At 43.2% G+C, this 288,358-nt stretch overlaps 4 protein-coding genes across 8 annotated transcripts in view; 3 read left to right on the forward strand and 1 right to left on the reverse strand.

Annotated features, from left to right (window-relative positions):
- Positions 1 to 7,719: 7,719 nt before the first annotated feature.
- CIB2 (calcium and integrin binding family member 2) lies at positions 7,720 to 32,122 on the forward strand. Its single transcript, XM_073652688.1, has 6 exons — positions 7,720 to 8,064; positions 21,501 to 21,535; positions 23,618 to 23,729; positions 26,909 to 27,056; positions 27,300 to 27,495; positions 30,945 to 32,122. The coding sequence occupies exons 1-6, from the start codon at positions 8,014 to 8,016 to the stop codon at positions 30,964 to 30,966; spliced, it is 564 nt and encodes a 187-aa protein (XP_073508789.1). The 5' UTR covers positions 7,720 to 8,013; the 3' UTR covers positions 30,967 to 32,122.
- Positions 32,123 to 50,156: 18,034 nt separating this feature from the next.
- Positions 50,157 to 142,044, reverse strand: LOC141166222 (uncharacterized). Of its 2 annotated transcripts, XM_073652691.1 has the most exons (7): positions 141,816 to 142,038; positions 74,239 to 74,403; positions 67,862 to 67,951; positions 63,856 to 64,021; positions 62,515 to 62,661; positions 55,097 to 55,825; positions 50,157 to 53,292 (listed from the first exon to the last, which is right to left on the reverse strand). In XM_073652691.1, exons 2-7 carry the CDS (start codon positions 74,349 to 74,351, stop codon positions 53,248 to 53,250), a joined length of 1,290 nt encoding a protein of 429 aa, XP_073508792.1. In that variant the 5' UTR covers positions 74,352 to 74,403; positions 141,816 to 142,038; the 3' UTR covers positions 50,157 to 53,247. The 2 variants fall into 2 exon arrangements, with proteins under 2 accessions (XP_073508792.1, XP_073508793.1); XM_073652692.1 differs by lacking the exon at positions 62,515 to 62,661 and having other exon boundaries at positions 141,816 to 142,044.
- TBC1D2B (TBC1 domain family member 2B) lies at positions 116,483 to 180,647 on the forward strand. 2 transcript variants are annotated; one of them, XM_073652689.1, is made up of 13 exons: positions 116,483 to 117,150; positions 125,454 to 125,607; positions 126,877 to 127,039; positions 135,681 to 135,853; positions 137,504 to 137,670; positions 148,143 to 148,523; positions 153,492 to 153,602; positions 154,219 to 154,412; positions 164,231 to 164,725; positions 164,929 to 165,046; positions 168,032 to 168,217; positions 177,562 to 177,683; positions 177,842 to 180,647. In XM_073652689.1, exons 1-13 carry the CDS (start codon positions 116,812 to 116,814, stop codon positions 178,035 to 178,037), a joined length of 2,799 nt encoding a protein of 932 aa, XP_073508790.1. In that variant the 5' UTR covers positions 116,483 to 116,811; the 3' UTR covers positions 178,038 to 180,647. The 2 variants fall into 2 exon arrangements, with proteins under 2 accessions (XP_073508790.1, XP_073508791.1); XM_073652690.1 differs by having other exon boundaries at positions 117,044 to 117,163.
- Positions 180,648 to 195,310: 14,663 nt separating this feature from the next.
- DAPK2 (death associated protein kinase 2) overlaps positions 195,311 to 288,358 on the forward strand; it is a 100,811-nt gene continuing 7,763 nt past the window's right edge. The window contains exons 1-11 of one of the 3 annotated variants that reach the window (XM_073652696.1): positions 195,311 to 195,466; positions 204,907 to 205,006; positions 244,010 to 244,231; positions 251,845 to 251,983; positions 252,423 to 252,552; positions 253,651 to 253,699; positions 253,786 to 253,812; positions 257,854 to 258,006; positions 259,994 to 260,039; positions 280,499 to 280,588; positions 287,164 to 287,247. In XM_073652696.1, the coding sequence (XP_073508797.1) occupies positions 204,945 to 205,006; positions 244,010 to 244,231; positions 251,845 to 251,983; positions 252,423 to 252,552; positions 253,651 to 253,699; positions 253,786 to 253,812; positions 257,854 to 258,006; positions 259,994 to 260,039; positions 280,499 to 280,588; positions 287,164 to 287,247 (1,002 nt within the window). In that variant the 5' untranslated portion in view covers positions 195,311 to 195,466; positions 204,907 to 204,944. Of the gene's footprint in view, positions 195,564 to 204,906; positions 205,007 to 244,009; positions 244,232 to 251,844; positions 251,984 to 252,422; positions 252,553 to 253,650; positions 253,700 to 253,785; positions 253,813 to 257,853; positions 258,007 to 259,993; positions 260,040 to 261,358; positions 262,147 to 280,498; positions 280,589 to 287,163; positions 287,248 to 288,358 lie in introns of those variants that run through there. The other 2 variants (XM_073652693.1, XM_073652695.1) reach the window with 2 other exon arrangements.

Genomic DNA, 288,358 nt, shown 5'->3' on the forward strand with positions numbered 1-288,358 from the left:
ATCTTTTGGTTCGTTCTCCAAATTGGGGTTAGCGGTGCCGGAGGAGGAGAATTTTACCGGTGATTTGGAGAGAGTTTGGACTAATGTACGTTGCAACCTTCAAGAGGCTAACAAGAAGTCCAAGAAGTATTTTGACAGGAAACGTAAGGAGGTTTTGTTTATTGTGGGTCCATTTAAAGTGCTTCAGGTTGTTAACCCGTCTGCGGTTAGGTTGGATGTCCCTACTTCCTGGAAGATTAATCCTGTGTTTCATGTTTCCTTGTTGAAAAAGGCTGACGTATCTGATAGGGACGCCACTGTCACAGTTCCTCCTGTGGTGGAAGACGGCGAATATGAAATTTCTCGTATCTTGAATTCTAGATGGCATAGAGGGAGATTACAGTATCTTGTCTCCTGGAAGGATTTCGGTCCCGAAGACAACTCCTGGGTAAGGACGGATGATGTCTCTGCTCCTAGGCTTGTTAAAGCTTTCCACAAGAGGTTTCCGGATAGGCCTGGGCCTGGAGGATCCGGAGGATCCTCATAAAAGAGGGGGTACTGTTAGAACCCTCCTGTTTGTTTTTTCCATCTTGTGTTTTGCAGTCACGTGACCATCTGCCTTTATATTCCAGCTCTGCCCTTTTGGTTGTGCTGGACTTCAGTGTTTGACTGTTTCTCTAGCCAGGTGCTTCTGTGCCTTTCTCTGTCAGTTCGTTTGGTCCTTCTGGGACCTCTAGTACTTTTTTGTCTGTTTGTCTTTTTGTGTTCTGCAACAACTTCTCTGTTTAGGAGGTGTCCCATTTTTGTCCCAGTCCTTAGTTCTTTTAGGGACCCCTCCCCTTATGCTATAGGCCTTCGTTCAGACTAGCCGAGGACTAAGGCGCTTCTGTTCGGTAGGAACAGGCAGCCCGCTACATCATAGGGATTCTGCTTAGTTTTACTGTAGGGACAGTTTTCCCTTATCTTTCCTTAGTACATGTTGCAGATCATAACATTAACCTGACAACAGATTCGCTTTAAGGATGTGGTTCAATTTGTTCTATAAGTTTTATTATTTTTCTGTCAAAATAGCTGCATGAGTGCTTGTTTGTGTTTGTCTGCAGGACAAGTTATGTTTTGGGGAAAATGCATCAATACTGCATTTTGTTGTTAATTTTAGTTAATGGCACTCATGGTATGGTATAAATAACATTTGACTTGATTACACAAGTTTTTACATTTCTGCTAGTCTCAGGTATTTTATACAATGAAAACATTTTTCATAGAAAACAAAATAGCATTGATAACATTTGTCACAGTACCTTCAAGAGGGCTTGTTTTTGTGATCTAAGTTACTTTTTAATGGTTCCATTTTGGGTACACCTTAGTCATTGATTATAAGAACAGCGCCACCTTTTATAAGAAGAGCTCTACATTTTATAAGAACAGCTCCACATTTTATAAGAACAGCAACACCTTTTATAAGAAAAGCTCTACATTTTATAAGAACAGCTCCACATTTTATAAGAACAGCTCCACATTTTATAAGCACAGCTCCACATTTTATAAGAACAGCTCTACATTTTATAAGAACAGCTCCATCTTTTACAAGAACAGCTCCACATTTTATAAGAACAGCTCTACATTTTATAAGAACAGCTCCACCTTTTATAAGAACAGCTCCACATTTTATAAGAACAGCTCTACATTTTATAAGAACAGCTCTACATTTTATAAGAACAGCTCCACCTTTTATAAGAACAGCTCCACCTTTTATAAGAACAGCTCCACATTTTATAAGAACAGCCCTCCATTTTATAAGAAAAGCTCTACATTTTATAAGAACAGCTCTACATTTTATAAGAACAGCTCTACATTTTATAAGAACAGCTCTACATTTTATAAGAACAGCTCCACCTTTTATAAGAACAGCTCCACATTTTATAAGAACAGCCCTCCATTTTATAAGAAAAGCTCTACATTTTATAAGAACAGCTCCATCTTTTACAAGAACAGCTCCACATTTTATAAGAACAGCTCTACATTTTATAAGAACAGCTCCACCTTTTATAAGAACAGCTCCACCTTTTATAAGAACAGCCCTCCATTTTATAAGAAAAGCTCTACATTTTATAAGAACAGCTCTACATTTTATAAGAACAGCTCTACATTTTATAAGAACAGCTCCACCTTTTATAAGAACAGCTCCACATTTTATAAGAACAGCCCTCCATTTTATAAGAAAAGCTCTACATTTTATAAGAACAGCTCCACCTTTTATAAGAACAGCTCCACCTTTTATAAGAACAGCTCCACATTTTATAAGAACAGCTCTACATTTTGTTGTTAATTTTAGTTAATGGCACTCATGGTATGGTATAAATAACATTTGACTTGATTACACAAGTTTTTACATTTCTGCTAGTCTCAGGTATTTTATACAATGAAAACATTTTTCATAGAAAACAAAATAGCATTGATAACATTTGTCACAGTACCTTCAAGAGGGCTTGTTTTTGTGATCTAAGTTACTTTTTAATGGTTCCATTTTGGGTACACCTTAGTCATTGATTATAAGAACAGCGCCACCTTTTATAAGAAGACCTCTACATTTTATAAGAACAGCTCCACATTTTATAAGAACAGCAACACCTTTTATAAGAAAAGCTCTACATTTTATAAGAATAGCTCCACATTTTATAAGAACAGCTCCACATTTTATAAGCACAGCTCCACATTTTATAAGAACAGCTCTACATTTTATAAGAACAGCTCCATCTTTTACAAGAACAGCTCCACATTTTATAAGAACAGCTCTACATTTTATAAGAACAGCTCCACCTTTTATAAGAACAGCTCCACATTTTATAAGAACAGCCCTCCATTTTATAAGAAAAGCTCTACATTTTATAAGAACAGCTCTACATTTTATAAGAACAGCTCCACCTTTTATAAGAACAGCTCCACATTTTATAAGAACAGCCCTCCATTTTATAAGAAAAGCTCTACATTTTATAAGAACAGCTCTACATTTTATAAGAACAGCTCTACATTTTATAAGAACAGCTCCACCTTTTATAAGAACAGCTCCACCTTTTATAAGAACAGCTCCACATTTTATAAGAACAGCCCTCCATTTTATAAGAAAAGCTCTACATTTTATAAGAACAGCTCCATCTTTTACAAGAACAGCTCCACATTTTATAAGAACAGCTCTACATTTTATAAGAACAGCTCCACCTTTTATAAGAACAGCTCCACCTTTTATAAGAACAGCCCTCCATTTTATAAGAAAAGCTCTACATTTTATAAGAACAGCTCCACATTTTATAAGAACAGCTCTACATTTTATAAGAACAGCTCCACCTTTTATAAGAACAGCTCCACCTTTTATAAGAACAGCTCCACATTTTATAAGAACAGCTCTACATTTTATAAGAACAGCTCTACATTTTATAAGAACAGCTCCACATTTTATAAGAACAGCTCTACATTTTATAAGAACAGCTCCACATTTTATAAGAACAGCTCCACATTTTATAAGAACAGCTCCACCTTTTATAAGAACAGCTCCACCTTTTATAAGAACAGCTCCACATTTTATAAGAACAGCTCCACATTTTATAAGAACAGCCCTCCATTTTATAAGAAAAGCTCTACATTTTATAAGAACAGCTCCATCTTTTACAAGAACAGCTCCACATTTTATAAGAACAGCTCTACATTTTATAAGAACAGCTCCACCTTTTATAAGAACAGCTCCACATTTTATAAGAACAGCCCTCCATTTTATAAGAACAGCTCTACATTTTATAAGAACAGCTCTACATTTTATAAGAACAGCTCCACATTTTATAAGAACAGCTCTACATTTTATAAGAACAGCTCCACCTTTTATAAGAACAGCTCCACATTTTATAAGAACAGCTCCACATTTTATAAGAACAGCTCTACATTTTATAAGAACAGCTCTACATTTTATAAGAACAGCTCCACCTTTTATAAGAACAGCTCCACCTTTTATAAGAAAAGCTCCACCTTTTATAAGAACAGTTCCACATTTTATAAGAACAGCTCCACATTTTATAAGAACAGCTCCACATTTTATAAGAACAGCCCTCCATTTTATAAGAAAAGCTCTACATTTTATAAGAACAGCTCTACATTTTATAAGAACAGCTCCACATTTTATAAGAACAGCTCTCCATTTTATAAGAACAGCTCTCCATTTTATAAGAACAGCTCTACATTTTATAAGAACAGCTCCACCTTTTATAAGAACAGTTCCACATTTTATAAGAACAGCCCTCCATTTTATAAGAAAGCTCTACATTTTATAAGAACAGCTCTCCATTTTATAAGAACAGGTCTACATTTTATAAGAACAGCTCCACATTTTATAAGAACAGCTCTCCATTTTATAAGAACAGCTCTCCATTTTATAAGAACAGCTCTCCATTTTATAAGAACAGCTCTCCATTTTATAAGAACAGCTCTACATTTTATAAGAACAGCTCTACATTTTATAAGAACAGCTCTCCATTTTATAAGAACAGCTCTCCATTTTATAAGAACAGCTCTCCATTTTATAAGAACAGCTCTACATTTTATAAGAACAGCTCCATCTTTTATAAGAACAGCTCCACCTTTTATAAGAACAGCTCCACCTTTTATAAGAACAGCTCTATTTTTTCCCTGAAGCAGTGCCAAGCAGTATCTGTTATGTCCCTTTTTGTAATCCTTTTACAACTGATTGATGCGAGTTTGACTTCTCTTACTTTCAGGGATGTTTTGGCTCATAGAAGGAATCCCAAGTAGGACACCCCACTCCCCATGCCATCTGTATGTCCTAGTAAGTACATGAACAGATGCCTTTAAGAAACGACCCCATTGGCTTGCGCCCCATCTTCAGGACTCCCACTACATTCCTAAAAATAGTATATCCAAAAGAGACAGGAGAAGTGACCCATTAGATTAAAAGATCATTTTTATTTAGCAGAAGATAAAAACAAAATACATGAAAACTAAGGGGAGAAAAAATACAAAGCAGTATAAGGCCAAGAAAACCCATGCATAATAAATATAGTAGGATACAAACAGGTACTAATTCATCATAAAATAAATCAAATACACTAATATACTGTAGCCATCTGGTGACAATAAAGTAAATTGAAATATGAAAACTATAATTATTTTAGTAAATTATTCACGAGGGAAATATATTAAGATAGCATTAGTATATCATATAGTAATCAAATGTTAGCATAAAAGTAAAACCATAGTGGAAATTGCAACCTAAATATATCCAAATGAGTTTAAACATAAAAGAAGTAAAGTATATGGTCAGTATATAAGGCTATAATTGGTAGTCAGACATTATATGCAGCCAGTATGCACAAGGTAATTATGCACCATAGAAGAAATCATATGAAGCAGGTAAATAAAAATACGGTAGTTAAAGTGCTATTAGTGCAATGAACATATAAAGTGCCATAAGGCTAAGTGCCCATGATGCAGAAATGCTTCAGATTTTTTCCGCATCTCTCTGGCAGGAAAAACGCATGCGGTTTTTACATGCATTTTTCCCGCCAGGTAGAAGCGTTTGTCAAGCGTTTTTGCATACATTTCTGCATGCGGGTTATCAAGCGCTTTTCCAAGCGATTTTAGCATCACTTGGAAAAGTGCTTGACAACTTGGTCAACTATATAAATCCATGCAATCAGCATGGATTTACATAGTGTGACAAAGTTAATAGTTAAAAAAAATAGTAAAAATGTTAAAAAATAAAAAATAAACATTATACTCACCTTCCAATGGCCACCGGTCTCCTGTACGATGCGTCCGGTCTCTTGTACAGCTCGCGATGGTGTAAAAGGACCTGCGGTGACGTCATTTAGTCATGTGACAGGTCACGCGACTGCCGACGTCAGCAGATGCGTGACCTATCACATGACTAAATGACGTCACCGCAGGTCCTTTTAGACCATCGCGAGGTGTACAAGAGACCGGACGCATCGTACAGGAGACAGGGGGACATCGGAAGGTGAGTATAATGTTATTTTTTATTTTAAATTCTTTTTTTAACAGGTACTATGGGTCTGGATGAGAGTCTCCTCTTCTCCCGACCCGGGTACCATCCGCACATTGAATCGCTTAATATCCGCATGTGCACATGTAGTCATGCGGATATTAAGCGATTCAATGCAAGTCAATGGCGGCAATTACGCTGCGTGTCCGCAAAATTAATGGACATGCTGCGTATTTTTACGCAATGATAATACGCAGCGAAAATTTCCGCAGCATGTGCACAGCACATGCGGATTATCATTGGGGACCATGGGGCACTTATTACCAAGCATTTTTTAAGCATTTTAAATGCGGAAATTCCGTGGCAAAAACGCTTGAAAAACGCATAGTGGGCACGTAGCCTTAGTGCATCCTAGAGTAGAGATACCGTTAAGCCATATTAGATATATAGTTATATTAGGCAGTGCAAGTGAGCATGTATAGAAACAGTACCTAGGGTGATTTTGCCAGCTGGATCACATTCTATGTGACTGCAGACTTGTGAATCCTCACATCGCAGTGAGGATTCCCCGGTGCCATATTTATGCAATTTGCAACTTCCGGACATATTCTGACTAGATGTGTCCGGCCTCGTTCATTGTACTTGCATTGAGCGAGGCTGTGCACATATAGTCGGCTTGTGACCGAGTGTATGCAAACCACATACTTGCAGTCACGCACCCACCGCTCCCGACACCAGAGAATCCTCATAGTGCACAGTGGCACAGTGCCTTGTGAGGATTCACAAGTCTGCAGTAACATAGAGTGACTGCAGACTTGTACCCTAAGGCCAGACAACCCCTTCATATCATAATTATGATACAGTTACCCACTTTTCCTTTTATGTCTTACCATATAGAGATCTACTAAAGTTGTGCATATGTAAAATACCCCTGTATACATAACAATGGGCCCTCCCTGTAACATCATTGATTTTGGAGTCAAGAAACCTGACAAACTGGAGTCATTCCAATTGTATTGCTCAAAGGGGTTATTTGGTCAAAATAAGTTATTACCTAGCCAAGGCACTGATTAGTTGCTGATCATTGGGGGTCTCACCACTGAGATCCGCGCCCATATGCATTTTTATCCATAATAGGGCACTTTTATCCCTATTACAAGATGATGTGGCAAGTCAGGCACCCAACAGCTGCTTCATTCATTCCCTATGGGGCTGTTGGAAAAACTCGAGGGCAGTGCCCCATGGACAATGAATGGATCGCTGGTCGAGCATGCATATTCTGAGTGGGATAAAAGTGCCCTTTTCTGCTAATCTGTGCGGGTCACAGCAGTCAACAAGTTATCACCGGTCCTACTGGTTTTAACCAGACAATCCCTTTAGGGTACGTGCCCACGATCAGTATTTGCAGCGTTTTGGAAGCAGCAAAAATACGCTGCGTCCAATGCGCTGCTATAGCCTGATCGTGGGTACATAGCCTTCATCAAGCAGAAATGTAATGTATTAGCTATCTTTTATTCCTCTTTGCATTGATTGTAACATAAAATACATAATATTAAATATACTTTCCCAGTAATATGACACTATATATTTGTATTTATGAATGTAATGTAGCCAGTGATAATGTTGCCAGTGACATTTACTCCTTCAGCATTTGAGCAGATTGCTATCTTGCATATACAATCTGCTTTCATAGCGCCCCCTAGTGCCTCCTTTCAGGTTTGCTGAGATGTGTTAATTCAGAGGGAGTGTCTTGTTCTTATTGATGCACAGAGGAGCACATAAAACAAGCACAGACGATCTGGATGCAAGAAGCTGCTGAGCATTCAATGAAAGCCACATTAACCCTTGAACAACAGCGAATGGATGTTTCCTAAGGCCTTGCTTTTCACCTTACTGCTTTAAAGAAGCTTTCCTATGAAGCCAATGCCCCCCATTGCCCCAGTGTAAATGCCAATGCCTGCACTAGATAGTCATCCTACTCCTCCCTGTGTGATGAATTTCAGGAGACCAAGGATCCCTCATCTATCATGGGAAATAAGCAAACTATATTTACTGATGAACAGCTAGATGCCTACCAGGTAAGGCTCATCACAGCCATTTGTATGTTCTTGTATGGTTCCAGGAATGGGAGATATATATATATATATATATATATATATATATATATATATATATATATATATATATATATATATATGCGCACATGTATAAAATATGGGATAGGTATCAATCATATGGATATATATCTATATACAGTATAATTGATATACTGTACATATTTGTAATACACACATCTATAGTGTATGATGATCACGAATGTAAGGATGTGTTCTATTTATTCCATATATCATTTTACCTCTTTTAATATAATTTTTTTCACTTATAAATAGTGTGATACCATTAATCTTGTATGTGAACTGTATCCAAACTCCATTAAGTTGTTGTGATGCACAAACACAGCTTGGACAGGAAATGATATGTTACTGTTGTGTGACTCACATAGAATAGTCATTAAATGGCCTTGACATAAATCCTGTACTAAGGGGATGGCAGAAGAACATCAGAACATTGAGAGGCATTGTCCAGTGAGATTGTAGCAAGGCCATGGTGAGTGCAGAGCATAATTGTGGATTTTGTTGTTAGCCGCTGAAAGAGAGAATGCATGACAAATATATATGTGAGCTGGGGATTGGGTTTGGGGTGTCAGTTTGGAAAGTTTGAGTGATACTTGGGTGGATAGTTGGATATGTTAAACTGCTCATACCAAGACTTGGCATAGAACATTGCATTGTTCTTTTAGGGCATCTTAAGCTAGTCTTGTCCCAATGGGGTTACTATCAATTATGGAACCCCCCAATCTCCAGAGCAGCGATCCTGTGACCCTCTGCTCTTAAAGACTGCCAGCTTTTATTGACATCTATGGACACCCATTGATATCAGTGGGCACCACCTTGTTTGAATTGAACATATACATTGTCACAGTGGTGTAACTATAATGGGTGCAGGGGTTGCAATCGCACCCGGTCCTGATGACTAAACAGGCCCAAAAAGTTTCTTTGCCACATGTGAAAAGACCTGTAACAGTTGGAGGCTCTTTTGGAGACTTTGCACTGGGGCCCTCAAACTTCAAGTTCTAATGGTCCCAGCAGTTGTGTCCCCAATTATCAGTTTATTCTCTGGTGAACAGCGGTTTTTCAGAGTTGTCCTATACAGATGTCCTCTGAAGCCTGGCCTGCAGCATCCCTATTTTTTCCTAGGGAGGGTGAAGCTTTTGAGGCCGTGTCGCCTGTATTTTAAGTTAGCAAGAAGAGCGTTATTATGGTAACAGAAAAAAAAACATTTTGCACATAATCTACCTATTAATATCTTTTTTATTATTATCAGCATATTTAAGAAAGTGTTTGTGACAGGTAGAGAATGAATGACTGACCAGGTTTAGCCTAATATCCACCCCTGGGTTAGAGACGCCAGCATTAGGGCTGATCATGATTTGGAGCTGACAACCTATTTTTATTTCTGCAGACAGAAAATATGTGGGAATGAGGACCACAATTCATGACCTACAGAGGGCATTTCAGGGGAACACGGCTAACATTGCAGCCTTCTAACTGCTCATTATTCATTTTACACTCCTTTATATTGTTTCATTTATGTTTTCTATTGTGTTGTCTAATATTTTGGGAATTCTATAATGAAACTCAATATTTATTTTACATTCTCTGTATTTTTATAGATTTTATTACTTTTACTAGTCTGGAATCTTGACACTATTACAGTGTGATTCTCAGGGGGTCACTGAACCATAGAGTTCTGTGAGAAGAGAAGGGATGCCGAATACAGATAAGAGGATATAATATGTTTAGAGATCCATCAATGCTTTGCCATATATATATACAGAGTGCCATCTTATCCTTAGCGCAGGCCTGAATTATTCATCCCAGAGACTCTAGAGAACAAACCTGGAACTCTAGACAATGATAACATATCCTCCAGAACATTCTGACAGCCTCTCTCCCCATCCCCCTCCGGTCATTAACCCTGTGACTGCTAGTAATGGAAGTTAATAATACACATAGCGCAGTAATATATATTGTAGTAATGATACAATGTAAACCTGCGCTGAAGCAAATGACTGTTAGGCCGCTTTCATTAGTATTACGGCCATCTGAAAGTGGCCTTATTCAGGTTCTAGCAAGTACTTTTATATTTAGAGTTTATGTCATTAAATATTATTTTATTATTATTAAAGCATTTATTTGTTGCGATTTTTAGCACTAACATATTTAGTCCAGTGCTGTGTACGGAACGCACTAGTATTCATCTTTGTCAATTGGCTCAAAAAATTAATTCCCCTCTCTCTATATCACATAAACAGTCTAGGACCAATTTTATAGGAAATCAATTACTTTTCAGGCACAGTGAGGTCCAAAACAATGAGGTGACTAGTTAAAATGATAGTGTGCACTTAAATAAAAAAAAAGGTACAAATGATGTAAAACAAAAAAAAAATACTACTCTCCTTTTCTCCCCCCTAAACCTAAAGCTGAACCCCTGGGGGGTCTAATGTTCTTTGTTTACTAGCGGCCAACATGTGACCAATGCAACCAGTGGTAATAGCGGTAATGTTCCCCACCACTGGCACCAATGTTCAGCACTGAACACCAGTAGAGTATGTGGCATGTGACCGCTGTGGCCACTGATTGAGCGTAGTTGTAATGCTAATGGTTTAACCTTGTTTTCTCTGCTGAGAAGTGGTTTAGAGACTATTCATCTTATTGGACCACTATGATTTAGTCTAGTGTGCATTCACATGAACATATTTTGCCGTTTGTGTTGCAGCCGTAAATTCCTAGCCAGACCATGGATCTCCTGACCTAAACCAACAGCCTCAGGAAGATCAGCCATGTTACTGTCACTATTCCCCTCCCCCCACCTTGGGTCTTCTGACCTGAACTAACTGCCTCATATAGACTAGTCCATTTTACTGTCTGACCTCAGGTCTCCTGAACTAACAGCCTCATAGACATACAGCTCTGGCAAAAATTAAGAGACCACTGAACAGTTTTCTATTGGAAAGCATGGAAAGACTGGTGGAAAGCAGCCAAGACGCATGAAAGCTGTGATTAAAAATCATGGTTAGTCCACCAAATATTGATTTCTGAACTCTTCCTGAGTTAAAACATGAGTAATTTGAGGTCTGAAAGCACTGTTTCTTTTTTAGTATTTTGACGCTTTATCATTTGCTGCAAATAAATACAACATTTTTAGCTTTGAATTTCGGAGACATGTTGCCTGTAGTTTATAGGCTAAAACAACAATGTACATTTTACACCTATAAAGAGAAAAATCTGAGAAAATGTAAATTTTGCAGTGTTTTTGCCAGAGCTGTATATGAGGCTATTAGTTTGGGTCAGGAGACTTGAAGTCTATCCGAGAATTGCGACCATAACATGGACCATAAAATGAAGATCTTGTGATTACATGCATTGGGTCTCTCATTCTTTATTCGTTCTTTTCTAACAATTTTGGTTACTCTCCTTTGGCAATTGTAAGTCCATTTGTAGCCACCAATGCAGTAACTCAACAAGAATAGATGAGAGCATTTATTCCAGTAGATGCAATGCAACATTTCGGCTATAAACTTGTCAAAGACTTGTAGCCAAAATGTTACATCTACTGGAATAAACCCACCAAGATTCTTTGCATCTATTGCCAGAGCTGTGTCATCTCTCCTTGTCTCCTTTGGATAGGAGATCTATATCAGATTGGGAGGGAGCCATTATTTGCCACCATGGTGGTATCAGATGTATTCAGTTCTGGAGGTGGCAGTCCTATGTAAACAGTGAAAGGAGCCAAAACAGCACAGCTCCATACACTATGTACTACAGCTCTTCTGTCCTGGCTCCATTCATTGTTTATGGCCAGACGCTGCCACCATTATCATAATTCCAGGCAATGCCTTTAATATTATAGTATGGTATCAGGTCTAAATGAAGTTCCAACATATTTAGCAGCAATTTACATTTGGAGACATAACAAGCAAGTAAAATGACAAAAAGTTAAAACAAATGGAAAAACTATTATGCAAAAGGAGAAAGAGAGCTTACAATCTAAATAATATTATGTCAAGAATTTCCTAATTGTGGCAAAACTGCAACATTTTTTCCAAAACTGCAAAAGTTGGTGAAAAAAAAACAGCAAAACCATGAAAAAAATCCTATGTGATCCTAGGCTATTTTTTTGCATCAACGTAGTACAGGCACATTTCCAAGTTTATATCACGGATGTAAGTCAAGGATATATGCAGCTGACAGCCTGTGTCATTAGACCTGAGGTCTAACAAATACACTTGTCTTATGATAAACTGGCCTAAGGGTATTTTTTCAGGTTGCAGATGTCATATGTGTTGGAACCCATGCCACCATGAAGTAGAGATGGTTTCCAAACTGAGCGCTGATTTTCCACTCCATTTCAATTTTGCAAGCAAAACAGCACGCTGTTAATAATGGTTAAAGAGCATCTTAGGGCTCATTCAGACGTTAGTTTTTCTTGTACGAGTTCTATCTGTGGTTTTCATGGATAGAACTCATACCTCCTATAGTCTACAAAGATGTTCACATGTGCATGTATTTTGCAAATGGAGTGGTCCGTACAAAATTACGTAGACATGTCCGATCTTGATCACATTCTCGGATCAAAATCGCCAATACAAAAAATTGGACAGCACTCGTATGCCATTTTTTCACGGTCTATTTTATATGAGAAGGTTGAGAAACGTTCATAATTTTATTTTTCATCTGAGAAAAAACGATGAAATTCTGACCATTATTTGCATACGAGAAAAAAAAACTAACGTCTGCATGAGACCTTAGAAAAACTTGTGCTATTTAGGGTAAGGACACAAGCAGATGAAAACTGAGCTGTTTTAACAGAAATACTGCAATTCTGCTCACATAATCATGTGGCCATTAACATTGTTCCATGTTCACACAGTTATGAAGTTAGGGCTCGTGAAGACCGCCGTGCAAATTGGTCCGAGCACGGACTGGCTGTGGCTCTCCTGACCTAAGCTGCCACGGTCAGTCTGTGCATTACAGTCTATGATTCACGGACATCTGTGTGAGCCCTAAAACTGGTGATAGTGCAAAATGATCTGTCCTAATTAAGTCTGAACTGACAATCTGCATCATTTCCACAACACATACTGTGGGGCATGCTGTAGATTTAAAAACGTTACCGCAAGTCTATAATCACTGCAGATTATAGGACATGTGTAAATTTTTCTGCAGCAAAAACCAAAGTGTTGGCAAGAATGATGCTGTGTAAAATACACACGTTTTTGATGCATTTTTATATGCATTTTTTCTCATTCATTTAAATGGGTGAAAAATGTTGCAAAAACGCTGAAGGAATTGACATACCACAGATTTGAAAAAGTTTATGGATATTTCAAATCAGCAAGAAAAAAATAAGCAGCTTGGGCATGAAGACACTGCATTTTGCATTGATCCAACAGTGGAGGATATTTAATTATATCCTACATATAATCAGCTAGTTCTTATGCAGCCACCAGTGATTTGACCTTCACATAACAATGAAGTTATTTACAGTGTGACACCTACCATGTCCCTTTTGGATGTGTAGATGAGAGCAGAAAAGAATAAGAATATGCGAAAAGTTAGATTTTCATACTAAACAAAAGTACAGCCAATCTCTAACACCCCTGGCTGGTGGGAACAGTTTGTGGCTCTTTTCATGGTGTTATCTAAAAGACCATTACTATTTAATGTTAATGTTACTGTTTGTGTATGATAAAAGTCTAATCATGAGTGTCCAGATCCTGTGACTTCACCTCCACATTTCAAAAGAAAAGTCAATACAGCCACCTCCACCAAGACAATAGCAACTAATCTAATCAGCCAATCACATATCCTCCACACTATAGAAATTGAAGGAAAATGGTATAATAAAGCACAGCTGTATATATATATATATACACAGAGAGAGAGAGAGAGAGAGAGAAAGGGATTGTTATACAGATGCACAATTAGCAGGTTTTGTTATGTTCGTTGATGAATGGAGGTATGGATTCTGAGAATCTGTCAAGTCATCTGTAATTCTGTACTGTCCTTCAAGCCAGATATTCAAGCTTTTATCACTTTTTGCTTTACTTCCTCCAACTCAAAAATATTTCCATAATTCATCCTTTCCTCAACCCTGAGTCTACTAAAATGTTAGTGCATGCCACCACCTAGATTACTGCAATATCCTCCTCTGTGGACTCTCACCACTCCAGTCCATTATTGACTCCATTGCTTGATTAATCCACCTCCCCCCTTGCTACTCTTCCGCCTCTCATCCCTGCAGATCCCTTCATATGCTTTGAATTCCCCAGCAAATTTAGTTTAAACTACTAACAATGATTTACAAAACTTTCCATAATTTGTCTGCCCCATACATCTCCAAACAAATCTCTCGATATCTTCTCACACATAAAACACAGTTCCTCATAAGACCTTCTCTCCTCTGTTCTCTTACGTTCCTTACCCAATGGCCTCCAAGAGTTTTCATGAGCATCCCCCCATCTTCTGGAATTCAGTGCCTCAGCAAGTCAGATTGTCACCCACATTTGGAACCTTTTGATGTAATCTGAAAGTTCCTCTTTTCAGGAATGCCTACGGCCAGCGATAACCCCACTGCCACCTCACTACTATTGGAGCTGCTCCAATTCCTCAACCTACTGTCGCTTTCCCATGACCCTTTTAGATTGTAAGCCCTTCAGCCCTTCTCTCCCCTCTGTACCAGTCTGATAATTTTATGTATATTATATATAACCCTATTCATATGTACAGCACCATGGAATTAATTGTGCTTAAAAATAAATATTAATTTTTAATATTCACACTGAACAAGACCTGTTGTACTTGCTGTCACTAGTCCTACAGTGTAAAGACACGGGGCCCAACTCATCAAGTCGTTTACATCCGAATTCTGGCATAAAACACCTTGAACTATCACAAATGATCTTTCACAATTCAGAGTTGTGCAAATAATTTGCAACTTTTAGCATTTTTAAGTCAGTCCTTACCAGTTTCACCATAGTGAGGGGAGTGTGGATTGGTGAAGTCCGCCCCCAGCGAGTAGCGTAATTAGTGCACCTCTAAGTAAATTAGGTGCATCTCATTCCTGCGGTCTCTTCATTAATACTGGTGTGCAAAATGCCAGTCTTAATGAATCAGGCTCTTCAACTTTGGAAAAGAAATAAGTTTGTTTGTCTTGGATTTTTACCTAGTAGTGAAGAAGGTGGACACAACAACATGATTGGTGAAAACCCAACATAACATATCACCAAAAGACCTAGATACTAACTATATAGTATATTGTTGCCTATGGTATTCCAGGGCCAGATGGAAATTATATATCTTCAGAAATGTGGAACATACCACAGAATATATGAAACTGCTCTTCCCATGTAGTTCACCAATGAACACACCAATAAGGGCTCCAGTGACTACTTCATAGTTATATAGGTTGAAAAAAGACCTAGGTCCATCAAGTTCAATCTTTCTCCATTTTTTGTCACTAAATTATCCATAACCCACAAGGTTATGTGTACTGAGGAAATCATCCAGACCTTTTTTGAAAGCTGTTATAGTGTCTGCCATTACTACATCTTGTGGTCGGGCATTCCACAGTCCGACTGCTCTGACTGTAAAGAACCCTTTCCTATTTAGCTGCTGGAATCGCCTTTCTATCAATATTCTATCAATGTTCTCATGTCTGATATACTGAATGCTGGGCTTTATAGGCCACAAACACAGATCCTAAGTGTCTAATATCTTGATTGGGCAGAGATATTACTATTATCAATTACTCCTCTTTTATTGGTGTGTTCTTTTAAAATAAAGATAACATATTGTTATCTCCACCAATGTAATGAATAAAAATAGAAGAGGCCAGAATGAAGAGTGGTGGCACCAAACTGGTAACAAGAGCCCAAAATGATGAGAGGTGGAACGGGATGGGTAGAGAAAGATGATGTTCCTTCTCCAGTCTGTCCATTTCAGCATATTAGTGGGAAAAAATTCAATTAATCAAGTCTGGCATTTTGCACACTAAGGCTATGTGCCCATGATTCAGAAATGAAGTGGAAAATTTCCGCTTAATTTCTGCATGTCCTTGTCCGGAAAAACGCGTGCGGAATTTGACACGCGTTTTTGAAGCGTTTTGCACATGCGGAATTGCCTTGCGTTTTCTAATGCATTGAGAAGGCAATTCCGCATGCGTAAACACACAAATAATGGACATGCTGCGGAATTTTCCGCACATCAAAAACGCTGTGGAAAATTCAGCAGCATGGGCATTGAAATTGCGGATTTACATTGGGGACCATGGGAGAAGGATTACCAAACGTTTTGCAAGCGTTTACGCTGTAAAAATTCCGCAGCAAAAACGCTTGAAAAACGCATCGTGGGCACGGACCCTAAGTTTGATAACGGGTGCTTTAGAATAAGATGCGCCAAATCCAAGCCATTTTACGCCAGAATTCTGCCAAAAACTGTTTAATGAATTATCCCCAAAGTTTGGATGCAGCAATTTTCTTTTATTGTGAGACCAAGTTCATGCACGTTCCAGTGAACCATGCCCACTCCATCAGCAAGCTGCTGGAATATGATGAGGCATTTTTTGGCCAGCTCATTTAACTCCAATTTTGCTGAAGCAGCTCATTCAGTGTGTTCTGAGTGATATCATCTTTGTGATTAACACACTGCGGCGTCTAAGGTCACGGGGAGTTCTGGTTGCACTGCATGCATTTCATTTCTTGGTTGTTGGAAAGAGAAGGGGATTTGAAAGGAAATTAGCAATAAATCTATTTTCATCATTCACAAATTCTTTCTTCCTGTCTGATTCAGTCACAGTCCAGTCAGCCTTAGCTCTTGTCCCTAAATGCACTGTGTGTTGTAAGACATGACACAGAAAGTATTTTACATGGGATTACAAGCAAAATCAAATCCATACTTACCTGGTTAAATACTCGGCCATTGGGTCTTGGCACCTTTCTTTCCGCAGCTCTGTAATGACATTACTAGGCCGTGTCCAACACTATAATCATATTGTGATAAAATTCTCTGATACTAATTTATTCTTAAACAGGCTTAAAGCTATTTTTCCGGTCTAATGGACCTCTTACACATCAAACTAATGTAAACTGGACCCGCCAATATGAGTGGGCTCAGTCGAAGGTCTAATGTTTATGGGGGCCCCCCAACTGTCCCCCCACATATGATGTCAGAAAGATAAAGAATTATTATTGACGAAATGAGTCGCACTCAGAGGAATATGATAGTGGCTTTCTCGTGGAGAGAGAAAAAAAAAGAAAGCTTATATAAGGATATAGATAGTGTAACGATTCCACCCCTCAGTATGTCTGGGATGCAGAGGATTAGGGTTAGGGTTGTGCTAGGGTTAGGGTTGTGTTAGGGTTAGGGTTGTGTTAGGGTTAGGGTTTTGTTAGGGTTAGTGCTAGGGTTAGGGTTGTGCTAGGATTAGGGTTAGTGCTAGGGTTAAGGTTAGTGCTAGGGTTAGGGTTGTGCTAGGGTTAGGGTTTGACTAGGGTTAGGGTTTTGCTAGGGTTAAGGTTAGGATTTTTTCAAAAGTAAAGAAAAAAAAATGATGACTATATGGCGACTAGTGTTGAGTGCAAGTGCTCGCTACTTGAGTTTGCATTGGGTGCTCGGGTTTGCACCAAGTATTGCAGGTGCTCGAGTCACATGCTCGAGTCTCCGCCCCATATGCTTTGGCACCAAAAAAAAAACCTTGTGGGGATTGCCTGCCATGCACGAGCGATCCCTGTATATTTTTTTGGGGTGTCTAACAACCGTGAAACATGCGGGTCGGGGACTTGAGCATGTCACTCAAGCACCCACGATACTTAGTGCATAACTGAGTACCCGATGCAAACTCAAGCACTTGCGCTCAAGACTAATGACAACTTATTCAATATGATGACCTAATGTTATCAATTTCTGTGTTGTACCTCTGGGTTCAAAATGTTCAAAATCCTTGAGGGGTCTAGTTTCCAAAATGGGGTCACTTGTGGGGGTTTCCACTATTTAGTCACATCTGAGGCTCTCCAAACGCGACATGGCGTCCACTCTCAATTCCAGCCAATTTTGCGTTCAAAAAGTCACACAGTGCTCCTTCCCTTCTGAACCTTGCCGTGCGCCCAAACAGTGTATTTTCTTTCCCCACATATGGGGTATCAGCGTACTCAGAAGAAATTGCACAAAAGTTTTTGGGGTCCATTTTCTCCTATTACCGTTGTGAAAATAAAAAATTTAAGGCTAAAACATAATTTTTGTGGAAAAAGTTTGATTTTTTTTATTTCCACGGTTCCATGTTATAAACTTCTGTGAAGCATCTGGGGGTTCAGGGTTCTCACCACACATCTAGATAAGTTCCCTGAGAGGTCTAGTCTCCAAAATTGTGTCACTTGTGGGGGGTTTCCACTGTTTAGGCACATCAGGGACTCTTCAAACGTAACATGGCGTCCGCTAATTATTCAAGCAAATTTTACATTCAAAAAGTCAAATGGCGCTCCTTCCCTTCCGAATCCTGCCATGCGCCCAAACATATATGGGGTATCTGCTTACTCAGGAGAAATTGCACAACAAATGGTATGACCCCAATTTCTCCTGTTATCTTTATGAAAATGCAAAATTGGGGGCTGAAAAACATTTTTATGGGAAAAATGTGAAAATTGTATTTTTACGGCTCAATGTTATAAACTTAGGTGAAGCATTTGGGGGTTCAAGGTGCCCACTACACATCTAGATAAGTTCCCTGAGGGGTCTAGTTTCCAAAATGGTGTCACTTGTGATGGGTTTCCACTGATAAGGCACATCAGGGGCTCTTCAAACGCAACATGGCGTCCGCTAATTATTCAAGCAAATTTTACATTCAAAAAGTCAAATGGCGTTCCTTCCCTTCCGAACCCTGCTGTGCTCCCAAACAGTGGTTTTCCCCCACATATGGGGTATTGGGGTGCGCAGGAGAATTTGCACAACAATTTTTGGGGTACATTTTTTCCTGTTACCCTTGCAAAAATTAAAAAATGGGGTCTAAAGTAACATTTTTGTGAAAAAAGTTAAATGTTAATTTTTTTCTTCCACTTTTCAAAAATTCCTGTCAAGCACCTGAAGGGTTAATAAACTTCTTGAATGTGGTTTTTAGCACCTTGAGAGGTGTAGTTTTTAGAATAGTGTCGCAAACGCTCCTCAAAGTCACTTCATATGTGATGTGGTCCCTAAAAAAAATGGTTTTGTAAATTTTGCTGGAAAAATTAAAAATCGCTGGTCAATTTTTAACCCTTATAACTTCCCAACAAGAAAAAAATTTTGGTTCCAAAATTGTTCTGATGTAAAGTAGACCTGTGGGAAATGTTATTTATTAACTATTTTGTGTGACATATCTCTCTGATTTAAGGGTATGAAAATTCAAAGTTTGAAAATTGCGAAATTTTTGCCAAATTTCCGATCTTTTCACAAACAAACGCAAGTCATATTGAAGAAATTTTACCACTATCATGAAGTAATAGTTGGCCTGGTCATTAACGTGCAAACCACCCTTGGGAGGTTAAACAACAGTTATTCCTTATCAATAAGACCACCAGAAAGGAGAGGGGGATTGAAGGTTCAAAAACTATTAACCGCAGCAAAACAGCTCCTACACACCGGCCCCAGCCGCACTGCCTCGGGGCACCCAGCTGAATGTTGTCTGTACCAAAATGTCCCGCAGAGACTTAGCCCAGTTTACAATTCTTAAAAAATCCCCCCCCCCCCATCCTTCAGTACAACCAACCTCCTTCAAAACCCCCCTTCTATTACACCAACCACTGTGACAGATTAAACAGATCCTTTATTTAATGTGTAAAAATAAGCTAATAGGGCGGGTGGGATGTACAAAGGCCACCACAGAAGAATGGATGTCCCCTAAAGGCTATCCCCTATACATCCCCTGAGTGGGAACCTTCTGCCCACCATTCAGGTAAGCCCATAAATCCTAACTCCCCCCGAAAATTCCCCCTCAAACTAGCATTCTACACTTCAATCCCTTAGTACCCAAGATTCAGGCCTAGCAAACATTCTGAGTCATGAGGCTCTTACTTGAGTGAGGGGTACAGTCCGGGCCATTGTTTTCACTTTGCTGGCAGGTTTTGTGACAAATCTGCATGGCAAAAGCGCCTTGTGTGCACACTGTCTAAGGCTATAAGCCCACGATGCAGAAATGCTCAGGATTTTTTCCTGAGCGTTTCTGCATCTCCCTGGCAGAAAAAAACGCATGCGGATTGTACATGCGTTTTTCCTGCCAGGGACATGCGGATGTGAAGCGTTCTTCACATGCATTTCCGCATGCGGGTTGACAAGCGCTTTCCAAGCGATTTTAGCATCACTTGGAAAGTGCTTGTCAACTTGGTCACACTATATAAATCCATGCAACCGGCAGGGATTTATATACTGTGACCGAGAGAATGTCAAAAAATAAATGTATACTTACCCTCCGATGGCCCGCGCTGTCTTGCTTCGCGCTGTCTTGCTGTCGGCAGCGGTGGATTGAAGGACCTGCCGACGTCAGCGTCGCGTGACCCGTCACATGACTCTGACGTCAGTGCAGGTCCTTCATTCCATCGCGGAGTGCCGGGAAGCAAGGAGGAGCGCAGCGCGGGCCGCCAGAAGGTAAGTATATATTTATTTTTTATTTTATTCTTTTTTTACAGCTTTTTTAATGGTACCTGGGTGTGGATGAGACTCTCCTCTCCTCTACACCCGGGTACCATCCGCACATTAGAACGCGCCAATTACGCAAGTACAGATGCAGTCTTGCGGAATTGGCGCTTTCTAATGCAAGTCAATGGCGGCGAAAACGCAGCACTTCCGCAAAATAATTGGTAGTGCTGCGTTTTTTTCTGCAATGATAATCCGCAGCGGAAATTTCCGCAGCATGTGCACAGCACATGCGGATTATCATTGGGGAACATGGCAGGTCTTCTACCATGCATTTTTTTAAGCGTTTCTGCAGCGTTTTTGCCGCCGCTGAAACGCTTAAAAAACGCATCGTGGGCACACAGCCTTAGAGGTTGTAAGTAATTGTAATGCACTGCCTTCACACTGATGGATGGAAGTATCAAGACCTACTTGTAATCCCAAGCTGTTATTTAGTGACCCCTATGAGCTAGAGATGATGTAGAAGATAATAGGACCCAATGCTGACTAAGCAAACATTCTGCATGGTATAATTATATTTATATATGTTTTACTATGAATGAGAAAATGTTTAGATATGTTTTATTAGATGCCATGATAGTCCCGTACTGTGGTCTCCTCATTAAACTTCTGTACTTTGACAACGCAGCTTTAGCGGAAGCACCAACTATAAATAACACAATTTGTATATGACTCTGCTGCTATTGAATTATTTGCAAATTAATGCAAAACTTTTGAATTTTCTCTTTTAGGACTGTACATTTTTCACACGTAAAGAGATTCTCCGGTAAGTAGTGATCAGGCATATACACAGAAATTAAAGGACAGCATCTTTATATATACTACATCTTTTTAAAATGAAAGGGTTTTAATGTTTTCAGAAAACACTTGGGCCTAGGCTGTAGTTTGTTTTAAAAAAGCAAACTTTGCTTTACTCACCCTCCTCAGCTCCAGCAACTGAGTCTCCACCATTCGTCACAGTGTCTGTTATTGTCTGCAGCGCTGACGTCACATAGGCAGCTCCACAACCAATTAGTGATCTCAGTGGGTCTGTCAGTTGACACCACAAGCTGCCCAGAGCCGATGAGTTCACTGATTAGCTGCAGCTCTGAGTTTTAACTGCATATAAATTTATACAGCTAGTATTGAGCTCAATAGGAGTTGTGTATCGCTGTGTGCACACATTGCGTTTTTGTCACGTTTTTATTGCGCCATTTTGTCAGAAAACTTGAAGCATTTCCTTATACCAGAAAAGTGACTGAGAATCCTGAAGTCTCGAGAATCCTGCAGCCTCATGCACACGTTGCCTATCTGGAGCAGATTTAAATCTGCAGCATGTCAATTCTTTCAACGTTTTGCTGCAGAGTTCACCCATATTATTGAGTGGAGAAAAATCTGCACCAAAAACGCGTAGAAAAAATTCGGAAAAACGTGCGTATTTTACGTTGTGTTTTTTTCTGCCAAGAGATGGAGAAATGGTGCAGAAAATTCTGAACCAAATGCTTAACATGTGCACATACCCTAAACACTCGGCTTTCCCTAGGGACTACAGGTAGCCGCACCATAATGGCATGTAGGCGAAGCAGTTCTTATACCCCATACACTGATCAGCCACAACATTAAAATCCAATCTAATTTTGTGTAGGTTTACTGACGTCAGTCTTGCTGGAGTAGAAGGCACTGAATTCATTAAGAGGCGTGCGCCGTGCCAGAAATTCTACTCCAGTCAAAGACTGGAGTAGCATTTTGTAGCCACACCATGTCCTACTCCGGCTCCTCCCTAGCTCTGCCAATTTTGGTGGAGCTGAATCAAACTCGCATGAAAATGCAAAAAAATGCAAATTTTTTTGCGCACCTGTGCATTGCGCAAGCATCTTGCGACTTTTCAACGTTTTTATGTCACTTTTCGAGCTTAAAAGTTTTGATGAATCAGCGACATGAAGTACAAAATGCTTTTGAATGTGTCCTGAGATATTAGGAGATGTTAGGAGAATATTCTTTAAAGGGAACCTGTCACTTGATTCATACTGCTCAAATCACGGACAGCACGGAATCAGAGCCGGGCTGCACAATTGTAACTAGGTATGTTTATCTCTGATGTGCTCCAGCATTTCAGGGCAAACATAGTTTGAAGACCCAGCCGGAGACTATTGTGAGATGTGACTAGTCCAGTGCAGCTACTCCTCGCCCCATTGCATCAGGCCACCATCTATCAATGTTGAACAATCCAATTGTGATTCTCAGAAATTTGTTCTACCGTAGCTTTTTGTAGGATAAGACCAGATGAGCTAGCCATTGCTCCCCATGGACATCAATAAGCCTGTGGCATCCCTGACCCTGTCGCCAAATCAACTGTTGTCCTTCCTTGATATTCTTTATATGGTAGATCCCTAAAATTATTTTAGCATATCCCAACAAGACTTAATATTTTGAAGATGCTCGGACACAGTTGTCTATCCATCACAATGTGCTTTTGTCAAAGTCACTCAGATCCTTACAATTGCCTATTTTACCAGGTTCCAGTACACCAATTTCAAGAACTGAGTGCTATGGCTGCTCAGTCTACAACATATAAGATTTATCCAAGGACACACTTTCAAACCAGCTGGTGGATGACAGTGATATTTTTGTGTTATTGACATCTACTGGATGTTACACTGGTTACGATGACATCTGACATAGGCCCATTATGTAAGATAAATAGACCTGTTAGGGTGATCTATAGGGACATGCTGTAGCTCGTGGCTCATTCCGCTGTGTACACAGGCAATAACTTTCTGTGATTATGATAAGCACTTAAAAATGACTTATAAATGACATCTGAATATGTTTTAACATGTTACAGCAGATATTTATGGGTTTCTTGCAGGTTACACGGAAGATTTTATGACTTGGCTCCTAGTATAGTTCCAATGGATTACACAGATGACCCTGATGTCAAACTACCCATGCAACTTATTATTAATATGCCAGAACTAATGGTGAGATTTAGCTGCTGAATCATGAATGAATGCCACAGAATGGAGGAAATAATGTTGATGCGATTCTCAAGGTTTTATTATTAGAAAGTTTCATAAACTAATGGAAAAATCCATAAAATGTATCCGTGACTATGAAAGAATGTCACAGATTTGTCAACATGTTTTACATAGCATTACCACAAAGGGTCTTCTTGTAAAGATTTTGATATGCTAATTATATTCTTCATAGATATTTGGCACTTCAGCTTAAAGGGGTTGTCCACGATAGATGATAACTTGATGATCGTTGAGGAACCTTCTGCTGGGACCTACAACTGTAGGAAGAATGGGGAACTTTTCTCCCCGTTAGAATGGTGCTGCAGTGCACGTGCTTGACCACTGGTCCATTCATTTCCTATGGGGCTACAGAGTGTTGTAATCATCTTTTACCAGCATCTCCATAGAGACTGAACGTATGAATGTAGCATCTAACTGGCCGCTCTATTTGGTATCAGGGATAAAAGTTCCCCATCAAGGATAAAAACTTCCCGCTCAGTGTAGGTCCCAGCGGCCGGACACCAGGATCAGCAAGTCATCATCTATCCCACAGATAGGTGATAACTTATTTTCACTGGACAAACCTTTTATGCAGTAAATATTGACTGGAGGAAAGCCACTCTGTAACTTGTAAACTTACCTAAGAATTTCCACTACGACAAAAATCGGCTGAAATGTCAAATTTAATGAGGCAGAAAAAGAAGAGAAGGGAAAGAAAAATAAATGTTATTGACAAGCAGAGTTTTATCCCTTGTTTGATTATGTAAGTGATGGAAAGAGAAATGTCACACATATGTATTTATGAATCACTCTGCTGACACATGGGAAGCAGCAGCACCTAGGAACATAAACACCAGCGCTCCACCTATGGCCCTGCATGCTGTAAAACTAAGAATGGTTCCTGGAAAATTAGCATGGACCACTGCAAAGTACATGATGAAGAGGTGAAGATATAGCAGCTTTAGCTTATGAAATCATGTCCTTTAATATAAAACTTACAATAAATGTCATTTTTAATATATATTTATTTTTCTTCAAAGTCAGGACAAGAACTAATGCAAGTCAGTGTCATAGTTCCCATGAACGTTTTTACACACGGACCTATGGTCTGCATGTAAAATATCACAGCATGCACTACTTTGATCCATTTTTAGAATCAGACTAGCCCTTTATAAGTCAGTGGGTGCACCAAAACCTATGGCTTACCAGTTGTGTGTTATACATTTTTCATGGATCTATTGCAATTAATAAGATAGGAAACTGTGTTTGATCTATTAGTATATCTCAAAATGTTGATGTATGAAACAGACGCCATGCGGAAGTTAAAAACAGACATGCAGATAACTTACTGATATCAAATGGATGACAATACAGATGAAAAATTGTCTGTTTTTCTGATTGAAAAATGGTTGATTTTGAATCCGCTTGTCTCCACCTGGCCTGAAGGTTGATCCTCAAGCTTTGATGACTGGTCTGAATTAGTGAGTATCTGCATTCCCTGAGATATCATAATGCTGAAATACAGTTTATTAGAACTCTTCTTTTAACTGTTCCTATGTTAAAGGGAATCTGTCAGCAGGTTTTTACTACCTCATCTGAGAGCAGCCTGATGTAGGGAGGGAGATGCTGAATCCAACGGTGTGTCACTTAGATTACTGGGTGCAGCCGTTCTGACACGCAGAGCTTTTAGATTTTGAATGAAGCAGAGCTGAGAAAGCTAACTCCGCCCCCACCAGGCTCAGTCTATACAATGTCCATGGACAGGGAGCTGCTTATCACAGGGGATGGGGGCGTTGCCAGAATAGTGTAGTCCAGCAATGTCAATCTGTTAGTGATTAATCCTTCACAGTTAGTAAACAACAGCACGCACTCTGACAAGTGATACATCCCTGAATTTTGTGTGCCTCTATCTCCTGCTGTCTTCAAATTACATAGCAAAAACCTGCTGACAGATTCCCTTTAATTCTCCTGCTAATGATACGCCTTCCTTTATATCCAAATCATCTTTGACTGTGCCTAGTGTGATTCTACATCATTTCTAACATTTTTCAAAATCCTCCATTATTCCTGCATTTTGTTAGTATACTAAAAATATCTTTACTTTATACGCCTCATGGAAATAAGTAAGCTTTTACTGCCTCACTATTAATCAGGTACATGTGGTATGAAAATTACCAAGAAAAATAATGTGGCCATGGTCACGGCATTCACTAATACTAACCTTTGAGTAGGGCTGAAAGATCATATTTAAACCAGTTAAATTGCACCACATTAAAATGCTCTTATAAGCATGTGACTCTTAGGGCACGTTCACACATTAGTGATTTGACACAGATTTTCAGACAGGATTTAGGGATGTAAAATCTGCAGCAGATTCCAGTAACAGCAAAGTGAAATTTTAGAAATCTCATCCAGATGCTGTGGATAATTTTTGTGCAGAATCTGACACGTGCTGCTGATTTTTCACTCTGCAGCACGCTTAGTGGTGATTTTCACTTTTGATATCACTGATGTCATAGGCTGAAATACCCACCAAATCCTCCATGAAATCCTCAACAGAATGCTGTAATGCTTGTGGACTTTTATGTTGATCTGATATTCATCACAGAATCGGCTTGCATTTTTTTGCCGTCACGTTTGAACACCCCTTATAAAGAAAGCGTTGAAGCTATGGCTAAAGAAAAGGAATAAAGCCAAAAATGTCCAAAGTAGACCAAACAGGCAGAAATATTACCGCCTGCACCCAGGTATAATAGAGGCCTACTATTGGTTGGTGCATGGAGCTGAAGTATCTATCCGTAGCCCGATCCGTTTTATATGTTTCTGCCTTTTTACCTAGTTTGGACATTTTTGCTTTATTCCTTTTCTTAAATAGCCATAACCTGAATATTTTCTTTATAAGGGGTATTCACACGTGACAGAAAAGCTTTACTAGACCTGGGGTACATGGGGCCTCTATTGTAAGTCAGTATGCACCCCATAAAAGCCACCAGACAGCACTTATATGGCGGCACATACTGTAGCACATCATGTATAGCATGAGGTCTTTATAAAGGGATGAAATATATGAGGAATAAAATGGAAGGAGTTTAGCTCATACTATACATCAGAGTGAAGCCTAAATGACCTTTTTGTCATTCCAGGAAAATCCTTTCAAGGAGAGAATCGTGCAGTCTTTTTCTGAAGATGGAGAAGGGAACCTTAGCTTCAATGACTTTGTGGATATGTTCTCTGTGATGAGCGAGATGGCTCCCCGTGAGCTGAAAGCAATCTATGCCTTTAAGATCTATGGTAATTTATATGTACTATCATATTTCTGTACACCTTTGTGTATGTCTGAATGAATATAGAAGTTACATGAGAGACAACTAAACATTAGCCATCGTCCCGTGCACACAGAAGTGTGGTCAGTCTGTTCGAATGGCCGCCGCTCAGCTGGCACATACCCGATGAGCAGTCATTGAACGGTTGCACTCAGCCCATATAAATTGGCCTTTGTTGTTCAAAATGTGTTTTCTCTTCCATCTCTCTTAGATTTTAACACAGATAACTTTATTTGTAAATCTGATCTGGAGAAAACTCTGAATAAGCTGACACGAGAAGAACTGGAGGAGGAAGAGGTGACGCTGGTTTGTGAGAAGGTTATTGAGGAGGCAGATATGGATGGTGACGGAAAACTGGCGTTCGCAGACTTTGAGAATATGATCTCTAAAGCACCAGATTTTCTCAGGTAATTGATATTTTGCTTAGAAGAACCACGAACATGTACAGTTCTATCAAGCTGTTGACACGTGCAATGGAGTAGTGCGCGAGACAATACGACATACGTAGACGGTGTGCGGCAGCAAATGGAGACGCTAATGTACATAGAACAAACCTCTAGGCACTCTTTCTGCCATGTGATTGGCAAGCAATGCTTCTAGGGGAAAATACCATAATAATACCATACTTTCCGTAATAACTTGTATCACTATTTATTTTTTTTTGTAGATTCTCACATGACATGTAATGAAAAAAGTTGTGCCTCAGTGTAAAATCAGAAGCACATACAGGTGCAGTATAGTGCCAAAGGGTGCTCTGTAGAGTTGGCATCAATCCCAGGACCCACTCCATCGGTCACATCAGTATCTGTGGCTGCTGGACAGGAGCCCTGAAAACCGCCACCTATCTCCCGCCATCTGCGGCTCTTCTTTTGATTATCCGCCCTGGCTGGTGCAACTTCATCGCTGTGGCATGATGCACATGACATTGCGCCAGCTTGACTAATCTAAAGAAGAGACACGAATGTCATCAATTAGGAGACTGTTCTTAGGGCTCCTGTCCATCAGCCAGAGATTACTGACATGGTCAGTGGACCCAGGTCCTGCGAATCGATTTACACCAGTGGGCATTTATAACTAATGAGTCTGAATTGCTGAAATAGGAATACTATCACATTAATTGTATTCTTAAAACAGAAAGTGGAAGCTTAGCTTTCTGGTTGGTTCTGTAACATCCCTGGCGGCGTGCTGGCATGGCTTACCACCTCCCACCATGCAAGACCGCCATCTTACCTATCAGTCCAGGCTGCACATTTTGCTCCAGTACCTGCTGTGTGCATGTCTCTTGTCTGATTGCTTAGGGCGGTGGCGTGGTTACTGCCTGATTCTTATAGTTACTGTGTGCGCACTCCTAATGCGTCCCCAGCCTATTGCTGTGAGTCACTGGATACTTAAACCCCCTCCACCCAGTAGGAGGTGCCTGAGCAACACTTTCTTTCAGTGTGTTCTGTGCACCTGAGTTGCCAGGTCCTGTCCTGTATCTTGTCTGTTTCCGCCACCCTGGGGGCTGTATACCCAGGCCAGTATCTGTGACTTCTAGTCTGATCCGCCACCTTGGGGCTGAGTTCCCAGGCTCGTTCCTGTATCTTGTTCCGGGTTCAGTTCCTGTCTGAACTGTGTCCTAGCCCGTTATCTGTTTGTCTCTATGTCCGTACTTGCCATTTTCCTGCAGTGTCTGAACCTGCACCTAACTCCAACTCGTTGTCTCTGTACTTCTGTTTGTGAGTTTTGTGTCCACTTGCTACTTCATTGTAAGTACCTTGTGTGTATCTGGTTCAGCTTGTCCCGTCTCCCTGCCTCCGTATCTACCTCCTGTGTTCTTACTATCTTCCTGTGTTTCCCAGTCTGTTCCATGTGAACAGAGCCCTGTCCTGCTGCCTGCACCTTCTGCTCTGCTCTGTTCTGCCTCGCTTGTCCACCGCACCTGCGGTTTTGCTCTGCTTGTCCACCGCACCTGCGGTTTTACTCTGCTCTTCTTGTCCACCGCACCTGCGGTTTTGCTCTGCTCTGCTTGTCTACCGCACCTGCGGGTTTTGCTCTTCTCTGCTTGTCTACCGCACCTGCGGGTTTTGCTCTGCTCTGCTTGTCTACCGCACCTGCGGGTTTTGCTCTGCTTTGCTTGTCTACCGCACCTGCGGGTTTTGCTCTGCTCTGCTTGTCTACCGCACCTGCAGGTTTTGCTCTGCTTGTCTACCGCACCTGCGGGTTTTGCTCTGCTCTGCTTGTCTACCGCATCTGCGGGTTTTGCTCTGCTCTGCTTGTCTACCGCACCTGCAGGTTTTGCTCTGCTCTGCTTGTCTACCGCGCCTGCGGGTTTTGCTTTGCTCTGCTTGTCTACTGCACCTGCGGTTTTGCTCTGCTCTGCTTGTCTACCGCACCTGCGGGTTTTGCTCTGCTTTGCTTGTCTACCACACCTGCTGGTTTTGCTCAGCTCTGTTTGTCTACTGCACTTGAGGGTTTTGCTCTGCTCTGCTTGTCTACTGCACCTGCGGTTTTGCTCTGCTCTGCTTATCTACCGCACATTTTGCTCTGCTTTGCTTGTCTACCGCACCTGCGGGTTTGGCTCTGCTCTGCTTGTCTACCGCACTTGCGGGTTTTGCTCTGCTTGTCTACAGCACTTGCGGGTTTTGCTCTGCTCTGCTTGTCTACCGCACCTGCGGGTTTTGCTCTGCTCTGCTCGTCTACCGCACATGCGGGATTTGCTCTGCTCTGCTTGTCTGCCGCACTTGCGGCTTTGTTCCTGTATTCCAGTCTGTACTGGTCCCTATCCTGCCTGCGTTTTCTACCTGCCAGTATCCACCTGTCTGTATACCAGCCATGCCTGCCAGTACCCACCTGTCTGTATACCAGCCGTGCCTGCCAGTACCCACCTGTCAGTTTGCCGGCCTAACCTGCCTGTTTCTGTATTCCCCAGTGTGGGTCAACAGCTGTGACCGGGGTCTGACCTGGAGTAGCACCTGGTCCCTCTGCTCGGTTCCTCCCTGGTTCACGGAGTCCACTGAGCCGCCGGCGACCTTGGTCGGACCGAGTTGATACTTAGTCACGCCCCTCCAGGCAATCCTCGGTTCATGGTCCAGTGGGATCACTAACCACGCTCACGCCAGTCTGTCCGGGCGTGTGCATAACAGGTTCTTTTAACTCTAGTGTAAACTTATTTTGTATTTTTGGACTTATCTTTATGACAATATTGATTTTTTTGTTTTCAGAAAATTATCTCTTTTTTTTCGGGCAAAATAACTTAATTCATTTAAAATAAAATGTAGAGATTCTTTAAAATGTCCTATTAGTTTAGATTGATTGAGTTGTTTTTAAAAAAAACAATATTGTACATATGAAAATAAGAAGCCTTGTAATATACCTTAGCAAATAAATCTGCTTTCTTATCCTGAATTGATCATTCATTCTCAACATTTACAATTCATGGATAAAGTCTGTCTTCAGTGGATACAGAAGTTTCCATTACTGAGATAGGAGATGACAGTTGGTGCTGATAAGATTCTATGGCGAAGGAGAGGAGCTAGAGGCAGACACATACATTTTGCTGCAAGTTCTCATTTGACAGCAACTGTCAGCTTCTATCTCAGAAATGTGAATATATGTATTCACTTAATTCAGATTTTAATACTGAATACAGAGTTTACAGAGTGCAAGATCAGTCCATGAAAAGAAAGAAGCAGATTTCTCTAATAAGAAATATTGCAAAGTTTCTTATATATATATTTATTTATATAATAATTTATATATAATAAATAATAAATATATAATATATATATAATAAAATTAAAGTTTCTTTTTAAAACCTTTTTAGTAGTTTTTCTATTTACTGCTATCTAGATAACCTATTTTCTTTTTCTTTTAGTACCTTTCATATAAGGATATGAATATGCTACGATTTCATTGAATCAGTGGTTCAGAACGATTGGATCTCAGGCATCCATAGGACCCAGCCTTCCCAAACTGCAAAAAAATTACTTGGCGGTCTTTAAACAGAAAGCCGACGTCACAACAGGAAGTTTAGTCTTCTTAAAATTGAATGACGAATTTGCCTGCACTTTTATATTGTGGAACTTTTGTTATTGGAAAGCAAAAAAATAAAAAAGATGGATTTTATATAGAATGTCACTCCAGAAAAAAGATATAAAAGTTGACTATGCGGGGCCTTAACACATGGATGTTCATATAGAACTGCACAATATATTCATCCACCTCTTCAAAATATTTTTGGACGCTTATTTTTCTTACTTAGTCTAAAACTTTCTATATAGGCTAAAAACATGAAATACAAAGGGCTTATAGTATATCTGGTGGACAAAAGAACTGTGCTGGTGAAGTTGGAACGAAATGCCACTTTGAACTGTCATTGACCGGCATTTAAGATGTCTCAGGAACAATTGGAACACTTTAAAGAAAGTCTTGATGGAGAAAAGCAGTGGAAGTACTGACAATATCATTTGAAGATCTAATGAGACTTAACATGAAGATATTACATGAATTTAGAACTTGGTGACATTTGGTGGCTTTTTATAGTCACTTATATGTATTTCAAGGAAATGTTAAAGACTCTGCAGACCCCATTTGTGTTCTCAATAGCAATTTCAATTATTCCGTGTCATATCTTGTGTCCAACAAAAGAAGACTCAGTGAATAAGTATTTCCAAGTGGCCACATACCTGCTCTTAGATGTAGCAGCAGTATTCACGGAGCTTCACTCTATGACGGAAGAAAGGACATTTATAAGGGCTAGCTTGAATGTAAGGACGGTTCTTCTGATCCATGCAGTCTATGAAAAAGGAGGTCACAAAATGACAAGACCTCCACCGTATCGTGACAAATCAGTGGACTTCTAATAGGCATTGCTGGATGTGGGGGATGTACATAGAGGTACATAGAGGTATTAAAGATTCTCCTGGAGTTAACAAGGTGCCTTTTATAATCATTGTAAGTTTTCGTGCATTTCAATGGACACATTTGTTTCATTGTTCTGACAAGAATCGTATTCAGTTAAATAAATGAAATATATCTTCTGTTCTAAGTAAAGAAAAATCTGTTGCACAGTCCACAATTGTCATTCCTTTTTTTCTTTTTCTATGATTGATCGTAATGATAAAACGCTCTTACAATACCTGATTTTTATTAAAGTAGTTTTACCAACATTAGAAGTGATCCGATCAGTGGAGAATGAGCGCCCACACCGATAATGAGGTGATGGAGCTACAGTGCTAAGTACTGCAGCTGCTGTACAGCTCTTCCTTGCTAAGTTAAAGAGGTTGTCCAGTCTTAAGCTGGAAGTCTACAGCCACTCTATGTGATTGCAGACCTATGCAGTGTCGGACTGGGGTGTCTGGGGCCCACAGGAGGAATTGACCCTAGGGGCCCACCCTACAGCTATATGCAAATACCTGTTAGCCATTAGCCCTGTTATAGTGGAGCATATACTGTCAGGCGGCTCCGGCACATCTACTGTGCACTACTATAACTGGGATGTACAATTACGGTAGTTTGCATTAAAGGGGTTCTTTGGTTAAAACAAGTTATCACCGATCCATGGACTCCACAGGATAGGTGATAACTTATTGATCGTTTGGGTCCGAACATTGGAAAACGCACCTATCGGAAGAGTGGGGAAGTTTTATCCCTGTCAGGACACTTATCCCCATTTTAAAATGCAGCAGCAAGTGGGACGTCTGACCGCAGCTCCATTCATTCTCTTTGGGGCTTCCAGAAAAAAAACAAGAACAGCCACTGAGGGAATGAATGGATCAGTGGTCAAGCCGCACATGAGCTCCAGTCTGTTGGAGATAAAAGCTCCACATTCTAACAATCGGTGCAGGTCCCAGAATTCAGACCCCCATTAATTAATAATTTATCACTTATCCTGTGGAGAGGTGATTACTTGTTTTCCCCGGAGAACCCCTGTAAGTGCACCTTGTTCCAAGTATTTAATCACTAATGGAAATTAAGAATCTTCTCCTAATTAATATCAGAGAGAACAAATGACCACCATACACAACACAATCCACTATACCAACACCAATAGTACCACATATAAGGGAGAAATACTGCCACACCATGACCAGACCACATATTACCACCACATAGTGACCGAATAATACCACATACAAGGGAGAAATACCACCACACCATGACCAGACCACATATTACCATCACATAGTGACTGAATAATACCACATATAAGAGAGAAATACCACCACACCATGACCAGACCAGATATTAACATCATATAGCGTCCAAATAATTCCCCATCATTGCTCTCCCCCACCTCCATCATTGCTCTCCCCACCTTCTCCATCATTCCTCTCCCCCACCTTCTCCATCATTGCCATATCTCTCCCACTTACTCCATCATTGCCATATTTCTCCCACCTCCTCCATCATTACCATATCTTTCTCCATCATTGCCATATCTCCCACACCTTCTCCATCATCATTGCCATATCTCCCCCCACCTTCTCCATCATCATTGCCATATATCCCCCCACCTCCTCCATCATCATTGCCGTATCTCCTCCACCTCCTCCATAATTATTGCTCTCTCTCATCCCCAGTGGAATAGTTAAAAAAATAAACAAACACTTACCTCTCTGCTCATTCTCCCACAGCATCCTCGTTGCCGGCAACTTTCTCCCTGACACAGGCCGGCGCTTTATGATGACGTCATCAAGCCGCGCGAGCCTGGGCCAGAGAGAAAGCGCCGGGCAGGAAGCAGAGGACGGATCCCTCCAGCTCCACTGCCATTTCCCTCCTGTCAGCAGCGGAGCTGGAAGGATCACTCACTGCCCGCCGCACACGATGAGGGCAGTCTGGCGATGGGCCCCCCGGAGCCTGGGGGTCCGAGATGCAGGCCAGATTGCCCTCATTATCAGCCACACTGCAAGGGCCCCCATCCATCTCCGGGCCCCAGTGCCATGTGAACTAGTGGGCCCCCGTGTGTCCTGCTCGGGGGCCTGCTGAGGACCCGGGCCCACCGGAGAATTCTCCAGTGTCCCGGTGCCCCAGTCCGACCCTGGACCTATGAAACCTCACATTGTGAGGTCTGTGCCAGAAGCCATGTGCAGACATCCAGCCACATTCCGACTAGACTGTATCCGGCCTTGCTCAATACTCTTGCATCAAGCGTGGCCGCTCCCATTTAGTCAACACATAACCGCATGTATGTAAATCACATTGAGTACATATTATAGAGATCCAGCTCTACGGATGTACAATGAACCATAATTAAGAGTGGCACGAGCATCTGAAACGCATAGATGTTGTCTGCATGAGGATTTTAACCATGTCACCCACTTAGTATATACTCACCTACTAAAGAAGATTGCACATCCGTACAGCTGGATCTCTTTCATTTCTACTCACTCTGACATGCTGTGGCAGAGACGCTGACCCATTCTCCAAACTGCAGGATTTGCTATATCGCTGAGCAGGCTTCTTTTATCTATGAAAATCACATACTTGCGATCACGCATCCGCCGATCCTGGCACCGGAGAATCCTCACAGCTCGCAGTGCGCGCAATGTAAGGATTCACAAGTCTGCAGTCACATAGAGTGTCTGCAGACTTATCGCTTAAAAGACCCTTTTAAGTTTGGGTCAGGAGAGTCACAGCCAGTCCCGACATCGCACACCATAAATGTCCAATATGCGAAACCGGCCTTAAAGGGACCATGTCAGCACACAATGACTGTTCAAACCAAGTACAAGTGCTCGGTGAACCCTGCAAGGAACTGTAACACTGCTTTATCCACGTGAAGGGAGGTGTACTGCAGGTCTCTGCCCAGAAAATGGCTAATAATTCCATAATGGCGACAGTGCCGATAATGTCTGTAAATTGTCTGAATTGTAAAGCATTTCGGAATATGTTGGCGCTATATAAATAAAAAGATTATTATTATTATTGCACAGGAAAAAATATGTATTGGTACTTAAATTCACATGATGAGCACCATCCCAGAGTTTTAATCGGAATGGCATTTCATAGCAAAATGTCATAATGTTATATGAGGTGAATACTCTTTAAATTGTTTAAATATGTTTATCTTTACTTTATCAGATGTGTTGAGGACCTGATTTTGGTTCTCCTTCTGCTCTTGTTAGTGCAGCCTTCCTCACAGACTGCACAGATCTACTTTTCATAAAATGACTACAGATGGAGGAGCATATGACCAGACCGGTCCATCAGCCTCCTCCAATCTAAAAGCAGCTTTCCCATCTGATGTTTTTTTTTATTATTGGTGGAGGCTGAAGGACAAGCCTGGTCACATGCTCCTCCATCAGCAGCCATTGTATTAGCTTGGAGAGCTGTGCAGTTTGTGGGAAATAAAAAAAAAGAAAAGGAAAAGCTGCACAAACAAGTGCAGAAGAAGGACCTGTAATGCCTATGACGCGCCCCTGGGCCTGTGTCGCGCTGCGTTGCGCACGCGGGAGCTTACCCGGAGCCGGATCTCTTTAGGGTTGTAGTCTCGTGGCGGTGATCCGGTCCGTGCCCAGGGAGTCAGACTAAGTGGCGCTGTATTAGCGGTAGATGTTGGACGACTACGCCACCCGTTGAGTACAGCTAAGGAGCTGCTGCTGCAGGGCAGACCGCTGAGGCCGGTGGTAGGATTGTGCAGCGTGATAGTATAACCCCCAACGGGAGGGGTATGGCCTCAGGGCAGCCGACGTGGATGATGGGGGTAGCAGGAACCACTCGGAGACGGTACGGTGTAGTTCAGGGTCTTTACTGGTGACAAAGATAGACCCTCCCGGAGTACTGGCTAGCGATTGGGGCCTGGTCAGTCCTTGAGGCGGGTATAAGTAGCCCACGTCCCTGAGTGTACCGTGTGGTGCTCACCCGTATGGCCGGTGACTCGGGGCCTTCTAGTAGCTTCCGCTCCACGACGGCGGTGCTGGTCCCACGCGTGTGACCGTGCCTTCGGGTTTCTGGGCCAGAGGACCTGCAATCCCCTGCCGGTCGGTTTCTGCTGCTGGATAGGAGTTAGTCCCCACAGCCTCGGACTCCGGGTCCGGCGATAACTTCTCAGTCAGGGCGAGCTCTGCAGCTGCCAGCCCCTGACTCCTTGTAGCACTGCTCCCACAGAGCTCCTGATGTTCTTTTCCTATATCTGCTTCTCTGTCTCTACTTCTTCTCTACTCACTAACCCTGCCTCAGCCCTAGGTTTATATAGGGGAAGTTCTTCCCCTCCCAGGACTGGGCAGGAGGTGTGGCATGCATAGGATCCCTGACCAAGAGACCTCCCACCTGCTCTCAGACATATTTTTAGAAAAACATAACAAGGTATAAACAATAATAATACAATAAGAAAAACACATAAAGATGGTTACGGCGTGTCCGCAACCGGGTGCAGTTTTGAAGAAAAGCAAGGTGCCCATTTCACCAAAACAGGGAGACGTAACCAGGTAGGGGTCTGTCCTGCCCCGAGTCCTTAACAGTCTTTAGTCCATTCCTAGGTTACGCTCCAACCAATTGTACAAGGATTCCCGGTAAATCCACCAAGGACTCCTAAAAATAACTAGAAACACATAATTATTTACAAGATATGGCCGCTCTCAGTCCTCGGCCAGTGGGGATAAGGAATGGCTGCTCACAGTCCTCAGCCTGGTTTAAGATAGGGGCACATGGGGAACAATTCACTAATCCCAACGGGGACCATATTTTAATTAGCAGCAGTCCTTGTACCCTTACGGGTAACTATTTACAGCTCTTTATTCACGCTACTTCCCTTCAGTAGCTATGTCCTCTTTGTGCTCCCTCCTGAGGGTAGTCCTCAGACCCGTCCGGGTCCTCTTGGCTTTCCTCGTATTGGTAGTACTGCAGCTCCTCCTCGGTTAGCTGGGTTAGTATCTCTGCGACAGTCCTCCTCCCAGGTGGCCAGGACTTTACCTCCCTCTGGGCTGCCCCGGTTAATTGGGCCACCAGGATGCTCACTTTTTGCTCCTCTGTGAGGGGGTACACCTGGAAGAGGCTATCCAGCTTTTCTCTAAAGTCATGCAGGGTATGTGACTCCCCTGAGTACTGGGGTAGCCAGGCTGCCCCCGGGATATAGGGCATGGTGAAAGGCATGACCGCAACAGCGGTGGCGCTGGCGGGGGTTGAAGCGGTGAAGCTCTCCTCCGTATCCGGCATCCTTCTCCCCCCTAGTGGACCGTGGCCTACCTTGCGATGATCCTCTTCCGTAGGCCGCGGCTCCGCAGTGGATCGTCAGGGTTGAGGACCTTCCGTCGCGCTCCTGTGACGTCGGCGTCTGCTGGGCTCCTTCCAGGACCTTACGCAACGTCCGGACGTGAGGCGGGGCTTCAGTTCTCGCGCGCTTTCGGAGTCCACGCCCCTCTTCTTCCTGCGCGGCGTCCTCAAGATGGCGTCCAATGGCGGGAAAACTCCACGTATGGCGGGAAGAAGGCTGAAGATGGCGCCGGATGGCGGGAAAACTCCACCGATGGCGGGAAGGAAGCGGAAGATGGCGCCGGATGGCGGGAATCTTCACCACAGGTAAGTTTGAACAGTCTTTTTCAGGCACGCAGTACCCGGTGGTTGCGGGCACGAAATCCTGCCGACTACGCCAAAAGCTGACGCGCCCCTGGGCCTGTGTCGCGCTGCGTTGCGCACGCGGGAGCTTACCCGGAGCCGGATCTCTTTAGGGTTGTAGTCTCGTGGCGGTGATCCGGTCCGTGCCCAGGGAGTCAGACTAAGTGGCGCTGTATTAGCGGTAGATGTTGGACGACTATGCCACCCGTTGAGTACAGCTAAGGAGCTGCTGCTGCAGGGCAGACCGCTGAGGCCGGTGGTAGGATTGTGCAGCGTGATAGTATAACCCCCAACGGGAGGGGTATGGCCTCAGGGCAGCCGACGTGGATGATGGGGGTAGCAGGAACCACTCGGAGACGGTACGGTGTAGTTCAGGGTCTTTACTGGTGACAAAGATAGACCCTCCCGGAGTACTGGCTAGCGATTGGGGCCTGGTCAGTCCTTGAGCAGATGGGATCTCCCCTGGCCAGGCGGAGTTGTAGCCCTCCCAAACTAACGATACTCTTCCGGCTACCTTGCTAGAGGCGGGTATAAGTAGCCCACGTCCCTGAGTGTACCGTGTGGTGCTCACCCGTATGGCCGGTGACTCGGGGCCTTCTAGTAGCTTCCGCTCCACGACGGCGGTGCTGGTCCCATGCGTGTGACCGTGCCTTCGGGTTTCTGGGCCAGAGGACCTGCAATCCCCTGCCGGTCGGTTTCTGCTGCTGGATAGGAGTTAGTCCCCACAGCCTCGGACTCCGGGTCCGGCGATAACTTCTCAGTCAGGGCGAGCTCTGCAGCTGCCAGCCCCTGACTCCTTGTAGCACTGCTCCCACAGAGCTCCTGATGTTCTTTTCCTATATCTGCTTCTCTGTCTCTACTTCTTCTCTACTCACTAACCCTGCCTCAGCCCTAGGTTTATATAGGGGAAGTTCTTCCCCTCCCAGGACTGGGCAGGAGGTGTGGCATGCATAGGATCCCTGACCAAGAGACCTCCCACCTGCTCTCAGACATAACATTGCTGTTACTGTGGAAACCAGACCCCTGGGGTGCCACACCTATAATAGACAACTGTTCAAATAAAGATAATGAGGCCAAACACCGATGGTTTATTCTGCAGTCAACAATAGACAGTGCAACACAGACTATAAAAGGCAAACTGCAAATTATTTTACAAAACCCAATTGCAAAAATGATTTTTAGCCCCAATTGCATGTATTTAAGTAAGAAAAAAGATTGTCCCCAAATAAGAACAACCCCTCTATTCCTTATTTGTTTATGGAATAGAAACAATAGGAAGATCACAGGTTACATCAAGTTAGATCACACATGTAGACAAAAAAAAAATAACTAAATTTTCCCATTGTACCTTTATTTTGAGTAACTGCATGTAGTTTCTAGTGTTGAGCGAGCATGCTCAACACTGCTCGGTACTCGCCCGAGCATCACACTACTCGGGATGTTCGGCGAGCACCGAGCATTTCCGGGTTACTCGGGCGGGAGCTCGGGTCTCCGCCCTGCATGTTTGGCGCTCTTTACAGAGCCAATGAACATGCAGGGATTGCCAGCCAGTCACTGTAATGCTGCAGCCATGTTGTTTGTGGGCATTACAGTGATTGGCTGGCCGCACAGCGTCACCTCGAGTATTTAAAACCGGGCGCCGCCATCTTGGACACAGTCGCTCCGGATCAGACAGTGTAGGGACAGCGCTGCTGATTTAGGGAGAGATATATCCTGCGAAATAGTTAGTGTAGGGTCTGTAAAGGCTGCCAGATCAAACAAACAGTCATTCTCAGGACTAATATCCATCCCAGATATCAGGCAGGCAGGCTGTATAGGAGACGCAGTGGTTATACCAGCAAACGCTGCATTACAGTCCTGTGTGCTCCTGTTGCTGAAATTGCTGGACTTAGCTCCAGGTCTCGGGGGCCAGGAAAAATCCTTTTTTTTTCATCTAAATCCTCTTTTTTTTTCCTCCTTCACACTGTACAAATACCCGTCTTATTAACCTTTTGGTAAAAAATTTCTATTATCCTGCTTTTGGCATTTTTTGCCGTAAAGAAAAACAGTAGTAGTGTCTCCTGATTGTTCAGACACAAATATATCTGTTGAAAATAGTCTGGTGTAGGCCCGAGAAATACAAGTGTGGTTTTGCAGTTCCACGGGTCAAATCTCTGTATTATCCAGCTTTTTTGCATTTTTTGCCGTAAAAAAAAATAATAGTGTCTCCTGATTGTTCAGACACAAATATATCTGTTGAAAATAGTCTGGTATACACCAGTAAATTATAAATGTGGTTTTGCTGTTCCACGGTAAAAAATCTCTATTATCCTGCTTTGGGCATTTTTTTTGCCGTAAAAAAAAATAATAGTGTCTCCTGATTGTTCAGACACAAATATATCTGTTGAAGATAGTCTGGTATACACCAGTAAATTATAACTGTGGTTTTGCTGTTCCACGGTAAAAAATCTCTATTATCCTGCTTTTGGCATTTTTTGCCGTAAAGAAAAACAGTAGTAGTGTCTCCTGATTGTTAAGACACAAATATATCTGTTGAAAATAGTCTGGTATACACCAGTAAATTATAACTGTGGTTTTCCTGTTCCATGGTAAAAAATCTCTATTATCCTGCTTTTGGCATTTTTTGCCATAAAAAAATAATAATAGTGTCTCCTGATTGTTCAGACACAAATATATCTGTTGAAAATAGTCTGGTGTAGGCCCGAGAAATACAGGTGTGGTTTTGCAGTTCCACGGGTCAAATCTCTGTATTATCCACTTTTGGGCCATTTTTACCCCCAAAAAACCCGTTTGAGTGTGTCGCTCACTGTTCAGCCGCAAATATATCTATTTAAAATTTTCTGGTATACCCCAGTAAACAATAACTGTGGTTTTGCCATTCCACAGTAAAAAATCTCTATTATTCAGCTTTTGGTATTTTTTCCGTAAAGAAAAACAGTAATAGTTTCTCCCTGATTGTTTAAAAGAGTCGGGTGTAGGCCAGAGAAATAGAACTGTGGTTTTCCTCTTCCACGGTTCTAATCTACTTTTTATTACCCTTTTTCCATTGATAGTGCGAGTGTAAGCGATTTTACTTCCTTTACAATGGGCAAGGCGCGTGGCAAGGGACGTGGAACTGGACGTTCTGGTGATGGTACGTGCAGAGGACGGGGCCGTGGCCAAGGTGAAAATGTGCCACAACCAATAGCCACATCTTCTCGTTCCCACTTCTTGACCGAATTACTAGGGAAGCACAGAACAACACCAGTATTGCGAACTGATCAGTGTGAACAGGTTATTAATTGGATAGCAGATAATACTTCCAGTTACCTGGGCACTACCACCTCCGGTCTGTCTTCCACATGGTCAACTCTTAGTAGCCGTGAGTCTCGACCGAATACTCCTCCTCACCCTGATGCTCCTTCCTCCCACCATGCCGAGTGTCATCAGACAGCAACTGATCCCACACTGGGACACTCTGAAGAGCTGTTCACTGGTCCATTTCCAGATTTGTGCCCCTCGCCGTTCCGCTTGAAGTGGTGGAAGAGAAGATCCCATGTAGCGATGCCCAAATATTTGAACAGCCACGGCCACAGGAAGTCGACGCTGGCAATTTGTTACAAGAGGTGGACGATGACGAGACACAATTGCCAGGAAGTGAGGAGGAGGATCGTGGTGCGCAAGTGGAAGAGGAGGAGGTGGTGGATGATCTAGTAACTGACTCAACGTGGCAGGAGGACATGCAGAGCGAGGCCAGCAGCACACAGGATGAGGGAGGCAGAGTACCCCAACAGGTAGGAAGAAGCAGTGTGGTGGCCGCACACAGAAGGCGGGCAACAGTTCCCCGTAACACCAACACGAGGGACGTTGCCAGTACAACCTGTAGGTCTTCCAGAGTCTGGAATTTTTTTAAAGACTCTGCTGATAACCCCAAAAAGGACATTTGTACCACCTGCCATGCCAGCATCAGCAGGGGTGACAAAACTACCAGCCTGACCACCACCAGCATGATCAGGCACATGGCAGCAAAGCACCCGACTTTGTGGGGCGAAACCCAGGGTCCACGACCAGTGTCAGCGGGTGTCACCACTGCTTCTTCCACTGTTGTGCGTGCAATAGAACCCCCTGTTGTGTGTGCAAGGCAATCCCCTGTCCATACTGCATGCAAAGATGCCCCCTCCTCTCAGTCTTCACTTGTTATGGCAGTTTCTCAAGAAACAGCATCAACGTCCACGTCCATGTCCCACCGCAGCGTTCAATTGTTCATATCCCAGACCTTTGAACGAAAGCGGAAATTCGCAGCTAACGCCCCACAGGCGACAGTCCTAAATTCGCACATTTCACGACTGCTTGCGTTGGAAATGCTGCCTTTTAGGCTGGTGGAGATGGAATCCTTCCGCAACCTTATGGTGGTGGCCGTCCCTCGGTACTCGGTCCCCAGCCGACACTATTTTGCCCGGTGTGCCATCCCCGCACTACACAAGCACGTGTCCCAAAACATCTGCCGTGCCCTCAACAATGCAGTTACTGGGAGAGTCCACCTGACAACGGACACGTGGACAAGTGCTTGTGGCCAGGGACGGTACACCTCCCTGACGGCACACTGGGTAAACGTAGTGGAAGCCAGGACCCAGTCGGACCTTGGGACGGAACACATCCTCCCCACACCGAGGATTGCAGGCCCTATGTCAGTCAGAGTTGCCCCCACAGTGTACAGCTCCTGCGCATCATCCTCCTCCTCCTCATGTTCAGCCTCCATCTCAGATATCACCACATCAACTTACAAGCTGGAAGCACTGCAGTACTGCCTCCGCCAAGCGGCAACAGGCTGTGCTGAAACTCACTGCTTGTGAGTTGTGGACAGCTGTGAAAGAGCAGGCAGATCTGTGGCTGAGACCGCTGAACCTACATCCAGGCATTGTCGTGTGTGACAATGGCCGTAACCTGGTGGCGGCTCTGAGGCGAGGCGAGATCACACACGTACCATGTTTCTTAAATCTTACCCCGAGTTGCCAGATCTGCTCGTCAAAGTACGCCGCCTGTCAGCTCATTTTCGCAAGTCGGCTACAGCTTCCGCCACCCTTGCTGTGTTGCAGCAGCGTTTGCAGCTTCCGTCACACCGACTGTTGTGTGATGTCCCCACACATTGGAACTCTACCCTCCACATGTTGCATTTGTTGATTTGTGAGCAGAAGAGAGCAGTTGTGGAGTACCAGCTGCAGCAAGGCCGTCGATATTCAGGTCAGACTCCACACATAAGACCTCAGGAGTGGACCTGGATGTCTGACATATGTACCATCTTGACAAACTTTGAGGAGTCCACCAAGATGGTGAGTGGCGATGACGCCATCATTAGCGTCAGCATTCCACTTGTCTGTCTTTTGCAACGCTCTCTGCAGAGAATTAAAGAGGAGGCATTGCAGCCAGAGTATGATGAGATGGATGAAGAAGCCATAGCGGTCGATTACACACAGCCCAGCCTCATCTCATCCCAACGTGCATTGGGGGACAGTCATTACTGGTTGGTGACACTTTTAGACCCCTGCTACAAGGAGAACTTTCACTCTCTTATTCCTGAGGTGGAGAGGTCTACAAAAATGGGGCAGTACCAGAAGGCCCTTGCTGCAAAACTGTTAAAAAAATTCCCATCTGAACACGCTAGCGGCAGAGGTCACAGTTCGTTGACCAACCAAGGCGTACAAGCGAGAGAGAGGCAACTCCAATCCAGCAGAGGCAGGGGAACACTGTCAACGTTCTGGAACAGTTTTCTGAGACCCGCCCAGCTTACAGGCCCTGAGGCGCGGGGTACTCTCACAAGGAGTGGAAAGTTTCAAAAGATGGTGAGGGACTACCTTGCCGACCGTACCAGCGTCCTCCGTGATTCCTCTGTGCCTTTTAATTATTAGGTATCCAAGCTGGACACTTGGAATGAACTCGCTCTGTACGCCTTAGAGGTTCTGGCCTGCCCTGCCGCTAGCGTGTTATCGGAGCGTGTTTTTAGTGCCGCTGGGGGAATTATAAATGATAAGCGCACTCGCCTGTCAACTGACAATGCTGACAAGCTGACCCTTATCAAAATGAACAAGGGCTGGATTGGGCCAGACTTCTCATCACCACCAAATGACAGCAGAGTAACATAAAGTCAAATCCACTGTGTTATTTCGGGAGGTGTACTCACATGCACCGCTTCACACCCACACATGGGTATACGCTTCCTCAATTCGGCTGTTTTATGTTCATCGTCAGCCTCCACCACCACTATACCACCAGGGTGACGGTGGTCCGTGTTGCCATTATTGAAAGTTCTTCCATCCTAATTTTTGGCAACTTTTGCTTGGAAGGCATAAGCAAAGACTATGGGAGACACACTCCCCAATAATGGGAATAATGTTTTTAATATACTGTACTGCATGGCTCTTGTAAGGGGCATTGCAAGTTCCTCCGTCCTAATTTTTGGCAGCATTTGCTTGGAAGCATAAGCGAAGACTATGGGAGACACACTCCCCAATAATAGGAATAATGTTTGTAATATGCTGTACAGCATGGCTCTTGTAAGGGGCATTGCAAGTTCCTCCGTCCTAATTTTTGGCAGCTTTTGCTTGGAAGGCATAAGCAAAGGCTATGGGAGACACACTCCCCAATAATGGGAATAATGTTTGTAATATGCTGTACTGCATGGCTCTTGTAAGGGGCATTGCAAGTTCCTCCGTCCTAATTTTTGGCAGCTTTTGCTTGGAAGGCATAAGCAAATACTATGGGAGACCCACTCCCCTATAATGGGAATAATGTTTGTAATATGCTGTACTGCATGGCTCTTGGAAGGGGCATTGCAAGTTCCTCCGTCCTAATTTTTGGCAGCTTTTGCTTGGAAGGCATAAGCAAATACTATGAGAGACCCACTCTCCAATAATGGGAATAATGTTTGTAATATGCTGTACTGCATGGCTCTTGGAAGGGGCATTGCAAGTTCCTCTGTCCTAATTTTTGGCAGCTTTTGCTTGGAAGGCATAAGCAAATACTGTGGGAGACCCACTCTCCAATAATGGGAATAATATTTGTAATATGCTGTACTGCATGGCTCTTGGAAGGGGCATTGCAAGTTCCTCCGTCCTAATTTTTGGCAGCTTTTGCTTGGAAGGCATAAGCAAATACTATGGGAGACCCACTCACCAATAATGGGAATAATGTTTGTAATATGCTGTACTGCATGGCTCTTGGAAGGGGCATTGCAAGTTCCTCCGTCCTAATTTTTGACAGCTTTTGCTTGGAAGGCATAAGCAAAGACTATGGGAGACACACTCCCCAATAATGGGAATAATGTTTGTAATATGCTGTACTGTATGGATCTTGGAAGGGGCATTAAAAGCGTCTTGCTAAGCTACTGCGACCTCCACCACTTTTCTGAGGGGCATTAAAACCATCTTGTAAAGCTACTGTGACCTCCACGTCTCTTCCAAGGGGCATTCAAACCGTCTTGTTAAGCTACTGGGACCTCCACGTCTTTTCCGAGGGGCATTAAAACCGTCTTGTTAAGCTTCTGTGACCTCCACGTCTCTTCAAAGGGGCATTAAAATGTTGTTTTTTATTACCTCTAACCTCCACGACTCTTCCAACGGGCATTGCATTTCCTCCTAATTTTAGTCAGCTTTTGCTTTTCAATGCAAAGGCGAAACATAAGGGAGACCCACTCCCCAATAATGGGTAGAACGTTTTTAGTACGCTGCAATCCACGTCTGTTTCAAGGGGCATTGCAGTTCCTCATAATTTTTGGAAAGCCTTCCATTCACTGCTTAGGCCAACAGTGTACAGGAGACCCAGTTGCTATAAATGGAAAAAACGGTTTAGTTAAGGCCCTCTGACCTCCATGTCACTTCCAAGGGGTAGGCATTACACTCACTGTATGCCCTATAACTGTGTAGCCGAACCGCTCCTTTTGTTACAGAAACATATCCTACAAGACATATGTGGTTGACTGGCCTGATATTGATGTGAATGGTCCCTGTTCCTCCTGCTCTTTCTCCTTTGCCACTACCTCATCCATCATTTATCACCTGAAGCTTTGTTTTAACGGGAGTCATAGAACTGGGATAGTAGCAGGAAAACATCCAGCAATCCTCGGAGGAGGTAGGATATGCTCCAAAACGCTGACCACCTCAGGCCTAGCCGCTACTACATACATGCGCTTGCATTCCAAGAAAACAAAGCAGATGCTAACTTCTATCATCATCATCATGGTCCTCACCTTGGCACTCTCAACTCCCCTGATGGAGAAGCCAGGGCCCACCGGAGGAGTCTGGTTCTCTGGTGGGCTCGTCCAATGCTGCCCTAACGCAGGCCGGGCTAAGAAAAGTGTGTGGGGGGATGTTCCAAGGAGAAATAGGGGCGGCTGGGTACCGTTTATGGACACCCGGCTGCCCCCAGGCGGCTGGGGACCGTGTGTGGACACCCGGCCGCGGGGCGGCTGGGGACCGAGTATGGACACCCGGCCGCCCCCTGGCGGCTGGGGACCAAGTGTGGACACCCGGCCGCCGGGCGGCTGGGGACTGAGTATGGATTCCAGGCCGCCAACGCAGCCATGACGTGGTGGCCAGATTCCGCCTCCACATGCCTAAAAGGCCCAATTTCAAGTGCAAGCAAGCAGTATGGTATTGCAGCCTGGGGGTGGATGGTTGGCTGCATATTTGCACTTGCATTGCAAGGAATGGGGGAGGTACAATTGAACACTGCCCTGGGACAAGAACTTGCATGGGGATAGTTGCAAGTCTGCATCTTCTGATGAGGCAAGGATGACTTCTGATGGGCACACTTTTAGGCAGTGACCTGGGTGTCAGAGATGCTTCCAGGGGTCTGCCCCATGCTGTTCCCATGTCTTTTCAGCACTGTATGCATGTGTCACACAGCACATGGCCAGATAAGGTTGTAAAATGTTAAAATGACATTTCCTCTGAATGCATTTGTCACGGTTGAAAGCAATACAAAAGTGCAAAAACGCATAAAAAATGCTACTTGTGAACATAGCCCAAGGTGTGGAGGAGCATTTTTTGGGGGGGTTATTTATTTTACCTTATACACAAGTCTTTACCCTGGAAAGGAACTTCCTTAACATATTTCACAGGAAAGCAGTTTCAGTTTAGTTTTTGAATGTTTTATTGTGAGCCCGTAAAAGTGGCTTAATACCTCTGACCACGTTGTTGACAGCAGTGACCTGGGGGTCAGAAATGCTTCCTGGGGCGATCCCCATGCTGTCCCCATGTCATTTGAGCACTGTCACTAATGTTTTGGGCACTTGTTAGGCTTTTAAAAGATTGCCGGGGGTGCCGCCGCAAAAATGCTCGGGTCTCCCATAAACTAACATTGGGCTCGTTGCTCGGGTCGAGCACCCGAGTATCACGGCGAGCTCGGCCTGAGCTTCGAACACCCGAGCATTTTAGTGCTCGCTCAACACTAGTAGTTTCCTCTTGTCTGTTCAGCTGTCTGTGCTCCACATTTATCCAGGGTTTAGCTTCTGCGATACAGATATCAGTATCAGGCCACGTGCACACATTCGGGATTTGGTCAGTATTTTACATCAGTATTTATAAGCCAAAACCAGGAGTGGGTGATAAATACAGAAGTGGTGACATGTTTCTATTATACGTTTCCTCTGATTGTTCCACTCCTGATTTTGGCTTACGAATACTGATGTAAATACTGACCAAATACTGAGCATGGCCTTAGGGCCTGCTCACACTAGCGCACTGGCGTATAAGTCGGATTGCACTCAGACTACTGTTATTCAGTGAGGCAGTGCAGATCTGAATATTTTTTCTCAGCTGTATTCGGCATGCTGCGATTTCACTCCAAAATTGGACAGTGCGAGAAAAAAACTAACAAGGTTTATTCCAAGTTATGGAAACCCTGCATTTATACACCTCACATCCAAACTAAAGAAGAGAAATACTCAAAATTGTTCTTTTATGTCCCAAGGGAAGGGAGAACTGTCCATCTACAACCAGTTGTCTATAACCCCTTTTAGTTATTAACAGTGCTATTTATTCCACCTTTCATATTTGTCAGCCTTCATCTGTGTAAAGCCATGGTTGCAGCACACACATTTCGTCTGAGCAGTGTTTCATTGATGCTCCCTCAGGATGTTGAACCTAGAATACCGACCGGAGGCGCACTGCCTAGTAAGGAGGAAAGTTACCAGTTTGGGTGGTCACTTTCAATATTTTATTTTCTTCACTTCCCTGGGCCAATTAATAATGTGATGTCCAGTGGTGGACAGGACAACCCTTTTAACCTTATGAATCAATAAATGAACTGTTTATAAAACACAGTTGATAAATTGGTGTGTTTGGTAGTAAAGGTCCATTTACCCTGCACGGTAATGGTGAACAAGTATTTCTAGGAATCTAAACGGGCTGCCGATCATCCGATGATCGAGAAAAACACTTGTTTGTAAAATGATCTTTTGGACTGCACTAAAGAGAATTGTTCTCGGCAGCGAATCATTCTGTATAATAAACAGGACCTGTGCTGCCGAGAATACTGGCAGTCTATGCGCAGTGAAGGATTTACTACAGGTCTTTTAGTGTGCATCTAAATTGCCAGTGTAAACCACTATTAAACGACCGCCGATCAGTGAACAAGTTGAAGGCCACGGCCCCACTATCAGTATTTGGTCAGTATTTTTGCTGAGGAGTGGAAGCCAAAACCTGGAGTGGGTGATAAATGCAGAATTGGTGACTTGTTTCTATTCTACTTTTCCTCTGATTGTTCCTCACTTGGTTTTAGCTCGCACTCCTGAGAAAAAATACTGACCGAATATTGACCGAATACTGATAGTGGGGCCGTGGCCTAATGCTGCACAACGTGTATTGCAAACAGACCTTTAGTTTCACTTGAGAAGTAGTTCCTTTATTGATGTCACCTGTGTCACACGACATTAAAGGGAACCTGTAAGCATGTGCTTATATATGGAAGTGGTCGTACGATTGTATATGTGCTTGTCCCCCAATATAAATAATTCCATATTTGTAAACATCTGATGGTTTGGATCTCTACAAAAAAGTATGATTTTTACTGGAGGACGCCTATACAGTCATACGACTACTTCAATATGTTAAAATGTGCAGTCTGGTTCTATTTAATTGTGATTATATCACAAAGATACCGTAGATGGAAAATTACAGAACCGTGATAGATACAGTGTACAAACTCACTGAGAAATGCACAAACACGCATCTAACCCTTGAAATGTATGCTTTGCCATTTTTAGAGCTCCGCACAAGCATTTATGAGGACCACTGTTAGTATTTTGATATTAAAGGTTTATTCTTGTCAATTTAAATGGGTAATATTGCAGAGAGCTTGAAGAAAAAACAAGCAACTTTGCAATTTACATGTTTTTAAAAATTCCCTCTGTTCTCAAGAGCAAAGAGATTTTTCATTTTATTATTTTAGGTTGCAGGCCACCGCTTCAGTATTAGCTGTTGTCCATCTTCTAGGCAAATAGCGCAACACTTAAAAGCTGGCAATAGAGCTGCTCTGAAGCTGGCTGGATAACTGAGGTGCACTGTTAGCTCCTGATTAGAGACGACCAGACCCGAACTTTAAAATTCGGGGTTCGTACCGGACACTAAGTGCCCGGTGCTGAACTCCGAACACAGACTTCTCCTGGAGGTACGTTTTACTGTTCAGAGTTCCAGGGCAAGTTCAGGAGGAGAGAGAAAGAATTTTTTCCAGTGCCCGAATCGATCTTTGGACTAAAGTTCGGGTCGGCACCTGAACTCGAACTTCCACAGGTCCGCTCAAGCTTACTCCTGATCCGTCCAAACTCGCTGCCACTGTGCTCCTCCAATGCTGCAGAGGCAAAGCTGTCTCTGTTTGCGCCATTGGAGAGCGTAGCTTTTGGGTCAATGGCACAACAATGCCGCTGGTCTTTACTGTCAACCAAGCAGGAGTGCACCGATCCCCAGAAAGCAGCAACTCAGCAGGGTGGATTGCAGTCATGTTTACCATCCTTTAAGATGTCGTGAATCAGGATAACTTGCAAATGGTATTTTTTCGAATAAACATGAAAAAATTTAACTTTTTCCAAGCATAATAGAAATGTCCAACAAAGTTTCACGATGTAGAACCTGTAAGTTACATACTGGATATCCTCTAACTAGACAGTAGTGTTAATGCTTGGGCAGAATGGTAATGTTCTGCTAATATAGCAGATGCAGGTTACTATTGACCGTATATATACTACCTGCACTGTAAAATATGTACCCACTACTACTGCAAAAGTATGCAGAGCAAAATCTAGTTTTTTGAAAAGTTTGCGCAATTATGGCCTTGATATATATATACTGTATCGTCCCACAAAAGCAATTCAAGACAGTCAAAGTGTCTTGAGGTGGCAGCAGGGCACCAAAAAGAGGGGCTTTATACTTATTCCCAGTAGCATTTAGTCAAAAGCTACACATTGTTGTCTGTTAACTATAACCTGTCTGGGAACCTTGCTATTGCTGAACATGCAACATTTGATTCTTTGACTAGATTCACACCAGCATTTTAATAGGAATTAATAATAATAATATTCATTTTTATTTCTATAGAGCCAATATATACCGCAACATTGCACATTTCTACAGACAATAAAGGCATAACAGAGTAAACACTTAATTCAACAGATACCAAGAGGAGTGAGGGCCCTGCTCGCAAGCTTACAATCTATGAAGAAATAGACACGAAAAGTACAGACCAAGGGCTTGTGTAGATGGTCGTAGATTCTCTCATCGAAGAGAATCGGGCCGATTATGCAAATGACACATCAGAGTTTGGTCAGAGTGTCAGAATAGTGGGAACAGATTCTCTCGTATGAGAAAACTGTAGCACACTGTGAGAAGAAGATGGAGAACAAAATTTCTCCAGCTGCTCCATTGTGTGAGTCTGCAGAAATCGGACGGCAGTCAGATGTTATCCCAGTGCAGTCCGATGATTTCCACTCACTTATTGACTTGCATGGCAGAGTGCGATCCAAATATCAAGTCAAACTTGGACATGCACGGCCCCATAGACTAACATTGGTCCATGTGCGATCCGATGTTTTGTTGGATCGCACTCGGACCGATAATACGGCCATTTGTACTTGCTCTAACAGACAGAAACTGATGCATCCTATGACAAACACATGGAAAAGAATGTTACAGTAGCGACCAAAAGTTTTGCATTTTTTTAAAAGTGTGATTACTTCTGTCTGGTTGTTGTGATGCCATTTTCCTGGTGATTTTAGTAAACCGAAAGCAAATGGTTGTCAGCTATAAGGACGAAAATTGTGTTTGGATTGTTTCATCCCTTTATGTGTTAGTTTTCAACATTTGCTGGGCCAAATGTTTTGCATATTTTGTCATGGGTAGTCGAATTTTGCCTTCATTTTTTTTTATGTACTGTATGTTTTTAGGTTAAAACACGGCAAAGACAAATCCAAATTTATCAACAGATGTTAGGAAGCTTATTATTCTGAGAGTGAAGTCAGGCAAAAGCCAAAAAGAGGTAGCTATGGAATTCAACTGTTCTCAGAGTCAAGTGTCACTTATATTAAAAAAAAGAAAAAGAAGGTTATGGAACAGCTGACAAACCTAGAAGTGGACGACCATGGAAAACTTCCTCCAGAATTGATCACATTATTAAGAAAAAGTCAGTATCTGATGTTCATAAAAGTGCTGCACAGATTTTGCACGAAATGAACGAAGAATATGGGGTCAAAGTGAGTGGCTAAACTGTGGTGCGACGGCTAAGAGCAGTAGGGTTGAATGCACGAGTTCCACTCAAGAAGCCTTTCACCTCTGCAAAGAACCGGAAGGTCCGACTTGAGTTTGCCAAAGAACACAGCCAATGGAAAGAGACAGATTGGTCTAAGGTGTAGTGGTCGAAATAATCCAAGTTTTTGTTTGGTAGTGATGGCAAGCACTATATATACCACACAATTGGAAAACGTAATGATGTAAGGTTCCAAACACCTACAGTGAAGCATGGTGGTGGCAATGTCATGGTTTGAGGGCGGCTTTTCTGCATCTGCCATAGGACCACTGCATAGAATTGATGGAAATATGAATGCTAGCATGTACAAGGATATACTGGAGAATGTAAAGCTGCCACATGCTAAAACCAAAGTAGGCAGGGGATGGAAATTCCAGCAAGACAATGATCCTAAGCTCACATCCAATTTAGTCAAATTTGGTTAGCAAAGAAAAATGTTCACCTGTTGCAATGACCAAGCAAATCACCTGAGTTAAACTCTATAGAGCACCTTTGGGATGAGTTAGGGCGACGAGTTGGGGCCCGTACCCAGAGCAATAAAGGTCAATTGTTTGCAGATTTGCAAATGGAATGGAGCAAGATCCCTCAAGATGTATTGAATACCCTAGTGGCTTCAATGTCCCGTCGGTGTAGTGCAGTAATTAAAGCAAGAGGTTAATGCTACAAAATGCTAAGTTATGGCATTGTAAACAGTTAATTATTCTCTGTGTTGTGATCAATAAATAGTTTATGCAAAACTTTTGTCAATCAGTTTTCTTTAATTAAATGACCATAGCTATATTCAAAAGCATTGTGGTTAAAATTAAGGTCTTGCATGATGACAACTTCATGCACTTTCAATTCATCACCAGGGAAATGGCATCACAACAACCAAAGTAATTGGGAAAAGTAATCACACTTTTAAAAAAAAATGCAAAATGTTTGGTCACTACTGTATATGCTTGGTTTCCTTTAGGGTGTATGTCCTTCATTTTAATGGAACCAGTAGGGCAGCATGCGACGATGGAAATTGCAACAAATGGATGCTACAAAACAAGTGTAAACCTAGACTAACACGGAGGTCCTTCAATTTTGTTTGTCTTATGTATGATATAAGATATTGATGCAAAATGGCCATTAGCCAAAGTGCCACAGCCACCTTACAACTCATCTAGTTCTCTGTTCATGCAATAATGAGTTCTGCTTTAAGGAATACCTGTCAATTGGTTAAAAGTTGCCAGATGTATGCTCTTATTTTAGTCCCACTCCTCTGCTGAGGATTTTTATTTAAATCCACCATACTATTCCAGATATATGGACCTTTGTATTTAGTGCTACTCTTTATGGCTTTTAACAAGGGGGCGGTGCTTACACAGTAATTATGCAGAGCAGCCCAAAGACACGCCCCAGAAAATCCTGCAAGCATCGCTCCCTTGGTTAAGACCATAAAAATTTCCATTGAATAAAAATTCCCATATCTCTGGAACTCTACGCCAAATTTATAAAAATCAAAAAGTGGAATAATCAAGGGAGCAGCTGAAATAAAATATGAGCAAAACTGGACAATTGACTTGGTGACAGATCCTTTTTTAAACAATTGTGTAAATCTTGTCTAGCAATATTATACACTGTATACACTGTGAATAAAATCAATAAGAATCAGAAATGCAGCCAAGATGCATATCTGTTTTAGGCAGACTGTATTATAATAGTTAACCCACTTATCAGCTATGTATTGTCATTATAAGGAGCTCTTTCTGGTTGTGTATGTTTTTTTCACTTCTTGAGTAAAGTTTTTATCACAAACATTTTAGTCATTTGTCACAAATACTTCTAAAGACAAATGGCAAATAATTCTTCTTCAGATGAAGATGTTATTTCTTCTTGTCCCCAAAAAAGAATCTTTTTTGTTTTTCAACCTATACAGAAATAAAGAAAAATAAGATAAGTAATTAGTATGTCTATGTTCTTCTCACACCATTGTACTTTATCCAATATTATCCAACTGAGTCTCCCTGTCTAACTAATTATGAGTAGTTTAAAAGAGGACCTTTCACTAGTGTTGAACGTGCTCGTTTAACCCTTTAAACGAGCACGCTTGGGTGTTCGCTGAGTATTTGCGGTGTGCTCAGTATCTAAGTTTGATCTGCTGCGGCTGCATGTGTCATGGCTGTTAGACAGCTGATACACATGCAGGGATTGCCTAACAAACAGGCAATCCCTCCCTGCATGTGTCGCAGCTGTCTAACAGCCGATACACATACAGCCTCGGCGGATCAAACCTAGATGCCGAGCATGGCGCAAATACTCGGCGAGCACCCAAGCGTGCTCGTTTAAAGGGTTAAACGAGCACGCTCGCTCAACACTACCTTTCACCAAATTTTTCATGTTGAACTGGACACAAGATGTCATAGTGGCTGCAGAGTGGAATGTTTTTGTTTTGTTTTTTTATTTCATTTTGTTGCAGAGATATTAGCACTAATGATTGGCAGCTAATGTTTTAACTTTTTTGTTAAATCCAAGTGGGTTGTTATCAGACTTTTCACTAGGGGCATGTACTTCTTCCCCCTATATGAAGCTGAGCAATTAACAGACTATTCACTGGGGGTGTGTACTTCTACCCCTATGTGAAGCTGACCAATTATAAGCAGGCAGCAACATCCTAGAAAAAGAATACACCTAAGCCATAGCTTAGAGAAGGTTTCTCAGTGTGTAATATGTAATCACACTTATGGCTGCTGTGCTAAGGCAACTTGTAATCTCTCTCCAGTGAGATCAGAGCTGGGTGTCATTACATCTCACACATGAGTCTGTTCTCCTGTTTGAGATGTAATGAGACCCTGCTCTGATTTCACTACAGAGCAAATACAAAAGTGTTATACTAATACATCTATGGACAGGCAGTGTCGGGGAGGGGCAGTACAGCAGAAGTGACTGTGCTATGAGAGGAGAGCTGATAGAAGGGTCTGTAGTATGACAAGGCTAAACTCAGCTATGCTGCCCCTCCACCACGCAGGGTCCTTATCTGAAAGGTGTTAGTCATCTGTGCTTTGTAATCATGCAGGAGGGTAGACTAAGAGAGCAGAACTATCTGTTATACATATCACACACTGGGAAACCTGCTCTAAGCTATTGTGGGGGCGTGTTCTTTTTCTGCTGTGTTGCTTCCTGATTATGATTGGTCAGTATCATACAGGGAGAAGAAGTACACGCCCCCAGTGAAGGCTCTTATAGCATTCACAAACGTGTAGTTATTACGTACCAAATACTTTGAATGCTAATATCTCTATAACGGAGTGGTGAAATTAGAAAAAAAAAGTTTAATTCAGCTCTGCATCCGATATTACATTATGTTTCAGGTTTATCATGACAACTCTGGTGACATTTCCTCTTTAATAATCAAACGATTAAATATAAATCTATTTTTTTCTTTTGAGGTCTTTTTATCCTACGGTTGTGTATCGCTTTTGATTTTAAGGCGAAACAACATTGTGACTGTGCAAAAGAACAGACAGTGATCCAGTCACTATATGGACTGCGGATCTCAACAAATAATCCAGGTCTTTCTGTAATATAAAGATACATGGCAGTGTAAGTTACACAGCAGTTTGGACAGCATTGGTCAAGCTTCCCATGTATACTGTAGATAACCCAATGTTAAAAGCATAACATGTCATTTTTACATGTTTAGGAAAAATAGTAATAAATTAAGAATGGACATACCTTTGCAGCATTCTGTTTTCTCACAGCTAGCTTTGTGATATCTCTTGAGATCGTTTCATATGCATTGTCTTGGGCAGTGCTTGCATTGGCCACTTTCTTGTTAATTTCTCTAGAAGTAATTTCTTTGGATGTCCGAGTGGAAACATGATCAAATGTGTTTGTAGTGGACATAGAGAAATTTGATATCTTGTCCATTGCATGGTATTCATTCGTGTAGTGGGGGTCTCTAAAGGGTATTTGTGCATAGGTTTCCTCAGCCTCACAGTTGGACATAGCAGTAGGAAACAAAAATGAGCTGTCAGGACTATCGGGTCTAGCATGTAAGAATGATGTTTTACTGTTAACTGTCTGAATAGATGTTGCAAACCTCATTTCCATAATTTCACATTCAGTAAGTTCATTTAAGCTTGATATCAGCTTGGGCTTTCTTCTGTCTGCTGATAATTTTAGTGCTTCTTGGTTTAAGGACTGTGGTGAGCCATGTAAATGCGCTAGGGCTGATGGCAAGCTATGGTCTAATTTAACTTCAGAATAAAGCACATTTTGCGGATTGGTTTTCACTACATTCTTCTTGTTGATTTGTGTTTCTTTTACATGAGAATAATGAACATCTTTCTTAGTATTTGGAGAATATGGATTTCCATTTGTCTCTTTTTTAGGCTGTGCATATATTTGCTCATCGTCTTCATCTAGATAACTACTTCTCTCTGGCAATGGTGGTGCAGTGTCCTACAACAATTTATACAATACACTTGTTATTAATTATAGTACTGGTTGTAAAAAAAATAGTACTGGTAATAGAACAAAAAAATAAAAACTTTTGCCAGCTAACATTATTTTTGTTTGTTACAGAGATCAGTAACTAAACTTTTTATTCAATCCTCCACTCATTGTAAAGTTATGAATTTGTGTAATATACTTAATTATCTTATTTATGTTCATGCTCCTTTACAAGCTCCTTTGAACTGCTGCTCAGCCAGATCCATACATTTTATTCAGTCTTCAAACTGTATATGGGATTTTTTATGTGTGAGCCACTCTGCTCCCATCCCACACAGTGAAAGTTTCATACACAGACTTTTTTAATATGGTGTACAGATCTTGCTGAGCAGCAGATGAACGGAGCTTCAAAAAAGCATTGAAACAGCACTACAGCAAAGTGTTTGGGAGAGGAGGAAGCAAAATAAGGCAATGAAGTATATTATAATAACTCATAACTTTGCAATGCCTGGAGGATAAAATAGTAAAACAATACTAAGTTACTGTTTAAGTTAAATTATACATTTTACAACTAATAAGCTTTCTTAGTCTTTTAGTAGAAAATATTATATGATGGACTTTTATTTTGCCTTTAATCTTGATTTTGTGTGTTCTTATTGAAAGGGATTGTCTCATGTTCAAAAATTGTTAAAATTACAACAACAAGTAATTTGCTTCTTTTTATCCATCCTATCCGTTCTCAAAAACAAAGGGATTTTTACATTATAGATTACACATCATTGTCTAGGTTACCTGCTTCCTCTGTAGGGGCTGGTTTGCTAGGCATTGACCGCATGCTTGCAATCTATTTGCTACACAGCTTGCAAGCTGGCCAGATTGCTGGACCCGGCAAGCTTTAGAGCCCCTATGCTTCTACAATGCTGCGGAGGCGAAGCTATCTCTACTATAAGTGTAGTGCCCGAGGGTTCAGTCGCTACAGAGGTATTGCATCTCAACCAGATGTGCGATATCTCACTTCCAGGTAAGGATGGAGTGTGGATCAGGACCCTGACACCTGCATGCATTACACCACATTTCCGGGGGGCAGGGCGACCGATATGCTCCAAGTGGAGCACGACAGTCCCTGTCCCTGGCTGGAGTGGGGGGAGGGAACACCGAGGAAGGGGGACCCTGTAGTGCATAGGAGGGAGAGGGCAGTTCCTGGGTGCACTAAGAAGGAGGTATAAAAGGTGGGCACCATCTGAGTTCTGTGTTCAGTCAGAGAGAAGAAGTGACAGAGTAAGGGCCTCTGCATGGGGCTCTGCTCTGGAGGCGGGCCTAGCCTGTGAGGCCCAGCCAGCACTGAAAGAGCAAGGAGAGAGGGTTGAGAGTAAGAGGAGAAGACAGGGAGCAGAGGCTCAGACCGAGCTTTGCTCCGCAGGCAGGCCTGAGAGAGCGGCCAGAGCCTGGAGATAGGAGAAGGAAGGAAGAGGAGCAGAGGAGACTCCAGGAACAAGGAACGAAGGGACCCCAGGGGTGTGGACCGGCGAGTCGCCACTGCACGCCCGAATCTACCTGCGTAGGGGGGTCAGGCCAAAGGGGGAGACCGGTCCCCGAAACTAGTGGAGGCGGGGAACTACCCTCAGCTAGAAACCGGAGGCTGTGACATTTTATGTGGCGCAGCCCCTCGCTACACCCGCTAGGAAGGCACCACATAGGGTCAGGGAAACGGCACCAACGTTTACCCGAGAAGGCCCGAGGCAGCCGGACAGAAATGAGGTCACTGGTGGGGTATGACAGGCCAGAGAAAGGACACACAAAGAGGGTCCTGTGAAACGCTCCAAAATTATCTGGGAGTAGGCCGAGCCCCTCACCTGGTGAGCACAGTGCAACGTGGGACGTTATGACCAGCTGGAGTAACGTGGATTAAGAACTGTGAGTAAATACCCTGGACTGCATTACAGGACTCTGTGTCGTTACTGCTGCTCCCGCGCACCATCACCCCCAACATCCGCACTCGCTGCCCTGAGGCTATACTCCTCCCGTGGGGAGTTATACTACCTTCTGCTGCACCCACAACACCAGCCTCAGCGGTCTGCCCTGCAGCGGCGGTTCACTCTGACCGCAATCCACGGGTGGCGTAGCCGGACATTCAGCATATAGACTGCCATTTGGTTTGACCGCCCTGAGCCACGGGACCAGGTCCCCGCCACGCAAGGACTACAACCCCCAGCATCCACAACGGGTCCGGTTCCGGGTATCCCCACACACACACGGCCCAGGGGGCGCGTCAACTTTGGCGTAGTCGGCAGGATTTCGTGCCCGCTACCACCGGGTACTGCACGCCTTCAGAGACTGAGATACTTACCGTGGTGAAGTTTTCCCGCCATCCGCAGCCGTTTTCACACACACGGCCCAGGGGGCGCGTCATAAGCATTGGAGAGCACTCAGTTTGGGCCAATAGCTCAGACATGTGGCTGGCCTGGAATGTCAATTTTCAGGAGCATAAAGGAGTTGTCCAGACTAAACCGATTAGTCTGCACTCACGCTGTGTGAATGTATTCTTATGAATCCCCCTAGCACACGCACTGTGCACTGCGGGAATTTACCGGTTTCAGACCCGGGAACGGAGGGTATGTATGACCCATTCACTTGTATTGAGCTGAGGCCTCGCCCCGTCTAGTGACGCGGCCGTCTAGGGTATGGAGAGCGAGGCTGCGCCCACTGGCCGGGAGTATGTAAAATGCATACTCTTGCTTCTGAAGAGCAAATATTAGACATCCCCTTAAATGCTGTGTTTTAGAAGGAACAGTTTAGTCCGCATTTTATCAAACAAATTGATTGAAAAGTGAATGTTCAACTTTTACCCCCGAAGATGGTTTACACGTTAATGACTGGGCCAATTTTTACAATTCTGACCACTGTCACTTTATGAGTTAATTACTCTGGATCACTTCAACGGATCCCCCTGATTCTGAGACTGTTTTTTCGTGACATATTGTACTTCATGATAGTGGTAAAATTTCTTCGATAACTATTGTGTTTATTTGTGAAAAAAACTGAAATTTGGCGATAATTTTGAAAATTTTGCAATTTTCAACATTTGAATTTTTATGCCCTTTATTCAGAGAGATACAGTACAGACCAAAAGTTTGGACACACCTTCTAATTTAAAGATTTTTCTGTATTTTCATGACTATGAAAATTGTACATTCACACTGAAGGCATCAAAACTATGAATTAACACATGTGGAATTATATACTTAACAAAAAAGTGTGAAACAACTGAAAATATGTCTTATATTCTAGGTTCTTCAAAGTAGCCATCCTTTGCTTTGATGACTGCTTTGCACACTCTTTGCATTCTCTTCATGAGCTTCAAGAGGTAGTCACCGGAAATGGTCTTCCAACAATCTTGAAGGAGTTCCCAGAGATGCTTAGCACTTGTTAGCCCTTTTGCCTTCACTCTGCGGTCCAGCTCACCCCAAAACCATCTCGATTGGGTTCAGGTCTGGTGACTGTTGAGGCCAGGTCATCTGGCGTAGCACCCCATCACTCTCCTTCTTGGTCAAATAGCCCTTACACAGCCTGGAGGTGTGTTTGGGGTCATCATGGCAACATCCGGGAGCCGCGGCAGACAGCGTTGGACGCCGGCAGGAAAGGTGAGTATCGGCGATGACCTCCGCTTGCCCCCGCAATGCTGCGATCGACTTCGATGCTGTTTGCAAAACACGCATGGAGTCAAATCGTCACTACACCTGTAGATATGTTCCCAAAGGGATATAATTACAAAATAGGGTCACTTGAGGGAGGATTCTGCTCTTCTAGCACTTGGGATTTGTATTTGGAGTCCGCAAACTATTCTAAGAAGATCTGTGCTCCGTCCTTACCGAATCTTGACATGTGACTAAGCAGTACTGTACAGCCACATATGGGGTATTTCTACATTCAGCAGAAATTGTGCAGCAAATTTTGGTGCCACTTTTCCCCATTTCCCCATGTGAAAATGTAAAATCTGGGGCTAAAACATTTTTTGGTATAAAATTCTGTGACACACCTGTGATGTCAATATGAACACTGCTCCCTTAGATTAATTCATTTAGAGGTGTAAGTTGTAAATGGGGTCACTTATAGGGGGTTCTGCTGTTCTGGCACCTCAGGGGCTCTTCCAGTGGGTCATGGGACCTAGAAAAATGACAATAAAATCTACACTATAATATGGCGCTCCTTCCCTTCTGAACTTTGACAGTACATGAAAAGTAGTTCACGATTACATGTAGGTTATTGTCGCACTCAAGGGAAATTTCACAACAAACTGTGAGGTCCATTTTTTACTATTAGCCCTTACTAAAACTAAAAATTTGGGACTAAAACAACATTTTAGTGGTAAAAATGTAATTATTCTTTCTTCACCGCCCAATGGTATAAGATTCTGTCAGGCACATGTGGGGTCAACATGCTCACTGCACCCCTAGATGAATTCATTGGGGGCGTAGTTTGTAAAATGGGGTCACTTATGGGGAATCCACTGTTCTGACACCTCAGGGGTTCTGCCAGTGTGACATAGCACCCTCAAACCATTCCAGCAACATCTGAACTCCAATATGGCCCTTTTTCCTTTCTGAGCATTGCACTGTGCCTCAAAAGTAGTTTTTGACCACATATTGGGTATTGGCGTACTCATGAGAAATTGCTTAACAAATTGTTCAATTCAATTGATCCTATTATCCCTTCTGAAAATTAAAAACTTGGGGCCAAAGCAGCATTTTAGTGGAAATAAATTTCCATTGACTCAGCCCAATGATCTACAATTCTGTGAATCGCCTGAGACTTAAAAATGCTCACTACACACCTAGATGAATTCCTCTAAAGGTGTCGTTTCCAAAATGGGGTCACTTGTTTGTTTTTCTGCTGTTTTGGCATGCCAGGGGCTCTTCAAATGTGACATGGCATCTGCAATCTATTCCAGCCTACATTGCGCTCCAGAATTCAATGTAACGTCGTCTAACGCTGGTGGATGTAGACCCACTGTGGCACGGGCCAGGCTTACTCTGGAGGGGTGTGACTAAGCAACTACCTGGTATTCACTAGAGCCTCTGGTGGTGAGGTTAGGCTTGGCCAGAGGTAGTTGCCAGGTACCACTCCAGGGCAGTTCCCGAGTCTACAGCAGCTGACCGGATGGTCAGAGGCGCGGTACAGGAGGACAAAGACAAAACGTGGTCAAGCGGTCCGAGGGCGGGGCAGGCAGCACAGGATCAGTATGAATAGTCGGGGTCAGGAGCGGAGAGGTCAGACAGGACGGGTAACTAGCCCGGTCGGTAACGAGAATCAGAATACGAGATAGCATGCACAGGTACAAACGGGGCAGGAACTAACGTTTGTGCGAGGAATGATGGGAGGAGCTAACTTAAATAGAGCCTGTTCGCATGGGATAAGCTGGAGAGCCAGATGTCTGCAGGATACAGCAGAGTTAAAGAGGTTGTCCACTACTAGGACAATCCCTTCTTAAACTAAATGTTGGCCCCGATAAAATAATAATGCCTATACTCTGCTCCCATGTGAGCTCCGTTCCAGTGGTGTCGGTACTCGTGGACCCGGGACTCTGGTGTGGTGGAATGACACGTGATGCCCAATCATTGCTGATGTCACTGTCCTCGCCTTTGGACAAACTGGACATGAAGACGAAGTCCAGGATCAGCTGTAGCCCTGGCTTCTTCTTCATGTTCTTCTATGGAATCCATAGAAGACATGGTGGCCTCTATGGATTCCAGCAAATTTTGCACTCTAAAAGTCAATTGGCACTCCTTTCCTTCCGAGTCCTGCCATGCGCCCAAACAGTAGTTTTCCACCACCTATGGGGTATTGGTGTATTCAGGAGAATTGGACAACAACCTGTACTGTTCATTTTCTCCTGTTACCCTTGTGAAAATGCCAAATTTGGGGCTTAAGCAACATTTTTTGTGGGAAAAAAGTTAAATTTACATTTTTTTCTTCCACATTGCTTTTATTCCTGTGAAGCACCTGAAGGGTTAATAAACGTCTTGAATGTGGTTTTGAGCACTTTGAGGGGTACAGTTTTTAAAATGCTATCAGTTTTGGGTGTTTTCCGTTATATAGGCCTCTCAAAGTCACATGTCTCAAATGTGATGTGGTCCCTAAAAAAAATGGTTTTGTAAATTTTGTTGGAAAAATTAGAAATTGCTGATAAACTTTTAACCCTTCTAACTTCCCAACAAAAAAAATTGTTTAAAAAATGACACTGATGTAAAGTAGACATGTGGCAAATGTTATTTATTAATTATTTTTTGTGATATAACTATTTGGTTTAAGGGCATAAAAATTAAATGTTTGAAAGTTGCCAAATTTCCAATATTTTGACAAATAAACGCAAAAAATACCAACCTAAATTTACCACTACCATAAAGTACAATGTGTCACAAAAAACAGTCTCAAAATAACTGGGATACGTTGAAGCGTTCCAGAGTTATTACCTCACAAAGTGACACTGGTCAAAATTGTAAAACTTGGCCTGGTCTGGAAAGTTAAAACTGGCTCAGGGATGAGGGGGTTAAATACTGATTTGGTGGCTGCATATATGAGTTTGCTTTTGGTCACTATGTAAGCTTGAATTGGAAAATATGACAAAACTTTAGAAGTAAATACAAGGTTGTCATCAGAAAAGTCTATGTGATTGCTGTTATGGTATATATGAAATGTACCTGTGTACTGTCCTCAGTTTGCTTCTTTTGTCCATTTGGGTTATTGCCACCTTTGTTTTTAGGAAGTCCAGCTTTATGCTGCGAAACTATTTTTTCTATCTTTGAATTTGGTCCCTGAATGTTGTCGTACTTGTTATTTTCCGAAAACTATAGAATAAATATTATTGTTAAATTTATAAAAAGTTTGATTAATAAAATTGTTAACAAATGAACGTAAATAATCTGATCATAAAATGTATGATCCCTAACCACAAATTGCTGAGGAATAAAATCATACATAATGAATCTGTTACTTTTGAACCTGGCTTTTTCTAACACAAGACCGTTACTATTGATATACAAAAAAATAGTGATATTACTTATTATTATATGATCCTGTAGGTCCAACCACTGAGCCCTCCATGAACTCAACAACTAGGGTTTCACTCTTCTTGGGTGTAGCTCCTTTGGCTTTTACAAAATACAGCAACACAGCAACACTTTTATATGTGTAGTGTCTGCAATTTAACAGAGTTTAGCTACAGACAAAGCACTATGTCAGGTAAAAGTCAAAGGAAACTTGGGGCTCCATCAAGCAAAAGATGGCCATGCACTATAGATGAACTTTCACTGAACCCACCCAATTCAGAAGAGCTAGGTGGCAATCTGTGTTGGGGTCTCCCGACTCTCCCAGATTAACATATGTCAAGGGAAAGAAGGTCTAGGCATGGTGGATTTCAAAATGCTTTTTTGTCCTGTCTCCGCACACGGAGCTGTAAGGAGGACGGGAGAAATACTGTAGCTATCAGGCGACAACTATACAGCCAACTTAAAGAAGCACTCCCTTCAAAGTTTTTATCCTCGTAATATATTGTAGTCATCATATTATTTACCAACCACTGTGTACTTACAATTGCTCATTTTGCCTTTCTACCCAGCTAATTTTTATTTTTTCCATTAGGTCTATGACATCACATGATTAAAACCTGACTAGCTGAATCCTTGTAAGCTCTATGTAGAAACAGGAGGTCAATTTTCCCTGTATGAAACATGAGTCATTGCAAAAGTCTCTGGCCGGCGGAGGAGGAAGCAGCTGGGTCAGGAGATGAAGAGGGGAATGGTTCATGCAGGGAAAAGAGACTTCCTGTTCCACATAGAGCAGAGAAAAGAGAAGAATTAGCTGGGTAGAAAGGCAAAATGAGCAATTGTAAGTACACAGTGATATATAATATGATGATTGCAATATACTAAAAGGATAACAATTTTGATGGGAGGGCTTCTGTAAGTGAAAACACCATTTTAAATCTGTAATGTGTAATAAGGAGGAAAGGGATTTGTATACTGTTTTTGATTCTAGCATACCGTAATAAAAAATTGTGACAGCTTCTCTCCAAAGGGCTCAATAGGTGTATTTTGGTAATAGGATATCAGTGCAGGCAAACTTTCATGGGAATAACAATCTCCCGATACTACTAATTCTCCATCTGGCAACTGGTTTATAACAAAATGTCGGCATCTGTCTCTCCCCCTGTAAGAAAAAGAAAAAAACTCAGTGTATTTTACTCTTAAAGTCTAAATCCGCATTTACAAATATTTCCCATATGAGTTCTTCCAAGTTGTCAATAACAATAGAATATCTCCAGTATGTTAGCATCCACTCCTACTAACAAATTTAGTCAATTTCCACTGATCAACTGAGATACTCTTAGATGCCGGCGTGAAATAATTCTTAAAATGGATCTATATGTTAGCTTATATATGCAGGACAAAATTATGGCAAAAAATTCTATATAAATAATTTTAAACATTAATTCCTTTGATGTTCACTATATTGAGTTGGACTGAGAAGATGAAAAATAAGGCTCTGTGTACACTTGTAACACGTCAATTTTTACATTGTCATGCAACAGAATACTTTGTTTTGGCTGTTTATCTCTTCTTTCTGAAGAAATATGAGTGAAGACCCTGCTCACAAGAAATTATCATCTATGAGGAATGGGAATAACATAGAGAAAGGTAAGTCTTACTTGTTCAGTACCATCCTTTATAAAACAACATAATACACTAAAGCTGCAAAGGCCAGTTACCAGCCAGTATATGTGGGATCTCCTCCCAGACCTGGACTAAAGCATCTGCCAACTCCTGGACAGTCTGTGGTGCACCGTGACATTGGTGGATGGAGCGAGACATGATGTCCCAGATGTGCTCAATCACCTTCTCATTTAAAGATTTTTCTGTATTTTCATAACTATGAAAATTGTACATTCACACTGAAGGCATCAAAACTATGAATTAACACATGTGGAATTATATACTTAACAAAAAAGTGTGAAACAAATGAAAATATGTCTTATATTCTAGGTTCTTCAAAGTAGCCACCTTTTGCTTTGATGACTGCTTTGCACACTCTTGGCATTCTCTTGATGAGCTTCAAGAAGTAGTCACCGGGAATGGTCTTCCAACAATCTTGAAGGAGTTCCCAGAGATGCTTAGCACTTGTTGGCCCTTTTGTCTTCACTCTGCGGTCCAGCTCACCCTAAACCAACTCGATTGGGTTCAGGTCTGGTGACTGTGGAGGCCAGGTCATCTGGCGTAGCATCCAATTACTCTCCTTCTTGGTCAAATAGCCCTTACACAGCCTGAAGGTGTGTTTGGGGTCATTGTCCTGTTGAAAAATAAATGATGGTCCAACTAAACGCAAACCGGATGGAATAGCATGCCGCTGCAAGATGCTGTGGTAGCCATGCTGGTTCAGTATGCCTTCAATTTTGAATAAATCCCCAACAGTGTCAACAGCAAGGCACCACCACACCATCACACCTCCTCCTCCATGATTCACGGTGGGAACCAGGCATGTAGAGTCCATCCGTTCACCTTTTCTGCGTCACACAAAGACACAGTGGTTGGAACCAAAGATCTCAAATTTGGACTCATCACACCAAAGAACAAATTTCCACTGGTCTAATGTCCATTCCTTGTGTTCTTTAGCCCAAACAAGTCACTGCTTGTTGCCTGTCCTTAGCAGTGGTTTCCTAGCAGCTATTTTACCATGAAGGCCTGCTGCACAAAGTCTCCTCTTAACAGTTGTTGTAGAGATGTGTCTGCTGCTAGAACTCTGTGTGGCATTGACCTGGTCGCTAATCTGAGCTGCTGTTAACCTGCAATTTCTGAGGCTGGTGACTCGGATAAACATCCTCAGAAGCAGAGGTGACTCTTGGTCTTCTTTTCCTGGGGCAGTCCTCATGTGAGCCAGTTTCTTTGTAGCGCTTGATGGTTTTTGCAACTGCACTTGGGGAAACTTTCAAAGTTTTCCCAATTTTTCGCACTGACTGACTTTCATTTCTTAAAGTAATGATGGCCACTCGTTTTTCTTTACTTAGCTGCTATTTTCTTGCCATAATACAAATTCTAACAGTCTATTCAGTAGGACTATCAGCTGTGTATCCACCAGACTTCTGCACAGCACAACTGATGGTCCCAACCCCATTTATAAGGCAAGAAATCCCACTTATTAAACCTGACAGAGCACACCTGTGAAGTAAAAACCATTTCCGGTGACTACCTCTTGAAGCTCATCAAGAGAATGCCAAGAGTGTGCAAAGCAGTCATCAAAGCAAAAGGTGGCTACTTTGAAGAACCTAGAATATAAGACATATTTTCAGTTGTTTCACAGTTTTTTGTTAAGTATATAATTCCACATGTGTTAATTCATAGTTTTGATGCCTTCAGTGTGAATGTACAATTTCCATAGTCATGAAAATACAGAAAAATCTTTAAATGAGAAGGTGTGTCCAAACTTTTGGTCTGTACTGTATATATATATATATATATATATATATATATATATGTATATATATGTACTGCATAGGCAACTAATATCACCTATTCTTACTGAAATCTATATCTATGGTGTCTTCAGGATATAGGGGTTCTTATTGTATTAGTAGTGCTTCTGTTAAGGTGGCCTCACCAGTGAGGCGCCAGCTAGTTGCTGAGGCATAGATGGGGAAGCAGTTTTCATAGAAGTGACCATATGCTCATGACAGCCTGAGTGTCTCCTCTACCACTGATATTATCATTCTCCAAACCATTAGCAACTGAGAACAGAATTATATTAGAGAAATCCTGAGAGAGCAGGAAGTTTGCAAGAAAAAAAACAAGCAGGAAAATTGGACATAAATTACATTAAATATAACATCAATTTCAAATGTGTTAAAGTTGGAGCATTTACTGAAATTCTTTCCAAGGATATAATAAGAAAAATATATCTTTGCTCTGTGTTAGCTCTTATATAGAAAAAAATAATAATAACAAGTGATATCTCTCAAAGGATATTACAACACAATTGAGAGATGTACAGTGAGACTTTGAAAAATATCTTTTAAAGGGGAGGTCCTCCCAGGGAAGATGACCAGTGTGTATAACACATGGTGGAAATGAAAATCTGTAACATGACATCTGGTCTGGATAAGGGGATGGTTTTCTAAAATAGGCGGTCTTTTGAAGAGATTTAAAGGGGTTATCCAGGACTATTACATTTTTTCACTACCGGCCGAAGAACTGACAGGAAGGTAGTTTCTAACTATCTGTCTGTTGTGCCCACTGGTGACAACAGAGCAGCAGCATAGACCGAGCAGCAGCTTCTCATCTGCTCTGTTGACGGATCATGACTGCCGACATCATGCTGATTGATAGCCGTCTCTACGCTGCCTAAAGGTACTGTCACACTTAGCGACGATCCCGACAATGATACGACCTGGCAGGGATCGTTGCTGCGTCGCTATGTGGTCGCTGGTGAGATGTCAAACAGTCAGATCTTCCCAACGACACAGCAACCTTACGGCGACCCGTAGCGACCTGTATAACAATGCAACGCAAATGCACGCCTATGTGTCTCAGTGCTGAGTCGCCAACGAGGTCGTTGGTAAGGTGTCAAACACACCGATGCATGCTACCCAGCGGGACCTCAACAATCAAAAAATGGTCCAGGCCATTTCGACAAAACTTGTGACTCAGCAGCGATCTCGCTTAGTGTGACGAGGCTTAACTGCGGGGAGACTGTTGTCAATCAGATTGATGTTAACAGTCATTCCCTGTTGACTGAGTAGCTCGGAAGAATAGCTGAGTCACCAGCAGGAGTGGCACAGGGTTTATCAGGCAAGTAGTTGTCTATGTTAGAATCTATCTGCCTGTCAGTTTTTAGACCCATAGTAAAAAAATAAGATGTTCCTGGACAACCCCTTTACCTGCACCTATAATTACTATCCTATTATCCTCCGCATAACTAATTATCTTGTGAATATTGCATTGACTAAAATTGATGGAGTACGTCCAAACCATTTTTTTATGTTTTTCATATTAAACTCACTTGTATGACAGAATGTATCCAAATGTTCTCTGGCTTAATCTGATAATGAAGTGTCCCAGCTCCTTGTTTTTCAGAAGTTCTTCGCAGTCTCTGAAATGAAATTCAGGGTGTTCACACTAATTAGGTTCAAACATATTCGTATAATACATTTAGTTATTCCCTATAAAAATGTATATTCATAGAATAGAACACCGTTTTGTGTATTGTCAAAAATATGCACACCATGAAATTGTCATAAACGATAAAACATAATAATTACAACAATATGATATCAAATGACAGACTCCTGCTGCACACAGCCTGACTCCTGCTGCACACAGACTGACTCCTGCTGCACACAGCCACACTCCTGCTGCACACAGCCTGACTCCTGCTGCTCACAGCCACACTCCTGCTGTACACAGCCACACGCCTGCTGCACACAGCCTGACTCCTGCTGCACACAGCCTGACTCCTGATGCACACAGCCTGACTCCTGCTAGACACAGCCTGACTCCTGCTGCACACAGCCTGACTCCTGCTGCACACAGCCTGACTCCTGCTGCACACAGGCACACTCCTGCTTTGACTTGATTTAATTAAGGGAGATGACTCCCTTTGTCAGCCTGTCAGCACCCTGTGATCGTGCCTGACAATGGACTCAGTGTCTGCCATATCCCTCAACCAATCAGATCCCTCCAGGATTGACAGGGGAGATAAGGCACATGAGTACTACAGTTTATTTTCAATGTGATCAAAGGATTGCATGTCTAAGTCTACATTTGGGACTAGTATGTACTTTGAAAGAAAAAGAAAAAAAGTTTTAAGTGTAATAAAAAATTTAAAAAATATATAATCACAGTTTTAATTATAAAAATATGGTGCAGCTGAAAACAAAAAAAACCAACCCCTTGCAGAAAGCTTCACATATTTGCTATTTGTGCTTTTGTAATAATCCATACTGTAAAACTGTATAGATTTTCATCCCGCACGGTGAATGTCATAAAAAATATATATGAAAAACGATGCCATAATTGCCATTTTTGTTAATTTTGCTTAAAAAAATAAAAAGTGATCAAAAAGTCATATGTATTTCTTATTGGTAACAATAGAACTACAAGTTGTTATGCAATAAAACAAGCCCTCATACAGTTCTAGAAACAGTAAAATTAAAAAGTTTGTGCTCTTACAATACGATGACCCCCAAAAAGGTAAAAAAGTAGTAAAACATAAAGAAAGTATAAATTGTGTATTAATGTATAATTGTATACATATCAATTATATTGCACTGTGAAATATGTAAAAAATAAAATTGAACTACAATTTCAAATATAATGTTGTTCGTTCATACCTATTACTGAAAATAAGTAATAAACAGTGACCAAAAAGTTATATGTACCAAAAAAGTGGTACCAGTAAAAACTACAGCTTATCCTGCAAAAAAAAAAAAAAGCCCTCGTACGGCTCGATCTACAGACAAATAAAAGAAAAGTCATATGTATCAGAATATGGTGACCAAAAAATATATACCGGTTTTACTTTTAGGCTATTTCTTGCGCAACAGTAGCAAAACATAAAAAAAGTTATATAAAAGTTTGGTATTTATGTGATCATACCGCAGAATACAGATAACATGTCAATTCTACCAAACGGTAATTGGTGTTTAAAAAGAATAAACAGAAAATAGAATTGTTTTTTTTTTTTGTCCTATTTGTATCCAAAAGAGTTAATAAAAGAGATATAAAGTCATATACCACATAATGGCACCAATGAAAACTACTGTACATTTCCTCAAGCAAAAATATAAGTCCTCAAACAGCTTGGCTGATGGAAAATTATGTAATTTATGGCTCTCAAAATATGACAACATCAAAACAAAATTTATTTATTTGTCAGTGTGTATTAATTGTACAAAAGAACTAAAAAAAAAATATAGAAATTTGATATCGCCATATTGTTACTGACTTCCAGAATAATGTTAACACTTTATTTGTGCAGCACGGCACATAGCATAAAAATTTAAATTCCAAAAAATCATTGGCAAAACTGTTTCATATATTTTTTCTCATAAAAAGTTTGATAATAAGTTCTATGAACCCCAAAATGATGCCACAGATAAATACAATTCATCCCCTCATCACAATGGTGCACACTATTGAAATTGGCACAAAGTCAAAAATAGCTTTCTTCTTGTCTGGAACTGTTTTTGCAACTTTTGGCATCAAAAGTCACAAAAATTGCACCAAAAGTGCTGGAGTACCAGGGAGGGATGACGTAAAGTCGCAATTGGTGAATCAGGCTAAAACATCTGGAATAGCTAAACTCTGCCCACAAAGCAGAAAATAAAAAAAAGACAGACGAGCACATATAAAATAGATTTAAAGAAAAGGTGAAAAATTGCACAAAGGCAATGATGAATCGAGGCCATAACCTTTTTATTATCAATCAATATAGAAATTTGATGGCTTATTTTCTGCAGAACGAAGTGTATTTTTAAATGGAACCATTTGAAGTACATAAAATGTCTTTGATAACTTTTATTAATTTGTTGGAAGGTTGGGTGAAAAATTCAGCAATTTACCATGGGGTTTTTTTGGAACGAGGGCTTATTGTAACAGTATTCAGAACTTTATCCTGCATGTCATTAGGATTATGGCGATACTTTTGCACAATAAAACACTATTTTTGAGAATAAATTGTTTATGTGTCGATAAACTTAAAACCCCATAACATTTTTACTTTTCTTGTGTAAGGGTTCATTCAGACATCCGATTTTTGAATGTATGAGAAAAACGGACAGATTATCCTGATCAGATTTTGATCAGACTTTGATCAGAGTGTCGTCCGTTTTTCTCATATGTTGAGAAATAGAAAAAAAGTTTGACAGTCTGTGAAAAATCAGACCGCACTTGGATACTATTCGAGTGCAGTCCAATTTTTTCATGGACCTATTGACTTGCATTGTCGATTTTGATCCGACTGTCACATCAAAATCGGACATGTGTCTGCGAGAAATCAAGGACATGTGGGTGGCCCCATAGACTATCATAGGTACGAGTGCTATCCATGAAACCCATGGGTAGCGCTCACATGTGAAAGGAGGGCATATATATGAGCCCTAAGGGATAATTTTTTGCAGGATAATTTTATTTTTATCTTTTCAAGATACTGGAGACTTTTTTGAGAACTAATATTGCTTTTACCTGGGAAGCAGAATCAGCAAGAAATCAGTTTTGGGTTTTTCTTTTTCCATTTTTTACAGCGTTCACTGTGAAGGATATATAATGTGTTTCTCTTAATGTGATGTGGCAATAACAAATCTGTGTAGGTTTCTTTTTCATAATAAAACCCTTCCAACTGTAAACACTCTGATTTTGCTTCTCTCTCTGCCTACTTGCCCTTATTGAGTGTGCTCACCAATTTCTATCTGCATGGACATTGCTAGAGCCGTAACGTTTCCAGGGTATAGTCCCCAAAAATAGCACCCAGCTGATCTGAGGTATCTAACCAATGATAGACAATCACAGTGCCTCAGAATAGTGGCAATCACATTATTTCCATAAAAAAGAGACTGCAACATCGCCCCCAAAATAGTCACAGCATGACAGCGGCAATGCCACCCTAATAGAGACATCATCAATGGCCACATAAAAATGACAGATATTGCAAACCAAAACAGCAACCACAGTGTCCCATAGCAGTAAACTACAGTATCACAAAGTGTATAAGGGAATATGATGCCTAATCTACATTTGTGATACTGTGAGCGCCCGCATTGCTCAGGCCGACCTCCGCCTATTCCCCTGCATTATATAATTTAGTGATCGAGTGTCCACAGGAATTTTCAGAGGAAATCTCTTTCTATTTGTTGTCTCTGGAATTTGCTCTGATATCACACCGTTCACCTGAGTAACTATTTTGCCCTTTTTTAAGCAGTGACCAGTAATCATCAGTGATCATCTAGAAGAGACTAGTAAATGATCGTGCATTGTTGATTGTTGGGGACATTTGGGGCACATGTCCAGGATTAGAGCAAAGATCTTAGCTGTTCAGGTCAGTTGACGTCAATGGTTAAATGCATCAACTTTAGTTTCTTTACATGACACAAAACAGAAAAACAGAAAAGGATTTTAGTGCTGCAGTTTGCAAAGCTTTTCTGCAACGCAACGCCTTCTCCTGGAGTAGTCGTAGATAACACTTGCCACTCAATACTCTCTATTGATGTAATTTATTAAGTGCAAGCAATCCAAAATATAAATATAGACGTTTCGGTCAACACATGACCTTCATCAGTAATGCGGATTGCAGTAGTGAGAGATAAAGAAAGTAAAGACGGCACATGCTGCCAATCCACAGAGTCACTACTTTATTTAGCTTTCACTACTGCAATCCGCATTACTGATGAAGGTCATGTGTTGACCGAAACGTCTATATTTATATTTTGGATTGCTTACACTAAATAAATTACATCAATACAGAGTTTTGAGTGCCAAGTTCTATCTACAATTAATTAGGAGATAGGATCCTACTTGAGCATCGAACACAGGAGTGCCGTGTACACACTCCTTTTCTCCTAGAGTAAATCCTTGCTTTTTTTTTTTTACAAAACATTATGGTTGATTGAGATATGTAAAACACATTTTTTATTTCTTACATATATGTATATGGGTTATATAAATTGGCACATATTGAGGTAGATGCATCAGGGTGTTTTAGTCAGAAAACAATTTGAAAAGTTGCTAATTTTTTAAGCAACATGGAATTGCGTAAAAATTTGTGATATTTGGCGTTTTATTTGCCACTTTACATAGTTTTTAAGGTTGAAGGAAGACTAATTTCATCTAGTTCAACCCATAGCCTAACATGTTGATCCAGAGGAAGGCAAAAAAAAACCCATGTGGCAAACACTAAGCTCCACATTGGGGAAAAAAAATTCTTCCTGCCTCCATACGACAATCAGACTAGTTCCCTGGATCAACGCCCTATCAAGGAATCTAGTATATATAACCTGTAATATTATACTTTTCAAGAAAGGCATCCATGCCTTTCTTAAATTTTAGTAGTGAATCACTCATTACAACATCATGCGGCAGAGAGTTCCATTGTCTCACTGCTCTTACAGTAAAGAATCCCCGTCTGTGATTATGAATAAACCTTCTTTCCTCCAGACGTAGAAGATGCCCCCTTGTCCCTGTCTCAGGCCTCAGAGTAAAAATATCAGTAGAAAGGTCTTTGTACGGTCCCCTCATATAATCGTACATCGTAATAAGATCACTCCTAAGCCTTTGTTTTTCCAAAGTAAATAACCCCAAGTGTAATAACCTGTCTTGGTATTGCAGACCCCCCAGTCCTCTAATAACCTTGGTCGCTCTTCTCTGCACCCGCTCTAGTTCAGCTATGTCTTTCTTATACACCGGAGACCAGAACTGTACACAGTATTCTAAGTGTGGTCGCACTAGTGACTTGTATAGAGGTAAAATTATGTTCTCCTCATGAGCATCTATGCCTCTTTTAATGCATCCCATTATTTTATTTTATTGGCCTTTGCAGCAGCTGCCTGACACTGGCCACCAAACGTGAGCTTGTCATCCACCAATACACCCAGGTCTTTTTCAGTTACAGTTTTGCCCAGTGTTTTTCAATTACGCATATAATTATACATTTTATTTCCTCTGCCCAAGTGCATTACCTTACATTTATCCCCATTAAAGCTCATTTGCCATTTATCAGCCCAAGCTTCTAGTTTACATAGATCCTCCTGTAATATAAAATTGTCCTCCTCTGTATTGATTTCCCTGCAGAGTTTAGTGTGATCTTTAGTGTTTAGTGTGATCTTTGATGGAGAACCAGGGTAGAGTGTGGCTAAGCTTTCTCGTCAAATTCAGCAAAAGTGCTCATGTTTTTCACTCCAGAAATGCTACTCCTTGGCGAGGAGGTGCATGGAGGTGCACGCCACTGAGAAGATGTGTTGAATTCATAAGTGGTGTGCTTCTCTTTGGCGCTTCGTACTCCGGTGAGTCCTTCATTAAGACTGGCATGGGCAATGCCAGTGTTAATGAACCAGCTCCATTGAATTATCGTTAGTAATGCAGCCAAGAAGGATTTGGTTTATAGAAAAGCCTTGCTTCATAAAGGCATGTGTGTGTGTGTGAAAATATGTTAGATATCTTGTTACCTTTAAGTGCATAACATTTGGAAACAATATTCACTGTAACCATGTAAATATAGTATGACATATTCAAGCTTTTACAATTCCAAGTAATAAACATAATGCAGATTCAGATACACATACTATACATCCTAGTGTTCTTTCTCTTTGCATTTCTTTCTCTTTTTTTGAGAGTGGGTCCATTTTGCCAACAATACAATATTCCCATTTGTATCTCTTGTGTACTCACCTTCTTGACATTATGCCATGAAACCAGTCGGGAAGACCATCATCTGAACCCTGCATCACTGGTAGTTCCATTGGACTTCTTCCTAATGTCCCTTTCGAGTCATTTTTTGACATCCCCTGATGAGTTCCCTTTTCTGTGTAAGAATGGCAAGACCTGTAATGTGTCCTATATATACACACAAAACATGGACAGATAATTTGCATATTTTCCTTCAATATCTAAATGGATCTATTGTTTTAGAAAGAATATGAATCTATTCATAGAAGACTAGCCTTCCTCTACTCATATTACATTGGGTCATATACAACAGCATTGAACAGTTACAAAAAAAAGTACATACTGTACTTCATTGTATCAGCGTTACTAGTACATAATGATTTCCATGCATGCAAATATTTCCGAAAATGAACAAAAGTGTGTAACGTAACTTTGGCTATCAAGGGAGGAACATCTTTTCACTTATTCTGGGGCTGCAATATTTTTTTTTTAACTCGTTTTATTAAAAATTATACAACATACCAAGGATATATCATAGAACAAAAGAACAAACCTCATTTCTCATTGCTCATTAATACTATTTGGCAAAGTTAACTCTGCCCTTAACATACCATGGGTCTACTATCTTAACCAAAAGCATGGGGCTGCAGTATTTGATTAACTAATGTTATTTCTTCAGGCTACTAGAACTTCACATAAAAATCCACTTTGGGAATTAGGGGAATCTGGAAAATTTAATGCGTACATCTATATCTAATGTCATAAAACTCTATACTGTATGTAGAGGGCATCATACGGACTAACACAAACATTTTATGGGACGGGATTATTTTTTCCACCATTATGATATGTTACTGCTGGTGTACTTGTCACGCTTCTACCTGATGCAAGATGGCGCGCGGCGAGACAGAAGGGGAAGGAAGCTCTGCCACTAGGGAAGGATCCAAAGGGGGCAACCCTGAAACTTGCCCTCCACCACCGTGAGCTTCCTAGCGTCCCTAGATGGGTTCTTTCACCCCATGTGGCAATCACTTTCCTATCCCTGACTTTTCCTAAGTACCTACCTGATTAGTGAGTAGGATAGCAGGAACGCTAGTCCTGCTCTAACATAAAGACACAAAAGGGAAACGGACAGAGATAAAAGAAAACCGTGATCATACAAAACACTCTCAAACAATCGAGTGGGAGATAATGAAGGAGAGGGTGAGGCAAACCAAATAGGAATAGAGATTGGGAGACACACACACAAACCAACTACACACAGATACCTCCTGAAACAACTCCAAACGCTTGCTCCTTTCTAAGCTCACTCCTCCAGCTCCAAACAAGGTAGTTAAAAGCTATCACTGGCAACAACTGAAGCTTAGAGGAGAGTATTTAACCCAGAGGGAAGTGATGAACTCAGAACAGCTGAGACAAATAAGGATGGAGAGCTTCAGGAGACAAACAGGACTGATTAACCCTTGCAAGAACAGAGCAAGGAAAACCTGAACTGCTAATAGGAGGGTAAAGCAGTTCTAACCAGCGCAGATGTACGTGTAACGAGACTCTGCGATCTTCTGGCCCCACTCTGTCGCGACATCCCTGTGACAGTACTCTTTTACTGCTGCCATAAAAACAAAAGATGGTCTTCCCATTAAACGTACTTATCCTTTCAGGGTTCCTCATTATTTAGATCACTTATTCTCAGTCTGCATTTATCGCCACCATATCCTTTTGGTCAGTTAAAGAAGAACCCCCATCAAAATTTTAATCCTCTTAATATATTGCAATCACCATATTATATAGCACTGTGTACTTACAATTGCTCATTTTGCCTTTCTACCCAGCTAATTCTTCTTTTTTTCCATTAAGTGCATAACATTACATGATTAAAAACTGACTATCTGAATCCATCTCTATCTAGAAAAAAGAGGTCAATTTTCCCTGTATGAGTCATAAGTCACTGAAAAACTCCCTGGCAGGGGGAGGAGGGAGCAGCTGTGTCAAGAGTTAAAGAGGGTAATTATAAATGCAGGGAAAAAAGAGACTTTCTGTTTGTACATAGAGAAAAAAAAGAATTAGCTGGGTAGAAAGGCAAAATGAGCACTTGTAAGTGCACAGTGCTATATAATATGATGATTGCAATATATTAAGAGGATAAATGTGACGTTGAGTCACTTCTCACAGGCAAGCCGTGAGGCGGGAAAGTCAAGTAGTCCAAGGTCAAAAGCCATGAGGGTACGTCAAGGACAAAGGGATAAGACAAAAGGATTGTCAGAGGCAAAGTCTGGGGTCAGGTAACTAAGGTCAGAGTGCATCGAAGATAAAAGGGGTAATACAAACGAGTAGTCAAAAGGCAAATCCAAGGTCCGGCAACAAAGATCAGGAAATCAGAACACAGAGTACAGAGCAACATACTACTGAGCAAGGCTACTCTGGTAATGATTTAACTATTGCTAGACAGCTAAATAGCCAGGCAATCGCCCTGAATGGGTGACACATGGAGGAAGCCCCATAGGCCCAGCCAGGTAGGACAACTGGGCTGTCATTCACAATACTGACAGCCCAGCACACCCCTGCCTTAGATTAGATGACTGAGCTGTCACTCACAACCCAATACGCCCTTGATCCCATAGGGCGACTGAGCTGTCACTCACAGCATCCTTAGGACACCGTGATTGGTGGAAATGTGACAATAAAAACTTTGATGGGACTTCTTTTTTAAAGGGAATCTGTCCCCATCTGAGAGCAGCATGGTGTAGGCACGGAGTTAACAAAACATAGGTGTTCTTCTCATTCACCCAAATAGCAATTTCAAAAGAATGGATGTACTAACAACACTACTAGACCTACACCCGTATTATAAACATGGTATATTGGTCTTTATTATATGAGGAGCAAAGTATCTATGCCATTCATGGGCATCAAATTCTTCATAATATTATTCTATTATTTTATAGTTTTGTAGCTAAACAGTTTAAATCATTATCCTTTTTAAAACAGCAGAGAAAACACACAGATCAAAGTGGGTACCATAGATGCTTTTAGTAGTCTAAATAACCAGACACAGTTTAGATTTTTCACTACATTGCTAACAGATCTACTTTAAAGTTCATGTTTATATCTAGTAATTTGGTTCAACATTTTTTATTATTGTATTAACACAGTTAATTATTGAAAATATCTCCTTTGTTACTTGTTGTAGATATTTCATATCCAGGCTTGTATTTGCCAATAGGCACTGGGGGTACGGTGTCTAGGGTGGTTCATTGGAGGTGATGCCAGGGTAAAGAGTAAAAAATAAATATATTTTTTTATATCTCCCATTCCCTGTGTCAGACCCAATATTAAAACTGAATCTTTGCGGAAGAGGATGTGTGGGGTGGTTGCATTAATTTATTTTTGCATCTTTATGACACGAATACAAATGAACCTGCAAATGCACTGGCACTTCCGGGGTTAGGGGAGCTCCGATCAGCTCCCTGCTATGACATGCTGAGGCCTGCTCACGCTACTGATATTGCTGCAGCACGATGAGATCACCTCATGTTGCCGACCCCAGCAGAGAAGGAGAAGACAAAGATGGTGGGGGGCAGGTAAGTGATCATAGAGCTGAAGATTCAGGGGGGCTTTTACTGTAGGCTGGGATAAGGAGGGATACTACTGCAGGCTGAAAGCTAAGGGGGCTTTTACTGTAGACTGGGGGTTAGGGAGGCTTACAAAGTGAGGGATAGTGCGATGGACAAAATGGTGGTGGGGAGTGTAGAGATCTCAGTATGAAAATATGGCACCATAGGGGTTTAGTATAGAGAGGAGAAGGATGGAAGCACAGTATGAAGAAAGGCAGTGTCGCCAGCTCAGCATGGAGAAGGGTAAGCATGGGGTTTTCAGTACAGAGAGTGAGGCAGCTGGGGGGCATCGCATGGAGGTACAGCTTTGGGGGCTCAGTATGGAAAGGAGCAGCATTTGGTCTCAGTATATAATGGGGAAACATGTGGAGGGATCAGTATTGAGAGGGAAAGCATGAGGGGCTCAGTATGGAGGAGGGGCAGCATGAAGGGCTCGGAAAAGGGCAGAATGGGGGCCCCGTATAAAGGAGAAATGTGGGAAGCTCAGAAGCATAGGGGGTTCATTATGGAAAGGGGCATTATTGGGTCTCAGTATAGAGAGGGGCAGCATAGGGGCTCACTATGGAGAAGAGCAGCACTTTTATTTTAAGGGCATTGTGTCGGGATGTGCTGAAGACAACCACGGTAGAGGAAAGTCTGCAGAAACTAACTCTGGCTGTGAAAAGTCATAATGGCATCAAGACCAGATGAAGAAGAAAGGGTTGAAAACAACTTTGATTAGAGAAGACATCACCTACTATATAAGGTCCCTGGATCTAAGGGTGCATTTACACTGGGGATTTACACTGCTTTGAAACAAGTGCTGACTAGCTTTTATGAAGCCAATCAGCAATCAGTTAATAGCCTGTTTAGACAGATTGACGGGACTTTCATGTGTCCAGGACAATCGTTAACATGATCATTTTGTGCGCATAGAATAGTGATTTTCTCAGCAGCACATGTTTACACAGGATGATCTACTGCTGAGAATAATGATATTTAACTAAGGTTAAAAATCATTTCACAAACAAATGAACGTTATACTTGTGCATTGGGTGATTGACAGCCTGTTTAGATAGGCTGATAATTGAGAACTGAATATGTAAATGCACATTAGAGAGTAACTAAACTTTTGGGAGCTTCTTTTTATATGTTATAGACCCTTTAATTCTGAGCAGATTGTTGAGAGACCTGGTCTTAAGAGTGCCACCAATTATTCAAAAGATCTCTTAGATGTGTACATTTTAGGAGACAGGAGCCCACATCCAGTGTAGAGCGGATACAGTAGAAAGTTATAGATATGTTTCCTCAGCTGTGCAATTCTAAGAGGGTTTTTTGAGTGATCGGTTGGGGTCTCAGGACCCAGACCAGCACCAATCTGCTCAGAATTAAAGGGCCTAAAATATATAAGATACCTCCAAAAGCTCTCTTTAAATGTTTAGCCTCTTCACAACATATGACGTGTGTCCTTGCCTGTGATGCGAGCTCACACTCTGAGCCTGCATCTTTCCCTGCATATGATGACTGATTTAATCAGTGCCTTTAACAGCCGTGGGTGGAGCGGTACTGTTAAAAAGTTAAAACCCGCTGTCAATCACTGACAGCGTGATTTAACACGCGCCAGCCTGAACAGCATCATTAATCATCGGCACCCCTGTCATGTGATCGCGGGGCACCAATGGGTAGACATGACAGCTGGGGTTCTGCTGAAGACCCCTGTTCCTGTCATTACGATATTTCTATGAACGCCGGCTCGTGGCCGGCGATCATAGGAGACTGTGATTTCTGCTATACATAGCAATGCTGGAGTTCTGCTATACATAGCAATGCTGGAGCACTGCGATGTATAACACAGGCGATCGGACGATCACAGCTTCAAGGCTCCTAAAGGAACTATTAAATAAAGTAAAAAAAAGTTTTTAAAATTATGAAAAAATATTAAAAAATATATAAAAGTTCAAATCACCCCCCTTTTGCAACACTGAAAATAAAACAAGAAAAAAAACACATATTTAGATTGCTGAGTTTATAAATGTTAACTCGATCGATAAACAGCATAACTCGGAAAAAAAATCGAAACACAAGACTTACTTTTTTTGGCTGCCGCGACATTGTAATAAAATGGAATAACAGGAGATCAAAATATCATATCTACCCCAAAATGGTATGAATAAAAAAGTGACCTCAGGGAAAAAAAATAAGCCCTCACACAGCCCCATATCCATGAAAACGTTATGAGTCTCAGAAAATAGCGACAAAAGCTAATTTTTTTTTCCATGCAAATTTCCGATTTTTGCCACCAATTAAATAAAAAATCTATACATTTTCAGTATCTGTGTACTATATTGCCAGGTAAGTTTTACTTTATAGTGAACATGGTAAATAAAAAATAAACAATTCTGGAATTGCACTTTTTTTGCAATTTCACCACACTTGAAATTTTTTTCCCGCTTTCCAGTACACTATATGATAAAATCAATAGTGTAATTCAAAATTACAACTCGTTCCACACAAAACAAGCCCTCATTCTGCTATATTGACAGAAATATAAAAAAGTTATGACTCTTGGTAGAAGGGAAGGTAAAAACTAAAACTAAAAAAACGGAAAATAGCCTGGGAGTGAAGGGGTTAATATTGCTATGGCCTGGGCTTATTCGGTACTGTGGTTCCTGTATGGTTCGCAGTTTGATGATGGCTGATAGCAATAACAATTCCTATCATCTCCTTACCATTGTTAAGGATATCATAGTTCATGCGATACAATTATATATGCTGGGTGCTGACATAACATTACAATTGAATGCAATTCAATGTACTAAGCTTGGTGATCTATTCATGTATTGATAGTGGTTCTGGTGCTGCTGTTATGACTGAGCCCTAACACTCACTCACTCATGGTGATGAACAAACCAGGGGAGATGTTAAACCACAGGTTAATATACAGACTAGGCAATTCCCTAATCGGACGCTGATTTTTCCCTGCTTGACTGCGGAGGTTGGCACCCTAAAATTACGCAGTGGCACCCCCACTCAATGTCGGCTGAACCTGAGTGTCCTTAACTGCACCCTCAACCCAAAACAACAACAATAGAACGTAGTGCACACAGACAGAGACACGGGGCTAAAGATGTGGTCACACAGTCATACATGAAAAACGGAAGAAAAAGAAAGGAACCCAAAAAGATGTTAGCTATACGTGAAAACCCCCAGATCCTGAATGTAATAAAATGGGAAAAGAGCTGAGAAGGGGAATTTTGCAAACAAACCGCAGGAGAAGCAATACAGAAAACCTCAGCAAGATAATTCTTCACTGGGGAGCTGGGACTCCAAACATCCATCTAACTTGGAATATAGCCAGCAAAGACTGCACTTTTTTTGATCAAAAATAGTTCACTAAGTACCCTATATTTCATATGCAACTTTGCTTTACATTTATATATAATGATGGTAGGGTATGTGATATATTTTTTGTCTTTTGTAGGTTTTGTATCTTTTTGCTAGTGTGAACATGCTCTTATTTCTTGCATGTGTACCATCTTAGACCTCAGTTCACATTGCTTGTTTTTTTGTCTTGTTTGCATTCTGTGCAAATTAGGGGTGTGGCATCCCCCTTGTTGAGCTGGTCAGTATATATGTAGCTTACCACGGGCTTAGGAGGTCTGATATTGGGACCCGGTTCTATTTGTCTACCCTTTTATACGCATTACTTCAACTCTGATATACAGTAAGGTTTTTAATATAGACAGTGTAGGACCGTCCCAATTAGGGTCACCTTGTCGCTGGTGGGACGGCTTGTATACTTTTTTTTATCAAAAATAGTTCACTAAGTACCCTATATTTCATATGCAACTTTGCTTTACATTTATATATAATGATGGTAGGGTATGTGATATATTTTTTGTCTTTTGTAGGTTTTGATACAATTATATATGCTGGGTGCTGACATAACATTGCAATTGAATGTACTAAGCTTGGTGATCTATTCATGTATTGATAGTGGTTCTGGTGAAGCCCTAACACTCACTCACTCACTCATGGTGATGAACAAACCAGGGGAGATGTTAAACCACAGGTTAATATACAGACTAGGCAATTCCCTAATCGGACCCTGATTTTTCCCTGCTTGACTGCGGAGGTTGGCACCCTAAAATTACGCAGTGGCTCCCCCACTCAATGTCGGCTGAACCTGAGTGTCCTTAACTACTGTCACGGGTGTGTCGCCACGAAGATCGTCACGATTACACAGCCTGACTTCTCGCAGCTGACTTTTTGGTGCTTTGTGTTTTTCGGCAGTGAGGGAGTTAATTCTCTCTCTCTCTGTGCTAGACGAGGTCCAGCCTCGCCCAGCTGCAATCAATGCTGCTGTAGTGAGACTCCTTCAAATGCCTGCTGGTCTGTTAGGGAAGTGTCGGTGAAAGCATTTCATGCAGACTAACAGAGCGGATTGTGGTATTTGGAGTTTCAGAGATAAGTGTATTCGGAGAGTTTTTTCCCTTCCTCGCTTTATCATTTATCTCCTTTCCCGTTGGTGTTCCCTCTGTTGTAGTTGTGTAGTTTTTGTATGCAAGGTGGTTTTGGTTTTTCCCTTGTACTGTCTCGTTCGTCTAAGTACTGTGTGTGGGCATATTATTACTTGTCCCCTTTTGTTGTGATCGGGGTCCTTCTCAGGACTAGATTACTTAGGTGCAGGGATCCTCAGGAGGTAGGGGTTACGCTGGCGGCCTGGACCTCTGTACCTTTAACAGTACCTCCAGGTTGAGGGATTAGTCAGGGCCCCAGCTTAGGGTCAGCTTAGGCCCCCTACCTCCAGTATACAGAGACAGTGTGACATTTTCACCGACCACTTAGTTTTTCTCCAGCTACTATGGATCCAGTAGCCGGTCTAGCTCGGCAGTTGCAGAGTTTGTCCATGGAGCTGGCGGACGTTAGGTCCAAGGTTTTGTATCCTCAGGAGCAAAGACCAGAACCTAAAGTAGCTCTCCCTGACAGGTTCACTGGGGGGCGGGACAAGTTTTTTGTTTTCCGGGAGGCATGCAAGTTGTACTTTCGGCTGCGGCCTCGGTCATCGGGAAGTGAAGAACAAAGGGTGGGAATTGTCATCTCGCTCCTACAAGGGGACCCACAATCTTGGGCGTTCTCTCTTCCCCCGGGCTCCCCGGCTCTCCAGTCAGTGGATAGGTTTTTCGCTGCTCTGGGACTCGTATATGATGACCCAGATCGGATCTCCCTTGCTGAGTCTAAGTTACGTAGGATCCAGCAGGGAGATCGTCCGGCGGAGGAATTCTGTTCGGAGTTCCGTAGGTGGGCCACGGACACCCAGTGGAATGACCCGGCTCTTAGGAGCCAGTTTTGTCAAGGTTTATCCGACAAATTACAGGATGTGTTGGCACAGTATGACTCTCCCGCGTCACTGGAAGCCGCTATGGCCCTTGCTATTCGCGTTGACAGACGGCTTCGGGAGAGGTGCGGGATAACTCTACCCCCTGTGATGACTCCACCTCCTACAAGGTCCCCTCATATGGTGGTTCCCCTGGTCAGTCCAGAGGAGCCTATGCAATTAGGAGGGACATCATTTCGGGGGAGGGGACCGGTGGTGCGCCATAAGACAGGAAGGTGTTTCTTCTGCGGGAGAAAGGGACATTTTATTGGGGGGTGTCCATCCCGTCCCTTGCAGAGTGAAGAGTCGTCGGAAAACTGTTGATCCCAGGTTGTGTGGTGGACGGCAATCTGGGAGTAGGTATTTCGTCCCTAGGTTCGTCTCAGTTTCTCGTACCGGCGGAGGTGGTGGTGGGTACAAGAACTGAGAGGATATCTGTTCTTCTGGATAGTGGGGCCGGGGCTAATCTGGTTGATGCTCGGTTTGCCCGGGTTCAAGGTATGCGATTGAGTGAGTTGGCTAAACCCATCCCCATATTCTCGATCGATGCCAGGCCTCTCGGTCAGGGAAGATTTTTGCAAGCTGTGCATGACGTAAAACTTCAAGTGGGGGCGATACATAAAGAACTGTTGTCTTGCTACGTGTTGGAGGGTCTTCCCACTCCTATAGTGTTGGGCCTTCCTTGGTTAACTAAGCATAACCCGGTTATTAATTGGCAAACCAGAGAGATAAGCCAATGGAGTAAATTCTGTAATAAAAACTGCATGAACACGGTCATCGGTGCGGTTACTCCTTGGGTCTTACCTCCATTTCTGGCGGACTTTGAGGATGTATTCTCGGAGAAAGGGTGTCAGGAACTACCTCTTCATCGCGAGTATGACTGTTCTGTAAAACTGCTCCCTGAGGCCAAGTTACCTAAAGCTAGGTTGTATAACCTTTCTGGTCCTGAGAGGCAGGCCATGAAGGATTATATTTCAGAAAGTCTGGCTAAGGGGCATATTAGACCTTCATCTTCACCGGTGGCTGCAGGGTTCTTCTTTGTTAAGAAGAAAGATGGAGGCCTACGCCCTTGCCTGGATTTCCGTGAACTTAATCGGATTACGGTCCGAGATCCGTATCCGCTCCCACTTATTCCCGATCTCTTTAATCAGATCGTGGGCGCCAAATGGTTCTCTAAGTTGGATCTCAGGGGGGCGTACAATCTGATTAGGATGAAGGAGGGGGATGAGTGGAAGACGGCGTTTAACACTCCGGAGGGGCATTATGAGAACCTTGTCATGCCATTCGGTCTGACTAATGCCCCGGCGGTGTTCCAACACTTTGTTAATGACATTTTTCGCCGCCTGGTGGGACAGTTTGTTGTCATATATCTGGATGATATCTTAATTTACTCGCCGGATCTGGTGTCTCATCAGGAGCACGTTAGGCAGGTGTTACAGATCTTGCGGGATAATAAACTGTATGCCAAATGGGAAAAGTGTGTGTTCGCCATACAGGAACTCCAGTTTTTAGGCTTCCTGGTTTCAGCGTCCGGTTTTCGTATGGACCCTGGGAAAGTGCGGGCAGTTCTTGAGTGGGATCGGCCAGAGAATCTTAAGGCACTACAACGTTTCCTGGGGTTTGCTAATTATTACCGGAAGTTCATTCGTAATTTCTCGTCCATGGTTAAGCCTCTCACAGACATGACTAAAAAGGGGACGGATTTTTCTAGGTGGTCTGACAAGGCTTGTCAAGCATTCTCCTCCTTGAAAAAATGTTTTGCCTCGGCACCCATACTCATTCAACCGGATGCGTCACAGCCATTCATTGTAGAGGTAGACGCTTCCGAGGTAGGGGTGGGAGCAGTATTGTCACAAGGTTCGTCCCCTGGTAAGTGGCATCCGTGCGCCTTTTTCTCTAAAAAATTGTCGTCCGCTGAGAGGAATTACGATGTCGGCAATAGGTAACTCTTGGCCATTAAGTTAGCTTTTGAGGAGTGGCGCCATTTTTTGGAGGGGGCAGTCCATCCGGTCACCGTCATCACCGATCACAAGAACCTGCTATATCTGGAGTCCGCGAAACGTCTGAATCCCAGACAAGCTAGGTGGTCATTGTTTTTTACCAGGTTTAATTTTGTCGTTACATATCGTCCTGGGTCAAAAAATGTAAAGGCGGATGCCTTATCTCGTAGTTTCCCTGGGGCCGGGAATACGGACGACCCGATTCCTATCCTTCAGGAGGGGGTGGTGGTTTCGGCAGTATGCTCTGAGCTGGAGGAGGAGGTATTGGAGGCTCAGGGGGACGCCCCTTATGGACCTCCGGGGAGACTGTTTGTTCCAGATCAGTTGCGACAAAAGGTGATCGAGGCACACCATAACTCAGTTTTTGCAGGACACCCGGGGAGTAGAGCAACTGTGGATCTCCTCTCGTGTCGGTTTTTGGTGGCCTAACTTACATAAGGAGGTGGTAACTTTTGTCGCGTCCTGTGGGGTTTGTGCGCGCTCTAAGACCTCACATACCCGTCCGTCTGGGGCCCTCTTACCTTTGAAGATCCCGGAGCGTCCTTGGACTCATCTGTCTATGGACTTTATTACGGACCTCCCTCCGTCTTCGGGTAAAACGGTCATACTCGTTGTAGTGGACAGGTTCAGCAAGATGGCACATTTTATCGCTCTTCCGGCTCTCCCTAATGCTAAAACTCTTGCGCAGGTGTTCATTGGGGAGATTGTGAGGCTTCACGGGGTACCCTCCGAGGTGGTGTCTGATCGGGGGTCTCAGTTTGTGTCCAAGTTCTGGAAGGCGTTTTGTGCACGGCGGGGTATGCATTTGTCGTTCTCATCGGCTTTTCATCCTCAGACCAATGGTCAGACGGAACGTATGAACCAGAGCTTGGAGACATATCTCCGGTGTTTTGTGTCAGAGAACCAGGAGGACTGGGCTTCTTTCTTACCTCTGGCAGAGTTTGCTCTTAATAATAGGCGGAGCGAGTCCACTGGTAAGTCCCCGTTTTTTGGGGCATATGGTTTTCACCCCCAGTTTTGTACTTTCAGTAGGGGGGGCTCTTCGGGGGTTCCTGAGGAGGAACGATTTTCCTCATCACTCGCTTCAGTATGGAGAGGGGTGCTGAAGAATCTGAATACTATGGGGAACCGATACAAACGTATGGCTGATAGGAGGAGAGTGTCTGGTCCGGACCTAAGTGTGAACGATCGGGTATGGTTGTCTACCAGGAATATAAAACTTAAGGTTCCCTCCTGGAAACTGGGTCCCAGGTTCATCGGGCCGTACAGAATCAGTTCTATTATTAATCCGGTGGCATTCCGTCTTGACCTCCCCCCTACGTTTAAAATTCACAACGTGTTCCACAGATCGTTGCTTAAGAGGTATGTGGCGCCGGTGGTACCGTCACCTTTACCTCCCCCTCCAGTGGTGGTCAAGGGTAACTTGGAGTTCCAGGTATCGAGGGTCATCGATTCACGCTTTAATCGCCGGTCCCTTCAGTACCTGGTTCATTGGAAAGGGTATGGTCCTGAGGAGAGGATGTGGGTTCCTGCGTCGGATATTAACGCAGACCGATTAGTTCGGGCCTTCCACACGACTCACCCGGATAAACCTGGCCCTGAGGGTCCGGAGGCCCCTCGTAGAAAGGGGGGTACTGTCACGGGTGTGTCGCCACGAAGATCGTCACGATTACACAGCCTGACTTCTCGCAGCTGACTTTTTGGTGCTTTGTGTTTTTCGGCAGTGAGGGAGTTAATTCTCTCTCTCTCTGTGCTAGACGAGGTCCAGCCTCGCCCAGCTGCAATCAATGCTGCTGTAGTGAGACTCCTTCAAATGCCTGCTGGTCTGTTAGGGAAGTGTCGGTGAAAGCATTTCATGCAGACTAACAGAGCGGATTGTGGTATTTGGAGTTTCAGAGATAAGTGTATTCGGAGAGTTTTTTCCCTTCCTCGCTTTATCATTTATCTCCTTTCCCGTTGGTGTTCCCTCTGTTGTAGTTGTGTAGTTTTTGTATGCAAGGTGGTTTTGGTTTTTCCCTTGTACTGTCTCGTTCGTCTAAGTACTGTGTGTGGGCATATTATTACTTGTCCCCTTTTGTTGTGATCGGGGTCCTTCTCAGGACTAGATTACTTAGGTGCAGGGATCCTCAGGAGGTAGGGGTTACGCTGGCGGCCTGGACCTCTGTACCTTTAACAGTACCTCCAGGTTGAGGGATTAGTCAGGGCCCCAGCTTAGGGTCAGCTTAGGCCCCCTACCTCCAGTATACAGAGACAACGTGACAACTGCACCCTCAACCCAAAACAACAACAATAGAACGTAGTGCACACAGACAGAGACACGGGGCTAAAGATGTGGTCACACAGTCATACATGAAAAACGGAAGAAAAAGAAAGGAACCCAAAAAGATGTTAGCTATACGTGAAAACCCCCAGATCCTGAATGTAATAAAATGGGAAAAGAGCTGAGAAGGGGAATTTTGCAAACAAACTGCAGGAGAAGCAATACAGAAAACCTCAGCAAGATAATTCTTCACTGGGGAGCTGGGACTCCAAACATCCATCTAACTTGGAAAATAGGCAGCAAAGACTGCATGTGCCAGGAGAGTCTAAATAGCCTCTCCCAAGATGTAATAGGACATACCAAAACAAGGAAGTGAAAAAACCTGCATTGAAGCAAAGACAATAGCATTATCAGCAGTTTGACAGAAACAACACAGGCTGTAGTCCAGCAGAGAGGGAAACTGACTCGCAGCCAGGGGTCACCGGATGGAACCCCGGAGTCGAGACAATACAGAATACAGCTGCAATAATGTATTGATGGTGGTTCTGGTGATGTATTAATGTACTTTTGGTAGTTCTGGTGCTGCATTCATGTACTAGTGGTAATTCTGGTGGTATATTCATATATTGATGGTGATTCTGATGATGTTTTCTTCTACTCATGGTGGTTCTGGTGATACATTCATGCACTGACGATGGTTCTGCTGCTGTATATGACGCGCCCCCTGGGCCTGTGTTGTGCAGGGAATACCCGGAGCCAGATCGCTGGGGGTTGTAGTCTCCGTGGCGCTGACCCGGTCCGTGCCCAGGGTGGTCAATTCAGTGGCAGTCTTATTAGTGAGATAATAGTCTGACTACGCCACCCGTGGATTGCGGTCAGTGGGGACCGCCGCTGCAAGGCAGACCGCTGAGGCCGGTGTTGTGTGTGCAGCTAAGAACGGGATGACTCCCCACGGGAGGAGTATAGCCTCAGGGCAGTTAGTGTGGATGATGGGAGTGATGGTGCACGAGCGCAGCAGGAATAACTCAGAGTCCGTGCAGTGCAGTTCAGGGTCTTTACTGATGTTATAAAGCAGACCCTCCCGGGAGTACTGGCTAGCAGTAGAGGCCTGGTCAGTCTGAGAGCTAGCAGGATCTCCCCTGGCCAGGTGGAGATGTACGCCTCCCCGTCTATCTGTACTCTTTCCTGGCTACCTTGCTGTGTGCGGGTAGAAGTAGCCCACGTCCCTGAGTATACCGTGTGGTGCTCACCCGTACGGCCGATGACTTGGGGCCTTCTGTTAGCCTCCGCTTCACAATGGCGGTGCTGGTCCCTTGCTTGTGACCGTGCCTCCGGGCTTCTCTGGCCAGAGGACATGGAATCCCCTGCCGGTTGGATTCTGCTGCTGGACCTGGATGTCCCCACAGCCTCGGACTCCGTGTCTGGTCTTAATGTCTTCAGCCAGGGCGAGCTATCTAGCTTCCAGCCCCTGGCACTCGCTCCTGCTCCTACAGAGCTCCTTGCTGACACTTTCCCTGTGACTGGAACTGTCTCGAGGCTCTGACTCAACTGACTAATCCCGCCCCAGACCCAGTTTATAAGGGCAGATTCCTCCCCTCCCAGGTCTGGGCGGGCGGTGTTGCATGCTTAGGGCTCCTGACCAGAGAAACCTCCCACTTGCTCTCAGACGTAATATTTCTATTACTGTGGCAACCAGACCCCTGGGGTGCCACATTTACATGTACTCTTGGTGGTTCTGGTGGTGTATTCGTGTACTGCTGGTGGTTCTGGTGATGTGCTCATGTATTGATGGTGGTTCTGATGCTGTATTCAAGTACTGATGGTAGTTTTTGTGTTTTAGCGGCAGCTTATCGTTTCAAAAACAAAAGGATGTGCAGTTCAAAATCAGACATGCCGGAGCATTATGTCGTCCAACATCATCAGTCAGAGGCACTCATACACATTAAACTGTCAGCCAAACCCATTGATGTCGGCGGGTTCGGCTGATGTTAGTCTAATGTGTATGGGTGCCTTAATTAATCTAAATAGAGGTATGTGGACATGACATCTTTTAGATGACTGTGAACCCAGTAAATTTTTCAGACGCAAGACGCATCAGGACATAGTGGAGTCTGTTGTCCTGAAGTGTCATTTTTGGCATCTTTTCGGTTGTTTTTTTCCAACATCTTTTGGTTGCCCGCTTTTTATTTGAATTACATTAAATAAACTAGTGAGCGACTTCCACGTAGAAGTCACCTGAAGAATGATCAGGTCACTTCTTTTAAACATTTTGTGTCTTTGAAAACTTGAAGCAGTTAAAAGAAACTCAAAAGACTGAACATATGAAGAGCAAGTTGTTTTTACATTGCAATCCATATGTTCTTTCTTTTTAGCATTGATTTTCATGCAGGTTATGGAGTTGTATATCCATGGGTCAGCGTCCACATGTTACTCTGCCGCTCCAACACACAGACTTCTCAACTTTCCTAGCTGACCCATGCAGTCTCCATTCAGAGAGAGACTCTGGCTTGTCTCTCTCCCAGCTACAGCTCACGTTTTGGCTGCATACTCGCCAGCTTCAGCACACTCGACTCTGCTTCATTCAGCAGACTGAAACACCTAGACTCTGGTTCTTAGTCAAAGCTAGTCAGGTGCATCTAATCAAGACCTGCTAGGATTTGGCCCAGTCCTACCTGGCTTTGCTACATTTCCTCTCTCCCCAAAGCCAGGGGCTGGGCACCATCTGCCAACACTCCAGAGCACCTACAGATTACATGCAATCTTCTGCTACCTACAGATTACATATACAGGCTCTGTTAACTGCATATCACGCACACAGGCTCTGCTATATGCATATTCCAAAGACACTCACTGCCTACAATATGCAATCAGTCTAGTACTACAAGCAAACATACAACACACACAACCATTGCACCAGCACCATACTGCTCTGCAGACACACAGCTTCACACACAGCTCTGCTACACCTGCACTGACACTGGTCTGTGCTCAGTACACTACATCCTCCTCTCTAACCAATACAGTGAAAGGAAATTCACAGTTTACATCATGTGATCTTGTTACCATAGATAACTTCTGGCGGCATACTGGACTACTCGGTGCTACAGCTTTAGCCCATAAGTCCCAGAACAAAGGAAAATCACGTCTGATAACAATAGCGTGCTATAAGTCTTTGACACCTCCCACTTCATGGGACATGGAACCACAGTCTGTGAGTATGTCAACCTGGGCCATGGGGTAGTGCTTGGCATCTCCATGAATACACCTTACCCCCACCCCCTTCCCAGGGATTAGCACATGTGAAGGTGTGGCCCTTACCAAAGTCACCAAACTCCCTGAGTCCCGAAGTCCAGTCACTTGGACACCATTCACAATCACCTGGCATACCTGAGGCCCCTTGCCAGGATGAGGAACAACACTTCAGGCAGGGTAGGTGAGGTAGGAGTTGCACCAGCCAATGCTGCACTCCACTGGTTCTGTGACTTGGTCAGTTCAACCATCTCTCTGTACCAACGTGCTATGTTAATCTCAGCACATGACACTGTGGACCCTGGATTTCCTCTGCACAACTCCACAAAAGAGACAGCTCCCAGCACTCCTCCAGGCTGCACTAATGATGCCATGAGCAATTTCACCTTACGGCAGGACAGCTCATTCATGCGTTCCAACTGTGTTTGCAATTTTGTAGCTTCTTTTATCCAGGACATTCAATCTTTACACTGCAAATAAGCAGTTTAGTTAGCAGGACACATATATGTCAGTGCCGGCTTACCCAAACGGATTATAGTCCTTTCTTCTGGTGCAAACTTTACTCAAATAAAAGGTACAATCCTTCCAAAGTCATAAGCCAGGAGTGTCTGTCATAAACAGAGGAGTGAAACAAAGGCATAGTCAGGTCACAGTCCGGGTCAGAATTAGCGGATCAAGAGAAAGGGGTTAAGCAAACAGATGGTCAAAGACAAATCCGACGTCAGGCAACAAAGATCAGAATATAATAACACAGAGCAAACACACACATTGCTTGAACTAAGCTACAACTGGCAATGTTTTAATCATAGCAGCCAGCTAAATAGCCAGGTAATCACCCAGAACAGGCAGCAGCTTCCACATGTTACTCTGCAGCTCCAACACACAGACTGCTCAGCTTTCCTCGCTGACCCATACAGTCTCCATTCAGCAAAAGACTCTGGCTTGTCTCTCTTCTAGCTACAGTTCACATTTTGGCTGGACACTCACCAGCTTCAGCACACTTGATTCTGCTCAATTCAGCAGACTGACACACCTAGTAAACGCAGGCCCTGGTTCTTAGTCAAAGTTAGTCAGGTGCATCTAATGAAGACCTGCAGTGCTAGTATTTAACTCAGTCCTACCTGGCTTTGCTACCGGTGTCATTAAAAGTACAAGTGGTCCCGCAAAAAACAAGCCCTCATATGGATATGTGGATGGAATAATAAGAAAGCTATGGCTCTTTGGAGAGGGGGAGGAAAAACAAAAGTGAAAAAAAAATATATAGAAAATCATCTTTTTGAGAAGGGTTTAAACCTTTATTCTTGAATAATTCTCCAAGTCATTTTAATTCTACATTATTCTGAAAATGTAAGTTATCTGAAGGAGGCTTGTTACTAGAGAAATGCTGCAATCAGATTGTCAGAGATTAATTTACAGTAGCACTGTGCTGACAGCAGTACAGGGAAAAGCAATTTGGCAGGTTTGACACCATGCTGGTGGTCTCCATCTCAGGCTGCGGATCCATCTCCAGAAAGATTATTGTATATTACCTATAGAAATGGAAAATATAAACACAGTACTGACAACTAAAGGCAGTTTTTGTAAAAGGGATGGAAAACAGCCAGAGATTATATGTCAGTTATGTAAATTATTTCACTCTACTTAGGAGCATGTTACATCACTTGCAAACCTAATGGAAAAATCCAGATTTGCAAGTCAAATAAACAACACCCATTTCTGTCATGGATTAAAATAAAAAAAAGAGCCTATGATGTATGAAATACTGTATTTTTACATATACAGTACAGACCAAAAGTTTGGACACACCTTCTCATTTAAAGATTTTTCTGTATTTCATGACTTTGAAAATTGTACATTCACACTGAAGGCATCAAAACTATGAATTAACACATGTGGAATTATATAATTAACAAAAAAGAGTGAAACAACTGAAAATATGTCTTATATTTTAGGTTCTTCAAAGTAGCTGACGCGCCCCCTGGGCCGCGTGGAGAACCCGGAACCGGGCCTCTGGTGGGATGCTAGGGGTGGTAGTCTCAGTGGCGGTGACCCGGTCCGTGCCCAGGGTGGTCAAATCAGTGGCAGTCTTTTTAGTGTAATAACAAATGTCCGACTACGCCACCCGTGGATTGCGGTCAGTGGGGACCGCCGCTGCGCTGCAGACCGCTGAGGCTGATGTTGTATGCGCAGCCAAGTATGGGATAACTCCCCACGGGAGAAGTATTGCCTCAGGGCAGCTAGTGTGGATGATGAGAGTGATGGTGTGAGCGTCCCAGTACTGATGGTGCTGGTGCGGCGATGAAACACAGAGACGTGTGGTTGCAGTTTCCAATGCTTTACTCACAGTTGTTATCCGAGTCACTTCTGCAGGGAATGACTGCCCAAGCCGTGCTGCGTCCACCAGGCAAGGGGCTCGACCAACTCCCAGGCCATTCCAGAGCGTGGCACAGGGCTCCCTTCTCTTCCCTTCTCTGGCCGTCCTCACCAGTGACCCACCTTTGTCCAGCTCCCTCGGGCCTTCTCTTGGCGAAACCTATCTCCGGTTTCCCTGACCCTATGTGGTATGCTTTCCTGGTTGATGTAGTGAGGGGTCGCACCAAGATGTGGTCACAACCTCCGGTCTTTGGCAGAGGAATCTGTTGCCTCCACCAATTTGGGTTCCGGTACCCCGCTCTGCCAACCCTTCACCCGCAATCTCCTGGGCCTTTGGGGTTCCTTCTACCTTCGTGTCTCTGGGCCTTTCTCTGTGTTCCTGTTCCTTGTTTCCTTTCTTTCTTCCTTTGCTGTTCCTTCTCCTCTCTCTGGCTCCGGCCTCCTGACAAGGCCTGCCCGTGGAGCAGAGCCCCTGGAGCAGCTCTGCTCCCTGTCACTTCTCCTCGGACTGCACTCCTCTCTGAACTGACTGACTGACCACTGTCCTAAGATGGTGCCCACCTTATATACCTCCTTCTAGCACCCGAGCCCAGGTGACTAGCAACCAATGGGCTCCTACCTATGCCCAGAGACCCACCCCTATCTGCTCCTACACCACTGGGTTTTCCTCCCCCTCCCCACTCCAGCCAGGGACAGAAGCTGTCGTGCCTGCACTTCTGTGGGAGCACCGTTGAGCTGTCCCTCGGAAATGGGGTGTGTGTGGTGCATGCAGCTAAACGAGTCCTGGTCCACACTCCATCCTCCATGGAATATCACACCTCTGGTTTGAGGTGCAATACCCCTGTAGCAGCCGAGCCCTCGGGGTGCTACATAGCCACCTTTTGCTTTGATGACTGCTTTGCACACTCTTGCCATTCTCTTGATGAGCTTCAAGAGGTAGTCACTGGAAATGGTCTTCCAACAATCTTGAAGGAGTTCCCAGAGATGCTTAGCACTTTTTGGCCCTTTTGCCTTCACTCTGCGGTCCAGCTCACCCCAAACCATCTCGATTGGGTTCAGGTCTGGTGACTGTGGAGGCCAGGTCATCTGGCGTAGCACCCCATCACTCTCCTCCTTGGTCAAATAGCCCTTACACAGCCTGGAGGTGTGTTTCGAGTCATTGTCCTGTTGAAAAATAAATGATGGTCCAACTAAACGCAAACCGGATGGAATAGCATGCCGCTGCAAGATGCTGTGGTAGCCATGCTGGTTCAGTATGCCTTCAATTTTGAATAAATCCCCAACAGCGTCATCAGCAAAGCACCTCTACATCATCACACCTCCTCCTCCATGCTTCACGGTGGGAACCAGGCATGTAGAGTCCATCTGTTCGCCTTTTCTGCGTCGCACAGAGACACGGTGGTTGGAACCAAAGATCTCAAATTTGGACTCATCAGACCAAAGCACAGATTTCCACTGATCTAATGTCCATTCCTTGTGTTCTTTAGCCCAAACAAGTCTCTTCTGCTTGTTGCCTGTCCTTAGCAGTGGTTTCCTAGCCGCTATTTTACCATGAAGGCCTGCTGCACAACGTTCCTCTTAACAGTTGTTGTAGAGATGTGTCTGTTGCTAGAACTCTGTGTGGCATTGACGTGGTCTCTAATCTGAGCTGCTGTTAACCTGCGATTTCTGAGGCTGGTGACTCGGATAAACTTATCCTCAGAAGCAGAGGTGACTCTTGGTCTTCCTTTCCTGGGGTGGTCCTCATGTGAGCCAGTTTCTTTGTAGCGCTTGATGGTTTTTGCAACTGCACTTGGGGACACATTCAAATTTTTCCCAATTTTTCAGACTGACTGACCTTCATTTCTTAAAGTAATGATGGCCACTCGTTTTTCTTTACTTAGCTGCTTTTTTCTTGCCATAATACAAATTCTAACAGTCTATTCAGTAGGACTATCAGCTGTGTATCCACCTGACTTCTGCACAACACAACTGATGGTCCCAACCCCATTTATAAGGCAAGAAATCCCACTTATTAAACCTGACAGGGCACACCTGTGACGTGAAAACCATTTCTGGTGACTACCTCTTGAAGCTCATCAAGAGAATGCCAAGAGTGTGCAAAGCAGTCATCAAAGCAAAAGGTTTTTCTACTTTGAAGAACCTATAATATAAGACATATTTTCATTTGTTTCACACATTTTTGTTAAGTATATAATTCCACATGTGTTAATTCATAGTTTTGATGCCTTCAGTGTGAATGTACAATTTTCAAAGTCATGAAAATACAGAAAAATCTTAAAATGAGAAGGTGTGTCCAAACTGTTGGTCTGTACTGTATATTAATATGTACTTTGGTATACAAATGTATGTTTGTATGCTGGGATGTCAATGTCTGTATGTACGGTATATGTATATATATCTATGTATATGTGTATGCTACAGACCCTCACGTCTTTATCCAGAAAAGCTTCAGAGCAATATAATGACTAATAAACATGGAATGGAAGTGTAATATGCTCTTCTATTCAGCCCAGAGGCATATCTAGGGGTTCAGCTCTACTGCAGAGTTTAACTGTATCGGCGCGATGTGCATTCTGATATTATTTAGGGTAGCTGTAGCTCTGCGTGGGCCCCTGTGAGCGCAGGGCCAGGGGCGACCATACCCTCTGCCCTCCCCTGGTAGCTATGCTATTGATTCAGTCGCATCCTGGGTTATTCCTGGTTTTATTCCTGGTTATTAATCTCCACCTGGTCTGGTGGCATTTTGAGTCCACCTCAAGTCTGCACAGCAGAGAATCCTGCCAAGAGCAGTCTTCATAATATATGTGAAATGCTGTCTCATTGTCACACTGAATGCACAGGGATCCTCTGTGCATGTGAAGAGAATATCAGGCTAAATAAGTAATTAACTTCCATAAACATTTTCACTAAATGTGTGTATATGTGTATGTACTGTAGTGTGTGTTAATATACTCACCTACTGCCGCCTTCTCCGGTAGACAGCTCCATTCTGCTCCTCTTTTGAGTGACGTCACCGCTTTGCCGAGACTCTCCGGGTCACATTACGCTGCGTGACCTGGAAGTGTTTTTTACAATTGTAGGAGTTCAAGATCTCTGGTAGCCGCTAGGGTCCACACAGGCATGGTTTCTTAGTGTCAAACAGGATAAAGTTTATTCTCTTGCATAAACTTCCAAAATAAACAAAACAACTTTTCTTCAGCCAAAAATGTTCAATAATTAAAAACATTCCTTTCTCAGGGTAGACACAGTAAAACAGCAAGGTCTCACCCACACAGCAATCCAGGCATTGCTTTGGCTCAGGCACAGTATGTCCACCATTTAATGGTCTTTTCCCTCTCCAACACCAGAGAAACACCTGATACACACCTACACCCCAGCTGCCTTTTATAGGGCCTGCATGTCCCAGGCTGGAGTATATAGGAGCGACCTTTCTCACCCAAGCTCTTTTGGTTGCTCCTAAATCCCAGATCCAAAATCTGGTCCACTAAAAATCGTCTCAGTAACCTGGTGTTATTGGAACACTCTATTCCCGGGCCTACATCACCGAGGCCAGCCATCTTGGTGACACATAACTGCCATCCAGAACTTTACCTCCTGCTTCTTTACACAATGTAAGCCTACAAAAAGAGATTCCGTAGGCTTACATTACAAAACAGACTTTCAGCTCACTCATGGAGTAAGCTGAAGAGTGTTGACATCAATGAGAAGAAGAGGTGACCAGCGCTGGATGCGAGAGAAGATGGCGGCAGGTGAGTATATTAACACACATGCCACACAGATGAGAGGATAAATCCACAGGACTTCGGTCCAGCATCCATGTCAGTGGTACCTGGCAGGTAGTCAGGAGACCTGTGAATCTCTAACCTTCCAGCGTCCTCAGCGCAGCCTTTGATCAGTCAGGCCTGGCATGATGTCATCTGTGTGACACGATGCACAGATGGTGTTTTGCAAGCCCCGACATATCGCCAGCCCAGAAGGTAGGAGGTTTGCGAACCTCCCATCTAGCCGCCAGGTGCCACTGACCAAGACGCTAGCCTGGAGTCCCGCAAATCGATCTACTCATCTGCAACACTTACACTATTCTACATACACATGTGCAGAGATTTAGTGAAGAAAGAAAAACTTCATGGAAGGGCTTATTTAATTCATACAAAGGGCAGTTTTGGGCTGTTCCTTGCGACTACAAGAATAGCTAAATAGAATGTATTGTATTTTTTTAAGTAAAGAATGGATGAAATGTCTTAAGAAATGCATTTGATCCTGACGATTTTGCTTCAAGGAAGTTATAAGCGACTTCATTTTGTGTTCAATTGGCTGATTTAGTAATTGTAACCATTACTATATCAAGGAAGGAAGAAAAATGCGATAACACTTGTATCAAATTCTGAAGGTTGAGGAATTGAAGAATTTGTCAGTTTCTTCCTGATTATGGTATTCTGTGAATGTATCAGCTATATCCTAAAATGGGTCCCCAGCCAGTGGCTTACGAGTCACATGTGGCTGGGATGCCCGTGATGTGTGGCTCTTGGCTGTCTGTGCAGGGGAGGGGGGCACTCAGGTGGCTTTATTACTTTTCATGGTGGGACTCAAAACAATTTTACTTAAACATTATTACTTGTTAAGAGGGCAGTGAAGGAGCACTAGCAACACTCCTGCAACTTTTTTTTATATATATTCAAGAATTTATTTTACAATGCATGCCTGAAAATAAAAAATCAAACCGAAAAATTCACACGCAATAATACAACAATGTTTTATAACAACTTTGGAATAATTAGCCACCACCTTCTACCCACCAGATTACAGCCCATCTTATCCCCCCGCCAAAAATACACTCAATGGAAGGTAAATGTAAGAAAAGTAGAATTTTTTTTTTTTTTTTTTTTAAAAATACATTTTTCCTTTTTCTACTGTGAACTGTCCCAAAGACACTTAGCATAATCAAGACCCATTCCATGCTTCTTGGGCCCAATTCATCAAAACTTTCATGCCATAATTCTGGCATAAAAGCTTTGAAAAGTTACAAAGTTTAGGCAGTTGTGTCTACATTTTGGGAATTATGGCTTTTCAAGCCAAATGCCCATTTTGGCAGAGCTGGGACGGGAAGGGGGTGCAGTAGAGGCATGACGCCAATAATTTGTGCCAAGCTGTGACATTCCGTACGCCAGGTCCTTGACTGGAGTAAGATTTCTGACATAGCGCACAAAGGCACACGCCAATCATCAGACACTCCAAATTCATGAAGAGGCTTGCACCGCTTCATGAATCAGGAGCGTTGGACTCCAGCCTGTCCCTCATCAAGACCAGCATGAACAAGTTTGAGGGACATGAGTTTGTCAAACTGTAAGGAGAGCAAGGCTAAAAAATCAGTGCAGAGTGTGTTACAAAAGAAAAATAAGAAAAGACACCACTTATCCCAAAAAACCTGGCCTGTGCATTAAAAACTGTTTCAAAGTTTACCACACATCCATGGATTACTAAATTAATTTCTGAATGACCCTGCTCTGGCACCACTTGATGTACATGGCACAATTTACATATGCCACCACACAGTGGCGTACCGCCAATGGCTGCAGACCACGCGACTGCTATGGGGCCCGTGAGCTGGGGGGGCCCCATAGCAGTCCAGGGGTGGACATACCGCCGCCGGTGCAGCTGCGCCGGTTCCCCACGCGGCGGTCAGGGAGCTATCCCTGCAGCTCCGCTGCTGTCAGGAGGAGAATAGCAGCGGAGCTGAAGGGTTCGTCCTCTGCTTCCTCTCTGACCCAGGCGCGCGCAGCTTGATGACGTCATCATGCAGCGCGCGCCTGGGTCAGGAAGAAAGCTGCCGGCAACCAGGAGGATGCTGCTGCAGGGGAGCGAGCTGAGGTAGGTTGTTTTTTTTGTTTGTTTGTTTTTACGGAAACGCTGGGGAGGGGAAGGTGAGAGGAGAGCAATGGTGGGATGGTGGGGCTGGGGATAGCAATAATGGGACTGATGGGGCTGGGGAGAGGAATGATGGGGCTGTGAAGACCAATAATGGGGCTGATGGGGAGAGGAGTGATGGGGCTGGGAAGAGCAATAATGGGGCTGATTGGACTGGGGAGAGCAATGATGGGGCTGGGGAAAGCAATAATCCGGCTGGGGAGAGGGCTGATGGGGCTGGGGAGAGGAATAATGGGGTTTATGGGGCTGGGGAAAGCAATAATGGGGCTGATGAGACTGGGGAGAGGAATGATGGGGCTGGGGAGAGGAATAATGGGGCTGATGTGGCTGGGAAGAGCAATAATGGGGCTGGAGAGAGGAATAATGGGGTTGATGGGGCTGGGGAGAGGAATAATGGGATGGTGGGGCTAGGGAGAGCAATGATGGGGCTGGGAAGAGGAATGATGGGGCTGGGGAGAGCAATGATGGGAATGGTGTGGCTGGGAAGAGCAATGATGGGATGGTGGGGCTGGGGTGTGCAATGATGGGGCTGGGGAGAACAATGATGGGGATGGTGGGGCTGGGGAGAGCAATGATGGGATGGTGGGGCTGGGGTGAGCAATGATGGGGCTGGGGAGAGGAATAATGGAGTTGATGGGGCTGGGCGGAGGAATGATGGGATGATAGGGATGGAGAGAGCAATAATGGGGCTGATGGGGCTGGGGAGAGGAATGATGGGGCTGGGGAAAGCAATAATGGGGCTGATGGGGCCAGGGAGAGGAATGATGGGGCTGATGGGGCCTGGAAGAGCAAAAATGGGGCTGATGGGGCTGTGGAGAGGAATAATGGGATGGAGGGGCTGGGGAGAGCAATAATGGGGCTGGAGAGAGCAATGATGGGGCTGGCACTGGGGAGATCAATAATGTGGCTGATAGAGCTGGGGAGAGCAATGATGGGGATGGTCGGGAAGGGGAGAGCAATGACGTGTTCCTGGGAGAGAGCAATGACGGGGGTGGTGGGAGAGAGCAATGATGGAGGTGCTGGGACAGAGAAATGATGGGGGTGCTAGGAGAGAGCAATAATGGGGGTGCTGGGAGAGAACAATGATGGGGGTGCTGGGAGAGAGCAATGATGAGGGTGCTGGGAAAGAGCAATGATGGAGGTGCTGGGACAGAGCAATGATGGGGGGGCTGGGTGAGAGCAATGATGGAGGTGCTGGGACAGAGCAATGATGGGGGTGCTGGGACAGAGCAATGTTGGGGGGCTGGGAGAGAGCAATGATGGAGGTGCCGGGACAGAGCAATGATGGGGGTGCTGAGAGGAAATTATGGGGGTGCTGGGAGAGAGCAATGATGGGGGTGCTGGGAGAGAGCAATGATGGAGGTGCTGGGACAGAGCAATAATGGGGGTGCTGAGACAGAGCAATGATGGGGGCCTGGGAGAGAGCAATGATGGGGGTGCTGGGACAGAGCAATGATGGGGGTGCTGGGAGAGAGCAATGATGGAGGTGCTGGGAGAGAGCAATGATGGGGGTGCTGGGAGAGAGCAATGATGGGGGTGCTGAGAGAGAGCAATGATGGGGGTGCTGGGAGAGAGCAATGATGGGGGTGCTGGGAGAGAGCAATGACGGGGGTGCTGGGACAGAGCAATGACGGGGGTGCTGGGAGAGAGCAATGATGGGGGTGCTGAGAGAGAGCAATGATGGAGGTGGTGGGAGAGAGCAATGATGGGGGTGCTGGGAGAGAGCAATTATGGGGGTTTCACTTTGCTTGTACTGTAAAGCCTTGTATGTTTTCCGTGTGCACATAGCCTTACAGTTAATTGGGGAGAGTCACAGAGACTGAATAATTTATATTATTGGCTGGTGGAGATTATAGTTAATCGGGGGCACAGTAATGCTTATCACTTTATATTTTGATTACTAAGTGGCTAATAGTATATTAATGGGGGGGGTACATATCTGTATTCAGGGGCCCAGAGCGTGGGAGACACATGTATGCATACAATATGTGACCTTGTTATTTTCTAGGCTGGAGATCATCGTGACAAGACGACTCGTGGCTGGGAGATGTCGACATGAAGGTCTGACCAGACGGAGAAGAAGCAGCAGAAACCGACTCTGATCAGACGAGACGTCAGCGGTAAGTGCCTGGATGTAAATATTATTCTATATCTGCACTGTGTGACTTGGAGTGATAATGTTATCTGTAAAATCCCTTAGGCCACATTCTCACATTTGTGTGAAATGTTCGTGTGCTGCCAGATTTTTTTATCGGATGGTCTACGGACTCGTACAGTTTTATAGATCCATTCACACATCCATAAAAATCACGGATCTGAGAATGAGATCTGTAAGGGTCAGAGACTGTCCTGTTCTGATCCGATTTTGAGGATTAGAATAGGACATGCTCAATGCGTCGGTAAAACAGGGCAGCACACCGACACTGCACACAGATGCAGGAATGTAGCCTTATTATGTATAGCACAGTCCCTTAGTATATAGTGTATTCACTTATTATGTATAGCGCCATCCTTAGTTATATAGTTTCCTCTTTTATTATGTATAACACCCTCCCTTATTATGTACCATCCTCTCTAGCTCTAGGGGCTCACAGTTGGGGGAATCATACTGTGTTGGGGTCAGCATACTTTGCCCTGGGAGTTGAGGTGGGGTACAGTAAGGTCATTATACTGCGCATGTGGAGGAATTCACCATGGGGGTATCATACTGTGTTTGGGGGGCCCTTTTATTGGCATCACACTTTATGGGGCAATGAAAGAGAGATCTAGGACTTCAGCAGGAGGAAAATTACTATGTAAAGGATGGAAAGTTGTGAGATCTGATCTTTGGTGACCCCGACAATTATTTAATTTTTTTTTTTTGGGGGGTGTGCCCAATCAGAGCTTCTGCTATGGGGCCCCATGATTCCCATGTACACCCCTGCCACCACATTATAAATTCAAATACCAGTAAAATTCACCCCTAGTTCAATTCCAATTCACCTCTAGATCAAATGTAGGAGTTTTTTTGCTGTTTTAGCATCTCAGAGGATCTGCAAATGTGACACGGAGCCCACAAACAATTGCAGCAAAGTCTGTGCTTCAAAACATCACTCCTTCCTTTCGAAGCTCAGCAGCATGCTTGAACAGTAGTTTCCTACCACATATGGGGTATTGGCATTGTCAGGAAAAATGGCACAACAGATTGTGGGCTCCATTTTCTCCCTTTAACTTTGTGAAAATTAAAAATTTGGGGCTAAAGCAATATTTTTGTGGAAAAAAATATAATTTTTAATTTTGACATCCCAATGTTATAAAATTCTGTGAAGCATCTGTGGGTTCAAGATGCTCACCACACCCCTAGATTAATTTCTTGACGAGTGTAGTTTGCAACGTGGGGTAATTTGTGGAGTATTTCTGCTGTTTTAACACTTTGGGGGCCCTGCAAATGCAACACGGCACCTGTAATCTATTCCAGCGCTCCAAAATTGCGCTCCAGAATTCTAATAGTGCCCCTTCCCTTCTGAGCCCTGCCGTGCGCCCAAACAGTAGTTTCCAACCACATATGGGATATCGTTGTACTCAGTAGAAATTGTACAATAAGTTGAGGGGTCCACGTTCTCCTGTGACCCTTGTGAAAATGAAAGATTCTTTAAAGTAGACATGTTGCAAATTGCAATTTTTGAAAATTTTCATCAAATTTCCAATTTTTTCACACATGAACACAAATCATATCTACCTAATTTTACCAGTAACATGAAGTACAATGTTTCATGAAAAAAAAACATTCTTTAGAATCCCTGGGACTGGGACATGATGAAGCGTTCCAGAGTTATTACCACATAAAGTGACACAGGTCGGACTTGAAAAATTTTGCATAGTCAGAAAGGTGAATATAGGCTTCAGTGTTAAAGGGATCAATGTACAACGTTCTTTGACTTGGGCATACACAGAAACTTCATGGCTGTGAGCCAGAATATTGATTTAAATACTGCACCCTATGAAACAGGCCAGATCTTTATATGAACAGAGATCTTTGTATACATACCCGTTATCTCTTATATTTACCATTCCCCTTTTAATTGTCACTCTTATTTTAATTTCATTTCTTTTTTATTAAAATCACTTGTGAAGACAGGATCTTTTCTAGTACGCTTTTCCATATAAATATATACCAGCAATGAATCAACTACAAGCATAAATACAGTATATACCAGCAGATGGTTTATATACGGTAAAAATATCAAAATCATTTATAATCACTTGCTGTCACCCACCTGGATCCAGTACCGGCCACACCACCATGGTCTGAGACAGCAACGGAAGTGATGATGTTCACAGAACTGCTGTGGCCTGCGATAAGCTGCAGCGGTCAGGTGACTTGAACAGCGCGTCATTGCATGTTTTTCTAATGATACGCTGTTTAAGTCACCTGACTGCTCCAGCCAATAACAATAAAGGATTTTCCCTAGTGATATTATCCGCTACTACTGAAATCATATCAGCCATACAGAAGCCTGGTGTAGGTAAAGCACTGCAGAAATCATTCATCAAACCCTCACCTGCCAAACATTAGTATAATAATGAATCACTCTCCTCCCCAGATTAAAATCACATACCCCTTGCAGTAATCATCGCCTGCCCCCTCATTGGGTAGAAAAAAATCGAATGTGATAGAGATCTCAAGGTCATTCAAAGTAGTATTAGATAAAAACCTTAAAATATGAATTTCATTTGATATGCATTAAAAACCAGAACAAGACAAAAATATCCACTTCCTGGGATGATGAAACATTAAAGGGATTGTCCTGTCCAAATAGATAAGTGTGCAGTCACTCTGTGTGACTGCAGATGTATGAATCCCCTTAGCGCCCACATTGCGCACTGCAGGGATTCGCCGGTTTCAGACCTGGGATTGAATTCAGACCGGGGATTGCTTCGATATACTTGTATGGAGCAAGGCCACGCCCTCTAGTCGGCCACGCCCACTGGCTGGCCGCATCACTAGATGGTAATCATAAATTAATAAAAAAGCTTAATATGTACAAATAGTATCAATGATATGATTCTCACAAATCAGAGAACCCAACATGGCAAGTCTAAAAATTCTCAAAAATATCCAGCCAGAATTCCTAATCCAAGAGAAAACATAACACAGGTAAGTGACCCTAAAAAAAGAACCAAACAACAATATCTCATTAAAGGGGTTATCCACTACGAGGACAACCCCTTCTTGATCTAAATGTTTGGCGCTAATAAAATAAAAAAGCCTATACTCACCTCCCGTGCCGATGCCGTTCCCACGGTGTCAGCACTCGCGTTCCTGGGGCTCCCGTGCGGTTGTTATGACACGAGAGCCCTGCGCCCAATCAGCGCTGGTGTCACTGTCTGCGCCTTTCGGACAAATTGAACATCAAGAGGAAATGAGAGAGGAGCTGCAGCCCGGACTTCCTCTTGATGTTCGATTTGTCCGAAAGGAGCAGACAGTGACACCAGCGCTGATTGGGCGCAGGGCTCTCGTGTCATAACAACCGCACGGGAGCCCCGGGACCGCGAGTGCCTCCACCGCTGGAACCTTGCCGGTATGGGAGGCGAGTATAAGCTTTTTATTTTATCGGGGACAAGATCCAGGTACCATACTACATGGCAATACTGGAAGGCAGAGCTAACAGCCTTATACAGAATCAACCTGCACAGAACATTGTGACACTGAGCAGGGAGTCTCAGGAGAAGGACAACTGTACTGAGCTACCATGCCGCCATATTGCCACCACCTCGATGCTCATCTTGCCTGATGCTCACAGACAGGATATCACTTCTGTTCTCAAAATGGCGGCTGATGGAGGCGCATGTGACCAAACCTGTCCACGAGCCTTCTTCAACAATCCATGTAGCATACATAGCAAAATTTTAGACCGTACACTCAGCTACACCCTTTAACATTTCATTCTCACCTGGCATATTAAGAAAATTTTAGAAAGTGATGGACAACCCCTTGAAGGCTATGTTTACACTGCTGCTAAAGCTTTTTATTGTCCTGTCCATTATAGGAGCGGAACAAGAAAGCACAGCAAAGCCCAACTGTCCCCACTGACTATAATGAGCTGCGGAAACTTTCTGTTCAGGTGTCCATCACACTTCAAACCTAAGGCCACACACAGGGGCCGCCTGGCTGGGGGTATATGTGACTCGCCCCCTGGGCCGTGTGGGGAACCCGGAACCGGGCCTTTGGTGGGATGCTGGGGGTTGTAGTCACCGTGGCAATGACCCGGTCCCGTGGCTCAGGGTGGTCAAACCAGTGGCAGTCTATTGATATGGTTTTCATTATTTTCAAATGTCCGACTACGCCACCCGTGGATTGCGGTCAGGATGAACCGCCGCTGCAGGGCAGACCGCTGGGGCTGGTGTTGGTGAGCAGCGCAGGAATGGTATAACTCCCCACGGTAAGAGTGTAGCCCCAGGGCAGTGTAGGTGAATGATGGGGGTGATAGTGCGTGGGAATAATAACTCAGAGTCTCTGCAATGCAGTCCAGGATCTTTACTCACAGTTCATTACTCCACGTTATTCCGGCCGGCTGTAACTTCCCGCGTCGCACCATGTTCACCAGGTGAGGGGCTCGGCCAACTCTCTGATAATTTTGGAGCGCTTCGCAGGACCCCCTTCTTGTGTCCTTTCTCTGGCCTGTCATACCTCGCCAGTGACCACGCTTCTGTCTGGCTGCCTTCGGCCTTCTCTGGGTAAACTTCGGCGCCCGTCTCCCTGACCCTATGTGGTGCCTTCCTAGCGGGTGTAGCGAGGTGCTGCACCATATAAAATGTCACAGCCTCTGGTTTCTAGTTGAGGGTAGTTCCCCGCCTTCACTAGTTTCGGGGACTGGTCTCCCCCTTGGCCTGACCCCACTACTCAGGTAGATGCGGGTGTGCGGTGGCGACTCGCCGGTCCACACCCCTGGGGTCCCTTCTCTCCTCCGTGTTCCTGGAACCTCCTCCGCTCTTCTTCATCTCTTCTCCCCTACTCTCTCTCTCTCCTTTCAGTGCTGACTGGGTCTCACAGCTTAGACCCGCGTCCGGAGCAGAGCTCCACAGAGTCCTGCTCTGTCACATCTTCTCTCTGACTGAACGACTTCTCTTTCTCTGAACTAAGATGGTGCCCACCTTTTGTACCTCTCTCTAGGTGTACCCAGGAACTGCTTCCTCCCTGCTCCTGCACTACCGGCTTCCCCCTTTCCTAGGTGTTCCCTCCCCCCACTCCAGCCAGGGACAGGGACTGTCGTGCTCTACTTGGAGCATATCGGTCGCCCTGCCCCCCGTACATGTGGTGTAATGCATGCAGGTGTCGGGGTCTTGATCCACACTCCATCCTTACCTGAGAGTGAGATATCGCACATCTGGGAGAGATGCAATACCTCTGTAGCAACCGAACCCCCAGGGCGCTACATATGTAACTTATACATACCCTCCCCTGGTAGGTCCGGATAGCATACGGACAGCGCACAATGTGAGTCTATGATGTAGTTTACATTAAAGATTTTATACATGGACTGATGGTCTGTAAAAATTGCAATTTCAGATCAGACTCTCCCATTATAAGTCAATGTGTGCGTAAAAAACGGATCACGTGGTTTTTCACTGATTCATTACAATTATTAAGATAGAAAACTACATTTGATCTTTATTATTTATTAAATTGTTCATATAAAACTCAATGTTCAAAACAGACATGAAGATGGCTCACAGATGTAAGAAACGGACATACAGATGGCTCAGGGACATACGGAGCACAATACGGATGCAAGACCATCAGGTTTTTTCTGTACAAAAAACTGACAATTTTGCATACACTTGTGTGAACCCGGCCTAATGCCTCCACCACACGTCTGTTTCCAGTACGCGTGGGATCTGTTTTTTTTAGGGATACCACACATACTGATTATAACCTATGATGCTGTGCACATGTCCGTTTTTTCCGGCAGCACAGATGACAAGGGCCAATACAAGTCTATGGGTCTGTGAAAACACGTACAGCACACAGATGACATCAGTGTGTCATACGTGTGCTGTACATGTGCTGTATGTGTTTAACATTGCAAAGTATAGGATAAGCTTTGTAATTTCTTTCTTTATGCATACCGGAAAAACACGGACACACGGATGACACACTGATGGAAAACACTGATGAGACACTGATGGTAAACACGGACACATTGATGATGCACTGATGACATATGGATGACACACTGATGACATACGGATGACACACTGATGACATACTGATGACATACGGATGACACACTGATGACACACGAATGACACACGGATGACACACTGATGGTAAAAAGGGACACACTGATGATGCACTGATGACACTGATGATGCACTGATGGTAAACACGGATTCACTGATGATGCACGGATGACTCACTGATGACACACTGATGGTAAAAACGGACACACTGATGGTAAACACGGACACACTGATGATGCACGGATGACTCACTGATGACACACTGATGACACATGGATGACTCACTGATGACACACGGATGACTCACTGATGACACACGGATGACTCACTGATGACACACTGATGACTCACTGATGACTCACTGATGACACACAGATGACTCACTGATGACACACTGATGACACACGGATGACTCACTGATGACACACTGATGACACAGATGACTCACTGATGACGCACGGATGACTCACTGATGACGCACGGATGACTCACTGATGACACACAGATGACTCACTGATGACACACGGATGACTCACTGATGACACACTGATGACGCACGTATGACTCACTGATGACACACGGATGACTCACTGATGACACACGGATGACTCACTGATGACTCACTGATGACACACGGATGACTCACTGATTACACACTGATGGTAAACACGGACACTGATGACACACTGATGGTAAAAACGGACACACGGATGACACACTGATGGTAAACACGGGAATCCGGATGAGACACTGATGGTAAACACGGACACACTGATGACACATTGATGGTAAACACGGACACACTGATGACACATTGATGGTAAACACAGACACACTGATGACACATTGATGGTAAACACGGACACACTGATGACACATTGATGGTAAACACGGACACACTGATGACACATTGATGGTAAACACGGACACACTGATGAAACACTGATGGTAAACACTGACACTGATGACACACTGATGGTAAACACTGACACTGATGACACATTGATGGCAAACACTGACACACTGATGACGCACGGATGACTCACTGATGGCACACTGACACTGATGACACACTGATGGTAAAAACGGACACACTGATGGTAAACACGGACACTGATGACACATTGATGGCAAAAACGGACACACTGATGACACACTGATGGTAAACACGGACACTGATGAAGCACTGATGAGATATGGCTGACACACTGATGATAAACACGGACACTGATGACACATTGATGGTAAAAACGGACACACTGATGGTAAACATGGACACACTGATGGTGCACTGATGAGATATGGCTGACACACTAATGGTAAACACGGACACTGATGACACACTGATGGTAAACACAGACACACAGATGACACACTGATGGTAAACACAGACACTGATGACACACTGATAGTAAAAATGGACACACTGATGGTAAACATGGACACACTGATGACACACTGATGGTAAACATGGACACACTGATGACACATTGATGGTAAACACGGACACACTGATGACACATAGATGGTAAACATGGACACACTGATGACACACTGATGGTAAACATGGACACACTGATGACACACTGATGGTAAACACGGACACACTGATGACACATAGATGGTAAACACGGACACACGGATTACACATTGATGGTAAACATGGACACTGACGACACACTGATGACACATTGATGGTAAACACGGAAACACTGATGACACACTGATGGTAAACACGGACACACTGATGACACATTGATGGTAAACATGGACACTGATGACACATTGATGGTAAACACGGACACACTGATGACACATTGATGGTAAACACAGACACACTGATGACACATTGATGGTCAACATGGACACTGATGACACACTGAAGGTAAACACTGACGACACACTGATGGTAAACATGGACACACTGATGACACACTGATGACACATTGATGGTAAACACGGACACACGGATGACACATTGATGGTAAAAACGGACACACTGATGACACACTGATGGTAAACATGAACACACTGATGAAACACTGATGGTAAACACTGACACTGATGACACACTGATGGTAAACACTGACACTGATGACACATTGATGGTAAACACTGACACACTGATGACGCACGGATGACTCACTGATGGCACACTGACACTCATGACACACTGATGGTAAAAACGGACACACTGATGGTAAACACGGACACTGATGACACATTGATGGTAAACACGGACACACTGATGACGCACGGATGACTCACTGATGGCACACTGACACTGATGACACACTGATGGTAAAAATGGACACACTGATGGTAAACACGGACACTAATGACACATTGATGGCAAAAAAGGACACACTGATGACACACTGATGGTAAACACGGACACTGATGACGCACTGATGAGATATGGCTGACACACTGATGATAAACACGGACACTGATGACACATTGATGGTAAAAATGGACACACTGATGACACACTGATGGTAAACACGGACACTGATGACGCACTGATGAGATATGGCTGACACACTGATGGTAATCACGGACACTGATGACACACTGATGGTAAGCACAGACACACAGATGACACACTGATGGTAAACACGGACACTGATGACACACTGATAGTAAAAACGAACACACTGATGGTAAACATGGACACACTGATGGCACATTGATGGTAATAACGAACACACTGATGACACACTGATGGTAAACATGGACACATTGATGACACACTGATGGTAAACACTGACGCTGATGACACACTGATGACACACTGATGGTAAACACGGACACACTGATGACACATAGATGGTAAACACGGACACACTGATGACACATTGATGGTAAACATGGACACACTGATGACACACTGATGGTAAACACGGACACACTGATGACACATAGATGGTAAACACTGACACACTGATGACACATAGATGGTAAACACGGACACACGGATTACCCATTGATGGTAAACATGGACACTGACGACACACTGATGACACATTGATGGTAAACACGGAAACACTGATGACACACTGATGGTAAACACTGACACTGATGACACACTGATGGTAAACACGGACACACTGATGACACATTGATGGTAAACACGGACACACGGATGACACATTGATGGTAAACATGGACACTGATGACACATTGATGGTAAACACGGACACACTGATGACACATTGATGGTAAACACGGACACACTGATGACACATTGATGGTAAACATGGACACTGATGACACACTGATGACACATTGATGGTAAACATGGACACTGATGACACACTGATGACATACTGAAGGTAAACACTGACACTGATGACACACTGATGGTAAACATGGACACACTGATGACACATTGATGGTAAACACGGACACACGGATGACACATTGATGGTAAACATGGACACTGATGACACATTGATGGTAAACACGGACACACTGATGACACATTGATGGTAAACACTGACACTGATGACACATTGATGGTAAACACCGACACACTGATGACACACTGATGGTAAACACAGACACTGATGACACATTGATGGTAAACACGGACACACTGATGACACACTGATGGTAAAAACGGACACACTGATGGTAAACACGGACACTGATGACACATTGATGGTAAACACGGACACACTGATGACGCACGGATGACTCACTGATGGCACACTGACACTGATGACACATTGATGGTAAAAACGGACACACTGATGGTAAACACGGACACTGATGACACATTGATGGCAAAAACGGACACACTGATGACACACTGATGGTAAACACGGACACTGGTGATGCACTGATGAGATATGGCTGACACACTGATGATAAACACAGACACTGATGACACATTGATGGTAAAAACGGACACACTGATGACACACTGATGGTAAACTTGGACACACTGATGGTAAACACGGACACTGATGACGCACTGATGAGATATGGCTGACACACTGATGGTAAACACGGACACTGATGACACACTGATGGTAAACACAGACACACAGATGACACACTGATGGTAAACACGGACACTGATGACACACTGATAGTAAAAACGGACACACTGATGGTAAACACGGACACACTGATGACACACTGATGATAAACACAGACACTGATGACACACTGATAGTAAAAACGGACACACTGATGGTAAACACGGACACACTGATGACGCACGGATGACTCACTGATGACACACTGATGACACACAGATGACTCACTGATGACACACTGATGACGCACGAATGACTCACTGATGACTCACTGATGACGCACGGATGACTCACTAATGACACACTGATGACACACGGATGACTCACTGATGACACACGGATGACACACTGATGGTAAACATGGACACTGATGACACACTGATGGTAAAAACAGACACACTGATGACACACTGATGGTAAACACTGACTCGCTGATGACACATTGATGGTAAACACGGACACACTGATGACACATTGATGGTAAACACGGACACACTGATGACACATTGATGGTAAACACGGACACACTGATGACACATTGATGGTAAACACGGACACACTGATGACACACTGATGGTAAACACAGACACACTGATGACACATTGATGGTAAACACGGACACACTGATGACACATTGATGGTAAACACGGACACACTGATGACACATTGATGGTAAACACGGACACACTGACGACACATTGATGGTAAACACGGACACACTGACGACACATTGATGGTAAACACGGACACACTGATGACACATTGATGGTAAACACGGACACACTGATGACACATTGATGGTAAACACTGACACTGATGACACACTGATGGTAAACACTGACACTGATGACACACTGATGGTAAACACTGACACTGATGACACATTGATGGTAAACACTGACACACTGATGACGCACGGATGACTCACTGATGGCACACTGACACTGATGACACACTGATGGTAAAAACGGACACACTGATGGTAAACACGGACACTGATGACAAAAACGGACACACTGATGACACACTGATGGTAAACACGGACACTGATGACGCACTGATGATATATGGCTGACACACTGATGATAAACACGGACACTGATGACACATTGATGGTAAAAACGGACACACTGATGACACACTGATGGTAAACATGGACACACTGATGGTGCACTGATGAGATATGGCTGACACACTGATGGTAAACACGGACACTAATGACTCACTGATGGTAAACACAGACACACAAATGACACACTGATGGTAAACACGGACACTGATGACACACTGATAGTAAAAATGGACACACTGATGGTAAACATGGACACACTGATGACACATTGATGGTAATAACGGACACACGGATGACACATTGATGACACATTGATGGTAAACACGGACACACTGATGACACACAGATGGTAAACATGGACACACTGATGACACACTGATGGTAAACACTGACGCTGATGACACACTGATGACACATTGATGGTAAACACGGACACACTGATGACACATAGATGGTAAACACGGACACACTGATGACACACTGATGGTAAACATGGACTCACTGATGACACATTGATGGTAAACACGGACACACTGATGACACATAGATGGTAAACACTGACACACGGATTACACATTGATGGTAAACATGGACACTGACGACACACTGATGACACATTGATGGTAAACACGTAAACACTGATGACACACTGATGGTAAACACTGACACTGATGACACACTGATGGTAAACACGGACACACTGATGACACATTGATGGTAAACACGGACACACGTATGACACATTGATGGTAAACATGGACACTGATGACACATTGATGGTAAACACGGACACACTGATGACACACTGATGGTAAACACTGACACTGATGACACACTGATGGTAAACACAGACACACTGATGACACATTGATGGTAAACACGGACACACTGATGACACATTGATGGTAAACACGGACACACTGATGACACACTGATGGTAAACACTGACACTGATGACACACTGATGGCAAACACGGACACACTGATGACACATTGATGGTAAACACGGACACACTGATGACACATTGATGGTAAACACGGACACACTGATGACACATTGATGGTAAACACAGACACACTGATGACACATTGATGGTAAATACGGACACACTGATGACACACTGATGGTAAACATGAACACACTGATGAAACACTGATGGTAAACACTGACACTGATGACACACTGATGGTAAACACAGACACACTGATGACACACGGATGGTAAACATGAACACACTGATGAAACACTGATGGTAAACACTGACACTGATGACACACTGATGATAAACACTGACACTGATGACACATTGATGGTAAACACGGACACACTGATGACACACTGATGGTAAACATGGACTCACTGATGACACATTGATGGTAAACACGGACACACTGATGACACATAGATGGTAAACACTGACACACGGATTACACATTGATGGTAAACATGGACACTGACGACACACTGATGACACATTGATGGTAAACACGTAAACACTGATGACACACTGATGGTAAACACTGACACTGATGACACACTGATGGTAAACACGGACACACTGATGACACATTGATGGTAAACACGGACACACGTATGACACATTGATGGTAAACATGGACACTGATGACACATTGATGGTAAACACGGACACACTGATGACACACTGATGGTAAACACTGACACTGATGACACACTGATGGTAAACACAGACACACTGATGACACATTGATGGTAAACACGGACACACTGATGACACATTGATGGTAAACACGGACACACTGATGACACATTGATGGTAAACACGGACACACTGATGACACACTGATGGTAAACACTGACACTGATGACACACTGATGGCAAACACGGACACACTGATGACACATTGATGGTAAACACGGACACACTGATGACACATTGATGGTAAACACGGACACACTGATGACACATTGATGGTAAACACAGACACACTGATGACACATTGATGGTAAATACGGACACACTGATGACACACGGATGGTAAACATGAACACACTGATGAAACACTGATGGTAAACACTGACACTGATGACACACTGATGGTAAACACTGACACTGATGACACATTGATGGTAAACACTGACACACTGATGACACATTGATGGTAAACACGGACACACTAATGGTAAACATGGACACACTGATGGTAAATACGGATACTGATGACGCACTGATGAGATATGGCTGACACACTGATGGTAAACACGGACACTGATGACACACTGATGGTAAAAACAGACACACTGATGACACACTGATGGTAAACACGGACACACGGATGACACACTGATGGTAAACATGGACACACGGATAACACACTGATGATAAACACGGACACACGGATGGCACATTGATAGTAATAATGGACACACTGATGACACACTGATGGTAAACACGGACACACGAATGACACACTGATGGTAAACACGGACACACGGATGACACACTGATAGTAATAATGGACACACTGATGACACACTGATGGTAAACACGGACACACGGATGACACACTGATGGTAAACACGGACACACGGATGACACACTGATGGTAAACACGGACACACGGATGACACATTGATAGTAATAATGGACACACGGATGACACACTGATGGTAAACACAGACACTGATGACACACTGATGGTAAACACGGACACACTGATGGTAATAATGGACACACGGATAGTAATAATGGACACACGGATGACACACTGATGGTAAACACAGACACTGATGACACATTGATGGTAAACACGGACACACTGATGGTAAACATGGACACTGATGGTAAATACGGATACTGATGACGCTCTGATGAGATATGGCTGACACACTGATGGTAAACACGGACACTGATGACACACTGATGGTAAAAACGGACACACTGATGACACACTGATGGTAAACACGGACACACGGATGACACACTGATGGTAAACATGGACACACGGATAACACACTGATGGTAAACACGGACACACGGATGGCACATTGATAGTAATAATTGACACACTGATGGTAAACACGGACACACGAATGACACACTGATGGTAAACACGGACACACGGATGACACACTGATAGTAATAATGGACACACTGATGACACACTGATGGTAAACACGGACACACGGATGACACACTGATGGTAAACACGGACACACGGATGACACATTGATAGTAATAATGGACACACGGATGATACACTGATGGTAAACACAGACACTGATGACACACTGATGGTAAAAACGGACACACTGATGGTAATAATGGACACACGGATGACACACTGATAGTAATAATGGACACACGGATGACACACTGATGGTAAACACAGACACTGATGACACATTGATGGTAAACATGGACACTGATGACACATTGATGAGATATGGCTGACACACTGATGCACGGACACTGATGACACACTGATGAGATATGGCTGACACACTGATGCACGGACAGTGATGACACACTGATGGTAAACATGGACACACTGTTTTGCATACGGCTGCACTCAGACGTTTAATACGTTTGTCTGAACGAGCCCTAAGTCTGGTGGACATTTGTGAACTGGTGCCATTGAACGTTCCCAGTCTTGGTTGCGTTGCCACTGGGGGGCGCTATTGTGCTGATAACCGTTTGTGCAGATAACGCACATTATTTTTTTGCACTTCATTTAATGCAAAACCTGGTGAAGTGTTTCCTTCCCTTTGCACACCATCAGCTGATCTTCAGGGACCTGGCATGGGGCAGAGTCTCCAGCATTGGGCACTGATAAAGCTGCCCCCTACTGGACTATAGACAGTGCTACACATCTGTGTTACACGGAGGCGCTGAATAACGTGACTGCACGGCTCACACTTCCTGGATGGAACACGTGCTCCACACACCATACGTGGCAATGCTCTGTACGTTATGGGTGGAAACAGCTATAATAGATTTATTTCGTAATGGTCGTGACCTGTTGGCTGGGAATCGGTCGCTACCATTTTTTTTAAGAAAAGGGAAATATACGCCCCTAATAAACTTAGTTTCATGGCACCGCGGGGCATGCCGGGTAGTGTAGTTTTGCACTTCGGATGCGTATTCCGTTTTACCTGACGTCAAACTACAGTTCCCATGAGGCGTCAGGGTGACTTGCAGTCATGGGATGCAGCGGCGGGTGTAGAGTGAGGAGAGCGGAGAGTGTGAATGAAGGCTGGAGAAACTTGGTCATGAAGTGCAGAACTAGTGGGCACTGCCAGGAGTCGGGCTGCATGTGCGGAAGCTCCGAGGTGTAGTGTGGGTACAGGGCAGTGGGTGCTGCAGGAGGGCAGCAGGGGAAATGTAGGTGACAGCTGACAGGATATAACTAGTGGCAGCGGGCAGGGGCGCTCCACAGTGACTACAGGGCACCACCGGCTGATGGGAAGACCTGCTGATGCCAGAGGTGCCAGCGATGCCAGGTGTGGAGGGCAGGCGAGGTAGTCAGGACCCTCCCACTGAGGAGCACAAGACTTGTGGGGACCCCAGCAGAGGATCTCCGCCCCGGCTGTGTGGATATCTGGCCAAGCTGTCCGGGAAGGGACCCCTGAGGAGCTTCAAGAGTCGCTGGTTTGTGTTTGACCCAAGAAGGTGCCATCTCTACTATTTTAAAAGTCCCCAGGACACCCAGCCCCTGGGGCACATAGACATTGGCAGTGCCTCCTTCAGCTATGACTTGGAGGCAGAAGAGGGGCAGTTTGAGATCCACAGCTCTGGAAGGGTGTCCATCCTGCGGGTAAATATCAGGGGTAATTGTCACATGTCCCTTTGTCGTGTTGCCCCTGGTGTGAGAACTTCTGGTGTCGGTAGATCTGCCTGTACTTCTGTTTTTATTCTATTCCTTATCCTATGGCTCTCCAACTGTTGCAAAACTACAACTCCCATCATGCCATGGCAGTCGCAGATTAGTTCCCCAACAGCCTGAGAGCCACAGGTAATTCTGGAGCATTGTGTGATAGTGTTCCTGCAGAGATGCCGGGTAAAGACCTAGAAGAGAAACTGTCGGCATGGTGCCCTAAGCGTGGGTAGCAAGACTTGGTCACAGTTCCCACGATCCTAAAATGTGTTGTAGAGAAAAATGAGTTGTGTCCCATCTGACTTACAAGCATCGGGCATGAAGGAACGCAACTGCACCTTGGGTGTCATACGGATGCATTGGCAACTGTGCCAACCTGTTTACAGTGGCATCTCTGTGCCCAGTGTCTGATTGGACAAGAGTATGCCAGTACCGACACTTTATTGTTAAGTGCCAGGTATCCACAGGGCATCTTATGCCGCCATACCATCTCACATACATATTTATCACTGATAGGTCTCTATATACATGTACATACAGCCATCTCACATACATAGATATCAGTGATAGGTCTCTATATACACGTACATACCGCCATACATCTCACGTACATATACAGGGTGGTCCAAAAGTAGGTGGACAGAAAGTGTAATAAGGTTATGAAGGGGGAGATTTATCAAACACTAAATTGCAGCCGCCTGTCTGGATCATCCGCCAATAAACCATGAATTAGACGTGGACGATAAGCTTTCCACCCAATAGATTTCAGGATTCGCATGATAGAAGCTCGTGAAATTCCCAATCCCAAAGAGGCTCTTCTGCGGACTTTTGGACAAGTTGCTTATTATCTTCTGTACAGACTGTTTTGGGTCGACCAGTTTTTGGAGCATTAAGGATTGAGCCAGTGGCATTGAATTTGAAACGAATGTGGTAAATGGTTTGTCTCTTTGGGGCTTGAGTACCAAATGTTTCAACCCAATTTGCTCTAACAGTTTCAGCATTTTGAGATTTCCAATACTCTGTTAAAATCCATTTTCTTTGATCTGTATTTAAATTATTTGCCATTATGTGTTATCTGAATTATCTGAAAAGAAAACAGATTTGAGGGAGATCTATCTGTGAAAACTAGATTTGTGAAACTGGCTCAGTTGCCCTTAGCAACCAATCAGATTCCACCTTTCGTTTTCCAAAGAGTCTGTGAGGAATGAAAAGTGGAATCTGATTGGTTGCTAAGGGCAACTGAGCCAGTTACACTTTACATCATGTTTGATAAATCTCGCCCTTCATAACCTTATTACACTTTCTGTCCGACCTACTTTTGGACCACCCTGTATATCACTGATAGGTCTCTATACATGTACATACAGTCATACCATCTCATGTACATTCATCTCACTAATAGGTCTCTATATACACGTACATACCGCCATACATCTCATGTACATATATATCACTGATAGGTCTCTATATACATGTACATACCGCCATACATCTCTATATAAACATACATTCGGTCATCCCATCTCACATGCATTCATATCGCTTACTGGCTTCATTCAGAGATACTTCTTTTTAGGATTTTTTCCAGATGTAAAACATATCCGTTTTGTTTTTTTCTGTTGAGGACCAATTGTCCAGAAAAAAAGAGAAATTTAGGAGCTGAGTTTTTTTTTTTTTTTTTTAATCTGATTTTCAGTGAAAAAATGATAGTAACACTGATGGCATCCGTGTGTGATCTGAGTGCTGTCCGGTTTTTACTCTTTAATGGGTAGGAGAAGCTCGAAACTTTTTTTTCTCTCTTTCATACAAGAAAAACAGCTGTGCCTCACAGCTAAATTGGAGGAAAATCACACAAAGTACACTGATGAAAAATGGTCTTTTGTTTTAATTTTTCTCGTTCCCCCTAAAAAATACTGACATCTGAATGGGGCTTTAGACCTATACATTCATGGTATATGCCCAGCAGCGGTCACAGTCCTGATGCGTGCAATGGCATGTGTCCTACATAAGGCCCATTATAAAGAGACGTACGGTAAACCCCTCAGTAAAGATTTTGCAGCAGATCCTCTGTGTAGGGAAACACAGTCTGTTGAACAGTTACTTATAGAGCCTGTGTGCCCTGTGTACAGGTGGTGTTCCAGTCATATATATGAGCCCTTAGGCTACAAGTTAACCAGTGTTCCCGGCCCATATTGGTATACAATAGCAAGCATCACTTGGTTGTATAGGGAGGTATTGGGCAGTATAATGCTCTGGCACGTGCGACTCCTGACTATATTTATGCAGGGATTTCAAGGCAACCAAGATTTCTTGACAACTTTCTTTCTGGAATGGAGGCCATCACTTGTTTCCTGATTATCGGAAAGTCTAAACAGGCCGGCAATCACCGGAAGAATAAGCAAAAAGCATGTTCCTCAGGTGGTTTAAAAATCCTCTTTCTCGGCAGCATATTGCCTGTGTAACCGGATAATGTGCTGCTGATCATATGATGTTCTCAAATCAATGATCTTTCTGTATTCACAGAAGTGCAATCTTCTGAACAGGTCATTAAATGGTCACTTGTGTGTAGCCGGTCATGTAATGGACACGGCCAGCCACTATAAACGGGTGCTAAGTTAAAGAGGAAATCCTTTACAACACTGGTAAGTTACACAACACGACATCCTGTAACAGTAAGGCTATGTTCACATGTCCAGTAATCATCCATTAGAACGGATCCAGCAGAAATCTGTTGGCTGCACAACTTTTTTGCCCACAGATTGCTGCTGGATCAGTTGTAACGGATGATTACTGGACATGTGAACATAGCCTAATGGGAGATCCTCCGGCACTCTTATGTCTTTATAATGCTATTATATGAATAAATATAATTGTAAAGTCAAGTAGGAAAATCCATTACTAAGGATTATCCACATAATCTATAGCAAATTGCCAAACAAAGAAACAGTGTGAGGCTTCAGGAGTCGGCTCCTGTTGGGAAGTGTTTGTTTTCGGGTTAATGAATATAGCATGTGAGGTCTGCCAGGTGACTGTATTGTATGTGTGCGAGCAGATTATTTAGAGAGTGCATACAAGAGCGATATGAATCCGTATTACACTTTCATTAATAATAAACTTATTTAAACGCTAAAAAATAACTTCTTCCCAGAACATCCTAGTCATGGTATATTGCAGGTGTATGCCATTACTGCCGACACTCCCATCAGTCACTAGCTGCTGTAGAGGCTGAGCCCAATACATGGATTGTCCTGTTGTGGAGCAAGACGCACAGCTCTGGTCGGAGATCTGTGTTGTGCAGAGAAAGGGCTTCATCCTCTCACCCACCTCCAATGGTTCTACCACCACTGACCAGTATGTTCCCACACATTCTAGCACGGTGACACAACTGGTGTGTCTGGGAAACCACTTTGAAGTAACGTCTCCGGTGCACAGCAGAGCCATTTGCACAGAACATTTGATACTCCATGTGCAGCAGTATAGTGCCTCTGTACTGCTCTATGTTACAGAGAAGTCCTAGAGAATACCTCTGTAATATGGCATCTGATAGAGATTGTAGCAAAATGGAATACAAAAGAGCAGAATAGTGGTATTAACTTCATCACAAGATAGGATTTGAAGGGGTTAATACAACCTTGGCACTGTAGTATACACTGCAGCTCTATATGCCTATGTCAGGTCCTCATCTAAGCAGCGGGATTAGGAGCTGAACCTGCACCATTCCCAGGAGACACCGGCTGTGTTAGGCTACATGCCCACGATCTGTAATAACAGCGTTTTGGATGCAGCTCACCTGCGCTGCGTCCAAACCGCTGCGTTGTACAGTACAAGCACAGTGGATGGATTTATAGAAATCCCATGCCCACTTTGCTTCTGTTTGACGCTGTGTAAACTCACCCGCGGGGTGGCTTTACGGGCCGCAGCATGTCACCTTCTGTTGCGGAGACGATAGTGTCCTCAACAGAAATTTCCACTATAGTTATATTGAGTGCAGTAACTCACACATGCAAATTTACCTGCGTGATCGGACACAGCAAGTAATGCGCTGCTATAGCCTGATCGTGGGCACTTAGCCTAACACAGCTGGCATCTTCCTGTAACAGCAGTGACTGGAGCTTGCTCAAATCGCTGCTGTTTAAATGTCACTGTCCATCACTGACAGGTGAACTTAAATGATCAAACATTCACCGCCTCCTAATTGGCCCCCGAGACATGATCTCTGGGTACTGAAAGCCACCTTGCTGCCATCTTAGTCGTCCTGTGATATGAGAACATCACTTTCTCTCTATATTGCTAAATGTCAGTATTGCATTCAGGGCTGTGAAGACGGTGTCCATTTTGTTGGAGTCTATACAATGGACCGACTCAGACTCCTAAAATATATAATAAATTGGTACATTAGTACAATGCAGGATGTGCTGTAAATGTTTTCATAAGAATTTGGGAGAGTTATGAAATGTCCTCTAAATGTCTGTTCTGTTCCTGATCTAAGGATCTAGACTTTTAGTTGAGATGAATCTGTGCTGCACTTTATGTACATGCTTAATAGTGAGTCGGAGTCTGAGGCTTGGCTTACTGACTCCACAGCCCCGATTGCATTATATAGTATATACAAACAAATGATCGCAGGATCAAGTCTCTTAAAGGGACTAAAAAATAAAGTAGAAAAAGTTTTTAAAACAAATTTCTCGCCCTTTTTTTCACAGTTAAAAAATTAACATATTTGGCATTGGCACATTCAGAAAAGTCCCATAATTAAATTAACCCATATGATAAACGAGAAGAGAAAAAAAAGAATCAAAATGCCAGAATTGTCAGTCACCACACCTCCCTAAAAACAAAAATAAAATTTGTATGTAATACAAATTGATATCAATAAAAGCATCCGCTCATAACAAGTCCTCACATAGCATCATCGAAAAATGTTATGGTTCTCAGAAAATGGAGACACACTAAATAAAAAAATAAAAATAAAAAAGTATGCAATTTGGTATCACTGTCATCCTACTGAAAAAGTAAAGATCATTGGCAATACTGCATTTTTTTTTTTCACCATTTCACTGCGGAGGGGAGGGAAAAAAACGAAAGCGTAAAAATGAAAATTGGCCCCAACTGGTAGGGGTTAAAATAAATAGTCGGCCAGGTAATAGTGGGACTGTGGATGGTTGCCAGTGTGAGAGCCCTGCTCTAGCTCATAGATGGGTGTCTAATGCCCTAATTGAGGAGTAACCCCCCTTACTTATGCCTCACCCCACTCGATCTGTAGAAATTGACCTTTTTTAATATAAATATCTGGTTACTTTGAGTTGAATGTTGTCGTTCTTGGAGCAGCTCCGTGCTCTCCTCTATTACAGCCAGGTGCAGCATCTGAGACCACCACTGGCTCCTCTGCAAAGCGGACGAGACGTGCATGCCACTGACCAACATTAGTCTGTGTACAGTTCATTGTGCACATGATCCGAATCATGTGTGAATGTAGCCTTACTCTATAAGTGCGGACAACCCGTGCACAGCCAAGGATGCATTTACATAAGACAATATTGTGCCCCCCGTCGCTCCATTAAAGTCCATGGCATTGAATAGGATGGCTGAGCACTGGGCCAGGCTGCAGCTCTATAAACTTTATACTATTCCTGGCTAGAATACCACAAAGTCGTACCCTGCAATGTAACATGACTGTGTATTATAGGAATACACCTTTAATGTGCCCTATATAAGCAATAATGAAAAAAATAATCCTAATTAAAGGCAGCATGAGGGCTCAATGGTTAGCAGGGTTCTCTGTTTCCTTCCACACTCTAAAGACTGATAGAACATTTAGCTAGTGAGCCCAGTGGGGATGATGATGATGATGTCTGTAAAGCGCTGTGGAATTAATGGCTCTATATAAATGCCTTTGTCTTCAGTGGTAAAATATAATTGAAGCCACATTTCTGTTTTTGGCTTGCAGTACCTAGGCTAGTCTCTATTCTGGAAGAGCCATGTGACCAGTCTGTAGAGTAGAATCATAGATTCTACATAGTAGAATTACTCTACATAGTAATTCTAGCCTGCTCTTTTTTTACATCCTGTTTCTTGTAGACCATGCGGCTCCATTAGACATCTCCCACCCTCCTACACACAGGTAGTGGTTTTTATTGACCAGGTCATCGGGTCTGTTAGATGCGTGGGCTGGACATGAGATTAAGAACTGTTTGTCTTAGAAGGTGCAATTTTATTCATGTGTACCCCATGTACAACGCTCTCCTCTGCTTCAGTATAAAAGTGTATATTTGTATCTAGGAGCTAATTTAGGTATACATTAAATAGTATGTGCAGATGGAAACAAGAAGTCTGTAAATGCATTGCCTTTCCCACATTTCAGCAGAAACTCTAACCATTTCACTGCCAGGGTCTTTTAGTAGCCAGAACAATTTACCCTTTTGACATGTATAAATAAAATCTAAATGACAGATTAGAATAATTGATATTTAAAGTCAACCTGTCTCATGAAAAAACACTATTAACCTGCAGATATGGAGTTAATCTGCAGGTTAATAGTGTTCTGCCCGGTGCCGGCACTTAGACACTTGCTGCCGGGAGAAAATGAACTTATTCCTATCCATAGCATTCCAGTTTCAGCCACGGGGGCGGCGCTGGTGCGGGTTCAGTCACCGCTCTGTATATAGAGAGTGATGAGAGTAGCTGCACCCCCGCACTGAACTGATTGACAGCAGACTCAGAATTAGGGCCAGCTTTACACCCCCATTCCTATAGGTCTTCAAAATGCCACTCAGCACTTTATACACACAAGCACCTACATGCAATTTTGCTTTGAAATGAAGTGGGGGTTTTTTTTTTTCATTCTTTCAGCAGTAGCTCAAGTTCTGATAACGCATGCCTAAAGGGAACCTGTAAAAAAAAAAAAAAGTTATTCATCTGCAGTTGAATAGCCGGCCGGCTCCCACACTGAGAGCCCCACTGCCAGGAGGAAATTAACTTGGTTCCTCCCAGCAGACTTGGGCTTTCAGTCATAGGGTTGTGGCCAGCGAGGTTTCAGTCACCGTACTGACTGACAGCCGGCTTGTCAGTGCATCAGTACAAACACGGCTGTCAGTCAGTGCCGGGTTACAGCCGCAGCTCAATATGTACTGAGTGGTGACTGAAGCCGTGCCGGCACCACCTCTATGACTGAAAGCCCAAGGCTGCCTGGAGAAATAAAGTTAATTTCCTCCCGGCAGCTGGGCTTTTAGTGCGGCCGCCGCACAGCTTCAGAACGCTATTATAGTTTATAACATTTTTTCACATGACCGGTTCCCTTTAAGGTTTTTTGTTATTTACTGTGCAGCTTAAATAATGCATTACCCTTATATTGCTGGTCAGTAAAATTATAGCAATACTAAATATATGTAGACTTTTTCATTACTTTTTGCACAATTATTACAATTTTAAAAGTTTTTTGTTTTTCTTTTGCCATATTTTTTTATTTGACAAAGCAATGTGGGGGCTTGGTTTTAATAGCATAACTTCAGAGGGGAGTAGGGGAGGAATGTCAGCACACAACATTGAAGATTGCCAGCAGGTATGAAGCCCCGCACGGAGCCGTCCTAGCCTTGAACGTGAAGACATATGCAAAAAGAAAAGAGGTTCTCCAGAGATGGCAGACAGTTAAAAATCCATCTTTATTGTTCGAATATTGAAATCTGTATGCAGCGGTTCACAAGGAATATCCAGAGTTACAAAAACCAGCGCGTTTAATCATGGTACCTTGTTAACTTAATTCTGTTGGTCAGTACCATTATGGTGATACTTATGTTTTTGTAAATGTAATCCTTTGTGTTTAGTCTTTGGACTGCCATTCCCTGAATGCCATAACTTTATTATTTATTTTCTGATGCGGCTGTGTCAGGGCATGTTTTTCATTGCTACCAATTTGGGGAACATACAACATTTTAATCATTTTTTTATGAGGCAAAGAAAATAAAAAAATGTAATTTTTTTTCTTCTAAATTGTAAAGGGTGAAATCTATGGTGAGTATCTGCAAAACGCTTACTGCAATCCACAGCATATGTTCCCTGTGGAAATCCACAGCTTTACTGCTACAGTAGATTGAGCCTTAGGATTGATAAAAGATGAGAGAAGCATAAATGATCAGTTTTATGTAGAGTATTTGTGTATTAGGACTGCATAAAAGCTGAACGTTTCACCATCGAACCATGTTACATTTAGACTGAATGGTATTTTTGTTTTCACCTTAAAATTTTAGGCTACTAGTCGTCAAGCAATGACTTGGTGGCTGCAAGAATTACAGCAGAAACGTTGGGAGTATTGTAACAGCCGGACTGGAGGCAAGAGAGATAGCATGGTGAACGCTACTGCTGGGCAGGTCCCCACCGGCTTGGTAGCCAAAGAAAGCTCAGGTAAAACCTTCGGAGTTTGATATTACTTCTCAATAAATCTTGGGCTGCATTCACACAGTGTTTTTTTCAGTGGCTACAATGGGGTTTACATCTCCCCTGCCCAGAAGCTGTGGTATAATCAGACCATGTTCCTGCACGGTCAGACACAGCCATTACACAGTACACAGCAAGGGGCACATTTATAAGATTATCTCAGCACAGGAACATTTTATTTTAACACATCCAATTGTAGAAGTTATTACTATTCCAAGATCTATTGATTAAAATGAACTTTTGTTTGTGGGAAAAGACCTTTAATCCCTGATGGGGCCACTGAATGTAAGAAAAAACGCTATTTGAACCTGGCCTTATAGTAAAGTATCATGTATAATAAAAATAAGCTATATGAAAGCACAGCCTTCTTCTGCCAGCTCAGTGACAGCGTTTTACAGCAACCTTCAGACTATTGTCTGCAGCATTCTACTTCTTTTTTTTTTTGTATTCTCTCTCATATTGTGTAAGTTGCACAAATGTGAGAAGTTTGTATGCTGCTTATAGGTTCACAGTAATTGCTTCAAATGGGGGTAATGTATATAGGGAAGAGCCCAGCATGAGAATGCAAGTTGGAGAAAGAGGAAGAAAAAACTGCCATTTGTCTCTGCTTCTGCCTGTATGTATGCAGAGCCTGTAGATATGCATCTTTGGCAGTAATTCACATTCTTTTAGGTATGTTACTGGCTTTGGCAAGAATAGACTTTCCTTAGTTCTTGTAATGACACGTCAAATGGATATGAAATCACACTGAAAGCATAACTTTTGAAATAAGTTAAAGGGAACCTGTCACATAATTCTTGCTGCCCATACAGCGTGCGGCATGAATCAGAGCCTGGCTCCATGATTGCAGGTATGTTTTTATCTGAAGCGCTCTGGCATTTCACAGTAAACATAGTCGCAGACGAGACTAATCCTGCTTCTCCCCACTCCGCTCTAGGTGATTGATGTGTGTACTTAGCGGAAACCTGTCAATCACCAGCAGCGGCGCTGGAGAAGCCGGCTAGTCTCGTCTCTCTATAGTGCCCGGCCGACTCTTCAAAAAGTTTTCGCTTGAGTGTTTTGGAGAAAAACATACCTGGTGCAGTCTAGTTCTGACTCATGCTGCCCACGGTTAAGACGGCATGAATCACGTGACGGGTTCCTTTTTAATCATTGACTCAATCAGTTTTAAGCAATATTCTTTTTTTTGTATTTATACATTTTTGCCTTTTAGATTTTAACTGTATTTTGTTGTAGAAATCACACCTGTGCCTGGTATGACCGATTCAGCAGAACGGGCTCGTATCCATTTTACAGCTGACATGTGTCTTGGTGCCCTCGGAGATCAGACAGCCGACCACGGATCCAGTCAGTCTGGCGCAGTGCAGGGCTTGCTCAGGCAATGGAGTAATGATATCAGGTACTCCAAATGTATTATAGCATGATGAAAAGATAAGACAAAATGCTAGAATCCACTATTAGAATGCATATTGTAAGCTTGGGCGAGTGGCTGTGCTATGGCTTAAACAAGTGTTGCAGCATGTTACGCTGGTATCTACTACCATCTTGCATATGATTTCTGATTACTACATAAAGCTTGAGATGTTGTAATCCTGTTCTTGTGAATTGTGTTACCAGAGACAAAAGAAACACTATTGTATAAAACAGCCTATATGTGACCACAAAGCAAGCGCAAGAGGCTTTTCCACAGGTTCAGCTATGTGGTTTAGTTAAGTATGGCTATGTGCCCACGATGCTGAATTGATGCTGATTTTTCCTGAGCGTTTCTGCATCTCCCTGGCAGAAAAAACGCATGCAGATTTTACATGCGTTATTTTCTGCCAGGAAGAAGCATTTTTTAAGCTTTTTTTTCATGCATTTCCGCATACGTTTTTTCAAGCGCTTTTCCAAGCGATTTTGAGCATCACTTGGAAAAGAGCTTGACAAGTTGGTGACACAATATAAATCCATGCAACCGGCATGGATTTATATTGTGTGACCAACTTATGCTGCTTTAAATGAAGCATCAATAGTTAAAAAAAAAAAAAAAAAAAAAAAGAATTTAAAATGTAAGAAATAAAAAGAAAACATTATACTTACCTCTACGGTGGCCCCCGGTCTCCTTGTCCGGTGGCATGCTCTATCCTCGGCATCCCGCTTTGTTCTGAAAGCATCTGCGGTGACATCATTTAGTCAGCTGACAGGTCACACGACCGCCGACGTCATCGGTCACGTGACCATTACATGACTAAATGACGTCACCGCAGGTCCTTTCAGGACGCCGAGGACAGAGGGCGCCACCGGATAAGAGACCGGGGGCCACCGGAGAGGTAAGTATAATGTTTTTTTATTTTTTACGTTTTAATTCTTTTTTCACTAATGGTACCCGGGTCTGGAGGAGAGTCTCTTCTTCTCCAGACCCGGGTACCATCCGCGCATTGAACCGCATAACATCCGCATGCATACATGTATACATGCGGATGTCATGCGGTTCAATGCAAGTCAGTGGCGTCAATTTTGCCGCAATTACGCACAATAAATGGTTGTGTTGCAGATTTTTCCGCAATGATAATCCGCAGCGGAAATTTCCGCAGCATGTGCACAGCACAAGCAGATTATCATTGGGAGACATGGCAGACAATTCAACAAGCGTTTTTAATGCGTTTTCACGCCGGCACTTCATTAAATCTGCATCGTGGGCCCCCAGCCTACCACAGTTTACATTTCTAGTGAAATGCGTGAGTACTGTGAAATGTGAAATGACATTACACAAAAGGATTCTTTAATGGGTTGCAGAAAATGGCCTATTATTTTTTATTTATTTATTTTTTTTAAATGAACCCCTTAACGACCTTGGGTTTTTCCGTTTTTGCGCGTTCATTTTTTGCTCTCCTTCTTCCCAGAGCAAGAACTTTTTTATTTTTCTGTCAATATGGCCATGTGAGGGCTTATTTTTTGTGGGACGTGTTGTACTTTTGAACAACATCACTGGTTTTACCATATTGTGTACTGGAAAACGGGAAAAAAATTCCAAGTCCGGTAAAATTGCAAAAAAAATGCAATTCCACAGTTGTTTTTTGATTTTTTTTTTTTTTTTACCACGTTCACTGAATCATACAAATGTCCTGCCATTATTATTCTCAATGTTATTACGAGTTCGTAGACACCAAACATGTATAGGTTCTTTTTTATTTAAGTGGTGAAAAAAACACCAACGTTTGCTTAAAAAAAGTGACATTTTCCGAGACCCGTAGCGTCTCCATTTTTAGGGATCTGGGGCCGGATGAGGGCTTATTTTTTGTGCATCAAGCTGACGTTTCTATTGATACCATTTTGGGGTAGATCCAATGTTTTGATCGCCCGTTATTGCATTTTATTGCAATGTTGGGCGACCAAAGAAACCATAATTCTGGCATTTAGAATTTTTTCCTCATTACGCCGCTTACCGATCAGATTAATTCTTTTTTTATATTGTTAGATCGGGCGATTTTGAACGTGGCGATACCAAATATGTGTATGTGTTTTTTTTTTGTTTTTTTTTTTTTAATGGGGCGAAAGGGGGGTGATTTAAACTTGTTTATATTTTTTTTACTTTTTTAATATTTTAAAAAACTTTTTTTTTTTTACACTTTCTGCTTGCTTCTATAGTCTCCATAGGAGACTAGAAGCAGCAATTGTCTGATCGCCTCTACTACATACAGGTGACGAGCAGATTGCCTGCATGCAGTTGAAATGCTCACTTGCTATGAGCGCCGACCACTAGGTGGCGCTCATAGCAATCGAGACATGACAACCACAGGGGTCTGCTGCAGACCCCGGGTTGTCATGTCCACCCATCGGTGACCCGCGATCATGTGACGGGGTCACCGATGGGCGGGGCTAGTGCCGCGCTTCAAGCGCGGTGATGTTAAATGCTGCTGTCAGAGATTGACAGCGGCATTTCACTGCTTAACAGCCCCGGGTGGATCGCGATTCCACCCGCGGCTGTTGCGGGCACATGTCAGCTGTAAGAATCAGCTGACATGTGCCTGGTTCAGTGCGGGCTCAGCACTGGAGCCCCCGCTGAACCGGCCTTTCCGACCTGGTGCATACTATTACTGACCATGTCGGAAAGGGGTACATTTATTACAAAAACATGATTATTACAATGTGTATAAAAAAGAGAAATCTTGCAATTTTCACGTTGGGCAGTGGGGCATTTTTATATTGTAACTTAATGTTGTTTCCGGAGACACATGTACATAGCGACAGTACTCTGACCCTGTCTTTTGACATGACTCCTCTAATAAGCCTGCCCAAAGATGGAAGGGGGAGCAGGTCAGCTGTGACATCACCTATTGTGATTGGTGCTCCTGTGTTATCAGCTCTATATCCAGGTGTTACCTGTCATTGTGAGGCTGCTGAAAACTCCTGAAAGGATAGGAAGTATGAATCTAAAAAAAAATCCCAGTGACCATTGTGAAGATTGCAAAATTATTAATTTATTTTTTTTAATACTCATGATATGGAAAAAAAATATATATTTTTTAACAATACATGTACCACTTCCTTTTAAGGCAGAGAGCCTAACTTTACTCACCACCTAGTCAGTCACGAAAATTCTGCCACTGTGAGTCACCTCACAAGGGTCTAGGTAGCTTTGTACTTTAAAGGAGTTATATCATCAAAGATTTAATGCACCCCCCAAAAGACATGCCATAAATGTTTGATTTGCATCTAATTTCCAGAACTGGAGTTTCCTGATATCACCCCTCCCACCTCCTCCATTTTTAACTGGCTTTTGACCACCAGTGAAGAGAGTTGGCAGCGCATGCGCTATTTCTCTCCATTCATTTCTACAGGAGTTCCAAACTCTCATAGGAATGAAGAGAGACGAGCTGCCTCCTGGAACAGAGGTTCTCCTTTCTATAGATGTAGGACCCTCATTTATCAAGCATTAATTGCATGTCCTTTGCATATGCCATAAATATGTAAGACTACCCGTTCAAAGACTGCTTTAGTTGTCCCTGTGTCTGCAGAATAAACATGTCAATCCTGAACACTCGAAGGCCACAACATATTTGTTTTGTTTTTTGTCCAACAATCTAAAACTGAGCTTCGGAATATATATAATATATTTTTTAGTAAATGTATTTCTAAAGCTGCTATTGACCAAACTGTAGATATCCATAAATTATGTGTAATAATGAGAAATTGAATGGGGAAAAAATATTGAACATATGAAGAAAGATGTGCAAAAAGCCGTGGAAAGTCATAACACCAATTAAAATCTATCAGTAATTAGAAAGCAGTTCTGCCACTTAGTGAAAAATATCAGCTAATTCAACTGATGGCCTATAAAAAGGTGTCTCATTACCAAGGTGCCACACAATAAACATCTCCTGGTGGTTAAAACCAGTGAGTTGTCTCTAGACCTTCGTAACCTTATTGTTGCAAAACATACTGATGACGAAGAATTTCTGAACTACTGAATGTTCCAGTGAGCAATGTTGGGGCAATAATCCGGAAGTAGAAAGAACATCATTTTACCATAAACTGGCCACAGCCAGGTGCAACCCGCAAGATTTTAGACAGAGGAGTGAAAAGACTTATCAGAAGAGTTGTCCAAGAGCCAAAGACCACCTGTGGAGAGCTTACATAAAGACCTGAAATCATCAGGTACAATTGATTTAAAGAAAACAATAAGTATTGCACTCAACCTCCATGGCCTGTATGCAGGCTCACCACTCAAGACTCCATTGCTGAGCAAAAAGCATGTTCAAGCACATTTAAAGTTTTTCTCCACAATATTTAGACAAGCTTGTGACATCCTGGAAGCATATAGTCTGGTCAGATAAGACCAAAATTAAACTCTATCGTTGCCATAATACACCATGTTTGGAGGCCAAAAGGCACTTGATGTCACCCCAAAAACATCACGTCAACAGTGAAGTTTGGAGGTGGGAACATCATGGTGTGGGACTGTTTTTCAACATACAGCATCGGCAAACTTGATGTGATTTGAAGGAAGGATGAATGGACAAAGGTACTGAGACATTCTTGATAAAAAATCTGCTGCCATCCACCTGGATTATGAAGATGAAACTAGGGTGGACAGTTCAGCAAGATAATGATCCCAAACACACAGCCAAGGAAACTCTCAATTGCTTTAGAGGAAAGAAAATAAAGCTGCTAGAATGGCCCAGCCAATCACCTGACCTGAATCCAATAGAAATGTATGGAAGGAACTAAAGCGCAGAGTTCACAGGAGCCCACGGGACATTCAGGATTTGCAGAGTGTTTGTGTGGAAGAATGAGCCAAAATCACACCTGAGAAATGCATGCGACTAGTTTCTCCTTACAAGAGGCGTCTTGAAGCTGTCATCACCATAAAGGCTTTTGTACAAAGTATTCATTAAATTTCAGTGTGTTCAATACTTTTTTTCCCTGTGTCATTTCTCAATATTACACATAACTTAATTCATGGACATCTATGGTTTGATGTATTTCCCTGTGTGGATTGGATGATAGGTTGTTAACGACATCTGGTGAGAATTTCATGTCAATAGCACCTTTAGAAATATATTTACTTAGAAAATTGGTGATGTGTTGAATACTTATTTCTCCCGCTGTGTATGTAGAGAGAGGGAGAGTTTTGTGTTTCATCTTCACGCAAACTCAAACTTCTAAACAGTTGTGCATGGCTAAAGATACCATAACAATGCAATATCCTATATCATATTAATATGTCAACGGGATTTTGTTACGTTGACTTTTCAGTATCGTCCTTTAGAAATCTGACACAAGTAGATTACAGAACTGTAAGTGGCAGTAATGATATTTATTGAAGCTGTTGTATTGCAGTTATAAAAATGTATTTTTCTGTTCTAAATTTATGTAACTTCCGTTTCCTAAATTACGAAAATGCTTGTTTTTAAAGATTAGAAATTTTCACTTTGCCTTTTACACGCTTTAGCTTCTTGTGGTTCAGAAACCTTGCCGTATTCAGCTGCAAACAATCGTAACAACAAATTTTGCTGATTTAGGATTTTTGGAAATCTCCTATATATAATGAGGTTGACAATGAGCCTGTTCTCCAGAGTTGTTGTTTTTCTTTTATTTTCAATGTGAGATATCTAAAACTGATTCTTTAAAAAAAAAAAATAAAATATATATATATATATATATATATATATATATATATATATATATATATAATATATATAGTGTGTGTATGTATATATAATATATACAGTATAGACCAAAAGTTTGGACACACCTTCTCATTTAAAATTTTTCTGTATTTTCATGGCTATGAAAATTGTACATTGACACTGAAGGCATCAAAACTATGAATTAACACATGTGGAATTATATACTTAACAAAAAAGTGTGAAACAACTGAAAATATGTCTTATATTCTAGGTTCTTCAAAGTAGCCACCTTTTGCTTTGATGACTGCTTTGCACACTCTTGGCATTCTCTTGATGAGCTTCAAGAGGTAGTCACTGGAAATGGTTTTCACTTCACAGGTGTGCCCTGTCAGGTTTAATACGTGGGATTTCTTGCCTTATAAATGGGGTTGGGACCATCAGTTGTGTTGTGCAGAAGTCTGGTGGATACACAGCTGATAGTCCTACTGAATAGACTGTTAGAATTTGTATTATGGCAAGAAAAAAGCAGCTAAGTAAAGAAAAATGAGTGGCCATCATTACTTTAAGAAATGAAGGTCAGTCAGTCCGAAAAATTGGGCAAACTTTGAAAGTGTCCCCAAGTGCAGTTGCAAAAACCATCAAGCGCTACAAAGAAACTGGCTCACATGAGGACCGACCCAGGAAAGGAAGACCAAGAGTCACCTCTGCTTCTGAGGATAAGTTTATCCGAGTCACCAGCCTCAGAAATCGCAGGTTAACAGCAGCTCAGATTAGAGACCAGGTCAATGCCACACAGAGTTCTAGCAGCAGACACATCTCTTCAACAACAGTTAAGAGAAGACTTTGTGCAGCAGGCCTTCATGGTAAAATAGCTGCTAGGAAACCACTGCTAAGGACAGGCAACAAGCAGAAGAGACTTGTTTGGGCTAAATAACACAAGGAATGGACATTAGACCAGTGGAAATCTGTGCTTTGGTCTGATGAGTCCAAATTTGAGATATTTGGTTCCAACCACCGTGTCTTTGTGCGACGCAGAAAAGGTGAACGGATGAACTCTACATGCCTGGTTCCCACCGTGAAGCATGGAGGAGGAGGTGTGATGGTGTGGGGGTGTTTTGCTGGTGACACTGTTGGGGATTTATTCAAAATTGAAGGCATACTGAACCAGCATGGCTACCACAGCATCTTGCAGCGGCATGCTATTCCATCCGGTTTGCGTTTAGTTGGACCATCATTTATTTTTCAACAGGACAATGACCCCAAACACACCTCCAGGCTGTGTAAGGGCTATTTGACCAAGAAGGAGAGTGATGGGGTGCTACGCCAGATGACCTGGCCTCCACAGTCACCAGACCTGAACCCAATCGAGATGGTTTGGGGTGAGCTGGACCGCAGAGTGAAGGCAAAAGGGCCAACAAGTGCTAAGCATCTCTGGGAACTCCTTCAAGATTGTTGGAAGACCATTTCCAGTGACTACCTCTTGAAGCTCATCAAGAGAATGCCAAGAGTGTGCAAAGCAGTCATCAAAGCAAAAGGTGGCTACTTTGAAGAACCTAGAATATAAGACATATTTTCAGTTGTTTCACACTTTTTGGTTAAGTATATAATTCCACATGTGTTAATTCATAGTTTTGATGCCTTCAGTGTGAATGTACAATTTTCATAGTCATGAAAATACAGGAAAATCTTAAAATGAGATGTGTCCAAACTTTTGGTCTGTAATGTATGTGTGTGTGTATATGTGTGTGTGTGTATATATATATATATATATATATATATATATATATATATATATATATATATATATATATATATATATATATATATATATATATATATATATATATATAAATTATAATATAATATAATTAGTTAGTTATAGTGTGCGGGTACCCTAAGGATGCCCAGTATTATTTGCAAGGATTTTTCATCTAAATCTCCAATTTCCTTCCATAAGCATGAGTAAGTTAATCTTATAGTTCACAAAACATTATTGCTGCTGCAGCACCTCTTGCAGTCAAGTTCCATAAGTCTGTTATGAGGATTGCTTGGCGTAATCAAGAACAGGTGTTTTAATAAGTAAGTGACCCATACAAAAACAGCTGTTTCATGTAAAATACCTTCAAAAGAAAAAGGGGCAACCCATCAGGACAAAGGCTCGGTCTCCAAAGGTGACAAGCTTTCTTTTCTTTTCCCCATTACAATATAAGGAATTGACTGATATATCAATGATTGAAATTATACAATACCATAAAACCAACTGCAAACAATTACTAAAAAGGATGGGCCCCCATCCATAACACATGACAAAAAATCTAATTAATTTATTGAAAATCCCATATGTACTCTATTGATTTCGAATAAACTATTAACATGTATTAAAAACAACATCAATGACAGTGACACAAAGTTAAAATAGCAGATGAGTAGGTGAAAGAGCACTGTAATATACGTGAATATACGTCACATGTATAATACGTTGAAGAGGGGGATGATAAATACAGGGACAAGAGACTTCCTGTTTCTACATAGAGCAGAGAAAAGAGAAGAATTACCTGGGTAGAAAGGTAAAATGAACAATTGTAAGTACATAGTGCTATATAATATGATGATTGCAATATATTAAGAGGATACAAACTTTGATGGGAGTGCTACTTTAATAGTATAAAAATATCTGTCAGATGGTTGTTGTTTCTTTTGTACTGTATAGCAATGTGTAAAGGAGGCATTCTGCAAGCTTGAGTTAATCATATAACTAAGGTATTTTTATAGGCTTGGAGTAACGTGTGGATCCATATAAATGAGTGATGTTGAATTATACTGTAAAGTTCTGCTGTCCTTAGTTTTCACTTAATATGTACAACCAGTGCAATCTCTTATACACGGCATGAATAATAAATGCTTTATTCTGGTCTTTCCTTGTGTTAGGAACTCTGTGCAGAACCTACGACCTGGCAGAAATAACAATGAGTGCAGGAAGAGCATCTTTTACACCAATGAGGAATGGGAGATGCTTAACCCAACCCCTAAGGAGCTGGAGGAATCGCTTCTGCATGAGGAAAGGAGAAGACCTCCTATGGAAGGAGGCAAATGGAGCACAGGTAGAGCTTTTGGTATATGGATTGTAAAGGATTGTTTCCGTCTTATAAAGTGACACACATAACTAGGATGTGCAATCCCGTCTCATGATTAGTGGTGGTCCCATAGGTTAGGCTCCCACAAGTCTTTTATCCCTTTATATATTGGGAATAATACTTGAACTTTCTTTAGGTGAATGTTTCACTATATGTACCTGTTTAGAACCAAAAGTGATCTGTAAAGCTGCATTTACACTACGAATTAATCATAAACGAACATTGTTTAAAAAAATAAATTACCTTGCCGTGTAAACAGGACACCGATCACCCAGTGAATAAACAAAACGTTTATCGGGTGAAATGATCTTTGCACAGCGAAAATATCGTTCTTGATGGCGCATCGTCTTGTGTAAGCGGGTCTGGCACTGCGGAGAACTATGGCAGCCTATGTGCACTGAGCATTCTAGTATAGATTGCTCAGTCAGCAACATTTGCTTTGGTCTGCCTGTGTAAACAGGCATTTAATCGACCGCCGATCGGTAAACATTTAGCAATCAGGGATCGTATTGTGCGTCCGGTCGGTCCTTGTAAACGGACCCTAAGTTGGGGTGTACATCTACTGTTGCATAGTATTATTGTTCCCATCACTATTATATAGAGTACATAATCTTATGTACGTGATTAGAAGAGCAGTTTATGCAATGGGTATAATTATTTTAGTGCACACACCATACACAAGGATTTAAGGGGACATAGTCCATAAGTTCCGACGTTGGAGAAAATAATCACACATATTCCTGAATAATCTACTGATGTAGCAGAATCCTTTTGCTCCGAGACCCTAGGGCACATTTTCTATTTCCACTATACAGTTTAGATACACCTGTAGGACAATAGTGTGTGGAGTATTGTGTTCCTCAACATGACATACAACTGTTCACTACGGACTTTGTTTCTTTTTCCCACTTTTCAAAACAAAAAAATCGACTGCTTAAACACTCCAATTCTGATGGCAAAATGCACATCCTATTACTGTTTATACTAGTTCCTGTCTGATACAGACTCAGGAGTCGAGCCTGCATCTTTTCCGGCAGATAATGGCTGTGTAACACAGCCATTATCTGCCTCCAAGAGCAGAGAATGGAGCTGAGCTCCACCTGCTGTTAACCACTTAAATGCCGCTCTTGATCTTTGACAGTGACATGTTAATGACCTGAATAAGGGTGTGTATCTTTTCAAAAGGCCATCAACTCCATTTTACCCCACCCCACCATGTAATTGTGGCGTTCCGATGGGTTCATCTATGGCAGTCGGTAGCCTGCGGCTAGTCCTCAAAGGAGACCATAACTTTTACTATATACTGCCATACTACGGCATAATTGTACTGACCGGGGAATTATATGGATGTCATTTTTACCATATAATGAATACCGTAAAAACAAGCCCTCATATGGCCATGTTGACAGAAAAATAAAAAAAACTTGTGGCTCTTGGAAGAAGGGAAGCAAAAAACAAACAACAAAAATTGGAAAATCGCCATATTGATTTGTTACCTTTTGCATCCTTCTAATAATAAAAGTATTTTAATTTCCATGCATCTTGTGTACCAGCTGTTTGTCTTATTTTCTTCTTCAATTTTTACTTGTTTATTTTTTGTGACCCTTCTTCCCTCAGGTAAACGTCCATTATTAGTTGCGCTAAAGAACCGATACAGCTCAGACAACACTTCTGTGGAGTCTTTACCGTCAAGTGATCCTAAGATTGATTGTGACCTTCAAATGAGGCTTCAGAACCAGGAAGGAGACCTGGAAAGACTGAAGCAGGAGCTCACCAGCCAGAAGGTGAGCATAGTGTGCACTGTTACCCAAAGACAACAAGTACAACATATCAAGACATGCAAGGAAGCCATGATGCCACATTAGTAGTAGTAAAACAAATACAAGCTTTTTAGGCTTAAAGAGTAACCGTCGTCTTCATTTTTGTTACATAAATCAATATTACACTTAAATAAGAAACTTTGTAATATTTCTCATTAGAGAAATCTGTTTCTTGTCCTCTATTGATCTTTCACTATCAATTCATGGGTAAAATCTGTATTACGTGAAGAAAGATTTTCCTACTACTGAGATAGGAGATGGCAGCTGGTGCTTATAAGATTCTATGGGGAGGAGGAAGGAACTAGAATCAGACACTGACGTTCTGGAATGACAGTTTCACATCTCCATAGAACTTTATGAGCAGCAACTGTCACCTCAGTAATAGGAAAGTCTGTATTCACTCAAAACAGATTTTACCCACAAATTTAGAATTTTGAGACTGAATAATCAGCTCAGGTGTAGAAATAAGCAGATTTATCTAATAAGATATATCACAAAGTTTCTTGTATTCTCACGTACTATTGATTTATGAGGGAAAAATGAAAACAATGGTTACTCTTTGATTTTACATGGACTCGGGGCTGACTTAAGTCCTAGAGTCATTGGTTTGAATCTGCTGCACCTTCTACATGATGTTTTCATGCTTATGTGGATTTCCTTTCCAAATCTGAACATTTTAATTCCTTGAAACATGTTTTTATGGACAAGGAAATTTGATTGTCAGCATCCATAGGGCAGGAATTACTACATGAATATTGCCTTCATAATGCTGCAGAGTATGTGAATACTATATACCGTATATTCCGGCGTATAAGACGACTTTTGAAGACTGAAAAATCTTCTGTCTAGTCTGGGGTCGTCTTATACGCCGGTAATGCTTTTGAACTTTCAGAAATTGACATGCGGGGATACTCTGGGGGTGTTAATAAGCTGCCGTGGCCGTATCCCTGCCATGTCGGAGTTAATATAAGGTGGAGGGAGTTAAAATACGGCGGCGGTAGGTCCAGACAGTCAGCTCTTCTGTGCTGAAACTGACACATCGCTGCGTATTCCCAGCTCCGGACACAGCGCAGGGCTTCTGTGCCGACAGCTTTCACTTGTCACAGAAGCGCTGCGCTGTGTCCGGAGCTGGGAAGTTCGCATCGCTTCTGTGACAATATATAAAAAGCCGGCAATTCAGCAGCGGCATAAGCCGGCACCCGACAATTTAGAATAGAAAGAATAGAGCTTCACACATAGATTAGATAGATAGAAACATGTCAGTCACATATATATGAAGTACAGGGACAGTGCTGGTTACTGTACTTGTCATCTAGTGTTAAAATAACGGATTTATTAAAAAAAAAATTGGCGTGGGGTTCCCCTTAATTTTAGTCTCTAGCGGAGGTTAAGCAGACGGCTGGGGCAGATGTTTGAAGCCTGGGAAGGGGGTAATACCCACAGAGCTTCCCAGGCTACTAATATCAGCCCCCAGCTGAATACCTAGCCTTTACTAGCTATTAAAATGGGGGATCCCAAAAAAATGACGTGGGGTCCCCCCTATTTTAATAGCTAGCAAAGGCTAGGCAGACAGCTGGAGGCTGATATTAATAGCCCAGGAAGGGAGCCATGAATATTGGCCCCCTCCCAGGCTAGAAACACCAGCCGTCAGCCGCCCCAGAAATGGCGCATTCATAGGATGCGCCAATTCTGGCACTTAGCCTCGCTCTTCCACGCTGCCCTGTAGCGGTGGCAGGGGGTAATAGGGCTGGGGTTGATGTCAGCTTATAATGCCAGCTGACATCAAGCCCAGGTTAGTAATGGAGAGGCGTCTATAAGACACCCCCATTACTAACCCCATAGTCAAAGTTAAAAAAAACACAAACACCCAGAATAAAGTCCTTTAATTGAAATAAAGACACAAATCTTTATTGTTCTAAATTAAACCATACTTACCATCACGCCCATTCCAGCTGAAGCCAACGATCTCCTGTAATAAAAATAAAATAATAAAGCAACCTCATCCTTACCTTTCCATGGTTCCCAGGACGGGTCCAGCTCTGCTACATCGAGATGACAGGCTGGACCGCAGCAGAACGCCGCCATCCAGCCTGTCATCCCGCAGACACTGAGAAGCGCAGGCATGCTTGCGCTCCTCAGTGTCTGACTGTGACGGCATCCAGATGAGCCGACAATGAACTCAGCTCACCTCCTGGACGTCCGTCACTGACAGCGTGGGAAACTTCTACTGCGCATGCGGGGAGCAGGAGAATTTTCCCACGCTGTCAGTGACGTGCATGAGGTGAGCCGAGTTCATTGGACATGATCTCGGCTCATCTGGATGCCGTCACAGTCAGACACTGAGGAGCGCAAGCATGCCTGCGCTTCTCAGTGTCTGCCGCATGGCAAGCTGAACGGCAGCGTTCTGCTGCGGTGCAGCCTGTCATGTGAATGTAGCAGAGCTGGACCGGTCCTGGGAACCATGGAGAGGTAAGGATGAGGTTGCTTTATTATTTTACTTTTATTGCAGGAGATCGTTGGCTTCAGCTGGAATGGGCGTGATGGTAAGTATGGTTTAATTTAGAACATTAAAAAATTGTGTCTTTATTTCAATTAAAGGACTTTATTCTGGGTGTTGTGTTTTTTTTAATTACTTTACTAGAAATTCATGGTGGTCATGTCTAATATTGGCGTGACCCCATGAATTTCGGGCTTAGGGCCAGCTGATAATGCCAAGCTGGCCCTAACCCCTTTATTACCCAGTGAGCCACCGCACCAGGGCCCTGGATGAGTTGGGTACAGCGCCAGAAGATGGCGCTTCTATGAACGCGCCATTTTCCGGGGTGGCTGCGGACTGCAATTTGCAGCGGGGGGGGCCCAGAAAGCTTGGGCCTCCCTGCGCTGCGGATTCCAGCCCCCTGCTGCCTAGTTGTACCTGGCTGGACACAAAAATAGGGCGAAGCCCCACGTATTTTTTTTTTAAATTATTTCATGAAATAATTTAAAAAAAAAGAGCTTCCCTATATTGTTGTGTCCGGCCAGGTACAAATAGGCAGCTGGTGGTTGGGGGCAGCCCGTTCCTGCCTGCTGTACCTGGCTGGACACAAAAATATGGCGAAGCCCCACGTCAACATTTTTGGGAAAAATTAATTACAAAATTAATAATTTAGGGACTGCATCTTTATTAACCCCTCAATTGTCATTTAGTGTTAAAATAAAGGATTTTTTAAAAAGAAAATTGGCGTGGGATCCACCATCATTATAGTCTCTAGCGGAGGTTAAGCAGACGGCTGGGGCAGATGTTTGAAGTCTGGGAAGAGGGTAATACCCACGGAGCTTCCCAGGCTACTAATATCAGCCCCCAGCTGAATACCTAGCCTTTACTAGCTATTAGAATGGGGGAACCCCCCAAAAAATGACGTGGGGTCCCCCCTATTTTAATATGTTTATGAGTGACAGTTTTCCTGCTATATACCTGCATGTCATAAGAATTTAAATTAAAAAAAGGACAATGTTAAATTCAAATCTGTTTTTTTTTAATTTTTACCGGTGTTTGGTATGCGTTGGAAAAGGGGTAGTCTTATACGGTGAATATATCCTAAACTCGATATTTTAACAGGAAAGTAGGGGGGTCGTCTTATACACCAGGTCGTCTTATACGCCGGAATATACGGTAAACAGAATTCAAGATATTGACCCTAGGCAGATCCCTCTGCCAGAAGGAAGAAAACGAAGTCCATGTCTGACCCTTTAACAAGACTTGCAAAATGACGTGGGGCTGTGATTGGTTAATATTCCATTGGTAGTAGGCTATTATAGGGTACTTGCCCCTCATCGGTACAGACTCTACTGGTTCTCATTAAGGAGTCTTACAGACTAAGCTGTACATGAAATGGGTTGTAATAGGTGGTACTAGAGAGATCTTTTTCTTCCTTCTGGGGGAGAGCTGCTCTGAATACATTTTTTTATAAGAGCGCATTGCCTGTAAGATTCTCTACTGCAAGTGGATCTCCTTACGTGAACCAGGGCCCTTGGGGGAGAAAAAAAGTACTTCAAGTGATTTGTAAGGCCAGACAAATGCATGTAATTCATATGTTTTTTTTTTTTTATGTAAACAAATGACTACTTACCATGTTATAGGTAGCCATTGCTTGCTGACTTCCAGACCTTGCTAAGGTTTATCCAGGCTTTGTACAGCATATTCTACATTCCAGAGTCCTTTTTATTACCTTCTGGACACCCAGTCTTCCCGCCTAAGAGATCTGCTGGAATTATTCTCCATTTCTAGCTGAGCTTTGGTAAACGGGGAAATGTGAGCTAAGCTAGTCTTGTGATGTTGGGTCAAAGCAGTGGAAATATTCAGCCATTAATCATGTTTGTGTAGTGGGCTTGGACGGAGATGCTGCTCCTTTCCAGATGGATACTGTTAACTTCTGGATACTATTAATAGTCATATGATCATGTGAGCTTTGAGCAAGTCCCTTTTCCTTTTGGATGAGCTCAAGGTTTCAGCTTTTATGTGATCTCGTGACTTCTGTATATTTCTTGGCAGCATAGGTTACTAGATACAGCTGCATAGAAGGGGTTTTTATCACTGCTGTGCTTTTTATTGTTGGCATGTCTGTAACAAGGTTTATTTAATATATTCTAGGTAAAGACAAAAGGTGTATTTCATTTAGCCAGTGTTACGATCCTATCAATCTATCAGTTTGCTGTTTTCTGGAGCTCTTCTGAATCAACCAGTCATTTGCCTTTCTGGTGGACACAATTCATTTCTTCACCACTATTTAATGATCAACGTGATACATTATTTTCCCACTTACATATCAGTTGTCAAGGATTTTTACCTAAATGTTTCCTGTTTTATAGAACTCTACACGTAAGGCCTTATTCACATGTCAGTGTTTGGTCTGTAGTTTGCATCAGTATTAAAGGGAATTTGTCACCAGATTTTTGCAACCTCATCTTAGAGCGCTATAATGTAGGAAAACAGACCCTGATTCCAGCGATGTGTCACTTAGTTTACTGGGTGCAGCAGTTGTGACGCAATCAGGGTTTTTAGATTCAGCAAAAGCAAAGCTAAGAAAGCTGCTCCGGCCAACACCAGGCTCTGTATGTGCATAGTCTATAGACCGTGAGCTGCATATCACAGGGATGGGCGTGGTCGGACTACACTGTGTGCAGAATTATTAGGCAAATGAGTATTTTGATCACATGATACTTTTTATACATGTTGTCCTACTCCAAGCTGCATAGGCTTGAGAGCCAACTACCAATTAAGTAAATCTGGTGATGTGCATCTCTGTAATGAGGAGGGGTGTTGACTAATGACATCAACACCCTATATAAGGTGTGCTTAATTATTAGGCAACTTCCTTTCCTTTGGCAAAATGGGTCAGAAGAGAGTTTTGACAGGCTCTGAAAAGTCCAAAATTGTGAGATGTCTTGCAGAGGGATGCAGCAGTCTTGAAATTTCCAAACTTTTGAAGCGTGATCACCGAACAATTGAGCATTTCATGGCAAATAGCCAACAGGGTCGCAAGAAGCGTGTGCGCCAAAAAAGGCGCAAAATAACTGCCCATGAAATGAGGAAAATCAAGTGTGAAGCTGCCAAGATGCCATTCGCCACCAGTTTTGCCATATTTCAGAGCTGCAACGTTACTGGAGTATCAAAAAGCACAAGGTGTGAGATACTCAGGGACATGGCCACGGTAAGGAAGGCTGAAAAACGACCACCTTTGAACAAGAAACATAATATAAAACGTCAAGAATGGGCCAAGAAATATCTTAAGACTGATTTTTCAAAGGTTTTATGGACCGATAAAATGAGCGTGACTCTTGATGGGCCAGATGGATGGATCAGTAAAGGGCAGAGAGCTCTACTCCGACGCCAGCAAGGTGGAAGTGGGGTACTGGTATGGGCTGGTATAATCAAAGATGAACTTGTGGGACCTTTTCGGGTTGAGGATGGAGTGAAGCTCAACTCCCAGACCTACTGCCAGTTTCTGGAAGACAACTTCTTCATGCAGTGGTACAGGAAGAAGTCGGTATCGTTCAAGAAAAACATGATTTTCATGCAGGACAATGCTCCATCACATGCATCCAACTACACCACAGCGTGGCTGGCCAGTAAAGGTCTAAAAGAAGAAAAAATAATGACATGGCCCCCGTGTTCACCTGATCTGAACCCCATAGAGAACCTGTGGTCCATCATAAAATGTGAGATCTACAGGGAGGGAAAACAGTACACGTCTCGGAACAGTGCCTGGGAGGCTGTGGTGGCTGCTGCACGCAATGTTGATCGAAAACAGATCAAGCAACTGACAGAATCTATGAATGGAAGGCTGTTGAGTATCATCGTAAAGAAAGGTGGCTATATTGATCACTAATTTTTTTGTTTTTTCATGTCAGAAATGTTTATTTCTAAATTTTGTGCACTGATATTGATTTACCTGGTGAAAATAAACAAGTGAGATGGGATTATATTTGGTTTTTATTAAATTGCCTAATAATTCTGCACCGTAATAGTTACCTGCACAAACAGATATCCTCCTAAGATAGCCAAATCTAAAAAAAAAACACTCCAACTTCCAAAAATATTAAGCTTGGATATCTATGAGTCTCTTGGGTTGATTGAGAACATCAATAATAAAAATAATCCTCTAAAATACAACTTGCCTAATAATTCTGCACACAGTGTAGATCTCATGCCCTGCTGTAGCTCCAATAGTCATAAGGTCCTGGTGATACAAACTTTATTGTAAGCAAACAGCACACAGCTTAATAAGTGACACATTGCTGAATTCAGTGTTTTATAACCTCTACCTCATGCTGTCTTCAGATTACATGGCAAAACCTGCTGACAAATTCCATTTAATAAGCCTAATTCAGGAGCGGAACCCATAGAGAGAAATGCTGTAACTGAAAGATCCCCACATGTTCAGTATTTCATCTGTGTTTGTAAGCCAATAATCAAGTGTGGCCAAAATGCAGCTCAGAATATTTACATGTGAATAAGGTCTAAACAGAGTTCATGCTGTTAAGAAAATATTACACCAAAATAGATCCTTGTGCCAGGCTTACTATGAAATCACATAAGCACCATGCAATATGAGCAGTCTGCTGTGAAAGTCTTACTAATGATGCCCATTCTACAAATTGGCTATAGGGCAGACCGAACAAAACCATCAGGCGAGGTAGTGACTGTAGAAGTCAATGTCTAATCCCTTAACAACTTTGCAACATGACCAGGAATAATGGGAAACCAGAAACTCCTCTATAGCTGTTTCAGGTTATTGGCTTGGTGAAACAAGATTTTTCTTGAACAAGATACTAATTTTAGCAAACTTTTCTCCCATGACGCATTGGCAATAAGACTGTGTGCTCAACGTTAAATACCTTGTAAAAATCCATGAGCTCTCCTGATTCGGCTGGTCTTTTCCATTTTGTGCTGTGCTTCTCCATTGCTGAGATATTCATATTTGTTGGTTTTGGAGCACGATATGTGAAATGTCTGCTTTCAGATCAACTGGGCGTTTCTTCTCTAAGGGGAAGAGGAAAGGGTGAAAGTGTATGCCCTTAAAGAAGACTGAAGAAACAGCCAGTTGTTCTGCAAGCAGACATTTCACATATTGCGCTCCAAAAGGAACAAATTTGAATATCTCTGCAATGGAGTGACGCAGCACAAAACTAAAAAGAGAAGCCGAATCAGGAGTTCAGGGATTTTTTACAAGGTATTTAACACCAGTTTTTTGAGCTAGGGACTAGTGTTGAGCGAGTATATTCTATTAACCCTTAAGCCGAGTATGCTCGGGCCGAGCTCCGAGTATTTATAGCTGCTCGGTGATATGGTTGAATCGCTCCCGTGTGCATGATTTGCGACTGTTTGACAGTTTTATTACGTGAGAGGAATGTCTATTTCTTACACATTCCTCAAATGTAATAAAGCTGTCAAACAGTTGCAAATCATGCACACGGGAGCGATTCAACCATATCACCGAGCAGCTATAAGTACTCGGAGCTCGTCCCGAGCATACTCGGCTTAAGGGTTAATAGAATATACTCGCTCAACCCTGCTAGTGACAGGTCCTCTTAATTTTTTTTTTTTTTTTACTTCCCCTTAAGCTGCCTGAACACTGTAGGCTAGGGCTACTTGTAAGGCAAGAGGAGACAAACACTTAAACTTACAATATATATTGTAAAATAGATATATTTTGTACATATACATAGTCATGGCTGAACGTGTTGGCACCCTTGAAATTGTTCCAGAAAATTATTTAAATTACACGTTTTGTTGTACACACGTTTGTTTCCCTTTGTATGTATTGGAACAACACAAAAAAACAGAAGGGGACGAAAAGGCAAATTGGGCAGCATTTCACTTATTATTTGGCTGCACACCCTTTGGAATAAATAACTGCAATCAATCTTTTCCTATAACCATCAACAAGCTTCTTACACATCTCAACTGGAAGTTTGGACAACTCTCTTTTGCAAACTGCTTCAGGTCTCTCGTATTTGAAGGGTACCTTTTCCAAACAGCAATTTAAGACCTCTCCACAGGTGTTCGATGGTATTTAAATCCGGACTCATTGCTGGCCACTTCAGAACTCTCCAGAACTTTGTTTCCATCCATTTCTGGGTGCTTTTTGAAGTATGTTTGGGATCATTGTCCTGCTGGAAGACCCATGACCTAGGACGCAAGCTTTCTGACACTGAGCACTACATTGCTACCCAAAATCGTTTGGTAATCTTCAGATCTTATGATGCCTTGAACAGTCAAGGCACCCAGTGCTCGAAGCAGTCAAACAACCCAAAAATGTCTTTGAACCTCCATCATATTTGACTGTAGGTACTGTTTTTTTTTCTTTGTAGGCCTCATTCCTTTTTTTGGTAAACACTAGACTGATATGCTTTACCAAAAAGCTCTATCTTGGTCTCCTCTGTCCACAAGATGGTTTCCCAGAATGATTTTGTCTTACTCATGTACATTTTGGCAAACTGCAGTCTAGCTTTTTTATGTCTATGTCAGCAGTGCGGTCCTCCTGGGTCTCCTGCCATAGCGTGTAATTTCAAGGTCGACAGATATTTTGCGCTGACACTGATGCACCCTGAGCCTGCAGAGCAGCTTGAATTTTTTTGGAACTTGATTGAGGCTGCTTATCCACCATCCGGACTATCCTGAGTTGCAACCTTTCATCAATTTTTCTCTGCCATCCAGGGAAAGCAGCTACTGTGCCATGTATACTTCTTGATTATGTTGTGCACCGTGGACAAAGGAACATCAAGATTTCTGAATATGAACTTGAGAAACAAAATTGTTCAAAAATATCAACAATCTAAAAGTTACTCAGACAGTTCTTTTCTCCTCTTTCTGTTCTCCATGCTTAGTGTGGCACACACATACAATGCAAAGATTGAGTAAACTTCTCTTTTTTATCTGGTTTCAGATGTGATTTTCATATTGCCCACACCTGTTACTTGTCACAGATAAATTTGAACGAGCATTACAATTTTGACTGGCCCATTTTGGCGGTGTTGGGTCAAATGATGTCCAACTTGCTTTTTTTGGCTGTTTTTTTGTGTTGTTCCTATACACACAAAGGAAATAAACGTGCTTATAACATAATGTGTAATTGCAATAATTTTCTGGGAGAAATACTTCATCTTCTGGAACAATTTCAAAGCTGCCAACACTTTCAGCCAAGACAGCGGTGAAATAAAAAGAATTTTATGTATGTGTGTGTGTGTGTATATATATATATATATATATATATATATATATATATATATATATATATATATATATATATATATATATATATATATATATATATATATATATATATATATATATATATATATATATATATATATGTGTGTGTGTGTATGCATGTGTACATGGAAACATTGAATCTAAACTGCATTATTGCTCAGCAAGATATATTTACAAAAAACAAAAGTTCTTAGCAGTATTGGCCAATTCATGTGTGCCCATCAGCTGCGGCAAGGTGATCTCCCTCTGATGGGTACAGATTCTGCAGCAGTACAGGTGGGCTAACCTCAGAATTCTGCATGTTGGATTTTAATCTGACATGTGAACATTGCTTATTTTATTAATCTGAGGGGTGAAAAGCACAGCACATTTGCTTTCTTTACTTAGAATAGAGCATTCTGTGAAGTCTGTACCAAGCTTTAGAATTCTGCATTTTTGTGTAATTGAGACTTTAAAAATGCTAATTTCCCTTATTGCACTGTAGTTTACTGCATTCTTATTGTGGAACTGATGTTGGAATTCCTCGCCATGTGTTAACATAGCCTTACTGTGATGAATGGTAGGATTATTGAGGGGAAGGTTTTTTGGACTGTAATATTGATGTACATATGTATATTAGATTACCTTATTTTGCTTTGAGTAACATTTATATTTATGAATTGTGCAACTTTTTCCTCTTCAGGAGCTTGTAAAACTTTTGCAACAATCATTAAAGTCTTCGCAGTATGATAAGTACTTTGCTACGCCTTTCTCTGATGAACTCTCAAAAGACCATTTTCAATTGCTCCAACAAAAAGATGATCACATTCGAGATCTCAACCTTCTTCTGGAGAAGAAGACTTTGGAGAAGGACAGTCTTCAACAGGAAATTGAGGACCTGAAATGCAGTGTTGAGCAAATGAAAGAACAGCTCAACATGATGATTGAAACAATTCAAGCTAAAGATGAAGTGATTATGAGACTATCCAGGCAGATCAGTGACTATGAGGAATCTTCCCCCTTATCTGGCAACACTTCCGACTCCCCCATTCAGAAAGATGTAGAAGAGCTGAATCGGTTAAAAGTAAGTACCTTTGAGCTTGAGCTTGCATACCATGATTCTTAAAAGGAATTCTTGTATCTGTAGTAAGTTCTGATCACTTCCAGTTATTTGTGCATGTATATAAAGCTAGCAATTCTGTCTTGTATGTTGCAAATATCAATTTATATCTGTCTTATATAAATGACATATTTTGTACATACTTGGTCATCTATATTGTAGCATTTTCAGGTACCATTTCCATAAATTGAATAGATCTGACTACTTATTAATGTTAATTGTAGTAGATATACGGTACTCAAAAAATGAAATACGGGTGCTCGAGAAAGGGTTAGAAGCACATGAGAAATGAAAAATTGCGTGGTGTTAAGTTCTTAAAAGGAACCTTGTCATGTCATTTCAAGCATCTAAACTGTCCCCAGTGCAATGTGCATCACTAACACAAGCACTTTATATAGTTATATCGTACCTGCTCATTTAGTCATAGGGGTATGCTTAATTTTTGTTCAGTCATGGCCGTCACCACCCACTCAATTTGATTGTCCTGGAAGCACTGAAATCACTTGAAACCGTTGTAAAATCCCAGTGTGGAGCGTGAAGCCGCGCTTCGGCAGTGTTGTGGGGGAATGGTATTAGTCTGGTGTCTGGACATCTTTGGTTCTTCACTTTGTCATCATCTATGTCACAAACACAAAATTCCCCATCCTGGTTCCTTAGCAGTGTCATCCTGCTCCTACCCTAATGCTGTGCCACTTATTGCCCCGAAGTGTAGTACACAGTCACTGCAAAGCTAGTAATGCCTCACACATTGTGCCCACAACCTTAATGGTGTCAAGTAGATATTGCCCCCAACAATAACCCTTCCAAGCAGTTAATACCCCCAAAATTAATAGTTGTACACACAGCCAATCCAAAATAATTGTACTCTGCAGATATCAGTAAATGCCTATATAGTTTCCACAACATAACTAACTGCCCCCATTATACCAAGCATAGTGCCCCCAAAAGGACCAGTATCAATAATGTTTCACAATATTACTGTGGCAAGCATAATGCGCTTGTGGAAGCCCCCATAATAATTGTACCAGAGTAAAGATATCTGTAGTGCTGCCGGCATTATTGTTGCTCCATATCCTTCTCATAGTATCCTCAAAAGTAATAGTAACACTGTGCCAAAGAAATCAAAAGTAAAAATACTCCCCTAACCGTGCTGCTCCGCACAGTGGTTCTGACTACAGGCCTGTGCTGGATTGTGAAATGAGCGGACTCTGGAAACGACAGACAGGCATCACCGCTGTCTCCTGCATGGGAGACCTGCCCTCTTATTGACGGACAACCCAAAATGTGGTGTTGTCTGTGTACAAGGGTGACTGTGGATTAAGCTCCTAGTATTGCTTCTGAGTAATGCCCAATCTCCTTGGGATCTCTCGACAATCGATCTAAAGGTTGCAGACTTGGACTGTCAGCAGCGGTTTCTCATGAGTATAGCCAATGATGACATTGAAATTGCTAGGTGCACATGTTTATTCTCTAATCAAATGTGACACTGACTTTTTTTTAAATTATATTCCACACCATTTATCTACCCAGCATATTGTAAGGGCCTCACATGTGGCTTTTCTCTCTCTACACTGCATACAGCTAGCAGTTTTTAGCAATACTGTTTTGCCTTGCCAATAATATTAACCCAACCAGAGAATATTTGCATCTTCTTTTGCTTCCTATGGAATTAGCATTAGGGTTCGTGCCCATGACCATAATAATTCGGACGAGTGCTTACCGTCGTTTTGACAGATGGCATTCATCCCCATGGTATTCCAAGGGGCTGTGTACATGTCTGATTTTTGTTTTTCTCTTTTTCCTCAGACCGAGCCTGTCCAGGAAAAAAAATCGCAGTATGCCCATATTTGATCTGATATTCGGATCACACTCAGCCATGCAAGTCAATGAGTCCGTGGAAAACTTCGGACTGCACTCGGATGACATCTGAGTGCAGTCTGATTTCCATGGACTGCCAAAATGGAGAAGTTAAAAACTTTTTTCTCCATCTTCTCCTCATCCTAGAGACTCTGATCTCACTCTGATCTCACTCTGATCTCACTCTGATCTCACTCTGATCTCACTCTGATCTCACTCTGATCTCTCTGATCTCTCTGATCTCACTCTGATCACACTCTGATCACACTCTGATCACACTCTGATCACACTCTGATCACACTCTGATCACACTCTGATCTCACTCTGATCTCACTCTGATCTCACTTGTGTGATTTGCATATTCTACCCGATATTCTCAGTTGAAAAATATACGGTCATGTGACCGTGGCTTTATAGGGACTCATGTGAGTAGGCTGACATAGCATGGGGGGGGGGCATTAGATTAAAATAGGTTTTTATTTTTGCCAAAAAGCTATTTTTTTTATTTTTATTATTGTGTCTACACTTGTGTCCAACAGTTACTATAGTATTAGAGTTGTGAATGTTGTATAAATCAGATGAAGGCCATTCAGCCATAAGTTACTTTGAATTAGCTTTAAAGTAATAGACATATATATATATATATATATATATATATATATATATATATATATATATATATATATATATATATATATATATATATATATATATATATATATATATATATATAATGATTATAATGAGCACAGTGCTTTCATTTATCTGATCTGTCTTTACAAGTGGACACACGCATTGACACATGACACAAATACATGCTGAGTTGCATATATGTATATCAGATCAGCAGAAATATCAGTAATATCAATAACACTGAGAGCGCAGAAATAAAGGAGATTAGTTTGTAAGGAGGAATCAATCAGCTGATGTAACATGAAGGAAACAGTCAAGCCTTCCCCAAAGCAAGCCTCCCATGCGGGCAACGTGTCTGCTTCCAACTACATTTTGGTTCTTCTTAATGAAAGATGTAAAGTTTTCATGCGGAGATGAGATTGAGTGTGTTCTTGCTGAGTTGTATTTCACCATCAGTCCTTGATGTCGCAATAACGGAGAGCTCCTTATCTATTGGATCCATATGGACTGTTTTTTATTCTATGAAACTTTCCCCTCTTTTTAATTTTTTACATAAATGAATAGTACGCATAAAATAAGACACTTTGTAATATACAGTGGGGAAAATAAGTATTTGATACACTGCCGATTTTGCAAGTTTTCCCACCTACAAAGAATGGAGAGGTCTGTAATTTTTATCGGAGGTACACTTAAACTGTGAGAGACAGAATCTTAAAAAAATCCATAAAATACATTGTATGATTTTTACATAATTAATTTGCATTTTATTGCATGAAATAAGTATTTGATACAATAGAAAAACAGAACTTAATATTTGGTCTAGAAACCTTTGTTTGCAATTACAGAGGTCAGACGTTTCCTGTAGTTCTTGACCAAGATTGATCCAGAGGATCTCCTCCTGAGCTGATTATTCATTCTCAATTCACTGGTAAAATCTGGTCAATGAATGCAGACTTTCCCATTACTGAGATAGGAGATGACTGTCAGTGCTCATAAAGTTCCATAGAGAACCATAAGGATCTGTGCACACGTTGCAGATTTGTTGCGTGTATTTTCTGCACAGATTTGTCACAAAAACCTGAAGGGTTTCCTGATGCCAGCAAAGTGAATGAGAATCCTGAAGTCTCATGCACACGTTGCTTATTTGTTCCTTGCAGATTTGGTGCAGAGTTAAATTTGTAGCATGTCAGTTATTTCAGAGTCTTGCAGTAGAATGTCTGTCTGCCTCTAGCACCTCCCTCCTCATCCTTCCCTCTCCATAGAATATTAAAAGGACAAATTGTCTTCTCATTTCACGGGAAATTCTTTATTCACTGAAGACAGATTTTGAAGATTTTACCCATGAATTGAAAGTGAAAGATCCGTCCATGACGAGAAAGAAGCAGATTTCTCTGATAAGATATATAACAAAGTTGCTTATTTTTATGTGTACTATTGATTTCTGAAATAATGAAAACATGGAAGTTGAAGCTATTAACCTCTTACCGGCATATTACATACTGGTATGTAATTTGCTGACTCCCTGAATTTGATGCGGGCTCGCTAGCTGAGCCCACATCTTTCCAAGCAGATGATGGCTGAATTATTCAGCCATCATCTGCCTCTAACACACCTCCACCCTCGGCTGTAAATCTGTTAATCTGAACTTAAATCACCGCCCTTTTGTACCATTTGAAATAAAGCGAATAAAAAAAAAAAATACACATATGTGATATCACTGAGTTTCTAAACATCCGATCTATCAAAATATAAAATCGGTAAACGGCATAACGAGAATTAAAAATCAAAACATCAGAAATATGTTTTTTTTTTTTGTCCGCTGCAACATTGCAATAAAATGCAGAGGCGATCAAATCATTGTATCAACCCCAAAATGGTATCCGTAAAAACAAATCTGCTCAGGGTGCAAAAAATAAGCCATCACACAGCCCCAGATCACAAAAATGTAAAACATTATGGGTCTCGGAAAATAACAACACAAGCAAAAATTTTTACAAATTTTCGTATTTTTTTATTTCGTCACTGAAATGGAAAAATAACGATAAATGTTCTGTATATACATACTCGTACTGACCTAGAAAATCATATTGCCAGGTCAGTTTTACCATAAATTGAACATCGCGAAAAAAAACCCATTGTGGAACTGCAGTTTTTGTTTTGCAGTTTCGGCGCACTTGAAGTTTTTTCCCGCTTTCCAGTGCATCGCATGATAAAATGAATGGCGTCATTCAAAAATACAACTTGTCCTGCAACAAAACAAGCCCTCATATGGCTATGGGGATGGAAAAATAGAAAAGTTATGGCTCTTGGAAGAAGGGGAGGAAAAACAGCCTGCGGCGTGAAGGGGTTAAGCAATAAAGCAGTACTGGATAAACCCCTTATTAATGGGACCAGGGAGGTGAGAAAAATGAAATGTAAATGTATTCAACTATTTCTTCACAGGACAGTTTACAGGGCTATAAGGCACAAAACAAGTTTCTCAATAAGGAAATATTGGAGCTTTCTGCCCTACGAAGAAGCACTGAGAGAAGGGAGCAAGAATTGGAAGCAAAGGTAAATTGTCCGTAAGTCAAGTAAATATCAACAGAGGTTTCCCTGTACACATAATTATACAGGGTAAATGGTAAGTGTCTGTGACATGATTTAGCCATTTATCATTGTTACCTCGTCTCATGCAGTAACACATTAAGGGAGATTTATCCAGCTATATTCCCCATTATTCTAACACCATTTGAACCTATTTTTCGTAACTTGCACCATATTTGAATGAGACACACTGTGTGCCTTGCTGGGCCTCATGTGCGACATTGTACACTAAAATTTTGGCGTAAATTTGTGGTACAAAATAAGCAAACTAAGGGTAAGACAAACTTTGACAACATTCAGTGTATCTTTAGATTTTATAGTCATAGTGGTTCATGATAAGACATAAGAATTTTGCAAACATTAGACGGTATTGATAAATCTGCCCATTCACCTAAAAATTGCAATGCTTCTTTGTAAATTCAAAAGCCTCCCTCATACAGAGCCTCTGACCGTACTGCACCATCATTCTAGAACTGACAGCATAGATAATGACTGCACAGAATAAAAATATACACATGTATACATACAATGTCTCTATATCACATACAGTTAGAAATCTCACTGCTCGGTATATTTTCTACAGTACTCCAATTTGGAAGCCAAACTATGCCAGATAGAGAGCAAGTACCTTGTCCTCCTTCAAGAGATGAAAACCCCAGTGTGTGTTGATAGCCAAGGGCCAGGCCAAGAGGTTGTGAACCAGCTGCTAGAGGATGCTCTAAAGGTGGAAACAGTTGAGCACCCTGAACATACGTACATCAGACCCCACACTATGAGGTACGGATGTCTGCTAATTTTGATATACTGATACTTACCTTGTGTTTATTTTTCCAAAGATATTGTGGTAATCTGCAGGTAAATAGGGTTTAAATCCTGTATAGCAAGCTTACTGGAGCAGCAGCTACAGGAAGAAAATGAAGTTATATTCTCCCTGCAGCCGGTTGCTTTCAGTCACTGCTCACTACGCATTGAGTGCTTTGTAATCACTTCCTTACATATTGCACGCATATGACTCGCCCCCTGGGCCGTGGGGTACTCAAGACCGGGTCTCTAGGGTGCGTGGTGCTGATGGGGGTAGTAGTAACAACCTGGTCCCGTGCTCAGGGTGTCAAGCTGTAATGGTGGCAGTCTCTTTAGATAGATAGATAGATAGATAGATAGACATGTGAAAGTCCGACTGCGCCACCCGTGGATTGCGGTCAGGGATAACCGCCGCTGCAGGACAGACCGCTGGGGCTGATGTTGGTGAGCAGCACAGGAATGGTATAACTCCCCACGGGAGAAGTGTAGCCCCAGGGCAGTGTAGGTGGATGTTGGGGGTGATAGTTCCGGCCACGATAGTCAGAATGCAGAATCCGCTTAAACAGTTCAGGGTCTTTATTGTAACAGGTGGTGATGACCCAACAGCAGTACCGGCTAGAAGGGGGCTTGGATGTCTGAGAACACTCGGGAAGCACCTCTGGTCAGGGTGAGGGTGTAGGCCTACCGTGCTCTCTATGCCCTTTCTGACTAGTTCCCCCTTTAGTGGTAAAATAGCCCACGTCCCTGAGCGTGCCGTGTATTCTCACCCGTATGGCTTGCAACTTGGGCTCCTGTTACCTCTGACCTCTCTTGGCTTTGCTGTCCTTTCTGTTGTGGCGGAGCCTCTGGGCTTTTTAGGCCAAATGACATGAAATCCCTCGCGGATTGGTTCTCTGCTGCTGGACTTGGGGTCCGCGGCTGTAAAGACTCTAATGTCCGGTAGGTAGTTCTCCCTTTCTGCCAGGACAGGCTCTCAGCGCCGTACGTCCCTGGCTCGTGGCTTCTCCACTGCCTCACGACCTCCTCAGCTACAGCTGAACTGTCCCTCCTTCTCTGGGACTAGTCTCACTCCTGAGCTAGGTCGTCCAGTTCTCTCTAACCCTGCCACCAGTTCCAGCTTTTATAGGGGCAGCCAGCTCCCCCTACTGGCCTGGGACAGGAGGTGCTGTATGCTAATTGTCTCTAACCAGGGAACCTCCCTCATGCTCTCAGCCACAGCCTTTATTATTTGTGGCATCCAGGCCTGGGGTGTCACATTCCCACCTAGTAAAAGTTTAGTACTCCGGGACTAAGCCTTTTTGGCCAAAAACAAACAGGGTAACATATGCACGACCATAAACACAACATTAATAAATGGCAGCAAACAAAACAATTGAGTTCTTTAGGTCACAGTGTGGTCTGTGACCGGGTGTCCATGTCACTAACACAAGGGGAGCCTTAACCAGGTGGGGGTCTGTCCTTGCCCCGAGTCCTTGACAGTCTTTATTCATTCCTTTGGTTAAGCTCCGAACATATTTTACAAGAAAGTCCCGGTTACTCAAAGTTCATAACCTGTTAGTCCATATAGTCAACTGAAAGAAACTGAAAAAACATAATTACTGGTCATGCAATTAACTGTTTGAACATTTGACGACTATTTATAAGGGTTATTTACAGTTCTTTACACACCCTATATTTTCCAGCGAGCGGTTATCTGCCCCCTAGTGCTCCGGGTTGACGTACGTAACCCACTGTCTGGTGGTGGTCTAACCTGGTTTTCCCCACTAGCATTTAGGGTACAGCTACTAGCTGGGTTTACAGGCAGTGCAGGCAGCTGTCTGCGGGTCCTTTGGCTTACCGCAGGCATGGCAGGCTCACTGTCAGCAAAGGGTTGACTTTCCTGGGGTGCTGGCATGGGTTCTTCTGCGTCCGGGGCTGCTTGTTCCTCTGATTCTTCCTGCGCTCTCCTGTAGGTTTCTGCTGGGTTGGTTGAAGGAAGTGTAGGACGGGTACCACTATTGCGTCGTTTATCTGAGTCCAGGACCGGGGAAACTCTCCAAGAACTGTGCTGATCATTTCTTCCTTGTCCTCTGCAGGTTCAAGGTCATCTTGATCGTCTCCTGCACTCTGTAGTTGCTCGGGGCACCTTTTTAGGTGGTCTCTGAAGATGGTGCTAGTGGTTTCTCCTCCATCCTTGGTAATTACGCATACCTTCGGGTTGTTGTGGTTGGACTGCAGTACTGTGAAAAAACAAAAACAAGCAAAATACCCAAACAACTGGAAGTAAATGGATAGATCGCACAGTGCAAAAATAATAATAAATAATAAAGGGTATTTAGTAAACATAATTTTGCTCAAAATAATGTAAAAGCTATCCCGCCACGTGAAGGACTGCAGTACTGTGTACGGGTCTCTTTCCCACTGGTCATCTAGCTTGTGAAGCCTTCTCTTCCGCTTCAGGACCTGCTCGCCAGGTTCCAGGGGACCAGCAGGGGCGTGTTGGTTAGAGTCTCTCTTGCTTTTCTCTCGCTTGAGCCAGACTCCTCTCCACACTCTCCTGTACCTTCTTGTACTTTAACTGCCGTTCCGTATCCCAGTCAGCGTCTGGGGAGGTGTCCTCGGGTGTCAGGACTCCCATCTCCAGGTCTACCGGCAGCTTACCTGGTCTTGCTCTCATCAGGTAAGCCGGGGTGCAATTTGTGGCATTCACCGGGATATGGTTGTATAAGTCTATCAGGTCTGGCAGCTTCTCCGGCCACAGGCTGCTTTCTTCCAGGGGCAACGTCTTGAGGAGATCAATGACGATATTATTCATTTTCTCACACAGCCCTTTGGTTTGCGGGTGGTAAGGCGTTGTCCGAATCTTCTTACAGCCGTAGAGGTTGCAGAACTCCTGGAAGATTTCCGCCTCGAACGCTGAACCTTGATCTGTCAAGACCTGTTCCGGATACCCGTGTGGACGGCAGAAGTGATGTTGGAAGGCTCTGGCCGCTGTTTGGGCTGTCAAGTGTTTAACAGGAACCACCACCAGGAACCGTGAATAGTGATCCACTATTGTCAGGGCATAGACGTAGCCCGACCGGCTTGGAGCCAATTTCACATGGTCCAGAGCTACCAGCTCAAGAGGCTGCCTGGTGACGATGGGCCTCAAGGGTGTCTTCTGGCTGGTACGGTCCTTCCTTCTGAGGTTACATGGGCCGCTGTCCCTGCACCACTTCTCTATGGCCCCTCTCATACCGATCCAGAAGAACCGCTCTCTCAGTAGGAACTCCAGTTTCTTCCACCCGAAATGTCCCGCTCTATCATGGTAGGCCTCCAGGACCATTGCTGCATCTTTTCTTCGGACCACTGCCTGCCAGATCAGCTTGTGCGTCCGGTGGTTGACAAACCTTCTGCACAGCTTTCCTTCGTAGAGGAATAGCCTGCTTTTCTCCTTCCATAACTGCTTGGCTTCCTCTGGAGCGTCCGGGCCAGGGCTAGCGTCTGCCTAGGTTAACATGTCTTTCACCAGGCGAATTGCAGGGTCACTATCTTGCGTTTCAGCCCAGCCGTGGTGGGGTAAGGAGTTGAACATGACGGTGGTTAGGTCTTTGTCTCTTACCCGGTGAGAATACTGAGTGGCCCCATACCGGTGGAACGCAGGGAGCTCTACTTCCTCCAGCTCTTCTGAGTCGTCTTCTCCTTCGGGTAGGTGGGGCATTCTTGATAGGGCGTCTGCATTGGCGTTGGTTCTGCCCGCCCGGTATTTGATTGTGAAGTCATAATTTGATAGCCGGGCCATCCACCGCTGTTCTAGGGCACCTAGTCTTGCATTGTCCAGGTGTGTCAACGGGTTGTTGTCCGTGCACACAGTGAACTTTGCGGAGGCCAGGTAATGTTTAAACCGTTCTGTGACGGCCCACACCACTGCCAAGAATTCTAGCTTGAAGGAGCTGTAATTCTCCGGGTTTCTTTCAGTGAGCCTTAGCTTCCGGCTGGCATACGCTATCACTCGTTCCCTGCCCTGTTTATTTTGGGACAGTACTGCTCCTAGCCCCACATTACTGGCATCGGTGTGGAGGATAAAAGGCTGGCCATAATCAGGGTAGGCCAGAATTTCATCCCCCGTGAGGGCCATTTTCAGCTGGCGGAAGGAATCTTCTTCCAACTTATCCCACTTGAAGGGTGGCTTGTGACTTCTGGATTTAGACTGACCTATCAGGAGGTCCTGCATTGGAGCTGCCATCTTGGTGAACCCGGGGATGAACCTTCGGTAGTAGCCTACCAACCCGAGGAATTGCCTCACTTCTTTGATGTTAGAGGGGCTAGGCCAGCTCTTGATTACTGTAACCTTGTCGGGGTCGGGGGCTACTCCCTCTGCTCTCACCAAGTGTCCTAGGTACTGTACCTTCGGTTTCAACAGGTGACACTTTTGAGGGCTTCACCTTCAGGCCAAAGCCTGCCAGGGCTTCGAACACCTCTGCCAGGTGTTTCAGATGGTCCTCGTAGGTCTTTGAATATACAATCACGTCGTCCATGTAAATTAGGACCGTCTCAAAGTTTCGGTGCCCTAGACAGCATTCCATCAGCCTCTGGAAGGTCCCGGGTGCGTTGCAGAGCCCAAATGGCTTACAGTTGAATTCACTTAATCCCATCGGGGTGGTGAAGGCAGTCTTCTCCTTGTCAGCCTCTGCCACAGGAACCTGCCAGTACCCGCTAGTAAGGTCCAAAGTAGAGAAGAAATTAGCTGATTTTAGTGTGGCCCAAGACTCCTCTATTCTAGGCAACGGGTATGCGTCTTTATGGGTGATACGATTGACCTGTCTATAGTCCACGCACATTCTCATAGTACTGTCTTTCTTTTTTACCAGAACCAAGGGGGCTGCCCAGGGGCTACAACTGTCTCTAATGACCCCGGCTTCTTTCATTTCTCTCAGCATGCCCTTTGCGTTCTGATAGTGTGCAGGGGGTACAGGTCTGTATCTTTCTTTTATTGGTGGGTGGCTCCCCGTGGGAATGTGCTGTTCTACCCCTTTCACTCTGCTGAAGTCTAGCGGGTGCTTACTAAAGATTCTCTCGTACTCCTGAACCACCCGGTAGACTCCTTGTTTTTGGTGCAAGGGAGTGGAGTCAGCACCCACATGGAGTTTCTGGCACCAGTCCTCCTTGTGTTTCTGGGAGCCATTATCCTCCACCGGGGGAGATGGAGGCAAGGGTTCCACGACCCTGAGAGCATTGTGTTCTACAGCAAACAATTTGGCTAATGTAGCGTACCGGGGCAAGTTTACTTCCCTTTCCCCAATGTTTAAGATCCAGACGGGCACCATTCCATGGTGGACATCAACCACCCCCCGGGCTGTCAAAATGGTGGGCCTGCTGTCTGAGTACACGGGTTCTACCATGGCTTGGTAGTCTCTTCCTCTTAACCCGATTGCAGTCCGACACCAGATCATCATTTCACTTTTGGGAGGCATGGCAATGGGGAACGGGTCGCTCATCCTCATGCTACCTATCTCGCCACCAGACAGTTCTACCTGTTGCCGTCTCATCAAGGCTCTTATCTCTTTCTGGAGGACCCTCTGTTAGCTTGAGCTAGCATTCATCGCCACCTGCTGCAAAATTACAATTACTTCTGAAAGACCATTTTCAATCACGTTAGTACCCAAGGTTATTTTAGGGTGACTTTCTCGACGGTCAATGTCCACAATAATCACTCCCTGTGCCGGCAGTTCAACCTTACCAATCTTCATGGTCATCTCCCTGAAACCCACCTGCGGCACGGGTTGACCATTGCTGACGATGATGCTCAAGTCATCGTCTGGATAACGGGTTATATCAGTGTCACTCCTGTACTGCTTGAAAAGTACATAGGGGATGGTAGTCATTTGAGACCCAGTGTCCAGCAGTGCACTCATGGGGATACCGTCCAGCACTACAGGTAAAACCGGGCGTCCCCCCACGTACTTATCGCGCCAATTAGACGGGCCTGGTGACCTTATGCCTGGGGGTTGGCCCTCTGCCCCAGGTCGGACCCGTTTAAAGTACAGTACCTGGCTATGTGTCCTGGCTGGTCGCAACGGCGGCAAATCGGCTGTCCATCCTCAGCGTAGCGGTCTGTGGGCCTCCCTCTGAACGTCGGGATCCTCCTCTGTCGACGCCACGGGACATCCTCCGGACTGGAAGCCAGCTTGATTGGTCCTGACGGGTCTATCTGTAACGACTGTACGGTCCTGGTCAATGCGGCAACACTCTGTTAGTTCTTGGACCTGATGGTGCAGGTTTGCAGACGGGGATGGGTTTAGGGCCTGCGCATCAGCCCCCACAAGGTCTGCAGGGTAGGGCGCCGCCCCCCTGGTGGTATTTAATGGCAGGACGCCGGGAAGCTACAGCGCCACCTGGTGTGGGTTCTCGGAGCACCCAGATGGCCCTTTCTTTAAACTGTGCAAAAGTCAAATCGGGGTTCTGTAGGGCCTTGAGGCGCAGCTGGGTTCTATGGGCGCTAGACAGCAGACCTTCTATGAACTGGTCAGTCAATAGTTTATCTGTATCCTGCACGCTGCCAGGGTCAGCTTGTTTGATTGCTCCCAAGGCTTCCTGTAAATTTAGGGCATAGTCTCTGATGCTGTCCTGTGTCCGCTGCTTACATCCGTAGAACCGCATTTTAATTTCAGCTGAGGTGCGGGTGTCAAAGGTACCCCGCAGCCGGGCCAAAATGTCCTTTACAGTCCTTTTCTCCTCAGCTGGCCATGATTTTACCTCCCGCTGGGCCGCACCAGTTAACTGCCCTGTCAGTTTGCTGATTTTCTGTTCTTCTGTTAGGGGATAGACTTTAAATAAACTGTACAATCTTTCCTTAAAGTCACTTAATGTATGGGATTCCCCTGAGTACTTGGGCAGCCAGGTCGCTCCGGGGATATAGGGCATGGAAAACGGCATCACCGCTGCTGCAGCCACGCTGGTGGTAGTGGGCCCCTCCGCTTCCGACATCTTCCTCCCCCCTAGTCAACCGTGGCCTACCTTCCGACGATCCTCTTCTGTAGGCCGCGGCTCCGCTCGCGATGCTCTGGGTGAGGACCTTGCGTCGCGGGGTGATGACGTCAGCGTCCGCTGGATCTCCTTCCAGGACCTTGCGCAGCGTCTGGACGTAGGGCGGGGCGTCAGGTCTCGCGCGGTTTTTGGTGTCCACGCCCCTCTTCTTCCCGCGCGGCGTCCCGAAGATGGCGCCTTTTGGCGGGAAACGGCCCCGAATGGCGGGAAACTTCACTCAGGTAAGTATAAAGTCTTTTCAGGCACGCAATATCCGTTGTGGCGGGTTGGTCACAATCCTGCCGACTACGCCAAAAAGCTGACTCGCCCCCTGGGCCGTGGGGTACTCAAGACCGGGTCTCTAGGTTGCGCGGTGCTGATGGGGGTAGTAGTGGCAACCCGGTCCCGTGCTCAGGGTGTCAAGCTGTAATGGTGGCAGTCTCTTTATATAGATAGATAGATAGATAGATATATATACAGGGTGGTCCAAAAGTAGGTGGACAGAAAATAATAGCATTTGAATTAGGCCGTTGCTGTAACTGGGGAACAATTTGATTCATTAGAATTTCAAGATACTGATCTCCTGTGACTGTTCCATCAAAAAATATTGGTCCTAAAACACCAAAACTTGAAATACCACCCCAAACATTGACACCAGGCTCATTTAGTTGTTGCTCTAATGTTAAATGCTTGTTCTCATTATACCAGTAAATACAATTATGTCTGTTAATATGGCCGATAATTTGAAAGAAGCTTCATCACTCCACATAATGTTATCTAAAACTACTGGATTTTCTTCAGTTTCATTAAGCATAATCTCACTAAATTGCAGCCGCCTGTCTGGATCATCCTCCAATAACCCATGAATTAGACGTGGACGATAAACTTTCCACCCAATAGATTTCAGGATTCGCATGATAGAAGCTCATGAAATTCCCAATTCCTAAGAGGCTCTTCTGTGGACTTTTTTGGACTCTGAACGAATGTTTCAGCAACAAGTAGTTTATTATCTTCTGTACAGACTGTTTTGGGTCGACCAGTTTTTGGAGCATTAAGGATTGAGCCAGTGGCATTGAATTTGTCACGAATGTGGTAAATGGTTTGTCTCTTTGGGGCTTGAGTACCAAATGTTTCAACCCAATTTGCTCTAACAGTTTCAGCATTTTGAGATTTCCAATACTCTGTTAAAATCCATTTTCTTTATTTCTGTATTTAAATTATTTGCCATTATGTGTTTTCTGATAAGAAAACAGATTTGGGGGAGATCGATCTGTGAAACTGGCTCAGTTGCCCTTAGCAACCAATCAGATTCCACCTTTCATTTTCCAAAGAGTCTGTGAGGAATGAAAAGTGGAATCTGATTGGTTGCTAAGGGCAACTGAGCCAGTTACACTTTACATCATGTTTGATAAATCTCGCCCTTCATAACCTTATTACACTTTCTGTCCACCTACTTTTGGACCACTCTGTGTGTATAATATATATAGATATATAGATATATATATATATAGACATGTGAAAGTCTGACTGCGCCACCCGTGGATTGCGGTCAGGGATAACCGCCGCTGCAGGACAGACCGCTGGGGCTGATGTTGGTGAGCAGCACAGGAATGGTATAACTCCCCACGGGAGAAGTGTAGCCCCAGGGCAGTGTAGGTGGATGTTGGGGGTGATAGTTCCGGCCACGATAGTCAGAATGCAGAATCCGCTTAAACAGTTCAGGGTCTTTATTGTAACAGGTGGTGATGACCCAACAGCAGTACCGGCTAGAAGGGGGCTTGGATGTCTGAGAACACTCGGGAAGCCCCTCTGGTCAGGGTGAGGGTGTAGGCCTACCGTGCTCTCTATGCCCTTTCTGACTAGTTCCCCCTTTAGTGGTAAAATAGCCCACGTCCCTGAGCGTGCCGTGTATTCTCACCCGTATGGCTTGCAACTTGGGCTCCTGTTACCTCTGACCTCTCTTGGCTTTGCTGGTCCCTTCTGTTGTGGCGGAGCCTCCGGGCTTTTTAGGCCAAAGGACAGGCTCTCAGCGCCGTACGTCCCTGGCTCGTGGCTTCTCCACTGCCTCACGACCTCCTCAGCTACAGCTGAACTGTCCCTCCTTCTCTGGGACTAGTCTCACTCCTGAGCTAGGTCGTCCAGTTCTCTCTAACCCTGCCCCCAGTTCCAGCTTTTATAGGGGCAGCCATCTCCCCCTACTGGCCTGGGACAGGAGGTGCTGTATGCTAATTGTCCCTAACCAGGGAACCTCCCTCCTGCTCTCAGACACAGCCTTTATTATTTGTGGCATCCAGGCCTGGGATGACACACATACACTGCACAGCAGGCTGTCAATCATTATGCCGGGGAGTTATTTCAATACGCCCACTGTGTAGTGAGCTGTGACTGTAACTGCTCCATGCACCGCCCCGGTGACTGTAAGCATGCAGGGAGGATATAACTTAATTTTCTTCTTGTAATCACTCTTCCAGTAAGCCTGCCAGACATGATGTAAATGCTATTTACCTGCAGATTACCCCTATATCTGCAGGAAAATAGCATTCTGGAGGTGACTAGTTCTCTTCCACAGGTTTGTACCCAGGTATTACATATTTTGCTGATCACTGTGGGTCCTACCACATTTAGGGAAAAATAATCATCAGAGAACTACCCTTCTCAGGACACTGTGCAATATGTCCCATCAAAAAAAGTTATGAAATAGGAGTTTGTGCAGAAGTGTGTTTGGGATATTTATCTACATTTTTGCTAAGTTCTATTCTTTCATGTGTTAATTTTGCACTCAGCTAATTCAGTAATCTCTTTCTATGTAGCAAATATGATATATACGGATTCCAAAACATCCCTGAAGATGACGATGAGGAAAAACTGGTGGCAAGAGTAAGGGCCCTTGATCTGAAGTCTTTGTCTCTGTCAGAGAGCCAAGAAATTTCAACAGTGGTGAAATGGGAAAACTATTTTGCCAGTACAGTAAATCGTGAGATGGTCCATTCACCAGAGCTCAAGAGTCTTGTCCGCAATGGGATACCTCACCAGCATCGCTCTAAAATGTGGAAGATGTTTGTAAACCTACATATTAAGAAACTAAAGGAAGAGAAACCTCCTGGATATTTCCAAGGTCTCCTCCAAAAAGCTCTTGAAAAACAAAACCCAGCATCAAAGCAGATAGAGTTGGATCTCATGAGGACACTTCCCAACAACAAGCATTACACCTCGCCCACCTCGGAGGGCATTCAGAAGCTACGCAATGTCTTGTTGGCTTATTCTTGGAGGAATCCAGATATTGGCTACTGCCAGGGATTGAATCGGTGAGGGCTATTTGTGTTCGGATCAGCCTTCTCTCTTTTATCACATATATCAAGTTAGAATAGAAATACACTTCTGAGGACCACAAGCATGTAGCTACTAATAATGTAGCCCTGGTTAGCAAAATGTCATTGGGCAATAAAAAGGGATTACTGCTCAGTCTTTCATGCAATGTGTATGTAAAACGTGTGTTCTTTCATTCTAGGCTGGCTGCTATTGCTCTCCTTTACCTTGATCAGGAGGATGCCTTTTGGTGCTTGGTTACCATAGTGGAGGTCTTCATGCCACGTGATTACTACACCAAAACTCTTCTAGGATCCCAGGTATCTATTGCATGTATCCTGGTATTCAACCCAGGCGTATTTAAAACTTATTTATATTACTTTCTGGTTATGCTGAAATGTATTTTAGTAGACTTAAAGGGTTTGTCCAGGACTAAACTATTTCTGAGCTATCCAAGACCTGACACCCCACGATCAGCTGTTAGAAGGTCCTGAGCCATTAGAAGCTTGCAGTGTACAGGGCCAGAACACTGCAGCTCCATACACTGTCTAGGGAAGTCTGAGAATGGTCACATTTATTTCAGTGGGAGGCATATAGTTTACCTCTCCATGGCTGGGTGATTTTTTTTTTTTTACTGTTTTGTACTTTCAGTTTTTCCTCCCTTTTCATTCTGGCATAACTTTGTGATTTCTCTGACATAGATTTATGAGGCTTGTTTTTTGCAGAACCAGTTTCTTCTGGGTTCTCTGGTTTCCTCCCACACTCCAAAGACATACTGATAGGGAATTTAGATTGTGAGCCCCGATGGGGACAGTGCTGATAATGTTTGTACAGTGCTGCAGAATTTGATGGTGCTATATAAGCATAATAAATTAATGAATACTGTATGAAGAATCCAAAGTTGAATCCCCTTCATGCTGGGTCAAAACAGCTGACAAGGTCGTATTATATTTAGTCTCGGGCACATATTATCGTGTATTAAAGATGTGAATTGGGTGGCGTTTCCTACAATAATCTTGAATTCCCTTCCTGAGTAAATGCTGAATAGTGATGATCGGGTGATTTTCTACAGCTACTTACTGTAGTGAAACAGTTTCTCTAATCGCATCAGTCAGAATTGTATTTGATTAGAATTATCATATATGTTCGGTGTTGCTTTAGAATATTTTTGCTGTTGTAGAGCTCTTTGTTAGCACTAAACAGCCAAAGTATAGGCTTGTATGACACCTACTAGAGCCACTCTACATGACTAACAAATTAAAGCTGCACTCTGAAACGCTATGGCATCTAGACATTAAATATATGATACAGGAACTGCATTACTGCTGTAGAAAACATGTTAATAAATGAAGGTACTTCGCGCACAAATTGGCCAATTCATGGGAGCCCAATAGCCAGCGACAAGGTGAACCCCTTTGTTGGGACCCCAAACCTAACATGATGCCTCTCCCGGGCTAAACATCTACAATTATATGGGCAGGTATGATCAAGCCCTATTTGAAAAAGCCTTAGGCTGATGGGAGGAGTGCTCAATCAGAGGGCATGTATTGCAAATATCAAAACTGACTGGCACTTCCAAACAGAAAAAGACAAGTGTGAATAGGTGCAAGCGAAGAGAGCCACTTTATATAACTGACAAATTAAGATGCACTCTGAAACGCTATAGTATGTAAACACTGAATATATGAAATTGGAACATTTTATAGTGTTTCAGATTGCAGCTTTAATTTGTTAGTTCTATAGATTGGCTCTCTTAGCTTGCACCTGTTCACACCTACTATAGCTGAACATGTCTAGTTTTACATTTAAAAATAAAATACACAATAAAATAAGAAGCATGAAGTATAAGATCTATAATGTAATCGGAGCGTTTCTAGTTTTGAACCACTTGTGAGTGATCTGCCAGTTATTTTGTCATTTGTACAAGAAAAAGAATACTTGCGTTCCATATAAAGCCCCATACTGGCAAAATTTTCAGGCCCTCTTTAGCCTCTGCCCAGGCTCCATCCCATCTCCTCCTCCACCCCTCGAACCTTCCACAGTCCCACCACCCACTCTTGGAAAAAATCCGATCATTGGAAACTGCTCCGATCAGAAGAATCGGTAACGTTTATCCCTGACAGGGCACTTTTATCCCTTTTTAAAATGCAGTGGCAGGTCTGATGTCTGACCGCAGCTACATGCATCGTTTTTGGCACTGCCAGAAAATGCCAAGTGCAGCGAGTGCAGCCACTGAGGGAATTAATGGATAAGCGGTCAAGTCGCACATGAGCTCCATTTTAATGGGGATAAAAGTTCTACATTCTGCCGATCGGTGCGGGTCCCAGCAGTGAGACCCCCACCAATCAATAATTTAGCACTTATCATCAGGCCAGGTTCACACGTTAAATATTTTACATAATTTATTTGTAAGCCAAAATCAGGAGTGGAACAGTCAGAGGAAAAGTATAATAGAAACACGTCACCACTTCTGCATTTATCACCCACTCCTGGTTTTGGCTTACAAATACTGATGTAAAATACTGACCAAATACTGAACGTGTGAATGTGTCCTTAAGATAGGAGATTACTTGTTTTCACCAGAGAACCTCTGTAAGTGTATAATTGCTACTGTCTAATAATCACAGGACAGGGAGGGGTTAAACGCCCAAGTAATTAATCTTTATTGGAAATAAAGAATCTTCTCCTTATTGGTATCAGAGAGAACAAGTGACCTCCATGCACAACACAATCCACTGTACCAAGGCCAATAATACCACATACAATGGATAAATACTGCCACACTGTGACCAGACCACGTATTACCACCGGTGTATTTGTGCACTGGTCAAAAGTGGTTTCATGTAGAACTCCCTGAAAAGACAAGAGGGCATGGTTCAATCTCCAGAGGAGACAGGCCTTCCTTACCATGAGAACTATACATCTGTAGAATGATCAACCTCCAGAGCTGGTCACAGCAGGAGCCATCTATGGTGTCAAAGAAGGCTTGGATTCTTTCTTTTTTTCTTTTAATTATAGAAGAAAATAACAAATACTTTTGTAAATGTGTTAAGTTCTTGTTCTGAATGTTGACTTAGTCAGTTGCCTCGAAGGATCCTTGGGGAAAAATTTGCCCTTTGTTGGCTGATTTGTACAAGCATTATGATTATACAGATACCACTCCCTTGATCCTTTCCCATCCCCCGATTAATCTCAATGGATACTTGTCTTTTTTCCAACCATATTATAGAGCTACTGTATGTGTGTATGCTAAACTAAGTGTAGAGCGGGAGTTAAACCTGAATATCTCCTGTTTTTTTGTACAGGTGGATCAGAGAGTTTTCAAGGACCTGATGAGTGAGAAGTTGCCTCGTCTCAATGCACATTTTGAGCAGCACAAGGTGGATTACACATTGATCACATTTAACTGGTTCCTAGTGGTATTTGTGGACAGCGTGGCTAGTGACATATTCTTTAGAATATGGGACACTTTCCTATATGAAGGATCTAAGGTAAATATGCAGATTGTAAATGTTTCAACGCTTTTCTTCTTGTTACGTTCTCATAATGCGCACAGCTGACTAGTATGTCATATAGTTAATGTGCATCTCCTATGTAGTCTGGAAGCCATGTTTTTTTCATCAGAGATCCTGGGTAATGGCGTCTAGGTGGTTTTTATGTCCATGCCAAAATATCACTCTGCAGCCTCTCCGCTCCTACACAAGCAAGCATGTGCTTCATTGGTACAATAATTTCCAAAATGGCATCCCTTGTGATGGACAAAGAATGTTCTAACACTTCCAGTTACATTTTACAATAAAATGTTGTGTAAATTTACAATTGCTTTGCTTTCACATGACACTTTATGTACTTTGTTCTCTCTACATTCAAATCTAAAGATATTCTTATGTTACCTGTCGCCAATGCATTTACACTGGTCAGAGGATAAATATTTTGCCTTTACTATGGTGTTTTTTACATGATGTCAGATTCACCATAAATCCAGTTGCTCCATCTTTTAGATATATTGTAAAAAATATTTGTATAATGTATAAAATATGTTTGTGTGTGTATGTACAGTGCTGCTCACCATTATTGGCACCCCTTTATTTTTTTCATAAACGGTACAACATCTTCAGAAATGAATGGAAATGTACCAAAGTTATATCCTCAGAAATTTTTAATTATTGGTCCAAAGTAATGCAACAATAACACATTGTTTTTCAACTTCCATGTTGCAATTTCAAAGAAGGAGCAGAATAAACAGCATGTGCAGCAATAAAGGCACCCCTAATTAATACTTGGTTGCACACCCTTTGACATTGATGACAGCCTCCAAACATTTCTTGTAGCCATCTATAAGCTTCTTGCACTTCTCCGCTGGAATTTTCTCCCATCTTCCTTTGCAGTTTGTTCAAGCTCTTGAATGTTTGCAGGGTTCTTTTTCCCAATGGCAGATTTCAGCTCACCCCAAAGATTTGCAGTGGGATTGAGGTTAGGACTCATTGCTAGCCATTTTAAAAGAGTCCATTTTTATTCGTACTTCCATGACAGCACCACGAGAGAGAGGATCCACCCATCAAGGACAGGAAACCTACAGGTTAAAAAGAGCGGCACCTCTGTCCCGCCTCAGTTTAGGTTTCCTGTCCTTGATGGGAGACCTATCAGGCTTACCTGCAGGATGAAGAAATGGTCTCTTGGCCCAGCGGTGAAGTTCCTGCCCTAGTCGGTCCTGACTCTGGAGACGCCACGGTAGGGCTCATTGGGGCACCTCCATGCGCTTTGCGGTCAGCGTGACATCCCCTCTTGGAGGTGGATGGTCCGCTATGTGTGGGACCGCATGCGGGCAACCCCCCCCCCCCCTGCTAAACTATGCAAGGGATCTGGGACACGCCGGCGGGGAACGTGACAGGCGCGGCCCTGTGACGTGTTTCCGGAGCGCAGGGGGAACGCCGGAGCAGGACACGTTTCACCGGACAAGGGGCGTCCCGCCAGTGCTGCTGGGTGGCAGTGATCAGCCCACCTGGGGGGGGAGGAGGAGGTTCTTTCCGGGGACCCACCACACAGGTACCAGTATAAAAAGAACTGGCAACATACAGAGGTGCTTCCCAGCCCATTGTTTTCTTTTTGGTAACATGGGAGATACACAAGAGCAGCTATCACCTCAGCAAGAACAACTGCTGCAGGAGCAGCCCTCTGGGGAGCCCTCACAACAGGCGGTACAACGTCATTTCCCGGTCTGGGTCCAATCGTTCGACTAGGAAGTTCACCGCAAAAAGCAGGAAGGAAGGTCCTGTTGTTTGGCATGATCCTCCGCCGGTTAAGAAGGATTCCTCTGCTTCTACGGTACCACTTATTCCAAGGGGTAAGTGGAATCTTTGTGAAAGTTCTACTAATTCTTCTCCTACTTCTGTCTGTAATTTTTTCAGAGCAAGAAATGTTCATTTAAATCAAGACATAAGGAATGTGCCCTATGCAGCAATCCGCTCCCTGATGCATATATTAAGAAATTGTGGCAACCTTATATTGACAAGGTAATGACGGAAGAAACCCCGGGGTTTTCCTTAGGTCTAAAAACTTTAATTAAAGAAGAAATGGGCAAGGCTTTGCGAGGAAATTCTGAGACCAGGCATTCTCCTCAGGACCCTCGGCCAGGCTCAGACTCTGATATCTCAGACATTTCTTCCTCTTCCCTCTCTTCCTCTAATAGCGAGTCTGATAGACAATGTTTTCCTCTGCATGAGGTTGATGCCTTGGTAAAAGCTGTCCGAACAACCATGGGCATTGTGGACACTAGACCAGAAAAGTCTTTGGAGGATGTAATGTTTGGGGGATTAGGTCAGAAAAAGAAGAGATGTTTCCCCGTGAATACTAAGATTAAAGATCTCCTTGATAGAGAGTGGCAAAAGCCAGATAGGAAGGGCAGCATCCCTCCCTCCTTCAAAAGGAGGTATCCATTTGATGATGCCGCATGTTCCTCTTGGTCAAAAGCACCAAGGCTAGATGTTGCCATTTCTAAGGCATCAAAAAAGTCTACTCTCCCCTTTGACGACATGGGAGCATTAAGAGACCCCCTGGACAGACGAGCAGATACCTTTTTGAAAGGTGCATGGGAGACAGCTGCAGGAGCCCTGAAACCAGCAGTGGCAGCCACCTGCACATCCAGAGCCCTGATGGTCTGGCTGGAACAGCTAGACAACCAACTGAAAGAGGGTGTCTCCAGGAAGGAAATTATTTCTTCCCTCCCCCTGGTCCAGGGTGCAGCTTCCTTTCTTGCTGACGCGTCTACGGACTCAGTTAGACTGGCAGCAAAATTTTCACCTCTGTCAAATGCTGCTCGGCATGCCCTATGGCTTAAATGCTGGCTTGGAGATGTACAAACGAAGTCGAGACTTTGTACAATTCCTTGTGAGGGGGAATATCTTTTCGGCCAAACCATGGATGAACTTTTGGAAAAAGCTGGAGATCCTAAGAAGGGGTTTCCGTCTGTTTCTCTACCCTCTTTTAAGAGATCATTTCGGAAAAAGAAGTTTGTCCGAAGAAGAAAATTTTTTTAGAGAACAGGAGAAATTCGAAGAAAGAGGTCGCAAAGGTAGAGGCCTACTCTTTGGTTCTTCTTCCAAAGATGAGCAGAAGCCAGGGGAATCACAATCGGCCCAGGTGGGAGGGAGATTGTCATTGTTTTTCCCTGCCTGGGAATGTGTTTCACATACCAATTGGATTTTGAGCCTGATTTAAATTTGGTCTTAAATTTCAATTTCAAGCCCTTCCTTACAGAAGATTTGTGATTATTCCCTCTAGTTCCTCCCCAGAGCGGCAGACTGCCCTCGTATCGGAGATTCAAGACCTAATAAAGAAAAACGTCCTGATTGAGGTTCCGAAAACGGAAGAGGGACACGGATTCTACTCCCCGCTCTTCCTGGTCCCCCAAACCAGATGGGTGCTTCAGGACAATTATAAATTTAAGATCCTTAAATAGCCTTCTTAAAATAGATACCTTTAAAATGGAATCATTAAAATCGATAATAAAATTACTTTTCCCCCACTGTTATATGGTAGTCCTGGATCTTAGAGACGCATATTACCATGTTCCCATTCATAAGGATTATCAGAAGTATTTAAGGGTGGCCATTGAAATAAGAGGGGTTGTTAGACACTTCCAGTATGCCGCCCTTCCCTTTGGGTTGGCTATAGCCCCGAGAGTTTTTACCAAACTAGTGGCAGAAGTTATGGCCCATCGAAGAGAAAAAGATATCTTAATAATCCCTTACCTTGATGATTTCCTGATAGTGGGGAACTCCTTTGTACAGTGCGAGGCCCACCTTCAGGTGACAATTTCTGTCCTTGAAGGCCTAGGTTGGTTTCTAAATCTGGAAAAATCTAGGTTGACCCCACAAAAAACTCAACAGTTCCTGGGGGTCATTTTAGATTCAGAAAGACAGTTATGCCATTTATCAGAAGAAAAGATTGCAAAAATCCAGGGTTTAGTGAAACATTGTATGGATAGACCCTCTATGTCACTCCGTAAAGCCATGTCATTATTAGGGACCCTGACCTCTAGTTTTACCGCGGTGCGTTGGTCCCAATTTCACTCAAGGGCTCTTCAATGGGATATATTATGTAACGACTCAATTCTAGATGGACATCTAGACCGGGAGTTTACCTTGGCCCCCCGCTCCTTACAATCCCTTCGTTGGTGGTTGTTATACACTAATCTTTCTAGGGGAGTCCCTTGGGAATGTAAACCTACTGCAGTCTTGACTACAGATGCAAGTGCTACAGGTTGGGGAGCTCATTTTGAAGGTAACTTAATTCAGGGGATCTGGTCAGAGAATGAGGTACAGTTTTCCTCGAATGTTAAGGAACTTCTGGCAGTCGATTATGCGCTCAATGGGTTCCTTGTATATTTGCAGGGCCAGGATGTCCGTATACTCTCGGACAATCAAGTCTCAGTAGCATATACACCGCTTGCAGAATTATTAGGCAAATGCGTATTTTGATCACTTTGATACTTTTTATACATGTTGTCCTACTCCAAGCTGCATAGGCTTGAGAGCCAACTACCAATTAAGTAAATCTGGTGAAGTGCATCTCTGTAATGAGCAGGGGTGTTGTCTAATGACATCAACACCCTATATAAGGTGTGCTTAATTATTAGACAACTTCCTTTCCTTTGGCAAAATGGGTCAGAAGAGAGATTTGACGGGCTTTGAAAAGTCCAAAATTGTGAGATGTCTTGCAGAGGGATGCAGCAGTCTTTAAATTTCCAAACTTTTGAAGCGTGATCACCGAACAATCAAGCGTTTCATGGCAAATAGCCAACAGGGTCGCAAGAAGCGTATTGGCCAAAAAAGGCGCAAAATAACTGCCCATGAATTGAGGAAAATCAAGCGTGAAGCTACCAAGATGCCATTCGCCACCAGTTTTACCATATTTCAGAGCTGCAACATTACTGGAGTATCAAATAGCATAAGGTGTGCGATACTCAGGGACATGGCCAAGGTAAGGAAGGCTTAAAAACGACCACCTTTGAACAAGAAACATAAGATAAAACGTCAAGAATGGGCCAAGAAATATCTTAAGACTGACTTTTCAAAGGTTTTATGGACTGATGAAATGAGAGTGACTCTTGATAGGCCAGATGGATAGCCAGAGACTGGCTCAATAAAGGGCAGAGAGCTCCACTCCGACTCCGACGCCAGCAAGGTGGAGGTGGGGTACTGGTATGGGCTGGTATCATCAAAGATGAACTTGTGGGACCTTTTTGGGTTGAGGATGGAGTGAAGCTCAACTCCCAGACCTACTGCCAGTTTCTGGAAGACAACTTCTTCAAGCAGTGGTACAGGAAGAAGTCAGTATTGTTCAAGAAAAACATGATTTTCATGCAGGACAATGCTCCATCACATGCATCCAACTACACCACAGCGTGGCTGGCCAGTAAAGGTCTAAAAGAAGAAAAAATAATGAAATGGCCCACTTGTTTTCTGATCTGAACCCCATAGAGAACCTGTGGTCCATCATAAAATGTAAGATCTACAGGGAGGCAAAACAGTACACCACCTCTCAGAACAGTGTCTGGGAGGCTGTGGTGGCTGCTGCACGCAATGTTGATCGAAAACAGATCAAGCAACTAACAGAATCTATGGATGTAAGGCTGTTGAGTGTCATCATAAAGAAAGGTGGCTATATTGATCACTAATTTTTTGGGGTTTTGTTTTTGCATGTCAGAAATGTTTATTTCTAAATTTTGTGCACTAATATTGGTTTACCTGGTGAAAATAAACAAGTGAGATGGGATTATTTTTGGTTTTTATTAAGTTGCCTAATAATTCTGCACAGTAATAGTTACCTGCACAAACAGATATCCTCCTAAGATGGCCAAATCTAAAAAAAAAAACACTCCAACTTCCAAAAATATTAAGCTTGGATATTTGAGGCTTTTGGGTTGATTGAGAACATAGTTGTTGATCAATAATAAAAATAATCCTCTAAAATACAACTTGCCTAATAATTCTGCACACAGTGTATAAATCATCAAGGGGGAACCCGTTCAAAAGACTTAATGCGAGTAGCGGACAGACTTCTTCAGAAAGCAGAAGTTCATCTTCTCTCCCTTTCTGCTGTTCACCTAAGAGGAAAAGAAAACGTCAAAGCAGATTTTCTCAGCCGCAGTTCCCTAAAAGAAGGAGACTGGTCCTTGAACCCTCAGATATTTTCCAAGATTGTGGCAATGTGGGGTCTTCCAACAGTGGCCTTGTTCACGGCAAAATCCAATCGGAAGGTGGCAACGTTTTGTTCCCTAAACCCCAGAGAAAGGCCCCTGGCAGTGGACGCCTTCATGGTCCCCTGGGAGTTTCCTTTGGCGTATGCATTTCCTTCCATGGTTCTGCTTCCGTCAGTCATAACGAAAATCCGGGCATACAAAGTCAGAATGATCCTTATATGCCCCTTTTGGCCCAAGAGGCCATGGTTCTCTTGTCTCCGGAGAATGTTGATATCGGACTCCTGGGTTCTTCCTGAGATTCCGGACCTTCTCACTCAGTGTCCAGTTTCCCATCCTCCAGCCTCAAATCTCCATTTAACGGCATGGAATTTGAAAGGGCACTATTAACCAGCAAAGGGTTTTCCACAAATGTAGTAAACACTCTCCTATGTAGCAGAAAACCCGTCACTACCCGCATCTACGCTAGAACTTGGAGGAAGTTCCTGTCCCTTTCAAAGTCCAAACCAGAGGATGGGGTCCCTATTGGGGAAATACTAGAATTTCTACAGTGGGGTTTAGAACAGGGCCTTACTACTAGTACATTGAAAGTACAAGTTTCGGCTTTAGGTGCTTTATTTTCTTCCGATATAGCGGCTAATTATTGGGTAGCATGGTTTATAAAAGCCTCTTTTAGGTGTAGACCTATTATTAAATCTAGATCCTCTCCCTGGGATTTAAACCTGGTCTTAAATGCCTTGACTAACCCTCCTTTCGAGCCCCTAGATTCAGCTTCCCATAAAATTCTTCTTCTTAAGACAGCCCTGTTGGTTGCCCTGACTTCAGCCAGAAGAGTAAGTGACATACAGGCTCTTTCTATATCCCCACCATTTACCCAAATTCTGGATGATAGAATTGTACTAAGGCCTGACCCAGCCTTTCTTCCAAAGGTAGTCTCACGATTCCATAGGTCTCAGGAGGTAAATCTTCCAACTTTTTGTTTTCCCCCTAAAAACCAGAAGAAGGAGAAACTACACACATTAGATGTTAGAAGGTGCGTAGTTAAATACCTGGAGGTTTCACACAGTTTTAGGAAAGATAGTTCCCTATTTATATGCCATCAGGGGGCTAGGAAAGGTTGTAAAGCTTCAAAATCTACGATTGCGAGGTGGATTAAAGAGGCCATCACCCTCGCCTACTCTTCGGGAGTTAAGGAAGTACCGGAGGGGTTGAGGGCACACTCCACCAGAGCAGTAGCAACCTCCTGGGCCGAGAAGATGGGGGTTTCCATCGAAGACATATGTAAGGCTGCCACCTGGTCTTCTCCCTCCACCTTCTATAGGCATTATAGGTTGGATTTGGGTGATTCCTCTGATCTCACCTTTGGGAGATCGTGGTACTCGTGGTGCTGTCATGGGAGTACGAATAAAGCCTTAGTTACTTACCGGTAACGGGATTTTTCGGAGCCCATGACAGCACCCTTATATTCCCACCCTACACTGGTGTTTCGCATCCCCGTTGAGTTAATTTCCTTTTTTGCACCCTCGCGGGAAGTTGGTTAAAGTCATTGGCTTAAAATGAATTTGTTGTTGTAATTAACCTTGGCGGTCCTCTCATGCTCTGTTAACTTAAACTGAGGCTGGAGAGAGGTGCCGCCCTTTTTAACCTGTAGGTTTCCTTTCTTGATGGGCGGCTCCTCACTCTCGTCGTGCTGTCATTGGCTCCGAAAAATCCCGTTACCAGTAAGTAACTAAGGCTTTCTTTTTCAACCATTCCTGTGTACTTCTGGACTTGTGCTTTGGGTCATTGTCTTCCTGGAGGACCCATGATCTTCGACTCAAACCAAGTTTTCTTACACTGGGTAGGACATTTCACTCTTAAAATCTCTTGATAATGCTCTTGATTTCCTGTGAATACGGTCAAGGCCTCCAGTACCAGATGCAGCAAAGCTCAGTCGTTCCTTTTTATGTCTTTTCTTGAGCAATGGTTCTTTCTTGGCCTTTGCCCATAAAGCTCTGCTTGGTTTAATGTGCAGCGTATGGTACTTGTTGAAACCATGACCCCAGACTGTTCCAGGTTGGCTTTCAGGTCTTTGGATGTTTGACGTAGTGTTTTTTCCACCATTTGCACCAACCTTTGAAGACATCTCTTGTCAATTTTCCTCATTCCCTAACGTTCAGGGAAGTTCTTGACGGTTCCATGCTTGGCAAACTTCTTAATAACATTGCTCACTGTTGTAACTGGGATACCAAGGTGCTTGGAGATGTTCTTTGTAAACTGAGGGTCCTGTACCAATTATTGTTTTGCCCATGCTGCAAATTCAGTGCGCCGATCTGGGTCATCCTCGATGAGATGCTGCAGCAGCTGGATTTTGTAAGGGTGCTATTTGTGAGTAGCTAATATCCACCGAAGGGATTTTTCGACTGATGCCACTCTCCAGTGACATGCGGCGAGTGCTACGCTGTGGGCTCTTGCTGAATGAAGCTAGGACAGCCACTGATGTTTCTTCATTAGTAACAGTTTTCTTGCGTCCACATTTTGGCAAATCCAACACTGAACCTGTTTCACGAAATTTGGCAAGCAGTTTGCTAACTGTAGCATGGGAGAGATGGGTGGTCTCGTAGGGTGTCTTGCATTGAAATCTGCTGCAATGACCCGGGTACTGCGTCCACCAGACATCAACACAATTTCTATCCGCTCCTCACGTGTTAACCTCTGCGACATGTCAATGGCTGTAAACAAAGAGAAACTTGTAAATGACTCATGAAAGAATAAAGTTACGTTAAAACCAAGCACGCCATTGTTTTTCTTATGAAATTCTCAATACGTTTGTGTCACATGACCCTCTTCCCATTGAAAAAAATAAAGTTGGATCCAAAATGGCTGACTTCAAATGGCCACCATGGTCACCACCCATCTGGAAAAGTTTTCCCCCTCCCATATACTAATGTGCCACAAACAGGAAGTTGATATCACCAACCATTCCCATTTTATTTAGGTGTATCCATATAAATGGCCCACCCTGTATAATGTATAAAATATATTACTTTCACCGATCTGGAGACACAGGCAGTTACATTTTATGGTTGCCACTTTATGCTACATTTTGTGCACATTTGTAGTTACATGTGTAATATTTTTCTCTCCATGAATTAGGTCATTTTTCGTTTTGCTCTGGGTTTGTTCAAATATAAAGAAGAGGATTTTCTGAAGCTCCGCGACTCTACATCCATCTTTAAGTATTTGCGATACTTCAGTCGGACCATTCTTGATGCAAGGTGTGTTGAATTCTTGTTATAATATACGGTATATAAGGTTATGTCAAGAATGTAAACGGTACATACAGAAAGAGGAACATCAGTGTCTGCATATATATATGCAATGATAATGGCAATTGTGAGACTTATTTTTATACCATTTTCACCCTTTGTTGCAGGAAACTGAGTAATATGGCCTTTGTAGATATGAACCCATTCCCTCTACGCCAGATCCGCAACCGCCGAACGTATCACTTGGAGAAAGTCCGACTGGAGCTGTCTGAGTTGGACGCTATCCGCGCAGACTTTATACGAGAACGAGAGACAAACCCAGAAAGACGAGATCTCATAAGTGACGATGATGAGGACAATTAGGGCGCAAAAGCCTTCCATCATGGAGGTCACTAGAAAAAAACTTGTGAAATAACGCTGAGCGTATTTCTAAACTTCTAGCAGTCTCTCTCTGGATATCAATTCAGTGTCAAATTGCTTAGAAAAAATGTGGTAAATGTTTCTTTATGATGTTGAGATGAGAAACCTGCCATTTGATCTCAGAATGTATTCAGTGCCTGAGTGTTAGAGGGGATACTAAACGAAAAGGCTATATGTTGTTCCATGTTATCAGCCACTTTGGGCTAATATCCCAACCCAATGATTACTGCAGTACTGAGATCCATGAGATATTTGTGTGGGCAGGAAAAGTGTTGGCAGCTCGTGTTATTATAAATGTGTTTCTAAGGGAAGTGATGTCATTTGTTTTAGAAGGTGGTAGAGTAAGTTACCGCCATATATTGTGCTACACATACTCAGTGCAAGTGCCCTTAGAGACGTTGTTGGTCCTCCCTGGGCTACATGTACCCCAGGTTGAGAACCTAAGGATGGCCAATTGTTTGTTCGTACAATGGGTCTGGATTGTTACCTATTCTCCATTGAAGTAGACATGCTTGCTCAGCTGAACCGAGCATGTATCTTTATGGTGGATTTGGGAGAAATAGCTGTTGCCTGACAACTATTTCACATGTATGGCCATCTGATGTTACATGTAACACTGCACTTTTAGAAGCTGATTACTTCAGGTTTAGCCCTTTCAGAAAAAAATTTATGAGAGCAGTAAAAAAACATGCTGGAAAGTAAATTTGTTACATTGGCACCAGGGATCAGGCATTCAGGTGCCAACATTTTGCACTTTTGGTAAAATCTTTTTAGTACTTAGACATATTAGTTGTAGAGTGGTTACTTTACTATCATTCCAAGAATTTTTTTAGCACAGTATTTTTGTTACACTTTTTTTTTTTTTTTGGTACCTTTTAACCACGTGTATTTTCTTTTATGTTACAATATGCATGTATATCAATTAATTTTATATTCTTTTTTTGCCTTAAATTCCATAAACACACACATAAATGCAGCAGTATTATAAACGTATAATTAATTAAGTTTATTTCTACCCGCATTTATATCAAGGTTACATTTTGCATTATTGGGTAAGCTTTAAACTCATAGGATTTACTAATAAGGAATACATGATGGCACTTACACAACAAACGAGCATCCAGATATATTACGATTTAGGCTTTGATCACACAATCGTAGTGGCTTCTGTTTGTAAGCCATGACGGGTATATCAAATCCGATTTCCAATTGATACCCAATAAGCTATTGACTTGAATGGAGCCATTGGCGGTTTCAGTAACTTTGAGTAAGTTACAATGACCAAAATGGATTATCATCCAAACATGAAGGGTAAAAATGACCATAAAACATATCAGAAATATCCTTTATTAATTCTATAATGGGTATACAATTTATAATGAATGTATTAGAGGGGTAGGAAAAAAAAAGATGTAAAATGCCCAATAACCATATACAGACTCCAGCTAGCAATCATACAAATAGAATATGATGGCTGCTAGAAATATGTCAGGAAGACAAAAAAAAAAAATTATACTTACCCTTAGACTTGACGACAGCTAAGATGTACATGTGAAGGAATGAAAACTTTGATGTGAGTTTCGCTATTCTCCGGCTTTATCAGGAGATGACGAGTACTATCAGTGTAGACTGCATTATTCTTACCATTAAAACTACCAGAGACCCCAACCAAATTCTAGAAACTTTGTGTACACCTACAGCATGTATGGCATGTAGCATTAATATTTTCTTACATTCCTGAAATGTAGCATTTTTATGAGATAAAAGCCTCAAACGTATAAGGTGGATTAAATCTGTGTTCTGAATATACCCTTAATTGTTAGAGAACTACATTCCTTTAGTCTTGGCAGAGCCACACTGAAGCCAACCACCATGGCATCAGCTATCTGTCCTAGTCTTTATCATGAGAAGAACATGGCCTGTGTGTCGTATTGGATCCAGTGCATTTTTTTTTTCGTTTATAAAATGATATTCAGACTCAACAGTTCCCAAAAAGTCCAAAAGTTTATGAAAATTACAATAGAGAAGACATGTTTTAGTTTGGTGACCACAAGTAAGCACTTTACCCCTCTGTGTAAAACATTATTCAGACTTTTTTTTTTCCCCTTTTTTCTTTGATTGTGGGGAGGAAGGGTGGGATTCAATGTTTTTTTACTACAATTCTTCTGGAGAGTAATATCCTAAATGCTGTAATGTCTTCACACTCTGGACATCTTGGTCCATAAAGCAGAATTTGCATTAAATTAGCGCAGTCTCCATCGCCATATTCAGATCCATCCCAAGTGAGCTATTGACGCAGAATTCAGATGTAACATTTCTATGAATATCTGTAATTTCTGAAACGTGGGTCCAGCAGCAAAGGCCTTGCAGCCATGACGATTGTTACTTTACAGTGTTACACAATCTTATTTTTGCCTTCAGTAAAAAAAAAAATAATTGCTGAAATTTTCTTTGTATTCCTGAATCACTATTTTATTACTTCTTTTTGAGACATTCAGACAGTTTCCATTTTTTCTTTCAGAATCAAAACAAGCAGTGTTTTTTTTTTTTTTTTTTTAAATAATGACAGTAAAATTAAACAAAACTTCTGACTGGTCATAAATACTTCTCAATTTTCTTAAGAAGATTCATATCCTTGTAAAACAAGTTCTTACAAAAAAAGCAAATCAGTTCACATACCTCATGTGTGCAAGAAAAAGAATCTGTCTGGATGGATCCCGAGTATAAGCGACTGTGAAGGTGTCTTCCCATATGTATTATAGATGTGATTATTGTTTTTTCTGTTTGGAAAAAGTCGTGAAAGAAAGAAAGGAAATGAATGAACTTGTTCTTTAAAGGGGCCAGTCCTCATGCTGATGTTGGTGTTTGAGGTTTCCAAGGGCCCGATGTATGTGCACAGCCATTCCCATTTGCTCTTTCAACATTTAACATGTAATAAATAATGTAATAAGATATCAGTTATTAGTCTCATTCTTCTAGTTCAGCTCTCATTGCCTAAATCTTCATTAGTGTATATCCATTTGTCCTCATTTTAGTATGCAAAGAACCGTTCATGTATCAGATGTATTAAAAAAAAAATGGAACAAACACATATTGTAAAGGATGTGCAAGTGCACCAAGACTCTGGCTCAGTTTACACCCAAATTAATATTAGATTACATGCCTTGCATCCGATTATGTGTTTAGAATACTTTTATGCTCCTAATTAGTTTATAGAATGTTTAGAAACAAGTAGTCTTGAAATATGTTAAATATTAACCAACAAATATTGGTTTAAAGCAGACCTGGGCAAACTACGGCCCACAGGCCACATGCGGCTCTGGCCATTCATGTCCGAAAGGGGACAGCAGAATTGCTGGAAACAGTAGCCCATGGGCTGCACGCCACTGCTGCCCTCTTTACCCAACATCCAGATGTAATTGGAATCTACATCCTGAAGATGCAGGTAAATATAGCGGTGGAGGAGGGAGCTGTTGACACCCACTCCACCATTCAGCATATACAACTGAGTGTCTCAGCACAACAGGTGCAATGGCGTCACTAGACTGATGTGCAGCCTCCGTCTGCACAGAGTAAAGAATGATGCAGCACGTGGTGGAACGAGGGCGAGGTGAGTAGTGTTTTTTTTTTTTTTTTTTAAATTTGTGGGGGGAATATGTTGGGCTATGATACTATATTGGGCGATTATAGAGGTCATCTTTCTGTGTTGGGCTATAGGGGTCACCATTCTGTATTTGGGGGATCAAAATACGTGGGGGACCATCATATAGTGTATAGGTAGCCATCATACTGTGTTGGGGTTTGGGCGAGGGACTATAGGTGATCATACTGTGGGGGTTCTCATTCTGCATATAGGGAGTTGTAGGAGATCATTACGGCCTGGAGTCCTCATTCTGTACTTTGGTGGGTAGGAGGGCTATGGGGCCATAAAACTGTGTGATGAGCTATGGGAGCCATAATACTGTGGTATTGAGAGCTGTTAGGGCAATCATACTTTAGGATCTCATGTAACATTCCACACAAGCCCTGCAGACAATCAGTCAGTAACCACTTCACTCCCACTTCCTTCGAACAAAACTGACACCCAGAAGAAGTGAGAACTGTTGCTGCTGCTGCTCTGACTTCCTCCAAATGTCAACTACATCCAAAGGAAGTGAGAGTGAAGCAATCGCTGATTGTCTGCAGGGCTTGCATGGCATAACGTCACATGAGCCCTGGGAGAGCCAGTGCAACCATCGCAGGAACAGCAGCGGAGGTGAGTATAGGCTGTTCTCAAGTCTGAGTAGTGGACAACCCCTTTTAATATTTGATGAAAATCTGATTTGATGAGACCTACCAACGGTTAATTGCCTGTTGCATCATTTGTTCCTAGTGACGTTATCTAAAAACCAAAACAAAAATATTAAATATAACAGCTTGCAAAATATTACTAACCGTATCTAAGCCTCTGTCCGCTTGTCATCCATGTTTTTAAGGTTTGTTTTAAAAAGAGCAAAGCAAAAATGGATACATACTTTAAGGCTCGGGCTCCTGCAATTTTGGTAACTTTTTTTTTTTTCAATAAATATAATGATCATTCAGAATTTGTTGATTTTACATATGTGCTAATTTTTTAGGAACAATATGTTCTTTAAAAAACGAGTCAAAATTCCTAGTCTAACCCCCTGATAAAAAATAGAACCATAGATTTTGTAAGTTACTAAAATTAGTAGTCTTTTGATATCATTAGTGATGAACAAAAGTCCTCGTTGCTCGAATTTGCCTAGGGTTTTCGAGTGACATGCTTCTGTTCCCGCGGCCGAATGTTTTGCGGATGTTAGACAGCCACAAAACATGTGAGGATTGCCTGACAAATACGGGCAATCTCTCGTGTTTTGTGATTAACAGCCGGAAAACATGCGGCCACGGGGATTTGAAAGTGTCACTTGAGCACCCATGATACTCCGTGCAAACCTGAGCACCCTAGGCAAACTCGAGTATCGAGATCTTGCGCTCATCACTAATAGTCGAAGTGAAACTTTTAGATTTTTTTTTATTATTCAAAGCCAGAAGAACCTCTAGGCCTTATTCAGACCTGCCTGATTTTTTGACATGTGAAAGGCCTGAAAAACTATAATGAGTATGTGTTCTATCCGTGAAGAAAAATAATGGAACACTAAAGTGGCTCACGCACGTCTGAGAGGTCTTACCGGCCCTGGCCAATAGCTGGAAAATCGGGCATTGCTGTGTGATTTCATCAGTATATTGACTTCACTGAATTCCTATATTTAGGCATTTCTAATTATTTGGGAGTTAACGGTATATGCAGACACGACACTGCACAATAATTCTGTCCTGTTGCAAAAGGTTTTAGGAATGAGCCGATCAAAGGTTGTCGGACAATAAGCAAAGTGATGTATGCAGCTCTGGTCTACAGTACATGGGGTTACATAGGATCAGCAATATATTTACAAAGTCAAACAATTTTTATATGTAGAATATACTATATATCTATTGTATGATAGTAGTAAATACTGTGCATATGTATGCGGTATATATATTTTTGTTTTTTTACATCCAAATCTTTTCACCAGCCTCCCCACAGTCAGGACAGTCGTACAATGTTCACCTCTTCCCGTGGCATCTACATACCGGTGTACAATTTTTCTGATTTTGATGCATGTCGCCTACTAATTACAAGGGCATAGCGTTCCCTGAAATTCAGGGCTGGTGGCATGTGCTTTGGCATTTTCATGCCCTACTGAATCTATACAAGGCCGTTTCTAAATGCTGGATGTAATTATGCTCTCTGCTGTGTTTAAGATGAAATAGAATGGCAATTTGCAAGAAAGTCAAAAATATCTGAAAACGCTGCACATTAATTGTCAGCAGGACACATGTACGAAACCTTATTATAAGCCATGACTAAGAGCTATTGTGGGTCCAAGTACGTCAGACATGGCTCTTTAGAAAAGTGATTTTCCAGCACTGTGTAAACTTTTTTGTTCTGCATCTATTATCTAATCAAACAATGATAGGACTCGAATCCACAGCAGGGAAACTATGGGGTGAAATTTCACAGAACTGGGGGGGGTGTAGATTTCACCTTTCAAGCAATGCAAGCACATAGCAACAAATGGAGAAAAATGATTGTGTGCCTGCCAGCCAGTCCCCTTTAATACAGACCTCCAAGAGGAAGCCAGGAGTGGAGAAGCTGGGAGCAGGAGACACTATCGGGCCTTCAGAGCAGCATTCAGAATGAGACGATAGTTTTCCTGGACCTGTGGCTGCTATTCAAGCCTCCTTCCTTCATATTTGATCACCTGGTGTAGTACAATTTATGATCTGGACAAAGAACTCTACTTTTGTATCAGAAGCATTTTTGTACTAGTTTACTTTTCAGTAAAGGGAACAATGGTCAATCCATTAATAGCAGACGGTACAGGTCATTCTAAAAGACACAAGCATCGTTTTACATTTACTCTCAGCACAGACATCTATGTTGACCATAGCTCATACCATAAAGCTAGAGAAGGATATTTGGATCTGTTTTCTTGTGCTAAATGATTGTAATCTTTCGCTAAAAGGAAGTTAATGGGGTAAATACTACATGTGATTCAATTGTTACTTAAGGCTGGGTTCACATGTTGCTGCCAAGTTGCAGCTCCACAATTTTCACAAATTACAACAAAAATGCAGTTCTACCCCAATCATGTAGAAAAAATCCCACTGCGGTCGCAGAATGTGAAGTAGCCGAATGGTTAATGCACCCTGACTGGGGAGAGCCGCAGCAGCAGGTGTAAGCACCACCATAAAAGCTCCTGCTAACCACACCAGCAGGGCTATAAATGCTCTTGAATAATATGTAGGAAAATGCAAAACTTGTTAAAAGCTTTTCTTGAAGATTTATCCCAATATTTTACTTTACCACTTAAAGCAAAGAACTCACAATAATAAAATCCATTAAAAGCAAGTAATTGTGAGTTAACAGTGTTCCCATTGAATTAAGCCCAGGCTTGGACTGGCCCACAACAGAATGGGAGAACCTTCCAGTGGGCCCCTGTGCAGGAGTGGGGGCCACCACCTTCTTATATGAGCAGTATTTGGCACAATATACTTTATTCACTATGTACAGACAAAGGCAGCATCTTATTCATTTAACAATCTGCCCAGTTCATTGTTATATAAATTTGTGATTGAGGATAATGTCACATTTGCATGTAGATCAAAAGGGGGCTCTGGAGTTGGTTACTGGTGGGCCCTTGGCACCCCAGTACGACACAGCTTAAGCCCCAGGAAGTACGTTCACATATAGCCAAAACACTGGATTTTAAATCACAGATTTGCTGGTGGAAAATCCTTACTGGATTACAATAGCAGAACTGTAGATGAAAGTTTACCAAATCTTATCCACTCATTGCATCAAAAAAAATTTGCCGCAGAAATTCACCTGTAGTGCCAATTTGTATTCCACAGCATGTCACTTTATGCTGCCTATTTTCATTGCGGATTTCAAGATTTTTTTAATGCATAGCGTGAAAAATGCAGCAAGTCCACAACATTTCTGCAACAAAACTGAGGCGTTTTTTTTTGTGATTTTTGTTGCAGAAAAGTCAATTCTTCAAGTAGACTTTTACCAGAATTGTGGCAAAAATGCTTTAACGATCTTAAAATTTCATACATACTGGCCACTGGTTTCAAGACTTACGCTCGACAGCCTCATACATACCTATAAGGCTATTGAGTTTGGGTTAAGATACCCAAGGTAGATCCATGTATTGCGATCTATACACGGACTGCGAAAACTGAGTATGTAAATCAGGCCTGAAGCAAATATAGACATGTATGTATGAATTTGGTCATAATTCACAAGTGAGCGTCATCTGACAAATAAAAAAAAACCTTAATCAAAGGTTATGAATGTGAAGTTTATCAAATACGCAGGGCACATACACTGTGTGCAGAATTATTAGGCAAATGAGTATTTTGATCACTTTGATACTTTTTATACATGTTGTCCTACTCCAAGCTGCATAGGCTTGAGAGCCAACTACCAATTAAGTAAATCTGGTGATGTGCATCTCTGTAATGAGGAGGGGTGTTGACTAATGACATTAACACCCTATATAAGGTGTGCTTAATTATTAGGCAACTTCCTTTCCTTCGGCAAAATGGGTCAGAAGAGAGATTTGACGGGCTCTGAAAAGTCCAAAATTGTGAGCTGTCTTGCAGAGGGATGCAGCAGTCTTGAAATTTCCAAACTTTTGAAGCGTGATCACCGAACAATCAAGCGTTTCATGGCAAATAGCCAACAGGGTCGCAAGAAGCATGTTGCCCAAAAAAGGCGCAAAATAACTGTCCATGAATTGAGGAAAATCAAGCGTGAAGCTGCCAAGATGCCATTCGCCACCAGTTTTGCCATATTTCAGATCTGCAACGTTACTGGAGTATAAAAAAGCACAAGGTGTGCGATACTCAGGGACATGGCCAAGGTAAGGAAGGCTGAAAAACGACCACCTTTGAACAAGAAACATAAGATAAAACGTCAAGAATGGGCCAAGAAATATCTTAAGACTGATTTTTCAACGGTTTTATGGACTGATGAAATAAGAGTGACTCTTGATGGGCCAGATGGATGGGCCAGAGGCTGGATCAGTAAAGGGCAGAGAGCTCCACTCCGACTCAGACACCAGCAAGGTGTAGGTGGGGTACTGGTATGGGCTAGTATCATCAAAGATGAACTTGTGGGACCTTTTTGGGTTGAGGATGGAGTGAAGCTAAACTCCCAGACCTACTGCCAGTTTCTGGAAGACAACTTCTTCAAGCAGTGGTACAGGAAAAAGTCGGCATTGTTCAAGAAAATAGTGGGTTTAGGAGGCGCTACCGGCTAATCACTAGCAAAGCAGCGAATTAGTGGACAGGGAACCACCGGTGTCCAAGTTAAGGTAAGGTTAAAGTAATATGTGTAAATTCGCGCTAATGGTAGTGGGTTTGGAGAAAGAAAGCCAGAGGTGGATAATTTAAAACTTTTATTGAGAAGATATAAAATGTCAAATAAAATATAAAGTATAAAATATATGAGGGTGGGGGCAAAGATATATAAAAAGGGGTGATGGGTATCACTCAGATTAATGTACAAATTTCTTTAGAATGCACCAAGCTAATTATATGAAGAAATAAATCTTCCTTCTCAGATGCGACGGGTAGGTTAGATCGGCTGGGCCTGTTTGTAGGTAGGGACTTTCGTAGTGCCTATAGCAAGAGAAGGGGAGAGAGGGTAATAGTTTAGTGGATATAGTTGTCCCGTGGGGTCCCACTGAGTCAACGGTTATGAAATTATAAAATTATAGTTGTAAAATTATAAAATTACCTGCTATTGATGCGGCAATCAGCAGGTGGTAGAGGGTACGCAGGGTATCCAGTGGGGTTGTTTCTGGAAGTGGATCTAGGAGGGACAATAAAGGAGATGTCTGAATAGAAGAATAATGGGTGATGCACGATTGTCTGGTTGGTCTAGTAGGTGTACCTGTGAAGGTGGAGTAGGAGGTAGACTTCGTAGTTATAGTTACAGGTGGGACGATCCTCCTTGGGTAGTGATGCCAGTAGGATGGAAATGAATCTAGATCGTACTGAAGGAAAAAGGATAGTATTAGGAATATAGTAACGATAGTACAGGCTATTGCCTGGGTTAAATAGAGTAGGTACCTGTAATGCCGGAAAATGGCAGGAAGTGTCCAAAGAATCTCCCAGAGGGAATTCAGGAAAAGTTAAGTTTGATTTGTAAATACTGTCCCCTTAGATGGGTTCAGTAACTGGTTTAGGCTGCACCAGGAGGCTCTGGATGGGCCAGACAGGTCGGTGTCTAGTAGACTACCATATAGCAGGAGGCTCTGGTTCTAAAAGTAAGTTAGCGATAAGTAAGTGATTAGTAGTGTCAGTCTTGGCAGTATAACCAAGTTTAGCACAGTGGATGCTTTATATAATGGTATAAAGTTATAATCACCTGCCAGGTAGCTAGTATAGGATGTGGTGACTGGTCTGAGTGATGTCTCAAGTAGGTCGAAGTTTCTGATACTGTCAGCCTGAGATAGGTAAGGTACGGGGCTACAGCTGCATCAGGAGGCTCTGGCTGAGCTAGAGGTGGTCAGCGTCTAGCGGACTAAATAGGATCAGCAAAAAGGGTAAATAGAGCTGGCAAGTTGGTCATTAGTCGTTATTGTATAGTTGGAGTACCTAGAAACTGGTCTGGATGGCAGCAGGGTGGTTCAGCAGGAGGCTGTGGTTGATAGCACTTTGCCCGGTTGCTAGGGGGTAGAGTGGAACTGCAGGTGCTGCTGGGAGGAGATGGATTGTAGGCACTGTAAGGCTGTGGTGTGCGGTGGGGCCGTGGCCCGAATCTACTTACAGTACGTTGTCCCGCGATGTCAGGTGGTGTCAGTGGTCCGGGACGAAAGCGGAGTCCCGGCCGGTGACTGCCGCGTGTTCGCTGTTCCGGGTAGCGGGAGGGGGAGAGGAGGAGAGAGGAAAGGGTGCGCTCCAGGAGATAGCGCGCGAGAGAAACGACGTGACGAACGGTCACGTGGTACGCAGAGTACTGATGTTACGGAGGCCTGGTTGGTGCCTCCTGTGCTGGGTCAAAGGGCAATCCTACGCGTTTCGACAGCTACGGCTGTCTTCATCAGGGACCTGATCCCTGATGAATCAGTACGCTGCGTACCACGTGACTGCTCGTCACGTCGCTTCTCTCGCGCGCTATCTCCTGGAGCGCGCTCTCTCCTCCTCTCCCCCTCCCGCTACCCGGAACAGCGAACTCGCGGCAGTCACCGGCCGGGACTCCGCTTTCGCCCCGGACCACTGACACCACCTGACATCGCGGGACAACGTACTGTAAGTAGATTCGGGCCACGGCCCCACCGCACACCACAGCCTTACAGTGCCTACAATCCATCTCCTCCCAGCAGCACCTGCAGTTCCACTCTACCCCCTAGCAACCGGGCAAAGTACTATCAACCACAGCCTCCTGCTGAACCACCCTGCTGCCATCCAGACCAGTTTCTAGGTACTCCAACTATACAATAACGACTAATGACCAACTTGCCAGCTCTATTTACCCTTTTTGCTGATCCTATTTAGTCCGCTAGACGCTGACCACCTCTAGCTCAGCCAGAGCCTCCTGATGCAGCTGTAGCCCCGTACCTTACCTATCTCAGGCTGACAGTATCAGAAACTTCGACCTACTTGAGACATCACTCAGACCAGTCACCACATCATATACTAGCTACCTGGCAGGTGATTATAACTTTATACCATTATATTAAGCATCCACTGTGTTAAACTTGGTTATACTGCCAAGACTGACACTACTAATCACTTACTTATCGCTAACTTACTTTTAGAACCAGAGCCTCCTGCTATATGGTAGTCTACTAGACACCGACCTGTCTGGCCCATCCAGAGCCTCCTGGTGCAGCCTAAACCAGTTACTGAACCCACCTAAGGGGACAATATTTACAAATCAAACTTAACTTTTCCTGAATTCCCTCTGGGAGATTCTTTGGACACTTCCTGCCATTTTCCGGCATTACAGGTACCTACTCTATTTAACCCAGGCAATAGCCTGTACTATCGTTACTATATTCCTAATATTATCCTTTTTCCTTCAGTACGATCTAGATTCATTTCCATCCTACTGGCATCACTATCCAAGGAGGATCGTCCCACCTGTAACTATAACTACGAAGTCTACCTCCTACTCCACCTTCACAGGTACACCTACTAGACCAACCAGACAATCGTGCATCACCCATTATTCTTCTATTCAGACATCTCCTTTATTGTCCCTCCTAGATCCACTTCCAGAAACAACCCCACTGGATACCCTGCGTACCCTCTACCACCTGCTGATTGCCGCATCAATAGCAGGTAATTTTATAATTTTACAACTATAATTTTATAATTTCATAACCGTTGACTCAGTGGGACCCCACGGGACAACTATATCCACTAAACTATTGCCCTCTCTCCCCTTCTCTTGCTATAGGCACTACGAAAGTCCCTACCTACAAACAGGCCCAGCCGATCTAACCTACCCGTCGCATCTGAGAAGGAAGATTTATTTCTTCATATAATTAGCTTGGTGCATTCTAAAGAAATTTGTACATTAATCTGAGTGATACCTATCACCCCTTTTTATATATCTTTGCCCCCACCCTCATATATTTTATACTTTATATTTTATTTGACATTTTATATCTTCTCAATAAAAGTTTTAAATTATCCACCTCTGGCTTTCTTTCTCCAAACCCACTACCATTAGCGCGAATTTACACATATTGTTCAAGAAAAACATGATTTTCATGCAGGACAATGCTCCATCACATGCATCCAACTACTCCACAGCGTGGCTGGCCAGTAAAGGGCTAAAAAAAGAAAAAATAATGACATGGCCCCCTTGTTTTCTGATCTGAACCCCATTGAGAACCTGTGGTCCATCATAAAATGTGAGATCTACAGGGAGGGAAAACAGTACACCTCTCGGAACAGCGTCTGGGAGGCTGTGGTGGCTGCTGCATGCAATGTTGATCGAAAACAGATCAAGCAACTAACAGAATCTATGGATGGAAGGCTGTTGAGTCTCATCATAAAGAAAGGTGGCTATATTGATCACTAATTTTTTGGGCTTTTGTTTTTGCATGTCAGAAATGTTTTTCTAAATTTTGTGCACTGATATTGGTTTACCTGGTGAAAAGAAACAAGTGAGATGGGATTATATTTGTGACGCGCCCCCTGGGCCACGTGGGGGAACCCGTAACTGGGCCTTTTTGTGGGATGCTGGGGGTTGTAGTCACTGTGGCGGCGACCCGGTCCCGTGGCTCAGGGTGGTCATACCAGTGGCAGTCTTTTATATGTTTTAGGTTAATTGTCCGACTACGCCACCCGTGGATTGCGGTCAGGATGAACCGCCGCTGCAGGGCAGACCGCTGAGGCTGGTGTTGTGGGTGCAGCAGAGTTTAGTACAACTCCCCACGGGAGGAGTATAGCCTCAGGGCAGTGTAGGGTGATGATGGTGGTTGTGGTGCGGGGCGTCCCAGTACTAGTAGTGCTGACGCGGTGAGAAAGCACAGAGACAAGGTGTTGCAGTTCAGGTTCTTTACTCACAGTTCTCATCCAGGTCACTTGTGCACAGGTAGGACCGCCTGAGCCGTGCTGCGTCCACCAGGCAGGGGGCTCGATCAACCCCCAGGCAATTCCAGAGTGTGGCACAGGACTACCTTCTATCCTTTAGTCAGCCGTGCCCCACCAGTGACACTACTTCTGTCCAGCTGCCTCGGGCCTTCTCCTGGGAGGGCTGGGTGCCCAATTCCCTGACCCTATGTGGTGTGCCTTCCTAGTAGGTGTAGTCAGGGGTCGCACCAGTAAATGATCACGACCTCCGGTTCTTGGTTAAGGATTAGTCACCTCCGCCAACTTGGGATCCGGTACCCTGTTCTGTCAACCCGTCACCCGTAATATCCTGGGTCCTTAGGGTTCCTTCTGCCTTCGTGTCTCTGGGCCTCTCTTGGTGTTCTGTTCCTTCTTACTTTCCTTTCTGTTCTCCTCTCTTCTCTCGGGCCCCGGCCTCTACTCTAGGCCTGGCCCTGGAGCAGAGCTCCTGCAGAGCCTCTCCTCACAGACTGCACTTCTTCTCTGCACGACTGAACTCTCTCCTAAGATGGTGCCCACCTCTTATACCTCCCTCTCTGTGTATGAGCCCAGGTGACTTGCAACCAATGGGCTCCTACCTATGCCCAGAAACCGTCCCCTTCTGCTCCTACATCACTGGGTTTTCCTCCCCACTCCAGCCAGGGACATGATCTGTCGTGCCTGAATTACTGTACTAATGGGAGCACCGTTGAGCTGTCCCCCGGAAATGGGGTGTGTGTGATGCATGCAGTTAACTGAGTCCCGGTCCACACACCATCCTTACCCGGGAGTGGGATATCACACCTCTGGTTGAGGTGCAATACCTCTGTAGCGACCGAACTCTCGGGGCGCTACATTCGGTTTTTATTAAGTTGCCTAATAATTCTGCACCGTAATAGTTACCTGCACAAACAGATATCCTCCTAAGATAGCCAAATCTAAAAAAAACAAAACACTCCAACTTCCAAAAATATTAAGCTTGGATATTTATGAGTCTTTTGGGTTAATTGAGAACATAGTTGTTGATCAATAATAAAAATAATCCTCTAAAATACAACTTGCCTAATAATTCTGCACACAGTGTATATACAATTCTATTCAATTTAAGGTACCAAAGTTGAACAACATACAAATTATCTCTCTCGCAGAATGAACAAAATTATATAGCAGCTGATCTCTTGACGAGAACCAATATTTCCCACACGTTGCCTCAATGGCGTCGCACTCAGCCAGACTCTCATTGTGGGTTTGTGTGCTGTCCGGTTTCATGTTTGTTTTATATAGGCTTGTGAAAACTTCTCGTATGCAAAAAGAAAACCTATAAAACTCTGATGGTAAAAACTGATACACTGAAGAAAATCTGATCCAAAACACTGACGTCTGAATGAGCTTTTAAAGGGCTATTTGCAAAATATTTTCTTTCGTTCAGCGAGAGAGTTAATTTACATACTTATCCCATGGAGCATTGCCAGCAAGACTACATGCTCAGCTGGTCCCTTTAAGGAGACCTTGTCAGCTGATTCTTGCTGCCCAAACAATGATCTAGGGAATCAATTATAGCCAGGCATATTTTACTCTGAATTACAGTGGTGTTTTAGAAAAATTCTAGTTAGAAGGTTTTTTGCCTCCTTCTGTATCAACATGTTAGGCTATAGGTTGAACTCGATGGTCTAAAGTCTTCCTTCAACCTTAAAAACTATGAAATTATGAATCAGACAGAGTCCATAGAGATGAGAAAGTCCGTCATCACCCACAGCCCGCTGTTCCCAGCACGGCTAGAGGTGAAGGGACCTGTCCACTACCTGCAGCAGCGCTGGGAAGAGCCTACTGGACTAGTCTCTATTTCTATGGTCCCTAGCTGGATTTCCTAACTATAGTTTCTCTAAAGCTCCAGTGCGTTTTAGATAAAATATACCTGATTCATACTGCCCCTGTTTTGGGGCAGCATGAATCAGCTGACATTTTCCCATTAAAAAGGTTGTCTCATGATCTTAAATAGGTAAATTTGCAAAGTGCTTTTAACAACAAGCAACTTTGCAATTTTATCAGTATTAAGAAAAAGGGATTTATAGATTTTTAGTGTTCTCATCGATTGCTATTTGTCCAGGTTATCCAGCAGTGCTTACAAGCTCCTTTTTTTTTTTTACATAGGTTATAAGTAGAGAACTTGAGCTTAAAAGTTCGGGGTTCATACCAGACAGTTAATTTCCGGTGCTATACACCAAACACAGACTTCTGAAAGTCCGTTGCAATGTTCGGAGTTCTGGGGGAAGTCCATTGCAGAGGGAGAGATTTTTTTTCAGTTCCAATGTTCGGGTCTCCATTGTTTTCAATGGGGTTTGGGTTCTGGTTCAGTTCAGGTATAGTTCTGGTTCCTGAACCGAATGTTGGACTAAAGTTTGGGTTGGGTACCAGAACCCGAACTTCCATGGGTCAGCTCATCCCTAGTTATAAGAGCTGTTCTGAAGACCGACTCGCTGGATCCGGCAGTCTCGGTGCCCCTGCGCTCCCCTGATTCCGCAGAGATAAAGCTGCCTCTACTTGCAGCATCAGAGAGCACATAAGTTACACTGACCAGTGACTTGTACATGCCATAGGTCCAAACTGTCAGACATTGAGGGGCACACAAAACCTCCGACCCTAAAAAGTTGAAATCGGGAAGTGGTGTGCTCCTATTCAGCAACACGAGACAACCCCTTTAAGAAAAATCAGTACTTCTTCCAAAGCTGAACTAATAATGTAACATCCAAAAGCAAGTAACCCAGACCCCTGCAATGACGGTTTACTGTACATCTAATTGTTTAGCCTGCTATTATACTATTTCATAGTTTTGTATTTCATTTATTTTGTTTAAGCTTTATTTTTATTTATTGAATATATGGAGAAATAAAACATACAATCGCAAGGCACTAACCGTACTGAGATATATACAGAGAGACAATTACTGAGAGCTGGAAATAACAACCAAAACATTTAACTGATTACTCAGATCCTGAGCGATAAACAGAATAAAAACACCATTTGAGTATTAGAGTGCAGGATATGAAGCGCCATACCCAGAATTGCTTAAGCCGATTGTAGCAAACCAGACATAAAAGTAAAGAAGAAAGAAGACTAAAAAGAGCAGCGGAAAGGAAAAACAGCAGAAGAAGAAGCATGAAGGGCAGAGGGAAGGATTGCATTTCATTTATTAGTAATTGCTAATCAATAAAACAACAATAAAGTACATGCAATATATTATCTTGTGTACATAACACCGTCATTTTCCAGAGCACTTTACAGACATTATCGTCACTGTCCCCATTGGGGCTCACAATCTACATTCCCTCTCAGTATGTCTTTGGAGTGTGGGAGGAAACCCACCAAACATGGGAAGAACATACAAACTCCTTGCAGATGTGGTCTTTGGTGGGATTTGAACCCAGGACCCCAGCATTGTGCTTGTTGTGCTAACCACTGAGCCACCCTGCTGGCCCGAAAGTTTAACACTATTAAGTATTTAATAGGCTGCAATAAAATAATATGAATTTACTTAACTTTAAAGGGGTTTCCATTTATCATGAAAGCCAATTCACTTGTATTGAGCGAGGCCGCCCATGTCTAGTCGGAATGTGGAAAGAAGTATGTGTATCGCATATATGAGAAATTCACTATAACTAAGGGTGGCCGAATGCCAGAAATGCGTCAGATGGTTTCTAAGGAATATACGCAATTATACGACATGCTGTTTTTTTAATCAAGATGGAGTAAAATTTGGATGTTTTTATACAAGGAATTGGGAAGTGCAGTTTCCTATACTTTTTCCACTATGCGTATCACATACTTGTGATCATATGACCGCTCGCTCTTGCCCCCGACGCCGGGGAATTTGGACAGCACAATGTGAGGATTCACAAGTCTCCAGTCACATAGCATGAAAAACTTAGACAACCCCTTTAACAGTAGTGGAAATCATGCAGAAATATGTTCAGTTGTAGTATTTGTATTGATCCTGTAGAGGTCCTCTCAGTTACGTCCATTATATCTATGGGGCCTGCAGTACCTGACAAGAGCACTAGGTGTCCCTGAGGTTGTGTGATGTAAATGGCTAGGGCGAGGGTATGCACGGACAATTCCAGAAGTGTTCTCATGACAGATAGAGGGGAGGGCGGGAGAAGAAGACGTCTGCGAGTTCTGTAAACTGTGGTGGACCGGCCTGACTGGCACAGCAGGTATGTCTTTTGTAGCTTGGGGATGGTCTGTACGGTTCCTGTCTGAGGTAGATGAAAGCTCTTTGCACAGAGTTGGGTTCAGTCTCTTGCAATGACTGTGAGTATATTAAGATTGTACAATTTCAGGGTGTTTTTGACCGGGGATCTGCAGATCTTTGCTTCCAAGAATTGGACTTTTTTAGGTTGCTTTCAGTATTTGGTCAGTATTTTGCATCAGTATTTGTAATCTGAAATCAGGTGTGAGTCCAAGATACAGAAGCGGTTCAGATATTTCTATTATACTTTTATTTCCCAAAGCAGATGTAATGCTGACGGCAATACTGCACTGTATGGCTGCTTTCATACCTGTGGCACAGAATCCAGCAGAAAATGTTGTACAATGTAGCGCCATGGTCCAGTGACAAATACCCTATTATAGTCAATGGGGTATGTCAGGCAGCCGGTCAGGTCGGCACTGACGTAAATTTCATTGTGCTGCTGTGGCGGAGCACAACAATAGTACTAACACCGAGGATCACAGCCTGCCATGTCCCATCTCTTCTTATATGCGTTGCACATTAATTGCATCTTTTTATCATGTGTATCTACTTGTAGTAAAACTTAGTAAAAATGTAATTTCTTTTTCACTGCTGTTCCTGGAATTGCATAAATAGCAGCTCCATAATATAAAGGAGAACACGTTGTGGCGGGTGTGAGTGTCGCACACTTTATTTTTAGAACCAACCCATCATAAATAACACATTGCTCCACACTAACATGCAGCATGTAGTAATTACACATTTATGACACTGATGTTTTATAGAATCCTATAATCATTGCATGTCTATTATCGGAGATCCAGAATTAGACATTTGGATGGTTGTTCTTTATGGAGTCTTTGGCTATTTGTATTTTCTCCGGTCCTTATTGACGCGGACCATAATCTGACACACCATTGATCTGCCAAAAATCCACATTAGCATGGACTAGTAATTTATATACTATTCCAAGAAATCCTAAGGCTCTGCAGAACCAAGATTGGGAGACGTGGAGGATGACATCAGAGGAGATCATGGAGGGATGTCATGCAGTTTCTATAATTTAGTGGCACAGCACACTTGTGATTTGCAGCTAATTCTAGTGACGTGGACTTTTCTAGGCATTGCCATAAAAATCACAATGTTCTTAGATTTCTATTTTATGTGCAATTCAAATCTGGAACCTGTTCTATGGTCTATGCATGGGGCACTGTGAATGCACGTGGAGTCTATGTGTGTGGAGGCACGGCATGGCTCCAGAGGGAGGGAAGAGCTTAGTTTAACGAGTCTGGAAGTTAAGAGAGTATCCCAGCATGCTGGAGAGTTGTGGCAGTGGGGTGTCGAGAGCCATCCTGCTAAAAGAAAAAGCGGACCTACCAGCGAGAATTGGTCCACCTCCAGAGATTCTGTGTATTGTAGCAAAGTGTCTGCATCTCTGAAGAACTGTGGAGAATCCAGATCTGTAATGTAGACTAGCCCATAGATGTTGACCTCGAGCCTTACCAGGGTTCTGAGATGCCAAAGTCGTGCGGTTATGTGAATTTACCTTTAAGAGTTGTGTCAATGTGAAACCACCATGCTGTTTACCATGGGTTGTGTCTCTTTTGGAGTAAAGCTTAGTTTCAAAGACGTACAGTATACTGTGATATGCCAACAAAATAGGTGGGCCGAAATGCATAGTGTTACCGATACTACAATCTAACAAGAAGTCAGGGCATGGATTTGACGCGCCCCTGGGCCTGTGCCGCGCAGCGTTGCACACGCGGGGGCCTACCCGGAGCCGGATCTGATAGGGGTAGTAGTTTCGTGGCGGTGACCCGGTCCGTGCCCAGGGAGTCAAACTAAGTGGCAGTGCTTGTCAGAAGATGTTATATTGCTCGACAACGCCACCCGTTGAACGCGGTTATGAGACCGCCGCTGCAGGGCAGACCGCTGAGGCCGGTGGTACGGTTGTGCAGCGTGGATGGTATAACCCCCAACGGGAGGGGTATGGCCTCAGGGCAGCGGACGTGGATGATGAAACACTCAGAGACGGTGCGGTGTAGTTCAGGGTCTTTACTGGTGGCAAAGGTAGACCCTCCCGGAGTACTGGCTAGCGATCGGGGCCTGGTCAGTCCGTGAGCAGATGGAATCTCCCCTGGCCAGGCGGAGTTGTAGGCCTCCCCAACTAATCGTACTCTTCTGGCTACCTTGCTAGAGGCGGGTAAAAGTAGCCCACGTCCCTGAGTGTACCGTGTGGTGCTCACCCGTATGGCCGGTGACTCGGGGCCTTCTGGTAGCTTCCGCTCCACGACGGCGGTGCTGGTCCCTTGCGTGTGACCGTGCCTTCGGGTTTCTTGGCCAGAGGACCTGAAATCCCCTGCCGGTCGGTTTCTGCTGCTGGGTAAGGATTCGTCCCCACAGCCTCGGACTCCGGGTCCGGTCAGAACTCTTCAATCAGGGCGAGCTCTACAGCTTCCAGCCCCTGATCTCTTTTAGCACAGCTCCCACAGAGCTCCTGATCTTTCTTTCCCTATAGCTGCTCCACTACAGACTGTGTCTCTGTCTGTGTTCTCTCACTCTACTCACTAACCCTGCCTCAGCCCCAGCTTTATATAGGGGAAGTTCTTCCCCTCCCAGGACTGGGCAGGAGGTGTGGCATGCATAGGATGTCTGACCAGGAAACCTCCCACCTGCTCACAGACGTAATATTGCTATTACTGTGGGAACCAGACCCCTGGGGTGCCACAGATTTATTTATATATATCTTCTCATTTAAAGATTTTTCTGTATTTTCATGACTATGAAAATTGTACATTCACACTGAAGGCATCAAAACTATGAATTAACACATGTGGAATTATATACTTAACAAAAAAAGTGTGAAACAACTGAAAATATGTCTTATATTCTAGGTTCTTCAAAGTAGCCACATTTTGCTTTGATGACTGCTTTGCACACTCTTGGCATTCTCTTGATGAGCAATAAGGTGTACAATAGTTTAACACTTGCAATATGTATATAAAAATTGTAGACAAAGGCCAGTATTGGTTAATAGAATAAGGTAGAGGCTCTCCCACCAAGAACTCCCAACACCTGTTTCATATCTGCTTTCTCTGGGATGTAAAGCATAATTTGGCTATATCAGTCCTAAGTCTACATGGGGTTCTGCACCATTTTCTTGTGGAGTACCAACAAGGCCCCAAGCCTGCTTCCCAAGTCTTTTACTTATTGGTATTCCAAGCACACAATCCTGCAGGCAGCACCTGGCATAGAACAAACCTTTCACTAGAATTGCACCTACATAAATCTGATTCTTTGCCCACTTGGGAACTTGGGCCCTTGCCTCAGGGCATCTGCCGTGGTGAAGAAAATACTTGATACAAGGCAGGTATCAGGCTGAAGGTTATGTCTATACATGAAATAGATTTATTACAGTATAAGAGTTTACACGCAGGAGCAATTTCACTTATCTGTGCAGTTTAGGGTTATCTAGGGAACCTCCAGTGATTGCACGGTCATTGGGAGTTTCCACATGTGAAAGTACCTTATATTACCATCACTACCAGCATAGTAATTTAGTGTCCGTGAGCGCTGTATAAAAATGATTTCTACAGGTGAGCTCTCCATTTATGACCCCGCTGTGTGTAGTAACCAAAAATTAGAGAGTAAAAGAATAACTAAATTTTTCTCATTTTTTTTTATATTTGAGCTCTCTTTTAATTGCATGCAGATTGGTGGGAATCCAGGTCCTAAGACCCCGACCGATCACTCAAACCCCTTCCCGAAAGACGCACAGCTCAGCAGCTCCAGCAGCAGGACCGCACATGTCCTACCTAAGTGCGCACATAGAAGGGATGTACCGTATTCAGTAGAAAACATAGGCTTCGAAGCTTAGGTTACCAGCCTCCCTGCAGTGACCGGTTCAGACTCCATGCTTGGGAGCCTGCTCGCAGATCACTGAATACAGACTGCTTCAGTCCCCCTGCACTGCTCCCGTACTGCAGAGACAAAGATGACTCTGCTAGCGGCCTAGGAGAACACTCAGTTTGGGCCAACAGCACAACCATGCCCACTGATCTGTACTGTCAAGCTTCAAGAGCGTACCACCCTTTTCAACCCCCGGCAGACAAGAAGCCCGGAGGCAGAGGAGCCTTGGAGTAACCCTTTAATATAAGAAGAGAGTAAGAGATGTCAGGAAAACTCTTAGTATTACGTTCCTAAGCTATACTTTGCGCTATAAATCTTTTCACAAACATGAATGTTTACATTAGTCAATGAAGCACAGCTAGGGCATCACAACCTTTATCTGGAGGGAATCAAGAAATACTTTCTCTGCTGTAAGGAAATCCAGAATGAGTCACTTCACATTAGATGGATGTCTATGAGGCGAATGATGAGAGCCACAAGTGCAATGGATGACATTCATTGGGATCACACTTTTCCCAATTCATTACAAATACATGTCCTCCCACCCAACCCTCTTCCAATTCATGGCAATAACATGCCCTTTCTCCCACCCACATCGTGCTCTACCCCACTATGCAAAAAAAAAATCACTTCTCCAGATGACCCCCTCAGCGCTACTTCAATCCTCTCCTGAAAGGGGACTTGGTAAATGACACAGTTGGCACAATTACGTCATTGTGGCATCTGAGTCATAGATAAATCATGAGCTGGAGGCTGAGAATGGCTTTCTGCAGCTACTATGTGACTATTGCTGAGAGCAGAGGTGAAGAAATGCTCCCTGTCTGTTGATGCACGCTGCCAAAATTGATGAAAAAGGTTATAATCAGGACAATCTGACCATAGACCCCCATCCGTTCCCCCAGAACTTCGGCTATCGGGCGCTAGTGCGGATTTCTCTCAAAATCCGTCCCTGATTGCAGTCGTAAGGAAAATGTTTTGCGAGCCCTTGCGTTTTGTTTGAGACCCCTGGTTTAATTTAAGTGTACATCTATTGGTAGGCTTACTTTGGCCCACTAGGTAATCCACGTCTCCTTGTCGGGTATGTTGAAAAACATGTCTAAAACACATAGTAAATGTGGTGCAAAGCATAAGACAGGTTTTTATTTCTGTAAAGTAAGCCAGATTTGTGGCAAATGTAGTTTAGTCAATCAAGTATTTGTAGGAGAAACGTTGCATTTTTTAGTGTTTATTTCTGCTGCCAAAAACACAGATGCCAGGGGATAACTGGCAGTCACTAGGGAAATATTAAACGCGCTACGTAAAGTGCTTTTTTATTGTTGTTTTTTTTACATTTTGATTCTTTGACTTTTTATTTTACAAAAAGCAGCATGTTTTTTTTAGGTGTTTTCCCATAGATATCTTTATAAGACTGGATAAATGCATGGAACAAACGTAAGAGTAAGAATAATACCTGTAGGCATCAGTGGTGGTCACCTACATGGTCCCAACCATCCCGAATAAAGCAGGATAGCCCCGGATTTGGATCTCTTACCCGCCTTGTGGAGAGCTGCAGGGGAAGGTGGGTAAAATGGCCAAACAGATGGTGGTCAGAAAGTTAAGTTTAAAGGGTTAACCGTGAAGACAAACCCTTTGAAGATGTTTCTCTCTGCCTTTGGACCACAGCACATTGGGATGTTCAAAGTTGCAAGGTGGCTTGACCTGAGGGCAAAGAGGAAGACTGAGGAGAAGGCCTCAGCTTGAACTTCTATGAAGAAGAACTTGGATATGAAATATGATGGGAATCTTAACAGAAAGTTGACAGAGCTCATTATAGTCAGTGGGGACAGTCGGGCTCCGCTGCTCTGCGTCTGATGAGGAATCCATCTCCAGCTGCTTTGCTATAATGGAACAGGACGACGGAAGGGTTGGGTTTTGCAATAGTGTGAATACAGTCTTAAAGGGCTTGTCCATCACTTTTTAACATTTCCCTAATGTGGCCAGGGTCGGAAGAAAGAAATGGTAAATGAGTGAGGCTAGGGAGCGTAATTCAGAGTTTGTAGTTAAAGGTGTTGCCCCAATTTTTGTCAATGATACGCCCCTGTTTCTTTCGTTCAAAAGTTGGAAGCTACGGTCCCTTGCTGTGCATATGGCATCACGGCGGTGAGCACTCTCCAATGGTGCTGGACCAGTGGGGAAATTAACAAATCAGTAGATGACTTTTGTTACTTCAGCATTAATTAGATTTGCAGGATTGACATATTCAACTCTGTTGTATCTGTAAAAAGATACCATGTGAGGATGTCCGAAGTTCCTTGTGAGTTATGGTTCTTAAAAAACTTTTTCTGAAGAGCCCAGTAAACTGCAACAATTCTACGGAAATTACTAGACCCTGAACTCTGGTACAGGGAACAATTGAGAAAACTGACAGGTCCGCATGTGCACAATGGAGAGAGACCTATCCATATAGACTCATGACTGTAATTTACCCTAAATAGTGACTTGAAGGGAAGGGATAATTTTATTTTTATAATTGTGCTAAATGTATATTGCTTTGTAAGGATTTTTTCTACTTTGACATTAAATGAATCTTATCATCTTTCTGTCGATCAGTTTCAAAAACCCAATTTAATTCTGCAGTGAATCATCGTCATTTTTCTGGGTTTTCTGTGTAATGACGGAGTCCAATGGAGCATGCCATCATTTTTTTCATGTTGTATTGATCATAATATTTCAATATAAAAAACTGCCTTGTATGAATTAGAGTCATCCGGAGGTACAGCAGATGCCTCCATGATCTCTATGGCGGCGCTATTATGGCTCCGTAGATAAGACCATATGTATGAGCTCTTTTGACTAAGATCACCTGCAAATGTGAGACCTTCCTGAAAGTCACAGAGCAAACATGAATCTGATACCTGATACACGGTATACTGCCTGTATGTTGCCAATTTGTGCTGTAATTGCAGTTGTACAACTGGAAAAGTGGCTTATTAGGTTCTGTGCACAAAAAAAGATGGACGCGTCTAAAATTAGTTACATTTCTTTGAATTGTACAAGAAGAGGAAGTAGTAAATAGGATAAAATAAGAATACATTCTACAAGGAACCCCATTAGCCTCTAGTGCCAAAAGGCAGTGTAGGCCCTATTCACATCACTTTTTTACCATATGTTTAGTGCGTACACTAAAGCTTGCAACGTACATGCTAAACACATCTATAGGTCTTCATTAGTCAAGTAGAGACCATGAGGGTGTCCTCTTGGCTTCCATATATATTAGTATTCTGCAGAAAAACACAAAAAAAACAGGATGACATAAAATAAGGTATATTGTACCGTATACATTATTAAACATGGGAGCTTCTATATGGCTTCCATCCCACGCATCCATTAAACATATACTTTAAAAGCTTTTCATATGGCTAATACATTAAATAGATGCCATATGCGGCTTGCAGCACCTATAGGCTTTTATGGCATTTATTTAACATATAAAACAAGAAAAACTATTCAAAAGCAAATGATTAGCAAGATTTGTATATTAAACGGATGTCATTATGCACTATATGGATGAAAGTATTAGCACACCTACAGATCTGTACATCTACAGGAGCTTTTATGACATCCCAGCCTAAATCAATAGCGCTAATACAGCGTTGATCTCCACTTTGCATCTATAACTTCTTGCACTTTTATGGGAAGGCTTTCCACAAGATTGTAGAGTGTGTCTGTGGGAAGCATTAGTGACACTGATGTTGGACGAGAGGACCTGCCTCACAATCTAATTTATACCACAGGTTGTCGATGGGCTTGAGTTCAGGGCTTTGTGAAGCCAGCCAAGTTTTTCCACACCAAACTCACCCAACCCTGCCTTTATGGACCTTGCTTTGTGTACTGGGGCACAGTCATTCTAGAACAGAAAATGGGCTTCCTCAAACTCTTCTCGCTAAGGTGGAAGCATACAATTGAATAAAATGTCTTGGTATGCTGAAACATTACGATTTATTTTCATTGAAGCTAAGGAGACTAGGCCAATCTCAGAAAAACAACCCCATACATCATCCATCCTCCACCAAACACTACAGTTGTCACAACGCAGTCAGGAAAGTAATATTCTCCAGGCATTCACCAAAACAGGACTTGTCCATCAGACTGCTGCATCATTCCACAAAACATGTTTCTACTGTTCCAGGGTCCAGAGCTTTACACCACTACATCCGACGCTTGGCATTGTGCTTGGTGATGTAAGTTTAGCATGCAGTTTCTCAGCCATGGAAACACATGCCATGAAACTCCCGATGCAGTTTTTATGCTGTGTAGTTGTGGAGCTCTGTAGTTATTCAGTCAGCAGAATATCGGTGACTTTTATACACTTTGCGCCTTGGCATTTGGTGACCACGCTTTATAACTTTATGAGGTCTTCATTTCATATCTGAGTTGGTGTAGTTTTGAAACGCTTACATTTTTCAATAGTACCACTCACATGGAATCACTTGTTACGTTGGTGACATCCTACTACAGGACCACGCTCAAATTCAATGATCCCTTTTCGAGTCATTCTTTCAGAAATATTAGTAAACCTGTGTTAGAGGGACTCACCGGAAAACCTGATTTCATTGATTAATTGGTATGTCCCAATACTTTTTTCCATGTAGTGTAACTTACTGTATGAGTGATGGATCCATCACAGCCTCCATATCATGTATACTTCAGGAGCTTTGTCTGGCATACACTGTAAATGGAGACAATGTGAACATAGCCTCATGTTGCAAAAAAAAGCAACACAATTAGAGTTCACAGATAGTTTGGAGTATTCCATATACAGCTATCCTAAATACACTACTATTGTAGGAATTCATGACTTTCTGAGTTGGACTGAGCATTTAATAGAGCAGTATGGGAAATAATCAATTCTCCCCAATTTATTTACTTTGCTTTGTAATATGTATTTACCCTAATATTTTGGAAATAATTTCTCCCATCAATTATTATGTAGAAAAAGTAAGAACATTGAACCTTTGCTATATGATAATCTGTGGCTGATTGTAGTGAATAATGGTAAAATGGATCGTCTGGTTGACAGAAATAACATATCACCAAGCTACTATCAGCCTAACGCTTTAAGGGGGATTTCAGCACGCAGATAATGAGAAAACATCAGCTTCCTTTGCTCTGGATTACTCACCGAACATGTGAATACTTGTTAAAAATCGTAGGCCATTTCAGAAACGCTGTAAACATTTCAAGATATTTGAACACTGAGAATTCCTGAACTTTTTCATATTGCACGCTTGGCACTCGCCACTGACTATACAGGTTCAGCCCACATGTGTCACTTTGCTCATTGTAGAAGTGTGTGATCCATAAGAAGACATCTAATTAGGATTAGCTCATACCAGTTTGTTTTATAATGTACTTGATGCTGAGCGATACGTCTGCATGATAAAACTTGACTGTTGGCTCATGTAATTCAGAGGGATGCACTATCACGGGGTTTCAGAACTATTCACACTACTCAAACTATATATTTCTCCGCAGCCTTCTCCAATGAAGTTCCTCTGACGTGAAGGCGTAGCATGGCCGTGTTCAAGCAGCAGAAGGTGGAAGACCTGTACATCATAGCTGATGAGCTAGGAAGGTAACATGAGGCTTATTTACAGCTCTTACAGGATTATAGGCCCTAAAATAATAATGTGACTCGTTTCCGAGCCGTCGACAGCCCTGCAGCTGTTTGCTTACATCAATGTCACATGCATATTATCTAAACCAGAAAATAGAACTTATTTCTTTACCATTCCATTTGATGACCTGAAGCCATGAAAAAAATATCAAAAGAATAAACTGTGTGCCTTAAAATATGAAATTAAATAATGGAATGTATGGATATAGGGGACACAGATTTATTCTTAAAAAAGCAGAATTTTGCAATTTACCTGGGTTGTTCTGGATTTTAAAACATGGATACTTTCTTATAAAAACACTGGTAACTTTCTAAACAGGTTGTTTCTGGTACAGCAGCAGATCCCCATTCACTTTACTAAAGCTGAGTTGCAATAATACTTATAGTTTCTCCACTTTAAGAAAAGTACGGTAAACCCCTATAGCTTTTATATATATAACAAACAGCCCAGTATCCGGCTCTCTGCTGCTGCTCCAGGCTCAGTGTTTTGGCTGCAGTGACTGCACTAAGCTCAGGGGGTCCTACCGATGTAGACGGCATGAGCCGCTGAGCTCAGTGATTGGCTGCAGAGGTAACGTGAGCTGTTCACATGACGTCACCATTACAGTCTCTAAACACAGAGATAAGAGCAGTGGTGGAGAGCCTGTGCTGGACCAGGGAAGGTGATTGGCCTTTCTGTTTGTTGTGTTACGTATATAAAAGCATTTGGGCTCTACTTATTTGAATATTGAAAATCCCTTTAAATCAGTAGCACATGTAAATGAATACAACTGTAGTATATCCTAATAAGGGTCACTTCATAACTTTCTAGTAGTCTGTGGTTCCACTTTTCCTACCTGCGAGCTCCTGTAATGATCACAAACCTCATAAATGACCAAAATAGGTGTAATAGAGTGAAATAGTTAATATAACTTAAGGAGGAGGGATTGCATATGGATTAAAATGTTGATTTTCCGGTGATGGAATGGCATATTTTATAAATAAATGCACAAATTGGCTTATCTTTCAAAGAACTAAATGACCATATAAGTAGTTTGTGCAGTTGACCATCTTGACAGATTTCCTTTAAAGGGGTTGTCCACTACTTGGACAACCCTTTCTCATTACCCATATTTGGCCCCTTTAAAATAAAACACCAATACTTACCTCCTGTGCCACCGCCGGGCCAACGGTGTCGGCACTCGCGTTCCTGGGGCTCACATGAGGTTGGTATGACACGTGAGCCCGGCACCCAATCACCGCTGGTGTCACTGTCCCCGCCTTGAGACGTATATGTAACTAACAGGAAGTGGGAGCTTTGGCTGGCCGCTCACTTCCTGTTAATTACTTATATGTCTGAAGTGGGGGACTGTGACACCAGGCTCACGTGTCATAATAACCTCACGTGAGCCCCGGGAACATGGCTGCCGACACTGCTGGGATGGTGCCAATGGGGCCAAATATGGGGAATGAGAAGGGGTTGTCCAAGTAGTGGACTACTCCTTTAAACCAGCTACTTGGTTGCTCTACATTGGTATTTTTGGGGATAAGATACACTCTACATTTATTGTTTATAGTTCATAGACCGTAGTGCATTACAGGAAACAAGCCTCGCACAGGCAGAAACCCCAACATTTCAGATTAGTAGCTGTCCAGTGTCTCTGCGGCCTCTCCATGGCCTCCAGGAGGGTTCAGGCAGGGAGCCATAACAATTTTGTAACAGCAGTATCTAGACATAGGGGAATTCATTTTAAATTTTTCGAAAAATTGTCATGTTCTGTGTGATAAAATAGATACATGTAATATTTAATCAAGTAAAAAACCCATCAAGAATACTTTCATAATGAAAACAGATCGCTGCAGGTTTGGCTTCCGAAGTTATATGACCAAGTGTGTATGAGGGACCATGCCGAATCTGCTAGAGTAAGAAAAGTTCTTGGTTCACCCCTTTGTCAAATTTAGAAGTTGCCAAGCGAATGCCATCCATATGTCTTACCAGGAACTGTGGACTGGCGAAAGAATGAAGTAGAAAGAACAGCCTATAGATATCTACAAATATACTCTATTTAGAAGTTTCAGTATTCCTGAATGTGGTAGAATTAGGAATGAATAGCTCTTACGTCTCATCTATTGTTCTTGTGTCTGATCTGTGGCAGACTTTTGCAACAAATTCCTCATGACGTGGGACAGGTTTTTTTTTTACTTGGAATGATTTCCAGATGAACCCCACATTACATCAGACATTGAGGTTGCTGGAGAAGAGATGAGAAAAGCTGGTGTTATGGAGACTGGGTTAATAGTTGTAGGAATGTGCTAGATGACAGGATAATTTACTATGTATCAGGAGGTGATCTAGAGCTAAATGTCAAAAGTGACCCCCATTCGGCCACCTGCAGTTTAACAAATAACAAATTGTTGCATTGATTTCTTTGGGGGTTTTTTTTGTATCTTTTGTCTTTTCATTTCAGAAAAATATATAATGCAAAAAAAAGTTTAAAACGAAATTACTCAAACCCCATTGCAAATTTGATTTATTAACAAAATGTACAAACTTTCTACAGTTTTCAATAAGCCAATCAAGAAAGAACAATTTAAATAACTTATCACAACTAAAATAACAACTGGTTTCTCCAAATTCAACATAAAATGCCACAGCCTCATATCCCGAAAAATGAAAACATTATGGGTCTCGGCAAATGTTGTTAAAAGCAAAAAAAAATTTTTTTGCAAGTTTCAGAATTTTTTTTCACCACTTAAATGAAAAAAACAAAAACTATACATGTTTGGTATCTGCGTACTCGTACTGACATGAAGAATCATATTACCAGGTCAATTTCAGCATACTTGGAATTTTTTCCTGTTTTCCAGTACACTATATTGTAGAAACAATGGTGTGATTCAAAAGTACAACTTGTCCCACAAAATACAAACCCTCAGATGGCTATATTGACGAAAAATAAAAAAGTTATGGCTTTTGAAAGAAGGGAGAGGAAAAACTAAAAACGAAAGAACAGAAAATTGCCAGGGGGTGAACGGGTTAAAGGGAACCTGTTACCAAGAAAATACAGTCCAGTCTGCAGGTACCATGTTATAGAGCAGGGGGAGCTCAGCAGATTGATATATAGTTGTGTGTGAAAAGATTCAGTATAACCTGTGTTTTAATCATTTAAATCCTCAATTCTGTGGGATTTTTGGTCCAGTGGGCGGTCCTATCAGTGATTGACAGCTATCTCTGCATGTACACTTATAGAAATAAAGCTGTCAGTCACTAATAGGACCGCCCACTGGACCAAAAATCCCACAGAGAACCGAGGATTTAAATGATTAAAACACAGGTTATACTGAATCTTTTCTCACACAACTACGTATATATCAATCTGCTGAGCTCCCCCTGCTCTATAACATGGTGCCTGCAGACTGAACTGTATTTTCTTGGTAACGGGTTCCCTTTAAACTTAAACATTTTGTTGTAGATACACTACCGTTCAAAAGTTTGGGGTCACCCAGACAATTTTTGTTTTTTTCCATGAAAACTCATACTTTTATTTATCAAATGAGTTGCAAAATGATTAGAAAATATATTCCAGACATTGACAAGGTTAGAAATAATGATTTTTATTAGAAAGAATAATTTTTTCCTTCAAACTTTGCTTTCGTCAAAGAATGCTCCCTTTGCAGTAATTACAGCATTGCCGACCTTTGACATTCTAGCTGTTAATTTGCTGAGGTAATCTTGAGAAATTTCCCCCCATGCTTCCTGAAGCCCCTCCCACAAGTTGGATTGGCTTGATGGGCACTTTTTGTGTACCATACGGTCAAGCTGCTCCCACAACAGCTCAATGGGGTTGAGATCTGGTGACTGCACTGGCCACTCCATTACAGATAGAATACCAGCTGCCTGCTTCTTCCCTAAATAGTTCATGCATAATTTGGAGGTGTGCTTTGGGTCATTGTCCTGTTGTAGGATGAAATTTGCTCCAATCAAGTGCTGTCCACAGGGTATGGTATGGCGTTGCAAAATGGAGTGGTAGCCTTCCTTATTCAAAATCCCGTTTACCTTGTACAAATCTCCCACTTTACCAGCACCAAAGCAACCCCAGACCATCACATTACCTCCACCATGCTTGACAGATGGTGTCTAGCACTCTTCCTGCATCTTTTCAGTTGTTCTGCATCTCACAAATGTTCTTCTGTGTGATCCAAACACCTCTAACTTTGATTCGTCTGTCCATAAAACTTTTTTCCAATCTTCCTCTGTCCAATGTCTGTGTTCTTTTGCCCATATTAATCTTTTCCTTTTATTAGCCAGTCTCAGATAAGGCTTTTTCTTTGCCACTTTGTCCTGAAGGCCAGCATCCCGGAGACGCCTCTTCACTGTAGACGTTGACACTGGCATTTTGCGTGTACTATTTAATGAAGCTGCCAGTTGAGGAGATGTGAGGCGTTGATATCTCAAACTAGAGACTCCAATGTACTTGTCTTGTTGCCCAGTTGTGCAGCGGGACCTCCCACTTCTCTTTCTACTCTGGTTAGAGCCTGTTTGTTCTCTCCTCTGAAGGGAGTAGTACACATCGTTGTAGGAAATCTTCAGTTTCTTGGCAATTTCTCACATGGAATAGCCTTCATTTCTAAGAACAAGAATAGACTGTTGAGTTTCACATGAGAGTTCTCTTTTTCTGGCCATTTTGAGAGTTTCATAGAACAAACAAATGTAATGCTCCAGATTCTCAACTAGCTCAAAGGAAGGTCAATTTTATAGCTTCTCAAATCAGCCAAACCGTTTTCAGCTGGGCTAGCATACTTGTGCAAGGGTTTTCTAAGGTTTTCTAAACATCTATTAACCTTCTTACACAGTTAGCAAACACAATGTACCATTAAAACACTGGAGTGGTGGTTGTTGGAAATGGGCCTCTATACACCTATGTAGATATTGCAATAAAAACAAGACGTTTGCAGATAGAATAATCATTTACCACATTAACAATGTATAGAGTGTATTTCTGATTCATTTAATGTTAGCTTCATTGAAAAAAAATGTGCTTTTCTTTCAAAAATAATGGAATTTCTAAATGACCCCAAACTTTTGAATGGTAGTGTATAAGTGTCTTTTATGACACTAAAGGGTTAAACATGTGCTTTCAAAAGATTGTGAGTCATTAATGGCTCCCACAGTTTCAGAATCATAATATGGTATGTCCTTCAGCTTTATTGAAGCTTGTAATAAACAGTGAAAATGCATTCTCGAGATTAACAAAGGCTATAGGTTGAACCTGATGGTCTTCTTGCAACCGTAGAACTGTGAAACATGAAAGGCCTGAACTAAATATGCACAGTTATCATACTCCTGTGATTGCAATGGCTTGCATTTCAATACAAGAAAGGTCGTGAAGGGTAGATCTTGGATTTGTGTCTTTTTTCAAAATAAGTAACTATAAACTGCAAATATGATTGCAACAAAAAAAGTTAGATATCTATATCATAACTGTGCACATATTTTTAGGCTTCATTGTTGTAAAATGGTAGGAGATAGCGGGTATTCTGCGCTGCTGGTGAGTAACCGATCAAGGAGTCAGAATCAAGCAAAGAAATTGACAGTGCGGTTTAGTCTTCTCCTGAAGAAGCAGTTGTAATACTTCGAATCGAAACGCATTGAGAATAAACTGTGCTGTCAACATCTTTGTATGATTCTGACTCCTTGATTGGTTACTCACCAGCAGCCCAAAATACCTGCCATCTCCTGCCAGTTTACACTAGCACGTTGGAATTACCAACCAGAGGGACTGCAGCAGCTGAAACCTTATTCAATAGCCTTTCAGAGTTCTCAGAGTTGTGTTTCACACAACCCCATCAGGTGAGTGGAACCACCGTTTGATCACCGCATTAATTTGCTACTACTGCACTTTCTTTGTTCTCTAGTTATTTTACTTGGTTTCAACATTCAAATTTTTGTCTGAGTGGAAGAATAGTGCTTCTAACTCTCGGATAAAAAAATGTGAAGGCAGCAGCCAATCAGTCTCCTCTGATTGGCTGCAGCAGTCACGTGGCAATATTTATGTCAGACCGGTGAAGGACATAGGGCTGAGTGCGGAGCAGCAGCACTATTCCAGTATATATGTTTTTTACTTTATCCACATCCTTGGGGCTGTTGATAAGGGGTTGTCCTGTAGTGGAGAACCCATTAAGGGCTTAGTTCATGGATGAAAAAGACTCCAAGAGAATACATGAAAATATTCTTCCGCATATGGCTTTGTATGAAAGTGAAGATACATACAGGGTCACTACAGACCCTGTGGAGCTTTATGGTAGCGCTATTACAGTTTGTCTAGAACAGAATGTAATGTGGTCGTGTGGTTGAGTCCTACTGCTCATTAAGACCAGTCCACTTCATATATGCAACCTGCAGGTCTTGTGCTCTGTACATCTGCGGACTCTACGCTTACTATTCAGACACATGATAACCTCTACATGCTCCGTGTATGTCACTCACATACCTCTCATAGCTCTGCTACTATATTAAGATTCCCAAGAGCCTTTTACGGTCCAGAAGGTGCTTTCTGGTGGAAGGAGTTACTTCTCATGTTAGCGCTGCATGGTCAGAGAACATTTAGCGTCTTTCACCTAATTGGATCTGGACAACTTTGTTTATTGGCACGGCCATGACATGTAGCCTTGTTTCGCAAGATAAAGGGCCTCACTTTGGCAGCTGTCTAGAAACAAACTAGACACAAAGATTTGTAAATAACCTAATACCAGATACTAGAAAACGTTATTGACAAAGGGTAAGATAAGCAGGGTACAATAAATCCACCTGCATTACGGTAACTATACAGAACATCTTCTGGGATGGGTCAGCCTGGCCAGTGATAGTTTTATTCTATTGGAATTTTCCTGACTGGCACGTAATAAAATTCCTTTAAATATATTTGTGCATATTGATGTAATTACGGTATTATACTGATGTGTCAATAATTATAAAAATATATGATCATAATAAATAAGCTGGCCTTTATTAACACCTTAATGCACTGACTATACAGAGATAAATAAGATTATCTAGGGGCTGGAAATTGCTATTCCTGCTGAAAAGTTCAGCAAGGAGTTCTGCTGCACTGACTTCTATGTAATTGCTATCGGCGAGGACGAGTGAGCTGGGGAATATGGGGGAGGTAAGAATTTTGTGTACTGACCCTTAGGGTAATTAGTGCTAGCCCTTGGGGCTCATTGTGGTTAACACTGAGGAAAATCATGACTGGCTCTTTGGAGCACACTTGGCTTTCTCTTCATAGGGGTATTACGGCTGGCACAGTACACATCTCATCTTGTGTAGACCACATTTTGAAGGAAAGACTGTTACAACTTTCTCTTTAAAAATTTTTTATCAACAGCAAAGGGTATAAGCAACACTATAAATTATTAGGAATTTCCTCTGAGTACTGTCAAGTCCTTGGAGACTCGTAATGTCCAGTTAATAATCTACAGAAAAATTATTTGTCCCATATATACAGTAGGTTATTTTTATTCTCAGGTGCTCTTTTACTTCTTCACTTGCTGTTACTGCATTTTGTCCCTAACATTCCACGCATGACTTCACGTTGCACACTTATGACTGTCATCAAGCTGTGTTGTTCCCATGGGACAGGCTGGAATCATTTTAGCTGCCGCGGTGTGCACAATATGAGGAAACGTAAGTCTGCAGTCATATAAAGTGACTGCAGACTTGTAGCCTAAGGCCAGACAATCCCTATAATGAATTAGGTGCTTATTATCAGTGACATGTGCCTCCATGCGCCTCCCCAAAAATGTTACTCCAGTCAGGTACTGGAGTACATTTCTGTGTAAGTTACACCAGCAGAGTGGTCTAACTTTTGAAGAATTTGTCTGGCGAGCTTCGCCTCAACCTGTACCGCCCATGCTTTGCCCACTCAGACAGATGTGTCCAGGACTGGTGTGAAAACACCAAAACTTGCAAAATTTTTGCACAACTTCAAGTTGCACAAAAGTTTTGCAACTTTTCAAAGTGTTTTACGCCAGGAATCTGGTGAAAACATTTTGACGACTCAGGGTCTAAGTGTATAGATTTGCGATAAGGGCTATACGATTTGATACAAGGGCTATAAGAGCTGAGTAAAATTTTTATTTTTTAATTTTTCATCTCTTTTTCAGAGATATTAGCTTTTATAGTTTAGATTCTAGTTTCCACTAAGACCAATGGGACGTTAGTAGAGATTTTTCCCTGCAGGCATTTACATTTTCCTCTGTATGACATTGACTAAATTTAACCAGGAGGCATCATGCCGTGGACAAAAAAGAACATCCCTCCAGAGAAGGTCAGATCAAGATTTCTCCTGTGAGACATGTCACTGATTACAAGCGGGGGAGATGAGTAGAGGAGAGCTGTGTTTCATTACAAACACTTCTGCATCTGCAGCTTTCATTTAACAAGACTGTCAGTTTTGCTCAACTTTCCTCCCACCACACTGACTGCTGTCAAATGGAGCTGTAAGAGGTGTTTGTAATGACACACACTCAGCTCAGCAGGTGTTGGCAGTGAGATCAGTGAGGAAAGCATGACTGTGTGTCATTACATGTCTCACAGAGAAAACTGGGTCTGACATTCTCTGGGGGGTGTTATTTTTTTTCTTGCATGATGCTACCTGTAACATTATGTAGAGGAGATAGTAAACATCCCCAGAGGGGACTCTGCTAGTGTCCCCTTGGTTTTAGCGAAAATTATAATCTAAATTTTATAAGCTAATATCTCCGCAACAGAGATGAGAAATTAAAAAAGAAAATCTATGTTTTATTTAGCTCTGTAGTCACTTTATCATGATGTGGCCAGTTTAACATCCTAAAACTAATGAAAGGTCCTTTTAAAGCAGATCTGTCACCAATTTCATAATACGAACTGTGTACAATATTAAATATACTTCTTAGGCATGATGTACTTAGTTTTAAAATTGACTCCCGCTCCATTCGTATCCTATGGTGCTGTCGAGTGCTGCGATCGGCTTTTTCCCAGCAGCCCCATAGACATTGAATGGAGCAATGGTCGGACATCCAACCTACCGCTCTATTTGGTAATAGGGATAAAAGTGCCCCGTCAAGCATAAAAATTCCCTGTTCTACCCATTGGTGCAAGTCCCAGCGGTTGGACCCCCATCAATCAATATCAGTATCATGGATAGGTGATAAAGGGGTTGTCCGGTGGAAATAAGGTAAGTGGTAAAAATTGAATCTGTGTGATTATGACAGATGTGTAGAGACAAACAACAGTATTGTATGGAAGTCTCCTCACTTGCTCATGTCTTGTTGTCATTATATGACTATAAAGTCCAATATTCTTTCACATTACGTCCCTGCCTCACTAAGGACAAAGCCCATTAAACACAACTATATCAAACTGTGAGCAAATAATTTTGATATGGAAAAAAATAATACCTCCATCCTATAAACTATTGACATCTTTATCTAATCATTATGGGTTGTTCAAGTACAGAGTCCACCATTACTCTCTAGAGAGAGTTTGGATATTTTTCTCTGTGTTGCTCCCAAGCAGAAGCTTCATTCACTTTGTTCTCGATCAGGTAGATTCCTCTGATGGGGAACACCTGTGATTTCACATCTATGCTAATTAATGCACTGATTTGTGTAGGTAGTTGATTATTTTCTCAGCGGATTGCTGCATTTTAGTTAGAAATATCTACCAGTGACTTTTGCTAGGAGTAAATTTCAGATTTTAAGTAATGACAGCTTTAATGTCCCTTTAAAGATTTTTGGAAATAGTGGTCTCTGAAGAGTCTGTTATAAATAAAACATAGAACAAAGTAGGTCAGTTACGTAACCTGCGTAGTAATTGTCTGTGTCTATTGGATTGTGTAGAAGGTTTAATAAACATAGTAGTTATTTCGTCATGCAGTCTAAAAAGATTTAATATAGTATGCCGGAAAGTGAAGAGGAATAAGCAAGTAATAAAAAGGATTAGGGAACGAAGAGGAAACCTCTGTTACCATCATCATCACAAGAACTCATCATAAAGTGCATTGCAAACCAAGTGCATACATGGGTGGGCAACATGTTTAATATGACTGAGATGCCAGTGCGCCCTTTACCGATTGTTTTACGCTACCAGCACAGCATGTCTCAAGGTATATACAGCGCCTTCAAAAAAGCATTCATACCTGTGAACTTTTCCGCATTTTTTCACATTACACCCATAAACTTAAAGGGGTATTCCCCCCTCTAAGATCTTATCCCAATATGTAGTAGGTGTAATATTAATAATATTAGCAAAAAGCTCCAATTAGAAATGTAGCATAGTTCTTTAACAGAGACGAGATGGAGTCCAGAGTAACTCTGCTGCCTCATTATAGTGAATGGACCCCTCAGGGGTTTCATCTGAATCACGTCATTTGGAAATTTAGATGGAAACTCCAATGTAAGTGCTCAGCATAGAGCGCAGGATAAATATGATCCAAAATATTATGTAAATGTTTCCAATAAAAGTTTCAACTCAATCCACAAAAAAAGCAAGTACCCACTCAGGTCCGTCATCTGTCAATGGAAATATAGGGGCTTCCACATTACTGGTAGCACAAAGGCTCTGGAAAAGCGCTATGGCTCATCACTCCCCTAAAGTAATCCAGCGAATTTTGGCTCCCAAATCCAAATGCCCCCATCCATTCTGAGCCCCACAGTGTGCCTTAACCACATGTTTGCCATTTCTTTAACGAAGAGAGCCAGCTTAATTTATGGGGTCCATGTCTCCAGAAGCATGAGTTGGGTGCAATGTATGGGTGCTACAATGTATAGACACTACAATGTATGGGACACTACAATGCAGATTTGCAATTTTCACTCAGCAACATCCATTGCTGCTCGTTTCTGGAAAACACCCATGGAGTCAAAATGATCACTACACCTGTAGATAAATTCCGAGAGGAATGTAATTTCCGAAATGGGGTCACTTGAGAGGGGATTCTGCTCTTCTGGCACTTAGGGGCTCTGTGTATGAAGTCTGCAAACTATTCTACGATAATTTGTTCTCCGAGAGTCAAATAGGGCTCCTTCCCTCCCAAGTCTTGCCGTGTGGCTAAGCGGTATTGTACAGACACATATGGGGTATTGCCAAGTTCAGCAGAGATTGTGTTACAAATTTTGGTGCCATTTTCACCCATTTCCCCATGTGAAAATGTAAAATATGGGGTCTGCAAATACGACATGGCTTCCGCTATCTATTCCAGACAATTTTGCGGTCCAAAAGTCAAACAGTGCTCCTTCCCTTCCGAGCCCTGTTGTGTGCCAAAACAATAGTTTTTCACCACATATGGGGTTTTGATGAACTCAGGAGAAATTGCACAAAAAATTCTATGGTCCATTTTCTCCTGCTACCCTTATGAAAATGAAAAACTTGGGGCTAAAGCAACATTTTTGTGGGAAAAATTAGATTTTTTATTTTCATGATGCAATGTTATAAAATTTTGTGAAGCACCTGCGGGTTCAAGGTGATCATCACACCTCTAGATAAATTCCTTGAGAAGTGTAGTTTCCAAAATGGGGTCACTTGTGGGGGTGTTCCACTGTTTAGACACATCAGGCTATGCAAATGCGACGTGGCCAATTTTGCTCTCCAAAAGTTGAATGGTGCTCCTTCACTTCCAAACCCTGCTGTTGAAAATATAAATCTGAAAATTGTGATGTGCATTTGTATTCAGCCCCCCTGAGTCAATATTTTGTAGGACCACTCTTTACTGCAATTACTGCTGCCAGTGTTTTGGGGTATGTCGCTACCAGCATTGCACATCTAGAGGCTGACATTTTTGCCCATTTTTCTTTGCAAACTAGTTCTAGCTCAGTGAGATTAGATGGAGAGTGTCTGTGAACAGCAATTTTTAAGTCTTAACTGCTTCTCTAATTAGTTCTCTCCTTCCTTGGGATGTTAGTGTAGGTGGATGGCCATGTCTTGGTAGGTTTGCAGTTGTGCCATACTCCTTGCATTTTTGGATGATGGATTGAACAGTGCTCCATGAGATGTTCAGAGCTTGGGCTATTTTTTTCATACCCTAACCCTACTTTACTCTTCTCCATAACTTTATCCCTGACCTATCTGGTGTGTTTCTTGGTTTTCGTGATGCTGTTTGATCCTTAATGTTCTTAAACAAACTTCTGAGACCTTCACAGAACAGCTGTCATTATACTGAGAAAAAATTACACACAGTTGGACTCAGTTTACTAATTATGTGACTTTTGGAGGCAGTTGGTCACTCAGGATTTTATTTAGGGGTATCAGACTACAGGGGGATGAACACAAATGCACGTCACAATTTCCAGATTTATATATTTTTTTAATAATTAGAAAACCATGTATCATTTCCTTCACATTTAACAAACACTTGCAACTTAGGCTATGTGCCCACGATGCAGAAATGCTCCGGATTTTTCCTGAGCGTTTCTGCATCTCCCTGGCAGAGAAAACGCATGCGGATTGCACATGCGGATTGTACATGCGTTTTTCCTGCTAGGAACATGCGGATGTGAAGCGTTCTTCACATGCATTTCCGCATGCGGGTTGACAAGCGCTTTCCAAGCGATTTTAGCATCACTTGGAAAATGCTTGTCAACTTGGTCACACTATATAAATCCATGCAATCGGCATGGATTTATATAGTGTGACCCCAAAGAATGGTTAAAAATAAAAAATAAATCTATACTTACCATCCGATGGCCCCCCATGTCTTGCTTCACTCCGTCCTGGCTGCTGGCAGATCGCGGTACACTGCACTGAAGGACCTGCCGACGTCAGCGTCGCGTGACCCGTCACATGACTATGACGCCAGCGCAGGTCCTCCAGTCTATCGCGATCTGCCGGCAAGGGAAGAGGAGCAACACCGCAGGCCATCAGAAGGCAAGTATAACATTTATTTTTTATTTTATTCTTTTTTTTTTTTTACAGTTTCTATGGTACCCGGGTCCGCAGGAGAGTCTCCGTTCCTCTAGACCTGGGTACCATCCGCACATTGAACGCATGTATTCCGCATGTGCTTATCTAGTGAAGCGGAATACATGCGTTCTAATGCAAGTCAATGGCGGCGAAAACGCAGCACTTCCGCAAAATAATTGGTAGTGCTGCGTTTTTTTCCGCAATGATAATCCGCAGCGGAAATTTCCGCAGCATGTGCACAGCACATGCGGATTATCATTGGGGGACATGGCAGGCCTTCTACCAAGCGTTTTTTAAGCGTTTCTGCAGCGTTTTTGCCGCTGCGGAAACGCTTAAAAAACGCATCGTGGGCAAACAGCCTTAGCGTTGGTATATCATACAAAATCCCAATAAAATACATTTAAAGTAGTCGGTGTAACATGAAAAATTCGGAAAAGTTTACAGGTTATGAATACTTTTTCAAGGCACTGTATATTATGGTTAGTCTTATTGTCCTCTGTTTTGTACTACTGTAATGTGATATATAGAGGTCCTTTATTTTTGGGATACCCCTGGTTTCTCTGTTTTATTATTGTGGTACTACCTTGGCTATATTTACTACCATTGAGTTACCAGTGTGCTACTTTCAGTATTATTGTCAGTGATAGAATAATATTTAAAACAAAGGAGAAAAAATGGTGGGGGGCTTTTCAGGGAGACTTTTTGGTCTGTTTAGTGGGCCATTACATAACCTAGGTTCTTCAATTATGTTTGTCTTTTTCATTTGGCCTCTCTTATATTATTAATTATAATTACACTGTGTTCCAAATTATTATGCAAATAATATTTTCTCAGATTTTCCCAAATTACCTATATGAATTGCAGTCATTGTAATTTTCCAGTCAAATAACTATTAGAGTACAATTGAAAATTATCTATTTTACATTGCTTTATTTATGTTCCCCTATTTTTGTATATCCTTTTGGGCAAGATCCAGTATCTACCAGCTTTTATGCCTTTATATTTTTTTTATTTAATTCATTTTCTAATGGAATATATTATATTTTATTTTGAAGACGTATTGTAGGTTTAATAATTAATTTAACTGTATGCAAATGTGACACCCCAGGGGTCTGGTTGCCACAGTGATAGAGATATTATGTCTGAGAGCAGGTGGGAGGTCCTTTGGTCAGGGATCCTGTGCATGCCACACCTCCTGCCCAGTCTTGGGAGGGGAAGAACTTCCCCTGTATAAACCCGGGGCTGAGGCAGGGTGAGTCAGACAAGGAGAGTGGAGAAGAGAAGCAGCATAGGAAACAGCAGAGTTACAAGGAGTCAGGGGCTGGCAGCTACAGAGCTCGCCCTGACTAAGAAGATTCTTTACCGGACCCGGAGTCCGAGGCTGTGGGGACTAACTCCTACCCAGCAGCAGAATCCGTCGGGCAGGGGATTTCAGGTCCTCTGGCCCAGAAGCCCGAAGGCACGGTCACACGTGTGGGACCAGCACCGCCATCGTGGAGCGGAAGCCATTAGAAGGCCCCGAGTCACCGGCCATACGGGTGATCACCACACGGTACACTCAGGGACGTGGGCTACTTACATCAGCTTCTAGCAAGGTAGCCAGAAGAGTACAGTCAGTTTGGGAGGCCTACAACTACGCCTGGCCAGGGGAGATCCCATCTGCTCAAAGACTGACCAGGCCCCGTTTGCTAGCAAGTACTCCGGGAGGGTCTGTCGTTGTTACCAGTAAAGACCCTGAACTACACCGTACCGTCTCTGAGTGGTTCCTGCTACCCCCATCATCCACGTCGGCTGCCCTGAGGCCATACCCCTCCCGTTGGGGGTTATACTATCACGCTGCACAATCCTACCACCGGCCTCAGCGGTCTGCCCTGCAGCAGCAGCTTCCTGGCTGCACTCAACGGGTGGCGTAGTCATCAACTATTTACTACTAATAGACTGCCGTCTAGTTTGACTCCCTGGGCACGGACCGGGTCACCGCCACGACATTACAACCCTCCACGGATCCGGCTCCGGGTAAGCTCCCGCGTGCGCACCGCAGCGCGACACAGGCCCAGGGGCGCGTCAACTTTGGCGTAGTCGGCAGGATTTCGTGCCCGCAACCACCGGGTACTGCGTGCCTGAAAAGCAAAGACTGTTCAAACTTACCAGTGGTGAAGGTTTCCCGCCATCCGGCGCCATCTTCTACCTTCTTCCCGCCATCCGCGAAGTTTTCCCGCCATCCGGCGCCATCTTCGACCTTCTTCCCGCCATCCGTGGAGTTTTCCCGCCATTGGACGCCATCTTGAGGACGCCGCGCGGGAAGAAGAGGGGCGTGGACTCCGAAAGCGCGCGAGAACTGAAGCCCCGCCTCACGTCCGGACGTTGCGTAAGGTCCTGGAAGGAGCCCAGCAGACGCCGACGTCACAGGAGCGCGACGGAAGGTCCTCAACCCTGACGATCCACTGCGGAGCCGCGGCCTACGGAAGAGGATCATCGCAAGGTAGGCCACGGTCCACTAGGGGGGAGGAAGATGTCGGATACGGAGGAGAGCTTCACTGCCTCAACCCCCGCCAGCGCTACCGCTGCTGCAGTTATGCCCTTCACCATGCCCTATATCCCGGGAGCAGCTTGGCTACCCCAGTACTCAGGGGAGTCACATACCCTGCATGACTTTAGAGAAAAGCTGGATAGCCTCTTCCAGGTGTACCCCCTCACAGAAGAGCAAAAAGTGAGCATCCTGGTGGCCCAACTAACCGGGGCAGCCAAAAGGGAAGTAAAATCCTGGCCACCTGGGAGGAAGACTGTCGCAGGGATTTTAACCCGGCTGAAGGACACCTTTGATACCCGCACCTCAGCCGAGATTAAGCTTAGATTCTACGGGTGCAAGCAGCGAGCGCATGAGAGTATACGGGACTATGCACTAAACCTACAAGAGGCCCTGAGGGCCATAAAGCAGACCGACCCTGATGGGGTGGGAAACGAGGACAGGCTGTTGACTGAACAATTTATAGAGGGTTTATATTGCAATGCCCACCGAACCCAGTTGCGGGCAATGGCCTTACAGGATCCCCATCTGGACTTTGCACAGTTCAAGGACAGAGCCATCCGGGCGCTCCGAGAACCGGCACCAGGTGGCGTTGTGACCCACAGACGCCCCACTACCACTTACTACCAGGAGGCGGCGCCCTTGTCAGCAGGGCCTGTGGGAGCTGATGCGCAGGCTTTGGACAATGACCCGGCTCCAGACCTACACCATCAGGTCCAAGAGCTAGCTAAGAGCGTTGCTGCGCTAACCCGAACTGTGCAGTCTTTACAGGTTTCCACCCCAGGGAAGATCCAGCTGGCATCCGGACCGGAGGACATCCCGTGGCGTCGACCAAGGAGGACCCCACCGGCCAGAGGAAGACCCAGTGACCGATACAGTGAGGACGGACGACCCATCTGCCGCCGCTGCAATCAACCCGGACATATGGCAAGGTACTGTTCTTTAAACGGGCACAACCTGGGGTAGAGGGCCAACCCCCAGGAAAAAGATCACCAGGCCCATCGAACTGGCGCGACAGATATGTGGGAGGACGTCCAGTGTTGCCTGTGGTACTGGATGGCATTCCCATGAGTGCCCTACTGGACACCGGGTCACAGGTCACCACCATCCCGTACGTGCTCTTCAAGCAGTACTGGAATGACTCGGATATTACCCGCTACCCCGACGACGACTTGAGTATCATCGCCAGCAATGGTCAGCCCGTGCCACAGATCGGATTTAAAGAGGTGACCATCAAAATTGGTAGAGTCGAACTGGCCGCACAGGGACTGATCATTGTAGATATCGATAAACATGAGAGTCACCCAAAAATAACTCTAGGAACTAATGTAATTGAAAATTGTCTTGCAGAGGTGATTTTCCTTTTACAGCAGGTTGCCAAGAATGCCAGCTCCGGCGAGCAGCGGGTGCTCCAGAAAGAGATCCGGGCACTGATGCAACGGCAACAAGTGGAACTCTCCGGCGGTGAGATTGGTAGCGTAAGAATGTGTGACCCTTTTCCTATTGCCATGCCCCCAAAAAGTGAAATGATGATTTGGTGCCGGGCAGCTATTGGTCTGAGAGGTAGAGATTACCAGGCAATGGTAGAACCAGTTTACTCAGACAGTAGGCCCACCATTTTGACAGCACGGGGGGTGGTCAATGTACGCCATGGGAGGGTGCCCATTCGCATAATAAATATCGGGGAGAGGGAAGTGTACCTGCCCCGGTATGCCACGCTAGCCAAATTATATACCACTAATCAAAGTTCTATACAATCTGTGGAACCCTTGCCTCCATCTCACCCGGAGGAAGGTAACGGCTCTAAGAAAGACATGGAGGACTGGTGTCAGAAACTACATTTGGGTACTGACTCCACTCCCTCACATCAGAAACAAGGAGTCTATCGGGTGGTTCAAGAGTATGAGAGAGTGTTTAGTAAACACCCGTTAGACTTCGGGCGAGTCAAGGGGGTAGAACATCGCATCCCCACGGGAGATCATCCTCCCATAAAAGAGAGGTATCGACCCGTACCCCCTGCACATTACCAACACGCCAAGGGGATGCTTAGAGATATGAAGGAGGCTGGGGTAATCCGGGATAGTTGTAGCCCCTGGGCAGCCCCATTAGTTTTAGTCAAAAAGAAAGACAACACCATGAGGATGTGTGTAGATTACCGGAAAATCAACCGTATCACACACAAGGATGCGTACCCCTTACCAAGGATAGAGGAGTCATTGGCTGCTTTAAGATCTGCTAACTTCTTCTCTACCTTGGATCTCACTAGCGGGTACTGGCAGGTTCCTGTAGCAGAGGCGGACCGGGAGAAGACCGCATTCACCACCCCGATGGGACTTAGCGAGTTCACCTGCATGCCGTTCGGACTCTGCAACGCACCAGGAACCTTCCAACGCCTAATGGAGTGTTGTCTGGGCCACAGAAACTTCGAGACGGTCCTGTTGTACCTGGACGATGTCATCGTATATTCCAAGACGTATGAGGACCACCTGAAACACCTGGCGGAAGTGTTCGAGGCTCTGGCGAGTTACGGCCTAAAGGTGAAACCCTCCAAGTGTCACCTCCTGAAACCAAAGGTGCAGTACCTGGGACACGTGGTGAGCGCTGACGGAGTGGCTCCCGACCCCGATAAGATCACCGCAATTAAGGGATGGCCAAGCCCCTCCAGCGTAAAAGAAGTGCGGCAGTTCCTCGGGTTGGTAGGCTACTACCGAAGGTTTATTCCCGGTTTCACCAAAAAGGCAGCACCTATGCAGGACCTCCTGATAGGCCAGTCCCGGAAGGCCAAGAACCAGAAGCCGCCCTTCAAATGGGAAGAGCTGGAAGAAGAGTCCTTCCGCCAGCTGAAGATGGCCCTCACGGGGGACGAAATCCTGGCGTACCCGGATTATAGCCAGCCCTTTATCCTCTACACCGACGCCAGTAACATCGGGCTAGGAGCCGTACTGTCCCAGATCCAGCAGGGGAAGGAACGAGTAATCGCCTACGCCAGCCGAAAACTGCGACCCACCGAAAGGAACCCCGAGAATTACAGCTCATTTAAGTTAGAGTTCCTGGCCGTAGTATGGGCAATCACTGAGCGCTTTAAGCATTACCTCGCTTCTTCCCGGTTCACCGTGTACACGGATAACAACCCGCTGACACACCTGGACACGGCAAGACTCGGTGCCCTGGAGCAGAGGTGGATGGCCCGTCTGTCCAACTACGAGTTCACAATTAAATACCGGGCAGGACGCTCCAATACCAACGCGGACGCCCTGTCCAGGATGCCCAACCTGCCGGACGGAGGAGAAGATCCGGAGGGACTGGAAGAAGTTGAACTCCCTGCGTTCCACCGTCATGGGACTATTCAGTATTCCCACCGGGTAAGGAGTAAGCAGGCTGCTACGTTGAACCCCTTACCCCACTACAACTGGGCGGAAACGCAAGACAGCGACCCTGCCGTCCGACTGGTGAAGGAGATGCTGACTCGGCCGGAGGCTCGCCTTGAACCAGACGCTCCGGAGGAAGCCAAACAACTATGGGCAGAGAAGAGTCGACTGTTCCTTTACAAAGGGAAGTTGTGCCGCAGAATGGTTAACTCCCGGACGCATGAATTACTCTGGCAAGTAGTGGTGCCACGAAGAGACGCAGCCATGGTGATGGAGGCATACCACGACGGAGCTGGACACTTTGGGTGGAAAAAGCTGGAGTTCCTGCTGCGCGAGCGGTTCCACTGGGTAGGCATGAGGGGAACCATCGAGAAGTGGTGCAGAGATTGTGGCCCGTGCAACCTGAGAAGGAAGGACCGAGCCAGCCAGAAGACTCCCCTGCAGTCCATCGTCACCCGGCAACCGTTGGAACTGGTAGCCTTGGATCATGTAAAACTGACCCCAAGCAGAAGTGGCTACGTCTACGCGTTAACCATCGTGGATCATTACTCCCGGTTCTTGGTTGTCGTCCCCGTCAAGGACTTAACGGCTCAAACAGCAGCTAGAGCCTTCCAGCAGCACTTCTGCCGTCCACACGGGTACCCGGACCAAGTGCTGACGGACCAGGGACCTGCCTTTGAAGCGGAGGTCTTTCAGGAATTCTGCAATCTGTATGGCTGCCGGAAGATAAGGACGACACCCTACCATCCGCAGACTAATGGACTTTGTGAAAAAATGAACCAGGTGGTAATGGATCTTCTAAAAACGTTGCCCCTGGAAGAACGCAGTCTGTGGTCTGAAAAGTTGCCCGATCTGGTGGACCTATACAACCACATCCCGGTAGGTTCCACCAACTGTACCCCGGCTTACCTAATGAGGGCAAGACCTGGTAAGTTACCTGTTGACCTGGAAATGGGAGTCCTGACCCCCGAGGACACTTCACCAGAAACAGACTGGGACACAGAGAGGCAGCAGCAGTACCGGAGAGTACAGGAGAGCGTGGAGCGAAGTCTCTGTCAGGCTAGGGAAAGACAAGAGAAAACTTACAACCAGTATGCTCCCGCTGTTCCCCTGGTACCCGGAGAGCAGGTCTTGAAGAGGAAGAGACGGCTCCACAAGTTGGACGACCAGTGGGAGAAGGACCCGTACACCGTACTGCCCTCAAGCCACGAGAACCCGAAGGTCTGTACCATCAGTAAAGACGGAGGGGAAACCACAGCCATTGTATCCCGGGACCACCTGAAGAAGTGTCCCGAACAACTGAGGAACCCTGAAGAGGAACAAGAAGACCATCGACCCGTGGAAGAAAGGGAAGATATGGTTAGTACCGTGCTCGGGGACTTTCCTCAGTCTTGGACTCAAGTCAATGGTGCAGTTGTGGTACCCGTACTCACCTTCCTCCAACCATCATCCCAAGAACCTACGGAGCAACGGGTAGAGCTGGAAGAACAGCCGGTCCAGGAGGCAGAAGACTCCACACAAGCAGAACAGGAGAATCAACCCTCTGCTTATAGTGAGCCTGCCGTACCCCTAGTGAGACAAAGAGCCGGTAGACAGCTGCCCAGTTTACCCTTGACAGCTCCTACACCCTGTAGTTCAGGGCCAGACAGTCAGCTCCGTAGGTCCACTCGGGCCACTAGAGGCCAGTTACCCGCACGCTGGAGAATTTAAAGTGTATAAATTGTTTTATTTATGTTTTTCTGTGTCTTGTTGCTTGTGTATAATTTTGTGTTTCTAGTTATTTTTAGGAAACCTTGGTGGATTTACCGGGAATCCTTGTATATAGTTGGAGCGTAACCCAGGATGGACTAGAGACTGTTAAGGACTCGGGGTAGGACAGACCCCTACCTGGTTACGTCTCCCTGTGTTGGTGAAATGGACACCTTTGCTTTTCTTCAAAGACTGCATCCGGTTGCGGACACGCCGTAACCATCTTATGTGTTTTTCTTATAGTATTGTTATTGTTATACTTTGTTATGTTTTTCTAAATGTGTTTAGTCCCGGAGTACTAAATTTCACTAGGGGGGAATGTGACACCCCAGGGGTCTGGTTGCCACAGTGATAGAGATATTATGTCTGAGAGCAGGTGGGAGGTCCTTTGGTCAGGGATCCTGTGCATGCCACACCTCCTGCCCAGTCTTGGGAGGGGAAGAACTTCCCCTGTATAAACCCGGGGCTGAGGCAGGGTGAGTCAGACAAGGAGAGTGGAGAAGAGAAGCAGCATAGGAAACAGCAGAGTTACAAGGAGTCAGGGGCTGGCAGCTACAGAGCTCGCCCTGACTAAGAAGATTCTTTACCGGACCCGGAGTCCGAGGCTGTGGGGACTAACTCCTACCCAGCAGCAGAATCCGTCGGGCAGGGGATTTCAGGTCCTCTGGCCCAGAAGCCCGAAGGCACGGTCACACGTGTGGGACCAGCACCGCCATCGTGGAGCGGAAGCCATTAGAAGGCCCCGAGTCACCGGCCATACGGGTGATCACCACACGGTACACTCAGGGACGTGGGCTACTTACATCAGCTTCTAGCAAGGTAGCCAGAAGAGTACAGTCAGTTTGGGAGGCCTACAACTACGCCTGGCCAGGGGAGATCCCATCTGCTCAAAGACTGACCAGGCCCCGTTTGCTAGCAAGTACTCCGGGAGGGTCTGTCGTTGTTACCAGTAAAGACCCTGAACTACACCGTACCGTCTCTGAGTGGTTCCTGCTACCCCCATCATCCACGTCGGCTGCCCTGAGGCCATACCCCTCCCGTTGGGGGTTATACTATCACGCTGCACAATCCTACCACCGGCCTCAGCGGTCTGCCCTGCAGCAGCAGCTTCCTGGCTGCACTCAACGGGTGGCGTAGTCATCAACTATTTACTACTAATAGACTGCCGTCTAGTTTGACTCCCTGGGCACGGACCGGGTCACCGCCACGAGATTACAACCCTCCACGGATCCGGCTCCGGGTAAGCTCCCGCGTGCGCACCGCAGCGCGACACAGGCCCAGGGGCGCGTCACAAACATATCCTCTCTGTAAAAAGATAATAAGAAATTCTGAAAATTTGTCAGATTACTTTCAAATCCTGTATATTTTGTAATAAATGCATTTTAATAAATTAGTAAAACTGGAACCTTGTTGTTATTCTTGACAACATATAAGGCCTTATTGCCTTTGCACCTATTTTTTGTCAAGTTTTGTGTGTTTGTGTAACATCCCTGGTGGCGTGCTAACATGGCTTACCACCCCCCACCATGCAAGATCGCCAACTTACCTATCAATCCTGGCTGCACACTTTGCTCCATTACTTGCTGTGTGCATGTCTCTTGTCTGATTGCTTAGGGCGGCGGCGCTGTTACTTCCTGATTCTTAAAGTTACAGAGTGCGCAGTCCTAATGCGTCCCCAGCCTATTGCTGTGAGTCAATGGATACTTAAACACCCTCCACCCAGTGTCCTCCGCGCCTGCAGTTCTGCTCTGCTCTGCTTGTCCTCCGTGCCTGCGGTTCTGCTCTGCTCCGCTTGTCCTCCGCGCCTGCAGTTCTGCTCTGCTCTGCTCCGCTTGTCCTCCGTGCCTGCGGTTCTGCTCTGCTCTGCTTGTCCTCCGCACCTGCGGTTCTGCTCTGCTCCACTTGTCCTCCGCGCCTGCGGTTCTGCTCTGCTTGTCCACCGCACCTGTGGCTCTGTTCCTTTATCCCAGTCTGTACTGGTCTCTATCCAGCCTGCTTTCCTACCTGCCAGTATCGGCCTGTCTGCATACTTGCCGTGCCTGCTAGTACCCACCTGTCTGCATACCAGCCGTGCCTGCCAGTACCCACCTGTCTGCATACCAGCCGTGCCTGCCAGTACCCACCTGTCTGCATACCAGCCATGCCTGCCTGTACCCACCTGTCTGCATACCAGCCTAACCTGCCTGTTCCTGCATTCCCCGGTGTGGGTCAACAGCTGTGACCGGGGTCTGACCTGGTGTAGCACCTGGGCCACCTCCCACTTCCCTCCTCGGACCACGGAGTCGATTAAGCCGCCGTGTGTTCGTGGTCGGATCTAGCAAGGCCCCTAGCACGCCCCTCCAGGCACTCCTCGGTTCTTGGCCCAGTGGGACCACTAATCACGCTTACGCCAGTCAGTCTGAGCGTGAGCGTAACAGTTTGCTCAGGCCATGGTCCCCATTGAGCCCCACAGCCCTTCGCTCTCGGAGACACTTGAATCCTTGTCTGGTGATTACGTGCACCAAGGAAAAAAATTTTCTCAAGCTGAGGTCCAGGCGATTTACGCACCAGCCCAAATGGAGCTATCTGCACTTGTTCCTGCGGATCCACCACGGTACTATGGGGATCCAAAGCAAAGCCGTATGTTTGTGGAGCAGTGCATGCTGCATTTCAAATTCTATTCTCACTATTTTCCCACCGATCGGGTTAAAGTAACATTTCTGATGTCCTACCTAGCGGGTGATGCCTTGAATTGAATCACTCCCCTATGGGAAGCATGGGATCCTATCGTCTCTGACCTGCAGGCCTTCCTGGTGGCCTTTCTAATGGTCTTCGATGACCCTAACCCTGAAGCTTCTGCTAAAGCTTCCCTTCCCAATATCCTGGAGCATTCCCGATGGGTGATGCGTATAAGTAGCCCACGAGTTCCCCAGCCTGAAGAGGCTACTGCCCACGCAGAATCCACAGAGGATGACAATGCTCCGCAGCATACTTCTCTTCCCAACCTCAAGAGGCAGTCCAGACGTGCAAGGCGTAGAGGTAAACCGTCACGTCAGGTTCTGTCCTCCCAAAGACCTCCTGTTCCCCAGCCTGTAGAGGCAGCTATACACACAGAATCCATAAAGGTTGACCATGTTCGTCAGGCAAAGCAGAGGCCGGAACTCAGTCATAAAATCGGATTGCGGACCCGCTGCGGTTGTTTGGGACACCCTGATGATCTTTGTCCAGCGAAGGTTGGAGAGTCCCAAGACATTAGGCCTGTAGGAGAGGCTGCCCTTGGCGTTAGTGTTTCCTCTCCACAGATGACCATGACTGTCTCCGTGGCAAGTGAAGGCCTTGGATTAACCGGAAGTTTCGGGCTTAAAGCCTTGAAGAGTTGGTGTCTGATTCCCGTCCGACAACTCCAGAATCCAGTTTGGGCATTGTCAGCGGAAGGATGAGCCCTACTCAGAAGCAGTCAAAATATGTCTGTACAAATTAAGCTCCAGATTGGAGCATTACACATGAAGAAGTTCATATTCCAGGTGCTGTCTGGTTTACCCACAGCTCGCCAGAGCCGAGTGGCCGCTCAGGTCTGGAGATCCTGCATGGTGTTTCCTGGGGGACTGCTGAGGTACAAGGGGTGTCCAGTCCCCATACCTTCATGACAGTCAGCTGTTATGTTCTGCTACCAGAGCTAAGGAAAGAGAGGAGATCTGTCCCTACGATAGAACTCAGCTTAATCCCTACGATGTAACAGGGGACCTGATCCTGCGATCAGACCTGCTAAAGTCCTAAGCTAGTCTGTACGGAGACCTATAGATGTGGGGAAGGAATCCCTACAAGTACTAAGGACTGGGAGGAATATGGGACACCTCCTAACAGAAATAGTAGCAGACAGACAAACAAACAAAATATATAGAACATAGAGGTCAGTAGACCAAGCAAACTAACAGAGCAAGACACAGAGCACAGGCTAGCTAGAAAGTAGATATACAATGAAGTCCAGCAAAGCCAGAAGGGCGGAGCAGGCTTAAATAGGCCAACAAGGTCATGTGACCAGCAAAGGAAAAAAAAACCTAAGAGCAAGGTTCTAACAGTACCCCTCCTTCTAAGAGGATCCTCCGGATCCCCTAGGACCAGGCTTATCAGGAAATCTCCTGTGAAACGCTCTGATAAGTCTGGACGCGGAAACATCATCCGACCTCACCCAAGAGTTATCCTCGGGTCCGAAACCTTTCCAGGCCACAAGATACTGCAAACTACCTCTATACAGTCTAGAGTTAAGGATGCGAGAAATTTCATATTCCCCGTCCTCCACCACCGGAGGAACAGAGGCAGAGGCGTCACAATCCGATACAACAGCTTTTTTCAACAGAGAGACATGAAATACCGGATTAATTCTCCAGGAGGTAGGAACCTCCAACCTAACAGCAGATTGGTTGACAACCTGAAGCACCTTAAAGGGCCCTACAAACTTGGGACCCAATTTCTTAGAAGGAATCCTCAACCGCAGATTCCTAGAGGACAACCAAACCATGTCACCAACAGCGAACAAAACCTCCTGTCGTTTCCTATCAAATTAGTCCTTAGATTTTCTGTTGGCCTCCTGAAGATTACCACGCACATCCGTCCAAACTCTCTCCAAATCACCGGAAAAATTCTCCTCCTCAGGCACGGCAGATCCCAACTTGGAGAACGACCCAAACGACGGATGTCTCCCAGAACAACAAAAAAAAGGCGAACAACCAGCAGAAGAAGATGTATGATTGTTCAGAGCAAATTCAGCAAGTGGCAGAAACTCAGACCACCCCTCTTGATTGTCTGCCACAAAACAACGCAAGAACTGCTCAACATCCTGTTTTTTCCTTTCTGTCTGGCCATTAGATTCAGGATGATATCCGGACGAGAACGATAAATGAACTCCCAACCTGTCACAAAAGGCACGCCAAAAACGAGCCACGAACTGAGGACCCCTATCAGAAACAATGTCAGTAGGAACGCCATGAAGTCTGACAATTTCCTTGACAAAGGCCTTAGCGAGAGTTTTAGCGCAGGGCAGTTTGACAAAGGGAACCAAGTGACACATCTTGCTAAAACGGTCCACGACCACTCAGATGACAGTAAAACCCTCAGAGGGGGGAAGGTCAGTTATAAAGTCCATAGCCAAATGTGTCAAGGAGCACTGGGAACCTCCAAAGGACAAAGCAACCCCGCAGCAGGAGTATGTGAGGACTTAGATCTAGCACATATAGTACATTGACGCACCCACTTAATGACTTCCTTCTGCCATCCAGGCCACCAAAAACTGCGACCCACCAGTCTCTTGGTCTCAGAGATTCCGGGATGACCTGCCAACCGGGATTCGTGACACTCAACAAACAAATCTCTCTTAAAGGTCCCAGGCACAAACAACCTCCCATGAGGAGTGTTAGAAGGGGCATTCTCCTGTGCTTTAAGAATCTCATTTTCCAAAACGGAGTCCAAAGCAGCTATCACAACACCTTCTTGTAAAATGTTCTCCTCTTTCTCAGCACCGACTATGGGAGAAAAACTGCGAGACAAGGCATCCGCCTTAACATTCTTAGTACCAGGGATGTAAGTAACGGAGAAATTAAACCGCGAGAAAAACAGTGCCCACCTAGCCTGACGGGCATTCAGGCGCTTGGCAGCATCAAGATATATCAGATTTTTATGATCCGTAAGAACCTGAACGGGAAATTCCGCACCTTCCAAGAAGTGGCGCCAGTGTTCAAATGCGAGTTTAATAGCCAGTAATTCCCGATTACCAATATCGTAATTCAGTTCAGTCTCCGAAAATTTTTTTGAAAAAAAGGCACAGGGATGTAATCCATCCCCGTTATCCTGAGACAATACTGCGCCAACCCCCACAGAGGAAGCATCAACCTCAACCAAAAACGGCCTAGTAACATCAGGCTGCATAAGGATGGGAGCAGAGGTGAACCTCTCCTTGAGATACACAAAAGCTTCAATGGCCTCAGAAGACCACTGAACCGCATCAGCACCTTTCCTGGTGAGATCAGTCAGAGGTTTGACAATACTAGAAAAAATTTTTATGAATTTTCTGTAGTAATTGGCGAAACCCAAAAACCTCTGTATCGATTTCAAACCAATAGGCCTAGGCCATTCCTGCACAGCCTGAACCTTAACCGGATCCATCTCAAAACCTTTGCTGGAGATAATGTAGCCCAAAAAACTAATTCTCTGTACAGCGAACTCACATTTCTCCAGCTTAGCAAAAAGCGAATTGTCCATTAATAACTGTAATACCTCACGCACGCTCCGCCAATGAGACTCCAGATCGGGCGAATAAATCAAAATGTCATCCAAATACACAACCACATTTTTGCCGATCAAAGGTCTAAGGATGTCATTAATCAGATTCTGAAAAAATGCAGGAGCATTAGTAAGACCAAAAGGCATAACCAGATTCTCAAAATGACCCACAGGTGTGTTAAAAGCAGTCTTCCATTCGTCACCCTCCTTCATGCGCAACAGATTGTATGCCCCCTTAAGGTCAATTTTAGAGAACCACTTGGCCCCCATTAACTGGTTAAACAGATCAGGAATCAATGGCAGTGGGTAAGGATTGCGTACAGTAATTTTGTTAATCTCACGAAAATCCAGACAAGGACGTAAACCGCCGTCCTTTTTTTTTACAAAAAAAAATCCAACCGCCACAGGAGACTTAGAGGGCCTAATGTGACCGGCGGCCAAACTTGTCTGTATGTATTCCTCCAAAGCCTTCCTCTCAGGAATAGTAAGGTTAAATAAACGACTTTTAGGAAGAGTCGCTCCAGGGACAAATTCAATAGAACAATCATAGTCTCTATGGGGAGGCAAAACCTGCGATTCCTTCTCAGAAAAAACTCTCCAAAAATCCTGAATAGGAACAGGCAATTCTCCCCTATCCAAAGCTGCAATACGCCCGTTACAACACTTGTCATAACATTTATGGCTCCAGGATTTAATTTCACTGGTAGACCAATCCAGTACAGGATTGTGAAATTTTAACCAGGGCAATCCCAATATTACTGGAGAAGGCAAGTTATTCAACACTACCAAATCCAATTTCTCATGGTGAACACCATTAATAGTGAGAGGAAATTCACAGACCTTGAGAGTAATATTCTTCAAAGGGGAACCATCCACAGAAACCACAGCAATGGGGGATGATAAAGGTTCAGGTTTTAAATTGAGTCTTTCCACGAATCCCCCATCAATTACATTCAGAGTAGACCCGCAATCAACAAACACCCGAAATTCCATTAATTTTTTCTGAGCAATCGTGGAAGCAGCTAAAAATATACCCTTGGAATTTAAACAGGCAATACGGGCGTGACTGACCATTTTTTTTTCTTTCTTCATACGAAGCTCACAGCCTTTAATCAAATGACCAGATTTTCCGCAATAGAAACACAAGCCTTCAGAAAATCGACGGTCTTTTTCTTGAGAGCGAGGTGCCACCGATCCAATCTCCATCGGTTCACCACTGTTAGTACACACATTCTCATAACCAGAAACTGACATAGCAGAGGATTTGCTCTCATTAACCCTTGCACGCAGTCTTCTATCCACCCGTATAGCTAATTGCATAGCCTGTTGCAAATCTTCAGGTGTAGGATAAGCAATTAGCAGGTCTTTAACCCTTTCACTGAGCCCAGCAAGAAATAGACTTTTCAGAGCAGAATCGTTCCACCCTGTTTGAGTAGACCAACGACGGAAATGAGTACAATATTTTTCCACATTACCTGATCCCTGTTTTAAACGTCTCAACTCAGTCTCAGCTGATGCGACACGGTCAGGATCATCATATAATAGTCCCAAAGCAGAAAAAAAACTATCCACTGATCTGAAGCATGTATCACTAGGTTGCAAAGAAAAGGCCCACTCCTGAGGCTCTTTGCGCAAAAGTGACATTATGAACCCTACGCGCTGGGATTCATCCCCAGAGGACTTAGGTCTCAAACGAAAATACAATAAGCAAGCATTTTTAAATGAAAAAAATTCTCGGTGTTCACCAAAAAATAAATCCGGCAAACATACCTTAGGCTCCAAGAAATGTGCTCCAGGACAGTTACTCACGTGCTGACGGAGCTCGGCCACCTCCAGAGAGAGTCCCTGCAGGCGATGAACCAAATCCTGAACCGACACCATGATGGAACAGAAAAATCTTTCCTTAGAGAATTTGCTGGCTGGACTTACTGTTATGTTCTGCTACCAGAGCTAAGGAAAGAGAGGAGATCTGTCCCTACGATAGAACTCAGCTTAATCCCTACGATGTAACAGGGGACCTGATCCTGCGATCAGACCTGCTAAAGTCCTAAGCTAGTCTGTACGGAGACCTATAGATGTGGGGAAGGAATCCCTACAAGTACTAAGGACTGGGAGGAATATGGGACACCTCCTAACAGAAATAGTAGCAGACAGACAAACAAACAAAATATATAGAACATAGAGGTCAGTAGACCAAGCAAACTAACAGAGCAAGACACAGAGCACAGACTAGCTAGAAAGTAGATATACAATGAAGTCCAGCAAAGCCAGAAGGGCGGAGCAGGCTTAAATAGGCCAACAAGGTCATGTGACCAGCAAAGGAAAAAAAAACCTAAGAGCAAGGTTCTAACATCAGCAATGTCTTCTTCTTCTTCACCTTATCTGCTAGTCGCTGACTCGCTGTGCGCTGAAGTCTCTGAAGGAAGGGAAGCGGAGGCAATGTCCCCACAGTCTCAACGATTGTACCAATGATCTGGCTTCAGGTACCGCCCCGCCTCGCAGACATGTCATCTCAGAAACCAGACTGAAGATGCTCCCAAAGCAAGGATCCTCCATCTCTAATAAATCTGGCAATAAGTCCATCAAGGCGGTGGCTACCTCCAAGTCTCCGCACCCCTCCAACCAGGTGGAGGACCTCCAGTTGTCTCTTGAATCCTCCGGGGTGCTTCCTGATAACAAATGGAGAGAGACTTTCCTACAGCCTGTACCTGGTACTTCGCCCACTTCATTCAGTAAGCTTGGCAAAGTGTACGTCAAGGCGGTGGTTACTCCCAAGTCTCTGCACCCCTCCAACCCGGTGGAGGATCTCCAGTTGTCCCGTGAATCCTTTGGGGTGCTACCTGATAGTAACAAATGGAGAGAGACTTTCCTGTGTCCTGTTCCTGGTACTTTGCCCACTTCATCTGATGCTGAGGATGGCTCAATGGGACGAAGCATCCTAGTCACCAAGATGGTGAGACCAGTCTCGTTCCCTTTAGTGGACAGAAGAGGTAATCTTCTTGAAGAGAAGGATCGGCCTCCAAATTCTCTGCTGAAAATCCTTGCAGGCTTGAAGAAGAGGGGGCGTAAAGGGGGGGGGTACTGTAACATCCCTGGCGGCGTGTTGGCGTGGCTTACCATCTCCCACCATGCAAGACCGCCAACTTACCTATCAGTCCTCGCTGCACACTTTACTTGCTGTGTGCATGTCTCTTGTCTGATTGCTTAGGGTGGCGGTGCTGTTACTTCCTGATTCTTAAAGTTACAGAGTGCGCAGTCCTAATGCGTCCCCAGCCTATTGCTGTGAGTCACTGGATACTTAAACCCCCTCCACCCAGTAAGAGGTGCCTGAGCAATGCTTTCTTTCAGTGTGTTCTGTGCAACTGAGTTGCCAGGTCCTGTCCTGTATCTTGTCTGTTTCCGCCACCCTGGGGGCTGAATACACAGGCCCGTTACCTGTATCTGTGACGTCTAGTCTGTTTCCGCCACCTTGGGGGCTGAGTACCCAGGCTCGTTCCTGTATCTTGTTCCAGGTTCAGTTCCTGTCTGAACTGTATCCTAGCTCGTTACCTGTTTGTCTCTATGTCCGATACTTTCCTTTTCCTGCAGTATCTGAACCTGCACCTAACTCCCACTCGTTGTCTCTGTACTTCTGTTTGTGAGTTTTGTGTCCACTCGCTACTTCATTGCAAGTACCTTGTGTGTATCTGGTTCTGCATGTCCCGTTTCCCTGCCTCCGTATCTACCTCCTGTGTTCTAGATATCTTCCTGTGTTTCCCAGTCTGTTCCATGTGAACAGAGCCCTGTCCTGTCTGCCTGCACCTGCGGTTCCGCTCTGCTCTGCTCCGCACCTGCGGTTCTGCTCTGCTCTGCTCCACTCGTCCTCTGCGCCTGCGGTTCTGCTCTGCTCTGCTTGTCCTCCGCGTCTGCGGTACTGCTCTGCTTGTCCTCCGCACCTGCAGTTCTGCTCTTCTCTACTCCGCTTGTTCTCCGCGCCTGCGGTTCTGCTCTGCTTGTCCTCCGCGCCTGCAGTTCTGCTCTGCTTGTCCTCTGCGCCTGCGGTTCTGCTCTGCTTGTCCTCCGCGCCTGCGGTTCTGCTCTGCTTGTCCTCCGCTCCTACGGTTCTGCTCTGCTTGTCCTCCACGCCTGCGGTTCTGCTCTGCTTGTCCTTTGCGCCTGCAGTTCTGCTCTGCTTGTCCTCCGCGCCTGTGGTTCTGCTCTGCTTGTCCTCCGCGCCTGCACTTCTGCTCTGCTTGTCCTCCGCACCTATGGTTCTGCTCTGCTCTGCTCCGCTTGTCTTCCGCGACTGCGGTTCTGCTCTGCTCTGCTCCGCTTGTACTCCGCGCCTGTGGTTCTGCTCGTCCACCGCACCTACGGCTCTGTTTCTGTATCCCAGGCTGTACTGGTCCCTATCCAGCCTGCTTTCCTACCTGCCAGTATCGGCCTGTCTGCATACCAGCTGTGCCTGCCAGTACCCACCTGTCTGCATACCAGCCGTGCCTGCCAGTACCCACCTGTCTGCATACCAGCCGTTCCTGCCAGTACCCACCTGTCTGCATACCAGCCTAACCTGCCCGTTCCTCCATTCCCCGGTGTGGGTCAACAGCTGTGACCGGGGTCTGACCTGGAGTAGCACCTGGGCCACCTCCCATGGCCCTCCTCGGACCATGGAGTCGATTAAGTTGCCGTGTGTTCGTGGTCGGATCTGGCGAGGCCCCTAGTCACACCCCTCCAGGTACTCCTCGGTTCGTGGCCCAGTGGGACCACGAACCACGCTCACGCCAGTCAGTCCGGGCGTGAGCGTAACAGTTTTCACCTTCTTTTTGTTTGCGACCATTTCATTATTCTATTTGCGCCTTTTTTTTTAAGTCTATTTTATATGTGCTCACCTATTTGTTTGTTTTTTTCCCGCCTTGTGGGCAAAGCCAAGCAATTCCAGAAGTTTTTGCCTGATTCATCAATTGCAACTTTTTATATAGTCACAAAATTTGGTGCAACTTCTCTCCAGTTTTCTTCCCTGGTGTATTTTTGAGTATGCCAAACATTTGCCACAATTTTTTGCAACACATTCGCAAAAACAGATAAGGATAGTAAGAAAGCCCAATTTTGGCTTTGCGCCCCAAATTCATGAATGCCGTGCGCCATTTTAATAAATTAGGCACCAAAAACGGCAACTAATACCACAAGGCATAAAATGAAAGTGACTTTAAAAAAAAACAGCAAATAATGAATCAGGACCCAAAAGTTGCTATTTCTCGGCTGTTGTTCCTAAAAAGTTCTGTCTTAATAATTCTGCCACTATTTTACCTGCCTTCATCTGAACTTTTACGCTAGAGGTAACTGTACACCCATTTGACCAACAGCCTTTCTCATACACATGCCCACATATTAATGAGGAGCGGGAATAAACCCCTTCCAAAAAACGTTAGCTCCCTTGAATACATAGGATCGGGAATGTTAAAAACCAACATGCTGGATCCCTGGTCCCCTAACATCTGCCGTTGGAGGAGAGTCGGGACACTGTCATGCACATTAGATAGCAGGACCATATGAAATGTTACAATGATCTTTTCATACAATAAAAATGTTACCTAATTTTGTCAGTAACTTTTACTTGTTGGTCTGTTTCTTATTCATAGTAAAATATTTCTACGGTGGCCATGAACATGAGAGTAATGTATTCCAAACCCCTTGATTACCGTGTGTCTATTAGACAAACTAATTGGTATTAGGTGCTTGGCTAATGTTTGGTTGTCAAATGTGGTGGTTGGGGAAGGATTGTGCATGTTAAATATGTCTGATCACTAAATGGCTCATTTATTAGCTTTCGTTGACTGTTGAATAACTATTAATGCAGATCTGTCACCAGCTTTTGCAATACAAATGGCATACATTATAAAGCCATTATTCATGGATTATCAAAGTAAGTACATAAGCCTCATCAGGTCCAAGATATCTATTTAATAATCTGGTGACTAATTACCTTTAACATATGGAGCATCTCTGAATTTACACTGTATGATTATTTGACCATGAATTAAGTCCTTTAAAAACATTTCATCAGGCTTGTACTCGGGGTGTAGGCTTGGACTTGCAGCAAAAGTAAATCTTTACGTTAATGCTGCCAATTTCACTGTAAACACTGTGACAGGACACTTTATTGCTAAACAGCAAAGAATGAACCAGCAGCGGGTGCTTCACAAGGTGAGAGGTGACATGGGTGGCAAACTCCTGTTTACTGTATGATGACGCACCTGACGTGCTGTGCAGACCGTACTAATAAATACTTGGGTGAATAATGTGTTATCGGAGTCCGGGACAGCACATGATGTCACTTTATGGAAGTCATAAAAAACAAACAGCTTTTGCCTTGTCCCATTGCACTTTAGAAGCATGAACACATTCATTTGATCAGATAGGGCTAAATAATATCTGAACAGCCACGTGGCAATAACTCATTGCATGAAATCATACAGACATGGCAAGTGTCTCAGATCGAGTACTAGAAAGTGCAACAAGAATTTTAGTGACTTTGTATGTGAAATGATAGTTTGTGCCAGAGGGAATAGCTTGTCTGTTGATATCTCAATATTTTTATTCTCAACGCTCTCTACAGTTTCCAAAGAACTGGGAACAAAACTAAAAACATCAGGTGATAACCAGACCTAGAGAGAACATTGTGTTAATGTGCATTATTCAGAGGGGAATGTGTGTGTTATGTCTGTAAGATATGTGTGATATATGTTTATATACATGTGTGTACTGTGTATATGACTCGCCCCCTGGGCCGTGGGGTACCCGGAACCGGGCCTTCTGGTGTACGGTGCTGATGGGGGTAGTAGTGGCAACCCGATCCCGTGGCTCAGGGTGGTCAGACCAAATGGCGGCAGTCTATTTATTAGTGTTTTGAATGTCCGACTACGCCACCCGTGGATTGCGGTCAGAGATAACCGCCGCTGCAAGGCAGACCGCTGAGGCTGGTGTTGGTGTGCAGCACAGGGATAGGATAACTCCCCACGGGAAGAGTGTAGCCTCAGGGCAATGTAGGTGGATGCTGGGGGTGATGGTGCAGGCGCAGCAGAAATCACACTGAGTCCAATGATGCAGTCTTGGGTTTTTACTCACAGTTGTTATCCATGTCACTTCTGTCAGCAATGACTGGCCAAGCCGTGCTGCGTCCACCAGGTGAGAGGCTCGGTCAAACCCCAGGCAATTCAGGAGTATGGCACAGGACCCCCTTCTGTCCTTTCTCTGGCCTCTCGTGCCCCACCAGTGACCAAACTTCTGTCCAGCTACCGCGGACCGTGTCGGGTAAGTGTTGGCCTCCGCTTCCCGCTATCCTACATGGTGCCTTCCTAGCAGGTTTGGTGGGGGGTCGCACCAATAGATGATCACGACCTCCGGTTCTTGGCTGAGGGATGATTTACCTCCACCAACTTGGGAATCCGGTACCCTTCCACAGCCTGACCCTTCACCCGATATAACGCGGGTTTGCAAAGGTTGCTGTCCGTTCTGCTCTCTCTTAGGGTCCCTTCTGCCTTCTTGTTTCTGGAGCCCTTCCACTCCTCTGTCTCTTCTCTTTCCTTCCTTCTCCTCTTCTCCTCTCTGGCCCCAGCCTTCTCTCTAGGCCTGCCTCGTGGAGCTGAGCTCAGGCTGAGCCTCGGCTCCCTGTCAGCTCTCTCCCTTCTGAACCCCTGACTCGACTCGACTGCTAAGATGGCTCCCACCTTTTATCTGCTTCTGTGTGTCTGAGCTCAGGTGACCTGCACCCAATGAGCTCCTTCCTATGCTCCAGAAACTGTCCACTCTGCTGCTACATCACTGGGTTCTCTCCCCCCTCCCCACTCCAGCCAGGGACGTGGTCAGTTGTGCCTGCATAAAATGGGAGCACCGTCGAGCTGTCCCCCGGAAATGGGGTGAGTGTGTGTATGCAGCTAACTGAGCCCTGGTCCACACTCCATCCTTACCTGGGAGTGGAATATCACACCTCTGGATGAGGTGCAATACCCCTGTAGCAAGGTCACACCTTCTCATTTAAAGATTTTTCTGTATTTTCATGACTATGAAAATTGTACACTCAAACTGAAGGCATCAAAACTATGAATTAACACATGTGGAATTATATACTTAACAAAAAAGTGTGAAACAACTGAAAATATGTCTTATATTCTAGGTTCTTCAAAGTAGCCACCTTTTGCTGTGATGACTGCTTTGCACACTCTTGGCATTCTCTTGATGAGCTTCAAGAGGTAGTCACCGGAAATGGTCTTCCAACAATCTTGAAGGAGTTCCCATAGATGCTTAGCACTTGTTGGCCCTTTTGCCTTCACTCTGCGGTCCAGCTCACCCCAAACCATCTTGATTTGGTTCAGGTCTGGTGACTGTGTAGGCCAGGTCATCTGGCGTAGCACCCCATCACTCTCCTTCTTGGTCAAATAGCCCTTACACAGCCTGGAGGTGTGTTTGGGGTCATTGTCCTGTTGAAAAATAAATGATGGTCCAACTAAACGCAAACCGGATGGAATCCAATGCTGCTGCAAGATGCTGTGGTAGCCATGCTGGTTCAGTATGCCTTCAATTTTGAATAAATCCCTGACAGTGTCACCAGCAAAGCACCCCCACACCATCACACCTCCTCCTCCATGCTTCACGGTGGGAACCAGGCATGTAGAGTCCATCCGTTCACCTTTTCTGCGTCGCACAAAGACACAGTGGTTGGAACCAAAGATCTCAAATTTGGACTTATCAGACCAAAGCACAGATTTCCACTGGTGTAATGTCCATTCCTTATGTTCTTTAGCCCAAACAAGTCTCTTCTGCTTGTTGCCTGTCCTTAGCGGTGGTTTCCTAGCAGCTATTTTACCATGAAGGCCTGCTGCACAAAGTCTCCTCTTAACAGTTGTTGTAGAGATGTGTCTGCTGCTAGAACTCTGTGTGGCATTGACCTGGTCTCTAATCTGAGCTGCTGTTAACCTGCGATTTCTGAGGCTGGTGACTCGGATAAACTTATCCTCAGAAGCAGAGGTGACTCTTGGTCTTCCTTTCCTGGGGCGCTCCTCATGTGAGCCAGTTTCTTTGTAGCGTTTGATGGTTTTTGCAACTGCACTTGGGGACACTTTCAAAGTTTTCCCAATTTTTCGCACTGACTGACCTTCATTTCTTAAAGTAATGATGGCCACTTGTTTTTCTTTACTTAGCTGCTTTTTTCTTGCCATAATACAAATTCTAACAGTCTATTCAGTAGGACTATCAGCTGTGTATCCACCTGACTTCTGCACAACACAACTGATGGTCCCAACCCCATTTATAAGGCAAGAAATCTCACTTATTAAACCTGACAGGGCACACCTGTGAAGTGAAAACCATTTCCGGTGACTACCTCTTGAAGCTCATCAAGAGAATGCCAAGAGTGTGCAAAGCAGTCATCAAAGCAAAAGGTGACTACTTTGAAGAACCTAGAATATAAGACATATTTTCAGTTGTTTCACACTTTTTTGTTAAGTATATAATTCCACATGTGTTAATTCATAGTTTTGATGCTTTCAGTGTGAATGTACAATTTTGAAAGTCATGAAAATACAGAAATATCTTTAAATAGGAAGGTGTGTCCAAACTTTTGGTCTGTACTGTATGTTTTTGTAATGTGTATATATGCATGTGTGTGGTGTGTATGGTTGTACTGTATATATACGTGTTTGTAATCTTTATGTATGTGTGTGTAATCAGTATAAGGTGGTACGTATATGTGTGCATTATGTGTCTCATTTAGCAGTTGTCACGGGTTTACCATGACAGAGAGGGGCCAGAAGACCGCAGCATCTGATTTCATGTACTCCTGCGCTGATTAGAAGCACTTCACCATCATATTATACAGTGCAGGTTTCTGCTAGCAGTGCAGGGGTTAATCTGTTCAGTTCATAGCTTCTGAGCTTTCCTGCTTTGCGCTCAGCTGTTCAGTATTGGCCACTCCCCTCTGCTATATATACTTGACTCTGGCAATCAGGGATTGCCAGTGTTAGTTTCATGCTGCCTGGTTCTGGAGTTGGCGGTGTTGGTTGTTTGAGGAGGTGTTTTGAGTGTTGTGTTGTTCTAAAGACTGTTGCTTGGTGATTTGTCTGTGTGCATATCCTCATCCTCTCCTATTTGGTTTTTCCTTCCCTTTACTTCCGGGGGGTTCCGTGCATATTTCTATGATTGGTATTTTCATTTATCCCTGTACGTCTTCCTTTGTTAGTCTGGTTTGTGTATTCTTATACACTACTACTCCCTACTTCCCTGTGTGGGGGAGGGGACAGATAAGGGCTGTTTTAGGAGCTCAGCGAGGCACATAGCCCTGGCGTCTTCACCATCAGAAGTAATCCAGTGAGCAGGGATAGATGGGGTGCCCCTAGCTTTAGGGATAGGGAAGGAGCCCCTAGCCCTGGGATTTCCTACAACAGTGTTGTGACAGGAGTATGTTCCAGATGAAGAAATGCTTAGCTATGGGTCTGTATACCGTACCTGGTTGAACTTTTAAGGCTATGTGCCCACCATGCAGAAATGAATCAGAAATTTCCTGAGCATTTCTGCATCTCCTTGGCAGAAAAAATGCATGCAGATTTTACATGCATTTTTTCTGCCAGGGAGAAGCATTTTTACGCGTTTTTTCATGCATTTCCGCATGCGTTTTTTCAAGCGCTTTTCCAAGCGATTTTGAGCATCACTTGGAAAAGTACTTGACAAGTTGGTCACACAATATAAATCCATGCAACTGGCATGGATTTATATTGTGTGCCCATTTATGCTGCTTTAAATGGAGCATCAATAGTAAAAAAAAGAATTAAAACGTAAAAAATAAAAAAAAACATTATACTTACCTCTCCGGTGGCCCCCAGTCTCCTTCTCCGGTGGCGTGCTCTGTCCTCTGCGTCCCGCGTGGTTCTGAAAGGACCTGCGTTGACGTCATTTAGTCAGCTGACAGGTCATGTGACTGCTGATGTCAGCAGTTGCGTGACCATCACATGACTAAATGACGTCACCGCAGGTCCTTTCAGAACACCGCGGGACCCCGATTACAGAGGACGCCACCGGAGAGGAGACCGGCGGCCACCGGAGAGGTAAGTGTAATGTTTTTATTCTTTTTTTTAGTAATGGTACCCGGGTTGGAGGAGAGTCTCCTCTTCTTCAGACCCAGGTACCATCCGCGCATTGAACCGCATAACATCCGCATGCATACATGTATACATGCGGATGTTATGCAGTTCAATGCAAGTCAATGGTGGCGATTTCGCTGCGTTTACACACAAGAAATTGTTGGTCTGTGGATTTTTCCGCAATGATAATCCACAGCAGAAATTTCCGCAGCATGTGCACAGCACATGCAGATTATCATTGGGGAACATGGCAGACAACTTAACGTGCGTTTTTGCGGTGGAAATGCCGCCGCGGAAACACATTAAATCCGCATCGTGGGCACACAGCCTAAAAGACGCATTTTGTCCTTTTTGCTGTGATAGTTATATTTTAAGAATGGCTCTCCCCTCCTACACTGCACTAGGCTTCCTGTCCCTCTGATAAATATTCACTCCAATTACTTAATTGACATATAATTGTATTTGTTCACTTTATCTTCCACTGTTTCGTGCTGTGATAAAATGTGGAAAACTTTGTTAGCAGCGTGCTGCTTGGGGGTTACAAAATATTTGTGTTATGAAAGCCAGTCATGGGGTTACATAATGAAAAGTATCTACCCAAAGACCAAATTTACTATACTACATGTACCATGCTGTTAGAGTTGGCGCAATTTCCATCTTTCTAGGGTGGTTTTATCCTGTCGTCTAACTACACAAAGCTATTAATAAATATGGTACAACAAAATAACAATGACAGATAGGACCTTGGATGTAATAGGGGGCATACCACTAAACATTATATAAACCAGAGAGACCATAGGTCCATAGGTTTTGAAAATACCTATGGTCTCTCTGGTTTATATTAATAAATATGGTTCAAATATATCCTACCCAGTCTAAAAAAGGAGAAGCGGAGTAGCATGTTCGAAACCAGGTTTTCTTTTCATTCAATTGTCAAGATGTTTTCATATATGCCTGGGGGTGCTGATATTTTCTTTCTTATTTTTAATTATTTATAGGTTTCAATAATGAATGACACTTTTTTTTGTTCTTCAGCGGACAGTTTGCCATTGTAAAAAGGTGCAAAGAGAAGAAGACTGGGATAGACTACGCTGCCAAATTTATCAAGAAGAGACAAAGTCGTGCCAGTCGTAGAGGAGTGACACGGGAAGAGATAGAACGTGAGGTGGACATCCTACGAGATATCCAGCATCCTAATATCATCACTCTGCAGGATGTGTATGAGAACAAGACTGATGTGGTCCTCATCCTGGAGCTGTGAGTCCCTAACACTAATAATGAGAGCAAATCAGCGAATGCAAAATGTGATTGATGCAATTAATAATAAATGTTATGGTCCGTAATTATAATGGGACTGGTACCACATTAGTCTGTACAGAATTAATGATGTTAATATACAAAACAGTTGATGTCATTGACTTCATTTATTGTAGGATGTTAAGAAAAAACTGTAGGGAAACAATACTTATCAACATAAGGAATATTAATGTTCAAATGACGGAAGCATCAAATGTAGACACAGGAAAATCTGAACAACTGCTATTCCAGGAGGAAATGATACATCTCTTCCTTCCTTCAACTTCCTTCTCATCCTAAAATGTGAAGTCTTTCACATTGTAACATTTGTAAAGGGGTCTGGTGACCAGTGGGGGAGGTGTCCTATTAAGCTTTTTCTATTATATTTTATGTATTTGCACTAAACCACTTAATCTGGTCAATTAGCAAATAGAAGTAAATCGTATCTTTTATTTTTATTGATTAAAATATATATAAGTCATCAAAAAGTCACCTAGCTCCTCATTCAGTTTTTAATTAGGAACTGAGATAAATAGGAGACGACCAGTGGACTTCATATCCGTCAAGTGATGTACAAAGCCACATTCAATTTATGTTCATGTCCATTTGGAAGGAAATTAAGGAGGAATGTTTCTTCATTGGGTTTTGTTCAAGAGTATCACAATATTTTCCTGTGACTTGAACCTTACTGTGCATTGCTAGATGGAGCCCTTGGCAAGAGGGGCCCAATGCAGCAGCCTGTCCCTCTTATCTCCCTATTCCATCGCATTTCCTGCAGAGGATTTTCCTCTTTGTCATAAATTCAAACACTGGTATAAAGGTGTTTGGTGTGTGGCCTGGTGATATGGTCAAAGTGCCATTACCAACCAGTGGCCTGTCCCCTCAATTCCACTCCAAGCACGGTGGCTTAGTGGGTAGCACTGCAGCCTTGCAAGGAGTTTGTATGTTCTCTCTGGGTTTTCTCCGGGTTCTCCAGTTTCCTCCCACACTCCAAAGACATACTGATAGGGAGTTTAGATTGTGAGCCCCAATGGGGACAGTGCAGATAATGTCTGTAAAGCGTGCGGAATATGATGGCGCTATAAGCCTCACATGGACAGCAAGATACAATCACCTTCTACCACAAGCAAGGGGCCAAGTAAGATTGATCCATCCACAATACAGAGCTTGCGATGTGGGAGCTGCCCTCTCTCTGCTGCTTAAATCATTGCACAAGGTGCTTGTTGATTTTTTTGCAGTTTAAGGCTATTTTCACAGTGAGGTTTTTCCATACAAATTTTGGCATGTATACTATGTAAAAATACACCTAAGAAACCCACTGACCACCTACCATTGCGTTTGATTGGAATTCAGCATTGCTTTTTGTTGGCTGCGGATTTGAAAACTTCTTTAATAAGTGACATATCATTTCTTAAAGCTGTTTTCAAACAAATTAATTCATACTTTCAATGTGACGAATCGGTGTCATCCCACAGCAATTCTGCAACTTTGCAACAGAAATTTGAGGGTCTGCCAAATCAGACTTCATATTTTTCCATGTTTAGAAAACCTCTATGTGAACATATCCTCTGGATATTTTAATTAATAACGAGTAAAAGTTATTTTTTAATTAGTCAGTCTGTGAAGATGATCCTAATCAGTGATGAGCAAAAAGTGATTGCTTTAGGAAGTTAGCTGCTATAAGTCCGAGTTCAGTGAAGAGTAATGGATGATCACATTGCGTCTGTAGCTGTAGATGAGCCCATCACTCTGGGTCCTGTGTAACGTGGATTGATATTGAAAGACGTTCTATCTCTAGTTTGTGGTTCAGCAGGAGGATATTGCATGGCTTTTACTTCCTCTGTAGTTTTCTTTAAAGAAGACCTGTTATTCTACTGACTTATCTATTTCAGAAAATACTTAAAGGGGTATTCCCATCTCCAACATCCTATCCCAATATGTAGTAGGTGTAATAATAATAATATTAGCAAATACCTCCAGTTAGAAATGTAGTATAGTTCTTCTGATTCGCTATGTCGCTATGACCGCTAACAGCTTACTGTCACTAAATGAGTGGTTGTAACCTTGGATACCAAAGCTACTGCAATGCCATGCACATGGGGTACGTGACGTAGCTAATCAGAAGAACTATACTACATTTCTAATTGGAGGAATTTTCTAATACTATTATTACACCCACCATATATTGGGATTGGATCCTGGAGATGGGAATACCCCTTTATGTATTTCCCATTATTAACAATGTTGGAGCATCTTTTTTTAACTCTGTGTTGCTCCTTTCTTATGTTAGTAAATGAGGAAAAGTGCAAAGCAAAGCTGTTTCAGACTTTCTATTTCATGGATACTGCAAATCTCCACAAATCCTAAATTTAGATCCCTATGAACGTAATTAGGCCATCTTCATTCCTTTTTTTTTACTGTTAACCAAGCAGATTATGACACATCTGTTAATATAATGTCATCTGATGTCAATTTATCACCTATTTAACAGACCACATTATTCAGGAGACAACATTATATACATTATATATACACACCCTCAGTGAAGCCTATGTGTAGTCTGATTGATGTGCATGATGGAAAAGAAATTTATAGCCAGGAGGGTTCGTGTGTCTCACCAATATGGTAGCTAATATTTTTTTAATTCATGGGGCATTTCCAGTTTTTATAAACTCACAGCCTAAAAAAGGCTAATTTTTAATAAGGGAGTACAGATATATAGATCTATCTAGAGCAGGGGTGGAAATTAATTTTCCCAAGGGGCCACAAGAGAAACTGTAACTGTTGTGGAGGGCTAAACCAAATGGACAAACTTAATTCTGCTGATTGTTATCATAATTTATGAATTTTTAGCAATTAATATTGTGCAGAATCAAGTCTGGTGACTCGCTGCTACTTCTAATACGTGTTATGATAGGGCTTATTGTAACCTGCATTCTCACCTGTAGCAGAGAATCAAAACCATATAATTTACTGCTTTTTATAAAGTATGTAAATCATACTTCTCCTGTTATTCAGTTCTTGTACCGTGAGCCACAGCTCACAACAGAATATGACGCTCCCCCACAGTTCACCTCCACAGTATGATATCCAAACACAGCCCCTCACACTGTGTGTTATCCCCTCAAACTCAAACAGTATGAAGTCCCAAAATGCCCCCCACACACACACACACTGTATGATGTCCCCACAAAGCAACCCACATGGTACAATGTCCCTACACAGTATGATGTCCCCACAAACCCCCTACACAGTATGATGTCCCCTCACACAGTATAATATCCTCACAAAGCCCACTACACGGCATGATGTCCCTACAAAGCTACCAACAAAGTATGGTGTTCCCACAAATCCCCTCACGATCAGTTTGATGTCCCCACATAGGCCCCTTAAAGGACATTTGATGTCCCCACACAGGCCCCATAACGCACAGTGTGATGTTTTCACACAGGCCCTTTAGGGCACAGTGTGATGTCCCCAGACAGGCCACTTAGGGCATAGTATGATGCCCCCACAGCCCCCTTTGGGCATAATATGATGTCCTCACACAGGCCCCTTGTCAAGTAAAAAAAACTCGCCTAACCCTGTTCCCCCACTGCTTCGGTTTGTGCTGTATACAAAAAAAGTAAAAAGTAGTTTGTCACAATATATAAATCTAACAAAAAACATATTTTATAGCAATGAAAAAGTAATTGGTAAAGTGCTGGAGGGGAGATATGTTTCCCTGAGGCTATTAGCTTCAGCGAATTAAAACTGTTAAGTTTCCTCCAGCATGTTATTTGCTGAGAGGGGTTAATACACCATTTGTAATAGGGCATGTTTTTTTTATGTGAACAACCATAGAGCGGGCGGGAGGTTGTTCTCCATATCTCCACCTCAATGTGTGGTCTGGGGTGTAAATACACGGCCTGCTGAGGCATTAGTTGTTCAGTATATCTGGAAAGGCTAACGCCAGAGAAAGGAGCTTGTGGTTGTACTAACCTGAACAGTGTGTGTTTTGTGAACCCTGTGCCTCTGAACTGTGCTGTTTTCTTTTGTTTACCCTTTGTGGCCAAGAAAGGCCTGTTTGATTTGATGGCCGTTACAGTGGTTGACTGAATTGCTATGGACTTTGTAGGGCCCTTAGTTAAGTCCGCCAGGGGTCACCAATACATCCTGGTGGTGCTGGACTATGCAACAACACGGTACCCTGAGGCGGTACCACTGAGAAACTCCTGTGCCCGGAGTATAGCGCGATAACTAGTCTATATCTTCTCCCGAACGGGCCTGCCAAAGGAGATCTTGACGAACCAAGGAACTCCTTTCATGTCGAAAGTGATGAGGGAGCTGTGTAAGGTTCTGAAGATTACCCAACTCAGGACGTCTGTCTACCATCCGCAGACAGATGGCCTAGTAGAGAGGTTCAACAAGACCTTGAAGTCTGTGCTTAAGAAGGTCGTGGAGAAGGATGGCCATGACTGCAATTGCCTACTGCCGTACCTGCAGTTCTCCATTAGGCAGGTTCCCCAGGCCTCTACGGGGTTCCCCCCTTAAAGTTGCTTTATGTACAGCCCCTCGGGGACTATTGGACATTGCGAAAGAGACCTGGGAAGCTGAGGTAACACCCCACCCGAGCGTCATCGAGCATGTGGCCCAAATGCAAGACTGGATCGCGATGGTGATGCCACTTGTAAGGGAAAGCCTCCTTCAAGCACAAGAGGCCCAGGCAAGGGTCTACAATTGGTCGACGAGACTGAGACAGTTTAGCCCTGGAGACCGGGTGTTGGTATTGATCCCCACGGTGAAGAGTAAATTCCTGCCCAAGTGGCAAAGGCCATATGAGGTGGTCGAAAAGTTGAGTGACGTCAACTACAAGGTCCACCAACCAGGATGAAGAAAGCCGTATCAGGTGTACCACATTAACCTGTTCAAACCTTGGTGAGACAGGGAGCCGGTGTAAGCTACATGCCTGGGGGCCCATCCTGAAGCCCGAGTCATGGATGTCACAGTGGCAGAGACACTGTCACCGGTTATAGGAAGTTTCGCCCCCAGCAGTTCGCCCCCAACAATTTGCCCCCAGCAGTTCGTCCCCAGGTACATTTAGCCCCCGCACATTTCGCCCCGATCATTTCGCCCCCAGGAAGATTCGCCCCCGCACGTTTTGCCCCCGGACCAGGGCGAACTGGAGGCGATATGCGCGGGGGTGAAATGTGCAGGGGCAAAACATCCTGGGAGCCAAATGCTGGGGACGAAATGTGCGGGGGCGAAATGTACCCGGGGCGAATTGCTGGGGGCGAACTGCTGGGGGCGAAACATCCAATTCCCCTGTCACCGGCCCAGAAGCAACAGTGCCGAGAGCTGCTTCAGTGGAACCGGGACTTGTTTTCAGAGCTGCCAGGTTGTCGAGCATGAAATCTTGACGAAGCCGAATGTGAGGGTGAATCAAAGCCCGTATCGGATTCCTGAAGCCCGCCACAAGGTGATCTCCAAAGAGGTGAGGAGAATGTTGAGCCTGGGCGTCATTGAGGAGTCAAAGAGCGGCTGGTCCAGCCCTATTGTCCTGGTGCCGAAGCCGGATGGAGAATGGCCGTTCTGTAATGACTACAGGAACCTGAATGAGGTGTCGAAGTTCGACGCGTATCCAATGCCCCACGTCGATGAGCTCATTGAGAGGTTAGGGACAACAAAATACATTTTCTAACAAAGAAACTTTGGGGCCACATGTGGCCCGTGGGCCACGCTTTGCCTAGGTCTGATCTAGAGGTTCATTCCTAGCCAAGAGAGGTATTCCCAGAAGAGAATATGCTCATTAAAGAAATGAGTAAATTCACTTTCTTTCCGCTTATAGTAGGGCATGTTGTGTATCAAAATTCATCATACCAATTGTGTATCCCTGTGTGACATTTTTCTTATTGACTACTACATGCAGCACCTTGATTGCGGTTTCTAATGCATGCAGTTGTAGGAGCATTTAATATAACTACTTTGCTAGAAGAAAATAATAGAATCATGGAAAAAATGCATAAAAATGAAATTTTTCTGGTTCAATTTACTTTTTTTTCTCTGTTTTCAGTGAAGAACAGTAGTTGTGATGATTTAATAGTTTATTGCCACCCCCAATTGTTACATTGCTTTTAACTGCCCTTGAAAATGATTTGCAGAGCTGGAATCCAAAATTAGAGAGGGCGCTAAGTGAAATATAGAATTTGTCAGTTACTTTTTCATGTTCATACTGTCCTCTCTTAAGCACGGTAAACTGGCCAAATTACCAAATTATAGAATAGTGGCTACAGAGCTGAATAAAGTAAAGTTTTATATTTTTTTCATTTCTCATCTCTGTTGCAGAGATATTGGCTAGTAAAGTTGATATTCTAACATTCAATAAGACAAAGGTGGCATTAGCAGGGAGTCTTGTCTGGGGACGTTTACTTTTTCTTCTGCATGAGGTTGCCCAATCATAAGCAAGAGGCGTCATTCAGGGGAATATAGAATATGCCGGCTTTTCGGACATGTAATGACACACAACCCTGCTCTTCTCACTGATCTTATTGCCAGCACAAACTGTGATTACTAGCAAGGGAGGGGAGCAGTGTCAGACTGAAGAACATTGGGCCCACCAGAGGATTTGATTCTGGGGGCCCACCTTTCTCCGCCACTCAAGAGCCCCATAGCAGCAGCAAGGTTTGCACTATGAACTCTCCAGAAGGAGAAGCCAGGGCCCACCGGAGGATTCTCCGTTTCTCTGGTGTGCCAGTCCAACCCTGGAGGGGAGTACAGCAGAACTGTGTATCATTACAAACACCTGTGCATCTGCTGCTCTCATCCCACAGCACTGTCAGTGTGGGGGGATTTGTGGGGCAGAGCTGACAACTCCATAGGATAACAGCTATAGATACCAAGGTGTTTGTAATGACACACAGCTCTGCTCTTCTTCCCTCGTTCACAATCAAAGTAGCTATAGGAGTGAGATCATTGAGGAGAGCAGAGCACTTCTTGCAGCTCTCATCTCAGGGCACTCAATGTAGTAGGAGAGGGTGTAGAACAGAGCTGTGTGTCCTTAAAAACACCTTTGCAGCTCTCTTATCACAGCGCTATCAGCTCTACTCTCCCTCCTCCCACAATGAATGCTTTGAGAGATGCGAGAAACATTTGTAATGACACATAGCTCTACTTTGCTCCATTCTCCCTCTTATAATCACAGGTGAGATAAGTGAGGAAAGCAGGACTCTGTGTGAGACATGTAATGATGTAATGACACAGAGAAAGCCAGGTTTGACATTCCCGGGAGGCGTGTTCTTCCTCCCTGCATGAGGTCTCTTGCTTATAATTGGTCAACAGCATGCAGGGGAAAAATTAAACACCCTCAGTGCAGTGAAGAATCTTTCCTAATGCCCCCTTAACTTGGTGGAAATTATCATAGATACTTTACAAGCTAATATCTCTGCAACAAAAATAAGAAATTAAAAAATAAAAACATTTAATTCAACTCTGCAGTCGCTATTCCATAATGTGACCAGTTTTGTATGGTCAATCTGGTGAATGGTCTTCTTTACCCTCTTCTGTGATCTCAGTAATTATGTATGCTCTCTGGTTAGCGTTTCAGGAGGAGAACTCTTTGATTTCCTTGCTCAGAAAGAGTCATTAAGTGAAGAAGAGGCTACCAGGTTCATCAAACAGATTCTAGAAGGCGTCAATTACCTGCACACCCGCAAAATTGCACACTTTGACTTAAAGGTAAAATCACCTACTAAATATTATAAATATTGTATGAGGTTACTGTTTGCACTTCACCATATCACTACAATAATTTTTGCCATGTTTGCATAATGCAGTTATTGTATATATTATTTTAGCCAAAAAGGAGAAGCAGCAAAAGGATTGTCCAGAGTTAGAAAAACATGTCTCCTTTATTCTAAAATCAATGCCACACCTGTCTACCTGTGTGCCTGTGTATGGCAATGCAATCAGGACGATCCTTTCATTCTTGGGTTGATAAGCCAACACCAGAAATTTATGCCATTTGCTTACTCCCTTCATACTTCTGAGAACACATGCACACTCTGTCAAACCCAGTGCACATATGTATGTGTTGGTCGGGAGGAATAGTTATTGGTTGACGGCTAACTAAGGAGTATGGCTAACCTAATTCTTATACCCTTATATTCTTATTCAGCCAGAAAACATTATGCTGTTGGATAAAACAATTGCTGTACCCCATATAAAGCTCATCGACTTTGGCTTGGCACATAAAATTGAAGATGGGGTAGAATTTAAGAATATTTTTGGCACACCAGAATTTGTAGGTATGTATGATCAGTAATATATGGGTTTTTTCATTCATTTAGATTATATTTAAGTTTTACAAACAAAATCCTATTCACTTTACTACAGCGTGTGCTCAAAGGGGTATTTTTAAGTTTGGAAGTTATCCTATATTCATTGGATATGGGATATCTAGGGGTTCAACTGCTGGGATCCCCAAGAACCAGGACTCTGAAGAAACCTGGGTAAATGGAGTGGTGGTTGATCATCTGTACTGGTGCTCCATTCATTTTTATGGGAGTGCCGAAGACCAGTCGAGGGCTGTGCTTGGCTAATTCCAGCTGTCCTATTAAGAATGAATGGACCAGTAGTATGCATGATCAATCTCCGCTCCATTTACAATTTTTCCCGTCCTCGATATTGATGGGGTTCCAGTAGTTGGACACCTAGCAATTGGGAAGTTATCCCCTTTCCCATGGGTAACAGATAACTTCCAAACTTGAAAATATCACTTTAAGTTTCCAGAGAGACCAGATGTCTACCTTCTAGAATTGTGATTGAGTAGTCTAGATGAGGCTATTCTTATCTACCTGCTGGTTTTATATATGCACGTGCATCGGCCATTTTTATGGCTTCCACATAAAGAATTGGAGAGAGCCATGCATATGTGTCCCAAGGTTGAGATCCGCGCCTATCAGGTACTTGTGGCATATGCTGACGGATTCACCCTCAATGTTTGTAATCAAAATAACATTTTACCTGAAAGAATGGAAACAGAGGAAAAAAATGTAAAGGAAAGACTTCTATTACGTTGTGTGAACATTGCCAATACTTGATCTATGGTGACATAGTATGGGGTTCTGCCACTTCATTAATCTTATAAGCTAAGAGGTTGTGGTACATGTTAGCCCATTGGACCCCAGTCAACACCTGCAATGTTACAGATAAGGATATTAATAAAAAAAATGGGACAATCAAACAAGAGAGACAGTCACTCAATGCGCCAGGATTGTGAAGGTAGAATCTAAATATGTCCTCAGTGCTTATTTCTGCCATGTAGAACAGGATGTTTCTTGCGTTCTAGAATCAATTGCTCTTTTAATATGGCACTCAGGTCATTTTATACATTTACATTTCAGCACCTGAAATCGTGAACTATGAACCACTTGGCCTGGCTGTAGATATGTGGTAGGTTTTCTCTACATAATTAAATATATCAGATAACTCCAAACGGGCCTTGGCTTAATACTAAGGGTAACGTTTCTCTGTTTCAGGAGCATTGGTGTAATCACATACATACTGTGAGTATTACATGTTACGTACTAATAATTTCTAGACAAATGCAGTATTACTGACCAAATATCAAAGAATCGGTGACTACATTGTATGGCACAGGAGATCAGAAAGAAAGCCAATTTTAAGGGTTCATGGTTACACCAGTGCTGACACATCCTTAGCTGAGGGCAAGTGTCGCCCTTTGCTGTCAGTGACATCTAGCAGGCAGCCTCAGCCCCTTAACTTATTGGCAGACAGGAAACAAGAGACAATATACTAAAATTCTGCTTCCTGACTGTGCAAATCAGAGCATCCTGGACTGTCTGGTTTATGATAGCACCTGATGGAAGGTCCCCCAGTGTCAAGATAGCAGCAGATCAGCAACTAAAGCCAGCAGCTGGTAGGACCGATAGCCTGGAGGTATCTGCCGCACACTGTAAAGACCACCCGGCCTGCTGATCCATTTATTATAGTGATGATAGATGCAGGGGGTCAGCTTACTGGGCAATTGCAGTATTGGGGTTGTGCCATTTACAGACACCTCACATCCAGTAAAATTGCAGTATGTGACTCAGAACTTTCTTTAGATCTTATTTTTGATACACAGAAGTGGCTTATTCATGTCCATTTATAATGCAAACCTCAAATGCTTTCACGTCACATGGATTATTATATTATACTGCTTCCTGATAAAATAATGGAACTCTCATTTAACCAAAAGAAATGTAGACAAGAAGTTTTCTTCTTTTTAAAGTTACAGCCATATAAATATATACGAAGACTGGCTGTGAGGACTTGATCTTTATTTTTCTTTACATGTTACAACAAAAAGTAAATGTAGATAGTTGTAGATAGACAGACAAACAGACAGATAGATATGTAAATTTGAAGCCACAGAAGAAGTAGAGTTTAAGGGGTGATCAACCTCCAAGGTATATACCAAACCTATTCCAATAACTAAAAAAAAAAGTTTGAGAAAACCACGCTTTGCATAGTTTGTTGGAGTGCTTCTGCCCTTTCTTTTTTTATAACGTGTTGGACAATATGGCCTCAATTTATCACGCAATTTCGCCAGAATTTTGGGATAGATTGCTTTGAAAAGTTACAAAATGTTGGCTCAACTTAGAGGTGCACAAAAATGTTGACATTTTTTGGTGTTTTCTTGCCAGTTTCTTCCAGCTATGCCTTAATGGCTGGAGCTTGGATGCTTCGGGGGCATAATGCCATGTCTCGTCTAATTCATGACAAGCTGTGGTGTTCCTTACGCCAGAAATCTTACGTCAGGGACTGGTGTAAGATTTCTGGTGAGGCGCACAGAGGCATACGCCGCTCGTAAGATGCTTGTGTTTCATAAAGAGGCATGCACCTCCAGGAGGCTTTGCATCTGTTATTAAAGAAGTTGTCCACTACTTTTTAAGAGTCCCCCAATGTATTAACCCTGTGATTATAAGACGATTTGTAATTACCTTGCTTTGTCTTTATTGCCTGTGAGCGGCGCTATCCTTGGCTGCTCACAGGCACCACGTGACCCCGGCTGACATCACGTCAAGTGAGGCGAGACATCAGTGACTCGGTCCCCGCGGTGGATGCTGGGTTGTGGATGGGGTTACCCTGTCAGACACAGCATCCACCACATGCTTTTTCAATGAATGAGGAGAGGGAGAGCGTGCGGTGGATGCCGGGTGTGACACGCGGGGTAACCCTGTCCACAGCCCAGCATCCACCGTGGAACGGCGAAGAGAGAGAGCCCCGGCTGCAGCTGGAACTTGACGTGAAATCAGCGGATGTCAGAGCCGGCTGCAGCTGGGGGCACATGATGCCTGTGAGCAGCCAGTGATAGCGCCGCTCACAGGCAATAAAGACACAGCAAAAAGTCTTATAATCAAAGGGTTAATACATTGGGGGACTCTTAAAAAGTAGTAGACAACTCCTTTCAGTATTTTTGCTGGTGCTCAATTGCATCTTTTTAGATAGATGTACAGTATGCAAACATTGAATATATGAAATCTGGACTGCATTACTGCTATTTAGAATATACATACAGTACAGACCAAAAGTTTGGAATTAACACATGTGGAATTATATACTTAACAAAAAAGTGTGAAACAACTGAAAATATGTCTTATATTCTAGGTTCTTCAAAGTAGCCACCTTTTGCTTTGATGACTGCTTTGCACACTCTTGGCATTCTCTTGATGAGCTTCAAGAGGTAGTTACCGGAAATGGTTTTCACTTCACAGTCGTGCCCTGTCAGGTTTAATAAGTGGGATTTCTTGCCTTATAAATGGGGTTGGGACCATCAGTTGCGTTGTGCAGAAGTCAGGTGGATACACAGCTGATAGTCCTACTGAATAGACTGTTAGAATTTGTATTATGGCAAGAAAAAAAAGCAGCTAAGTAAAGAAAAACAAGTGGCCATCATTACTTTATGAAATGAAAGTCAGTCAGTCCGAAAAATTGGGAAAACTTTGAAAGTGTCCCCAAGTGCAGCTGCAAAAACCATCAAGCGCTACAAAGAAACTGGCTCAGATGAGGACCGCCCCAGGAAAGGAAGACCAAGAGTCACCTCTGCTTCTGAGGATAACTTTATTCGAGTCACTAGCCTCAGAAATCGCAGGTTAACAGCAGCTCAGATTAGAGACCAGGTCAATGCCACACAGAGTTCTAGCAGCAGACACATCTCTTCAACAACTGTTAAGAGGAGACTTTGTGCAGCAGGCCTTCATGGTAAAATAGCTGCTAGGAAACCACTGCTAAGGACAAGCAACAAGCAGAAGAGACTTGTTTGGGCTAAAGAACACAAGGAATGGATATTAGACCAGTGGAAATCTATGCTTTGGTCTGATGAGTCCAAATTTGAGATCTTTGGTTCCAACCACCGTGTCTTTGTGAGACGCAGAAAAGGTGAACGGATGGACTCTACATGCCTGGTTCCCACCGTGAAGCATGGAGGAGGAGGTGTGATGGTGTGGGGGTGTTTTGCTGGTGACACTGTTGGGGATTTATTCAAAATTGAAGGCATACTGAACCAGCATGGCTACCACAGCATCTTGCAGCGGCATGCTATTCCATGCGGTTTGCGTTTAGTGGACCATCATTTATTTTTCAACAGGACAATGACCCCAAACACACCTCCAGGCTGTGTAAGGGCTATTTGACCAAGAAGGAGAGTGATGGGGTGCTACGCCAGATGACCTGGCCTCCACAGTCACCAGACCTGAACCCAATCGAGATGGTTTGGGGTGAGCTGGACCGCAGAGTGAAGGCAAAAGGGCCAACAAGTGCTAAGCATCTCTGGGAACTCCTTCAAGATTGTTGGAAGACCATTTCCGGTGACTACCTCTTGAAGCTCATCAAGAGAATGCAAGAGTGTGCAAAGCAGTCATCAAACCAAAAGGTGGCTACTTTGAAGAACATAGAATGTAAGACATATTTTCAGTTGTTTCACACTTTTTTGTTAAGTATATAATTCCACATGTGTTTATTCATAGTTTTGATGCCTTCAGTGTGAATGTACAATTTTCATAGTCATGAAAATACAGAAAAATCTTTAAATGAGAAGGTGTGTCCAAACTTTTGGTCTGTACTGTATATATATAAAATAGAGTGTAAAGATTTGTAGCTGATATAAGACTCCAATACTAGGAGATTACCGTATACATTGAAGGAATACAAGTCCTTTTTAGTAGTTTTAATCATTCATGACCACTTTTAATGAAAACTAATAAAAGTTATATTTTAGCAGTTCTCTTAAACAAGGACTTTTTACTTTTCAGGTAATATATTGTTTTGAATATTTAGTCTCTAAGGGGGTGCTAGCTCATTGATGTGGTAACTCAGTCAAATATGGAGGCAGTCACTACCTCCGACAGTATTCTACAAAAAACTGACCAGCACCTCAGAACAGAATAAGGCATGTGTGAACAGGTGCAAGCTGCTATAACTGCATAATATACAGATAGATAGATAGATAGATAGATAGAAAGAACAGAGCAGTTTGGTCTATTACACACCATTAGTTGCTGTCCATTACTATTTATTTTCAGTGTAATCTTTCTATTATTCAGGCTAAGTGGAGCATCCCCGTTCTTGGGAGAGAACAAACAGGAGACTCTTTCCAACATTACGGCCGTTAACTACGAGTTTGATGAGGAGTTCTTCAGTCACACCAGTGATTTGGCTAAAGGCTTTATCAGGAAGCTGCTTGTGAAGGACACAAGGTGACAAGTAAATGCTGACAAAACATGTTCATGTAAAGTTTTAGTCAAGTGATCTTTGAATTGTGGAAATGTGAAAATGGGCACGATTTTCTAAGAAGAAGGTTTTTAATTTTAGTCTGATTTTATACAACATCTTCAGACCCAAAAAGAGTAAGTCCAATACCAAATGTGCGCTATCTATCATCACTCATCATTGGTGGGGCCAACTAAATCCTTGGGGGGGGGGGGAATAGCTATTTAGCACTCATTACAATTTATTATTAGAAAAGCCACATGAAATATATGCTTCGTGGAGACAATTATTTTCTCCTTAAAAGCCTTGAAGAACAATAGGAATATGTACCATAAAATGAACAAGGGAAAATATAATTATCCAGCTAATTAGCAATCTACATTGGGTGAAAGTGTTTTCCTCACATACATTCCTAGATTGTAAGCATTGTTTTCCCATTTATGGAAGAAGCAAATCATAATTGTAGCAAAGTACAGTATTCACGAATATCTGAAGTATAATGGACATATGGATCTCTTCAGATATGTCACGCTGTTTCCATCACATAAGCAACTCTTTGAGATTTCCTTACGACTTAAACAAGAAATTCAGCAAATGGATTCAAAATGTTCCATATAAACATTTTACCCAACTTTAGTTTTGGAGTATGAAATTGCTGGCAGAGAATGTAAACGGTCACTGTTATAAAGTGGTACGTTATCTTATCTTACAGTGCTGTCATCTCTCACCCTTCCCCCACACTTACCGCCATGAGATGAGATCTGGAAATGTTTGTAATGGTACATAACTCAGCTATGCTATATCTCTACACAGTAGCTGCAGAGATCAGTGAGGAGAGGAAGGCATGTTCTTTTCTCCCCTGCATGACTCTGGCTTATGATTGATCAACCTCATGGAAGAGAAGACTTACCCACCCCCAGAGACAAATTTCTGGTAACACCAAATTGAACTTTACATAAATTATGACCTAAACTTTACAAGCTAATATCTCTGCAACAGAGAGGAGAATTTAATGAGAACCTGTCAGGATGATTTTGTAATGAAAAGTCAAGATATGGATGTAATGGTGCTGTAATACTGATTAAATTGATATCTTTGATTAAGATATCTGCTTTGTTGTTCTTGTTTAATCACCATTTAATTTGTTCTGCTACTTAGATTTCGGTGCACAGAGGCCGGACTGTGCCTGGGTCTTCTCCTCCCTGTCTGTGATTTCCCAGCCCCTCTGCCTGCACTCTGGTCTTTCATTGACAGGTCGCTGTTTTTTCAATGATTTTCCCCCTTTGTTTGAAATCTCCTCTTTAAGCTTCAGAGGCAGGTGGAAGGTCAGAAAATCACAGTCAGAAAGGAGTAGACCCAGTGCACAGTCCAGCCCCTCTGCACCAAAATCTAATTAGCAGAAAACTTCAAATGCTGATTAAAGAAGAACCATAAAGTGGATTTCTTCATCAAAAGTATATATTTAATCAGTGTTACAGCGCCATTACAGCCATGTATTTGCTTTACATTACAAAATTGTGCTGTTAGGTTCTCTTTAAATAATAAAAACTGCGTTTTACTCAGCTCTGCAGCGACTCCAATCCATGATGTGGCTTATTTCACATGCTCAAACTGGTGGAAGGTTCTCTATAAGTAATCCAGTAATAGACCAAAATATGTGGACTTTTAATAAAAAAAATATTAGAGATTTAAATTATTTTTAACATGTGAAAGGAAGAAAAGGAAAGAGAAAGGAAAGGAAAAGTAAAGGGGAAGGTTCTCACTCCCAGTAATTCCCTGCAGCTCTTATTTTGGCATTTACTTAGTCTCCATTGATCTCAGATTGCCGAAAATGAGGAAAATGAATATGGCTCCTTTTATTATTTTTAAGCAATTGAAAAAAAATTATTATTTATATTCCCTCGAACATCCATTTAAATTTAAGGGTTCACACCTCAGTGTTTTAATACACAATCTGTATTCGTATTTTTTCAGGAAGCGTCTTACTATCCAGGAAGCTCTTTCACATCCCTGGATAACAGTGAGTACAACAATCTTCTTTTCCTTGCATGAGAGTGATGTGTTGCATATAAGATAGGGGTTGCCCACCATTAAGATAATTTTTTTTACATTAATGCAGGTATTTTGGCCTACAAATCATTTTTGCAATTGGTTTTCATGAAAAATGTTTGCATTGTTTGGCTATTACAGGCTGTTTGTTTGCTTATTCACTGCTCTCTGATGTGGTCTGTAGTCATAAATCAGCTGAGAGGAGCTCAGAAAAAGACAAAGCGTTACACACTCTCCTGCCAGACTTTATAGAATGAGCTCACTGATGGATTCTCGGGGGGGGGGGGGGGGGGGGGTATTAAATCAAAAACATTTTTATTGAGAAAAATTTTACATCTGACAAAATGGTTTATAAAAATAATCACATTATACAATCCCAAGAAATTGAGTACAATTTTGTATCAACCATTGTTTATGACAAGAATCTCCCCCCTCATCTCCTCTCCCTCCCAACCTTCCCTGTCATCTACTGTATCTGAACTCACATTTTAATATTATAACGGATCCAATATATAGACAACAATATAAACATGAGAACCATACAGTAAGGTGTATCATATCTGAAAAATTAGGTTGCTTTTAAAGGAGAAGTAAGTTACATATGACATCTCTTGCCAGTACCTCCGACACTTCTGCTGGACATTTAATCCATGCCTCCGCTGTTTACCAAATTTCGCAATGGCTCCCCTTTTGATTTATATATTTTTTTCCATCTGAATAGTGGTATTTAAACAGGTCACATCCTCTTCCACTGATGGAGCAATTCTTGCCAACCATTGTTTAGCTAGGATTCTCAGTTTTTTAACGAAACCCAATTGCAAAAAAAATATTTTTAGCTTAAAAATATATGAATTTAAGAAGTAAAAGAAAATTATCCACAAAGATGTACTGTATCTGATGGATCTTCGATTTTCAGTTTTGCAATTATGTATGGCACCTACTTATATTTATGAAGTAATCTTATGAATCTGGAGAATTCAATATTTAGCATATTTAGGCGGTATAGCCTAAAAATACTAGTGATTAACTCTATTAACAGACCGATACTAATTTCATTGGGTCCCTGTTTTGCTGTGCTGAATTTTGTGTCTGTGGAAGCCTCACTTTCTTACACCCTGACCAAAAGAAGTGGACTATTGACTGACCAGGAGTGAAAAGCATGGCCTGATGTCCAATATTTTATCCTTGAAATTATCTGTGGATCCCTTACCTGGCATGAACTTGTTCAACCCAATTTTGAGAAACAGTTATAGATATGTTCTCGTATTAATGTCTCCTTTTTACCTAAAGACACATCAGTCCAAAGAAGAGAACAAAATTCATGATACCAAGAGAACAGCCATGCGAAAACTGAAGGCTAAGAGATTAAAGGAATATACCATGAAGTCTCATTCCAGCATGCCCCCCAACAACACATATGTTAATTTTGAGCGATTTGCACAAGTAGTGGAAGACTTGACTAGTGCGGAACAAACATTCAGCTCTTTGGCTACAAACTATGATTCTCTACAAGAAGATGTAGAAGCTCTGATATCTATCTATAATGAAAAGGAGGCTTGGTATAAAGAAGAGAATGAGAATGTGAGGCACAGCCTCTCCCAACTCCGATATGAAAGTCGTAAAGTGGAGTCCATGAAGAAAAACCTTAATCATGACATTCGCTTTGTAGAATCCAACGTAGGAAATGTTGCTGTAAGGTACGCTGATCTGGAGTCTCGATATGAATCTCTAAGCAAAGAAATTACGGAAGACCTTAAAATGATTCAAGACTTGGTGGGTGGACTTCAAGAAGGAAATGTGGGTTATGAATGTGGAAACTTTGGTGCTGTATTCAACAGAGATATAAGTGAGTCCTTCATGACTCTTCTGAATGGATCATGCAGTGAAGATCTTTTCGAACGACTAAATCTCAAAAACACAGACTCTAGGTTTTAGTAGGCCTTGTGATGAATGTGTAATGTATTTATATGTGGAAATATCGGTATAGTCATGATATGTTCCCTTGTAGATGTATAATAATCTATTGTTCACAAAGCAGAATCTATTTTCTTTATATTTATTACAAGAGAATATCCTATGTGCCAAGAATAATATCTTGATACTTGTAATAAGGGCAGCACACTGTACTTCTGCAGTAACTATTAGCCAGGGGCGTACATACTATTGGTTCAACCGGTGCAGCCATTACATAGTTACATAGTTACATAGTTTATAAGGCCGAAAAAAGACAAGCGTCCATCCAGTTCAGCCTATTTCTTGTGCACTGCAGCTATTCCGCAGCGTTGATCCAGGGGAAGGCAACAAAACACCATGCGGTATAGGCCAATTTACATCATTGAGGAAAAATTCACTTCCCGACACCAATCTGGCAGTCAGATTAAATCCCTGGATTAATTAACTAAGCATAAAATGTAATTTTATTGTTCTCAAGAAAGGCGTCCATGCCTCTCTTGAACTCTTTAAGTGAGTTGGACATCACCACTTCCTCTCCCAGAGAGTTCCAGAGTCTCACGGCTCTGACCGTAAAGAATCCCCTTCTATGCTGGTGCAGGAACCTCCTTTCCTCCAGACACATAGTGTGCCCCCTCGTCTTTGTCACCATCCTTGGTATAAACAGGTCATGGGAGAGATCTCTGTACTGCCCCCTGATGTATTTATACATGTTTATGAGGTCTCCCCTAAGCCTTCTCTTTTCCAATGTAAATAGGCCTAATTTTGACAACCTCTCTGGATATTCTAGTCCCTCCATTCCCTTTATTACCTTAGTCGCCCTCCTTTGTACCCTCTCTAGCTCCAATATGTCTTTCCTGAGCACCGGAGCCCAGAACTGTGCACAATATTCTAAGTGCGGCCTTACCAGCGCTTTATACAGAGGAAGAACAATGTTCTCATCATATGCCCCTATTCCTCTTCTGATGCATGCCATGACTCTATTAGCCTTCGCAGCTGCTGCCTGACACTGGGCACTCCACTTTAATTTGCTATTAACCAAGACGCCCAGGTCCTTCTCCATATCAGATTTCCCCAACGGTTTCCCATTTAATATGCATGGGTGACTGCTGTTTTTCTTTCCCATGTGCATGACCTTACATTTATCGGCATTGAACCCCATTTGCCATTTTTTGGCCCAACTCCCCAATGTATCTAAATCCTCCTGTAGCTGTGCCCTATCCTCATCTGTATTAACTACTTTACAAAGTTTAGTATCATCTGCAAATATTGCTATTTTACTATGCAACCCTTCCACTAGATCATTTATAAATATATTAAATAATATAGGGCCCAAGACAGACCCTTGAGGCACCCCGCTAGTAACCCTGACACACCCTGAGCTTACTCCATTGATAACCATCCTCTGCTTTCTATCACTCAGCCAGCTATTTACCCACTTGCACACATTATCCCCCAGACCAAGCATTCTCATTTTATATACCAACCTTTTGTGTGGCACGGTATCAAACGCTTTGGAGAAGTCAAGGTATACAACATCCACTGACTCTGCCCGGTCCAGCTGTGAGCTCACCTCCTCGTAGAAGGCGATCAGGTTTGTTTGGCAGGAGCGATCCCTCATGAATCCATGTTGATATGGAGTTAGACAGTTATTATCATTAAGATATTCTACAATAGCATCTCTAAGAAATCCTTCAAACAATTTACCCACAACAGACGTTAAGCTGACTGGTCTATAGTTCCCAGGGTCACTTTTAGACCCCTTTTTGAATATTGGTACCACATTTGCTTGGCGCCAGTCTAGTGGGACAGTCCCTGTCCATAAAGAGTGCTTGAATATAAGATACAGCGGCCTGTCTATCACATTACTTAATTCTTTTAGTACCCGGGGGTGTATGTCATCTGGGCCTGGTGACTTGTCTATTTTGATATTATTTAGGCGTTTCTGAACTTCCTCCTGGGTTAGGTGGGTGATATTTAGCGGAGGGTTTACTTTATCACTCTGCATTTCTTCCGATAAATTGTTTTCTTTTGTGAAAACAGTGGAGAAGAAGCTATTGAGTAGGTTTGCTTTACCCTCATCGCCCTCTATGATTTTACCCAGGTTATTTTTCAATGGGCCAACTCCATCAGTTTTAATCCTTTTACTGTTTATATAGTTAAAGAACAGTTTGGGATTCGTTTTACTTTCCTTGGCAATTAGTCTCTCTGTCTCCTCATTTGCTATTCTTATTTGTTTCTTACAGATTTTGTTTTTTTCCCTATAAGATATTAGCGCTTCCTCGCTGTCTTCTTGTTTAAGTTTACCGAAAGCCCTTTTTTTATTTTTCATTGCCCTCTTGACTTCCTTATTTAGCCACATTGGCTTCCTCCTATTCCTAGCCCTTTTATTCCCATAAGGTATGTACCTTCTACAGTGACTATGTAGGACTGTTTTGAAAATGTCCCATTTTCTATCCGTGCTCCTATTACTAAAGATACTATCCCAGTCTATAAGGTGAAGGGCATCTCTTAGCTGATCAAACTTTGCCCTCCTGAAGTTCAGTGTTTTTGTGACTCCCTTGCTGGGCACCCTACTGAAGCACATGTAGAATTGTATAATGTTGTGGTCACTATTTCCCAGGTGCCCCCCGACCTGCACCTCAGTTATTCTGTCTGGCCTGTTAGTTAATATTAAGTCTAAAAGGGCCGTCCCTCTAGTTGGTTCCTGCACAAGTTGTGACAAATAATTGTCTTTGATAATTGACAGAAACCTGTTTCCTTTCTGAGATCTACAGCTTTCGGTTTCCCAGTCTATATCGGGGTAGTTGAAGTCCCCCATAATAATCACCTCGTTATTTTTTGCTACTTCGTCTATTTGTCTCATTAATAGACTTTCCGTGGCTTCTGCTATATTTGGTGGTTTATAACAGACTCCTATGATAATTTTATTATTGTTTTTTGCCCCATGTATCTCCACCCATAAGGACTCGACCTCCTCATTTCCCTCCCATACATCCTCCCGTATTGTAGGCTTTAGACACGTCTTTACATATAGACAGACTCCACCCCCTTTCCGATTTCTTTGATCCCTTCTAAACAGACTGTAACCCTGTAAGTTAACTGCCCAGTCATAGCTTTCATCTAACCATGTCTCGGTTATTCCCACTATGTCATAGTTACCTGTAGATATTTCTGCTTCCAGTTCATCCATCTTGTTTGTCAGGCTCCTGGCATTTGCTAGCACGCAGTTTACACGATTTTGTTTTGTTCCAATCTTCTCCCTGTGGATTGTATTAGAAATTTTCTTACCTCCCTTCCAAGTATCTTGTCTTGGACCTTCTCTGTCGCACTTCATATCTTTCATTAGTATGTTCTCTGGTTGCATGTTCGTGTCCGGCGTTTTTCTTCCCATCCCCTCTTCTTCTAGTTTAACGCCCTCCTGATGAGTGTTGCGAGTCTCCTGGCGAATGTGTGTTTCCCGGGTTTGTTGAGGTGTAGTCCGTCTCTGGCAAGGAGTCCATCATAGAGGTAATTCACACCGTGGTCCAGGAATCCAAATCCTTGTTTCCTCTTGGGCCCATTGAGGGGCCCAAGAGGAAAAGGGGCCAAATTCCACCTCCAAAGCAGTAGACAGCTTCTGCCACAAATGCATTATTGGAAAACAAAGGGCCCATATATTGTTCTTGCATAGGGCTCTCTTCTGTCTGTGTCCGCTCATGCTGTTAGGGTATTTCTAAACAGGATGATAAAATGTGTTTCACTGCAAATTCTGAATGTTTTTACATGCATATTTTGTTAAAGATTTCACACTATGCATTGCAACGAGGAAGAATGCAGTTAGAATCCCCCAAGAATTAGCATTCTGAACATTTAAAATTCATACTCCATGTCAATTTCTGTGTGGATATTGTCTCATCCCTTTTGTTGCTACTGTAATATGCTATAAATTTTCTCACCTCACATCTAGATGGAAACTCTGCAGTATTACTGCTGTGTGTGAATGTAGCCTTAGTCCAATTTTCCATCTTCTAGCACAGTCAGCCTAAATAGATCCACTGATTACTCTATATGTAGGTAATAAAATATTGACTTTACTACATGGTGCACATAGTCAATACCAGGACCAAGCATTGTAAAGTACATTATAATTATTTTCAATTCCTGTGTATCCATTTTTTAAGAAGAACTGAAAAGTAATCAAGAAAGCTGATAGAAATTAAGCTTTCTACTGTTATTGGGCTCTATATTTATTCAATATTAATAGCAGAGATCGAGCACTGTAAATGTTAGGGGTCAATTCCAGAATTCCAGGAGCTGAGCTATGTAGAATTTTTAGCCACTAGGTATGATGTACAATACAAAGTTATATTGTGGTACTGTGTTAGCCAGAAAAATTGATGTAAATACTTTTATGTCCAAAAATGACAAAAGAATTCTCGGAGTGATACCTTTATTGGCTAACCAGAAAAAAATATATATATGCAAACTTTCAGAGCACAGAGGCTCCTTCTTCAGGCAATATTAAATTAGTTTTTTTTTTGTTGCAAGTGGAGATGCCATGGGATTATTTCATTATCTGGAGGTGTGAATTGTGTCCATGTAGTGAGTCATAAATCCAGGTGTTAGGTTGAGTCCTGTTGATAAGGAATTGAACAGCCATATCAATTTAAATTCCCAGATTTTTCTCTCCCTGCTGTCCTTGAAGTGACCTTCATTATCTCCAGATAATTAAACATTCCCAAGGCATCTCCACTTGCAACAAAAAAAAATGATTTGATCTCCTTGACTTATCAGTAGGAGGTATCACCCCCCTCCACCTCATGAACAAATGTCGTTGCTGTAACATCTCTTAAATGTTGTGCCTTGTGTATTATGAATTCATTTGTAATATTGCCTGAAGAAGGAGCCTCTGTGCTCTGAAAGCTTGCATATATATATTTTTTCTGGTTAGTCAATAAAGGTATCACTCCGAGAATACTTTTGTCATTTTTGGACATAAAAGTATTTACATAGCCACTAGGTAGAAAAGCATTCCTAGGAATCTGTAGAATACAACCCAAAAAGGTACAGTCCTGCTCATAGTTATTGGCACCCATGAAGTTTAAGTACATAATGTGGACTATCTCCTGAAAAAAGTAAATCAAGTGAAACATTTTTTTTGTATAGAGCACACTTGTTAAATACAAATGATAAGCAATAATTTAAAACAAGAAACAATAGGAGGGAAAAATATAAAAACCTAAAGTTTGCTGTGTACATTAATTTAGTATGTAGTAATTTAGTAATTTGACTCGCCTGTGGTAAATCACAAAAGAGATTCACCTGTGATTAATTGTTGGTGCCCATGTCACATGAATTATCCAATGAATGATGACTTCAGTGTTTTAAAATAGAGCTTTTTGGCAATGCAAAGCAACAGTTTGCTTACAGACGGCACAATGAAGCTTATAAGGAAAAGAACACCTTACCAACAGTTAAGCAAGGTGGAAGATCCATAATCCTGTGGGGTTGCTTTGCTGCATCTGGTACTGGAGGCCTTGACCATATCACAGGAATCATGAAATCAGAGAATTATCAAAAGATTTTAGAGCGTAATGTCCTATCCAGTGTAAGAAAACTTGGTTTAAGTCGAAGATCATGGGTCCTCCAGCAAGACAGTGACCCAAAGCACACATCCAAAAGTACACAGGAATTGTTGAAAAAGAAAAAATGGACTATTGTAAAATGGCAAGCAACAAGTCTTGACCTCAATCCCATTGAAAATCTTTGGGGTGAGCTGAAATCTGCCATTGGGAAAAAGAACCCTGCAAACTTACAAGAGCTTGAACAAACTGCAAAGGAAGAGTGGAAGAAAATTCCAGCTGAGAAGTGCAAGAAGCTTATAGATGGCTACAAGAAATGTTTGGAGGCTGTCAACAGTGCCAAAGGGTGTGCAACCAATTATTAAATGGGGGTGCCTTTATTGCTGCACTTGCTGTTTATTTAGTTTTTTCTTTGAAATTTCAACATGGAGTTGAAAAACAATGTTTTATTGTTGTATTACTTTGGACCACAAACTACAAAATCCTGAGGATATAACTTTGGTACATTTCCATTTATTTCTGAAGATATTGTACAGTCTATGAAAAAAATGAAGTGGTGCCAATAATGGTGAGCAAGACTTTAAGTGTCAGCAGTAAAATTCTAAGCATATTACCTATCTATCTTCTGTCCTCTGGCACTTTTATTTTATGAGCAATTTGTCTATAAGAGATGATGGATCCTGAAAGCACCAAGTACTCCCACTAAGTTTTTTATAAATTAAATGTGTACAGTACAGACCAAAAGTTTGGACACACCTTCTCAAGAGTGTGCAAAGCAGTCATCAAAGCAAAAGGTGGCTACTTTGAAGAACCTAGAATATAAAACATATTTTCAGTTGTTTCACACTTTTTTGTTAAGTATATAATTCCACATGTGTTAATTCATAGTTTTGATGCCTTCAGTGTGAATGTACAATTTTCAAAGTCATGAAAATACAGAAAAATCTTTAATTGAGAATGTGTGTCCAAACTTTTGGTCTGTACTGTATATGTGCATGTAATGTGGTGAAAGTGTATTAATATGCTCGCCTACTGCCACTTTCTCTGGCAGTTTCTCAGTGCTGTTCTCCTCTTCTTCTCAGTGATGTCACCCCTCTGCAGACTTTCCAGGTCATACTGCGCTCTGTATGACCCAGAAGTGACTTTTTACCATGTAAGTCCATTGAGCATCAGAATGAGGCTCCATAGGCTTTCATTGTAAAACAGACGCTGGAACCTAGAGTGAGTTGGAGAGTCTAAAACGTGGTGACGTCACTGAGAAGAGGAGGAGAACGGCACTGGTCACCGAAGAGAGCAGCAGTAGGTGAGTATATTTACACATACACACTACATTACATGCACAGATACACGCATTTAATGTATAAAAAACTTAGTGGGAGTGCTTCTTTATTAGCATAAAAATATACACTCTTCAGCATTGTAATTGCAACAACAACAAGCAAAAGTCATGGAATTATGGAAATCACAGGATCTAGTCACATGTTAATGATATGCAATCAATGAAAAAATAGAAACAAACATTTCAAAACATCTCAATTTATTCAGTATTGAGTATGTTCACCAGGAGCAGAAGTACACTCACTTACATCTATGATGCTATTAATGGTAGGCTGAGTATTGTTCTGCTACTCCTGTGTGGCCTAAACAAACTACTATGGCCTGTAGCGTCTCCCATTGAGCACATCTGGGACGTCATTGGTCATTGGTCGGCAGATGCAAAGGGAGTTGCCAGCAGTGGATCTTGACGATTTGTGTGCCAAAGTACATTCAGCGTGGCAGAACATTCCTCAGACATCCACTAATAACCTCATTGATAGCACGCCAAGGTGTGTAAGTGAGTGTATTTCTGTGCGTGTGGCGTTCATAATTGATACTGAATAAATCCAGATGTTTTCAAAACTTTGTTTCCATTTTGTCATCATATGCATATCATTAACATGTCTATCCATCCTGTGATTTTCTGTAATTATGTGACTTTCTTCTTGGCAGTGCAATTACAATGTTGAGGAGTATATATTCAATTATATCATAGAGAGTAATTTTAGAATGGTATTTAACTTGGTTCTGTGGTGCAGAAGTAAGTTGACATAATGGTAAGGTATTTTTACGTAGATTGATGCACCCTCACCGATAGCTTTTTTTTTGCTACTCTAGTTGGTAAATTTAATGACATGTGAAATGTCTGACTGCACATCCTCGTTATTGTTGACTCAGCTATAGGGAAAGTCCTTGTTATATAGTGATTACATATATGGAGTTCCTGTACTATATGTATGAACATTTCTTGACAATTGCTATATCAGACAGGACAGGGCTTTAATCTGAATTTCACTCCATATTATTTATCACCAGGTACTGATGATGAATGAAGTTGTTACTTGTGGAATGAGCTTGCCGTTTTGCACTGGTTTTAGAGTAAATTGTGGAAATTACAATAAATACTTTTAATGTACTCCTGCATCTTTTTACAACACTACATTTCTGTATGTTAAAGGGGTTGTCTCACGATATGCCATAAATGTCTGATACATGCGAGTTCCCACTTCTTGGACCTGCAACTATCTTCAGAACAGGATTCCCCGTACCCCAATTAAGGCCAGCATTTGACCACCATTGTTTGATTCATTGGCATCACACGCTTCTGCTTTTCATTAATTGCTATAGGAATTCCACATACAGCCGAGCAAATACTCTTGTCTGTGGAACATGTGAATCTTTTGTAATTTTCTGTATTTGCTTATTCCATTAGTGCTGATCATGGAGCACATACCCAACCACCTCTTCATGTCCAATAAGTAAAGGTTTAGGATACTCGTTAGACAAACTTGTCCTAATCCACAAATTTTTGCATAGAGGGATACGCTATGTTGGTTTTCAACGTGCCCTATCCTTTCTTTCTAGAAGAGATAGGCCATTCACCTTCAATAGCTGTCCAAACATTAACTTTTCCTAATAAGGAGCATTGTATCTCCCCTGTGAACAAAAATATTCTGTATGGAAATTAAACATGACCAGTTGTCAGGATTTCTGTTGCCCTTCTACGGTTTGACCACTAGTGGCTGCTATTGTTCACTTTAATATTGTGCTGCAGTTTCACTCCTTACCAATGGCGGCTGCTGTTGTGTTCTTCAATTTCCCCTCCCAAGATGGCGGACTCTGAATCTATGGAATCCATCTTGTTTCCTGTTTGGGCCTACTTAAAGTCGCATGGATCTCTCACTCATAGCTTGAGTATTGTGTATAGCTGTTAGCCTAGTTTCAGTCTCCAGCTTTTGAGCATTCTTACCCAGACTGTTTTATTAATCTATGGATTGTTTCCCTCCTGTTACGGTACTGGCGTAGTACTGCTGGAAACCAGTGGCCGAAGAGGCACAAGAAGGAACATCAAGCGGTAGTAAAAGTTCTTGGGGACAGCCCACATGGGCTGGGCTGTGGGCTGTCCCCAGCCCTTCACAATTTTATGAAAATCCCACTTATGCGATAACTTCTCTCCAGATGATTGCAGATGTTCGAGATTGCCGCCATATTTTCCATCGGGATTTTACCTTTCCATAGATAGTAAGCATGGCACAGCTGTTGTCAGTTATCTGTTATGGATTTGTGGCTCATAGGAAGGGATTACAGTTATGAAAAATTATGCATCTTCTTAGCCCTATTAGCCCCGGCGCTGAAAATGTATGTGTTATCAATATCGAATTTCGACAAATTTCAATATTCCTTATTTTCTTTCAGAGACATCTAGTCTAGGCTGGCTATTGTAAATATAACTCCTGCAGGAAACCACATGTCACCTGAATCCAACATGCATTTCTTGTGGACAAAAAGGCTTCCACTGCTCTGTTTACGTGTAAACACCTACCCCTATTGTTGTCTGAATAGATCTTTTATCTAATTACCTGTCCATTCTAAATCTCATTCTTTCTCACTAAAGTCATCTTCTTTCAGTTGTCTGGGCATCAAAAAGACTTCATGCATTTTAATTAGGGTGGTTTACTTCCCTATGTACACTGCTACTTTACAAAAAGGCAGCTTTGGATTGCTAGCTCTTGTCTCCTTACTGAAAATGAGTGTGAAGGGAAAAAGGAGGGAGGGGGAGAGGGACTGTGGCTGCAGAGCTGCTAATATTTTCTATGGCACATATTTTCTTTGACAGTCACCAAAATGTATGGTTAAGCATATCCTGAATTTACCTTCCTGCTTACAAAAAAACACATTGGCCTTGATTCAACAAAGCTTTTATGCCTCAAAACAAATAAGAAGCGTTTGGAAAGTTGGACAGCTCCCACAAAGTGGGCGCAGCTACCAAAAACGGGAGTATGGCAACCCATTCTCATCAAATTTGTGACAAGTGATGCTGTTCCTTAAGCCAGAAATCTTACTCCAGTCCTTGATCGGAGTAAGATTTGTGGCGAGGTGCACACGAAGGCGCACCCAACTATGCGACCCACCTGATTCATTAAGAGACATATACCTCTTAATGAATCAGGCCAGGCGCCTTTGCACTCCACCCCGCCCCCTCATCAAGACAGACTTGAAAAACGTTGGTCTTAATGACTTGGGATCATTGCCTCCATCACCACAAAATGCCTTTATTTTTCATCATATTCACAATAAAAAATTGACACATTTTATGGTAAATTTAGTGTAACTCATCTAGCTTTGCTCAAAGAACTCCTATTTACATTTTTCTGTAACAAGTCTGTACGCAATGTACTGAATGTCTAGGTTTTGGGGTCACCAAGGCACATATGTTGATTGAATGACTACTAGTCTCTGCAGTATTAGGGATGTGCACATTGCATTGATCTGAACCAGCTGCTTCCTTAGGGTTAGAGCGGAGGGCAGGAAGCTAAGAATCATTTGTGGAATGTTCACAAAACCTATTTTAAGACAAAATCTTCTGCAGTACATTTTCTGTTCCTTTGTGGGTTTAAAGAAGTTTTTTTTCACAGGCTACAATCAATGCACATCTTCTAAAGGGGATCGTACCTAAAATTAATACTTTTTTGATCTATTCCAAATATAGTACAACTTTATAGTCTATTATATAAAATACCGTATACATCAAATATTTGGAAAAAAGCCATTTCTTTGCTTATTACAGCTGCTACAGATAGAACTGCATAATAATAACATACAGTTAAGAAGAAAGGGAAAATATAATCAGCTCACCAACAATCCAAGGGAAATACTGCTGCTTGATTCCGGGTGCGGTGCACAGACAACTCCAGGCCAGTTCCTGGGTAACCAGATGAGAAAAAGGACAGGGTCCATCCCTCGCAGATAATGATATATTAAAACTCACATTTATTAGGAATTAGTTAAAGAAGAATTATGATAAAAGCCAACTATGGCATGTGGGACACCAGGGGTATGCTTTTCGAGTCCAAGTGGGAAATTAAATCATGACTAAGAGTCCTGCTTGGACTCTACACACATAGACCCAGTGTCCCTCATGCCATAATTGTCTTTTATCTTCATTTTCCTTTAACTTATTTCTAATAAATGTGAGTTTTAATAAACAGTGGGTACGGAAAGTATTCCGACCCCTTTAAATTTTTCACTCTTTGTTTCATTGTAGCCATATGGTAAATTCTATAAAGTTAATTTTTTTCTCATTAAAGTACACTCTGCACCCCATCTTGATTGAAAAAAAACTGAAATGTAGAAATTTTTGCAAATTTATTAAAAAAAGAAAAACTGAAATATCACATGGTCATAAGTATTCAGACCCTTTGCTCAGTATTGAGTAGAAGCACCCTTTTGAGCTAGTACAGCCATGAGTCTTCTTGGGAATGATGCAACAAGTTTTTCACACCTGTATTTGGGGATCCTCTGCCATTCTTCCTTGCAGATCCTCTCCAGTTCCGTCAGGTTAGATGGTGAACGTTGTTGGACAGCCATTTTCAGGTCTCTCCAGAGATGTTCAATTGGGTCAGGGCTCTGGCTGGGCCAGTCAAGAATGGTCACAGAGTTGTTCTGAAGCCACTTCTTTGTTATTTTAGCTGTGTGCTTAGGGTCATTGTCTTGTTGGAAGGTGACCCTTCGACCAAGTCTGAGGTCCAGAGCACTCTGGAAGAGGTTTTCATCCAGGATATCTCTGTACTTGGCCGCATTCATGTTTCCTTCAATTGCAACCAGTCATCCTGTCCCTGCAGCTGAAAAATACCCCATAGCATGATGCTGCCACCACCATGTTTCACTGTTAGGATTGTATTGGGCAGGTGATGAGCTGTGCCTGGTTTTCTCCACACATACCGCTTAGAATTATCACCAAAAAGTTCTATCTTCGTCTCATCAGACCAGAGAATCTTATTTCTCATAGTCTGGGAGTCCTTCATGTGTTTTTGAGCAAACTCTATGTGGGCTTTCATATGTCTTGCACTGAGGAGAGGCTTCCGTCGGGCCACTCTGCCATAAAGGCAGTGACAGTTGACTTTGTGGAACTTTCTCCCATCTCCCTACTGCATCTCTGGAGCTCAGCCACAGTGATCTTGGGGTTCTTCTTTACCTCTCTCACGAAGGCTCTTCTCCCACGATTGCTCAGTTTGGCTGGATGACCAGGTCTAGGAAGACTTCTGGTGGTCCCAAACTTCTTCCATTTAAGGATTATGGAGGCCACTGTGCTCTTAAGAACCTTGAGTAATGCAGAAATTCTTTTATAACCTTGACCAGATCTGTGCCTTACCACAATTCTGTCTCTGAGCTCCTTGGGCAGTTCCTTTTGAGCTCATGATTCTCATTTGGTCTGACATGCACTGTGAGCTGTGAGGTCTGGTATAGACAGATGTGTGCCTTTCCAAATCAAGTCCTATCAGTTTAAATAAACACAGCTGGGTTGTTATCTGTCCGCACTTGCACTTCTGACCCCGACAAGTACTCAGCAAATTTCTCAGTCATGGCCCATATCAGTGCCAGTAGCTCCAGCTTGAACGAACTGTAGTTGTCCGGATTCTTCTCCATATCTCGGAGCGACCTGCTGGCATACGTGATCATCCGCTCTTTTCCTCCTTGCACTTGAGCCAGCACTGCTCCCAGTCCATGCAAGCTTCCATCAGTGTACAACATGAAAGGCTGCGAAAAGTCAGCATAGGCCAGAATTGGGGCATCCGTTAGCGCCATTTTCAATGCTCGGAACGCCTCTTCTTGTTGTGGGCCCCACTGAATGGGCTGCCGCTTGGCTCCCCCAGCCGTTCCTCTCAGCAATTCATTGAGCGGGACTGCAATCTTAGCGAAGTCTTTAATGAATCTGCGGTAGTATCCAGCGAGCCCCAGGAATGCCCTCAGTTCTCTTAGATTGGCGGGTGTGGGCCACTTCTGCACGGCAGCTACTTTCTCTGCAGCGGGGTGCACTCCCGCACTGGACACAGTGTGCCCCAGATATTCAATTTCTCGCTTGAAGAGACGACACTTACGAGGCTTAATTTTCAGGCCGTGCCTCTGAAGCCATTCTAACACCTGTTCCAGTCAGAGGAGATGATCTTCAAACGTAGCGGAATAGATAATTATATCGTCCAGATATATTAAAGTGGCTTCAAAGTTGAGGTCCCCCAAGCATCTCTCCATCAGTCTTTGGAAGGTCCTCAGTGCATTAATTAGCCCGAACGTCATCCGATTGAACTCAAACAAGCCCATAGGGAGGACAAAAGCTGTCTTCGGACGATCCTTCTCAGCTACTGGGACCTGCCAATAGCCACTGGCCAGGTCGAGGGAAGAGAAGAACTTGGCGCCTCCTAGTGCAGATAGAGACTCTTCAATTCAGGGGAGTGGATAGGAGTCCCACACTGTACATCCATTCAGCTTCCGATAGTCTACACAAAATCTCAGGGTACCATCCTTCTTCCGGACCAGCACGATAGGAGCCGCCCAAGGACTCTGACTTTCGTGGATCACGCCGTTCCGCAACATGTGGGCCAACAGTTCTTTCACCTCCTGGTACATTTGAGGTGGGATCTGCCGATATCTCTCTCGAATGGGAGCAGTATTTCCGGTGGGTATTTCGTGCTGAATGTCCCGAGTGCACCCGAAATCGTCTTCATGTTGTGCAAACACTCCCTGATACCGCTGTAGAAGTTGTTCGATCTGTCTGACTTGTCCAGTAGAAAACTCAGTAAGATTAGCCTCCATTTTCTCCAAGAGATGGCGCCCAGCCAACGATTCTCTTCCATTCTCTTGGCTGTTGAGGGACAGATACCTCCAGGGTCCATGGCTCTCCTTCCACAGGTGCCAGCCCTATAACATCAGCTCTGGTAGGGCTTCTTAGCATTATGCAAACTCGCGCCACCTCTTGTCGGGGCAACAACTGTAAACTTGTGCCACATAGATTGATGCAACGCACGGGCACTCGACCCTGCCGCAAAGTGGCCAGGATCCGAGCAACCAGGAGTCCAGAGGGTGCTTCCTCTCCCTCCATTGGTTCAATCTGAATGTCCACGCCCTCTAAGGACACATGTGCCAGTACCGGTAAAGTGAGTACAGTCTGTCCCACTGGCAGTTGCATTGTGGCTTCGGGCGGTATCGATACCTCGATACTGAGAGGTAGCGGGCAATTTTTGAATTTGACTGACTCACACGAGATGCTGGAATACTCTCTTGTTAGCTGGGTCATGAGTGGCGTGGGTCCAGTTGTTTTTGTTAGAGCCCTCAGCCAGGAAGTGTCCGACCTCCTTCAGCACATTTATGCCCAGGGTTACAATGGGCCCATCACCTCTGGGCCCTGTGGTCAGTACTGTCCCTTTCCGACTGAGGTTCTTTCCGCATGCCCATACAGACATCCATACTACTCCCGCTACTGGGATAGGTAGTTGATTAGCCGCCACCAGTTTGACAGTGGGTTCCCGCCAGGAAAGAGCAACTTCAGGAAAGTGACTTTGGAAATACGTCTCAGGCATAGTGGTCACCTGAGACCCAGTGTCCATTAGACAGCGGATCCGCTGCCCATTAAATTCAGCCCAGATGATGGGCCTCTTGGAGACAATGTCTTCAGAGCTCCCTCCTCCACTCTCTGACGCTCACGACCCCACGGTATGCTCCACAACCATGGGGCATCTTAGTTTAACGGCTGCCCTGCCTCCTCTTTTCTCGGTTTGGACAGTCTTTGGAGATATGCCCCCTACCGCCACAGGTCCAACACTCTGGTCCTCGTTCTACCGATAGGTCTGGTACATGACGTGCTGGGGTCTGGTAGGAAAGTCTTTCTCACTCTGGTCTCCGTCCACGTGGGGCAGTATGGTCCATCGGCAAGGGGGCAGCAGGGGTCTTTCTAATAGTGTTCAGCTCACCCCGAATATCTCGAATTTCCTGACGTATCTTCCGTAGCCAATCAGGATCTTTGTGGGTTAATCCAGGGGCAATTGCTTCATGACTTCTAACTGTGGCCTTGAGAACAGAAACTTCTTTCTCCAGGACTCTAGCTTCAGCCCCAACCTTCAGGAAACCCAGATCGGGGCTCAAATGCAGCCGCTCCTTCAAGATCTGCCTCAGGGAAGGGTCCTTCAAGCCACCAATCAGTTGGTCACACAACACTTCATCCAATGGTCCCAGTCCTCGGTTCTCATCTCGAGCCTTCTTAAAGATATGGGCCGTCACTTCCTGTAATGCATTAACATACTGATTTATGGTCTCATTTTCCCCTTGAACCCGCTGAAATAACCGTAGGCGCAAGTGTCCCAGATCTGTGGTGTCACCGTGCATGTCCTCTAGAATTTTTATCACTTTGTCCACGGTGTCACGGTCCCCAGGTGGGTGGTCCATCACAGTTTGCCAGGCCTCTCCATCAAGGGTTAGGAGGGCCAGTTCCGCCTGGGCTAGGGGATCGAGGGGATACATACGTAGCATACTTCTCAGTCTTTCTACCCAGTCCCACAGTGACATGCCATCCCCTGTGAACCTGGGAAGAAGGCTGAGCATAGCCCCCAGGGGTATATGGCTGTGGCCGGACCCAGTCACAGACTGATCCACCATCTCTGCGTCTGAATGTTGCATCCTGCCGACTACGCCAAATGTAATGCAGGTGCCGGAATGCAACACGCAGAGACACAAGGTGAGGACAGTCAGAGATGAATATAAACAGTTTATATATAGATATAACAGGTATTCTGAACAAGGGAATGGCAACAGGGGTAATGAACGGTAATTTGAAATATTAATAAAATGCGAAGTCTCTCAAGGTAGTGCGGTGCACCCAATCATGGGAGTCACCACGTCAGTTCTTTAACTCTGTACATGGCCCTAGTGGGGGTCACCGGTTATTCCCGCAAGGCCGAAAGTCTTTTCCGGACAAAGTCAATTAAATCACGTTTAGCTTCTTCCGCCCCAACCGTTCCCCTCCCAACCTGAGTACCTAAACCCAACTGGCCCCGGTACCGTGACTGAACAGTAGAAGTGACGGCCCTGTTCACGTATACAGCTCCTCTGCTTTCACTGGCGTGACTTTCCTGGCACAGCCGTCTCACAACTCCTCTCTTCCTGGCCGTTGGAGGAAGTCTCTCAAGCCATGGATAGGGGGGTCCAGACCTCGTCTGTCGGCAGGCGACGTCTGGTTCCGCGAACTCACTCAGCACCGCAAGCAGGTTCCGACTCTCCTCAGTAGGCACAGCACTCAGGACACATCTGTGAGGAATCCGGAGCTCATTCACCGGTGTCCGGCTGTGGCACCTCGCAGGCCTCTGGCTTAGGCCTGCCACGCGGGGCTTCTCAGCACGTAGGGAACACGTCTGCTCCTCTCTGTTGATTGGCGCCAAAACCACCTCAGGCTTGGCGCGCTGGCCTCTTTTACCCAGGAACTCCTTCCTGGAAGTCACCTGACTGGGTCCAGCATCTAAAGCTGCTGCCCCTTCAACTTCCCTTGCATATCTTGATTCCGCTTGACTGTGTCTGACCAGCAGATGGCAATCTCTCTCCATCTTTGAAGCATCCTGTAAGAATTCTCTTAAAGGCTCTCTTGCCTCTACTACAGACACGCACACACACACGGTACGCAGACACACACGGTATGCAGACATGCGCACACATACACACACAGTACGCAGACATGTACACACACACATGGTATGCAGACACGCATGCACACGGTACGCAAACATGCGCGCACTCACACACACGGTACGCAGACATGCACGCACACGGTATGCAGAAATGCACACACGGTACGCAGACACACACAGTAGGCAGACATGCGCGCACATGCACACAGTACACAGACATGCACACACGGTACGCAGACATGCACGCACACGCGCATGGTATGCAGACATGCACACACGCACAGTACGCAGACATGCACACACACGGTACACAGACATGCACATGCACACAGTACGCAGACATGCACACACACACGGTATGCAGACATGCACACACACGCAGTACGCCGATATGCGGCACATGCACATGGTTCACAGATATGCACACATACAATACGCAGACACGCACATACACAAACATATACACAGATACGTACACATACAGACATACTTACATATTTGAACACAAACTCTTAAAAACACATATAAAATAGACATAAATATATATACACAGTCATACACAATGACATACACAGATATTCACATCATACATGCACACACACACAAACACATTAGAAATATTTTTAATATGGGGATTGGGGAAGCCTCACTCACCTGTCCCCAGTCCTGTGTCCTGTCCAGCAGCTCCTCAGATATGTGGCAGTGCAGGGACGCCGTCATGTCACAGACATCATGGCCCTGCACCATCAGAGGGGCCCACTCGCTGTTGGGGCCTGAGCTGCTCCCCCTCATCTGTGCAGGGCTGCCGACGTGTCACAGACATGGCCCTGCACCACCAGATGGGCCGTCAGGGCCCGGGCCGCTTCCCCGGCACCTGTTCAGGACTGCTGGTGCTGCTTGATTGTCGGCACTTCAGACATGGCCGTGCGCTGTGCGGCTGTGTCTGGTAGTAATGACGCGGCAAGGGTGACACAAGCACAATTAAAGGCGCAGTGACACCCCTGACGTGTCATTACTACCAGACACAGCCACACTGCGCAGCCATGACTGGTGAAGCGTCAGCAATCAAGCAGCGCCGGCAGTCCTGAACAGGTGACGGGGAAGCTGCCTGGGCCCCGACAGCAAGTGGGCCCCTCTGATGGTGCAAGGCCCCGGCACTTGCCCGGGAAAGCCGGGTGCTGATGTCGGCCCTGGACATACTTGTCAAAATTTTGCAATTAGTTCTTGTCTTCAATGAGATATAGATTAAACTCTTACTTTTCAGGAGGAGTACTCATTTATGCTGAGCACCATAGGTATGTGTTTCTCTTATACTGTATATTTACTACGGAGAGTCCCATGCTTATGCATGCTCTATAGCATTAATTAAAGAAATCTTTTATTACATATAAATTATTAAATAATGCAACTATTCTTAAACCTTTTCTAACAATGTTCACTTTTCCCATAGCCATACAGTATATAAAACATATACTGTATTTATTTTACCATTCAGTACAGCAGGATATGTAACATTAACATGACTCCACAATATTTCCACAGGCACTTATATTTTCTGGGCTGTCACTAGATCTTTTCTTGTCTCCTCCACTCAAGATATCTAGCTAGTCAGTCCTTATATAACCCTTAGGCCACGGCCCCACTATCAGTATTCAGTCAGTATTCAGTCAGTACTTTTTCTCAGGAGTTGGTGATAAATGCACAATTGGTGCACTTGTTTCTATTATACGTTTTCTCTGATTGTTCCTTATCTGGTTTTGGCTCCCACTCCTGAGAAAAAATACTGACCGAATACTGATCAAATACTGATAGTGGGGCCGTGGCCTTATTGTATTACCATATTACAACTTCTAACCTGACTACATAATATATATGCTGGTTGTTTTCTCAATATTATTATCTCAATGCTGATATTCATCTTTATCCCACAGCCAAAAGACAAACATCAGCTCCTGGTAAGGAAAAAGTCCATTATCAACTTGGAGAACTTAAGAAAGCAATATATTCGGAGACGTTGGAAGGTAATACACTCTTACCACACAAGCCACAGTCATTTATGTGGACCTTTTCACTTATATCACCTTATTTATTAAACTGGATTTCTTATACTCGCACCTTCTTTGATACTCGCACTGAACGTCTTTTACTTACAACCTGTTCTAAGCTTACGTTGCCTGTATACTATCAATAGCACATTTACACAGCAATAAGGAGATCAACCTCAGATTTCGATTGGATGACTTTGGTTCATAGTAGCTTGTATACAGGCTGATTATAGCTCAATTTGTACAAAACTGAGATGCAGGCTCCCAGAGAGGTGGATGGGGCCTCTACTGTATGCCTTTGACTTCCAATGGAGACATATAGAGATTTTTTAGCCTTACTTATGTAAGGGTGGTGGACTGTGCTGTCATGTCCTACCCCTGAAGACACCAATTGGGTGAATGTGAATAATGTCTCGCATTTTTTGTATAGATTGTGATGTGGTTATGTGTACAGTGTGTAGTAGTGTTATAAGTTATGTACAGTGTAGGATGTGATAATGTAAGGTATTATAATGTAAGGTATAGTGTATAAGATAGGTAGCATAGGGATAGATAGTTGACTGTAATTTAGGTAGTGACGTTAGGATGAGACAGAGTTAATGTTTGGGACTAGCCCATAGTGAGAGGGGATTCATATTAGGGCAAGTGACTGCTTAGGGAGTTCGAGTTTGGAGTACTATATTTGCAGCGCTGCCAAAGGGGTGATCCATAGGAAAAGGAGACTTAAGGCCAGGGATAGTGAGATCCTGAGGAAAAGTGACTGACTAGTCATAGTGGCGTTTCGGAGAAGGGTCAATGTAGAGGACGCCGAGTCACAAATCCGCTTGCAACGCTGAAGGTAAAGGGCATATACATGACTGAGTTCATGTGACTAATGTGGGTCCCAAGTGGTAGATCCAAGGCGCCAGTAGCGAAAGAAATAGGATGTGGAACCGCTGAGTGAGTAGAGAAATGAGGTGATCAGGACTGTGGCGTTCAGGCTGGGTTGTGGCAACGTAGGACGAAACAGTGTGTCTACAAAGCCCTAGAGAAAAACTACAGAGCAAAGATACGGTGTGAAAGAAAATGCTTTATGCCGTAGGTGAAACAACCATAAGACTTTGTGCCCACTATCCCTTGTATCTAACTTTTTCAAAGTTATCATAAGACATTATTTTTGAACGACACTCTCCTTTATTGAACTGTAGAAACTATGGTCCTGGCCAGCTCACACCACCGGCTATACTCAGCCTGCACTGGTGTAAGGCCCTCACAGCTCAAGTCTATACACCCAACCAGGACCCACACTCTCATGTAGTACGCCGGGGTGTAAAATAAGACAAGTGCCTCACTAGCGGCTACCGAGCTGTGCCGCGCTACACTAGCTCCCAGCGCAAATTGTTAATAACACTGTTACAAATAGTTCAGCATTTTTAGGAATTATAGAAATCAGAAATTATGTATTACAAGCTTGGTCCAGGGACCACTGTGCAGATTTGCCACTTTAAGGGAATGTGTCATCAGAAAATTACTTATTGTTCCCATCAAGTTTTTATGTTAAATAAAACAATTCTGATGATGTTCTTTTAAAATTTTCATATCATGTCTACCATATCTACATAAAAAAATCAGAAATCTGGAAATGTTCACATTGGCCACTAGGCCTAATACTAGACTCATACTTCCTGTTATTTTCAGCAGCCACATGGACATAGGCAGCAACTGACTGGTTCTGACATATTGTCTTTTAGGCTGTGTGCCCACGATGCGTTTTTTAAGCGTTTCCGCAGCAGCAAAAACGTTGCAGAAACGCTTAAAAAACACATGGTAGAAGACCTGCCATGTTCCCCAATGATAATCCGCATGTGCTGTGCACATGCTGCGGAAATTTCCGCTGCGGATTATCATTGCGGAAAAAAACGCAGCACTACCAATTATTTTGCGGAAGCACTGTGTTTTCGCCGCCATTGACTTGCATTAGAACGCATGTATTCCGCTTCACTAGATAAGCACATGCGGAATACATGCGTTCAATGTGCGGATGGTACTCGGGTCTAGAGGAGAGGAGACTCTCCTCCGGACCCGGGTACCATAGAAAACTGTAAAAAAAAAGAATAAAATAAAAAATAAATGTTATACTTACCTTCTGATGCGCTCCTCCTCCCTTGCTGGCAGATCAGGATGGACTGGAGGACCTGCGCTGACGTCATAGTCATGTGACGGGTCACGCGATGCTGACGTCGGCAGGTCCTTCAGTTTACCGCGATCCGCCGGCAGCCAGGACCGAGCGAAGCAAGACTGCGGGGGCCATCGGAAGGTAAGTATAGATTTATTTTTTATTTTTTGACATTTTCTCAGGTCACACTATATAAATCCATGCCGTTTGCATGGATTTATATAGTGTGACCAAGTTGTCAAGCACTTTCCAAGTGATGCTAAAATCGCTTGGAAAGCGCTTGTCAACCCGCATGCGGAAATGCATGTGAAGAACGCTTCACTTCCGCATGTCCCTGGCAGGAAAAACGCATGTACAATCCGCATGTACAATCCGCATGTACAATCTGCATGCGTTTTTTCTGCCAGAGGAGATCCAGAAACGCTCAGTAAAAATCCGGAGCATTTCTGCATCGTGGGCACATAGCCTCATACAAGTTTTTACTGCTCATGATCTGGGCAAGAGTCATTGTAAAGAGAGGGGAAAGAAGTGAGTGGCGACATCACCTACTGTGAATGGAGAATCCTGCGTTATCTACTATATAGAGAGAGGTAATTCTGTGTGTTAAAATAACATACTGTTGAAAAGTCAGCAATTCAGAACAGCAAGAATGAGTCAAGTTGAATGTTTAATGGCCAGTAGGAAAACTATAGCTAGTAATATAGAAGACTATAAAAAGCTCATTATCAAAGTTTTTATAAAATACATTTAACATAAAAACCCCACTAAATCAATAGGTCATTTTCTGATGACATATTCCCTTTAAAACCTATAGGAAGTAATAGTTGCTATAAGGTTAAAGTCCTGTAATACTTGGACTTAGTGAAAAAATGAGTTAACAAGATTCCTATAGGACCTTTGCAAATTATATAATTTAACATAAATTTGAAACACAAATCTCCATAGAAAACACACTATTGGAGTTCCAAGACCAACATTATTTAGAGAGGTTGCTTACTTTTAACTAAGTTTATACCCATATGCTCAGTGATAAAAACAAAACAAAACAAATAAGCTACACTTACCATCCCTGGTCCAGCGCTGCCTCTCCACCAGGGTTTAAGTCGAAGATCGGCTGCAGTGGTGTCATGATGTTGACAGTGCTGCAGCCAATCACGGAGTTTAGTGGCTCTACTGATGTAGACGGCTCAATCGGCTGAGCTGAGTGATTTGTTGTCTCGCTGTCAACGTGACATCACTGCTGCAGCCGATCAGCAAAGACCGGGGTAGCGGAGGAGACTCAACACTGGAAATGCCAGTTCAGTTTTTTACACATCGCTGAGTCTATGGGATACATTTAGTTTAAAGCTGGACAACCCCTTTAACATTGTCAAAGTGATAAGTCATGTTTGATGTGCAAGAGCAGCAATTATTGTTCCATTTAATAGAATTGTAAAAACTTGTTTAACTTCTAATGTTCCTTCTGGTTCAGTTATTACAGAGAGTCTTCCTGTTGCCTGTTGTTAACCCTTTATAGTTTATGTAGGAAAACTATATTGCATTACCATAAATGGTTTTAATTCAAAAATACAGTATAGCATCTGAAATACTTTAACCGGCATAAGAGCTTTAACAATTAAAGGAAGCAAAATGTGCCAAGTGCGAGCAGTACAAGCCTCTCCCTGAGATTAAGACTAATTGCTTTTAGTCATAGTTAATAACAAGAAAGATTAAATTCTGATTACATTTTCAAGGTCAATGTGTGAAATGTCAGCCTTATTTCTTACGTGAATATATCGTATGCAGGAAATATATAAGGAATAAGAATTTATAACCAGCTGAATAGATTCATAGAGTTAAAAAAAGCTTCATGTCGTAATTATTAAAGGGGTTTTCCACTACCTCGACAACTCTGAGCTATTTAAGCAGTGTCGGTGCCAGGTCTGCTGGGGTTTGCGTGGCATTATTACGCCATGTGAGCCCTGCAGATATTCAGTGGCCATTATTGGGCTACTGCGCTCTCACTTCTTCTGCTTGTAGCCTAATAGCAACCACTGATTGACTGCAGGGCTCACATGCTATAACAATGCCACGTGAACCCCAGCAGACCTGGTGTGGACACTGAAGCCACGCCAATGTGGGAGGTGAGCTTATGTTATTTTCATTTAAAAAGCGGTTGTCCTCTAATAAGAAGATGCATAACGTGGCTGTATGAGCTTGTGGTAGGTATCATGTGTGCTATGTAAGGTAGAGGTGTGTTATCTTGGGTTTCTAAACCTACTCAAGAAGTCCAGTATTCAAGAAGGGTCCAAGGCACATCGTGACATGGAAATCACATACTGTAACTGTGATATTTTGGCATGAAAAACTTTCCCAAGCTTGAAGAAGACTTGCCTGTCAAAATATTGCTGTCATGCTTCACAACAAAGCTTTGAAAACTTGATGTGGAGCCTTCTCATGAATTGCTTTATGAACTTCTTGTGTGGCATGGTTTTCTCACAAATTCAGGCCAGTGTTCTCCAATTTACTGTTTTATCAAAATAATGATGAGTTATTTTATCTACTTTATCTAGTAAGTAGGTAACTGACACATGTAAGAAAACTGCTGTACTCTGGTATATTAGCAATTACTAAGTACAGTTTACTAGTTATTCTGAGGTGCAGTATGACAGTGATCAGTGGTTTAGCAGTAGTGACCACATTGCTTTGCTGACATCTAATAGAATTAGGTCCTGTGGAACAGTAATAGGAAATTGTTTTTAAAAATTCCTTACAAAACTATAAATACATTAGTTTTCACCTGATCAGCATTAAACTCTTTATCTTTAGCCGTTTTATGTTTTATCATTGTGATTGTCAAACAATAACATGAATTGAGCATATTCTTGTCTAAAGACCCCCAATAGCATCAACCAAACCTGTCGATATCAGTCTAATATGTATGGGGGGCCCTGATAGATGATTGTAGGGGAAATTAGGAACTGGCACGTCTGATTTCACACTGCACATCCTTTTGTTCTATAAGAGTTAAGATGCCTCCAGAGATATCTGGTAGTGGCTTTCTCATAGAGAACACAGGGGGGGCACCTGTGTATGGGAAAGCTGGACAAGATAGCTGCCAGCCAAACGGTTAACCAAACCATCGTTTGGCCAACAGCTATCTACAGTGTATGGGGGGTTTAAGCAATGTGATGTCAAGCTGGTGATCTCACTAATATTTTTTTTACATGACATCTTAGGGTTAACAGATTGGGGAAAGGCTCATTAGAAGCTGCCCATGTACTGTACATTAGATAACAGTTGACATGACCCAATTTTGCCACGATCGAACGATTATCTTATGTAAATGTGGTTAACTCAACTCTCCCCTTATGACAGATGTTAGGGGAGAGAACCACCTGGTGAGTTGGAATTTACAATGCCAATTTCCTTCCTCCCGTAATAGATAAGCCCCTGCCAGCGATCTCTACCAGTGGTTTATTTCCTTTTCACCATTGAAAAAAAGCATAAATTCTCAGCTGTGCCGAGTGTACACGTTTATAGGGAAGTCAAGTGATACAGCTGTCAGCCGACCCAGTGTTGAGCTAACAGCACTCTCAAGTGTGTATAGATTGTTATATGGAAGGAGAATTCAGTGCTTTCTAGTAGTCTTCAGTGAAGCTCCACCACTGGATCACCTGCAATGTATGTGGCCATTGATTCCCAACCATTACTGTATGGAAAACCCTTATATTTTAAGTATTTTGGGGGATCCCTGCTCTCATTCCTGCCTCAAAGAAACTTGTATGGAATAGTTTATAATTTGGCTAATATTTGTTGACTGCCATGATGGTATCCATAGCAAGCTTCTCTGGGCAGGCTTCATATGCCATCCCTGCTGAACAGTGAAAGCTGCTTCTCCTGTCTTCCCAGGACTCCTTTTTGGGAATCACTGTATAAGGGAATAGCAAAGTATTTTGTGCTGTTTGCATTGTGTTATCTTCTTCTATGAAGATGTAAAAGTAATATAAGGAACAATATATTTAACATGGCACACAATTACGCTAGTACAACTCCACTTTAACAGTGGTCCATGTTAAAAACAAATACAGGTTTAGGTGGAATACAAAATTTGTTCTGAAATATCCATAAACTGAAGATGCATGGAGACCAGCCTTCTACTTGATTGTGAGTTTGACAATTAATGCAGCTGCAGACATACCATTGGTGCAACCTACGCAGCCACACAGGGGCCCATGAGGCAAGGGACCCTCTTCTGTCTGTGTCCGCTTCTGAGTTAATGCATTCTTAGTGCCATTCTTTCTACTTGAATATTCTTGCCTCTATGTCTTGTAGCAATATTACATGTGATATACAGTAGCTGTTGTTGCATAATATTTGATGAGTTGTTCTATTTAATTTGTATTCTCCTCTCCAGCTTTCTTACAGTGTAGTATCTCTATGCAATCACCTGAGTCGCTCCCTTAAGAAGAAAGTTCTTGAGGAAGAAAAGATGACACTGGTAATTTCACTTTATATCAATTGTCCTACTAACATCTTCTAGATAAAAAGGGAAATTTATTTTTCTAAAATGACCCTAAAGTAAATGTTACGATCTTACCACTAGTAACTAAGAATTATTTTGAAGCAGGAAGAATTAGTTTTGTAAACGAAGGAGCAGATTTTTATTGGTGAGAGCTGATCATTTTTAGTACCACAGATTTAAAGGGGTTATCTTGAATTTTTTTAACTTTTCTCATGGACCTAGGAATTGACGGGCAGATAGTTGCTAATTACCTGCCTCTTCTGCCCGGCGCCAGTTCATAATGATCACAGACCGCTCCTGCCGGCGATTCTGCTTCTTGACATCAACAGAGTAGTTCTATCGGGCTGCTATGTCGACAGGAAATGACTTCCAAAATCATGCTGATTGACAGCTGGCTCCTGGCAGCTATGCTACCTGCCTGTAATTTCGTAGGCCCATAAGAATAACTAAAATAGTCCCAGATCATCCCTTTAGCACTGATGATTAACAATTGTAAAATTGGTTGATGGTTAACAATACTACATTATATCTATTATCAAACATGTGTCCAAAACAATTGAGTTAATGGCACTTCAGGTAATACACTAAACACATACTCCAGTAGAGAATTGTCATATGGAGTAAAGAAGAGAACCATCAGATAAAAATCAAAAATTATTTCTTAGAAAATTTATTAAAATATCATTAAAAATTCACAGAGTGCCCAGTTTAGGGGGACACCACAAAATCCAGAAAGATGAGTAATCAGTCACTATATAGGTAAAGATATAAGACTTGAGACAGTAGGATACTTATTTAAGATCAAGTCAGTTGAGTTCTTATACAAATATATCATGTAAGTAACTAGCCAGAGCTCAATAATACAATTCAGAAGATATGAATAGAAACAGTCCATCTCAAAGGTGAAAGATTAATAAAATACCAATAACAGTATATCCTGACTCAGAAGGATCTGCCTCCAATATAACAAGTAAGGAATGCCTAAGTGGAACTGGTAAAGTGAAATGGGTTAATACAATTTAACAATATGAGTACACAGACTCTAAAAGACCAAACTGTAGCCATAAAAACAATCACCATTAACCAA

The sequence above is a fragment of the Phyllobates terribilis genome, unplaced genomic scaffold (genome assembly GCF_046119375.1).
Source record: "Phyllobates terribilis strain yellow unplaced genomic scaffold, ASM4611937v1 Scaffold_11__3_contigs__length_659146591, whole genome shotgun sequence".
In the NCBI taxonomy this organism is placed as follows: domain Eukaryota; kingdom Metazoa; phylum Chordata; class Amphibia; order Anura; family Dendrobatidae; genus Phyllobates; species Phyllobates terribilis.

Bases quoted from the DNA above. Each gene is read 5' to 3' on its own strand.
- CIB2 (XM_073652688.1), top strand. From the start codon at position 8,014: ATGGGAAATAAGCAAACTATATTTACTGATGAACAGCTAGATGCCTAC. The intron at 8,065-21,500 runs GTAAGGCTCATC...TTTCTCTTTTAG, and splicing joins AACAGCTAGATGCCTACCAG to GACTGTACATTTTTCACACG. The intron at 23,730-26,908 runs GTGAGATTTAGC...TTGTCATTCCAG, and splicing joins TTAATATGCCAGAACTAATG to GAAAATCCTTTCAAGGAGAG.
- LOC141166222 (XM_073652691.1), bottom strand. From the start codon at position 74,351: ATGTCAAAAAATGACTCGAAAGGGACATTAGGAAGAAGTCCAATGGAA. The intron at 64,022-67,861 runs GTGAGTTTAATA...TTTTTCTTACAG, and splicing joins GGATACATTCTGTCATACAA to GGGGAGAGACAGATGCCGAC. The intron at 62,662-63,855 runs GTATGCTAGAAT...TTTATTCTATAG, and splicing joins TGTCACAATTTTTTATTACG to TTTTCGGAAAATAACAAGTA.
- TBC1D2B (XM_073652689.1), top strand. From the start codon at position 116,812: ATGCCAGAGGTGCCAGCGATGCCAGGTGTGGAGGGCAGGCGAGGTAGT. The intron at 135,854-137,503 runs GTAGAGCTTTTG...TTCTTCCCTCAG, and splicing joins AGGAGGCAAATGGAGCACAG to GTAAACGTCCATTATTAGTT. The intron at 154,413-164,230 runs GTACGGATGTCT...CTTTCTATGTAG, and splicing joins ATCAGACCCCACACTATGAG to CAAATATGATATATACGGAT.